This window comes from Bos indicus x Bos taurus, chromosome 5 (genome assembly GCF_003369695.1).
Source record: "Bos indicus x Bos taurus breed Angus x Brahman F1 hybrid chromosome 5, Bos_hybrid_MaternalHap_v2.0, whole genome shotgun sequence".
Classification (NCBI taxonomy): Eukaryota; Metazoa; Chordata; class Mammalia; order Artiodactyla; family Bovidae; genus Bos; species Bos indicus x Bos taurus.
The window spans coordinates 59,598,611-59,886,968 of NC_040080.1; the positions used below are offsets into that span (position 1 = coordinate 59,598,611).

The 288,358-nt window shown below is 41.3% G+C and overlaps 2 protein-coding genes and 1 long non-coding RNA gene across 8 annotated transcripts; 2 read left to right on the plus strand and 1 right to left on the minus strand.

Annotated features, from left to right (window-relative positions):
• The first annotated feature begins 5,403 nt into the window (after positions 1–5,403).
• Positions 5,404–116,859, plus strand: CDK17 (cyclin dependent kinase 17). Of its 4 annotated transcripts, none has more exons than XM_027542102.1 (17): positions 5,404–5,975; positions 74,751–74,897; positions 79,446–79,610; positions 83,251–83,384; positions 87,366–87,491; positions 99,951–100,007; positions 100,946–101,060; positions 101,814–101,908; positions 102,242–102,304; positions 104,544–104,667; positions 106,410–106,530; positions 108,602–108,699; positions 109,182–109,287; positions 111,599–111,641; positions 112,821–112,911; positions 114,203–114,280; positions 114,800–116,859. In XM_027542102.1, the coding sequence occupies exons 2-17, from the start codon at positions 74,780–74,782 to the stop codon at positions 114,835–114,837; spliced, it is 1,572 nt and encodes a 523-aa protein (XP_027397903.1). In that variant the 5' UTR covers positions 5,404–5,975; positions 74,751–74,779; the 3' UTR covers positions 114,838–116,859. The 4 variants fall into 4 exon arrangements, with proteins under 4 accessions (XP_027397903.1, XP_027397904.1, XP_027397902.1 ...); XM_027542103.1 differs by having other exon boundaries at positions 114,451–116,550; XM_027542101.1 differs by lacking the exon at positions 5,404–5,975 and adding an exon at positions 6,580–6,845 and having other exon boundaries at positions 114,451–116,550.
• Positions 116,860–119,584: 2,725 nt separating this feature from the next.
• On the minus strand, positions 119,585–189,702 carry ELK3 (ELK3, ETS transcription factor). Of its 3 annotated transcripts, XM_027542106.1 has the most exons (6): positions 189,325–189,674; positions 161,422–161,630; positions 136,713–137,492; positions 127,912–128,034; positions 127,394–127,468; positions 119,585–122,168 (listed from the first exon to the last, which is right to left on the minus strand). In XM_027542106.1, exons 2-5 carry the CDS (start codon positions 161,626–161,628, stop codon positions 127,409–127,411), a joined length of 1,170 nt encoding a protein of 389 aa, XP_027397907.1. In that variant the 5' UTR covers positions 161,629–161,630; positions 189,325–189,674; the 3' UTR covers positions 119,585–122,168; positions 127,394–127,408. The 3 variants fall into 3 exon arrangements, with proteins under 3 accessions (XP_027397907.1, XP_027397905.1, XP_027397906.1); XM_027542104.1 differs by lacking the exon at positions 127,394–127,468 and having other exon boundaries at positions 189,325–189,702; XM_027542105.1 differs by lacking the exons at positions 127,394–127,468; positions 189,325–189,674 and adding an exon at positions 177,658–177,843.
• Positions 141,615–144,373, plus strand: LOC113892779. The gene is made up of 3 exons (XR_003511135.1): positions 141,615–141,751; positions 142,537–142,739; positions 143,645–144,373. It is a non-coding gene; the product is annotated as an uncharacterized LOC113892779 (long non-coding RNA).
• Positions 189,703–288,358: the final 98,656 nt, after the last annotated feature.

Sequence of the window (288,358 nt, forward strand, 5' to 3'; positions counted from 1 at the left end):
CTAAGAGTGAACCAGTGGGCCAAATTTCAAAGATGACCAAATGAAAAGGCCATTGCAGCTCTACTCCCTCTCTTCTCTCATTCTTTCAAGGATGAAAAAAGGTCAGTAATCATTCCGACAAGCCCTTGGGAAAATGGCTAATTACCACATCTCCCTTCTTAATATGCTTAAGAGGGAAAAACCTTTACACCCCTAACTCTTCACTTTTTTTTTTCTTTTTAAGGGGATGAATTTGTTAAATCTTAAAGATAGTTTTATGCATTGCTTCGTTTCTCAGGAAGCTCAAATACTGATTCACAGACCACCCCTGCTTTTTCTTTTTTTTTTTTTTCCCAGTAGACAGACCATCAATTTAGCTAAGAGCAGTTAATATCACAAGGTTTAAAAAACAAAGAAAAACTATTTAATTCCTGCTTAGTCTCTTAATACAGCCTTGTGTGGAACCTTACTGGAAGCCTGGAGACTAACACTCTAGAGACCAAAAAAATGAAGCAATTTTCTCAACAACTAGAGAACAACTTTATTTTAAAATGAAATGGTTGAAAACTATGCCTTCCTTAACTGCCAAGACTGAGTTTGGTTTCTGGATTTGTTTCCCTTGGAAGGACACCTGACATCACTTTCCTGAGAGCTTTTTATAATGTTGCCCAGACTGTACCAAATATCCTGGATGCTATCTATTAACCCTTTACAGTTAAATTCAGTATTTCAAACATTGAAAATTTGAAAATTAAGATGCAGACAGGGAAGAAATTTCCCTCCCCAGATTTGTAAATTGTATGTCTATGGCGATATTCTGATAATGATTGTAAACGGATCTGACTCTGTAAACTAACTCTCTACAGTTAACTTTTAAAATAATGGGCTACAGCCATATCATTATGCATTGGTATCAAGCTCTTTTGCAAATGTTGGATTGGTACAAAATGTTTATAAAAATTAAATGTCGAGGTGAGGCTAGCTGTTCTGTTTTCAAAGCGTGTTCAAAAAAAATCCTTGGAAAATAACACTTTTCTTGCTAGTTTCACTTTTGTTGTTGTTGTTCAGTCACTTAGTCGTGTCCAGCTCTTTGCACCCCCATGGACTGCCGAACACCAGACTTTCCTGTCCTTCACCATCTCCCGGAGTTTGCTCAAACTCATGTCCATCAAGTCAGTGATGCCATCCAACCATCTCATCCTCTGTCTTCCCCTTCTCCTCCTGCCTTCAATCTTTCCTGGCATCAGGGGCTTTTCTAATGAGTCAGCTCTTCACATCAGGTGGCCAAAGTATTAGAGCTTCAGCATCAGTCCTTCCAGTGAATTTTCAGGACTGATTTCCTTTAGGATGGACTGGTTGGATCTCCTTGAAGTCCAAGGGACTCTCAAGAGTCTTCTCCAACACCACAGTTCAAAAGCATCAGTTCTTTGGCACTCAGTCTTCCTCATGGTCCAACTGTCACATCCATACATGACCACAGGAAAAACCATAGCTTTGACTATATGGACCTTTGTTGGCAAAGTAATGTCTCTGCTTTTTAATATGCTATCTAGGTTTGTCATAGCTTTTCTTCCAAGGGGCAAGCATCTTTTAATTTCATGGCTGCAGTCACCATCTCACTTTTATGAAACATAAAATTACTTTGCTCAACTAATATTAGGGGATGATAGTTGATTGCTGCCCTTAGCTTAATTTGCTTCATTCCTATTGCAAAAAAATAAATGTATGATGCGTTTGGCCTAGCAAAACAGAGAAGTGCATAGACAAAAAAGCTTTTCCTCAATTTGGTAAGTTAATTTCTTCGAGGACTTTTTTACAATTATTAATAATTGGAAAGGCTCCAGAAACTCATACATGTGGAAAATCGTTTTGTAGACAGGTAAAGCTATATATTGATGTTGTGTACACAAGTGGTTCCAAACTTTCCTGTTCAGTGGAATCCAGCAGATTTAAAACTGCTTGCTGGGCTCCATCCCAGAGTTCCTGATTCAGTTGGTGTCAGGTGGGGCCTGACAATTTTCGTTTCTAAGAAATCCCCAGGTGATATTGCTGCTGTGGATTAGAGATCATTGTTTGAGAACCACTGATGTAAGGCAACTGAAAATCAGCTTAAGAAAACCAGCTTCTTTTTTCTGTATCTTATCTGGTCATGTTTCATATTTGTTTTCCAGGCTATATCACTCTCAAAGTGTGAATCACAGAAAATATTTTCTGTCTCCACCTCCATCTACTCCTTGTGCAAAGTTCAATGACCTTCAAATTCTCCCCTTCAAGAGCCCCCTTTTCTGAGGCTGAAGAGTAAATGTCTCAGGCTTTAAGAGAGCAGTTTCCCAAACTGCTCATCAGCAATTGTGTGTTCCTCAATATTTTCATATATGTCCTGTGATAAAGCTACTCTAGGATCAGAACATTTTGGGATACACTGGTTCAGCTGGAGAGAAAATTACTTTTAGTGTCAGGACTTTTCAGAGCTTTTAATATATAAATGTGCATTGTGAATCTCCAAAAGAGATTAAGTAGTTGGACTGAATTTGAAATCCTTCTCAACCCTTTTCCCCCACCAAACTGTGCGTGTGCTCAGTTGCCTCAGTTGCATCTGGCTCTTTGCGACCCTATGGATTTTAACCTGCCAGGCTTCTCTGTCCATGGGATTCTCCAGGCAAGAATACTGGAGTTGGTTGCCATGGCTGCCCTTCCACCCCAGGGATCTTCCCTACCCACAGATCAAATCTGCACCTCCTGCTTGGCAGGCAGATTCTTTACCCATGAGCCACCTAGGAAGCCTATCAAGCTCTAGGAAATATCTATCTAAGCACAGTTTGGGAGATCTATAACTTTATCATTTAACTTGATTCTACAAGGTTAGAAAAAAAAAATCTATATTACAACCTAGGGAAAAGGCCAACATGCCAAAATCATGACGTGTGAATTTTAAATTGGTCTTAAAAATTAACTAAATGCACGCACCCATTATTTTGACTGAATGTGACTTTTTCTTTTCTTTTTTTACAATTGCATAAGAACAGATAAAAAGATATCTACCCTCTTAAATTCTTAAGGGCACAATACAGTGTTGTTAACCATAGGCACAAAGTTGTACAGCAGATCTCTAGAACTTTTTCATCTTACATAATTGAAACTTTATACCCACTGAGTAGCATTCTCCATTTCCTGCACCCTCTAGCTCCTGGCTTCTCCTATTTCCTGCTTCTGAATTTGACTATCATAATTCATATAAATGGAATCATGAAGCATTTGTGCTTCTGTGATTGGCTTATTTCACTTAGGGTAAAGTTCTCTGGTTTCATCCATATGTAGCATCATTTCCCTCTTTTTAGTGGCTGAATAATATTCCATTGTATGTAAATACTACATTTGTTTTTTATATGATATTTTCTAGATTAAATAATTTACTAAGTTGATACAAAGAAAGAACGCATGGCTTTCAGCCTTTGTTGATAATCAAGACTTCCTCACCTCACCACTTTTCCTGTTCTATCAATTTCCTTTGCATTACTATTTCATTAGATTTCTCATGATATGAGTTATGAATTTCTTAAGTGATTACATATTTATTGCTTGTTTCTACCACTAACAAACAGTTCCATAATGGCTATATCTTTTTGGTCTTGTTCACTTCTATATTTTCACTGCCTAGAACAGTGCCTGGCACATCAGGAGTAATCAGTAAATTTTTCTGATGGAAAGAACAAATAGATGGATACGATCATTAACTAAGCTCTAATTATGAAATCCTTATTGTAATAAAAGATATAGGAAGAGGAAAAGGTACTTTTCACCAGCTTTAGATGGGGCAATTAAAATAATCTTTTGATTTACAATGAAGTAATTCCAATATAATGATAGAAGGGGAATTATTGATGTGTAACTCAGAATGTTATTTTGTAAACTTTTATTATGATTTCTAACATCACTAAGGGTCCAAAAAAAGATGTACAATTATTTTTTTTAAATAAGGCAAGTATGTGATAAATATTTGGTATATAAGTAGGTCTTATAAAAATACCAAACTTTTCTGTCTTTCCAACCTTAAAAGATCTCTGAATCATGCTACTTCTTGCCATATTACAAAGTTCTTTGACTTGGACAAATTTAAAAAGCGTCAATTACAGTTGTTTTTTTTTAAGCCCACTTGTTCTAAAAAAGAGCTTGTTGTATATTTGTGTTCTTGTATGATAAGCAAGTGTTAAATATGTGTAGAGCACAAATGCCGCTAACTTACGGATTCTGGTAATTTTAGATGTATGGGAGTGGTTTGATTGAAATGTATGATTGTTGAATATTACAGTAGATACATTCAGTTTGGTCCAACAAAATAAGAGAAATAGGCAGACATTATTTTTAGGGAGAAAAGATTCACCCAGGAATCCGAAATATAACTGTCAGAAGTCCTTAGGACATAATGTGATTTGAAATTACATTAAAATTTTAGTAAGTCTATTTCTGGGTATTACAATGGAAAAATATTTATATCTCACTTCACTGGGCCTTTTATGTGGTTTTAATTTTTTTTTTTTTTTTTCTTGTTTAGGTTGTCTACATCCGGTTTCCATTCTCTTTTCAGTCCTCTCAAGATCTCCCTCTAGGGGGTTATATTTTTGTGTTTACTTTATGCTTTTATCCTTTTTAAATGAAAAAAGTGGGTCAGTATTACTTCAGTTTGTCTTCACTTTCACTCTGCTGTTCATTCCTGAACTAGCTTTTAGCCTCTGGGAGAGAAGAAAGTAAAAACATTTACAGAAACTGGGCCAACCTCTCTCCGGCCCCCCTCCTCCAAGAAAACAAAACCTAACCAGCTCAGCAACAGAAGTTCCTTTCTGTTCTCACAGCACCTTCTATTTCCCTTCTCATAAAGCTCAGGTTTTTATTATAACTGCTTATGGCGTATCTTTCATGCCAGTGAGACTCTCAGTCCTTTAAAGACCTAGTATATTGTCAAAAACATAATATAAAGGAGATTGTAGTTTAACTGAATAAATGCTGCCTGTGTGAGTGATTGCTGCTCTCGTATTCACCCAGCCGCCCACAATAAAGGAGAAAAGTTGCAGCAATCAAGCTCAAGTGCGGGTCCTTTGACATCAGCTTTCTAGAGAACGAGTAGAGAACTGTGGCAATGGTATCTAAATTACATAATTACTTGGATAATTTAAGCCACAGTTTTTGTGTTGGTGGGGGGATGTTGAAAGATGAAGGGGCTGAACCAGTGAGATTTCTTCTCCAGTCGCCGTGGACAGGCACTGCCTAACCTTCACCCTCGTGGGGTCTCATCACCTTTCCCACCGCCCTCTCGCCACCCCAAAAGCGGTGCACTTGAGACGGAGGGCCCCCACCTCGGGGTGGGGGGTTTCCCGGGGATACCCCGCCCCGCCTTCTAGGCCCCGCCCCCGCCGCGGCCACCGGGAAACTGGTGGGGGAAGCTCCCGCAGCCGGTCGCCTTTCTCTGCTGCTGCTGGTTGGAGCGTTTCAATAAAAGTCTTTTTTTCTCTCGCGCTCGCTCTCCCCTGGGAAACAGGCGGAGGCGTCAACCCGCAGCCGCCGAGTGAGAAAGCGACGCACACGCAGCGGCGAGCGTCTCGTCGGCTCGGCACCGTCCGGCGGCCCCAGAGAAGAAGAACCCGTGTCCGGCCCGGCCGCCTCAGCCGGGCGTCGGCGCCTCCCTGCCCGCCTCGCTCCCACCCCGGCTCCTCCAAGGGGATTAGTGGGCCGCCTGCGCGACTCGGCGGCCCGGGAGCCATGTTGTCCGGGGGGCTTGGCAACGCGTGAGCGACCCGCAGCCCCTCCCGGAGGCTCGGACTCTTCGGCGAGAGCTGGAAGGCGGCTGCGGCGGCGGAGGCCTGCGCGTCGGAGGCGCCTCGGGTCGGCCAGCGGCTGGGACCCGGACCTGCATCCGGTCGCCGCGGGCGTCGGCGGAGCCGCTTTGCCTCTGCGCCTCCCTCGCCTCGCCTGCTCTCGGGACGCAGCCCCCGCACTTGCTGGTGAGTTGGCGGCCGGCGGCGGCGCGGGGCTTTCCGTCCTGGCCCGCCGACCCCGGGCGGAGTGGGGCCGCAGGGTGCTTGAGACTGGGGGCCGGGGCGAGCGGCTGGGTAGGGGCGTGGGAGGCTCAGGCCCGGTCGGGAAGTTGAGAGAGGGCGGCGCGGCGCAGGGGGCTCGCTGGTGCTTGTTGCCCCTGGGGTCCAGCGCGGACCCCGGGCATTTCCCCTGGCGTGGGGTGGGGTGTGGGTGTCTGACGCTCTGGCTCCTTCGCGGGAGGCGCCTTCAGCCGCCGCCGCGTCCGTGTTTGCTGCCGTTTTGGTCTCCGGGGGCAGGCCGGTCTCCCCGCGAGGCCGAGGAGGGGAAGAGGCAGAAAGTCTCCCGAGACACAAAGGTCCCCTCGGCGGGGGTGGAGCTGCGGGAGCGGGCGGCGCAGCCCCGAGGGGAAGGAAGGGGCGCGGGTCCGCGGGAGGTGGGCGAAGAGGCGGCGGCTGCCGCGTTTCCAGCTCCTTGGAGACGCCGGAGGTGTGCGCGGGTGGGGAGCGGGAGGAGGAGCCCTCGCGTGGGGAGCCGGCTGAGACAAAGCTCGGGGCAGCCTCCCGCTGGCGGGTCACACCCCTGAGTGTTGGCCAGAGCAGAGGTGGAGGGAAGGTGGGAAACCCCAGTAACCGATGGGGAGTGGGAGATGAAGGGGCTGCCAAGTACTGTCGTCTGCGTCGCAGTTGCTTTTCTCAGGGTTTTTGTGCCCGACGGTTTTTGCTCCCCAACTCGGCTGGAGAGCTACAGATCTGCTCCCTCCCATCACCCCCTCCGTGCCACACTGACTCTCCTGCGGTTTTCCCCTCGTTCTTCCCTTCTCACCCACTCCTTTTCGGGTAAGCAGCATTATGCCTTCAGCCTGGGGAACGTTTGCTAATGACAGGATGTCTGAGCTTGTTCTGACCCTGAACTGCCTTGAACTCCTCTTTCTTCCTCCCACCCTTTCCTTTCTGGGATCTTATAATGTCACATGGCCGTTAACAATTAGCTTTTCTTCTGCAAAAATGGCAAAAGCATGTAGCTGAAATCCATGGCGCTCCTCCTCTATAATGTGTCCACCAGAGACACGTCGCTGGTCATGGATTATCACATTTTACTTATTAGCCAAATTAACGTTTTAGATACAGAAGTGGCAAATTTTGTTTTGAGTTTTGACTGTTCCTAGGGTCAGCAAGTATATCCCTGGCAGCCACTAGATCTTCTGTCACTTATCAGGAAATGCTTGACTTAGACAATTGTTTACTCAAACTTTGCTGGTTCTTTCTCGAGTCTTTGTTGAAGGATTTCTTTTAAAAGGCTCTTACGTAAGAAGGTCAGAGTAACAAATTTAAATTACTATGTTTTAGGCGTATTGACCATTAGAAGAAAATGAATGGGAATTTTAAGATCTTTGATGTCCTGAGTAAAGGAGGGCCTTCTAGAAGGTAGAAATCAGGTTCAACCATACTGTAAGAAAAGGACTTGCTAGCATTTAATTGGTTTTGTTCTGTTCTTTTATAAGATTAAGTAGTTGGTTTATTTATTAAATGTTGATGTTGCTTTGTTAATGAAGTTATTTCAGTCTTTGTATTCCTAATATCTGCATACTTCCATAAACAATGGGTTGGAACAAAAGAAAAAATGTGGCTATATTTAAGGAATTTTTTTTTTTTAATGGAAGAGATTTCCAGATGTAGAAGCGGTAACCTTTTATCTGGTAAATTATCTTATGGGCCAGGAAAACCAATGGTTTTGAATATTGGGCTTCAAAGAATTTTGTCTTTGAATTTAAACTTTTAAAATGACTGTGCAAATATATTATTGATTTTTTTTAACAGCAAAAATAAAAACATGTTGAAATGTGTTTGACATCACTGTTGATAATCATTTTAAGAATAGTCTCATCTTGCTGCTTATAGCCATTAAAATGTTGACACTATAAAAATTGTGAAAGGGACTTCAGTTTAGGGATCAGTCTGAATTGAAAGACTCCCTAAATTCTTTGTGAAATTAACAGGTCATATCATTAATAATCAATGTTTTATATATTTATCAAAAGGCTGTATTGAGGATACACTGATTTTCCCCCTCTACATAATTATTAGTGTCAAATTAGTTACTTGAAGTTTTATCCTCACTAGAAGGAAATCTACCAAAAAGTCATCAGAGATCTGGGTAGTGGGACTTACAGATGAATAAAAATACATTTCTGTATCTTTCAAATTTTCACCTGACCTTTACAGTCAGTAAAAAAAATATATGGAGAATTAAATTCTTGTTTAAAAAAATTGTCTTGTTAATATTCTGATTTGCCTGTTATTAAAAGGAGCTTCTATAAAATGTGTAATGTATTCTCATCTTTGGATTCAGGTCCATTAAAATCACTTTTAGTGTTAGATATTTGAAATAGTGCAGCTTGCCAAATGAGTCTGATTACCTGAAGAAAAAAGAAGCAATACATAGTAATGAAAAGGCAAAAAGATACATAGTAAGGAAAGATGAAATTAGAATAATTAATTCAGTGTATGATAGCGATTCAGTGTGGTAGTGGTAGCTTTGTACACCAGCAATCTTGTTCTAATAAGTCATTGGTTTTACCAATAAAAAAATTAATTTTTTTTTTGGAGCACAAAATAGCTGTGTTGACTAAGAACATTTAAAAGTATCTAAGTGTTGATATATTTAGTTTTCATTTACCGGTTTAGTCCTATGATTATGGTGAAAAGAGATGGCATGGAAAATTTACTCTGTCATTGCCTTTGTTTTTTCCCTTATTTTCAGCAGTATTTTTCTCCTCTGTTGGTGAAATAGTGCTAACTAAAACACTGCAATATTGTGAACAATGGCTACTGAGATAGACATTCAAAAGTGAAGATAATAATGTTACTTAATATAAGAAAATTTTCTATGAACACAGTTTTTGCCCTGATATTTTGTTATTGTCTAACAATACTGAATATTTATAGGGCATTACATTTTGAATCTTTATTACTGTTCTGTAGTCTTAATAAAAATTAGAGCATCATGATATGACATTTATATGGCTTTTATACTTCCATGATGTGTAATTGTAATGAATATATTGCTGTATTATAGAAAAAAGACATGTTAAATCCAGCTTATAAAATATTCTTTAGAGTATTTTATCTATTTTAAAAGTTGTCCCCTTTCACATAGGTGAAGGAAAAACAGTTCTTTGAATTTTGAATGTGTAGTTTCTGCTTAATCTTTTAAATGGAAAATATTTTAAATGCATTTTGTAAACGAATTATGACACTTAGCATTTGAAATGATGAAGATAAACAGTAGATTGATGGTATCTTAAAATGTGCTTTATATAGTATCTATGAAGTAAAATCAGCCTACAATAGAAAACCTAGTATAATTTACTAGCATTCAGCTTACAGTGTTGGCAATTTCTTTGAACTGGTGGGGAGAGGACCTGTTAGACTTTCAAAAAAATATTTCTGTGAGATACTTACAAAATTAATTCAAGAATTTTTACTGTCCTTCGTGAATTCTTTGTCATTGTTTCTCTCCCAGATTTTTTAGTGGCAGTCAGTTTGATATCTGCAAAATATTTGACCTGAAGAGAGAGATTTTAAGGACCAGAAAAATATATTAAATATATCTGAGATGCAGCTTACCTTTCCTAGCCTGTTTTCCTCTCTTTTGGCCAACTTGGAAAATCAGTAGATGTCTATCAGTAAATCTAATAGGTGGGATGCCTACTATAAATAATGTTATGTTCTGCCGTAACATATGATATTGAACACTATATGTAAGGAGATAGATTTATAGATCCATGACATTGGGATAATCGAAAGTTGTGTATAATTTTCTTGAAGTGTAAAATTAGTTCACCTTATTTGAGCATCTACCAAATTTTATTGTGATAAAGTTCATCCTTAATGAAATCTATCCATTCATCTGTTCATCCATGTCTGAAGTACATGTCTACCCCGTACTACCACTGTGGTCAATGCTAGGATACAAAGATGAGGAAACTGGCACATAGATATTACAGTGCTTGGAGAGAAATTCTCTTTTTTGAGGACAGTGTTACTTCCTCGAAGTTGTCTTTGATTCATTCTGGCAGAGTTACTGTGATCCTGCTATAGCATTTATGTCTACTATAGGACTCAATGGAGAAGGCAATGGCAACCAACTCCAGTACTCTTGTCTGGAGAATCCCATGGACGCAGGAGCCTGGTAGGGTACAGTCCGTGGGGTCGCTAAGAGTCGGACACGACTAAGCGACTTCACTTTCACTTTTCACTTTAATGCATTGGAGAAGGAAATGGCAACCCACTCCAGTATTCTTGCTTGGAGAATCCTAGGGATGGCGGAGCCTGGTGGGCCGCCATCTATGGGGTCCCACAGAGTCGGACACGACTGAAGCAACTTAGCAGCAGCAGCATAGGACTCCATGGGGCCTCCCTGGTGGTGCTAGTGGTAAAGAACCCTCTTGTCAATAGAGGATGTAAGAGCAGAGGTTCAGTCCCTGGATCGGGAAGATCCCCTGAAGAAGAGCATGGCTACCCACTCCAGTATTCTTGCCTGGAGAATCCCCAAAGACAGAGGAGCCTGGCAGGCTGCAGTCCACAGGGTCTCAAAGGGTTGGACACAACTGAAGCGACTTAGCACCCTGTATGGAACTTAATCGGAGAAGGCAATGGCACCCCACTCCAGTACTCTTGCTTGGAAAATCCCATGGATGGAGGAGCCTGTTAGGCTGCAATCCATGGGGTCGCTAAGAGTCGGACACGACTGAGCGACTTCACTTTCCCTTTTCACTTTCATGCATTGGAGAAGGAAATGGCAACCCACTCCAGTGTTCTTTCCTGGAGAATCCCAGGGACGGGGGAGCCTGGTGGGCTGCCGTCTATGGGGTCGGTCGCACAGAGTCGGACACGACTGAAGTGACTTAGCATAGCATAGCATGGAACTTACTACATTGTGTTGTAATTAATTATTTACAAGTCTTTACCCTTTTGACTGCTTTGTGCACCAGAGGGACCATGCTTTTTAAATTTTGGTATTTCCCCCATATTATGTATTGCTTAATTGAATGAAGTGATAGAATTAGAAAAAACATTGAATTAGTAAATTAGAGTCAGATTAGTTATGGCTTAGAAATAGTCAAGTAATTTTGATACAGTAGAAAATAAAGAGCCTGTGTTTCGTGTATGCTGTGTTTTTATGAGAGTAATCTGGAAGCAGTTACTAGGCCAATTTGGAGGGGCAGTAACTTGGTATTATTGGGCCTTTTAAATTACATGTGAGATATACGCAAATGAAAAGAAAAGAGGTGTAATCTTCAAAGATTTTTCTTTTAGACAAATAAGATCTATCAATTACAATATCTATATGTAAATACAGTATCTATATGTAAATACAGTATGTGTGTGTGCACGGTCAGTTGTGTCCTATTCTTTGCCACCCCATGGACTGTAGCCCGCCAAACTCTGTCCATGGGGTTTTCCAGGCAAGAATATTGGAGTGAGTTGCCATTTCCTCCTCCAGGGGATCTTGCAAACCAAAGATTTAACCCATGCCTTCTGATTCTCCTGCATTGGCAAGCGAATTCTTTACCACTCTACCACCTGGGAAGCCCATGTGAATAAAATAGCTATTTTTAAAGGCCTAAAAACATTGGTTAATATCAAGAAGATTTGGATGAAATTTCATCCTTAATGAAATCCAACTGTTTAGCTGTAGAGTACTAGGCTTAAATTCATTAAAATACATAATTGCACTCAGAACAGCGCATTTAATGTCATTCCTGTTAACCTTATAGTTTATATATATATATATATACACACACACACACATACACACTTTTCATTGAAATTACTGTACTTAAATAAACTGCTTTATTGTCAGCTTTTAAAATTAGACATTTCATTGAGGTTTTTAAAATTGAGTTTTAAATTATATCTTTGATACAGTATGTTATAAAAACTAGATTTGAGAAATCAGATAGCTTAATATCTTGATGTGACATTTAAAAAAAAACAAGTTTTCACAATTTGTAAGAGTTGATGCTTTTTCATATTCCTCAGTTTATTATATAGCCTTAAAATACTGAAAATGTTTATATCAGTTAAATTTTCAAGATGATATATACCTACATTTTATCACTCCAGAAACAGAAGTTAGCATTATATTTTTCAGTAATTTTTGCCTGTAAGTTTGTGAACATGGATTTTTGCCATTCCTTTTGCAGATATTATTTACATTTTTGTTTTCTTCTGACCCCTGTTTTTCCAGGAAGCTATAAAATGGTTGACATTTTAACTTTTAGCTATAATATTTTGTAAAAAAAACTCTACAACTCATTTCTATTATGTAAAGTTTAGAATTGATGATAGTTCCCCCCCTCCCCATAAAGACTACTTCAGTAATAACTAATAACTATGTGATCTTGAGCTACTTAAACTCTTCAGGGTCATTTTCTTCTGTAAAATTGGGAATGACAGACCCTACTTTATAGGGTTATAGAAATTCAATGGTATGTATAGAAGACTGCAAAGTACCTTGCACCTAGTGAGTACTCAGTTAGCAATTATTTTTATTACTCTGCATTATTATTATTTCTCTGGGAAAAACTTGGTTATGGTACTAGAATTGCTTTGCAGAGCCACTGCTTCAGGTTGATGAATATCTAAGTGATTCACAAGGACAATTGAGTCAAAATCATCTCTGGCATTTTAAACTATAGATATACCCCGTGGATTTTCTAATATGCCTTCCACCGAATTTGAGAATCAGTGTGTTAGTGAGTTAAGTTTACTGATGGGTGTATGTTGCACCCTTTATGTGTATTGGCAGGAGGGGAGTAGCATAGGCTAGTGGACTAAAGTGGGATATTCATTGTTGTTTCCTATCTAATGACCGTTAGGGATAAAACTGTCATAATCTTCCTGATGAGCACATTGATAAGCTTTTCCTTAGGGCCAACCAAATTTTTCTTGTAACCACCCTGTTTTTCTGTGCTATACCATTTATTTGACATCTTAATGGTCTAGACAATATATATATGCTTTCCTTCTTAATGAGTTTTATGTGTGACTCAGATTTTCTGAAGTCAAAATAGAATAACAGCTAATATAACTTACCCATCAAAAAAAGAAACTAGTTTTGCATTTTTCCGTCGTCATAAAATCTGCTTAGATTTTTGCTGTTTACTGTGTTTTTATTCTCTTATTTGTAGGTCAGTGGCCTTAACCTGAACTTCAGAAGCACACTTGTTGATTAAAAATGACAAAACAAGAAGCCTCTGTGTGTGTGTAAAATTTCAAGCTCTGTTCTAGAGCACCTGAATTGGGATACTCTGGGTTTGGGTTTTTAAAGAATATTTCAAGTAATTCTTGAATTTTAGAGTCATTGTTCTAGGATTTAGCATAGTGTCAAGGGGAGGAACCACTCATATATAAGTTAAAGTAAAGGCAAAGTGATTAAAAATTTTCATCATTCCATCTTATTTTTTTCTTTTTATTCTATTTTATATTTCCTAGTTTAATTGTGTTTGGGGGAAGGTTTTCTTAGGTTGATGTACTTCTGTTCCAGTTATTTTATTTACTTTGGTGAATGTTTTTGTCTTGCTTTTTAGTTTGTTTGGTTAAAAGGTAAACTGAGGGGACTTCCCTGATGATGGTCCAGTGGTTAAGAGTACACTGCAGTAGGCATGGCTTTGATCCTTGGTTGGGGAACTAAGATCCTGCTTGCCACACAGTGCAGCCAAAACAAAAAAAAAACCAGCCAAACAAAAACCAGTAAATTGAGGCACATTAAAAATTTTCAACTTTATTTGAGCATACCTTGATTTGAATCAGGCAGTACCAAGCCACAAGTGGTTAGGAGTGCTCCACCAATAGGAGGTGGGTGGAGGTTTTTATAGAGAAGACATGGAAGCAAAGAAAGGAAATTAACTTGACTGGCTATAGCTTAAGTGATTGCCTTATTTAGGAAAGCCTAGTTGGTTGGTTGTTCTAAAGTTTAATTTTCTCAGATACAAGTGTATTGAGTCTGGCTTAGGTTTTAGTCTGCTTATGTAGACTACCAAAGCATTGGAGCCACCCCAGTCTAATGCCCTCTTGTTCAATAATTTTAGTTTCTTTCCAGTGTCTTACTGTTTCCTGCCTTTATAGTCTCAATTATCATGTTTTGAAAATTATCTTTTAAGTATAAGAACATAAAATAATGTAAAAAATAGACTTTAAATTCCTTACAGTGGTTATCATCTTCAAATAGTCCCTTTGTCTTTTTTCATATTTGGAGTTAAATATTTTTGCCCAGGTTCCTTTTTATAATGTAAGTTTTTATGGTAATACTAATTCTTATGGCTATAATTTTTAGTGGTTAATCATCAATCAAAAGAATTTAAACATTTCATAGTGGTTGATAATTATTAAATTATCACTTTAAAATTTTCACTATTTTAAATTGTGCAGGGACAGACTCCAGCATGTGACCCACCACCTCCATTTTACATTTCCTTAGGATGCGTAGATATACAGAAATGGACTTCCCACATCGAAGCCTGTGAACCTTTCTGGTAATGCCTGTTGTACCAGTGCTGCCGATAATCTACCACATCTATTTTCAGTGATACTAATATTTAAAATATTTGCTTCTGATAATTTGCTTATAGAAAGATAACCATTTTATTTTAATTTCTTTGATTGCTAGGATGTTGGTTTTTGTTGTTTTTTTCCTTCCCTCTGTATTCTCCCCTCAAGCTGCTAGGGAGGAGACTATTAGCATTCCCTAAATCCTCACAGCTTTGTTGTTGTTCTGTTCAGTTCAGTTCAGTCCAGTCGCTCAGTCGTGTCCGACTCTTTGCGACCGCATGGGCTGCAGCACACCAGGCCTCCCTGTCCATCGCCAACTCCCAGACTTTACTCAATCTCATGTCCATAGAGTCGGTGATGCCATTCAACCATCTCATCCTCTGTCGTCATCTTCTCCTGCCCTCAATCTTTCCCAGCATCAGGGTCTTTTCCAATGAGTCAACTCTTCGCATGAGGTAGCCAAAGTATTGGAGTTTCAGCTTCAACATTAGTCCTTCCAATGAGCACCCAGGACTGATCTCCTTTAGGATGGACTGGTTGGATCTCCTTGCAGTCCAAGGGACTCTCAAGAGTCTTCTCCAGCACCACAGTTCAAAAGCATTTATTCTTTGACGCTCAGCTTTCTTTATAGTCCAACTCTTATATCCATACGTGACTACTGGAAATATCATAGCTTTGACTAGAGTTGTTATTTTGTGATATTTTCTTTGTATCAAATTACTACACATAAAGCTTTTTTTCTTTTCTAAAGTCAGAGAATTCATTTTGGTGATCTTATGTTTTGGTGATCCATGTATTCTTGTACTAATGCCAGCTTATTTTAACTTTTCACCATATTATATCTTCCTGCCTGGTATGGCAAGATGCTGGATATTTTCTCCCAATAATTTTGATATTATATATATATTTTTATTCTACTTTTGTAAATGACAGGCCAAAAAAAAAGTAGATATAGTTGTCTCCTTTTTTTTTTTTTTTTGCAAAACTGGTCTTCTCTGCTATAAAATTTTAACCCTAAATAGGTCAACACATCTAATAAGAGTTGTATTAGGAATCAGAATAGACTTCTATTTACTTGGTCCAGATTATGCCATGTAAAGAGCATCTCAGTAAAACTTACGTAACTTAGAATAGATTTTATCCATTTCATGCTCTCACTAAAGGTGGACTTGGTTAACCTGAAGAGAATGAAGGAATGACTTTTAGCCAAGGGTATTAGGTAGATTTCTCAGAGGAGATGCTAAAGATAATTAGCTCTACATACAGAAAAGAAGGGAAGCATTCTCAGATAAAAGAAGTGGGTGAAAAAGAGGTATGAATAAAGACTTTAAGCATTATTTTTAAAAGAATATATTCTCTATCAACCACTTGTAGTATAATAGGAATAGAGAAATAGTGGTAGAAGATGAGATCAGAGAGGGAGATAAACCAGCAAGGAGTTTGGATTTTATTCACCAGTGGAACATTTTTAGGCATAATATAATCTTTTCTACTGTGAGTTTTGGGTAAGTTTTGTGAACAGCTGCAAGTGAGCTACTTCTGAGTGTTGAATGGACAGCTTTTTGTGATGGAGGCCTTAGAGGATTGCTTTCCTACTTTAAAAAGAGCTCCCTGTGTCCTTGTTCTCTGGTTTGGTTCACCTCAGAGACATGAAAATTATTTTACTGGCTCTTAGGAGCACTTGGATGTGGGTTTTTATTTGCAGACCCCTGCCATTTTTATCTTCCAATGAGAATATGTTTCTGTATGTTAGAAATTGGTTTCATCATTTTCTTGGGGAAATAGAAAAAAATAGTAAATTATAGCTTGTAGAAATAATAGATACTTTTAATTAACCTTAAGTATCAGCTTACAAGTCAATAACACAAATATTGTGCTTATACAGATGATTTTGTAGTTCTTTAGACTTTATCTTTGTGCTAATAACGAAGGTTATTTTACAGCACTATAATTATTTGTCAAATTATTTGTCTAATTATTACTATACAGTTAAGTTTTGAGAATAGGGTAATTTTAGCAGGTATAGTGGGGAAGGAAATGGCAACCCACTCCAGTGTTCTTGCCTGGAGAATCCCACGGATGGGGGAGCCTGGTGGGCTGCCGACTGTGGGGTAGCACAGAGTCGGACACGACTGAAGCCACTTAGCAGCAGCAGCAGCAGGTATAGTACATTTCAGCATTTTTTTTTTTTTATTAAAGCTTGCAATGAATTTTTGGTACATAATTGTCCCTAAGCGGGAGCTATTTTATCTCATAATATACTTACTCTTCAGAAATGATTCTTTCCTTTCCTCATTCTTTCTTTCTATTTGAACCCTTCAATTTTTTTTTATAGTTGTAGGCATTAAAAATTATTTGCAGAAATTAAAATTAAATTTTTTTGAAATAAGTAATGTGATTATGGGGCTTCCCAGGTGGTGCTTGTGGTAAAAAACCTGCTTGCCAATGCAGGTTAGACGTAACAGATGTGGTTTCTATCCCTGCGTTGGGAAGATCCCCTGGAGGGGAGGGCACCACAATACCACCACTCTAGTATTCTTGCCTGGAGTATCCCCATGGACAGAGGAGCCCGGCAGGCTGCAGTTGTAGGGTGGTACAGAGTCAGAAACAACTGAAGCGTCTTACTTAGCATGCACCCAATGTGATTATAAACCTAGAAGTATGTATAGAGACACACAAAAGTTTTGTTTCCTCTTTTGCTTTCTTCTTGTTTTTCCTCACACGCCTTTTATAGGCAAACATTTCTTTTAGTATCCTGCTTATTTTTCAAGTGTTTTTTTGCAAATGTAAATAAATATATATATTAGTTTGGAGGCTTTTTTCATATATAAAGATCTTCCTTTATTTTTAATGGTGGTTTTACTTCTATTGAATATATGGTCACTCAGTCCTGTAGGGATCTTTGTGTTGTTTCCTATTTTCTGCTATTATTTCGCCAAACGAATAACATATGCATACTATTTGCATAAGCAAATGGATAATTTATAATCCAAGAGCATTCAACAAACTAACATCATGGCATCCAGTCGCATTACTTCATGACACGTAATTGGGGGAAAAGTGGAAACAGCAGCAGATTTTCTTTTCTTGGACTCCCAAAATAACTGTGGGTGGTGACTGCAGCCATGAATTTGAAAGACGCTTTCTCCTTGGAATGAAAGCTGTGACAAAGCTAGATGGCATATTAAAATGCAGAAATATCACTTTGCCAACAAGGGTCCGTATAGTCAAAGCTACAGTTTTTCCAATAATCGTGTATAGATGTGAGAGTTGGACCATAAAGAAGGCTGAGCACTGAAGAACTGATGCTTTTGAACTGTGGTGTTGGAGAAGACTCTTGAGAGCCCCTTGGACAGCAAGCAGATCAAACCAGTCAGTCCTAAAGGAAATCAGTCCTGAATAGTCTTTGGAAGGATTGATGCTGACGCTCGAATACTTTGGCCACCTGTTGCGAAGAACTGACTCATTGGAAAGACCCTGATCTTGAGAAAGACTGAGAACAGAAGAAAAGGGCAACAGAGGATGAAATAGCTGGATGGCGTCACCAACTCAATGGACGTGAGTTGAGCAAAGTCCGGGACATAATGAAGGACTGGGAAGCCTGGGGTGCTGCAGTCCATGGGGTTGCAAAGACTTCAGTGAGACTTGCAAAACTTAGTGACTGAACAATAACAATAGCAACATAGTCTAAGAGCAAGTATTTCCCTAAAATTCCCATGTTGAAACCTAATCCCCAGTGTAATGGTATTTGGAGGTGGGACCCTTAGGGGATGCTTATGCCATGAGGGTGGAGCCCTCATGAATGGAATTAGTGGTAAGAAATCAAGGATATCCCTTGTTCTGTGAAGACACAATAAGAAGACAGCAGTCTGTGAGCTAGAAAGTGGGCTCTCACCAAATACTGAGTATGCAGTAGCTTTGGTCTTGGACTTCCCAGCCTGTAGAACTGTGAGAAAATAAATTTCTGTGGTTTATAAGCCACCTAGTCTAAAGTATTCTGTTATAGCAGCCTGAATAGCGTGAGAGTTAACTTCAGCAGTCATAAATTATATTAATAATATAGTGTGTTGAGAATAGCACTTCACCTCTGTGGTCTTCCTCCCCCAAATTGTAACCCAGGCTAATCATGAGAAAACCATCAAACAAATCTCAATTGAGGGGTATTCCACAAAATAACTGAACACTACTCTTGAAAACTGTCAGGGTCACCCAAACTGGGAAAGTCTGAGAAACTGTCACTGCCTAAAGTAGCCTGAGAAGATGATTATACTATAATGTGGTATACTGCATGGGATCCTGGAACAGCAAAAGAACATTAGATAAAAACTAATAAAATCTAAATAAAGACTTCAGTTAATTATATCAGTTTGGGTTCATTAATTGTGACAAACCATGGTAATACAAGATCTTAATAGCAGAAGCTAAGTGTTTGGTGTAGGGAGACTCCATACTATCTTTGAAATTTTTCTGTAAATCTAAAACTATTATAAAACATTTATTAAACAATACAGATAGGTGTTTCTGTAAATCTGTTAGATGTATCTAAAAACTTTTTTAATGAACTGGTGTAACTCACACTGTGGTGTTTGTCTCATCATGAATGACATTATTTTTTTAATATGTCTAGTGGGCATTTAACTTATTTTTCCTTTCTGTTAACATTCATGTTCTTTATTCTGTTTGGTTGTTGGCCTTTTTCTTGTTAATTTCATGAGTTCTCTATAGGGATATTAGCACTTTTAAAAAAAATTAATTTTTAATTGAAGGATAATTGCTTTACAGAATTTCGTTTTCTGTCAAACATCAACATGAATCAGCCATGGGTATACATATACCCCTCCCTCTTGAACCTCCCTCCCATTTCCCTCCCCATCCCACCCCTCTAGGTTGATACAGAGCCCCTGTTTGAATTCCCTGAGGCATACATTGAATTCCCATTGGCTATTTTACATATGGTAATGTAAGTTTCCATGTTATTCTCTCCATACATCTCATCCTCTCCTTCCTTCTCACAGTGACCATAAGTCTGTTCTCTGTATTTGTTTCTCCATTGATGCCTTTCAGATAAATTCATCAGTACCATCTTTCTAGATTCCATATATATGGAATCTAGTTCCCTGTGGGGAGATTAGCCCTTTTTGTGATATGGGTTGTAAGTGTTTATGTATAGATTCTCTGATTTTTTTCATGCAGATTTTTCCTTTTTTATATGGTAGTTTTTTAGTGTTTCTGAATTTTGAAATATAGTTAGAAAAGTCTTCACCATTCCAAGGTTGTGAAGGAATTCATCCACATTTTCTTCTAGTACTTGTGATTTCCTTTTTTACACTTAGATCTTAAAAGTTTGAATTCTTCAGTTCCTCCCAATTATTGAGTCATTTTAAATGCTTAACCTTTTCTTTCATGCCTGTGTAAGCATGCCTGTAGCCTTATTGGTACTTTAAATGATTTATAGTAGAAGAAATCTTTATACATTTACTCTTGGTGGATATGAAATTTCGACTTTATAGAAAATACATTAAGCATTTCATTGTATCTTAATTCTGAATCATGGTTTGAAAGTTTTACAGAAGTAAAGACTCTTAAAGTTTCTTTTCACTGTTATACTGTTGTATATTTAGCAGTATTTTTTCTTCCAGATGATTAGCATTGTGAATTATTCATATATTTAGTTTTTACCCCTTCCTATTTCTCCTTTGATTCCTATTTAGATATTAAACCTCTCTGATTTATCTTCTATCTTCCTTAGAACTCTTCACTGGTTTTATGGCCCCTTTGATGTCAGTAATCTCTTTATTTCATTTTATTTAGAAATTAGTGTAACTCCTTAAGAAACTGGGGCCAGTAGTGTCAGCATGTGTTGCGTAATACAGAGTGCTGATTTCTTACACCGTTTTATTTAGCTATCCATATTTTCCTCATAGTACTTGTGAAACTAGCATTGCTGAACTGAATTTAACAGACATTTGAGAAACTATCTGGTATTGCTGTGGAATGTTGGTTCCTAGAAAATACTACCCAAAATAACCTGGTGAGTTTGTTGCTTGTGATAGTAAAGGAGGACACCACCTTTCCTGAGTTGGTAGAATCTGCCGGGACAAGAGGGGTATGTGTGGGTGAAAAGAATAGCAGAGTTAGGAAGGAGAACAAAGTTGGAATATTTATTGAAGATTTGAAATCTTTAATGCAGGTATTTCAGTGTAGGAGCTTGATTAGAATTAGTAGAGGTCATGATGTTATAGTTTAGGATTGATAGAGTAAAGCAAGGATTTTGAGGTGAGATTTTTTTTTTCCCCAGAATCTTGGAAAGTAAACAATCATTTGCTACTATTTATTGAAAAGTTGAACAGTCTGATGTTTTATAGGGGGTTTTGGTGAAGTTCCTGGAATGAACAATGAAGTTATTTGCAATTCTTATCTGCTTGGGCAAGAGTTTCCTGGAATAGTAAAGTGTGTTGTTGAAGACAGCTGAATGTGATGTTAATGTGGACTGTAAACTCTGGGTGCAGATGGTTTCAGTTCTCAGTGCCCATTCAGAACCACAGTAAGTTTGAAAATCTGTTTGTAAAAAGTCCAATCCTTAGGCCCGTCTACAAAGACAGTGCATTCTCTTGGTGAAGAGTTTGACATTTTTTTTTTCTCCCTCCTGAGGAATGAAGCCTAACTTCATTACTGAGACATCTAAGTAGTTGCTTGTGTATGAGACTGTATGTATGAGACTGCCTGCCAGTGCAGGAGACATAAGAGACGCAGGTTTGATCCCTGGGTGGAGGAGATCCCCTGGAGAAGAGCATGGCAACCCACTCCAGTATTCTTGCCTGGAGAATCCTATGGACAGAGGACCCTGGTGGGCTACAGTCTGTGGGGTCACACACGAGTCTGCAATATAGTAAGAAGAAATATACTTAGGCCTAAAGAGTTCAGTGCTTAATGGCTGTACTGTGTATGTGTGTGAGTGAGTGAGAGAGAGTGGCCAGAGAGGTAGAAAGAAAACCAGGATATTGTTATGTGGTCTCTGGAGATGTGGCTATAAAGAAATGGGGTCAGTACACAAAACCCTTTCATGCCTAAAAGGAGAAAGACCTATTGGCCCCTGTGATGAATTTTCACTCAACAGTTCTTATACATGTACAAAAATATAGACTGTTCACAGAACTATTTGCTCTGTCATGATACTCTTCACATAAGAATTGCCTAGTGGGCAGTTCTGTTTGCAGGGTAATTATTTGAAATTAAGAATATTTTCTTAGAAGTTATTTTACCATCTTGCCCCGACGTTACCCCATAAAAGTTATTTAATCTCTCATTTTGACTGTGATTGAGGAAAGGAGGTCATTGGTGTATAGCCAGCAATTTTATATATAGTGTATGTATTTGCTGCTCATAATTTGGGAGAAAGTTAAATTCCTGGTAACTCAGATGGTAAAGAACCCGCCTACAATGCGGGAGGTCTGGGTTCATTCCCTGGGTTGGGAAGATCCCCTGGAGAAGGGAACAGCAACCCACTCAAGTATTCTGGCCTGGAGAATTCCATGGACGGAGGAGTCTGGCAGACTGCAGTCTGTGGGGTTGTAAAGAGTCCGACAGGACTGAGTTGCTTTCACTTTCTTTCTTTACATTTGTTGAATGCCTACTGTGTGCTAGGCACATATATATATATATATTCTAATGTATATCTCACATTCTTGTTAATTCCTTTCTTGCAAGCGAAAACTAAGATTGGTTTTCTCAACATTCTACTTCTCACTCTCCTTAATGTCTATATGAAGGAAAAAAGATTTGAACTTGAGTGAGGCTTACATTCCCTTTCACCAAGTGGACATGCTATAAACCCTTCATTAACCAGAGCCAAACTTGTATGTAGTTAACATTTTACCACAGTGGTTAATTAAATATAGAATGTGTTACCTCTTAGCTTTTGAGATTGTGACTGACTGTACAGGTAGTAAGCAATAACAAAGCAAAGAAGAGAGGATCTAGGCCCTTACTATCTAGAATTCTTAACTGGAATCCATTTAATTTCACCTAAAGGAGATACTTAGGAATTGTCATTTTACAATATTTTTCTGTGTCCTTACAGGTAACCTTTTTTTGGTTACTTTTTAAAAAGGTACATTTTACCATCTTTGTTCTTCAGTTATATTCATCTAATTTAGTTCCTTACTTTTCTTGTTTCTAATATGTAAAGATTTCCTAAATAAGTAGAATTAGTAGACTAGAAAATGCTAGAGAGAAAAACTTGTGGAAAATACCAGCATTGTAGCTATGGGGGTTAGGGGCAAATTTTCTTCTTAATGTTTTGATTGAACTCTTAACCCTAGCATCTACTATAGATCTTATAAAGTAAATTAAGTGTGCTTGTTAATTGACTGGTTGTTTATGCTCCCTCCCTCTTAGTATTGGTATGTGAGCAGTTTCTAATTTTCCATTTAGCAAGTAATGTGGTGTAGAGGATTTTTTTTTTCCCCCCTCAAATATCGCAAGAAGGCTTTTCTGATAGTTTTAAAAATTTGAGATCAACTGATACATGATTCATTCTTAGGATGATCCTTTTGGGGGGTATTTTCTGTTACCTTTAAAACTAAGTGACCACTCTGTAAGAGTGTTTTTTCCCCCCTAAACAGCCCTTTCTTCCCCAAAGAACAACTACCAGAAGATTGGAAAGTGCTGGCATTTTTAATGCCACTGTTGCTGAGGAAAGTTGGCCACTATCCAGTAGAATTTGTCTTACGAAAGCTTTAATGATGTGTTAGTTTAAAAAAAAAAGGAAGCTATTATTGAATCACAAGTTACGGAATGACAAGATAACACATTCAGTTATCTAGTTCAGATGTTTATTGGAGAGAGGCTAGAAAGTTGCCTACACAGTTTTCCTTTTTTTAAACATCAAGAACAAATTCATATTTATCTTGTGCCAAGTATGGTAACATTCTCAGTGAATCATGGATAAAAGTAGATGATTTTGTGAAATTTGTACTTCATATAAAAACATATAAACATATAAAACATATAAACATATATAAAACATATAAAACAATACATAATTTATTTGGTAATTGAAAAATGTGTGATTTTTTTTTTTTTTAAGGAGTGGAAGTTTTATTTTTCTAATAGCCATAGGAATGTGACCTTCTAAATATCTAAATGTGTATTTTACATGATTCTTTTCCTAAAATGCTTTTTTAACTTCCCATCTGTTGAAGTTAGGAGGTGGTTGGAAGAGTGAATGATTAGCTGAGCCTTACAGCAATATCTTTATGTTAGTGAGGTCATTATTTGTCACCATGTGACAAAGTCTGACCTTTTGAGTTATGTGGGCTAACATTCCTGTTCAGTTTATTTTGAGGTGATGTGGTATTATGGAAACTTGTATGTAATTTAGGTATAAAGTATAGTGTTGATTTAGAAATGTACAATGAAGAAATAGACTTAATGCAGCACTTTTTGGGGATATGAGTGATGTGATGAGGGTAGGTAGAGACACAAAGATTTTTTAAATGTTTCTGCTGTTAAAGAGTTTTTAATATCGTGAAACTCAGGAACTTTCCATTTACATAGCTCACTTATCTTGGTAAGTAAATGAGTTTAGAAGACCAGATTTTAGATTTCAGGATTGGTTGAACATAGCTTTTTAGACCAGTGGCTTTTCAACCTTTTTTGGTCTCAGTATTAAAAAATTCTTCAATTTATACATTAATTTACTTAAAGATAACAAGTGTTGCAAATAAATAAAAACTGTTTTCAAAAAATACAGTGAGAAGAGTAGCATTGTTTTCATATTTGCAAATCTCTTTAATGTCTATCTTGGTAGAAGACAGCTAGCTTTTTATATCTTTTATATTTCAGTCTCTTGCAATATTATGTGAAATGTAATCTGAAAAACTCCACTTTATACTCATGAGAGAAAAGTAAAAAAGGCAAATATGTTTTTAGTATTATTGCAAAAATAGTTTTGACCTTAAGAACTCCCCCCATGGTGGCTCAGACGATAAAGAATCTGTCTTCTATGCAGGAGACCTGGGTTCGATCCTTAGGTTGGGAAGATCCCCTGGAGAAGGGAATGGCAACCCACTCCAGTGTTCTTGCCTGAAGAATTTCATGGACATGGACAAAGGAGCCTGGCAGGCTGTAGTCCATGGGGTCACACAGAGTCTGACACGACTGAGCCGCTAACACAAGTACCAGCCCCCTTTAAAGATTCCACGGACCACACTTGGAGAACCTCTGCTTTAGAGCAAAATGAAATTGGATCCTAATCCTGCCCTTTATCATCCTTTCTATATTAGATATTCTTAGGGACTATGTCTGTTAAGCTGTAGTAACGCACTGAAATAGTAATTCTATTTCTCGAATCTACTTCTTGCTGTCTTCTGTGAAGAGCCTTGGAGCTATAGGCCTTGATTTTTAATATTCCCCTCCTGCTTTTGGAAATGATAAGGCTTGCTAACTATAAGAATTTAGGCAAATTCATTAACATTTTGACTGTTTGCCTTATTTGTAAAAATGGGCAGAGCACTTTTTAACTACCAACTCATAAGTCTTTCATGGAAATCAAATTAGATAACTAAAGTTATATACAGTTGCTAATAGAATCTTTTATTAATAGAACTTAGCAGAAAGAATGCTACCTGAGGTATGCTCTAATTTTTCATCGCCTTTTCTTTATAAGTTACTCTAGAGAGTGACTTTTTTTTTTTTAAACTGTTCTCCTTTTTGTCCTGTCCAACACTTATGTGAATCTTCCTTCTTAGATCTAGGTCCTCCAAGGAAATGAAATTTTAAAACAAGAACAGTGAAACATCCTTTGTCTGCAAGTTTTCTTAGTTTCATACTTAAACTAATTAGAAAAAAATTGGAAGATGCTACATAAACGATGTATATGAAAATAAGGACAACATAGTGTAGGGACTGTATTCTCTAGGTAAAAGTAGAATAAGGAAAGGAAAAGGATTAGTATGTGCCTTATTTCTTAAAAGCTGATTTTTATAACTCCTAAAAGAAAGGAAATCTATTAAGCATCTATGTGTGTGTGCTAAGTCATTTCAGTTGTGTCCGACTCTTTGCAACCCCATGAACTGTAGCCCACCAGGATCCTCTGTCCATGGGATTCTCCAGGCAAGGATCCTGGAGTGGGTTGCCGTGCCTTTCTTTAGGGGTTCTTCCCAGCCCAGGGATCGAACCCACATCTCTTTGGTCTCCTCAATTGGTAGGTGGATTCTTTACCAGTAGCGCCATCTGAGAAGCCCATTAAGCACCCAGCCAATTCATATTTATTGAGTGAAGCAATGTGTTAAACCCTATTCTGGATATGTTAGTTCAGAGCATGAACTTGGTAGGGTCTTACATTACTTGGGTTCCAGCTGCCTCTTGTGCTGTAACCTTGAGTAAGTTTTTAAGTCGTCAGTGACAGCTTCTTTAGATATATAAAATGGGGATAATTTTAATAATATTACAGGGTTACTGTGATAGTTAAAAGAAGTTAATGTAAATAAAGCACTAGAATACATTGGCACATCAAATTATTAACTACTTTTCCTATTACATAAAATTGGGAAAAGATAATTTCCTTGATAATGTTAACTTCTGGTAGTCTCAGAGATTTTATATTTTAAAAGGATTGATGAAAAATTATATAATGTGAAAGGCTAATTTTGTCTCTTTTTGTTGTTGTTATCCAAAGCACGGTTTTTATTACTTTGGCTTGCACAAGAGGAGAAAATTGATTAAAGGCCAGATCTCTTAACAGTTAAAATATATTTTATCTAGTGAAAGTCGCTCAGTCGTGTCTGACTCTTTGTGACCCCATGGATTATACAGTCCATGGAATTCTCCAGGCCAGAATACTGGAGTGGGTAGCCTTTTCCTTCTCCAGGGGATCTTCGCAACCCAGGGATCAAACCCAGGTCTCCCGCATTGCAGGTGCCTTCTTTACCAACTGAGCTACCAGGGAAGCCCGTACTTTACCTAAATTCACATTAATAATCTTAAGTACTTATTTCCACTGAATTTATTATAGACACCTTCTTACATGATAATGCTAGAGAAACTAGTGGGCAGGGAAGTACCTAAACTTAAATCTCACTTGTTGAGAGAAAAATTGTTCATTAATATCACTGGGTACTAGTTGTTTTCTGTACATTCCTAATCATTTTCCAGTGTATAGGGAATGCATAAACTTGTGAGTTACCTGGTTAACCTTACAGAGAATTGCTCATAATTTTCATGTTGAGACTGATTCATTTGAACAAGTCTTTCAAGTAGTTCTTGGTAAATCAAATTTTGGATCAAAACCAGTGAGTGTCAGGTTGAGTAGTAAACTATAACAATTACTACATTCTAGAGCAATGATTATTGAGAGGTAAGAGGAGTCTTTTGAACAATCATTGAAAATCATTTTTAAGTTTAATCACTTCTGCTTACAGAAATAATAGAAAAAGAGTAGAAACCTTTTTTTTTTTTTTTTTCACTAAGGATATCAAGAGAGCTAGAAGTGCTAGTGCAGTGAGTACACAGAAGGCAAATACGCATTAGGGCTCTAGGAAAAACTTCACTGATGTTATATCTCTTTGGTAAAAGAAGCCGTATTTCTGGAAGCAGTTGGCATCACAAAGAGGAGTCTATTTTGGACTCCTTGAGAAGCACTTTGATGCTCCTGGCACTTAAAAAAACTGTATTAAATTGAATGCACTTGCTCATGGTAATTAAATAATGGACCCCCCCCCCCCCCCCCCCACAATGTTTGAATAAAGTTAGAGTAAAATATATTCTGGAGTTCAGTAATAATTAGTTCATACCCATTTTACTGACTCTTACTACTCATGAGTTCTGGAGAACCTTGGTAGGTACTGTTAGGTTTTCTTTCCTATTGATTGCATACCCAATGACTTGGATTTTAATCATATATTCAGCTTGCTGTTATGGAAGCAATCATATAAGTGAACATGTGCTCAGGTGCCTAGGAGCTCACTATAAACCTTGTGCCAAAGCATGATAAAACAAAAATTGATTTTCCAGCATCAGGTCAAATTCTGTAATACTTATTTTTAATTTTATATACAGTATATAGGAAAGCTTTCCTCAGTGATCAATGCAAAGAAATAGAGGAAAACAATAGATGAAAAAGACTAGAGATCTCGTCAAGAAAATTAGAGATACCAAGGGAACTTTTCATGCAAAGATGGGCACAGTAAAGGACAGAAGTGGTATGGACCCAACAGAAGCAGAAGATATTAAGAAGACGTGGCAAGAATACACAGAACTATACAAAAAAGAACTTTACAACCCAGATAATCACGATGGTGTGATCACTCATCTACAGCCAGACATCCTGGAATGCGAAGTCAAGTGGGCCTTAGGAAGCATCACTACAAGCAAAGCTAGTGGAGGTCATGGAATTCCAGTTGAGCTATTTCAGATGCTGAAAGATGACACTGTGAAAGTTCTGCACTCAATATGCCAGCAAATTTGGAAAACTCAGCAGTGGCCACAGGACTGGAAAAGGTCAGTTTTCATTCCAATCCCAAAGAAAGGCAATGCCAAAGAATGCTCAAACTTCTCCAAGCCAGGCTTCAATAGTACGTGAACCGTGAACTTCCAGATGTTCAAGCTGGATTTAGAAAAGGCAGAGGAACCAGAGATCAAATTGCCAACATCCACTAGATCATCGAAAAAGCAAGAGAGTTCCAGAAAAACATCTACTTCTGCTTTATTGACTATGCCAAAGCCTTTCACTGTGTGGATCACAACAAAACTGTGGAAAATTCTGAAAGAGATGGGAATACCAGACCACCTGACCTGCCTCTTGAGAAATCTGTATGCAGATCAAGAAGCAACGGTTAGAACTGGACATGGAACAACAGACTGGTTCCAAATCGGGAAAGGAGTATGTCAAGGCTGTATATTGTCACCCTGATAATGTAACTTATATGCAGAGTACATCATGAGAAATGCTGGGCTGGAAGAAGCACAACTGGAATCAAGATTGCTGGGAAAAATATCAATAACCTCAGATATGCAGATGATACCACACTTAACAGCAGAAAGAGAAGAACTAAAGAGCCTCTTGATGAAAGTAAAAGAGGAGAGTGAAAAAGTTGGCTTAAAGCTCAGCATTCAGAAAACTAAGGTCATGGCATCTGGTCCCATTACTTCATGGCAAATAGATGGGGAAACAATGGAAACAATGACAGACTTTATTTTGGGGGGTGGCTCCAAAATCACTGCAGATGGTGACTGCAGCCATGAAGTTAAAAGACACTTGCTCCTTGGAAGGAAAGTTATGACCAACCTAGATAGCATATTCAAAAGCAGAGACATTACTTTTCCAACAAAGGTCCATCTAGTCAAGGCTGTGGTTTTTCCAGTGGTCATGTACGGATGTGAGAGTTGGACCGTGAAGAAAGCTGAGTGCTGAAGAACTGATGCCTTTGAACTATGGTGTTGGAGAAGACTCTTGAGAGTCCCTTGGACTGCAAGGAGATCCAACCAGTCCATCCTAAAGGAAATCAGTCCTGAATATTCATTGGAAGGGCTGATGCTGAAGCTGAAACTCTAATATTTTGGCCACTTGATGTGAAGAACTGACTCATTTGACCCTGATGCTGGGAAAGTTTGAAGGCAGGAGGAGAAGGGGATGACAGAGGATGAGATGGTTGGATGGCATCACCGACTCAATGGAAATGAGTTTGAGTAAACCCCAGGAGTTGTTGATGGACAGGGAGGCCTGGTGTGCTGCATGCATGGGGTTGCAAAGAGTCGGAAGCGACTAAGCGACTGAACTGAACTGATATACAGTAATCAAATCTTAGTTGGTATCTACATTTTCAAGTAGTATTTGTAGTAGTAGAATGAAATAAAAAGTTTCTCAGTGGAATTTAACCTTATTTTAAAAAGATCACATTCAAAGAGGTAGGCTGATAAGATTATACAATAAAATTTTTGTTTAACTGGAATACTGAGTTAGGTTCTTTCCTTTTCTCTGGTTAAATTCTTTTGCAGTTAAGTTTTTTTAAACCTGTGTAGAAATTTTATTACAGTTTGTTAGCACTCCATTTAAAAAGGAAAGTTCTGGCAGTTAAAAAATTGGTTACATTAAAGTATTTTGGATCATGTAGATGATTGCATGCTTGCAAAGTCTTCTGTGTGCAGTGTTTAAGAAGACAACTGAAGGTGTAGTAGAAGCTCTGACTCATTGTCCCTCTGTAAGACTGCTGGTTGATGGTCATGTCATGTTTAATAGTAACCAGTGACTAGTAGTCTGGTCTTTAGTTTGATCTTCTTTTCCTACCAGTTGTTGTATGCCAGCTTTACCTGTAATTATATAATTTAACCAAATATTACCTAAACCAATAAAATTTCAGTGTATAAGGAGAGTTATTTCTGTGAAAACTTGGGACGGAGTTGATAAAGGCTGGTTGATGTTTAAAAAAAAAAAATCATTTGGAATTAGATGTAAGGAAGACAATGAAAAACCTGGAACATTTATACAACTCTCACAGTTGGGCATTGATTGCTTTTCAGGTGTTTCAGCTGTTCCCTTCAATTTAAAAGAAATCTTCTAGAAATGGTAGTGTCTGCTTTGGCACATGTGTTTATGTAAGAAATTCCAATCTTGGCTTTTGTTTTAACAGCAGAAGATTGGTAAGCACATTTGAATATTTTAAGTTAAAATGCATAAGGTACATAACGTGTAATTTTTTCCCTTTTGTGATTTATTGAATTACTGACTTGATTAGTGGACTGGTCCTGAGTTCACGAATTCTTGTTTTTAGTGACTATCCCATTGTATCTGAGACATTTTTCTTAAACTCTCACTTGAAAGAAAGCACTAGATTTGAAGCACTTTTTCAAACTTTAACATGTATTTTGTAGTAAAATTGGAATATTTTGTGATTCCATAGTTAGTACCACTTGTGGTTATAGCAACAGTCATAAAATTTTGCATTCTAGCTGTCTCCTTTAAGAAAACTTTGTAATTACCTAGGTTTCAGTTCAGTTCAGTTCACTCAGTCATGTCCAACTCTTTGCGACCCCGTGAATCGCAGCACACCAGGCCTCCCTGTCCATCACCAACTCCTGGAGTTCACTCAAACTCACGTCCATCGAGTCAGTGATGCCATCCAGCCATCTCATTCTCTGTCGTCCCCTTCTCCTCCTGCCCCCAATCCCTCCTAGCATGGTAACCCTCTGATGCCTCTTTTTAGCTTTGCACCCACCCACCACCCAACACACAATTTACAAATAGCAACAACAGAATGGCTTCCTTTAGAATTTCCTCTTCCCAAGGAATCATCTGATGCTTCTCAGGCAGACTTTTGAGCCAGTATGATGGTTTTGTATAGAGGTGTCAAAATATTTCATTTTCTGGTGGATTTTAGACTGAAACGTGAAACAGTTCAACAGTTATAGCTTGCTTGGAAAATTAAAATGGTATTTCCTATTTATGTTTATCTTCCCTTGGGGAGCTGAAAATACCTTGTAAGAATTAGTACCAACAAGACTGGCCTGCATTGGAGTCTGAGGAGGCACAGTGCCCGGAGAGGGCCCCAAAGCTGTTTTGCTGGCTGCCTGTTCTGGAGCAGCTGACTAACCAGCTGCAGAGCACATTGATCTGATCATAATTGCTTTCATCCTGGAGCAGAGCACGTTAACACAATTTAAATCAAGAGCCACATTAGAAGATTCTGACCTTAGGATAACCTCTCATTTCCTACCTTTGAGAGAGGGAACAATTCCAGTCACTTCCCTAACTTATAACCACAAAATAGCACGGAACATATAGCCACATTTAAAGATTGTGACCTCTTGACTTTCTTTATCCTTTATACAGGTGGATTCAGAACAGTAAAAGGAGCAAGTCAAAGTACTATTTTGTTGAGTAGAGAAATCATCCCTCCCCTCTAACTCAATTTTTTTTTTCTTTTGAAATCTTCCTAGATCATTCCTAGAGATGCAGTATAGATAAAATAGTAGACTTGAGACTGTGTTTGTAAACCCTCTCTTTTCCTTAAAAAAAAAAAAAGGCACACCAGAGTGTGACAGTTCTCTTGTCTGTTAGCAGACCATTGTTTCTTGATATATACAGTTTTGTGTGATTGCTTTCTTTTGATAAATCTCGGAATTATTATTCTCTGAATACTCATACAGTCACTGTAGAGGTCTTATTGGGCTTTATTTTCTAGAGGTTTCAACTTTGTTTGTGCTGTAACTCACATGACAGCAAAGATAATTTCACATATGGAAACCTATAGATAAGAGAGACTGAGAATTGTGAGCAGTTTCCAGTTCATAAACTGTAAAACCATTCTTCTTTCTCATTCATTATTGGGAGTGATATTATTATTGAAATAACCCTTAATTGGCTCTAATTCATTAAGTATAACTCAGTTTTTTAATTTCAACTGTTAGAAATTCAAGTAGTCAAGTGCTTTGGGAGGATATATTGAGTTAGAATGAGAGGAGGAGCGGGAGGCGGCGGCAAAAAAAAAAAAAGAATGAGAAACAATAGTAGAAATAATTAAAAATGTCATTCAATGAGATGATCAACGGAAATGAGGTAAAAATATATTCAGGTGTTTTTGTAAATATTAAAATTTTGTTGACATATATTTAAGGACCCCAGCTATCTAACCAGGGTCACATCCTTTGTGTCAGTGATGACATTGAACCACCTGAAATCTTAGCTAAATTCTCATAGGACCAATGATACATAGTTCCATTTCTTAATGTCCGGAGTTGTGGGTACTTATATTCCTACTAGTGCAAAGCTAATTCAATTATATAAGGATCAAATTATTGGTCTTACCCTTAACCAAATACTTTAAACAAACATGAATTACTAATAACTGACTTTTTGGTGGGGGGATAGTGGAATTTAAAAACAGTTTTTATAATTCCATTTTTTATTTTTCAGAGATGATTTTTACATTCTTCATTTCTGTTTTTCTACTAGATATAACATACCAGATATCATATATTAGTATACTATGTTAGATAATGGCTATGGTTTATTATACTTAGAACTAAGGAAGCTTTCCATGTGGATATTTATTTTGCTTTTCCTTATATGAAGGACTGAGTTATACTGCCCATAAAAGTGATGACAAAATTGACCAGCTATGTAGTAAGGGTAAGGGTAATGTCTGTGTTCCTATAATAATGAGTGTGGCCTATTTCTCTGATGGGATGTCTTAACTCTTGACAATACTGTTCTCAAAAAGAGTTTATTAATTATTTTAGTAACTTCATTTAAAAATACACTGACTAGGAAGGCTGGATAGCTGTCGAAGGTTTGCTAGGAGCCTTTTGTTCTTCTCTTTGTCAGATATCTCTTCTTAGAGGTGTTAAAATATAACCAGGAATAGTTGAAATTTTTCCTAACCACTTGTGGAATTGAATCTGGAATTTATCTTTATGATTTTGCCCAGGGAGAAATGTTTGTAGGCCTATGGAAGGAGGAATATTTACAGGTTTCCTGTAAATGTACCATTTATAGTATTATTTACTTTGTATAAACCTAGTTTATATTTAAAAGAAATATCAGATAAGATACCCTCATTAGGAAATAGTTTATTGAGCACATTTTGGTAGGATAGTAAGTAAAATCTGTTGACTTGCAGATAATTTGATATGACTAAAGTTGCTCTAAGTTGTGATTTTTCTTTTGTAAAAGATTATTACAGTTGCTTTGATTAACTTTACTCAAGAATATTACTCAGTTTCACAAAAATTAAAAGGAAAGGCAATTTGTATTTCCCTTGTAAACTGCACATGAACCAACTTATTTGTGTGTGGGTTAATGGAAAGAGCACATAAGATTTGAATTTTGGCTTTATCAATGATATGTATAATATCATATATGAAACGAGTCGCCAGTCCAGGTTCGATGCACGATACTGGATGCTTGGGGCTGGTGCACTGGGACGACCCAGAGGGATGGTATGGGGAGGGAGGAGGGAGGAGGGTTCAGGATGGGGAATACATGTATACCTGTGGCAGATTCATTTTGATATATGGCAAAACCAATACAATATTGTAAAGTTAAATAAAATTAAAAAAATGATTTACTTAGTGTAATGACTTTGAGTTACTTAAATTTTGAGCTTTTATTTTCTCACTTGTATAATGGGAATGATAAATAATACCTTTTTATCTCACAGAATTGTTCTAAGAAACAAGATGTGAAGACTGTAAACTCTATAAAGCTAGGTACATAGCCATGTATAAAATTAAGTATAATAATACACTGTTTATGAGGGTGTGGAACAACTGGAACATATTTTGCTGGTGGGAATATAAAAATGGTGCAATCACTTTGGAAAACTGGACATTCCTTAGAAAGTTAAGCATACATCTACCATATGACCCTGCAAAAAAGATTTGTACTAAAATGTTCCTAGAAACATTCAAACTCTGGAAACAAACTATGTGTTCTTTAACAGGCTAAAGAAGAGAATGTGGTGTAGTCCATCCAATGGAATACTCTTCAGCAATAAAAAGCAAACTGCTGGTACAGGTGTGTTACTTGCTTTGTCGTGTCCAACTCTTTGCAACCCTATGGACAGTAGCCCACAGGCTCCTCTGTCCATGGAATTCTCCAGGCAAGAATACAGGAGTGAGTAGCCATTCCCTTCTCCAGAGGATCTTCCTGACCCAGGGATTGAATCCAGGTCTCCTGCATTGCAGACAGATTGTTTACTGTCTTAGCCACCAGGGAAGCCCTGTATCTATCCTTACCTGCTCAGTAGCTAAGTCATGTTTTGTGACCCCATGGACTGTAGCCTGCCAGGTTCCTCTGTCCATGGATTTTCCAGGCAAGAATGTTGGCATGGGTTATTTCCTACTCCAGCGGATCTTTCTGTCCCAGAGATCGAACCCGCGACTCCTGCGTCTCCTGCATTGGCTGGCAGATTCCTTTACCACTGAGCCACCTGGAAGCCTGGTACATAAAATGTGGATTAATTTCACAGTCACTGTGCTGAGTAAAGAAGTCATGTGTAATAAGACTGTACACTCTTACATGTTTCCGTTTACATGGAATTCGAAAGAATGTGCTACCTCCTGTGGCGGATTCATTTTGGTGTATGGCAAAACCAACAATATTGTGAAGTTAAAAAATAAAAAAAAGAATGTGCTACCTCCAGGGGCCTACAGATAGGAAGCTGCTAATGGAAATCTTTGATCACCTTTCCAGCACTGTGAGCTCTCTTTCAGTGTACAAAGTTCAAAAAAACCCTACGTTTATTTGAAGTCACGATCTCTAGAACAAGTAGCACCTCGTGGAACCCTGGGATTCTGTGGAACCCCATTTGAAAAACTGTACTGGCCATTCTAATTATAATAATGCTCGTTGATACTAATTGATTTGTTTCCTTTCAAAACTGGAAATGATGTGAGTTTTGATTAGATGCATAGATGTGTGTCTGTGAGTCACTTTTGTAATTGTCTTTATCCCCTCAAATATTTTTTGGATGTGAATAACTTGTGAGTTACTAATTATAAATGTCTGAGGGCTGGCTCCTTTCATTAAAGCGCCTGGGATATTGGAACGATACATCTAGAATATCTGATTTATGATGTGGAAATAATTTTTGTATCCAACTTTCTACCCCCACCCTTCCCCCCCTGCAGCAGTACATGAGAGGAAAACTGAATTTACCAAAAGACTGAAACTGCTTTTCTAGTTCGTTTCCTCTTTAATGTCGTCACCGCTGTAGGCTACTTTGGACTGTTTGCTTTCTGAAATAGAAAAGTAGTATGTGATTAGAGCAGGATCAACAGGCTACAATCCTACAGCTAAGAATGGCTTTACTTTTTTAAAGGTTGCTTTTAAAAAATTGGGCAGATACTATATGTGGTCCACAAAGCCTAAAATATTTTCTATTGAGTAATACGCAGATAAAGTTTGCTGGCACCTGAACTAGAGACTCCTCTAATATATAGTTATTTTCAGTTATTTTGAAAGTATGCTATAAATATTTTGTTTGTTTTGATGTGAGAGGACAGAACTTACCGTAAATTAATTATTTTAACAGCTTTGAACTATAATTTATGTACTATAAAACTCACCCCTTCAAAATGCACAGTGCACTCGTTTTTAATATATTTGCAGTTCTACAAGCCTCACTATAATTTTAGAACATTTTCATCAACTTCTGCTCCAAAATAGAAAGTCTGTACCTGGGGACTTCCCTGGTGGTCCAGTGGTCAAGAATCCACCTTCCAATGCCGGGTACGGGGATGGTGGTCTATCCCTGGTTGGGGAACTAATCCTGAGCACCACAACTACTGAGCCTCCATGCCTCAGATAGAGAGCCCACGTGCTCTGGAGCCTGCATACTGCAATTAAAACCCAACACAGCCAAACGTAAATAAGTAAATGACAAAACAAACAAACCCTGTACCCTATTCCTTCCCAGCCTTCACTACTCATGCCTTTGCTCTATGAATGTTAAAGGATAACTGTTTAGCTCACTAGTTTGAAATGAAGTCAGGTGAATCTTGATGCTCCTTCTGGAGAAAGATATTTGTTGAGTAAATAATAGGGTAAACAAAGCTATAAGAAAAATAAAAGTAGAAATTTAAGAAACCAAAATACTTATATGTACTCTAAAAACTAGTATAACAGCAATTGACAATGAAAAAGTTATTAAAGTATATTCTGAGTATGATTCTTACAAAAGTCTTAAAAGTTCATGAAAGAATTCATGAAGTCATCGTTGGTAGCATTTTTTCCCTAGTGGTTTATATGGTGATGCTGTGTTCTACGTAAACAACAACAACATAGTTGATGGCATCTTAGATTTGGTGAAATGGTGTATGTTTGAAATGATGTATCCTTAAGTCAGGTACTCCAGAGATGCAGAACATTTCAAGCAATAAAAATATTAGTCATGCAGATTAAGATGTGGTTTAAAAGAAAGAGCTACTAACATCTGAAAGTAATGAAATAGCATTTATCTAAAATTTTAGCAATTCAGACCTTTCATTAATCTACATTAATCTTTTCCTTTGATTTTTGAATAGGTGAGAGTTCAAAATTTATTGTTGTTGTTGAGTCGCTGAGTCGTGTCCCACTCTGTGAACCTGTGAACTGCAACATGCCAGGCTTCTTTGTCCTTCACTATCTCCTGGGGTTTGTTCAAATTCATGTCCATTGAGTCAGTGATGCCATCCAGCTGTCTCATCCTCTGTCAACCCCTTCTCTTGCCCTCAATCTTTCCCAGCATCAGGGTCTTTTCTACAAGAAAAGATCTAATGAATCAGCTCTTCACATAAGGTGGCCAAAGTATTTTAGCTTCAGCATCAGTCCTTCCAGTGAATATTCAGGGTCGATTTCCTTTAGGATTGACTGGTTTGATCTCCTTGCTGTCCCAGGGCCTCTGAGGAGTCTTCTCCAGCACCACAATTGGAAAGCATCAGTTCTTTGGCACTCAGCTTTCTTTCTAGTCCAACTCTCATATCCATATATGACTACTGGGAAAACCATAGCTTTGACTACACAGACCATTGTCGGCAAATAATGTCTCTGCTTTTTAACATGCTGTCTAGGTTTGTCATAGCTTTTCTTCCAAGGAGCAATCTCATCTTTGCAGTCACCATCTATAGTGATTTTGGATCCCCAGAAAAGAAAATCAATCTTTCCACTTTTTCCCCTTCTGTTTGCCAAGACGTGATGGGACCGAATGCCATGATCTTCGTTTTTTGAATGTTGAGTTTTATGCCAGCTTTTTCACTCTCCTCTTTCACTTTCATCAAGAGGCTCTTTAGTTCTTCACTTTCTGCCATTAGGGTGATATCATCTGTGTATCTGAGGTTGTTGACATTTCTCCTGGCAATCTTGATTCCTGCTTGTGCTTCATCCAGCCTGGTATTTCACATGATGTACTCTGCATGTAAGTTAAATAAGCAGGATGACAATATACAACCTTGATGTACTCCTTTCCCAATTTGGAACCAGTCTGCTGTTCTGTGTCTGGTTCTAACTGTTGCTTCTTGACCTGCATACAGATTTCTCAGGAGGCAGATAAGGTGGTCTGGTATTCCCATGTCTTCAAGAATTTTCCACAGTTTGTTGTGATCCACACAGTCAAAGGCTTTGGCATAGTCAATGAAGCAGAAGTAGATGTTTTTCTGGAATTCTCTTGCTTTTTCAGTGATCCACCGGATGTTGGCAATTTGATCTCTGGTTCCTCTGCATTTTCTAAATCCAGCTTGTATATCTGGAAGTTCTTGGTTCAGATACTGCTGAAGCCTAGCTTGAAGGATTTTGAGCATCATCTTGGTAGCCTGTTAAATGAGTACAGTTGTTCAGTAGGTTGAACATTCTTTGGCATTGCCTTTCTTTGGGATTGGAATGAAAACTGAGCTTTTCCTCCTGTGGCCACTGCTGAGTTTTCCAAATTTGCTGGCATATTGAGTGCAGCACTTTCACAGCATCATCTTCTAGGATTTGAAATAGCTTAACTGGGCCTCTGCTACCTTTGTTTGTAGTGATATTTCCTTAAGGCCCATTTGACTTTGTATTCCAGAATGTCTGGCTCTAGGTGAGTGATCACACAATTGTGGTTATCTAAGTCATTAAGATCTTTTTTGTATAGTTCTTCTGTGTATTCTTGCCACCTCTTCTTAATATCTTCTGCTTCTGTTAGGTCCATACTGTTTCTGTCCTTTATTGTGCCCATCTTTGCATGAAATGTTCCCTTGGTATCTCTAATTTTCTTGAAGAGATCTTTAATCTTTCCCATTCTATTGTTTTCCTCTATTTCTTTGCATTGGTCACTTAAGAAAGCTTTCTCATATCTCCTTGCCATGTCTGGAACTAAAATTTGTATGTAGACATTAAATTTGAGCCTTTAGAATTTTGCTGAACTCTTTGAGATTCTGATTTTGTTTTTTAAGGTCTATATGTTGCCTAATTTATAGAGTACAGAAATGGTGGTTGGTTTAAAATTTGGGTTTTAAAATAGATCCCTTCACTTTGGTCTCTATTATTTAATTTCCTCACAAGTCGTGAGAAGGCTCAAATAGCTTTATTCAGCTAGAGTTTTGTAATTCTAAATATTTGCAGAATATTAAATATTTTATATTCTTAAATATTTAGAATGGAGAAGTAAAATTATAGGTGGTGCTGCCATTGAGCTGTAATTTCTGTCAGCTTCAGGCTCCGCCTTCTAAACTTTATTTTGTTGTGTGTATTCCTCTTTTACCTGCTGGTTCCCTGTCACGTTCTGCCAATAGGAGATACCAGTGGGAGACGGTAAAGCAAAGAGGGTCAGAGGATTTGCTTCTCCTTGTTTGCATTTTCTTCCTGTCTGTGTCTCCACAGAGATAGGACTACACTAGGGCACAAGGAGAAGTGGCAGATGGCTCCTATTTGCATTTTTCAGAGACCCTCCTTCAGGTTCTTGGGGTGCTTCAAAGAATGCTTGCTTTCAGGGATTGGGCCCAGGTTCGTGGGGTTTCTCCAGGCCTTTGGGGTTTAATAATTTCAGGTTTGCTTTGTTTCTTCCCATTCTGGGGGTCTTAGCTGCCCCTTCGGATCCTATCAGTCTGTGTCCTCTTTTTTTTTGCCTTTTCAGTTCTCCAGTTCCTGATTAACAAATTGAATTCTCTCTGTTAAAATTACTGTGTCCTTTCTGTTTTTTGATTCCTGACCAATACATTGGTCAAAATAATAGGTCTTTGCAAATTAAAGTCCTGGAGATCAAATTAGGCTACTCTTCATTTAGTAGTTATTGAGCCTGTGCAGTCAGTCTGCCAGGCCTTTCTTTGTTCTCTTTGTCCACTATCAGATGTCCTCAATTGTGGTCCCAGAGCTGCTTGAGAATCATCATTATCCCACTTCATTATTGTTGTTTGCTTTTCTTTATTTCTGACTTCAAGGCCAGTCCTTAGCTCCTAACACAGGATTTGTGTATACTGGATGCTTAGTTAGTATTTTAAATAATGAATGTGCTTTTAGATAATGGTTGCAAAGGGCAGGAGTCCAGATAAAAATTATCTATGAAGGGAAGGATCATATTCTGATTATTATTGGCATCTGAAGCTCCTTAGATATTGAGGAGTTTAAACCAAATATTATATGCTACTCCTCCAAAAGACACATACTTCAAGCTTGGTTGGACCTTTCTGATTCAGTTGTTCTAATCTAGTTGTTCATGAGATTAAATATGCCTAGTTCTTAATAGCACATCTTCACCAACTGTTATACAACTCTGTTCCAGGTAAGAATCCAAATCATGATATCTTTTCAGGTTATGAGGCCTAGCATATCTCACTTTGATTAAACCTTCAAGCTTCCCCTTCCACCTTCATTATATTCAGAGCGAGCCCTATTCAGTGTACTTTCATCATTATTACATAAGTATATGCTTAATACAGGGTAGCCCCAAGAGTTTCCAGGTATCTAGTTGTTCATGAGATTAAATATGCCTAGTTCTTAATAGCACATCTTCACCAACTGTTATACAACTCTGTTCCAGGTAAGAATCCAAATCATGATATCTTTTCAGGTTATGAGGCCTAGCATATCTCACTTTGATTAAACCTTCAAGCTTCCCCTTCCACCTTCATTATATTCAGAGCGAGCCCTATTCAGTGTACTTTCATCATTATTACGTAAGTATATGCTTAATACAGGGTAGCCCCAAGAGTTTCCAGGTTTTCTAGTTAAATTGATTACAATATACTTCCCTCTCTAGTATATGGTACGATTATCTTGGTCTACATCTATCCCAGTTCTAAACTCTTGCCTCCCTTGTGGTACACCTTGTCATTCTTGTTGTAATACCCTTTAGTGCAAGTTACCTTCCTCTCAGTTTAAATCAAACAATTTAAATCTATAGTTATTACTTTCCAAAATGAGAGTTTTGGGGAAATCTTTCTGTTCCTGTTGTATTTCCTTTTTAGTGCAGGATCTGTTGAGCAGCCTGTGTGCTTAAGTCACTCAGTCGTGTCCAACTCTTGCGACCCCATATACTGGAGCCTGCAAGGCTCCTCTGTCCATGGGATTCTCCAGGCAGGAATACTGGAGTGGGTTGCCATTTCCTTGTCCAGGGGATCTTCCGAACCCAGGTCTCTGCACTGTTCAGTTCAGTTCAGTCACTCAGTCGTGTCTGACTCTTCGTGACCCCATGAATCGCAGCATGCCAGGCCTCCCTGTCCATCACCAACTCCCGGAGTTCACTCAGACTCACGTCCATTGAGTCAGTGATGCCATCCAGCCATCTCATCCTCTGTCGTCCCCTTCTCCGCCTGCCCCCAGTCCCTCCCAGCATCAGAGTCTTTTGCAATGAGTCAGTTCTTCACATGAGGTGGCCAAAGTACTGGAGTTTCAGCTTTAGCATCATTCCTTCCAAAGAAATCCCAGGGCTGATCTCCTTCAGAATGGACTGGTTGGACCTCCTTGCAGTCCAAGGGACTCTCAAGAGTCTTCTCCAACACCACAGTTCAAAAGCATCAGTTCTTCGGCTCTCAGCTTTCTTCACAGTCCAACTCTCACATCCATACGTGACCACTCGAAAAACCATAGCCTTGACTAGACGGACCTTTGTTGGCAAAGTAATGTCTCTGCTTTTCAATATGCTGTTTAGGTTGGTCATAACTTTTATTCCAAGGAGTAAGCGTCTTTTAATTTCATGGCTGCAGTCACCATCTGCAGTGATTTTGTAACCCCAAAAAATAAAGTCTGATACTCTGCACTGTAGTCAGACTCTTTACCGACTGAACTGAGCAGCTTAACTATGGACAATTTGAATGTCTTAGCAATACTGACATTTTGTGGGGAAAGTAAATATTTCCTTGAAATGTCTTAATGCTTGTTAAGGAATAGATATATATTTTTCCCAGTCTTTGGAAATTTTGATGGTGATTTGGTTTGCATTTGATCTTTTCTTTATTTGCTGTTTGAATTTTTATATTGTTAAATCATTTAAAAATCAATTATGTTGGTTATTTCTAATCTTGAGTTTTAATGCATAATAGTATGTTAATATTACATTTGATGTTTGTCTCCAAATGCTAAAACATTGTGAAACTGTGAAAAATATTCACACATAGTCTGACTTTCCTCTTGGGAATATGGTAAGAATTCCTGCCTGCTTAAAAAGATTAGGCGTGTCCATGTTATTTGATTTAGCTAGTAAAGTATGAGTAAAAGTGGTACTCTAGATGGAAGCTTTAAGAGATAGTATTAAATGTATTCTTTGTCATACTCTTTGTTCCCTTCCTGTGGTAGCTTCAACTTTGGATTGGTCCTTGAAGAGTTGGAGCAGAGCCCCAGTCCACTCTCAAGGGACATAGAGCGTGAAAGAATAAAGTCTTAGTTATTTTAAGCCATCAAGCTCTGTTTGTTACAGTAGCATAACCTAGTTAAACCTTATACTTTTTTGTAGTAACAACATTTATTTCACCCTTGTTCTCCCAGGTTATATGTGTCTTTTGAAGTTTAGCCTAAGTGTTTGTAATAATCAGTATAAGTTATAAAGTGAATCTACTGGGATGATTATCTGGGTGCCTTATTTGTGTGCAAAATAGTACAGTGACAAGTAATAGAATGTTGGTGGGCCAGGAATGGAAGAGAAGACAAGAATGGGATGACACATCTAAAAAAGACCAGATTTCATACCTGGTAACTTTAAATACAGTTCAGTTGTTTCTGGAAAAGAAATTTTTTAATCCATCTGACAGTTTGGAAACTCAGTTTTGAAAGCTCACCTGTTAAGTGACTAGTCTGAGAATATACAGCTATTCAGTGGTAGGACTAGGAAAAAGAAATCAGCCTTATTGACTCTAGCCTTCTGTCCTTTTTATAATTAAAAGATTTCGCGTATTCTCTTGAGATTTTTGATCCATTGTTCTTCTCATTCCTTACTTTCCCCCTCTAAATGTATTAACATTTTTAACCAATTTGCACAGAATAATGCTAATCATAATTATTGGATCATGATTATCCTCTCTGGACTGTGCATGATCTGCTTATGTAGTGTGTATGTATTTATATACATCAATAAAATAGTATCCGTCAATTCAGTTTTTCAAACCTTGCTGGTAACTTGCATCTTCCTGTGTGTTCTCCTTGCTGCTGCTGCTAAGTCACTTCAGTCGTTTCCGACTCTACGACCCCAGAGACGGAAGCCCACCAGGGACCCCTGTCCTTGGGATTCTCCAGGCAAGAACAATGGAGTGGGTTGCCATTTCCTTCTCCAATGCATGAAAGTGAAAAGTGAAAGTGAAGTCGTTCAGTCGTGTCTGACTCCTAGCGACCTCATGGACTGCAGCCCACCAGGCTCCTCCGTCCATGGGATTTTCCAGGCAAGAGTACTGGAGTGGGGTGCCATTGTGTTCTCCTTGCCTCTCCCTAAATGGTAACTGTCATCCTGAACTTTGTATTTTAATCTTCTAAATTTTACAAAGGTTTTATCATATGTATGTCTACCTGAACAGTATATATTATATGGTTTTTTGTTTTGTTAAAAATATATACAACATGTAGTCTTTTGGACTTGGTTTCTTGATTCAGATCAGATCAGATCAGTCGCTCAGTCGTGTCCGACTCTTTGCGACCCCATGAATCGCAGCATGCCAGGCCTCCCTGTCCATCACCAACTCCCGGAGTTCACCCAGACTCATGTCCATTGAGTCAGTGATACTATCCAGCCATCTCATCCTCTATCGTCCCCTTCTCCTCCTGCCCCCAATCCCTCCCAGCATCAGAGTCTTTTCCAATGAGTCAACTCTTCGCATGAGGTGGCCAAAGTACTGGAGTTTCAGCTTTAGCATCATTCCTTCCAGAGAAATCCCAGGGCTGATCTCCTTCAGAATGGACTGGTTGGATCTCCTTGCAGTCCAAGGGACTCTCAAGAGTCTTCAACACCACAGTTCAGAAGCATCAATTCTTCAGTGCTCAGCTTTCTTCACAGTCCAACTCTCACATCCATACATGACCACAGGAAAAACCATAGCCTTGACTAGACGAACCTTTGTTGGCAGAGTAATGTCTCTGCTTTTGAATATGCTATCTAGGTTGGTCATAACCTTCCTTCCAAGGAGTAAGCATCTCACTGCACGTGGTTTCAGTTCATTCATTTGACCACTGTATAGTCTTTCTGCAAGTTTACCATCATTTGTCTATTTTCCTGTATGTAGACATTTGTGTTATTTCCAGTGTTATGCTGTTATAGATTTTTTGCGATGAGTATTTCTGTTCATGTTTCTGTTAAAGTTTTCTCCTGGATATGTACCAAGGGTAAGAACAGCAGGATCACAGGGTATTCAGTGTTTAACTTTACAAGATGGTCCCTAATAAATTAATTTCTGCTGTTAATAATGATGTTGTTACTTAAACAGGTTTTTGTGTTTTTGTTTTTTTTTTTAACCCTTGACAGACTGCCAGAGGTTTTTCTATCTTATAACTTTTCTGAAAGAACCAGAGGGAATAATAATGGGGCTTGTTGCAGTGATTTAGATAACAAATTATGGTGGTTTGAACTAAGACCTGGCAGTAGAAATAGAGAAAAGAGGGTGAGATTGCGAAATGTGAGGGATATAAAAGGAACATGATCTAACTTGATCATATTGTATACTGTCGCTGAAGGAGTGGAAAGGGTAAAAAATGACTTGAGTTTCTAGTTTGTGTGTGAACCAAAAATGTAAATATCAAAGATGTAAATATAGTTACCTTTTTTGACCTTGTAGTTAAAAAGTGCTCAGATCAATTTTTCTTCTTTAGTTTCTCCACCATCATTTTCTGATTTTAAAAATAAAGCGTTTTACCTCATGAGATTTGGTAGGATACTGTTTTTTCCTGTACTAATGCTTGAAAAACAAACTACTTCAAGAATAATTTGAAACTGTGGTTCTAATGTTATCAGTCAGTTCAGTTCAGTTGCTCAGTCATGTCCAACTCTTTTGCAACCCACGGTCTATAGCATGACCAACTTCCCTGTGCTTCACCATCTCCTGGAGATTGCTCAAACTCTTGTCCATCGAGTCCGTGATGCCATCCAACCATCTCGTCCTCTGTTGTCCCTTTCTCCTCCTGCCTTCAGTCTTTCCCAGTCAGGGTCTTTTCCAGTGAATCAGTTCTTTGCATCAGGTGGCCAAAGTATTGGAGCTGCAGCTTCAGCATCAGTCCTTCCAATGAATATTCAGGACTGGTTTCCTTTAGGATGGACTGGTTGGATCTCCTTGCAGTCTTAAGGGGCTCTCAAGAGTCTTCTCCAGAACCATAGTTCAAAAGCATAAATTATTCTTTAGCGCTTAGCTTTCCTTATAGTCCAACTCTCACATCCATATATGATCACTGGAAAAACCATGGCTTTGACTAGACGGACCTTTGTCAGCAAAGTAATGTCTGTGCTTTTTAAAATGTTGTTTAGGTTTGTCATAGCTTTTCTTCCAAGGAGCAAGCGTCTTTTAATTTCGTGGCTGCAGTCACCATCTGCAATGATTTTGGAGCCCAAGAAAATAAAGTCTGACACTGTTTCCATTGTTTTCCGCATCTGTTTGCCTTGAAGTGATGAGACCGGATACCATGATCTTTGTTTTTTGAATGTTGAGTTTTAAGCCAGCTTTTTCATGCTCCTCTTTCACTTTCATCAAGAGACTCTTCAGTTCCTCTTTGCTTTCTGCCATAAGGGTGCTGTCATCTGTGTATTTGAGGTTATTGATATTTCTCCTGACAGTGTTGATTCCAGTTGTGCTTCATCCAGCCCAGGATTTCACATGATGTACTCTGCATAGAAGTTAAATAAGCAGGGTGACAATATATAGCCTTGATGTACTCCTATCCCAGTTTGCAGCCAGTATGTTGTTCCATGTCTTACTGTTCTTCTTACTGTTGCTTCTTCACCTGCACACAGGCTTCTCAGGAGGCAGGTCAGATGGTCTGGATTCCCATCTCTTTAAGAATTTTTCACTGTTTGTTGTGATCCACGCAGTCAAAGGCTTTGACGTAGTCGATGAAGCAGAAGTAGATGCTTTTCTGGAATTCTCTTTGCTTTTTCTGTGATCCAACAGATGTTGGCAATTTTATCTCTGGTTCCTCTTCCTTTTGTAAATCCAGCTTGAACATCTGGAAGTTCTCAGTTCACGTACTGTTGAAGCCTAGTTTGGAGAATTTTGAGCATTACCTTGCTAGTGTGTGAGGTGAGTGCCGTTGTGTGGTAGTTTGAACAACAGTTCACTTTATTTTTTTTTTAATTGAAAATATGACAACATATTTACAGGAGACTTGGAAAATATAGAACAAAGTTATGTATAGTTCCATCATATATTACAATTATGTTTTAAGTAGATAAATTAAGATTCTTAGTTGGATTTTAATATAAAACTCTGAAAAATTAATAGAATGCATATACAGAAAAGTAGTAGAAGAATATAGTAGGCCTGAAAAGCACTGTGAGCCAATTCAACGTAATTAAGATTTATATAATTTTCACAAAATAGTGTGCAAATTCTTTTCACAGTCACATAGACTATAAGCCAGGAGACACTGGAACATATCCAGGGACATAAAACAAGGTGCAAAAATTTCATGGCCTAAAGGTATTGAAATCATACAGAATCTTTTATTAGTGTGAAATTATGTTAGGAATCAGTATCAGAAGATATTTGAAAATAACCCACATATTTTCAAATGAATATTTCACTCTTCATGAAATAAATATGATAGGTACTACACAAAGCTGTAAAATCCCAGTGTTTACTTTATCATTTAAAAGTGGTAGATCTCAAAGGACTAAGTAATTTGAAGCTCAGAATAATTAAGTCTACTATAACCTTCCTGTGGTTGTGCTCTGAGAAATATAGTACTTATATGCAAACCCAAGATCAGGTGATATAGAATGGTAATCTGAATTACATTCTTTGTTTTTTAATTACAGTGGAGAAATTTAATTTTTTTTAGAGTAGCAATGTTCTACTAGCTACAGAGATGATGATTGATCTCAAGTGTAGGAGATAATTGGCAGAGCAAGTGTTCTAAGAGCAGCTCTTTGTATCTTTAAAGAATTCCTGGTTTTATAATTTATTTTCAAGTTTTTGTTTAAATCACAGATAATTTGGTACAACAAATGTAGCTGAAATGAATAATTAAGAGAATTTGATTTATTTAAAAAGAAATAAATAAACATTAATGAGATAATACATTTTTCAGATACCATTTTATTTCCACATCTTGGCTGCTGTTTTGATGGGCCTTTTCCTTTTTGTATATAACCATTTGTGTATCAAAATGAGGCACTACCTCAAGTGATTACAATTGCTCTTTTGGTTCTGCTCTGAGTAAGACCATTATTGTCAAAAGCATCAGATGACATTTCTTAATAGATGACTTTCTGAATTCACTGAAACTGAACAGCTGTTTCAAACAAATGCCCTTTCTGTGAGGATTTTTCATCTGCAAATCAATTGATGGTTATTCATGATGGAAGTATCTACATTTTGAGTGATTTTTAAATCGGGTTTTAATCACATTTTGAATTTTAACTTATTTCCCATCAGAATATGTATCAACAATGCATGTTTAAAGAAAATAATTAAAATAACTTTTACTGTTGTTGTTTAGTTGCTAAGTCATGTCTGACTCTGGCTTCCACTGAACCATCAGGGAAGAATGGTGGTGAAGAATCTGTCTGCCAATGCAGGAGACACCGGTTCAATCCCTGGTTTGGGAAGACCTCCTGGAGGAAGAAATGGCAACCCACTCTACTCTTCTTGCCTGGGGAGTCCCAGAGACAGAGGAGCCTGGTGGGCTATAGTCATGGGGTTGCAAAGAGTTGGACACAACTTAGTGACTAAACAACAACAACAAAATAACTTTTAGGGGAAACCTATTACCATCTAAAACGTGAAGGATTTGGGGGATTATTTATAGCAGTCAGTGTGTTGATATTCAACATTAAGAAGCCCGATAGAGACTCCTTGGTAACTGGTTTATATTTCATCTAAGTTTGTGCATTCTCAATCGTGTCCAGCTCTTCGCCATCCCACACGCTGTAGCCCTCCAGGCAAGAGTACTGGAGTGAGTGGCCATTTCCTTCTCCAGGAGATCTTTCTCACCCAAGGATCAGACCCAGGTCTCCTGCACTGCAGGCAGATTCTTCACTATCTGAGCCATTGGGGATCATGAGTCATATCATGTACCTATAGGGGTTCCAGTATAATGAACAAAATGTTTTGATCTTTACAACCATAATAAAGTTAGCCAGTCAAATTAAATTTCACATAATATGTCACATTGATGAAACGATTTTCACAAAAAGTGCAGTTTGACTATCCTCTTGGATGAATAAATTGCTTGGCTTTTGTAACAATTATAAAAATGATTAATGTATTAACCTAGAGTTACTCACTTGCTGTACTACAACTTCATCATTCTGAAAATGATATGACACCTTCCCAAGCTAAGTTTCTTATGGGCAGAGTTCATATCTTATTTATCTTTCTTCCTCATATTGCCTGGGACATGATAGGGCCTCTTTGTGAATGTTTGTTGAATGAATGAATAAAACATTTTAACATAAAGGTAAATCTTAAGCAGATCAAAATGACAGTGATCTAAAACTTTTGCTGGATGATAGATTGACTTTAGATAGGAGAAAGATTTTGGGTTATAAAAGATGACTTATCTCTGTTATTTTATTCACTGATTCATTCATTCGTTCAAACAGCTATTTATGGATGCCTATTGAATGCCAGGTTTTGTGCTAAATGCTAGGTTGTACTAAATAAAACGATTGCCAAAACATTAAGTCCTTATTCACAAGGAGTTCTAGTGGAGGTTATCAGTAATAAACCAGTATTTAGAATGTAAAGCAGTAAGGCAATTCAGTTCAGTTCAGTTCGGTCACTGAGTCGTGTCTGACTCTTTGAGACCCCATGAACTGCAGCTTGCCAGGCCTCCCTGTCCATCACCAACTCCTGGAGTCTACCCAAACCCATATCCATAGAGTTGGTGATGCCATCCAACCATCTCATTCTCTGTCATCACCTTCTTCTCCTGCCCTCAATCTTTCCCAGCATCAGTCTTTTCAAATGAGTCAGCTCTTTGCATTAGGTGGGCAAAGTGTTGGAGTTTCAGCTTCAACATCAGTCCTTCCAATGAGCACCCAGGACTGATCTCCTTTAGGATGGACTGGTTGGATCTCCTTGCAGTCCAAGGGACTCTCAAGAGTCTTCTCCAACACCACAGTTCAAAAGCATCAATTCTTTGGCGCTCAGCTTTCTTCACAGTCCAACTCTCACATGCACACATGACCACTGGAAAAACCATAGCCTTGACTAGATGGACCTTTGTTGGCAAAGTAATGTCTCTGCTTTTTAATACACTGTCTAGGTTAGACATAACTTTCCTTCCAAGGACTAAGCGTCTTAATTTCATGGCTGCAGTCACCATCTGCAGTGATTTTGGAGTCTCAAAATATGAAGTCTGTCACTGTTTTCCATTGTTTCACCATCTATTTGCCATGAAGTGATGGGACCAGATGCCATAATCTTAATTCTAAACGTTGAGTTTTAAGCCAACTTTTTCACTCTCCTCTTTCACTTTCATCAAGAGGCTCTTTAGTTCTTCTTCACTTTCTGCCATAAGGGTGGTGTCATCTGCATATCTGAGGTTATTGATATTTGTCCCAGCAATCTTGATTCCAGCTTGTGCTTCCTCCAGCCCAGCGTTTCTCACGATACACTCTGCATATAAGTTAAATAAGCAGGGTAACAATATACAGCCTTGACATTCTCCTTTTCCTATTTGGAACCAGTCTGTTGTTCCATGTCTAGTTCTAACTGTTGGTCCTGACCTGCATACAGGTTTCTCAAGAGGCAGATTAGGTGGTCTGGTATTCCTATCTCTTTCAGAATTTTCCACCGTTAATTGTGATCCACACAGTCAAAGGCTTTGGCATAGTCAATAAAGCAGAAGTAGATGATTTTCTCAAAGAAGGCAATGGCACCCCACTCCAGTACTCTTGCCTGGAAAATCCCATGGACGGAGGAGCCTGGAGGGCTGCAGTCCATGGGGTCGCTGAGGGTCAGACACGACTGAGCGACTTCACTTTCACTTTCTACTTTCATGCATTGGAGAAGGAAATGGCAACCCATTCCAGTGTTCTTGCCTGGAGAATCCCAGGGATGGGGGAACCTGGTGGGCTGCCGTCTCTGGGGTCACACAGAGTCGGACATGACTGTAGCGACTTAGCAGCAGCAGATGTTTTTCTGGAACTCTCTTGCTTTTTCAATGATCCAGCGGATGTTGGCAATTTGATCTCTGGTTCCTCTGCCTTTTCTAAAACCAGCTTGAATATCTGGAAGTTCACGGTTCACGTATTGCTGAAGCCTGGCTTGGAGAATTTTAAGCATTACTTTACTAGCGTGTGAGATGAGTGCAATTGTGCGGTAGTTTGAGCATTCTTTAGCATTGCCTTTCTTTGGGATTGGAATGAAAATGGATCCTTTCCAGTCCTGTGGCCACTGCTGAGTTTCCCAAATTTGCTGGCATATTGAGTGCAGCACTTTCACAGCGTCATCTTTCAGGATTTGTAATAGCTCAACTGGAATTCCATCACCTCCACTAGCTTTGTTCGTAGTGATGCTTTCTAAGGCCCACTTGACTTCACGTTCCAGGATGTCTGGCTCCAGGTGAGTGATCACATCATCGTGATTATCTGGGTTGTAAAGATCTTTTTTGTACAGTTCTTCTGTGTATTCTTGCCACCTCTTCTTAATATCTTCTGATTCTGTTAGGTCCCTACCATTTCTGTCCTTAATTGTGCCCATCTTTGCATGAAATGTTCCCTTGGTATCTCTAATTTTCTTGAAGAGATCTCTAGTCTTTCCCATTCTGTTGTTTTCCTCTATTTCTTTGCATTGATCACTGAGGAAGGCTTTCTTATCTCTCCTTGCTATTCTTTGGAACTCTGCATTCAAATGGGTATATCTTTCCTTTTCTCCATTGCTTTTCGCTTCCCTTCTTTTCACAGCTATTTGTAAGGCCTCCCCAGACAGCCATTTTGCTTTTTTGCATTTCTTTTTCTTGGCAATGGTCTTGATTCCTTTCTTGTGTACAACGTCACGTACCTCCATCCATAGTTCATCAGTCTGTCTATCAGATCTAGTCCCTTAGATCTATTTCTCACTTCCACTGTATAATCATAAGGGATTTGATTTAGGTCATACCTGAATGGTCTAGTGGTTTTCTCCACTTTCTTCAATTTCAGTCTGAATTTGCTAATAAGGAATTCATGATCCGATCCACAGTCAGCTCCCTGTCTTGTTTTTGCTGACTGTATAGAACTTCTCCATTTTGGCTGCAAAGAGTAAAATCAGTCTGATTTCAGTGTCGACCATCTGGTGATGTTCATGTGTAGAGTCTTCTCTCGTGTTGTTGGAAGAGGGTGTTTGCTATGACCAGTGCGTTCTTTTGGCAGAACTCTATTAGCCTTTGCCCTGCTTCATTCTGTACTCCAAGGCCCAATTTGCCTGTTACTCCAGGTGTTTCTTGGCTTCCTACTTTTGCATTCCAGTCCTGTATAATGAAAAGGACATCTTTTTTGGGTGTTGGTTCTAGAAGGTCTTGGAGGTCTTCATAGAACCGTTCAACTTAAGTTTCTTCAGCATTACTGGTTGGGGCATAGACTTGGATTACTGTTATATTGAATGGTTTGCCTTGGAAACGAACAGAGATCATTCTGTCGTTTTTGAGACTGCATCCAAGTACTGCATTTCAGACTCTTGTTGACTATGATGGCTACTCCATTTCTTCTAAGGGATTCCTGCCCGCAGTAGTAGATATAATGGTCATCTGAGTTAAATTCACCCATTCCAGTCCATCTTAGTTCACTGATTCCTAGAATGTCGATGTTCACTCTTGTCATCTCCTGTTTGACCACTTCCAATTTGCCTTGATTCATGAACCTACCTTCCAGGTTTCTATGCAGTATTGCTCTTTACAGCATCGAACCCTGCTTCCATCACCAGTCCCATTCACAACTGGGTGTTGTTTTTGCTTTGGCTCCATCCCTTCTTTCTTTCTGGAGTTATTTCTCCACTGATCTCCAGTAGCATATTGGGCACGTACCGACCTGGGGAGTTCCTCTTTCAGTATCATATCATTTTGCCTTTTCATACTGTTCATGGAGTTCTCAAGGCAGGAATACTGAAGTGGTTTGCCATTCCCTTCTCCATTAGACCACATTCTGTCAGACCTCTCCAACACGACAGGGCCATCTTGGGTGGCCCCACTCGGCATGGCTTAGTTTCATTGAGTTATACAAGGCTGTGGTCCATGTGATCTGATTGGCTAGTTGTCTGTGATTGCGGTTTCAGTCTGTCTGCCCTCTGATGCCCTCTTTCAGCGCCTACTGTCTTATTTGGGCTTCTCTTACCTTGGACTTGGGGATCTCTGGAGCAGCTGTGAAGAGAGACCCCACATCCAAGTAGGGCAATAAAGGACATTAAAACAGGCAAGGGGGATGGAATGTGTAACTTGGTTGAAGAGTTGTCACTGTTTTATACAGGGTGACCAGGGAGGTGATATTTGAATAGAACCCAGAAGAAAGTTAACCTTAAACGTGTCTGGGAGAAGTGCATTCCCAGCAGAGGAGGAGCAAGAGCAAAGGCAAGAATCAGCAGAGACAGGTGCTGCTAGAGTAGAGTGGGTGGAGTAGCATGGTAGTAGATGAGGTTAAAAAGGGAGTGACAGAGCAGTCATACAGCGTCTAGTAGCCACTTAAGGGCTCTGGGTATAACTGTTGAATAAAGTGCCAGTCGTTGGAAGATTTTGAAAAAGAGATGATGTTATCGATGACTTAATATGTTTGCTCTGGCTGCTATATAGAAAATATGCTATGGATAGTGGGGCAGGGAGGGGGAATGTTGTGGGTGGGAGTGAGAAGACCAATTAGGATGCTCAAAATATTGTAAGCAAAAAGATGATGGGACTTTACTCAGGATTTTAGCAGTTCAGATGGTAAGAAGTGGTCAAACCGTGGGTATATTTTGAAGGAGCCTGCAGATTTTGGTGATATAGTGATTGTGGGGTATCAAAAATCGGAAGACAACCAGAGCAGGTGATTGACTCTAGTTAACCATTTACTGGAATAGTGAAAATTATTAGAGGAGCAGGGTTTGGAGGCAGTGGAGATACAGTGTTATTTTTCTCCTTGATGTCTTTCCCAGATGCTAGACTTTTAATTCTTTTGAATAGCTACACTCATTTATGTAAATGGGTCTGTATGACATAGTTGTGGGGAAAGAGCTGAAATATAATATTAGATATGAAAACAGCCTAGTTTAGGTTCTAACTCTGTTACAGCTTTAGTTATAATTACTTCATTACTGGTATCAAATGTTTTGAGTGCAGAATCAGAATTTTCCCTTTATTAGGGCTTGGGATCTGAGCCACCTGTGAGACTCAGGAAATCTCTTCATGGTTTAAAGTGCAGCCAACAGGAAAGCTCTAAGATCTCTGTTTCACAGCTCAGACGCTGGTGTCTGGGCAGCTGAGCCATTTTCTTTCCTCTTTAGCCCCCTCCTGGCTTTCCTTGCCTCTGGAGAAAGCATTCACCTAATAAATACCCGTACACCTTTCTGTAGTAAGCATGGACTTGCCCCTTGTGGACAGAGTTTTTTCCTGTTAGCTCTGCTGCACTGTCCCCAGCATTTTGCAGTCCTGCATCCCCACTCCCTTGTTAATACAACTTCAGTACTTAGAAAGAGTCCTTTTGAGAAAGTACAGATTTGCTTTGTGACTGAAGCTGCTCCAGGTTTTAATGTCTTGCCAGCCCCCATGAACTCCTAATAAGATTCTTAAAAGTTGGGCTAGTTTCCCTCTTTTATAGCGAGTTTACTTCTCCTTTCACTGTGACCCGAGCCATTACTGTTTTCATTCCTGCAAAGGGCTAGTTCTCTCTAGGGATTTAATTCGTTTATTGATTGGTTGCATCTCAACTGAGATTAAAAGACTATGATTTTATAGTCTTTCTGGGTTGTTAAGGTGGGAGCAACAATAGTCTTTTGTAAGTTTCTACATCCCAATCATAAGCAGTAGTCCTAGTATTTACTCTTTTGTGTTCAGAATAATTTGTATAGGTTGACTGTTCAAACTGAAACTATTTAGCCTGTTCTTTTAATAAAATTGTACTAAATAAGGTACTCCTTGGAAGGAAAGTTATTACCAACCTAGATAGCATATTCAAAAGCAGAGACACTACTTTGCCAACAAAGGTTCGTCTAGTCAAGGCTATGGTTTTTCCAGTGGTTATGTATGGATGTGAGAGTTGGACTGTGAAGAAGGCTGAGCGCCGAAGAATTCATGCTTTTGAACTGTGGTGTTGGAGAAGACTCTTGAGAGTCCCTTGGACTGCAAGGAGATCCAACCAGTCCATTCTGAAGGAGATCAGCCCTGGAATTTCTTTGGAAGGAATGATGCTAAAGCTGAAACTCCAATACTTTGGCCACCTCATGCGAAGAGTTGACTCATTGGAAAAGACTCTGATGCTGGGAGGGATTGGGGGCAGGAGGAGAAGGGGACGACAGAGGATGAGATGGCTGGATGGCATCACTGACTCGATGGACGTGAGTCTGAGTGAACTCCGGGAGTTGGTGATGGACAGGGAGGCCTGGCGTGCTGTGATTCATGGGGTCGCAAAGAGTTGGACATGACTGAGCGACTGAACTGAACTGAAATAAGGTATTGACCATATGTAGGTTTGATTAAAAAAGTGATAATACATGCTGACACAACAGTTGATATCTTTTATTGTAGTAAAATATACATAACATAAAGTATACTGTTTAAACATTTTTATGTGTACAATTCAGTGATAATAATACATTCAGAAAGTTGTGTAACTATCACCACTGTCTATCTCCAGAACTTTTTCATCACCCCAGACATAAACGCTGTACCCTTTAGACAATAACTCCTCATCATCCCTTCCCTTTTATTCCTTGGTAACCTCTATTCTGCTTTCTGTGTATATGAGTTTGCCTATTCTAGATATTTCATAAAAGTTGAATCATACAGTATGTCCTTTTGTGTCTGACTTACTTCATTTAGCATAGTATTTTTAAGGTTCATCGCTTCCCCCGTAGCTCAGTTGGTAAAGAGTCTTGACTGCAATGCAGGAGACCTGGGTTCAGTCCCTGGATTGGGAAGATCCCCTGGAGGAGGAGATGGCAACCCACTTCGGTATTCTTGCCTGGAGAATCCCATGGACAGAGGAGCCTGGCGGGCTACAGTCTATGGAGGCGCAAGAGTCAGACACGACTGAGTGACTAAGTGCACAGCGCTCATGATTTAGTATGTGTCAGAACTTCTTTACATTTTTATGATACAGTAGTGTTCATTCCATTGTGTGTGTGTTTGTGGGTGTGTGTGTATTTTTTGTGTATGTATTTATGTGTATATATACATGTTATCCATTCACTTGTTGAACACCTGTGTGTTTTTTTTACCTTTTGCCTATTATGATTAATGCTGCTATTGACATTTGTGGAAAAGTATCTGAGTCCCTGTTTTCAGTTTTTTGGGGTATAACCCTAGAAATGGAATCATTGGTCATATGGTTATTCTGTTTAACTTTATGAGGAGCCGGCAGACAGATTTTCCCAGTGGCTGCACTTTTAAACACCAGCAGCAGCAGTGCACTAGTGTTGAGTGTGCTCACACCCTCACCTGCTTCCTTTCCTTCCTCCCTCCTGTCCTTGCTCTCATAATAGCCATCCTAGTAGGTGTTCAGTGGATCCCACTGTGGTTTTGATTTCCTTTTCTCTAACGAGTAATAATGTTGGACATCTTTTCCTGCATTTATTGGCCATTGTATGTTGTCTTTGCTGCAATGTTTGCTCAGATCCTTTTCCCATTCTTTAAAATTGTTTTTTGTTGTTGAGTTGAGGCTGTTTATATTTTTCAGATAGTAAACTCTTATCAGATCCATGATTTACAGATATTTTCTCCCATCCTGCAGGTTGTCTTTTCACTCTTGATACTGTCTCTAGATGCACAAGTTTTTAATTGTAAGGTCTAATTTGTCTTTTTTGTTCCCTGTGCTGTTGGTGTTATACTTAATATATCATTGCCAGTTCAACATCATGACTATTTCCTTCATATTTTTCTTCCGACAGTTTTATAGTTTTAGCTCTTAGATTTAGGCCTTTGACCCATTCTGAAATAATTCTTGTAATATAGCATAAAGTTAGGGTCCAAATTGTTTTTCTCATGTATATCAATTGACCACAGATATGAAGGTTTGTGACTGGGCTTTCAGTTCCATTCCAGTGGTCTATGCCACTGCCATAATGTTTTGATTACTGTGAAGTGAAGTGATAGGTGCTCAGTCATGTCTGACTGTGTGACCCCATGGACTGTAGCCCCCTCCAGGCTCCTCTGTCCTGAAATTCTCTCGGCAAGAATACTGGAATGGCTTGCCATTCTCTTCTCCAGGGAATCTTCCCAACCCAGGGATTGAACCTGGGTCTCTTGCACTGCAAGCAGATCCTTTACCATCTGAGCCACCAGACTTTGTAATAAATTTTTAAGTCAAGATGTGTGAATCTTTCAATTTTGTCCTTCTATTACAACATTGTTTTGACTATTCAAGGTCCCTTGGAATTCCATATAAATTTTAGGATGTGCTCTTCTATTCCTGCAAAAAACACTATAGGAATTTTGTTTGATAAGGATTGCTTATGTAGATCGCTTTGGGTAATTTTGTAATTGAATACTAAGTCTTATAATATTGGGTTGGCCAAAGACTTCACTTGGATTTTTCTGTAACGTCTTATGGAAAAAACAGAATTAACTTCTTGGCTAACCCAATATATGACTACAGATGTCGTTGCACTTGTTTAGATCTTCTAAAATTTTGGGGGCAACATTTATAGTTTTCAGTGTACAAACCTTCTGCCTCCTTGATTAAAGTTATTCCTAAATGTTTTATTAGTTTTGATTCTATATACATTTTCTTTTTCTATTTTCATTGCAAGCATATAGAATAAAACTGATTTTTGTGTGTCAGTTTTGTGTCCTCTAATGTTGCTGAATTCATTTAGTAAAACAGGTTTTTACTTTGGATTCTTTGGGGTATTCTGCATGTAAGGTCATGTCATGTGAATAGATAAACATCTACTTTTCTCTTTCCAATCATGATGCACTTTATTTTTATTTTATTTTTGCCTAATTACTGTGGCTAGAATTTTCAGATACTATGTATAAGTGGTGAAAGCAGGCATCCTTGTCTTGTTTCTGATCTTAGGGGAAAGTGTTCAGTCTTTTCATCAATGAATATGATGTTAGCTATGGGTTTTCCATGGTGTTATGAATTATGTTGAGGACGTTTGCTTCTCCTTCTAGTTTATTGAGTTTTTATCATGTAAGGGTATTGGATTTTGATAAATATTTTTCTGCATGAATTGAGATGTTCATGTAGTTTTTCTCCTTCATTCTTTCAATGTAGTGTAGTGTAATAACACTACATTAAAATTGATTATTCTGTTATATTGAACCTCCCTTACCTTTTGGGAAATCCCACTTTAAAAAAAAAATTCTGGCTGTGTCGGATCTTTGTTGCGGCATGCGGGATCCTTTGTTGCAGTGCAAGGGCTTTGTTTGATCCTTTGTTTGTTGCAGCGTGCAGGCTTCTCTGTAGGTGTGCACAGCCTCCAGAGCGTTTTTGGACCCTGTAGTTGGTGGCACGTGAGCTCTCTAGTTAAAGTGCCTGGGCTCAGTAGTCTTAGCATGCAGGTTTCATTGTTGCACAGCACGTGGGATCTTGATTACCCAGTCAGGGATCAAACTCACATCCCCTGCATTGGAAGATGGATTCTTAACCAATGGACCACCAGAGAAGACCCCCACTTGTTCTTAAGTGTAATCCTTTTGGTAGTAGTTTATTAAAAATTTTAAATCTAAATTCATAAACATTGACCTGCATTTATTTCTTACTGAGTTCTTTTCACTAATTTATGTATTTCTAGGAATTTCTTCACTCCATTAAGTTACCCAGTTTGTTGATATACAGTTGTTCATGTGCTAAATCGCTTCATTTATGTCTGACTCTTTGCGACCCTATACACTGTAGCCTGCAGGCTCCTTGCTATCCATGGGATTCTCCAGACAAGAATACTGGAGTGGGTTGCCATGCCTTCCTCCAGAGCATTTTTCTGACCCAGGAATCGAAACCACGTCTCTTGTGTCTTCTGCATTGGCAGGCAAGTTCTTTATCACTAGCACCACCTGGGAAGCCCATGGTTGTTCATGGTATTCTCTTATAATCCTTTTTATTTCTGTATAATCAGTAACTGCTTCACCATAATTTCAGATTTTAGTAATTTAAGTCCTTTTTTTAGTGTGGATAAAGGTTTGTTGATAATCTTTTCAAAGAACAAAGTTTCTGTTCTGTTGACTTTTTCTCTATTTAGCTTGCTTTTCTTCCAGTTCTGTGAGGCCTGCAGTTAAGTTTTTGGTTTGAGATCTTTTATTGTAGATTTTTACAGATATCAAGCACTGCTTTTTGCTGTATCCTATAAGTTTTGATACGTTGTGTTTTTGTTTTCTTTTGTTTGTATTTTATAATATCTCTTGTTACTTTGATCCGTTGGTTGAGTGTGCTCTTTAATTTACAGCTGTTATGAGTTTTCTAGTTATCTTTGTTCAGTTCAGTTCAGTCGCTCAGTCGTGTCTGACTCTTTGCGACCCCATGAATCGCAGCATGCCAGGCCTCCCTGTCCATCACCAACTCCCGGAGGTCACCCAGACTCACGTCCATCGAGTCAGTGATGCCATCCAGCCATCTCATCCTCTGTTGTCCCCTTCTCCTCCTGCCCCCAATCCCTCCCAGCATCAGAGTCTTTTCCAATGAGTCAACTCTTCACATGAGGTGGCCAAAGTATTGGAGTTTCAGCTTTAGCATCATTCCTTCCAAAGAAATCCCAGGGCTGATCTCCTTCAGAATGGACTGGTTGGATCTCCTTGCAGTCCAAGGGACTCTCAAGAGTCTTCTCCAACACCACAGTTCAAAAGCATCAGTTCTTCGGCACTCAGCTTTCTTCACAGTCCAACTCTCACATCCATACATAACCACTGGAAAAACCATAGCCTTGACTAGACAGACCTTTGTTGGCAAAGTAGTGTCTCTGCTTTTGAACATGCTATCTAGGTTGGTCATAACTTTCCTTCCAAGGAGTAGGCGTCTTTTAATTTCATGGCTGCAGTCACCATCTGCAGTGATTTGGGAGCTCAAAAAAATAAAGTCTGACACTGTTTCCCTATCTATTTCCCATGAAGTGATGGGACCAGATGCCATGATCTTCGTTTTCTGAATGTTGAGCTTTAAGCCAACTTTTTCACTCTCCGCTTTCACTTTCATCAAGAGGCTTTTTAGTTCCTCTTCACTTTCTGCCATAAGGGTGGTGTCATCTGCATATCTGAGGTTATTGATATTTGTCCCAGCAATCTTGATTCCAGCTTGTGCTTCCTCCAGCTCAGCGTTTCTCATGATGTACTCTGCATATAAGTTAAATAAGCAGGGTGACAATATACAGCCTTGACGTACTCCTTTTCCTATTGTGATCAGAAAGTATACTTTGTATGATTTCAGTCTTTTAAAATATAATAAGGTTTGTTTTGTGGTCTTACTATTGTGTATCACAGAGAATGTTCTGTTTTCATTCGAGAACAGTGTGTATTCTCTTGCTGGGAGGAGCATTCTGTATATGTCTGTTGAGTCTGTTACTCTAGGTATATAGTGTTGTTCAGGTCCTCTATTCATTTTCTGTCTGATTCTTCTATTCAGTGTTGAAAATAGAATATTGAAGTCTCCGATTACTATTGTAGAACTGTCTGATTCTCCTTTGAATTTTGTTAGTTTTTCTTAATATATTTTCAGCCTCTGTTGTTACATGAAGATGTTGTGATTGTTATGTCTTAATCTTTTATCATAGTGTTTTTGTGTCTTGGAACCTTTATTTCACTATTTTGTTCTATTTTTCTGACAAAAAATTTAGCCATTTCAGTTCTCTTTTGGTTACTGTTTTCATGGAATATCTCTCTCTATCCTTTTACTTTCAATCTTAGTATCTAAAATAAGCCTCTTACAAGCAGTACATGCTGCTGCTACTGCTAAGTCGCTTCAGTCGTGCCCGACTCTGTGCGACCCCATAGATGGCAGCCCACCAGGCTCCCCCATCCCTTGGATTCTCCAGGCAAGAACACTGGAGTGGGTTGCCATTTCCTTCTCCAGTGCATGAAAGTGAAAAAATAAAGAGAAGTCGCTCAGTCGTGTCCAACTCCTAGTAACCCCATGGACTGCAGCCCACCAGGCACCCCCATCCATGGGATTTTCCAGGCAAGAGTACTAGAGTGGGTTGCCATTGCCTTCTCCGAAGCAGCACATAGATGGACCATATTTTTAAAATCCATTCTGCCAACCTCTGCCTTTCCATTGAAGAGTTTAGTCTATTTACATTTAATGTAGCTTCCTTTGTAGCTCAGCTGGTAAAGAATCTGCCTGCAATGCAGGAGACCCTGATTCGTTTTGTAGGTCAGAAAGATTCGCTGGAGAAGGGATAAGTCTACCCACTCCAGTATTGGGCTTCCTCGCAGTTCAGTCAGTAAAGAATCTGCCTGCAGTACAGGACACCTGGATTTGATCCTTGGGTCGGGAACATCCCCTGGAGGAGGAAATGGCAACCCAGTTCAGTATTCTTGCCTCAAGAATCCCATGGACAGAGGAGCCTGGCAGGCTACAGTCCATGGGATTGTAAGAGTTGTATACGACTTGATGAAAGTGAAAGAGGAGAGTGAAAAAGTTGGCTTAAAGCTCAACATTCAGAAAACGAAGATCATGGCATCTGGTCCCATCACTTCATGGGAAATAGATAGGGAAACAGTGTCAGACTTTATTTTTTTGAGCTCCCAAATCACTGCAGATGGTGACTGCAGCCATGAAATTAAAAGACGCCTGCTCCTTGGAAGGAAAGTTATGACCAACCTAGATAGCATATTCAAAAGCAGAGACACTACTTTGCCAACAAAGGTCTGTCTAGTCAAGGCTATGGTTTTTCCAGTGGTTATGTATGGATGTGAGAGTTGGACTGTGAAGAAACCTGAGCGCCGAAGAATTGATGCTTTTGAACTGTGGTGTTGGAGAAGACTCTGGAGAGTCCCTTGGACTGCAAGGAGATCCAACCAGTCCATTCTGAAGGAGATCAGGCCTGGGATTTCTTTGGAAGGAATGATGCTAAAGCTGAAACTCCAATACTTTGGCCACCTCATGCGAAGAGTTGACTCATTGGAAAAGACTGATGCTGGGAGGGATTGGGGGCAGGAGGAGAAGGGGACAACAGAGGATGAGATGGCTGGATGGCATCACCGACTTGTTGGACATGGGTTTGAGTGAACTCCAGGAGATGGTAATGGACAGGGAGGCTTGGCGTGCTGCGATTCATGGGGTCACAAAGAGTCAGACGCGACTGAGCTGAACTGAACTGAGAGACTAAACCACCGCTAATAAGGAAGGATTTCTTCTGTTTAGCTATTTTTTTCTATATACCTTTGTCTCTTGTTCCTTCATTCCTCTGTTATTGACCTGTTTTACACTTACTTGATTTTTTTGTAGTTGACTTTTTTACTCTTTTCCTTTCCTGTAATATTTTTTTAAATTAATTTTAAAATTTTTGGTTGTGCAGAGTCTTCTCTGCTGTGCTTGGGCTACTCTAGTCGCAGTGTACAGGTTTCTCATATGGTGGCTTCTCCTGTTGCATAGCATGGGCTGTAGAGCGTGGAGGCTTCAGTAGTTGTGCATGGGCTTAGTTGCTCCACAGCATGTGAGATCTTCCTGCAACAGGCATTGAATCAGTGTCCCCTGCATTGCAAGGCAGTTTCTTAACCACAGGGCCACCAGGGAAGCCCTCTGTAATATTTTTAAGTTAATTTCTTAATGGTTACTTGGAAACTAGAATTAGCTTCTAGTAACCTACCTTGAGTAATACCAGCTTAACCTCAATAATATATAAAGACTCTGATATGTATAAAAATATATATTTATATATATAAATAATATATTAACTTCCCTGTCTATATTGTTGTCACAGATTATCTCTTTATACATTGTGTGCCCATTAACATAGGTTTAAGTGTGTGTGTGTGCATTGTCCTTTAAATCATATAGGAAAGAGTGGGGGGAAGTGAAGCTACAAACCAAAAGTACAATGATACTATCTTTTATAATTACACATACTTACCTCTACTTGTATTTTTTAGTTTTTATGGCTTTGAGTTACCATCGAATATCCTTTCATTCCAACCTACAGCTCTCCCATTAGCATTTCTTACAGGGCAGATCTACTAATAATGAACCACTTAAGCTTTTATCTGAAATGTCTGTTGATCTTTCATTCTTGAAGAATAGTTTGCCAAATTAGAATTCTTGGTTGACAGATTTTTTTTTTCCTTTTCAGACTTTAAATACATTATTCTCAGTGCCACCTGATCTTCATGTATTTTCTGATGCGACATCAATTGTTAATCTTATTGAGGGTTCCTTTGTTTGTGTCAAGTTGCTTGTCTCTAGGTGCTTTCAAAATTTATTTTTTGTTTTGGGTTTTGACACTTTGAATATAATGTGTTGCAGCTTGGATCTCTTTGAGTTTATCCTTCTTGGAGTTTGTTGAGATTCTTGGATGTATATGTTCATGTTTTTCATCAGACTAGGAAACTTTCAATCTTTATTTCTTCACTGTTTTTTTTTAACCCTCTTCTCCTTCTCATCTCTCCTGTGACTGGTTTTGTGGCTCCACTTGATGACGTTCTGTAGGTCCCTCAGGCTCTATTCATTTCTCTTCTTTCTTTTTTCTTTCTGTTCCTCAAACTAGTAAGTTTTACTTTCTTTCAAGTTCACTGATCTTTTCTTTTGTCTTCTTAAGTCTCTTGTGAATTTTTCAGTTACTGTACTCTTAGCTCTAGAATTTGCATTGTGCCATGCTAAGTTGCTTCAGTCATGTCCAACTCTTTGCGACCCCATGGACTGTAGCCCACCAGGCTTCTCTGTCCATGGAATTCTCCAGGCAAGAATACTGGAGTGGGTTGACATGCCCTTCTCCAGGGGATCTTCCTGACCATTGAACCCACATCTCTTAAGTCTACTGCATTGGCAGGCAGGTTCTTTACCACTAGTGCCACCTGGGAAGCCCAGAATTTTATCATTGGTTCCTTTATAATGTCTGTCTCTTTATTAATACTCTCTTTCAGTACATTGTTTTCTTGGTTTCCTTTAGTTCTTTGTTCTTAGCTTCCTTTAACTAGGAGCATATTTAGGGCAGTTTACTTAATACCTTTGGCTATTACAAATTCTGGTCTTCCTCAAGGTTTCTGTGAAATGCTTTTTTTCTTATAAATGGGCCATGCTTTCTTCTTGTTTGTGTGCTGTGTGATTTTTGTTGAGATCTGGACATTGTACTATAATGTGGTAAATCTGTAAACCAGATACTCCCACACCATGGCTGTGGATGTTTCTTGGCTGTTGAGATCTGCTCCCATCCATTTGTGACTTTGCCAAATGATTTTTGCAAATGTGTATTCCTGTGTGTGGTCACTAAAGTTTCTGTTCCATTATCTTTGCAGTCAGGTAGTGACCTGCTGAAGATCTTCTTTAATACTTGGCTCAAGCAACAACAAAAAAAACCATTGCTGTCTCTTTAACCTCCCAATAGATGCTGGTATAGGCACACCTGTCAGTCCAAAAGGGCCTTAAGTGTGCCTTCATCTGTGTCAGTCTCTCAAGGGGTTTGCCAGACTGACCAAAATTTGCAGCCCCCATTTTTTTTGTGTCAGAGTTCCCCACTGTCTCCCCTGGCACCAGCCAGCTGCTCTAGGAATGCAGGTTGCATTGCAGCCGTCTCTGTTGTTGGAACCAGGCTGAGGAGTGAGCAGTGCTGACTGGTTTGCACATGTGGATCTCCTGTCAGGATCAGCAGCCTCTCCCTTCAGCAAGCACTCCCGTGGTTGTTACATGGGTTCAGTCAGGTGACAGAGTTCTGAGATAGATGATTCTGGTCCTTTTTTGACTTTGCTGGTTGTTTTTGGTGAGGGGGTGGGGTGAGAGCAACCCCAAGAGCTTCCTGCAATGGTATTTTGCACCTGAAGTGTCACAGTATTATATTGTCCTTCTAATGTGTGTTTATGAATAGACAAAAGTCATTGGTAGGTGTCTTTTTTTTTTTTTTTTCTGGTTTGTTTGTTTGACTGCTCATACTTTCAAATGAAAAGAATCAGTCTCAGATTTGAACACATAAAGGATTAAGGTATTTAAGTGGTGGAAAAAACCCATAGGCATGACTGAAATTTTATTTCAGTGCTCTGTCAGTCTTTTGTACAAAATTTGTTTTCTACAAATAAGAAATTGTTGTATCTAGTGAAAAAACTTCACTTTTAGTTATTCCTCTAAGTATAGCTAGCTCAAGTGTCCAAGAAAGTGGTAGATATTTATTGTGATTTAATTATTGAGGAAAAACTATTAGAAAATTTGCTTACAGTCCACTCAGTGAATTTATTTCATTTACATGTTTAATATAAAACAGTGACTGAAGAAAATGTTATAAAGAAGTAAATAAAGCTCTCTTTGAGAAGTCGTATTAACTACTAGGTATTTTTGGAAAGATTGACAATAGCAGTGCTAAGTGAAAAAGTATTAGTTTGTAAATTCAATTTTGCATTAAAAATTTTTTTAAACAAATTTTATTTCTTGGCCTCACTGTGTGCCATATAGGATCCTAGTTCCCTGACCAGGGATCAAACCCATGCCCCCTGCATTGAAAGCAGAGTCGTAGCCACTGAACTACCATGGAAGTCCCTCAGTCTTGGATTTTAATCCAAACTTTAAAATGCTTAATTTTTTCTGCATGTAAATTTAGCTTCTTTACCTAAAGGAAAGTCATAGCATTTTTAAAACAATTTTTAGCTTTTTCTTTGACTTTAACTACAGTTATTAATAAGAAATTGTTTTAAGAATATTTCAAAGATACAAGCAGAGAATTGCCACTCAGATCTTTTAATTAGGAAAAGTTTGGTTTAAAAGGTAAATTTGAGTACAAATTCTTTTTTTAATTGGAAGTACCAAAAGGTCCACAAAATGACAGCATTTTTACGGGTAAATACTCATAGTGAAGGACCTAGTTGTGAGTTTTTGTAGCTTTATACAGCTGTTGGCTTAAAAACAGTAACAACAGTAAAAAATAAAGAAGTGGTTTCCCATTCCTATGGCAAAACTCAGTTGGTATTCCAGAATGGTTATCTGTATATTCTGTAAGTAAATGGAATATGGGCATCATACCTCAGAAATACTGTAGATTTGGTTCCAGACACTGCATTAAAGTGAGCCACACAGATTTTTCCCCCAGTGTATACAAAACACATTTACCTATACTGTAGTCTGGTAAGCATGCAATAGCATTATGTCTAAAAAACGAATATGGACACCATAATTTAAAAGTACTGCTAAAAAATGCTGACTATCACCTGAGCCTTCAGTGAATTGTAATCTTTTTGCTGGAAGATGTCTGTTGACTGATCAGGGTTGTGGTTCCTAAAGGTTGGGGTGGCTGTGGCAATTTTTTCCTGTAACAACTGATGTGTCAATTGATTCTTCCTTTCGTGACAGATTTCTCCATAGAATACAATGCTGTATGATAGCATTATTCCCACAGTAGAACGTCTTTCAAGATTGGACTCAGTCCTCTCAGACTCTTCTGCTCTTTTATCAACTAAGTTTATGTGGTATTCAAAATCATTTGTTGTTATTTCAACAATCTTCATAGCATCTTCGCCAGGAGATTTCTCTCAAGAAACCACTTTCTTTGCTCGTCTTTAAGAAGCAGCTAATCATCTGTTAAATCTTTTTATCATGAGATTGCAGCAGTTCAGTCATATCTTCAGATTCCATTTTAACACTACAACTCTGCTATTTCTATCAAATATGCAGTTTCTTCCTCCACTGAAGTCTTCGACCTCCTCAGAGTCATCCATGAAGATTGGAATCAACTTCAGCCAGGTCTCCTGTTAATATCTTGACTTCTTCCCATGAATCAAGAATGTTTGTCTAGATCCATCAGAGGAATCACTGTGTATAGCAGCTGTAGCTGTATTAAATATATTTAAGACATGAAAATCAAAATTACTCCTTGATCCATGGGCTGCACAGTGGACGTTGTGTTAGCAGTCACGAAACATCCATCTCATTGTACACCTCCATTAGAGCTATTGGGTGACCAGATGCATTGTCAGTGAGTAGTAATACGAAAGCAGTGTTTTTCTAAGCAGTAGGTGTCAAGAGTAGACTTAAAATACTCAGCAAACCTGTTGTAAACAGATGTGCTGTCATCCAGACTTTGTTGTTCCTTTTACAGAGCACATGCAGTGTAGTTTTGCCTAATTCTTAAGGTCTCTAGGATTTGGAGACTGGTAAATGAACATTGATTTCAGCTTAAACTCACCAGCCATGCTAGCCTCTTAACAAGAGAGTCAGCCTGTTCTTAGAAACTTTGAGGCCAGGCATTGATTTCTCCTCCAGTGAAAATCCTAGATGGCATCTTCTTCAAGTACAGTGCTGTTCTGTCTACATTGAAAATCTGTTGTGTAGTGTGGCCACCTTCATTAATTACCTTATCTGCTGCTGCTGCTGCTAAGTCGCTTCAGTCGTGTCCAACTCTGTGCGACCCCATAGATGGCAGCCCACCAGGCTTAGATATTCTAAATAACTTACTACAGCTTCTACAACAATACTTGCTGCTTCACCTTGCACTTTTCTGGAGATAGCATCTTTTCTTAAACTTCATGAACCAGCCTTTGCTAGAAACTTTTCTATAGCTTCCTTAGTTTCTTTCACCTTTATAGAATTAGAGAGAGTTAGGGCCTTGCTGTGATTTAGGCTTTAGCTTAAGGGAATGTGGCTGGCTTGATCTTCCATCCAGCCTGCTAAAACATTCTCCATATTAGAAGTAAGGCTGTTTTGATTTCCTTTTTTTTTCTTCTTACTATGTAAGGGATTGAGGGCAAGAGGAGAAGGGGACGACCAAGTATGAGATGGCTGGATGGCATCACTGACTCGATGGACGTGAGTCTGAGTGAACTCCGGGAGTTGGTGATGGACAGGGAGGCCTGGCGTGATGTGATTCATGGGGTTGCAAAGAGTCGGACACTACTGAGCGACTGATCTGATCTGATGTATGTTTACTGAAGTATCGTTGTCTTATAGTATTTCAGGTGTACAGCAAGGTGATTTCAGTTATACATATACACATATATTGTTTTTGAGATTATTTTTCATTATAGGTTATTATAAGACATTGACTGTAGTTCCCTGTGCTGTACGGTAAACCTTTGTTTCTTGTTGCATATTTTTTTTTTTTTTTAAATTAGAAATCTAGCATTCCATTCATACTAAGTCAAACAAGAAGAAATCAAAATGCCATAAATTTTTCAGTTAGGCAAAAATTCATACATTTTTTAAGACATATATGTATATTATACATACTAAACAATTACAATAGTACATCAAAAATCACTGATCACAAGTCACTACAACAAATATAATAACAATGAAAAAGTTAGAAATATTGTGAGAATTACCAAAATGGGACACAGAGACACAAAGTGAGCAAATTCTATTGGAAAATGGTACCAATAGACTTGCAGGTTGCTGCAAACCTTCCATTAATGTAAAAAAACAAAAAACCCACATTATCTGTTGTGCAATAAATCAGAGTGCAATGAAAGAAGGTATGCCTGTAGTTACATTTCAGGATTTAAAAGAAAAAAATAACCTGAAGAGTTTTCTTAATTGTATAGCAGGCAATCCCAGATCAAATTTAGACTCCAGTGATAAAGTAAGCTAACACATTACATATTTTAAGCACTTGTAGTTGGAAACTGATTTTTCAACATTTTCAGCTGTTTGTGTGTATTTGGCAAAGGAAGGGAAAGAGGCACGGTTTATATGAAGTAATTCTGAGTATCATTTATTGCCCTTTTACCTTTAAATTCTTTTAATTAATTGATATTTTAATTAACGGATAATTGCTTTATAGAATTTTGTTGTTTTCTGTCATACCTCAACATGAATCAGTCATAGGTATACATATCTCCCCTCCTTCTTGAACCTCCCTTCCATCTTCCCCATCCCACCCCTCTAGGTTGATACAGAGCCCCTGTTTGAGTTCCCTGAGACATACAGCAAATTCCCATTGACTATCTGTTTTACATATGGTAATGTAAGTTTCCATGTTACTCTCTCCATACATCTCACCCTCTCCTCCCCTCTCTCCATGTCCATAAGTCTATTCTCTATGTCTGTTTCTCCACTGCTGCCCTGCAAGTAAATTCTTTGGTATACCATCTTTCTAGATTCTGTATTTATGCATTAGTGTAGCTGAGCACTGAAGAATTGATGCTTTTGAACTGTGGTGTTGGAGAAGACTCTGGAGAGTCCCTTGGACTGCAAGGAGATCCAACCAGTCCATTCTGAAGGAGATCAGCCCTGGGATTTCTTTGGAAGGAGTGATGCTAAAGCTGAAACTCCGGTACTTTGGCCACCTCATGCGAAGAGTTGACTCACTGGAAAAGACTCTGATGCTGGGAGGGATTGAGGGCAGGAGGAGAAGGGGACGACAGAGGATGAGATGGCTGGATGGATCACTGACTCAATGGACAGGGAGGCCTGGCGTGCTGCGATTCATGGGGTCACAAAGAGTCGGACACGACTGAGCGACTAAACTGAACTGATAGGTTATTTCTCTTTCTCTTTCTGACTTATTTCACTCTGTATAATAGGCTCTAGCTTCATCCACCTCATTAGAATTGACTCAAATGTGTTCCTTTTTATGGCTGAGTAATATTCCATTGTGTATGTGTACCACAGTTTCTTCATCCATTCGTCTGTCAGTGGACACCTAGGTTGCTTCCATGTTCTAGCTATTGGAGATAGTGCTGCAGTGAGCATTGGGGTATGTGTGTCTTTTTCAGTTTTGGTTTCCTCAGGGTGTATGCCTACGAGTGGGATTGCTGGGTCATACGTTGGTTTTATTCCTAGTTTTTTAAGGAATCTCCATACCATCTTCCATAGTGGTTGTATCAACTTACATTCCCACCAACAGTGCAAGAGGGTTCCCTTTTCTTCACACCCTCTCCAGCATTGTTTGTAGACTTTTTGATAATGGCCATTCTGACTGGTGTGAGGTGTTTTCTCATTGTAGTTTTGATTTGCATCTCTCTAATAATGAGCGATATTGAGCATCTTTTCATGTGTTTGTTCTCTTCTTCGGAGAAATGTCTGTTTAGGTCTTTTGCCCACTTTTTGATTGGGTTGTTTGTTTTTCTAATATTGAGTTGTATGAGTTGCTTGTATATTTTGGAAATTAATCCTTTGTCCATTGTTTCATTTGCTATTTTCTCCCATTCTGAGGGTTGTCTTTTCACCATGCTTATAGTTTCCTTTGCTGTGCAAAAGCTTTTAAGTTAATCAGGTCCCAGTTATTTCAGTTCAGTCACTCAATCGTGTCTGACTCTTTGTGACCCAATGGACTGCAGCACGCCAGGCTTCCCTGTCCCTGTCCACTTGTTTACTTACCTTTAAAATTTTGATCTAGCTATGGCAAAAAACTGGAGATCTTTTTGACAGCTAGAAAGGCATAAAAGTTGTTTTGTATTATACATGCACACATATTTGAATGGAATATAAATGTATTTATGTATTTGTATATTTGTGTTAAGTGCTGTGAGTAAAAAAGAAAGGAATAGAGGCGGTCAGGAAAGAGCCCTCTAAAGAGTAACAGTAATACTTAGGCTGAAATTTGATTTTGAAAATAATTGTTCAATAACAATAATAATAATTTCAATAACAATTTGAAAATAATTGTTCTCTCTATAGATGGGTCTTAAAAATATTAAAACCAAACAGTTGCAGAGTTTTTATTTAGGGTTAATTTTAAATCACAACACATTTACTTCTAAGGTAAAAATAGTTTTTCAGTGGCATGAATTAAATATAAAACTAAATATTTAAGCATTTACTCTAAATCACATTCTTACCATATCTTAATCTTCATAAAAGTGATGGTGTAATGATGCTAAAGCTGAAACTCCAGTCCTTGGAAAAGACCCTGATGCTGGGAGGGATTGGGGGCAGGGGGAGAAGGGGACGACGGAGGATGAGATGGCTGGATGGCATCACCGACTCGATGGACATTAGTCTGGGTGAACTCCGGGAGTTGGTGATGGACAGGGAGGCCTGGCGTGCTGCAATTCATGGGGTCGCAAAGAGTCGGACACGACTGAGCGACGGAACTGAACTGAAAGATCCTCACAATTCCAAATAAAAGTTTTTGCTAAAACAGAAAAAATATTTTATCCCATCTCTTGAGGGTTTTGGTTTTATGAAATCAGTAATTTAGCACTGCTTTATTATAATATAGTAGTTAATGTAAATAGTAATTTTTACTTCGCAAAAGGTGTTTTATTATAGCATTGTATGTATTTTTGTCATCAGGCTAATGGGGAAAAAGGTTGGTATGCACAACTCAAAGATAATTAGAAATGTTGGTAAATCTTTAATTTGGGAGTATTTTTTCTTTAATAATGATCTAGGCAGTGTTAATGAAATTCTTTAACATCCGTGTTTACTGATCATTGTGGCTTAATTAAAAGGTTACAGTTACAGCATGGAAGATAAAAATAGGACCTTTTTGAGGCTGTGATGTGTTTTATTATGAAGTGTCTTTTCTCTTACTAATATGAATTAGAAATGTCTTTCTTAATCCTGACAGATTAGAAAATACATATAAAGTTATTTTATAGACTAGAATTTTCTCCGCTCTTGATGGAAATGCCTACTATTCTAAGTTATAAACACATAGAGTTTCTTTTACTATTTTGTTCAGAAAGCATTGTATGAAGAAAATGTTAAGGCTTATGTGATTTTCTTCCATCCCCCTTTTTGGTACCCACTTAAAACCACCAAAATTTACTTCAAGCTCTATATTGGCAGTATCCCAATAGAAATACAATGCAAGCACCATACTGGATTTTTAAAGTATTTTGCAGGCATATTCAGTTAGTAGAATTAGTTCTTGATATACATTTTATTTAACTAAATATATCTAGAATTTAAAAAAATCATTATGCATATAATGATTTTTTCTTACATTCTTTTAAACTACTAAGTCTTTAAAATCCAGTGTGTATTTTTTTACTTAATAGTACAAGGGAGTTTGGATTGTCTACTTTTCAAATGGTCAGAATGGGTTGTTTCTGTGTTATGTGAATTAATTCCATAATAACACATCTGTTATAGTTTTTTTTAATCTTTATTGTCATCTAAAATAAGAGGCAGGTACATGGTCAGCAAATTTTCAGAAATGGTGTGTAAGATTCTCAAGTGGTGGTGTTTGTATGATTAGACATTAGTAACCATGTGACTGTGTTTGAGAAAATTGGAGTCAAAAAATTGGTAATTGTGAGTGAGTAGCTCTTAGGGCTTTTTGTTTGGGTACGCAGATTTCTTGAAGGAGTATGTGTTGAGGGTTCCTAGGATACTGTCATGCTTGATAATTTGCAAAAGGGCATAGAGATTTTAAAAAAGCTGTTAAGCGTATGATTATGTTTTATTAGAGGGAAAAAATACTTAAAGTCAGCAAAGGGGAAAGGGTATGTAGGGCAGAGTCCAAGAGAAACGAGGTGTGAATTTCAGTTATTCTCTCCTAGTGGAGTTGCATGACAGTGCTTCATTCTTCCAATTGTCTTGTATGACAACATGTCAGAGTGGTGCTAACCAGGGAAGCTTACCTGAATCTTGGAGTGCAGAGGGTTTTTTTAGGGGTCAGTTCTGATGCTGGGAGGGATTGGGGGCAGGAGGAGAAGGGGACGACAGAGGATGAGATGGCTGGATGGCATCACTGACTCGATGGACGTGAGTCTGAGTGAACTCCAGGAGTTGGTGATGGACTGGGAGGCCTGGCGTGTTGCGATTCATGGGGTCTCAAAGAGTGAACACGACTGAGCGACTGAAGCATGGAAGTACCTACATGACTGTCTTTACTCAGTCTCCAGCTTCCCTTATTCTTTCTCTCCCCAGAGGTCAAACTGACAGGCATACAAAAGGATTTACCATAATTTACATTGTTAATATAAATTATTGGGTATGGCCCAAGATTTCAGCTATACAAAGAAATTTATCAGGCAGTATATTGCAGGAGTCAGAGGTTATCTTCCAGGAGCTAGTCTTAAGTGATCCCTCTTTGGAATGTAGAGTTTGACCCCCCAAGCTTGCAGAATTAGCCCATTATTGCACAGGGTGATTCTGGAGCTTTACAAAGGAAGGGTGTGTCTCTAGTATAAATTCCTAAAGAAACTAAAGGGTAGATGAGATTGGCAATAGCTCAATTCACCTTAAATACTATTGTTTTTTAAACAAATAGCATAGATTACTGACTCTCAGGGTAGAGCTAAATGAAGACTGACTTTGAAAAGTAAAGAATCTAACATTTAGGAGAGCTTTATAGTTACAGATTTCTTAATTGGAATCAATCTTTGAGTTTACTGACTGCCTCCTATAAATTCACCTTGTTTGTTAAAATATGTATTATCTCCATCTAATCCATATCTAAACTTCCATTTCTGTCTGTGATGAGAGGAATTAGTATCAAACGAAGGCTCCTTCCTTATCAGGGGCTTCCCTCGTAGCTCAGTTGGCAAAGAATCTGCCTGCAATGTAGGAGACCGTGGTTCAATTCATGGATTGGGAAGATTCCCTGGAGAAGGAAATGGCAACCCACTCCAGTATTCTTGCCTGGAGAATCCCACCGACAGAGGAGCCTGGCAGGCTATAGTTCATAGGGTCGCAAGAGTCGGACAGGAGTTAGCAACTAAACCACCACCAAGGCTCCTTATTAGACTAGGGAAGAAGAAGTATAGTTTGAAGGCATTGTAGAGATTCTGAGTCAGTCAAGACTTCAGGAGTAAAGATTCAAGAGAGAAGAGAGAGAGATACTCTGTGCTGGGTTTCCTCTTGAAATATTTTCTACCTCTTAAGCTCTTTGGGATAAGATAAAATTGAGCAGTGTATGAGAGGTGAGCAAAATATGACTTGAGGGAGTTGAGTGGAGCTTTCAGTAGATTTTGCTGCTGTTTTTGTCCTAGGTTTGCAGCTGGCATTGTTTGAAAGGCCACACTGAGTGGAAGCAAGCAGAAGTAGGCTAGTCTTTACTGTATCTGAAACTCAGTCTCAAACCTGCTGTGTTCCTAATTGGACTGAGGTGGTCTGCTCTTACTCTGGAAGAGCAGGTGGAAAAAAAATTAAATCCTTTCTAGAAGAAGAAAACATCATCCAGAGCTTCTACATTTTTTCCTAAGTATTTTCATGTAGTCATTCACATACAATGTGTAGTATTCTGTAAAAAAAAAAAATTACTATGCATGCAATAGGACCAATGGAAGAAAACCAGCAGTAGAAACAGGTTATACAGATTATTCATAGGTTATGTAATTCTGGAGCTATAGCAAGAGCTTTAAAATACTGTAACTAACCTAGTCATGAAAATTGACAGCATGGTGAAGTTCACTGGAGAACTTGAATCTATAGAAAGGAATCAATTAAGAATAAAGGACTGAAAATAGAGTAACTGAAATTAAGATCCCAATAGATCAGTTTAACTGTAGTTTAGACACAGCTGAAAAGAGGATTAGTCAACTGGAAGATAGTAGAAAATATTCAGCAACAGTAATTTATCTTTAAGAATGTAAAACAGAATTGGTAAAACATAATATTACTTACAAATTTGTATTTGATACCCTCCCCCCAGCCTTTGAGCAGACAAAAATTATTCATTATAAATACCTTATGTAGCTTGTTTAGCACACTCAGCTACTTGGAGTAAAGCCCTGGAATGAAAAAGTAAGCAAAATACTTGCCAATTCAAAATAGATATCCAGCGCTAGGTGGTTAAACAGGTATTTTAACATAGTAGTGTTAGAACATTCTTACTTTTAGTTGGGCTAATGGTTGTAATATGCTTGGTAATCTGGTAAATTGGTTTAGTTGCTAAGTCGTGGCTGACTCTTGTGACCCTGTGGACTGTAGCCTGCCAGGCTCCTCTGTCCATGGGATTCTCCAGGCAAGAATACTGGAGTGGGTTGCCATTTCCTTCTCCAACAGTTAAGACTGTAAATTAGAAAAGAAGTTATGGGTAAATAATTGAGGACTTGATTTTGGCAACCAGTACCTTGTTTAATCATATCTAAGACTCCACTATGAATTGTACCATTGGTATATGTACAACTCAGAAAAGAGAAAGCTATCAGTTGTAATTGACATTGCATTAATTGTGATACATCTTGATTTCAGAAATGATAATCTTAGTTTTAAATCTCACTTACGTCATCAATTGTTTGCTTTCAGTCAAGGAACTTCTTTGGGCCTGTTTGCTTATTTGTGATATTGGGATAGTATAGTCTACTCTTTAGAATTAGGAAGGCTAAATGAATTAAGAGATAAGAATAGTTTTACGGAGTAGGCATTTTGAAACCTGTTAATTAGACTTTATTTTTTTTCTTTCTAAAATTTGGCATTGTTATGATAATAGGAAGAGACTCCTGACAACTGATGGGATGGGGTGGGGGAACAGAACCCCAATATATTGGCTAAATAAGAACTTAAAAAAGAAAATTTCTCCTGGTGCTGTTTAATAAATTGTCAGACTTCATTCTTTATTCTCTCCCTGCTTCATTGCTTTCACCTGTCTTATCTCCTCAGTTGTATCTAAAGATACCACTGATTGCAATACGATGATTGATATAATGATGGAACTGACACATCAAAATAATAATATATTTTCACTGAAGTGGCTTTTAGAGAGTTCATTTTAGGAAAATTTCTAATCCTTCTAAGTTTAATTGTGATGCTTAAAATGTCAATCTTTAGTTTTGTAGAATTCTTGCTCTTCTGATGATGCTATATACATATGGCATTAATCAAAATGAATGGATCTTTTTAAGGAAGAGGCTAGATTTTGTGATGTTTGAGGCACGTGAGAATTCTTACTTTATACTTATTTTGAAGATTCCCAGTAAACGCAGAAAAACATTGTTCTTGAGCAGTAAGATATTCATAGCTTTACTCTTGTGTTCATTCTATTCTCTTTCAGGATTTTTCAAGTCACATTCAGTTGATAGGATGAAAAAATTTAAGAGAAGGCTATCCCTCACGCTTCGAGGAAGCCAGACTATTGATGAATCGTTATCTGAATTGGCTGAGCAAATGACTATTGAAGAAAACAGCAGCAAAGATAATGGTAAATATTTGGGTGAGTGGGGTGGGAAGGACAGATGCCTCTCCCTTGATTTGCTTTATAAATCCTATGTACGTTTACTTTCCTGGTAAGTTCCTAATAAGCTTCCTTTTGTTTATTTCTTTGCCTCCTTCCCTAGTTCAGTAACTTTCGCTTGCTTACTGGAATGTTCCATTCTTAAACAGTGTTACTCTACCTGGTCTCTGACACTGATGAATTCTATATCCTGTTTATCTTTCCATTTTTCAGTGGTTCTTAAATAACAATGCTTTGTATAGTAATGTCCTAGTTACGTACCTACTTTTAAATTAACATTTAAATATTTTTGTTATTCTTATAACTAAAGTTAATACACCTTAGAAGTGCACAGTAAGTTTGTGAAATTCCAGGGAATTCCCTGTCCGTCCAGTGATTAAGACTTAGCACTTTCACTGCCAAGGTCTCGGGTTCCATCCGTGGTCAGGGAACTAAGATCCCACATGCTGCGTGGTGCGTCCAGGAAAAAAAGTTTGTGAAGTTTCTGTTTGAGACTTCATCACAGATTTATAACATTATGTATGCATATTGACTGTCCACGTAGACCACAAGGTTTTCACATGACTGAATCATACTATTTTCTTATTTTATGTTGACCAAAGAATGTATCCATAGTATTGAGAGCTCTTTAGTATTATATAATATTCCACAAGTTTGGCAGTTTTTTTATAGTGTAGTTAGTACACAGATGTTAATTTAAAATAAAAAGGATTTGTTAAATTGAACGCATTATAATGCAAAATCCTGATGAAATTATAGAATAAGGCTACATATTCAAAACTGAAATAGCCCTAGGGATGTCATAATAATAGGGAAGGAGCTTACCGGAATGCTGCCCGTGTGTCATAATGTGCAGATTCTTTGGAAAAGCCTTCCTTGCCTCTGCCTGAAACTTTCCTGTTAGAGATTTGTGGCAGTGGGTGGAATCAGGAATTTCTCTATCCCCTTTAGCTGAAATGTAAATAGCCTTGTGAGAGAGGGAAAGATATAATGAAAAGCGCTCTGGATGTTAAGTTAAAAGTTATGGATTGGAATTTGGAATATACATGTATATACTTAATAGTGTATGACTCTGGGTAAGTAATGTATCGTACCCAAGCTTCTTTATACTGTTTTCTTCAGAGTGTCGTTATTTTACTCAAGGTTATCTGGCTCATAATACAGGAGGGGAAACATTGATGAGTTGGGTAGAAAATTTAATAATTTGGGTATAATTTACTTATATGTAGGAGGGAGATATTTTACATTTGAGATTTGAATCAAATCTCAAAGCTGATATTATTATGTCTTCTACTCCTCTTGCCAGGAGAAAAATCCTTAAATCTCTATGATATCCTTGAATTCTTGATATTAATTAAGCCCTGTATGTTCATTCTTGGGCTCCATGAGTATTGCTAGCTATCTGCCAGTGATACTCAGAAGTAAAGTAGGCACAGAATACTCTTCATGGATGGTTTCTGGGATACATTCTTGATAGGAATTTGACTACAAGACAAACATCTTCTTTAAAAAAAAAAGTGTGAGTCAAAGAAAATGTACATACTTTTTGGAGAGCTAATTAACATTTTTGACTCATGGCATATTTTCTGGAATACTTTAGTAATAACTGTCTTAAAATTACATGCTTAATTTATAGTGAATGGTGAAATATTTAAAAAAATTTGAAGTAAAATATAGTTTATTAAAATTTATTTTTATTCTAATAGTAACATTAAAATTAGTAAAGAAGAGAAAAATAGAAACTACTCAGTTTCCTCTATAAATTTCTCAAATTACTTGAAGTAATACTTGAAGGTGTCATAATAGACATTGATTCCTCTTCAGTTGCAGAGATTGATGGTAGCATAGGCTATCTCTGAATTATAATCTGTTATTGTTTATTCCCTGTGTATAAAGAACACGGGACAGTTTTCACAAAGATGCAATACTTTTCTGGTCATCTATCAAAGCTTGATAGCTGGTTCCAACATACTCTTTCTTTATGGAATTTATCTTAGACAGTAAAAAGCTCCTAAGATCAGTAACACATACCGTCTGTCTGAATATGATTTAACAAATGAGAAGAGATAGACTATATTTTTTAAATGATCTCTTCACACGCTGTATAACCAGTTTGTGAAACAAGTGGTCTTTGCCTAACCATGTAGAGGCAATGCTAACTTGAGGAAGAACATAGGTTATGAATTTCCTAAGTAAACTACCTTTGAACCAGTTTTTGATCTCTTGTCTCTTATTCAGTCGCTTGTACCAACAGAATACTCTCTCTTGCATTATATGTAGGCAAGTGACTCTCGTGCATATCCTAGAATAAAACGAATGAGAAAGTACACATAAATGGAAATAATACTCTCAAAATCTTAGAAAAATTATAATGCATATGATAAATTTAGCATAATGCCTTAAAGATTTCCACTACTTTTAAAGATATAGAATATTATTATCCTACTGAACTGCCTAGTTAATTGCTGTCATAATCTTGAAATATTTGAGTAATTGACCTCATCTAGTCTCATGACTTCAGCTACTGTGTACATGCTGACTACACCTAAATTTGTCTCTCTAGTCAGGATTTTTGTCTGAATCTTTAGATTCATTTCCACATGCTTATTTGGCTTCTTCACATAGACATTTAATAAGAATCTTAAACTTAATATGACCAGACCACAAATCTTGATTCCCTCCCCCAAAATCAGCGTCTTCTCCAGCTTTCCTCGCTTAACCTAAACCACTTAAAGCTAAAAATCCAGGAATTATTCTTTTCTCACTTTTAGCTTTCTGTTCGCCGTTTCTCCCCTCCTGTACCAGTGTAGTTTCCTATATATTTACTACATAGATAGCTTTCAAAAACTACTAATGGTAGTCATTTGTATACTAGTAAGTGAAATATGTTTTTGCCCCCATTCATTATTAAGTCACTGTTCATTTTGCTCGGCTTAAGTTAGGATCCCCAGTCTTTGATCAGCTAGCTACCATCAGGGAATGTACATCCAGGCACGGGCATGGACCGATGTTCGGCGTTACTAGTTAGGCACTTCCCCTACCTCTAGTCTGGTGTTTTATCCAGAGTAGATGACCTAGGCCTGTGGGGTCCTTGAGGATTGTTTTGTCCCATCCTCCGTCTCTCTCCTCCCTTCAGAGAGCCATTATTAGTAGAGGCAGAGACTAAGTGGCCTTCTTGGCTCATTTTTCCCAAGCCCATGCCTTGGTCTTGTTCTGTGGATCTGAGTCACCTGCTCTTTTTAAGTGTTATATTTTTGTAATGTTTCTGCATGGTTTTAGATCTGTGATTTTTTTCTTTGTAAACTATTGAAAAATTCTAAATTGGGGGTAATTTCAGAACCTCTATGTTGATACGTACTTAAGTACTTCTGTTTTATTTACTAACTTGACATACTTTTTTGAATGTCTAGCAAACAGGGATATAGTTATTTCAGGCCAGGATTGTGTCTTTTATATACTGCTGCTGCTGCTAAGTCGCTTCAGTTGTGTCCAACTCTGTGCGACCCCATAGATGGCAGCCCACCAGGTTCCCCCATCCCTGGGATCCTCCCGTCAAGAACACTGGAGTGGGTTGCCATTTCCTTCTCCAGTGCATGAAAGTGAAAAGTGAAAGTGAGGTTGCTCAGTCGTGTCCGACTCTTAGTGACCCCATGGACTGCAGCCTACGAGGCTCCTCCGTCCATGGGATTTTCCAGGCAAGAGTACTGGAGTGGGGTGCCATTGCCTTCTCTGCTTTTATATTCTACAGCATTCCTAATCATAAGGCATATATGAGGCAGTCAGTAAATGTTAGAATTATGGAAACAATTTTGAGATGTATTAAACAGATCAGAAACCTGTGGGCTATATTAGTAGCTTTGTGATTGCTAACCAATTTCAATTGTATTAAAAACAGAGGGGTGGGACTCAGAGAGGAGTGGGAGGGGAGGTTCAGGAGAGAGGGGACATTTAAATATATACACACATACACACACACGCACTTATGGCTGACTTATATTGTATGGCAGAAACCAATATAACATTATAAAGCAACTATCCTCCATTTGGGGCTTCCCTTGTAGCTCAGTCGGTCAAGAATCTGCCTGCAGTGCAGGAGACCTGGGTTCGATCCCTGGGTTGGGAAGATCCCCTGGAGAAGGAAATGGCAACCCACTCCAGTATCCTTGCCTGGAAAAATCTCATGGACAGAGGAGCTTGGTGGGCTGCAGTCCATGGGATCGCAGAGAGTCAGGCATGACTGAGCAACTAACACTTACTTATCCTCCAATCAAAAAGTAAATTTTTAAAAGTGGATCTTTAAGTTACTGGATCAGTTCCAAATAGTATTTTCTGTAAGTATTTTTCATAGAAATTATTTTAATTCTAGTACTTTATATGCATAGCCAAAGAAATAAGGTTAAATGTAATGATCTCTATCATAATCTTTTGTTTTCTTTTTTGCTTTCTCAATCCTTTTCATGTCATCCTGGATCTTGGGCTATTAATGGAATGATTTTTGGATACTGTGAACTGCAGAGCCTATCGTGAAGAATGGCAGGCCTCCGACCTCGCACAGTATGCATTCCTTCCTCCACCAGTACACAGGGTCCTTTAAGAAGCCCCCATTGCGGAGACCACATAGCGTTATTGGAGGAAGCCTTGGTTCCTTCATGGCAATGCCCAGAAATGGAAGCAGATTAGGTAATGTATCTGCTTTTTAAAATTTTTCTGACTGTGGGTTATGTCCATAGCTAGGTTTCAGCTGTATGCAAGTCTGCCCGCCTTTATTATCTAGTTTTTTCTTGTAAGGTAAAAATCAAGGGAATAGGAGAGAGAGCAGAAAACTGGAAGGTTCTGGACAGGCAGTAGTGCTGACACTAAGGAGGAGTAATGTTTGAAAACCTGTTCACCAGAAAGAAGATAGAGCCCTGAAGAGGTAGATGTAAAATTTCAGGATGAATAGCAGTTTGAGATGGTGCTTAATTTGGGGTCATACCTCAGTAACTCCAGGTTATCACTTTTTGATAGCTAACTGCAATAATTAGTATATATGATTATTACCTGAGTTGTTATTCTTGTCTTTGTGTCATTTTAAATCTAAGAAAAATATATGTCTGCAAGTTTCTGTTTATTTCTCTGGTCTTTTTTTTATGCTTTCTTATCATGTTTTGTTTTTTAAATAGTTTTAAATATTATTTTATAGACTCATGACATAATTATATTTACTGAAGTTTCTGAAGGTTTTATTCTGCTTGTTTCTTTATCTACTTAATCTTGCCATGGTATCAACCCACAGATTATTTTCTTATGTGTTATTTTTGAGAGGATGAGCTTGTCTACAGGGGTTTTTGTCTGTGTCTCAGACTGGTTCATGAGAGATGATTGTTAAATTTTCAGAAAATTGGCAAGCTGATTGTTAATCATAGCCATTATTGAAATTTAAATTATATAAACTTACAATTAAGTAAATCAAATTAAAAATGTAGGTAATAAATAGCCAGAAGTCATTATTTCCTAATTATTTTACTACAGTTAACTGTTGCCTACTACGCTTTTGGGATATTTCTCCTATATCTGAATACTCAAAAATACTAATGTCATGGTGTTCATATTACCCAACCAGGTGTTCAGTGATACCATACTGGTAGCTTGAGGTTTGGCCACAAAGGGAGTATTTACCCTCACAGAAATTGGAAAACACTTCAGATCAGGGCTTAATTTGTTGTTCTCTTGATTGTCTAGACTAGGGGTTGGCAAACTTTTTCTGTAAAGGTTCACGCCGTAAAAATTTTTTCAAATTTTGTGGGCCATATATGGTCCGTTGCATGTCATCTTTTTAAAATAATCTGTTAAGGATGCCAAAACCATTTTTAGCTCAGGGCCATACATAAACAGGTCATATATACTGATCCTTGGTCTAAACTTAAAGTGATGTTGAAAATATTAGTAATGCAGATTAAATTTTAAAGTGGGTTATGTCTGTCTGTAGCTATTAACATTGTGAATTATACAAAAATGAGCCATTTGAGAAGTAATTTCTTAAGTAAGTTCTTCTATTACTTAAGAATTATTATCTGATTCAGAAAAGAAGTTGCTCATACTGGTGACAAATGAATGAAGTCTTGACATAAGGCTTCATTGCTTCACTCTTTTCTTATTGATGGAAGTGAAGATACCAACTGGTATTCATGTCGGAACTAGCTTGTTAGTGACATGAGGTGTTTCTTGGTTGAGTCAGATGCTACCAAGTATTTACTCATAGTCTGAAATTGATAAACTCCTTTGTAGTCCTCATGTGGGAGAGCAGATTTCTGTTTTTAAGTCTACCTTTTACTGAAGATGTAGCTCTTTTGAGAGTCATCTGCCTTTCTACAGAAAGCTCTCATTTTCAAGTGGGACACCCAAGGCTTCATCTTTTATTTCACTGTGGTGGCTAAATCCAGGCACACTCTTACCAAGATCAGAAACCCCTCCAAAGAAAGTAACAAGTCAGTTTTTACATAAAAATTTTGGACCTTCAGTTCTCTGTCTCTGCTTCCTGGGTATTAAGCATGCCATCAGGCAAACTCAGCTATACATTTTAAAGTATATTCAACATTTTCTGAGGAAGATTTGTAGATTTTCGGAAGACACGATTAAATTACCTTTAACATTTTTGAAGAGTGGTAGAAAAGAGTGCTTGGTCTCAGATGTCTTTAATACCATCAGAATAGGAATCAATCACCCAGTACATTGACTTCTACTGCCAAATTAATTTTTTGTTCAGTATAAAATTTCTCCAGAAATGTGTCATTAAACTGTATTCTTAAATTACATATTGGTCTATTAAAAACTGTTATTTTTGCAGCTGCTTATCAGTGTGAATAAGAATTTTCCCAATAATGTATTACCAAGACAAAATACAGAAATGTATGAAATCTAAGACTGATTTGATGAGACCCTGGAGTTCAGTTTTTTTGTTAATTTAAATAGTTCTCATATTTTTGTAAGTAAATAACTAGAAGTTCAAATTTGTAGTTGTAAAATACTATTCTTATTTATTTTACATGTTGATATTTCATATAACATTTCATTTGAAAGAAAAGGTTCAGTTGTCTGGTCCATACTTTGATATTTTCTTTTTCTTTTTTAGTAAGTGTTTAAATCAGTGTAGTATTTGTTGAGCTACTTACTAAACAAATTTAGTTCGGTTCTAGGAATAGAAAAGCAAATAAGTCAGATTCTGCCCCCAGGGGATCTCATAGCTTGATATAAAATCACATGAACCAAAAACTGCTCTTCAACACAGTTGGTGTGCTAGGTGTGGGCACAGTGTTCATTTGTGTCTGAGATAGAAAAGACCTGATGGCATATGAGCATACTGTTGAAGAATGAATTCACCACATTGATAAAATGAAGAAATAACCTCTTACAGATAAGAAAAAATAAAAAGCTTGCTAAAGCACTTCAGTGTGGAAGAACATGATACTTTTGGGGGAGTGAATAATTCTGTGGAGAGGACCCATGGAAAGAGATGTGTATGAGATCTAGCATATGTTTCTGGTGGGCTACTCTGGCTCGATGAATTAGAAGGTGATTGACCAATGTAAATATAAGAGCAGGTATAAAAGGAATTAATCTCCCTACCCTCTACTCCCGTTTAACTTTTATTCTTATTTAAAAAAATCATAATTTACCTTGCATTGTAAGTGAAATATGTTTTTGCCCCCGTAGATTTTGTGGTACTGTATTTGTAGTTATACAAAATCAGTACTCAGTGAATACTTTTTTGAATTGTTTTTTTAACACTTGGGGATGGGGAGCTACATTAGCAACTGTAAAACAGTTTTTTTAAAGACTATGCAAAGAACCAGTTCATCTTGATATGACCCAATGGCACATTATTAAATGGAAAGAATACTAAACTAAATAAAAGTTCAGGTTTCTATTTTGGCTCTGCCTCTAAGCTCTGTGACCTTTGAAAGTCGTTTAACCTTTCAAAGTCTCAATTTCTACATCTGGAAAATACGAGAACTGACTAAATAATCGTCAAGTGTTATTTTTGGTCTCTAATTTTATTATTCAACTCTTGCTAATAACTTGAATGTTAGTTTTTTAAAAATAACTTTTTATAATCTTAGAGCATAAGAGGATTTAATACTACTGTTTTAGGACATTTGTCCTAAATGTGCAGTTTTTATTAACTGCACACTTGTGGTACCCAGAATGTAAAAGACCTTTTATGCTATGATTTTTGGCTGTTGGCTGTCTACATCTTACATATAGAGATAATAAATTATGTGATTCTGTAGAATTTAATACATCTCTTCTAAGATAAATAATATTTCATTTTCTAATACAGATATTGTTCATGAAAATCTAAAAATGGGATCAGATGGCGAGAGTGACCAAGCTTCTGGGACATCATCTGATGAAGTCCAGTCACCTACGGGTGTTTGTCTTAGAAATCGTATACATAGGCGGATCTCAATAGAGGTACCATTTTTTAAAAAAAAAACAAATATGCCTGTGTTTGTGTGTATAAATACATAAGAATAAATGCCTATTTGAAAATTTTCATGACAGCAATGACACCTCTAAGAAAGTTGTTTCTTCACATTAATAAAAACTAGTCTGTGAATATTTTTTCCTAATTATCTATTATACCAAGGCACATATACAGTAATTATACTTAAACATTCTGCAAAATACTATGTAGAGTCTTTGTAAGGGAAATTTGAATTTTCAAAAGTTTCAGAAATCCAAGATGATACATTAGGGAAAGTCTTCCTTTTAGAAAATATTTTAATTATTTTTTTTTTTTTTTTTTGAGAGTTGTGAGTTAAGCTTTATTTGGGGCAAAATGAGGACTACAGCCTGGGAGGCAGCATCTCAGACAGTTCTGAGAGACTGCTCCCTAATTAATATTTTTGAGATTCATCTAGGTTTTCAGATTTTATAAATTTTTTTATAAATTTTATAAATTTTTTATAAATTTTATAAATATTTCAGATTTTATAAATATTTTCAGATTTCAAAAAGTATACAAAAAATAAGCACCAGCTTTTTTTCCTTGCTTTATATTATGAATATGGATATCACTTCCTTTTTTGGTTTATTATACCTACTAATCTCTGTAGCACATGTTAAGTTATTTCTCCATGTGAAAGAATGAAAAGCTCATTTCCTTCTCTCTGTCAATGTTGTGTATAACCTTGAAGACAGAAGTTGATTATGAATATTATTTTCATGTGTATACTATAGATTAAAAATAATTTTCTCTAGAAAATTGAGCACATTTTGAAATAAGAATGTTGTTATTTTCTTCAGTGCTGTTGAGGTATTGATGATTAGGGTATTTGCCCTCTTGGTTGATTGCATTTTTGCTGATCAAAGATTGCTTCTGAATCAGTTATGCAAAACAATACCAGTTTTTAAATGGTAAAATACCATCTTCAGCTCTTGAAATCAACTTGATATCTGTTCATTGTTGTTTAGTCACTCGGTCGTGTCCGACTCTGCGACTCCATGGACTGCAGCACGCCAGGCTTCCCTGTCCTTCACTATCTCCCGGAGCTCACTCACACTCATGATAACTGTTCATATCACTGTATAAATTACATCACAATAGTAATAAAATTATTTACTTCTCTTCACCATATGTATGATTTTCTTTATTATAGGTTTAAAAGTTTTATTTAATACTAGGATCTATATCTGGACATTGAGCTGTATTCTCCCCCAAAGGTGACACACTCTTTATATTGTATACTTTAATATCTGGAAAGACCCCCATACCCACACATATATTTTTATTTATTTTAGAATGTTTTTGGATATTGCTTTCTATTTATTCTTCTAGATAAATTTTAAATGTTTTGTTCCAAGAATAATCTTACTGTGATTTTTTTAGAGTGATGTAAAACATAAAACTAACTTGGGAGAATTATTATTTTCTCAATAGTTGAGAACATGATATATTTTGATACTTAAGCCATATATTTCCCAATAAATCTGTGTACGATTTCTACACATCTCAGTTTTATCTCCTGATTTATTATTAATAGCAGGAATTTATTTTTGGAGAAGGCAATGGCACCCCACTCCAGTACTTTTGCCTAGAAAATCCCATGGACGGAGGAAGGCTGCAGTCCATGGGGTCGCTAGAGTGGGACACAACTGAGCGGCTTCACTTTCAATTTTCACTTTCATGCATTGGAGAAGGAAATGGCAACCCACTCCAGTGTTCTTGCTTGGAGAATCCCAGGGACGGGAAGCCTGGTGGGCTGCCGTCTGTGGGGTCGCACAGAGTCAGACACGACTGAAGTGACTTAGCAGCAGCAGGGATTTATTTTTATAGAATTTATGTTTCTTGGTGTGATAATATAGGCAAGATCTCTGTTTCTCTCAGTTCACATAATTAAATGAAATAGAAATACCTTTTACTTATTTCCACTGACATAGCAATAATAAAATATTTCAATTATCTCACTGTGTTGCATGCAAAATCATGCAATATCCACATGATTGGTTATTCAAACCAACCCCATTTTATGGTAGACTTTGCCTATTCCTACTATATGGTTTTTCCAGTAGTCATGTATGGATGTGAGAGTTGGACTATAAAGAAAGCCGAGCACCGAAGAATTGATGCTTTTGAACTGTGGTGTTGGAGAAGACTCTCGAGAGTCCCTTGGACTGCAAGGAGATCCAACCAGTCCATCCTGAAGGAGACCAGTCCTGGGTGTTCATTGGAAGGACTGATGCTGAAGCTCCAATACTTTGGTCACCTGATGCGAAGAGCTGACTCATTTGAAAAGACCCTGCTGCTGGGAAAGATTGAGGGCAGGAAGAGAAGGGGACAACAGAAGATGAAATGGTTGGATGGCACCACCGACTCAATGGACATGAGTTTGGATAGACTCTGGCAGTTGGTGACAGATAGGGAGGCCTGGCGTGCTGCGGTTCATGGGGTCGCAAAGAGTTGGACACGATTGAGCAATTAAACTGAACTATATGGTGTGCTGTTCATGGGGTTCTCCTGGCAAGAATACTGGAGTGGTTTGCCATTTCCTCCATTGGACCTTGTTTTACCACAACTCTTTACATATAACCTCTCTGGCTTGGTTAGCCCTGCACGGCATGGCTTCATTGAGTTATGCAAGCTCCTTTGCCAGGACATGTGGGTCAAGAAGCAACAGTTAAAACCGGACATGGAACAACTGACGGGTTCAAAATTGGGAAAGGAGTACAACAAGGGTGTATGTTGTCACCCTGCTTTTTTAACTTATGTGCAGAGTACATTACGCGAAATGCCAGACTGGGTAAAGCACAAGCTGAAATTAAGATTGCCGGGAGAAATACCAGTGACCTCAGATATGCAGATGATAACACCCTAATGGCAGAAAACGAGGAACTAAAAAGCCTCTTGATGAGGGTGAAAGAGGAGGGTGGAAAAGCTGGCTTGAAACTCAGCATTCAAAAAACTAAGATCATGACATCCAGTCCCATCAGTTCATGGCAAATAGAAGGGGAAAAAGTGGAAGCAGTGACAGATTTTATTTTCTTGGGCTCCAAAATCACTGCAGATGGTGACTGCAGCCATGAAATAAAAAGACACTTGCTTCTTGGAAGAAAAGCTATGACAAACCTAGACAGCATATTAAAAAGCAGAGACATCACTTTGCCAACAAAGGTCTATGTAGTCAAAGCTATGGTTTTTCAGTAGTCATGTTTGAATGTGAGAGTTGGATCATAAAGAAGGCTGAGCGCTGAAGAGTGATGCTTTCAAATTGTGGTGCTGGAGAGGACTCTTGAGAGTCCCTTGGACTGCAAGGAGATTAAACCAGTCAATCCTAAAGGAAATCAACCCTGAATATTCATTGGAAGGGATAATGCTGAAGTTCTAGTACTTTGGCCACCTGATGTGAAGAGCTGACTGATTGGAAGAGACCCTGATGCTGGGAAAGATTGAAGGCAAGAGGAGAAGCGGGCAGCAGATGATAAGATAGTTAGATAGCATCATCAACTCAATGGACATGAATTTGAGCAACCCCTGGGAGGTAGTGGAGGACAGAGGAGCGTGGCGTGCTGCAGTCAACAGGGTTGCAAAGAGTCAGACATGACTTAGTGACTTAAAAGCAACTATATAATAATGTCAAAATTAATTCCATGCTCATTTTATCAATGAAGGGACTCAACTCAGTTGTAGAACATTTCTGTAAAATAAATTGCATTGTATACTTTTGCTTACAGTAAATACATTTGCTTTTGGTATATTACAGCTTCCCTAGTGGCTCAGACCATAAAGAATCTGCTTATAATTAATGTAAATGCCTTTGTAATTGCAACAAACCTTTATAGTTACTGATTGCTAAGAAATGATCTATTAGAGCTCATGAATTAAAAAGTCAAATGCCCTTGTCGTCTCTGTTTGTGGTTACCTATATAGATCTTCTTTTTCTTGGTTTTTAAAAGGATTTAAATAAGCGGTTATCACTGCCTGCAGATATCAGAATACCTGATGGGTATCTTGAAAAGTTGCAGATAAACAGTCCACCATTTGATCAACCAATGAGCCGAAGGTCTCGGAGAGCTTCCTTAGTAAGTTTTTAAGTCTCCTGTACCTACTATATTAGATCTGGTTGTTTGATTTTCTGGGCATAAACATTTTATATTAATTTTTATATTGTTAATAGCTAAAGTTTATTACATTGTTTTCTGGATTTTGTCATTTTCCCTTCTTAACGTTTTAAAGATGTTATATTGAATAGAATTTAGGTTTATTTTATTTTTTGGCAAATTTTACTGATACATGCTAGATGTACAAAATATGTACCAGGTATATAAGTATGTGTTAATATGTACTAGATACACAGAAAAGTACATAAACGTAATTGTAGAGCTTCATGAATTTTTGTGAAGTTAGCGTACGTGTGTAACTTGTATCCAGCTAAATAAAAGAAAATCCCCCAAATTCCAGAAAACTCGTCCTGCCACTTCATTATTCACTTCTACTCTCCCTTCCTCAACTTTGGCATTATCTCTGCCTTCTAATGCCAAAGATTAGTTTTACCTATATGGTTTTCACTGTTTTGATTATGTTTGTAGTGTTTAATATAAAGAAAGACTTCTTTATCTTGATTTACATACATTCTTATTTATTTTCAAAATGCATTTGATATTTTTCTGATTATTCTTAAACTTTTGAACTTTATGTAATTATGAATATACAAATGCTTCAAATACATTTTCTACAAATAAAATATATTGCACAAATATATATATAAATATATATACATACAAATTCATATGTATAGTATACAAAAATATCCTATTACGTATAGAAGTACACCAATATGTATTCTTCTGCAGTCGACTTCTTTTACTTAATGTTAGTTTCATTTGGGTTATTGCCTGTAGTTAGGTTATTCGTTTGTTCTTTTTGTTGCATGGTGTTCCATTGGTGAGTATACTATATTTTATTCAGTCTTCTGTTGATGAATATTTACATTTATGTTATTTTTAATTTTGGGTATTATCAAATATTGCTTGTATCACCATTCCTGATTATGTGTTTTGGTTAACATAAGCATTTCTGTTGGATGCATGCCTAGGAGTGGAGTTGTTGGATAGATTGTGTGCACATGTTCAGCTTTTCTAGGTGTTGTCAAAGTTGGTTCCAAAGTGATTATACCATTTTACATCCCATTCTAGTTGCTCTCCATGATTTTTTTTTTTTTGGTACTGTTTTCTTCTTTTTCAAAGAAACTTTTAAATTTTTCTGATGAGTGTATAGTGTTATCTCATTGTGGTTCCCCTGAAGTAGGAAATGGCAACCCACTCCAGTATTCTTGCCTGGAACATCCCATGGACAGAGAGAAATGGGCTACAGTCCATTGGGTCACAGAGAGTCAGACCTGACTGAGCATTCAGGCATTGTCGTTTTGTTTTTCATTTTCTTGATGGCTTAAGTTGAACACCTTTCTAATATTTATTGGCCATTTAAATATCCTCCTCTTTGAAGTGTTGAATTCTATTATTTCTCTTCTGTTGGACTGCCTTTTTCTGATTGATGTGTGAGGAATTCTTTATACATTCTGTATTAAAGGCTCTTGTCAGTTATGTATCTTGGTCTCCCATTGTGTAGCAGTTGACCCAGCACTGCTTTTTGAAAGAATAGCTTTCCCTGTTGCAGTGTCATCTTGACATAAATTCAGGTGATTGTGTATGTGAGGATCTCTTTTAGATAACTTTAGTTCTGTGTAGAAGTATATATAAAGTGCTGTGGGACAGTTAAAGAGCAAGTAAAATGTCTTTGCACATCACAGGCTTACAGAGGTGATAGTGCTTAAATTGCCTCTAAAAAGATGGGTAGGAATTTTGTCAAGTTGACAGTTATTAGAAGAGTGTTCTAAGCAAAGAAAACTTCATGTAGTAAAACCCAGAGAATATGAGTATGTTGGGGAAATTATAATTGATACGAAGGGTGGATATGGAATAATTTTAAAGAATAAGCCTTGAAAGGATAGGATAGATCTAGACCAGTGGTCCCCAACCTTTTTGGCACCAAGGAACAATTTAGTGGAAGACCGTTTTTCCATGGACAGGATTGGGGGGATGGTTCATGGGGTAATGTGAGAGATGGGGAGCGGTAGATGAAGCTTTACTTGCCTGCCGCTCACCTCCTGCTGTGCAGCCGCTCACTTCCTGCTGTGCAGCCGCTCACTTCCTGCTGTGGGGCTGGGTTCCTCACAGGTTGGGGACCCCTGCTGTTGACTGTAAAAAGCTTCAGGTGTCAGGCCAATGAGTTTGGACTTCATCCCATGTAAAAAGAAGGACCTCAGAGACATTTATTTAAACAAGAGCTGACATAATCACATTTTTGTTTCATAACTGTTACTTCAGGAAAAGTGTAAACAAATAGAACAAGAGAAAGACTAGAGGCAGGGAAATGAATTCATAGTTAAGGATGATGTGGTAGTCATGTGGAAATGGAAAGTAGAGCCCAGATACTAGGGACTGTGTAAAAATAAAATACTCAGGACTCAGGAACCACTTAGTACTGAGGAGGAGGAGGAGGAGAAAGAAGGGGGACAACAGAGGATGAGATGGTTGGATGGCATCCCCAACTCGATGGACATGAGTCTGAGTAAGCTCCAGGAGTTGGTGATGGACAGGAAAGCCTGGCGTGCTGCAGTCCATGGGGTCACAAAGAGTCAGACACGACTGAGTGACTGCACTGAGTACCTTCTTAAACTTTGGGTCTGAAGAAGGAGCCATTGATGAGTATTGGGTCACTAACAGTTGTTTTATCTTCTTATATATTGTATCGTGGAATATTTTTATCTGCCAACAACTTCTGTTTTGGTTGCATTTTCTAAAGAATAAAATTACCTAATGCTGTGTAATATGAGCACATTATTATTTGACATTCACCAGTACACAATAGGGGCTTTACTCATAGCTCAGTTGGTAAAGAATCCGCCTGCAATGCAGGAGACCCCGGTTCGATTCCTGGATAGGGAAGATCTCCTGGAAAGGGGATAGGCTACCCACTCTAGCATTCTTCTGTTTCCCTTGTGGCTGAGCTGGTAAAGAATCGCCTGCAATGCGGGAGACTTGGGTTCAATCCCTGGGTTGGGAAGATCCCCTAGAGAAGGGAAAAGCTACCCACTCCAGAATTCTGGCCTGGAGAATTCCATGGACTGTATAGTCCATGGGGTCACAAAGAGTCGGACACGACTGAGCGACTTTCACTGTTCACTAGTATACAGTAAGGTTAAAGCTTGATTTTGGTATAGGTTTATGATCATCATAGTTTTACATCACTGCTTAAGACATTTTCATTAACATAACTTTGTCATTTAATTACCAGGTTGAAAGTGTTCTTTGGTTATCAAGTGTTACTAAAGATTGGTACTTAGGATCAATTTTAGAATTAGTGAATATTCAGATTGGGACTAAAGGTATGGTTTAATCACCAAAGCTATCATCTAAGACTTATCTTTTTCAATGTACATGAAATTAAGGAAAACAGTGCCCTCTAATGAATGCTGAGTGACTGAAGCTTTTATTTGTGTTGAAAGTTCCTATCTTAATTCTCTTGTTTTTTTAATCTGAAATGGCTTACCGATTTCACATTAATCATTGCAGCTCTGTTTTGGTTTTCATTGGTTCATTCTTTTCATTGTTTATCTTTTTTTTTTTTTTTTTTACTAAAGTCATGGTTTCTTTTGAAGTATATTAGAAAATTATTCTTAATACCCTAGGTTTATACGTGAAGGGGAAGGATTAGGGAATCCGTGGAAAGGAGATGGGAAAATGAAAATACACTTCACATTTGTTAGAGCTTATGTTTCCATGGATGATATACTCTTATCTTAAAAACATTTTTGTTTCAAGACAAAATATAAAATTTTGTCTTTCTAAAAGGATAAACTTTTTTTTTTTTTAAACTTTAAACTTTTTATTTTGTGTTGGGGTATAGCCAGTTAACAATGTTGTGGTAGTTTCAGGCGAAGAGCAAAAGGACTCAGCCATACATATACACGTATCCCATCTCTCCCAAACCCCCGTCCCATCCACCCTGGCACATAACCTTGAGAGTTCCATGTGCTTTATAATAGGTCTTTGTTGGTTATCCATTTTAAATATAGCAATGTGTACATGTTTCTTTTTGTACTTTCAGTTTGCAATGTATAATAAGTAGAGTAGTAAAAATAACATAAATCACTTGAGTAGGAGGTAAGAAACAAGTCTGAGTTCACTTCTGGTGAATATATAGTAGGGCTGATTGGTTCTTCTATAAAATTAGGAGCATCAAGCTCAGTGGATCCTCAGTATCATTTGGCTACCCTATTGTATTTCTTTGGTTAATTCTTCTCTCACTCTAAGCAAATGACCTCTTCCTACTACACGACCAAGAAGAGAGAAGCCACTAACTAGAAACCCTCTCATTTTCTGAATTACAAATGTGCAAATCTACCTACAGCTATACTAACTCTACTCTAATAGTTATTTTAGAGTAGTTATAGATTTACAGAAAAATTTAGAAGATCATATAGAGTGTTCCCATATACCACATAACTAGTTATACCTAGTTATGCCTATTATTAACATTTTACATTACTTTAGTACATTGTCACAACTCGAAGGAAACCAGTGGTGGTACATTACTATTAACTAAACTCCATACTTTATTCAGATTTCTCTAGTTTTTCACTAATAGCTTTTTATCCCCAGGATCCCATCTAGGACACCACATTACATTTAGTCATTCTATCTTATTTTAAAGATATTGGTTATTGGATTGGTGAAAGAGGAGAGTGAAAAAGTTGGCTTAAAGCTCAACATTCAGAAAACGAAGATCATGGCATCTGGTCTCATCACTTCATGGGAAATCAATGGGCAAACAGTGGAAACAGTGTCAGACTTTATTTTTCTGGGCTCCAAAATCACTGCAGATGGTGACTGCAGCCATGAAATTAAAAGACGCTTACTCCTTGGAAGAAAAGTTATGATCAACCTAAACAGCATATAGAAAAGCAGAGACATTACTTTGCCAACAAAGGTCCATCTAGTCAAGGCTATGGTTTTTCCTGTGATCATGTATGGATGTGAGAGTTGGAATGTGAAGAAGGCTGAGCACCGAAGAATTGATGCTTTTGAACTGTGGTGTTGGAGAAGACTCCTGAGAGTCCCTTGGACTGCAAAGAGATCCAGCCAGTCCTTTCTAGGGGAGATGAGCCCTGGGATTTCTTTGGAAGGAATGATGCTAAAGCTGAAACTCCAGTCCTTTGGCCACCTAATGCGAAGAATTGACTCATTGGAAAAGACTCTGATGCTGGGAGGGATAGGGGGCAGGCGGAGAAGGGGACGACAGAGGATGAGATGGCTGGATGGCATCACTGACTTGATGAACATGAGTTTGAGTGAATTCCGGGAGTTGGTGATGGACAGGGAGGCCTGGCATGCTGCGATTCATGGGGTCACAAAGAGTCAGACACGACTGAGCAACTGAACTGAACTGAAAGTGTTATTTAATATTCATTTATAATTGATAAGAAATGGAATATTCTAACTCTTAAAATACTTAAACTAATGACTAGTGGGAAAGCCCATAGGCAGGTAATGATTTATTAGAGCATTGTTACACTTACAGTGATGGCATACCCCATGGAAATTTTCATAAGAGTGTTAAGTGCAACTTTAGTAAACTAAGTCTGTGTAGGAAAGTTTGTCTCATTTTATTGAAGTTTAGGTTATATGAATTCTAAGAATATGCCTCTTCCTAAACATTAAGTTTTGGGTTCCTCATTCATGGCTTTACCAATATGGATCATACATAGCTGTTATTTCTAAGGACAGGTGAGAAAATAGGGTATCAAGTCCAGATGTCTTTCAGAAGTGAGCTTATGGTGTGGAAATGAGGTTCAAAGTTCACCCACAATTTAATTTACCTATGGCATATTATGGACAGGGGTAAGGTAATATTTTGTAATACAAATGATCAAGTAGAATAGAGATTCTCAGTCGACCTACCTCAGTCTACCTCAGTAGACTGACATTTCTATCAGTAACTGTAACTTGGTAAATCTCACAAGGTGGGAAATTGATAATTGAAAAATCTGTCTTTGCCCCCAGTGTTTTTTATATGCCCATTTACTCTTAGAATGGCATCTAATAGAGTTATTGCACATGTTTCAGTTGTTGTGAAGCTCATTTAGAATTGCATTGCCAGCATGTAACACCTCTTTATAACTTTGGCAGAATGATTATACTGTTAGACCAAAGTAATGAAGAAATACCCTATAATAATCAATGCTACTTGCAAGTTACTCAAAATTACAGGAAGGCTATTATAAATTATAATTTGTTTTTATTTTATTTAACTTTCATGTGCTTATTGTATAAGAGCTATTTTTTAATTTTTATTAATGAATAATTGCTGTACAATATTGTGTTGATTTCTGCCATACATCAATATGAATCAGTCACAGGTATACATATGTCCCCTCCCTCCTGAACCCTCTTCCCACCTCCCTCCCCACCCCACCCCTCTAGGTTGTCACAGAGCACTGGGTTGAGCTCCTTGTGTCACACAGCAAATTCCCAATTGCTATCTGTTTTACATATGGTAACGGTTCTATGAAGACCTACAAGACCTTTTAGAACTAACACCCCAAAAAGATGTCCTTTTCATTGTAGGGGACTGGAATGCAAAAGTAGGAAGTCAAGAAACACCTGGAGTAACAGGCAAATTTGGCCTTGGAATATGGAATGAAGCAGGGCAAAGGCTAATAGAGTTTTACCAAGAGAACACACTGGTCATAGCAAACACCCTCTTCAAACAACACAAGAGAAGACTCTACACATGGACATCACCAGCTGGTCAACACCGAATCAGATTGATTATATTCTTTGCAGCCAAAGATGGAGAAGCTCTATACAGTCAGCAAAAACAAGACCAGGAGCTGATGGTGGCTCAGACCATGACCTCCTTATTGCCAAATTCAGACTGAAATTGAAGAAAGTAGGGAAAATCATTAGACCATTCAGGTATGACCTAAATCAAATTCCTTATGATTATACAGTGGAAATGAGAAATAGATTTAAGGGACTAGATTTGATAGACAGAGTGCTTGATGAACTATGGACGGAGGTTTGTGACATTGTACAGGATACAGGGATCAAGACCATCCCCATGGAAAAAGAAATGCAAAAAAGCAAAATGGCTGTCTGGGGAGGCCTTATAAATAGCTGTGAAAAGAAGAGAAGTGAAAAGCAAAGGAGAAAAGGAAAGATATAAGCATCTGAATGCAGAGTTCCGAAGAATAGCAAGAAGAGATAAGAAAGCCTTCCTCAGTGATCAATGCAAAGAAATAGAGGAAAACAACAGAATGGGAAAGACTAGAGATCTCTTCAAGAAAATTAGACATACCAAAGGAACATTTCATGCAAAGATGGGCTCGATAAAGGACAGAAATGGTATGGACCTAACAGAAGCAGAAGATATTAAGAAGAGGTGGCAAGAATACACAGAAGAACTGTACAAAAAAGATCTTCATGACCCAGATAATCACGATGGTGTGATCACTCATCTAGAGCCAGACATCCTGGAATGTGAAGTCAAGTGGGCCTTAGGAAGCATCACTACAAACAAAGTTAATGGAGGTGCTTGAATTCCAGTTGAGCTATTTCAAATCCTGAAAGATGATGCTGTGAAAGTGCTGCACTCAATATGCCAGCAAATTTGGAAAACTCAGCAGTGGCCACAGGACTGGAAAAGGTCAGTTTTCATTCCAGTCCCAAAGAAAGGCATTGCCAAAGAATGCTCAAACTACTGCACAATTGCACTCATCTCACATGCTAGTAAAGTAATGCTTAAAATTCTCCAAGCCAGGCTTCAGCAATACAAGAACCGTGAACTTCCAGATGTTCAAGCTGGTTTTAGAAAAGGCAGAGGAACCAGAGATCAAATTGCCAATATCCGCTGGATCATGGAAAAAGCAAGAGAGTTCCAGAAAAACATCTATTTCTGCTTTATTGACTATGCCAAAGCCTTTGACTGTGTGGATGTGGGAAATTCTGAAAGAGGTGGGGATACCAGACCACCTGACCTGCCTCTTGAGAAACCTGTATGCAAAACCTGTATGCAGGTCAGGAGCAACAGTTAGAACTGGACATGGAACAACAGACTGGTTCCAAATGGGAAAAAGGAGTGCTGTATAGTACAGTTAAGGCTGTATATTGTTACCCTGCTTATTTAACTTATATGCAGAGTACATCATGAGAAACACTGGGCTGGAAGAAGCACACGCTGGAATCAAGATTGCCAGGAGAAATCTCAATAACCTCAGATATATCGCAGATGATACCACCCTTATGGCAGAAGTGAAGAGGAACTAAAGAGCTTCTTGATGAAAGTGAAAGAGGATAGTGAAAAAGTTGGCTTAAAGCTCAACATTCAGAAAACTAAGATCATGGCATCTGGTCCCATCACTTCATGGGAAATCAATGGGCAAACAGTGAGAGACTTTATTTTTCTGGGCTCCAAAATCACTGCAGATGGTGATTGCAGCCATGAAATTAAAAGACGCTTACTCCTTGGAAGGAATGTTATGACCAACCTAGATAGCATATTCAAAAGCAGAGACATTACTTTGCCAACAAGGGTCCGTCTAGTCAAGGCTATGGTTTTTCCAGTGGTCATGTATGGATGTGAGAGTTGGACTGTGAAGAAAGCTGAGTGCCGAAGAATTGATGCTTTTGAACTGTGGTGTTGGAGAAGACTCTTGAGCATCCCATGGACTGCAAAGAGATCTAACCAGTCCATTCTAAAGGAGATCAGTCCTGGGTGTTGTTTGGAAGGAATGATGCTAAAGCTGAAACTCCAGTACTTTGGCCACCTCATGTGAAGAGTTGACTCATTGGAAAAGATTCTGGGAAAGTCTTTGGAAAAGATGCTGGGAGGGATTGGGGGCAGGAGGAGAAGGGGACGACAGAGCATGAGATGGCTGGATGGCATCACCGACTCGATGGACATGAGTTTGGGTGAACTCCGGGAGTTGGTGATGGACAGGGAGGCCTGGCGTGCTGCAATTCAGGGGGTCCCAGAGTCGGACAGGACTGAGCAACTGAACTGAACTGAACTGAATGTATATGTTTCTATGCTAGTCTCCCAATTCGTCCCACCTTCTTCTTCCCCCACTGTGTCCACAAGTCTGTTCTCTATGTCCTGTGTCTCCATTGAAAGTGAAAGTGAAGTCACTCAGTCATGTCCAACTCTTTGGGACCCCATGAACTCTAGCCTACCAGGATCCTCCCTCCATGGGATTTTCCAGGCAAGAGTACTAGAGTGGGTTGCCATTTCCTTCTCCAGGGGCTCCTCCCGACCCAGGGATTGAATCTGGGTTTCCTGCATTGTAGGTGGACGCTTTACCGTCTGAGCCACCAGGGAAGTTAAGTGTCTCCATTGCTACCCTGCACATAGGTCCATCAGTACCCTCTTTCTAGATTCCAGGTGCATGCGTTAATATATAGTGTTTGTCTGTCTCTTTCTGACTTAACAGTGAAATTACTCAGCTATAAGAGCTGTTTGAACAGGAGTTTGTTTGGTTTTCCAAAAGGCTAATTTTTAGAGCAGTGAAGTATCAGAAGAAAATTCGCTTCATTTGAAGCAGAATTAAGAAGATTTTTATATTGTATTTAAATGCAGAGTGTATTGTTCCAATCATACAGCTATTATTTCTGTTTTTATGAGACTTTAAAAATATTCTAAAATAATCTAGGATGAAAATCAGTCTGGATTGTGAATTCATGAGAGGAGGAATCATGTCTGTCTTCTTCACTCTATCCCCAATACCTAGCATTATGCCTGGTAAATGTTGAATAAATGAGCTTTGTCTTCTGTCCTCTGAATAATTTCCGTAGGAGACTGTGTCAACAAGCTAGTCATTATGTCTATTGTTAATCTTGTCATGCTCAGCAGATAAAAATGCAAGCAAAATTTTCTAGAAATTCCATATAAAGATTCAGTTAAGCAATAAATTGGATGTAATTACTAAATCCTAAAGGTTGGGAATCATTAAAATGTGGTCAACCCAATTCAAAACCTCTTTAATTGGGTTATGGCAGTCAATTCCAGTATTTACCCTCTTTTTAAAAAACGTACTTTCAATATATTTTAATGATCTCACTGAATTTCACTATTTAAAGAGTGACTCTTTTTAATGTTAATATTTCATGTAATGTTAATATAGATGCTATGCTATATAGTTAATATAATATCTCTCATATTAACTATAAGATAATAAGCTATCTCTTATAGTTTATTCCTTGTATACTTTATATGATACGGTAATCTCTACATCAGTCAGTACTGTCTTTACAGTCTTGAATTTGTAGTTAAATTATCCACTCTTTAAAAAAAACAAGCATTTTTGTCAAAGCCACCATTAGAGAAAAGTGTACATGATCTTATAAGGACATTTTAGTATTTATTCACTTAAGATTAAAAAAAAGAATAAAATTTCCCAACTCCTAATAAGAAAAATTTCCCAGGGAATTCCCTGGTGGTCCAGTGGTTTAGGACAATGTACTTTTGCTGTTGCAGGCATGGTTCAGTCCCTGGTTGGGGAACTAAGTTTCCACAAGAGGTGGTGTGGCAAAAAAGAAAGTTCTTTGCTTGTAGTTATATTTTTCTATGTGCTTCTCACTGTTACAGATGATGACATTTTAATTATATCTTGCGGGGGGCGGGGGGGGGGGGAGGTGGGGGGGACATTGATTATTTTGTTCATACTAGTTTCCATTTATTGTTGCTATTCTTTTTCCTTCATAAAAAAATCAGGTGAGATTTGAAATTCATGTCAAAATAGTTCCATGTTTGTGAATTTAATCATCTGAATTCTAGAAAATAGGTATAAGAAAATAAACACTCTATCATAGTTTGTGTGACCTTGGCAATTAGCCTTTTTTTTTAAGTGTTATGTGAGATCATATGTAAATAGACTATAGAAAAACTACAAAATCAAAAAATTATTCACAATCAGGTTCTGATGTATCAAATGGTGGTCTCTTTGCCACATTTCCCATATTAAAATTAAAAAACTCCCATTTGTATTTGGAAAGTGTTGTCTATTATAGTTTTATTATCCTGTATAATTATTGACAATACAGAATAAGGACTTAATATCTGTCAGTCATATATAAAATAGTGTGTGGGTAGATGGATCATGATGGGTTCCAAAAATCTCACTTAAATTTTTTTTGAAAATACCGTATATAGGAAAAAGTCTTTAAGAGTACACAGAGAGAAGCAATTTTTCAGTCCTTCAGTGAAAGCACCAGCACCACCTGTGACCACAGTTTTGATTAGTTTACCAAAATTGAATGAGGATCATTGAATTTTCAGTTTTCCTCATGGCTTTTAAAGTGATATATATGTCTTGTAAAAAAGTTCCTTGTACAGCAGTTCCTTTGAGAGGCCCCTGCTACTTTTGACTGTCAGTTTTGGGCAGTTTACCTTTTTTGTTTCAAGCGGTGAGTGATGTTAAGTCAAATTGTCAAGTATCATTTTTATTTTGTTCAACACCTCCATAAAAAGTGTATCTGAACTTCCAGAATTTGACACAGAATTTAATAATCCAGCATACACCTTTAAGAGTTATATATAAAAGAACGTTATTCCTTTCATTGGCTACTTAAGGGCATTAGTATCACTCTGAGAAGTGAAGTTTTAGATTACTGTTGCCCTTTCCACTAGGGGTACTAGAAAGGAATTTAAGAAAATTCTTATTCTCTTCTTTTTAACTTTTTTCCCCATCTCTGCTCTCTCAGTCTCTACATTTTTATCATTTTGTTTTTTCCCCTAAATCTTCTGTGTTCGGTGTTTTTTTTTTTTAATTACTTTTTAAATACTGAGTTCCCATTGCATATTTGACTATTCCATCTACCTCATTTATCGACTCCATACAAAATAGTCAAGCTCAAGGTTTTTTAAAAGAATGCTTTTCAGAACTCACTTTTTTGTGGGGGGTGGAGGAGACTGATTTAGACTTATATTACTTCTTCTGTGTTAGCATTTCCTGACTCATCATAGAGTATGACATATGGTTATCTTTCTTATTATATTTCGATGAGAAAACCTGAAATAGTGTTTTGTTTGCAGGCCTTCCTAGGGAAAACAAAAGATTGATGAAGGAAAATATGTAGGAAAATTGTTTATTTTGTGATTTGTTAAATCATGTAGTTATCTTTTATAAAATCCTTTTGTATCCTAAAATGCCTGTGATATCTTAAAATTTCAGTTTTAAGGTAGAACAGAAATTTTTCAAAGCAGAATGTGAATCAATTTGTAAAAAAGATGAGTTGACAGTTTTAATTGTGAACTTTGTTTTTGAACCTTTAAATGTTCCAATTTTAAAATTTGACAGATGTTCTACTATTTAATCAGATTTTTCTGTTCCAAAACATTCGAAGAGCAGGAGAGTTTCAGATATTGAGGCAGAGAAGAATTGAAATTTGAAGAATACTAAATTTATAATTGTTTGCTTTCAGTCAGAAATTGGGTTTGGAAAAATGGAAACCTACATCAAATTGGAAAAGCTTGGAGAGGTAAGTTAATACTTATGTCGAAAATGTAAGATACATATTTTTCTTATTCATCACCGAAAAGACTGTATCTTGTCCTGTAAAGGCAATAGAATATTAGAAAGAAATACCCTTCAATTCTTGAAATTATTCCATCAGTGTGAGAAGAAATGAATTTTTTTAATAGCATTGTAACCTGTTGATGCACAAAATATTGTGCTTTTTTTTTGGTAACAAAATAGGCATCTATCTTTTAGTTTGCTCCTTGGTACTCTGTGACTGTGCTGTCATATGGGAAATTCCATGTGTTCAAACTTGTGAAAAATCAAAATACTATCTGTAAAGCTAAAGACACATCTTAAAGGTTAAGGAAATTCTTGGCTCATTTTTTTAAAATGAAATTCAAGGTTTTCCTGATCTTGCTACTGGTACTAGTTTTGAAATGGTCTGCTTCCCAGAGTGATAAAGTGCAAAGAAAATAATAGAATTAGTTAATAGGGAGGCCTTAAGGGAGTTTGAGAACTGTCTTGGCAACAATAGAAGATATCTGTAGAATACATTTGGTTTTTAAAGGAGAGCTCTAGCATTCAAAGATTCTGAAAATCGGTAAAATTTTAATAACATGTTAGTTAGTTTCAGTTTTCACTTAATGTGCTTAATTTCCTCAATCTTCACATACCATTGTAGTTGTAGTTAATACAATACTTTTAAATTAAATATTCTCCTTATGTTTTTACTTTTGAAGTACTCTGAAGGGTTGTAAGAGTAGGGAAGCTGTGCGCAGGGAACTGAAAGTCCTCTTAGCTGTAGGAAAACCAAAACCAGTCATGGTGGAGGTTTCTCTGCAAGATGGAATTTAACACATGGTTAGAAATCAGAAATTTAGGTAGGGCTCTTTCTTGTATTGATGATATAGACAGACTCATGCTGCTTTCATGTATCTTTCAAAATATATTTTATAGGGTACCTATGCAACAGTTTATAAAGGAAGAAGTAAATTGACAGAGAATTTGGTGGCCTTGAAAGAGATCCGGTTGGAACATGAAGAAGGTGCACCCTGCACAGCAATAAGAGAAGGTATAGTTAGTACTTTTTGTGAGCAGAATGTTTTATCAAATTTATATAGAACATTTTAAAACCAAAGCTATGTAATAAGAGTTCATTTTTTGTAAGTACAAAGAGCTCAGATATAGAAATAATACATGACTGGAAAATAATATGCCATCGCAACTAATGGCATCTCATTGAGGAAAAAGAATACAATTAAATGAGGCCCTGGGGGTAGAAGCAATATCTAAAGCTAAAATATTTAACAAAAAGGAATTAGATACATTATCATACAGCTTATGAAGAAATAGTATGAAGTCATAAGATCATTGTCATAGACAAATACTTGGCATTGGGAAGTGTTACATATTGGTGCATGGGGGAAGAGCTGACCATAAATAGTGTATTCAGGATGTAAATATATTTTTATAATGGTACCATTTTTTTTAAAGGATTATCCAGAAAACGGTTTGAGGCGACTGATAAGCCAGTTTGGAAGAAGAAAACATATCTTGGGACAGTCTCAATAGGTTAACATTTGAGCGAAAAAAAGATGTTATGTAGAGTATTAATGTAGTATAGGGAAAAACTTAGAAGTATTAAAAATATCAAACCCAGTACCATAAAAGAAAAGGAAAAAAATTCTTTTAAAATTTCTACTACAAATCCCTTTGAATTGTTTTAAGAGACTCCTAAATTCAGGCCTTCATATGTTAAACTTAGGGTTTTTTAAAAGACTGCCTACCACAGACTAAATAATTGGCTTTCTTTTCTGTTTTGCAGTTTCACTATTAAAGGATCTAAAACATGCAAATATAGTAACATTACATGACATTGTTCATACAGATAAATCTTTGACTCTGGTCTTTGAGTATCTGGTAAGCATTTCATAAAACTTCAGTATTTAATTTTGCTATAATAAAACATCACAGATTGGATTTTTTAACAGCCCCAGGGACATTCTTATTATTAGCATTTAATTATGTGTGGTACATTCAGTATCTTTCTTCAAAAAACAACTAATTTTTTTTAAAAAAACAATATTTAATATCTATGTATAACTGAATCACTTTTCTGTATACCAGAAACTAACACAACATTGAAAAGCAACTATACTTCAATTTTAAAAAGCAAACTTATTTTTAAAAACTAAATAAGTAAATGTCATGCCTTCTCAAAACTATGTATCACATAGTGCTCTGTTTTTTCAGGATAAAGATCTAAAACAGTACATGGATGACTGTGGAAACATCATGAGTATGCACAACGTAAAGGTATGCTTACTGTGTGGTTTAAAATTTTGTTTAGAGACAAACACTTAAGCAGAGACAAACTGCATTACATAATGAAATATGCCAGTCTCATAACTATTCTGCTTCAGAATTTTTTGTTACGCATTTTAAATAGGCTGTTGTTGTCTGAACACATTTACTCAGAACTTCTGTTTGCTATACTGTAGTATTTCCTAGAATCAGACCTTTTTTGTAGAACTACTTCATTTTAAAAGTTTTAGTAAGTACTTCGGAGGAATTTGAGGTTTTTGAGTAAGAGCCACCTGTTTTCCTTGCTTAGCCCTTCAATAAACTTTTAACCTTATTCTGCTTCAAAACAGAAAAGTCTTCTGACATTTCCTTTCACAGTATTATTGGTTCTCTTGGATATATATAGAACATTTACAGGTATATTCTGCTTAGAAAGAAAACAACAAGCCTGTTTTATCAGAATCCAAATGTTTAAGGTAAATGAAAATGATACAGTATATTTTGCAAAGGGCCTCCTTTAAATGGCAAAGTCCTCATGTTTAGAATGGTATTTAATTATGAAACAACTTTTGAAGGTACTAATTAGTGCGTAAGGTCAGGAAGCTATATAGGTATTATGAATACTAGGCTGGAAATACCATTCTGCACTATTAGGAGAGAAAGAAAGATAATTATGTTTTCTTACCTGAAAAATGGGTGAAGATGCAAGTAATAATAGAAAAATTTGATATAAACTTTGTGCCAGATAAAGCCCAAAAGTAAAAGTAAGATCAAGTAAAAACCCTTGATACAGTTGTGTTCTTACAGTAGGTTTCTTTGACTGGATTTACTCCAAATTTAGCAAAGATCTGTTTATCTGAACTCACTCAGTGGTTCATGAGACTGTTCTGGAAATAGGTTGCCCTAGCTGTGGTTTTGCAACAGTTCCAGTTCTATAGATACTAACTTTTAAACTTAAGATACTTATTTAAATAGTTAAGTTTGGTATAAAGGAGAGCCAGTTTCTTTTACTAAAAAATAGTTCAAAATATATGGATATAACACATTGGTAGGAATTTTAGAATAGGGCTTTAAGTTTTAAGTCTCTTTTCCATGTATTTTCTGTGAGAATTGTTTTCATCATATTTTATGTTTTATTTGGCAAAGTGTTGTGAATCTCATTTGTGTTTACTTCTGCTTATGGCTTTTATGTTGTTTTTATGTTTAAGGAAATAGAGTTGTCCTTAATTATCATAATTTGACAAAGATTTGAGAAGTTTATTTGTCTTAAGCCAGGTCTGCATGCCAGAATTAAGTTGAAAAGTATTTTATTCTCTGTTAAATATAAAAAGTAATGAGAATATTTGGAAGTAGTAATTTAAGAGTTTTCAAAACACAAATACGTAGAGTATAGAAGCTCTGCTACTTACAATTTCTTCCGGCCCACTGTTCACCCGCTGCCTTGGCTTATTCTCGAAGTTCTAATGCTATTTTTCACCTTCCAAGAAAACCAAGGGTACACTCCTGAATGCTGTGGACTTGAGGCTCTTTTTTGTTAACCACAAAGAATCAAATACCTTCTGCTTTTCATATTCCCTTTTCCACCAAAATCCACAACAAAAAAGTTTACCATTAGCCTTATAGGAATTGCTTTTTTCCAAGAGTCATTCAGAGCTCCACAGTGCTTAATCCCTTTTCTGAATCATAGCAGGTTTTGAAGGCTGAGTGGGAGGTGCTGAAAGTAAAGTACCCAGGAGGTGGGTGATAGAAGCTGGGTTAGGTTATTTTAGGTTATTTTTATAGCACGTAATTTGCCAGAGCTGTGCAGCACCGATCTCTTTGACACTTCAAAATGTTCATAAAGCCACCAACTCTAGTGCCTTATATTAAAGGCTTTGTCCCACATCAGTTTTTTTTCAGGGGGAGGAGGGTTGGGTAATGGTAGAAGACTGATTGTTTTGTGAGAATTTCATAATTAAACTATAAACCTCATTAGTAGACCTGTAAGTTTTTGAGGTACATTTATTTAAAATCATTTTTAGTAACAAGTGAACTATTACTACTAAGATAAAGTTTCATTTGTTCACACTAAAAAAATAGATGCTTCAAATAGAATAATGAATTGTAAAATTTAGATAAGTATGTAAGGAAAAGGAGATGGTTCCTTTTTTTTCTTTGACTATTCTAGGCCAGTTGCTTTTCTGTTTACCATAACTTACACCAAAGTATGTCTATTATCTGTAAGACTAATTTCTGTTTTTTGTTTCCATAGCTGTTTTTATACCAAATTCTACGTGGTTTGGCATATTGCCACAGAAGAAAGGTGTTACACCGAGATTTAAAACCACAGAACCTCCTCATTAATGAAAAAGGAGAATTAAAGCTAGCAGATTTTGGTATGGAATGTATGAGATATTTATAGATAGTTCCAGGTGGTTAAGTTTAAAAGAAAAAACAAGTATTGACACTGTATGATTGCTTTTTTGTGAGTTTGGAAGTTTTTGGAAGATATTTGAAAATTTTGGTGGTCAGTTATGTTAGTGAATGCTAAACATCACAGGTTCTCAGAAGTGGTCCATAGTCCCCTAAGCGTGCTGAGACCCTTTCAGGGGATCTCCAGAGGTATAAAGTTGTTGTTGATCTAGATGAAAATTCTACTTTTCCTGTGATCAGGCAAGTATTCATATAAATAGACATTTTCATTAATAATAGAAAATGGCTTATATAATAATACCATGTCACATTGAGTTAATTTGGTTTGGACAAAATTATTATGTATTGCATTTCATGCCAGTATTGCAAATCTAATTGTGAACTGAACCAGAAGCCTGTTTGAGCAAGTACCATAGTTTAGAATTCTCTCAGAGGGAGAAGAATAAGGTCCTGAGGAAACTACAGCTGCAGTTGCTTTGATGTGGTATGGATAGAAGAGCAAACGCGAAGCCTGTCCTTTTCCCCTCATAACCCAGTAGTATATCAGGGAGAGGAATCCGAAAGTTGCTCCCATTTGCTAATTATCAAAAAATTTTGAATTTATTTTACCAAGTTGGGATGGTAGAATAAAATCTGTAATTAAATAAAATAATGTCAACGTTATTTCAGTGACATCCTTTAGCCCTTAAACTAAATGAAAATACTATGAATACTGCCTGATTTAAAAAAAAAAAATTCTGGTTTCACTTGGATGACTATCTGGTTTAACAAAGTATTGAATTATCCTTCTATGACATTTTTCTTACTTAGTATTTTAATCAGATATAATAGTTACAGCAGAAATCACAGCCTATGGATGAATTAGTTCCTGTTTGAAATAAAGTATATGTTAAAATTTATATTTCTTCAGATATCTTTTAAAAAGTTACTTCTTTAGGTGATAAGAATTTGGAGGCATGGGGGTAATAAAAGCAACTCTTACACTAGTGGCTCGAGAGAGAAAGTTGCAAGCTCTTGTCTTTATACCTAGATAATCAGTGCATTTCATATTCAACAGGCAAAGGAATGGCACGTGTTAGCTACAGCAACTAATGATATCCAAAGACAGGTTCATTGTATTTTAATATTAACTATATAACGTAAAACTTAAGAAGTACAGAACGACAATGTAGTTTATTCAAAGAAGATTTTAAATAAAAACTTCTGCAGGGGAATTATTAATAAAACTTAACAGGATCGTGGACCAATAACTTCATGCTTTTTGGTAAGAATTGGTACAGCAAATGAAATTTGTAATCAGGTTAAAAGTCAATAAGCCTATAACTGAAAGAAATAAAATTGTTTATCTTAATATCATTGGCCTGTTTTGCATTAATTTAACTTGAAGTAGGAAGTAATTTTGGCATAATCATGGCTAGAAGGAAGATATCTTAAGTTTAGATTAGCCCAGATACTGAGACCAGGTGCATTCACTCATAAAAGTAAACATAGTCCCTGACTGTGGAATTATTATTTAGTTTAATTACATGAAGATTTGCTGACCCAAGATGATGCACACTCAAAAATTCATAAAACGAATTTTCTTAAGCTTCAAAAAGGTATAGAGTAGCCATCTCAGGCATCCTTGTGACTGCAATCATTGTGGTCATATGAACTGGGAAATACATTCTAGCTGCTTCTTAATTGTTTTCTTTTCCCTGTGAAGGACTAGCCAGAGCCAAGTCAGTTCCCACAAAGACCTACTCAAATGAAGTTGTCACACTTTGGTACCGGCCGCCTGATGTGCTTCTGGGTTCCTCAGAGTACTCAACACAGATTGACATGTGGTAAATATATGCATATGTTATTGCCATTTATAATTTTGAAAGAATGTAGCCATTAACACAGGACATACTGATTGGTATTTGGCTTTAAGGAGATGTTATTTTAAAGAGAGACAATATAAACAATGATGAAGAGTTCTGGCAAGTAGGATCACCTAGGTTTAAAGACCAGTTTGAAATTACTGGCCTGTGCCTCAGTTTCCTCATTTAAGGAAATGAGAATCATAACAATAACTACTTTAAAAGCCTGTTCTGTGAATAATGTTAAGACCAAATGAGCTGATATATATAAAGCACTTTGAAGAGTGTCTGGTACAAAATTATTATTTTTATCATCATTTAATATTCACCAAAACCCACTTGCTTTAAGTTGATCTTGAAACAGTGAAATACAGTAGTAATCTTCCTCACCTGGCACTTTGATCATGACACTCCTTTATTCAAACACATTTGCTGCTTCCCCATTCACTACCTGTTATGGAATAAGGTATCGTTCTTCAATCTGATATTTAATAATCTTCATGAAATGTCTCTTCCTTTTTCAGTTTACTTCAAACTATTCAGCGTAGATGTTTCCATTTAGCCAAATGGCTACTTAACTATATTTCATAAATAAACCTGGGCTTTCCCAGCTTTGCTCTTATATTCATACCAGTTCACCTGTCTTTAATGACTACTCTGTTTCTCTGACTAAGGCCTGTGCCTAGGGCCTTCAAAACATAGTTTTTCATAAATCCTCCCTGACTATAACTTAGCCTCCCATGGCTAATTTTTTCCCTTGAACTGTGGTTACACTTACTGCAAGTATTCTTTGTGTAGTGATAAATCATATAGTTTGTTTTGTTGTTGTCTTGGGTTGAACATTTATATAATTTGTATTGTGAAACATTTTTTCTTTTTAAAGCTTCTTTAAATTTTGGGAATATATATATAACCAGATTTACCATTAAGTACATTTACAGTGCTGTGCATCCATTATCATCAGTCTCCACAACTCTTTTCATTTTGCAGACTAAAACTTTGTACTTATTAAATAGTAACTCCCCATTTCCCTCTCCCTCCACCGTTTTTCTGGGTTTGTGAATTTGGCTTTTTAAGTACCTCATATAGGTAAAATCATATAGTATTTGTTTTGTTGTGACTGGTTTATTTTACTTAGCATAAATGTCATCAAGGTTTACCCCTGGCAAAGATAGATACTTGACTTTTTTATGTGTCAGAATTTCCTTCATTTTTAAGGCTGAATAATCATTATACATATATGTTATTTTGTTTATTGATTCATGCACTGATGGACAGTTGGGTTGTTACCACGTTTTGGCTGTTGTGCTGCTGTGGACATGAGTGTACAAATACCTCTTTGAGATACTGCTTTTCTTTTGGTTATATACTTAGAAGTGGAATTTCTAGATCATATGGCAATTCTATTTTACATTTTTTGATGAATTACCATACTGTTGGCCATAGTGGCTCCATTATTTAATTTTCTATATAATATTTTAATTTATATATATACACACATATATATATATACGTAATTGCTAGGTTGTGAGTCTTTAAAGGAAGGACTCCTATCTTAAACTCATGTCTTCACACAGGTGAAGACAGTATCTATTTAGTGAGCCTCTATCCATTTCTCTTCCTTCTCTTAACACATTCTCTCTCTCTCTCTCTGTCTTACTCACTCTCACTCACTTTACCCTACATCTATCAGCTCTGTCTCTGCTTCCTACATAAAAACATCTTGAATCATTTGTTTCTCCCTATCTCTGCTGACCACCACTGCCTAACACATAGTAAGCATTAAATCACTATTAGCTATGGTTAGTGGTATTCTTCAGGGATCATGCAGAAGAGGGCTGGACATTTTAAGTGGGGAAAATGGATATAGAAGTATGGAAGATGATAAGCTAAATGTTAACAAGTTAGTTTAGTTATATCTGAAAGAAATCTGCAGATTTTCTAGCAGGCTAGTACAAAATTCTCCAGAGAGGCAGCCTTAGGGAAAAGACTCTTGTGCTTAATAATATATAAACGGATTACTCATCTTTTTTTTTTATGGTATATTTTATAGGGGTGTTGGTTGCATTTTCTTTGAAATGGCTTCTGGAAGACCTCTGTTTCCAGGATCAACTGTGGAAGATGAACTGCACTTAATTTTCCGACTGCTAGGTAACAAAAGAACTTTCTTCTCAGTGATTTGTTACCTGTAATTGAGTAGCTGGATACGACTACATCTTTCAAATGTATATTTATAAATTTGATACTGAGACTAACATAAATAGCTGTTATAAGAATTATAATTTTCATGTTAAGATAAAAATCCTTCTAGATAACTTCTGCTTTTTATTTACTGATTTCTACCTGTGCAATAATGATTCTATGAAAAAACAGAAGAGAAATATTATTGAAAATTGACTTTTAGCACATTATTAGGAAATATTTTAGCTTAGATGTCAATTAGGCATCATTTTTGTGGAATCTTTGCTTAGTCTGAAAAGTCTGTATGTTTACTGTTTCTGTCATTCTAATTTTAGTTGAAACAGTCAAATTATCTACTAAATATAAATTGTTATTTAAGACACTTTTGTTCTGCCTATATATATTTGCCTGTATAAAAATTTCTATATAAGTATATATATTTTTAAATTCAGGAACTCCATCTCAGGAAAATTGGCCCGGTGTTTCTTCAAATGATGAGTTCAAGAACTACAACTTTCCAAAATATAAACCACAGCCTCTAATTAACCACGCACCCAGGTATTTTTTTTCTCTCTTTACGTGAAGGTGGGAACACACTATTTTTTTTTTTTAATTCTTTTTAGTCTCTCTCTCTTTTTTTTCTTTTTAGTCTATCGAACCATTTGTCATGGTAAGGATTCAGGAAAAATACTTGATATACATACACAATTCTTAAATATTTTAGAATTTAATTTCTTCCTATGTCAAATTAATTTTATAATTCAGTGACCAAGAATCACTAAACTATGTAAGTCCAGAGAATTGAACTATAAATAAAATGAGCATAGAATATATATATATATTATATAATTCTAGGGTTTATGTAGGATATTCCTTTTCCCAGAAGGAAAACATTGATATATGCCTTATTCAGAACTGTGAAGACCATGATGAAATTTATTTTTTCTATACCATTATTCTATATTTCGGGCTTCCCAGGTGGTGTAGTGGTAAAGAATCCACCTGCCATTGCAGGAGATGTAAGAGACACGGGTTTCAGTCTCGGGGTCAGAAAGATCCCCTGGAGGAGGAAGTGGCAACCCAGTCCAGTATTCTTACCTTGAAAATCCTTGGACAGAGGAGCCTGGCAGGCTACAAAGACCATGGGGTCACAAAGAGTTGGACACAACTGAGCACGCACATTCTATGTTTACTTAGGAATGTGTAATAGGCAAAATCTTGGCTCTTATACAGGATGACCCATCATAATTTTGGCCAGTGTTAATGATAATTTGTATTTGAAGAATATGAACTTTCTGACCCTTCATATCCTCTATGTTGCCCATCCGATTACAGACCTACCTCAGATCCATCTAAGACTCCCATTAAAATTTGAGTGAGAATGTTTTTACTTACGGAATGTATTACATTTCTGTAAGTAACGTTAGAATCACTAACCCCCTTTGTATTTTTTCATCTTTCCTTAAGAAAAAATAGATGTGAAAAGGGCACCAGGATACCAAATAAGGCAAATATCTGTTTTAATCAAAAGCCATTCACATTGCTCACAACATAACATACTCACTCTAGTTCCATTTATTCTCAAGATAGGGACGATTAGTAAGATCATTCTGGTGCCAAAACTATTTTGAAAGTGTTTATGTGATTTGATAGCCTTGTCACTAAACTAACTGGTAACATTCTAAGTAGACTTCCTAAGAAGGAAGAATAATATAATGTGTTAGACTTTTAGCATAAAAGCATAAATCCTATTTTTGTCATATATATATTGCTTGCTGTTGTAATGTCCAGGGTAAAAAGTTGCAGCTCTTTAAAGCAGATTCTTTAAAGAATCCGCCTACAGTGCAGGTGACCCTGATTCAATTCCTGGGTGGGGAAGATCCCCTGGAGAAGGGAAAGGCTACCCACTCCAGTATTCTGGCCTGGAGAATTCCATGAACTGTATATAGTCCATGCGGTTGCAGAGTCGGACACAACTGAGCAACTTCCACTTTATTTGTAGCCACAGAGTTCCGAGTGTTTGTCAGAATGGCAGACTGCAAAGGATTAGGAGACTCTGGAGAATCTCTAGGCCACAGCATCCACAGTTCCTACTAAGAGCACTTAAGATGGAAGGGAGAGGAGGCAGTTTCCATAATTGTGCTTTTGCCAGTGAATATCAGTGCATGATAGAATTTGTGACTCGTGACTTCTGATCGGGAGGTTATCTCTTTAAGATAACCCCTAAATCCTCTACTCCTGTTTTATTAATTCCATCCTTACAATTTTTTGTCTTTATTGATTATGTCATTGGTTTTGTATCCCTTTTAAATAAAGTTTTATGAAATTATTGAGGCATATTTAAATTGAACTTTATAGCTTCTAGTACCCAACCTTCAGCATATTGTCCTGTAAAAATTTGTTGAGTGATTCATCTCTGTTTATCTTGAACCACAATGATAAATTTGGAGGTCTCTTACCGTTGTGTTTTCACCTGTATAATACGAAATGATGCCGTTGTACTCTTGCCTTCACTAGAACACTGTGAAAACAGATCTAGTTTACTCAAGTTTTTTTCAATAATACAGGTTATTTTGTTTAGAGATAAAATAGTGATTTTTTAAAATTCTATCATTTTAGTAATCTAATTTCCTCTTGAATATTGAAATTTCGAGTTGATGCCCAGTTACTTGTGATTTCTTCTTAAACAAGTGGCACGATAAATCTTAAGGATAAAACAGATTTGAATCTGTTTGAAAAGCAGCAAAGTGTGCTATTTTAGGGCAGTTGAATTTAGCAGATGAAAACACTTGGAAAATAGTTTTATTTAGAAAGTTGCTATCAGCTAAGATTAATAAATAAATTGTTACTTGTCCTTCCTTGTTTTTAGGTTAGACTCTGAAGGAATTGAGTTGATAACAAAATTTCTTCAGGTAAGTTACATCTTTTTTATAGTCATTAAATGGTATGTTAACTTCTCTGAGCCTTAGTTTTTTCATCTATAGAATGGGATCAGTATATCTAGCATACTTAAGACACGTGCTTAGGTGAAAAAATATGGTTTCTCCTAGTGTGTATGGGTCTCTCCTTGTAACCCAGAACAGTCTGAGGTGAAGGGAATATTTTTTTTTTTGAAGCTTATTTTTGGTGATTATTGGCGATCATAGAAGCCAAAGAGATAGTTGCTAATTGCTGCTGTTGTCCGTCGACTTTCTTGGTGATTCTCCAACAGACTATGTAGAAACAGAAAAAAAGACATATAAAAATGTGCATAGCATATTCCCTTCACTGAGATAGTTAGCTGCTGGCACTGATCAACTGTGTCAAGGCCATGTTCTCTGCAGTTCATGTTTTCTTATGTTCGCTTTCTTTTTTCCTTATCCCTATGCTCTATAGGCTGTTGTACCTCCAAATCCATCCATATCTGCATTCAGAGCAGAAACGACAGAGAGGATAAGAGTGTGTCAGTCACATTAGTCCTCATGTATCTGCAAAGCAAAGGCTTTTCCAAAACCCCTCTAAGGACTTCTTCCTATGTCTCCGAAATCTTCATATAGCTAGAATGTTGATTGTAAGAGAGGCTGAGAATTGAGGCGCTGGATTGCCATAATTAGCCTAAACTTAGAATAGTCATGATTCTTATGTCAGAGTTGGAAGCATGAATGCCTTAAATCTACATTATCTCATGAAGGAAGAAGGGGAAATGGGTATTGAATAGGTAATTTAATAATATCTTTCTTAAAGGTATTAGTTACATTCTAATAATCCTTTGTTGTTCATGAAGAAAAGTAACACCATAGGTCAGATATTTTGCTTTTTTTCCCATCACTTCAGAAAATATAAGGAATCTTAATCTTTAGTTAAGATCCAGGTTTGTTTTGGAAATTTGTAACTGGGATCATTGCTACACAAGCTCAGTAGTAACTCAATTTAGAGCATAGTAAATTGGTTCTTAAAAATAAGTAATTTTTATTAAGTATTAAGTAATCAAGCTAACGGTAGCTCTAAACATTTAAATGCTAATTTGTGTGTGTGTCCCCTACCCCTCACACATGCTTTTTCCATTATTTAGAGAAAAAAATGAATGAAGCTGCTTTTTTGGTTTTTCACAGTATGAATCTAAGAAAAGGGTTTCAGCAGAAGAGGCCATGAAACATGTGTACTTTCGAAGTCTGGGACCGAGAATACATGCTTTACCTGAAAGTAAGAGAAATTCTAGAGTGTGTCCTTCCATCCCCTTTATTTTTATCCACGTTTGGAGACTGGGGTGAATTAGGAGTTGAGGAAGGGACTATTGCTTTTTAAGCCTAAAATTCTGGTCTTATTGTAATTAGATCAGAAATCCTTGAAGGGAGGCGTATGTCTTATTTACCTGTTTTATTTCTTTTAACACTGAGCATGTTGCTATGACTCTTAAGAAATCAGTAGCACTTCTATGTGGGTCATTAGTCTTATTGGACTTAAGCTGGAAAATGCCATCCAGTGATGGCATTGGGCCAATTGTCATTAGGCCCAATCTGAATTACTTTGATTCAGAGTTGTTAAAAATGGATTAAAAGCAAGTCGTAATGAAACACAGCCAAAACATTAGTTTTCTCATGAAAGTAAATTTCCTTTTTAAGACATGAAGATGGTTTTCCTTAACTGTGTTCACTCAGACTTAACTAGCCCCATGACAGAGTTGAGCATATTGTCATTAAAATAGCTGATTTCTCATGCCTGAGGTAACTGCTTGATCTTACTCAGAACATTCTTAAAAATTACCCCAATATATTACTTTAAAACTGAGCAAGGTGAATGGAGAATTAAGAGAATATTTCGGAAATGAGCTACCAAAAGCTTTCATTAATTTCCCATTCTCATTTACTAGACAATGGTTTTCTAATTGGAATCAAGACTCCTCATGACTTTTCACTTAGAACCTAAAGGATATTTTGTAATGAAAGACTACCTCTGTGGCAGAGATGGAAATGAGAAAGATGAATTACAAGTATTTTTTAAGATGCTATTTACATTTCATTATTACTAATAATATCAAGTTTTAAAGTTTGAGTTGCAGGAAAGGTGTATAAACCTATTTCTTGTTTTTCTGTAAAATTCTCAAGATAGTTTGAGGATTGGACCTTCACTGCCATCATAAGACAAATGGATAAAGGATAGAATAAAACTGAGTAATACATTTTGATGAGGTCTCCCAACCTCAGTAAGCCCTAGAAATAAACAGTGTACATTCTCCTCAGAGAAACACACACTCACAGCCTAATTTAAAGCCAGATTGGAGGAGAAAGGTTCTGAGGGGAGATTATTTGGCTTGGTTTTCTTCTCAAAACCTTGGAACAAAAGAGAAAATACTTCAGTGGGGCTGTAACCTTGTAAATGTAGTATAAATGTTTCACATTCACTCAGTATATAATTTAGATGTTTTGTGTCTAGTTGGATTATATTTGCTTTAATGATAGGCTTTCATCTGCTGTTTTTTGTCTATGCATTTTAGGTGTATCAATATTCAGTTTGAAAGAGATTCAGTTGCAAAAGGACCCCGGTTTTCGAAATTCTTCTTATCCAGAGACAGGTGTGTTTGTCATAAACCATTTCACATGTCGTTCATGAAATATTGCGTGGAACCAAGTTTTTGGTTTATAAATTGATCAGTAAAATTATGTAAAAACCAATGTACAGTGCATTCCACAACGGTGTATGTTTAGCATTGCACATACTCACTTTTCTGTATGATGTGGGCAGCTCAGTAATTCTTCAGAGAGAATCTGACTGAGTCCAATCAGGGATCCTGAAAGCTGCAGATGGCACAGAGACCTCTTACAAGTGACCTGGCTTGATCACTGACCGCCACCCCTGGCACCTGAGGCAGAAGACACATCTGTGCTCCCCTAGTCATCAGGTTCATCACTTCGAAGCATAGAAGCTGTAGACTGACCCCATCAACAAGAGGGTCCTTTAAGACAGAGCTGATCACTCTTACCATGGAATTAGCTTTTGCTGGTGGGAACATTAGCTTCATAGAGTCACCAAATACTGTTTGTGGGATAAAACTGAACCTTGAACTGCCTCATAAAATGACTTTATATTTTAGGACATGCGAAGAACAGAAGACAGAGCATGCTCTTTTAAGTCTGATAACATGGTTTCAAGCCCAGCCCCCAGCCTTTCTTATCAATCAAGGACTCATATCTGAAGGCAATTATTTCTTTTGGTGGACTTGGAATCTTCGTTTGTCTACACTGTCCTCTTCACAGTGGAGTCTTTTTATTTCAGACCTACAAATTGTTTTTATATTTGTTGTCACAGTGTGACAATTTTTTTGTACAGTTGGTTTTAAGGTCTTCTCTGCCATTAGAGCCAGTAGGTTACAGCTGTTGATGGTAACTATAGCTGCAATTTTTGTGCAGGACTGAGAAACACAGTGCATTATTTATTGCGGAATCATTGCTGCTAAATAACTACTGTCTGTTTATTTAACACAACAGTTGATGCCTGAAGAAGTTGCAGTGGCTTTATTATATGTGAATGCATCTGTTTCTCCTCATAAATTGTTTTACTGCTGCATTTTTTGTTTGTTTTTAAAATTAAACTGCATTGTTTCCTGGAATGTAAATTTAGCTTTGCTTAACAGTAAAATAAGTGAGCCAACTTGAACACTCTTACGTTCATGCTATATAATTTTTTATTGAACATTGGCAAATAGAGTAGCTAAGAAATCAATAAGCACATTATGTTTAGGAAAGCATGTGATGCAGAAGTTGATTCGAGCAAGTGAATACCTGCCACTTTGGGGATCTTGAATTACATACCAGTAAATTAAAGTACCACAATTATTTATTTTTACCTTTCCTCATTTTAGAAATATTTACTGCATATTATTGGATATTTGTATACTAATACACTTAACCTGTTTTACATTGTGCTTTAATTTAGTTAAACCATACAAGTCCAGTCAAACATGAGAGATCTTGTTTTGTTTATTTGTCTTAAATACAATTCTTTTAAAAATTAGAATGGATGATTCTTCATTGGGGAACAATTTATTTCATTTGAGAGATGTGTATATGTGTGTGTTTTAATAGCATTCACTTGGAATCAGCTGAAAGATGTAATATGTGTTTGAAATGAGCCATGATAAATAACAAACGAGAGAAATGAGAACTTGGAAGATTGTTTTAAAGCATTCTAGGTATTATCTGTTTACCAGAGATAGTAAATATTACAGTTTTAATTATGCATCTTTTTGAATATCATAAATACACCTTGATGTTGGTAACAGTGTTTTAAGCATTTGTGTTCACTTTTAAGGACTATTTGTTTAGTGCATCTTACCAACTGCAAATCTTAATTGCTATATTTTGAAATGGTCATGTAAATTTGGGGCTTATGTATCATGAAAAGAGTCATAACTTAATTCATTTTCCTGACATTCACTGTAAAACATTCAGGGTCCTACCATTTCTGTTCAGGAAATCTTGTAGTTTATTGTTATTTAACAGTATTAAGTGAATTTTTGTATGTTTCATTTTAACTTTATTTGTGAATAGTGATTGTGGCATGTTTGGGGTATTATTTTAATATTTCATGATACTGAAGTTTTAATTTTTAAAAAAATTTCTGGAAGAAACAGATTCATGTGTAATGGTGAATATTGGACCACTACTGCTTTTCACATTTGTAAATTGGTTTTATGTTAAACTCTGTAGCCTAACAAACTGCTGTTATTTCTAACTGACAGACATGTATTAATATTGTACTTTGAAGGTTATAAATATTATGTGAAAATTCCTCCATTTTGTTTCAAAATTTATAATAACAAAATCTTCATGTTGTTAAAATGTGGTTTTGTTGAGTCACGGTTCTTTCTTGGGGAAGAAGGCTGTGCAGAATGGGACCATTTTCTTTTATGTGTCTCAAGATAAAAAAGTGTCTCTGTGCCAGTAGCAATTAATTTATAATTGTGCTGGCCATTCATTTACTAATCTTTACTGTAGTTTTATAGGATAGCACTTTTAATTGTCATATTTTTCATTTCATAGGTTATCTATTTGATTTGTTGAAAATTTGACAGTTATCCTTATGTTTCATTCTTGCATATAAAAGGTGAAGAATTGTATCCAAGTTATATAAAATTGCTCTTCCTAGGAAAAACTATGGATGTTCCTTCATTTTATTAAGGAATTTGATTTTCTTTTTTTGATACTTGAGCATCATTCAGATTCTGAAAACTTTGCAGTGAAGAGAATTGAAGCTCAAATTGTGAACCTTGAACAGATGATTCGTCTTAAACTAACAAGGTTCTTAAAGGTAAGAGGGGATGCCATTTTTGTTTTCCTTCCAAGTGATGTTAACATGTTATAATCTTTTTGACCCAAGACAGTTCCTGTGGTTTGTGTGTGTGTGTTTTTACTGTTTTCTAAAATTGTGGTAAAATACATGTAACATAAAATTTACCATTTTAACCCTTTGTAAGCATACAATTTAGTGGCATTAAGTATTATGTTCACAGTGTTGTAAAGCAGTTACCTATTTCCAGGATTTTTCATCACTCCAACAACAGAAACTTTGTAGCCATTATAATCTCCACCCCACGCGCCCCCCCCCCCCCACCACCACCATGTTTTCTCCTTCCCTCATCCTTTGGGTAATTTCTTACCTGCTGCTGCTGCTAAGTCGCTTCAGTTGTGTCCGACTTGGTGCGACCCCTAGATGGCAGCCCACCAGGTTCCTCTGTCCATGGGATTTTCCAGGCAAGAGTACTGGAGTGGGTTGCCATTTCCTCCTCCAATGCATGCAAGTGAAAAGTCAAAGTGAAGTCGCTCAGTCGTGTCCGACTCTTAGCGACCCCATGGACTGGGATTTTCCAGGCAAGAGTACTGGAGTGGGGTGCCATTGCCTTCTCCGTCTCTTACCTAGAATAAGCAAATTCATAGAGACAAAAACTACATATTTAATCGTATCACACTTGTTTTTTTGTCTCTGGCTTATTTCACTTAACATAATGTTTTCAAGGTTCATCCATATTGTAGCATGTGTCAGAACTTCATTTGTTTTCATGGCTGAGTAACATTGTTGTGTGACTATACAACATTTGCTTATCCATTTATCTGTATATCCAGGCAAAATATGGATAATTTGCTTATCCATTCATCTGTTGATAGACATGGTTTTTTGTTTTTTTTGTTTTTTCCATTTTTGGCTGTTGTGAATAATGTTGCTATGAACATTGGTATACAAGCATCTGTTTGAGCCTTTTCAAATTCTTTGGGTTCATATACCAGGAGTGGAATTGTTGGGTCAGTTGGTAATTTAATCCTTAACTTTTTCAGAAACCACCAAACTGTTTTCTACAGTACCCACACCGTATTACATTTTTCAGTAGTAATGCATGAGGTCCAATTTCTCCTCATCCTTGCTTCTTTTTTCCCATTATATACATTCTAATAACTTTGAAGTGGTGTCTCATTGTGGTTTTGATTTCCCTAAGGACTTGAGGGAGGTAAGCACCTTTTCATGTGTTACCGACCATTATCTGCTTTAGAGAAACGTATATTCAAGTCCTTTGTCTTTTAAAAAGTTTGGTTGTATGTCTTTTTGTTGTTGAGTTATAGGAGTTCTTTATATCATCTAGAACATTATGACATACATAATTTGTAATTATTTTTTTCTGTGGGTTGTGCTCATTTTATGGTGTCCTGTTGATAAACAGAAGTTTTTTATTTTCATGAAGTCCCGTTTAGTTCTTCTTTGCATATATAAGTTGCTTTAGCTAAATCCACGGAGAAGGCAATGGCACCCTACTCCAGTACTCTTGCCGGGAAAATCCCATGGACAGAGGAGCCTGGTGGGCTGCAGTCCATGGGGTCACTAAGAGTAGGACACTGAGCGACTTCACTTTCACTTTTCACTTTCATCCATTGGAGAAGGTAGTGGCAACCCACTCCAGTGTTCTTGCCTGGAGAATCCCAGGGACGGGGGAGCCTGGTGGGCTGTCGTCTATGGGGTCGCACAGAGTCGGACACGACTGAAGCGACTTAGCAGCTAAATCCAAGGTTTTTAATATTTTCCCATTTTAAGAGTTTTATAGTTTAGTGCTTACATTTAGGACCTTGATCTGTTTTGAATTAATGTGTGGTGTAAAGTGAGGGGCAAACCTCATTCCTTTGCATGTGAGTATCTAGTTTTCCTAGACCTGTTTGTTGAAAGACCTGACCTTTTCCCCCTTGGCACCTTGTTGAAAATCAATTGATCATAGAAATGAGGGTTTGTTTGGGGGTTCTTAATTCTGCTCTTGGTTTACATATCCATCCTTCTACCAGTTCCACAGTGTTTTAATTAATTGTAGCTTTATAAGTTTTGCACTCAAGAAGTGTGAGTCCTCCACTTCTGTTTTTCTTTTTCAGGATAGTTTTGTATATTCTAGGTTCCTTGAAATTCCATATAAATTTTAGGATGAGATTTTTGGGACTGTGATGAATTTATTGAATCCATAGATCACTTTGGGTAGTACTATGATCTTAACAATATTAAGTGTTCTAATCCATGACCATGGGATGGCTTTAATTTCTTGATATTAATCGCAGCTAAAAGAGTAAATGGTTATGTAGTTTCTCCCTCCTCATTACCTCCCTACCTCAATGCAGAATGACAGAACTTCAGATTTAAGTGAACAGAGGACCAGTTTTTAAATCTATTCCCTTCTACCCAACTCAGTGTCAAGAAGTATATTTGTTTCCTTAAATACCTGTTTAAATGTATATATACGTAGTGTTTCAATGTGCAATATTTAAGCTAAATAACAATTCTTTTTCCAACTTATACCCATAGAATAGCGACATTTGAATCATCCCAAGTAAATGGAAGTAATACAACCCACTTGCCTCTTCACACCTTTTATCACAAAGTATTTATTGAACAAAAATAATATAACAGTAAAAATGATACATATATGAAAATTGAGTGAAGATTTGCAGTCATAGAAAAGATGTGTACAAAAGAGACCAACAGTTAGGTTATAGTTCTATAAACTTTACCATAGCATTTTAACACTGATCAAGCGAACATAAAAAGAGAAAACAAAGTTATTATGTTCTTTGAAACCTATTTTTTGACTAAAATATTTGTTTAAAAAAGACAAACCCAACACACACACACACACACAGAATGAGGCAGAGCAATAAGGCTTATATACTTCAACACCTCCAGTTATCTATTTGTGTCATGTGAGTTTTTTTGGTGCATCAAAAATTACTGTATTCTTTCCATTTCTAGTAAATGGAGCTAGAGTGTATGTTAATCATAGTATTTGGAGGAAGGGAATACTAGGTTGAGGTTTTTGCACATTGACTTTAGTTTCTCTAAGAATCCTGCATTTGAGGTATGCTCTTAACTGACTTGTTTTTTGTTTGTTTTTAATGCTCTTTTGTTTTTTTCTACCTACCATGCAGTTTTGGACCAGTAGGTACCTATAGCTAGGCGTGGGGAGGTAGAACTGGACTGAGCACCAGTCATTGTTCTACCTTCGGTGAGCATGTAGCTCTAGGCATTCCCACTTTGTGCAGTTGTCCTTACCTGGAAATGGTGGTTGGATGTCTCTCAAAGGCCTCTTCTAACATTTTCTGTTTGGTAAACACCAGTCCCCTGGACTAACTCTTTTATTTTAGTATAGAATTATCCTTAGTCTGTGGGTAGTGACAGCAGTGTCTCCTTGCAGATTGTGGAACCAGGCCCATTACTTTATATTCAAAGATGCATATTAGAGTTTGGATTTTTCCCCCAGATAAGGGCTTACATCACCAAATAAAATTCCAATTGAAAATCTCAAGCTCAATTCCAGTTGAACATCTCAAGCGTTAAAAGTGTCGCAACAAAATTTTAGATTTCTTGAAAACTCAAATGTTTGTTTTTACAACCTTTGTTTTTTACCCTTTCTCATAATCCTTGCCATTTAACGCCTCCTTTGGATCAGCGAATTATTTAGCCACATTTCAAATTGGTTTCTGTTACAGTTAAGGATGGTAATTTTCTTGAGTTGAACGCACTGGGCATCTTCCAGTTCTTGAATCTTACATTAGAACTTCACTACTTCATATACAGATGGGCACTGTAAACTGGTGCCTGCTGACTTTTCTGAAGGAACAGAAAATGTTTCTCTTATCACTGCTCTAAACTACACTACACAAAAGGACTCACTGCTTAGTACTGCAGGTTGTTACATAAGTTCAGTTCGACAATAAGGTTCCTGAAGAATTTTATATTTTTTTAATCAATATTCCTTCATTCTCACCATAAACAGTAATACGTAAAGCAGTGTATCCTACACACCTCAATTTCCACAACCAAGGCTTTACCCATACACATGAAGATACCTGGTATTACAAAATGTTTTCTTTGTTACATGTATTCATCACCAGTCTGTGAACCTTTTCCAAACCATAGGATTTTTAAATGTTAGTTTCTGGGGTTCAGAGAAACCCTAACTTAGATACAGTAAATGCATCAGAGAGGTATGATTCTCAATGGAAAATGGGAAGAACCAGGTTAATTTTTTAAAATAAGAATGTGCTAACCTAGGAAATATTCCAGGGGCATAGATTGAGTGTACTTGATATAGTTTTTCCATCTCAGGCTTTTGTGTGGAAGGAGTCTCAAAGATTGTAAACAGGAGGCTAGCCTTTCAAGGTTCATTTTTCAAAAAATGCACTTCAGAACATTTTCATGAAATTTTATTGTCTAAATATGGCTTGTTTTTTATAAAAACATTACTTGGATATTATATTCACTGAATTTCAGTTCAAAAGAGGTTCTAAGGCAATTCTCATACAGTTGAAAGCCAAAAAGAAAAGTAATGAATGCTTTCATATTGCCTACTTGTGAAAAATAATGAAATTCTACTAGAGTTGTTTGATACTAATTTTTGTCTTTCATTTTTTCAATACTAAAAATATATATAGATAATTTACAATAAACTAAATGCAAAGGAAGGCACAGCTGGTTATAGTGTATATAAGCACAGTTCAGCATTTGCAGAATTAAAGAGGAAGAAAGCTTCACATCCTTATTTCATTGAAAACCATTTAGAAAAGTTCTTCACTGTCAACAGTGTTCAACACTTAAGAGCTAAGAAGATATAAAAACAAAAACATTAAAATTCACTTAATGCAAAACAGATTTTCATATATACTTGAATATAAAAAAGGTTTTAAAATGCTAACATAAATCTAGATCATCCATGTTATGAAAAGTGCAAACCAAATTAACAGACGGGTTTCACAACATCCTTCTCACGACACAGGTAAACTAGCCCATGGGGACAAATTGTTTCATCAGTTAATGAGTCTTTAAATTGTGGCCAGATGTCATCAGGATTTCTGAGAGTTCGAAGAAAGCAGTACTGGAGAAGCAGCTCTGTCCAGACTGGGGATTGGCACTGGCATGTGGCCATTGAGCAGTGTTGGGAACTGTAGGGGCAAAAGATGTTTACAATAATTATTGCAAATCCATTGGGAAGACCAGAGTTTTTAACATTCCTAGACAGACCACAGTGGACCGGTTCTCTCATCACCTCTGTGATTGATTGATAGAGGTCAGTTGCCAGTTTTCTGAAATAATTTTATTTATTTATTTTTGGCTGCTCTGGCTCTTAGTTGTAGTGTGTGGGCTTCTCATTGCAGTGGCTTCTCTTGGTGCGGAGCTCAGGCTTTAAGCCTCAGTGTAGGTCTCAGCAGTTCTGGCGCACGAGCTTATTTGCCCTAAGGCATGTGGAATCTTCCCGGACCAGGAATTGAACCCATGTTCCCCACATTGGCAGGTGTTTTCTTAATGCCTGGACCACTATGAAAGTCCATGTTGCCAATTATTTTACAGAATGAGTAACTGGAAGATGACAATGAAGTCAAGATTACGTACAGCAGAGGCTAAGGCTTAGAAAATATTCCAAATTATTTTATGTGCAGAGGCTACTAGAAAAAAACACATACTTTATATGTTGCTAAAGCATGTTCTAATAGTGTTTCTAGAAGAGTCCAGTAGAATGATTATTTGCTTTACATATTAAGAAAAATCAATTTTGGAAACTAGGAAACTCTTTGTATATGAATCAGTAATTTCTCATATTGTATTTTGAAACTATTGGTTTTCCAGAGTACTACTGATGTTTCTCAGAAACTGTTAAAAATGAGGTATGTTTTTATCTTAAGAGATTTAGAAAACAATATCTTTAAAAATATTCTAGTTAAAATGATAATACCAAACCAAATAGATAACCCGTAAGTACCAAAATGTATAGTTAATTTGTCTTGTTGGTAGCTACTATGGGACAAACGTGTATGGTTTGATGTCTTTCATGTCTAAAGTATAGCAGCTATACTCCCAACTGAACACAACATACTTAAAGACCTCCTTCTAAAACATGATTGTTGAAAACTAAGTTTTCCTTGTTGAGGACAAGATGAGTCACAGTGATCTCTTGGCCTGTCTTCTAGTTTAATTCTTACTTAGTCTATATACTGTGCTTTCTGTACCCAACTGCCCAACTTATTTTAATGTCAGTGGTAAGGGGGTGGTGCTATTAATTACTGTTTCTGTAATGGTTATAATCAAGATTTTCTTTCCTGACACTTGGAATTTTAACATTATACAGAATTTTATCCATTTCATCTGGGGTTATCAAATCTATTTACATTTAGCTTATACTTTACTTTTTATTTAAGGTGTGCTCCTAACCACTATTCCCATTGATTAAGAGTAGACACTGGAAGAAGAGCAGACTTTGAAGTCTCATACATCTTCTCTCGTTTAAGTAGTAGTTTATCTTACTGGTGTTCTCAAAAGTTTTGGTTTTGTTATTGACTTCTGTCCTCTTTATTTCTATCAAGTGTCACAGTTTCTCTTGGTTAGTCTGACCTTTCTGACATGTTTCATACTCCTCTTTATTGCCCCCCTCCCCTCCCCTCATCCACTCGCAGTCCCTTTTCTTAAGCAGCATTCCCCAACTTCTGTCCTCAGCCTTCCTTTCCCCTGTACTGTACTCAACAAACATCTCCTGGTGTCAGTTAGATAGCCCCAGCACCTCTTGCCCACTCAGTCTAAAGTCAGTAAGAATGGGGGTAAGGAGCACGACACTAAACAAGAATCAGAGCTCTACCACTTGTTAACATGGGATCTTCGGAAAACTGAGCAACATCTCTGGGCCTTAGTTTCTTTTTCTTGTAAAACTGGTCATCTTTTCAAATAGAGCTGTTGAGACTATTAAATAAGGAGCCATGAAAAGTGCTTTAGAACAATGTCTGACATATGGTAGCCCTCAAAAAATTGTAGCTATTGTTATCAATAGCATTACCAGTCTTTTAATCACTTAGTAATGCTTGCCTCTTCCTGATTTTTCACTAATTACTCCTTACACCCATCTAAAAGTCATCCTCTCAATTTTACCTCTGGAATGTCTTTTTCACTCTTATGTAAAAGGTGGTTTCTCCCCTCAGAATTTGGAGTAGTGTAAATCTATGTATTCCTGCCCCTTACTCTTTCTGCCTTCTGTCCTCTCCCCACATTATGATACCAGTGATAACCTTTCTAAAATAGAGATCTTACATTAATCTCCAGCTTTAAAAGGCCTGCCATGGTTTTCACTTAACAACTTTTTAGTTATACTGTCCAAGCCCCATTGCTGCTTTTCCAACCAGTCTATCACCCAGGTCCCTTCCAGAACAGACTATGTATTTTCATATCCAAATGATGCATATCTGTTCATTTAGAATGTACTTCACTCTGCCGTGATTCTGTCCCATCTTCCCAACTCAGCTGTCCCTTCTGCCTTGGGGCCTCTGTTCAGGCCCCAGCTGGAAAGAGCAATTCTTGTTGGGTTCCTGGAGCACTGTGTTTACACACCTGGTATTCATGTGTTGTCGGAGAAGGCACTGGCACCCCACTCCAGTACTCCTGCCTGGAAAATCCCATGGACAGAGGAACCTGGTGGGCTGAAGTCCATGTGATCGCTAAGAGTCGGACACGACTGAGGGACTTCACTTTCACTTTTCACTCTCATGCGTTGGAGAAGGAAATGGCAACCCACTCCAGTGTTCTTGCCTGGAGAATCCCAGGGACGGCGGAGCCTTGGTGGGCTGCCATCTATGGAATCGCATAGAATCGGACACGACTGAAGCGACTTAGCAGCAGCAGCAGCAGCATTCACGTGTTGTATATCCCCACAGTCCCTGCCTCAGAGCTTTACAAGTATTTTCTGGGTTAGATTTGTTGAGTTAAAAATTACGGAAAACTTTCTCAGTTGAAAATTACTTTGTATCTGTACCTACTAGGTATATTCCAAATATGATCAAAATCTGTTTCAAAAGCAGAACAAACATCCTAAAGACAAGCTTAAAATACTAAACAGTCCAACTGGGAACTCATCTCACTTTATAAACCAAGGTGTATATTTAGATTTAGTACAGTGTCTTTGGCAATTCTCTCTTTATGTGTCTCAATTACCAAGCATACCTCTTCTAGAAAGGCTCATATCTCCACTCTCCTTCCCTTGAAATTCTCAGTATCTGCTATCACTTACTAATAATAGCAAGAGACCCTCAGTGCCAGAACTCCTCCTCAGCCTTGTCAACTGTTTCTTTAAGGATTCTGATATACTTTTCTAATTATAACAGGAAATTTGCCAGCATCATTATAGGCCAAGTCTAATTTGTTTTCCTTCTCCAACACATTCACATAGCATATGTGAAAGAGGCTTCCTATTTTTAAAGTTACTTCCATTAGTTTAAAAAGCAGTACTGTTGATAGTAATCTAAATTTGAAACTTGATCATTTGAAATGTCTAATTAAAAAAAAAGATTCTTACGTTATTTTAACCATTTTCAAAACTTCAAATTTCAGCTTTCACCAGCTCAGTCCTTTTATCATACATAGGAAGAGAAGTAATACTCTAAAAGGTACAAAGTTATTTTTCTTTAGTCTCACAGACCCCAACCCCAAAAAGAGGGCCCACGGCCATGCAGCCTGTCAGCCATCCACACATGGTCACATTTTCCCATTCAGGGTTGTGTTCTGAATGGCTCCAGGAGAGAGGACAGGCCCAATTTGTGAAATCACAGTTCTGATCAGGTAGCCATTAAGTGCAGCTTTTCTTCTGCAGAATTCTAAATGTAAATCAGGAGCCACTGGTAAGCAGTGGTTCTGAGTGGGGTTTCTGGAGCAGCAGCGTCTCTAGAATGTATTAAAGAGTATTATTACCAGGCCCCATCCCAGACCTTCTGAATCAGGACTCTGGGGGAGGGAGGGACCCAACCAGGTGCATTTTAACACACCCAGCCTCTGGCTGAGTCTGCCATATGTTGAGAACCATGGGTCTACAGTACAGAACTACAGTCTACAATAGTGACTGAAGGGATGTGCATCCTGGCCAATTCCCAGAGCTCCTGATACCTTTTAATGTGTAGAATCAGTGGGGAGATGAACTACTATTAACTGTTGGGAGTAGTGGGCTAGAAATCTCCAAGAATTCTGGACCAGTAGTTCTGGAGGGCCTCCTTGGGAAGTTACCAAACCCAGCACAGTCTGGTGGTAGGATTTTCAGCAAGGAGGGAAGCGAGAGTCCATTCATTATTCACATGTATCTCAGGAACCTAGAGAGGCCTTGTGTTAGATTCCAGGATTAGGGTAGGATTACAGGCCCCACTGTGGAGCTGACTGACTACGCACCACACGATCCTGTCTGCTCTACTCAGGAACTCTGCTGCTCCCATCTGGAGACTTCCAGGAAATAAGGTCTTTTAGTTTCCCCACCAAAAGATCACCAATCTAAAGCTTGCCTAATTCTGCATTTGCTCACTGCCTTTTGCTATTGCTAGTTTTTGTTTCTTTGCCCGAGTTAAAATAGCTAAGAATCAACACATTGGCTGTGCATGACCATATCTCAGTTTCTTGTAACGAGAAGGAATGCCAGGAAGAGAAACCTGATAACTTAAGTATAGTCACATCATGACACCCTACCTCATCCTTACTAGGAAACCAGAGAAGCAGGATAGTAATCAGAAGCTCTCTAGCTCTACCCTTCTCCCAATGAGACCCTAAATACCAGCATGTATAGCCCCTGGCACAGAGGTGAATATTAACTTTGACAAACAAAACGAACAATAAAGAAAAGCACTGGAGACATGATCTTATTAACACTTTCTCAGACATCTCTTCTCTTGGTGAATTCTGAGGCATCCCTTCCTTTAGTCAGTCAGTGGTAATCGCTGAACATGTTGTGTACCAAGCAGCATGCTAGATGCCAGGCATACACCACAGCAAGCAAGATGCAGTTCTGGCTTCTTGAGGGCCCAGTGTTTAGTGGGGAGATTGTCAGATGAACAGGCAGGACAAAGAGGTTAGTGCTAGGTGCAATGAGAACCAAAGAACGACAGCTTGAGGTCAGCCAGGCTGAGGGGCAGAGGTGAGAGGCAAGGTGAATGAGTCAGACAAGGTCAGAATCAGGAACAGGTGCGTGCACTTGATCCACTTTTGCCTCATTCCTGTCCCTGGGATCCTTTCTACACTCACATGTTCAGACAGTAACATCTTGGTCTGTGAGTCATAATCTTTGGGTCTCCAAGAGGAAATACCAATTTCCACATGATAGCAAGTGATGCTACTGCAGGTTTCTAGTATGGAGATGACTAATGAATGCGCTTACCTAGTACAGGGAGCTTTACAAGACGAACAGCTGAGACTTTTCACTTTTAATCAGATCCCTGGATGCTTCTTTTTTCTATTATAGAACAAGGAAAACTTGATTCTGACTCATAGAATTATGCAGGTAACTTTGCTATTATTACAATGTAGAGTTCACGATTTTTATCTTTATTTTGTGTGTTTACTATATTAATAGGTTAGTATGTTAAAGTCTTAGGAGATTTTATAAAATACAATTTAAAATTTTTTCCTTATAAATTTCTAGTTTTCATAGTTAGTGAAAATAAACAATTGGAGAACTTATTGTTCCACTTATGGATAGCTGACATGTGCACGCCACCTCAATGAAAGTACCTGCCTCTGAAGGTGCCTTTTGCAGCCACGTTAACATGAATTCCTTTTGGAAACTTAACAGTGAGTTCTGCCCTACATTTAGAGAAAATGTTACCTTGCAGGATTTATCAAGGAAATACATCCCTTAGAAATTGCACATGTACAAGTTCATTTCTAAATGCTCACCTGAAACAGCGTGCTTGGCCCTTGCAGCCGGGCAGGACTCAGTGGAGCAACTGGACTAAGGCTGCTCCAGAAATGTATGCTGGACAGCAGTGGACTCGGGGTCAGAAGCAGTCCATTTGGTGTCTGGGAAAGAAAGCACACACAGGATTGATACCTGTATCGCCGGTTCCCGCTGTGGTCAACAGTGTGCTCCGGGCACCAGCCACAAACCAACCTCATCATTTTAGGAAAATCTGACGACGTTATTTCTGCGGGGCTGTGCAGTTTAATTTCCTTCAGTGCTAATTGAGCAATTTGTATTATAAAGAATGGAAAAGTTACCTTCCATAACCATTCTAGTAGAAAACTCAAGTTTGTAACAACTTTTGTCAAGCTGCTTTTTTCAGTTTGCTCCCCCTCACACATTAAACAAGAATGGTGGCACTAGCAGTAAATACTCCACCTGCCAATGTAGGAGACACAGGAAAAGCAGATTTGATCCCTGGGTCGGGAAGATCTCCTGGAGGAGGAAATGGCAACCCACTCCAGTATTCTTGCCTGCAGAATTCCATGGACAGAGGAGCCTGGCGGGCTACAGTCCATGGAATCACAAAGAGTCAAAACATGACTGAGCACACATGAACACAACAATATACAAGCAAATGGGATCCCATGAGAGGGCTTTATTTTTCCTTCTCTATATTAATTTTTCTACAGTGGACATCCATTACTTGGGCTACACGCACACATTTTTAAAGGGCCTCCCAAGCTTCACTTTCCCTATCAACAACCCTTTGAATACTTCAGGATCTGCTGCTAAAATACCCTGTAGCAGCTTCATGAAAAGCTCTGAACTGAGTTTACCAGATTTCACTCTGGATATGGGGCTGATGAGAATTCATCTCCCCAGGAATGGCTCAGAGGGAAACAAAATCCGTTCTTGTCAGATAGAATTTAAAGCCAAAATGCTGGGTTTCCTGGGAGAGTGCCAAGGATGGCATTTGCTTGCATACTCGCAGCAGGAGTCCTGGTCTTCAAGCCAGCTAGAGTGCAGAAGGAACAACCCACCCCCACCGTAAGCCTGCCTGGTTTTTATTCTGAGCAGAGACAAGCTCCTTGTCCAGGTGGCTGTGCATATTAGGGACTAGGAGGAGCCCCTCTGTAGTTTCATGATGTCAATAAGGTGCTCTGTGTAAGAAGGGCAGTGAGGGCACCAGCATTTCAGATTACATCATGCTGCATGCGAAAGTGTTTTTTTTCCCCCCCTAGAATTGGCCTCAGCAGCTTTGTTAATTATCCAGAACATTTGGCTTAAACCTAAATGGAAAGGTCTGTTCTGTTCTGCAGAAAGGAGATAAACATCCAAAGGTTCTCAAAATGGAGCTGCTGAAAAGACTCAAATAATTTGAGTTTTGGTTCCACAGCATTTCCTACATATTAAATGACCTACGAGGTTACCCAAAATACATGTTTTGGGTAAATTTCCCATTTGTTCTAACCCAAGGCAGTTTCATAAACAGGCCAGGCCATCTGGCCTAACGGTTCAGACTTGGCAGTTCTGCATGGGATCTACTAGGGTTCCAGCCTCAGAACAACTACTTATGAGTTAGGTAACAACCCCTCTCTGCCTTGGTTTCCTAATCTATAAAACAGAAAAATGCCTACATGTCTTACATTACGGGATCATCAGGAAGAGTAAATGATCTGTGTAAAGCTGGCAGATTAGAAATGCTCAATAAATGTTCCAAGACTGCTATCAGTAATTAAGTGTATTTGACTAACTGTATTAAAACCCAGCCATGGGAGAAATCCTCAACTGTATAAAGAACTGAGACAGACAGACCAACCCAGGCAGCCAGTACCTTAGGGTTCCTCTCAGTTGTGTGAGTGTCAGGTCTGTAGCTCATCTGATCTGAGAACTAACATTTGCATGTCACTCAAGCCAGGTTCCAACCACAGTATGCCACATTAACATTTAACCGACGTGTTCAGGGCCTCCTAAGCTTTACCTACCAATGAAAGTCACAGCTCTAAAGAGACGGTGAATCCTTTAAACTACAAAACAGCTTTCTCTCTCATCCACAGCCATAAATAGACATCCACTCCTTTTTAACCTTCTGAGCAATATGAGGTATAGAATATATTTTCGTAGTCTAAATGTCATACCCATGTCTGGATTGGAGATGTTTGCACATTTGTTTCTAAGGGATACAGGATGTACTCAGAATATAGTAACCTTCTGTTTCTCCTATTTAATATATTTGAAATGTCTTCTATAATATATGCAAATAAATACCGTAAAATGACTTCATTCACTCCTCTCCCTCCCATCCCTGTTCTGGCTGAAGATTCTATGGCCGTAGGGGAAATTTTTGGTTACTCTTTTAGGGAAAATTTCTATAAAGCCTGGCGTGAGTTCTCTCTCACCGTGGGAGCTTTCAGAGCCTGTCTCTAGAAGCTCCTTGAGCCCTAGACAGAGGCTAAAGAAAGAAGCTACCAGCAAAATGCGTGCTTCCTCTTCCTTCCCTAAAGAATGTCTTAGCAAATGGGGTCTTCTGAGTGGCAGACAGGAACTTCCTGACCCTGTCATCTGCAGGAAAGGAGATGCTCCTGGACCCAAGGGCCACGGGTGTTCATTTTCAAAGGGAAACACCCTCCTGTTTGACCTCATGTCATCTTCCCCACTCGGTTCTTCATTGAATACTGAGTCTTCTAGAAAGCCCACACATCGGAGCTAAACTGAGTGAGCTAATGTCCAGACAGGCCCCTTCCAAGTGCCCTCTGAGCACCAAGATTCCACCTCCTGGAAAGAGACTTCTGTTTTCCCCTCAGCCAGATGGCACGAACTCACCACCTTGCCCAGTCCAGTGTTTATGACTCCGTTTCTATCAACAGTACCACCATATATCTACCCACTCAGCAAATACTGATGGAGTATATAGTATGTATCAGGTGCCAGAGAAACAATAAGACATTGCCCTTGTACTCAGCCCATCTACAACCCAGCATCCCAGGCACGGAGATGCAGATGCCTTCCCCCGTCTCCTCGCCACAACCTCTGGGCACGGCCTGGAGATCCTTCCTTGAACTGACTCTCCTGTTTATCCCCACATTTCCAGTCTTGCAGCATCCAAGCCCCGTCAACTTAGATGCCATTTGGCAACTGCCACCTAAACCAGTCCAGCTGTCTCTGTGTCTCCCTTCCAGTCTATTCTGAGCACCACCACCGAATCAATCACCTTAAGACACCGTTCACAATTTTAGGGAGGAGAACAGTTCAACCTAGGACTTCCCTGGCGGTCCATTGGTTATGACTGCACTTCCACTAAAGGGGGTAAAGTTCAATCCCTGGTCGGGGAACTAAGATCCTGCATGCCATGCAGCCAAAAAAAAAAAAAAAATTCAACTTCCCTTGGCCAAAATTCTAGGTAGACCCATAGCAACCTAGAATGTGAATCCCTGCCCCTACTCTGCTCCAGGGGTCCTGACTACCACACAATTCCAATTTAGTAGTTCTTCAGCAATCATTCTAAAACCTCCATGACCCCTCAGCCCATGGTCCCCTGGGCTAGTGCCACTCCACAAAGGATCTCATCTATTTCTATGGTTTTTAACCATCCTGTAACCACCTCAGACTCTCCTTAGCTCCAACTGCAGCTGGGTGTTTCTTCCCAAATGTCCTCAAACTCCACATGGCCCAGACTGGACTTGGAACCGTTCCCCATGAGTTTCTTTCTTCCCATGAAATCCATACTCACCTCTGCTCACCCCTAAAACCTCCACACCCATCACGTGTGTCTGTCAGATCCATCTCCTTTGGCCTCATGCCACTGTCACAGCCACAGGTCCTCACTGTCTTTTCACCTGGAATTTTACAGTCATCTAACTGCTTCCAGCCTCACCCCTCCCTTGCCCATGTCTTCAGAATGGTTTCTAAAACACAGTTCTCACCATGTCACTCAGGCTCCTCCTCCCACCACCTCCTTTACCTTTGGAATGTATCCCCCCCTTACTGAACTACTGCCCTAATGCACAAAGCTGTTGCACATTTTTATGACCACAAAGCCTTTGCAACATCCCCACCCCCAGCAAAGTGAATACCCTCTTCCTTAGTATTCCTTTTACATGTGTATGTACTGTGTATGTACATACATGTGTATGTACTGTGTCCAGGATACTATATTTAACCAACCTAAAAGTAAGTTACAAGCTTCCTCCCAGTTCACAAGGGCTGCCTAATTCATGTTTGCATCCCCAGCTCCAAGCTAAGCCCATGACACAGGACAGGTGCTCAGTTCGTGTTCACTGAATTGAACTACGTGTTCTTCCTCCTGTTCCTAAGGTCCTTCTCTGCACTGTGCTGTCATGCATGTGTACACCTTGTCATAGCTATATCCAACAACAGAAGGTCATGAAAGTAGGCACTTGCCCTTCCTATGATGTGCAAACAATGCTCAATTATTACTGGTCAATAGATTCTAATAAGAATCTTTGTTTCCCTGACTTACACCTTCAGCAGCTCCTACTTTCCCATAAAAACAAATTCCTTCCTCCCATGAAACTCATACTCATGGGACTTCTGGCCTCTGAATTCCTCAACAAGTTCTCTGGGCCCTCTATAATTTCACACCACCCTAAGTTACTAATTGTTCTCTTTCGTTACCTATTGGCCAGTCAGCCTGTAAGTTTATGGGAGCAGGAACTGTTTCTTGCTCACTTCTCTATCTCCAGGAGCCTAGCTAATGGTTGGGCAAGTTGTAGCAACAAACATCTCTAACCTTAATCTCCCATGGATGCCAAGGAAGTCCATGACACTGCCATTTTGTGGTTAAAAAGAAAAAAATCCTCAAAAGGTGACAGTGAACCCCTGGAAACTCCTCGAGTTGTATGAATTCAAATAAAAACATGTATTCAGCAACTTTCAAAAAGAAGTAGAGTCACAAACAGAAGTTTCTGTAGCGCTGAATATGCTGAAATGAAGGAAAAGAGGATGAAGAGGCTACCCTACTGGTACAGTGTAGCTATGGTAAGAGATGAAAAAGTCAAAAGAGGGGAGGAGTCAGCAATCTGTGAAGGATCTACAGAAAAAAACGTGTTCCAGGGTGGAAAGAGAGGGAGAAGCTATCACGGTTGGTTCATCCTAGGCACCCAGAGCTGGGGGAAAAGCAGGAACTTCCAGCTGGAGAGTCAAGTCACGCAAAAGTCTTTCAGTAACATCCTCCACTGCCAAGTTTCTAAAGGACATCCTTCTCCTGCAAGACCAGGATGGAGGAAGCTACAGGCTGGGCTAGGGCAGTGTTACAGAGTGGGATGAAGTAGTGGGAAGGAAAAAACATTTTTCCTTTTGTGATCATGGCAAAAGAGACAGTAAATTGAGAAACCACCCAAAGCCGAGCCAGGACACAGTCTACACTCACCACACACATCCATCTTACTCCCAATTCCCACTTTGTGATTTGGGTTCAAGGTTGTATATCCATCAGTACATACAGAAAGGAGCTTTTAGCATTTCAGTCCTCATCAAGCTGTCTCTACTCAATTAGTGGTAATCCACAGCCGCTGCTAATAAAACAGCCCGGGGCATGCATGCTCAGACTCTGATGGTATGAGTTCATGCCCTGGTGCCTGCACATATCTGAGTTCAACATCTTAGACATCACATGGGAGATGAACAGAGGTCTTAGCATAAAGAAAGGGACAAGTGATGAGCCACTCATCTGAACTAACTACATTGGTGAGAGGGGGAGGGAGAGACTAGACAGGAGAGGCAAATGAAAGGAGGGCCAGATGACACCCAGGTACAGATGAGGCGGAAAATCAGAAGTTCCAGTTGGCACCATTCAGGTTTCCATGATATCTGGCTGGGAGCTAGGAGGGTCTCACATCCCAGCTCCTCCCCCACCTCCCATCTCAGTTTCTGGTAACTCATGCCATCCGAGAGACATTCTGGCTTTTCTAGCAACAGATCAATATGACCTCGGTGGCCAAGCTCCAACTGCCGTACTCTTTGGCACCCAGCTGGCATTTGTATTCTCATTTTTTTCAGTTCCACATAGTCCATGCTGGGGGCGCCTCTGGGTGATCATCATGTCTGTCTACATTAGTAATTGTGGTTTCTCAAAGGCTCATAATACAGGTCCCAGGGGCTGTACCATAAGTGTTCTCAGGAGTGGAGGCTGTGATGCTGGGGAGGCTGTGGATCATGCTGGGGAGGCTGTGGATCATCATGTCTGTCTACATTAGTAATTGTGGTTTCTCAAAGGCTCATAATACAGGTCCCAGGGGCTGTACCATAAGTGTTCTCAGGAGTGGAGGCTGTGATGCTGGGGGACTGGCAGGCTGTGGATGATTTTTTCATGCCCATCATGTAGGTTGAAATTTCGAATCTCAATTTGGGCCTACAGGAGGTCTGTGGTTTAATAAGGTCCTGGGAGAGAACTGTAACCACCTGACCCTAAGCATGCCAAGACGTGCTTAATCCCACCCCATCTTCCTGCTTCTTGCTGAAACTGATGGGATTATTCGTGGAATACATGACTAAATAAAATGTAAATCTTTTTTGGAATAAATACAAGTTCTTGGGAACTTCATTTTCAGGGTATCAAGTAATTACAGCACACTTTTATCTCTCGTAAAGCTAGCCATGAAGACTGACTGACTGGAGGTGCCCACAGGTGTAAACGCTGCACACAGCACACCCCAGAGGGGAAAGTGGAGTATCTGTGACAAAGCGCTAAGGTGTCACCCACACCCACGCCCAGCTACACACGTCCTCAGCCACAGTGCATGGAGCCCCCCTTCATTCCCCATGTCCTGGTCCAAAACCACAGGGCCAGCCTGAGCCACTCTCCTCCGACACAGCTACAGGGCTGGCATGTGTGCAGAGATGGTGATAACAAACTCCCCAAGCAAGCACAGACTGAAATCAGAGCTGGCCTGGGCCTGGCTCTAGATCTCTCTCCACCTCACAGCTGGAAACACAGGGGAGAGGCCAGGCAGGAGATTCTCAGATTGTCCACTCAGAGCTCAGCTTCTCGGGTCATTTCTCTGAGCCACGTCAGAGGCCGCTGTTTCTGAGCCATTTACTTAGTGGTCGTTAGTCCCCAGCCAGTGGTGCTGACTGAGGAAATGCCCCATTTAGAGCACATGTGCTCATGCTGACCTGTCACCAAGCCCTCGGCCAGCCCCTCCGTGGCAGCATGCTCGGCACCACAGGCTCACAAGCCACGCTGACAGCCACTCCAGAGAAGCTACAGAGAGGAGAAGGACCAAGAGCTGCTTTCAGCTGCCCGCAGACTCCATGGACATCTCATGATCAGGGAAGGCTAGGCATTTTCCTGGCACGTGTGCAGAGAGCATTTTACTTAAAGGGCGTGGATTCTGGAGCAAGTTTTCACCTCTAAGTCCTATTAGCTGGGTGACCTTGGGTGAGTTACTGGACCTCTGCCTCCTTTACCTCTGCTGGAAAAATTGGACATTGACAGTTATCTCCTTCACAGGCCTGTAATGATAAATAACTGAGATGCTGCGTGGATGGTGTTTACAACAGTGCCTGACACATGAGACGCTCAACTGTGCTGCCACTAATGGTGGTGACAGTGAGGACCCCACAGCAACGGGGACAGAGAGCTCCTACCCGCTTCAAGCACGTCCCCACCCTGGCGCCACCAAGTCACATGATTCTGAAACCCGCCAATTGTAGCCACCTCTCTTCCCACAGCCATTATCCCATTTAATCCTCACACAATCCGTCTCACGGATGTGGAAACAGGCTCAGAGAGCAAGTACCCACAATCACATTTCTACCCAGCAGTGCCGCCAGGAACTGAATCCACGTCTGTGACCCTGAAGCCAATGAACTTAACCTCTGCCACTGAAATGCATCCAGTTTTCCAGGGGAAGCAGAAATAGGTTTACCAGTACCTGCCCTGCCTTTGCCAGCTGGACGAGAGTGAGCATCTGAATAGTGTATTTAGAGGAAGAGGCTGCCTTCGTGGTGGAGCTAATGACACTGAAGACTTTTGTTGCTCCCCGAGTTTGCTCTTCCCTCCCCTGTGCCAGGGACCTGGGCTGTCTCAGAACAGCACTGTTTTTACTAAAGCATCTCTTTCTCATCATTTGGTGTGGCCTCTGCATTGCTTTTTAGGGACTACAGGACAGCCCAGCTCCCCACTGATAACTGCAATGCCCATATTGGTTAGCATGTACTTTCTTATTAACAGAAAACAAATGAGTGCCCTCCAAAGAGGATTCTGCCATAAAATTTTCATAAAACCCAAGTGCCTTCTGAAATGTCACTGGCCTGCTCAGCAACTTAAAAGCGTAATGGCTCAGAGGGTGAAGAATCTACTTTCAATGTAAGAGACCCACATTCAATCCCTGGGCCAAGAAGATCCCCTGGAGAAGGGAATGGCTACCCACTCCAGTCTTCTTGCCTGGAGAATTCCATGGACAGAGGAGCCTGGTGGGCTACAGTCCATGGGGTCACAAAGAGTTGGACAGGACTGAGGGACCAACACTGTCAGTGCTCAACTTGCCCTCAGAAATCACTGTTTGGACCTGCTTTGATGGCCCGTGTGCATATTCCACCTTACATCACTCTAGGCCCCTAAAAGAACCCGATCAAGTGTCCCACCACAGCCAATTTCTCTTATGTACACCTCTGTCTGGGTGTGATTTCCCTGTACAGTGCACAGTGACCTTGCTGCAGGGGCCCAAGGATTACCCTCTGAGGGGAAGACAGAAGTTGCCTCTCTCCCCCACTTTTCCCTAAGCCAGTGAGTCTGTGTGCAGCCGGGACGACTGGACTCTACGGCTCTTACCTGGGCAGTGAAGAAGGCTGGGGTGAGGGATCCCGAGGGGAGGGCCGGGCTGTTGAGGGCGATGGAGCCGATGTCGGTGCCGGAAAGCACCAGTGGGGGCGCAGAGATTTCCAAGCCTTTGGGCTTTTTGGCCTTTGGGGGGAGTGATGGAGACCTGGTCTTGGAGCCCGACGACAGGTTCAAGGGCTCCAGGGAATCCGAGTCATGGCAGGCAGCCTCCAGGAAGAGGCTCCTGTGTTCGGAAGGGAGGGGCGAGTTGGGGGACAGCGATGGGGACCGAGACGAGGAGGGCGAGGCGGACGAGATGCTGGCGGCGTTCGGCAACATTAAGGAGGAGATCTTGGCGGACACGGACGAGGCCAGGAAGGCCTCCGACGTGGAGGGCAGGGACACCACGGGCCGGCTGACGTGCTTATCGGTTTTGTTGGTCACAAACCTGATGACAGTCCTGACTTCTTCCGCGGGGGGGCTGTCTTCCAGCTGCTCCTCCAGCTTCTCTGTCTTGATGGCCTTGAGGGGCTCGGGCGGGTTCTGCAGGGAGTTGATGGTGAAGGACGAGTACAGGCCCGAGTGGATGTACTCATTGCGGCTGGCGCTCTTGAGGGCAGACAGGCCGTGTCTGTGCGCCTCACGGCCCTCCGGGGGCACCTTGCACTCGCTGTCCTGCAGCAAGAGGCTCTCCCGGCTGATCTCCACCGCGTGAGGGTCCATTTTCAGTATCTCCGGGAAAGAGACAAATTTGTATACAAACTTCTGCCCGATCACCTTCTTGATGATATTCTGCAAACACAAAAGCAGACATGGAAAAGATGAGTGCATCAGAGAAACCGGCTAAGAGGGTCATTCTTGGGGTTATTTTGCAGGCGGGAGCATCAAAACAGCCTTGATGACACATCTCAGCTAAGGCGTAGTGCGCACGAGACAGAGGGTAAGAGTGGAAGAATCTGAGCTGCATTCCTGCTGCTGTTAAGTCGCTTCAGTCGTGTCCAACTCTGTGCAACCCCATAGACGGCAGCCCACCAGGCTCCTCTGTCCATGGGATTTTCCAGGCAAGAGCACTGGAGTGGGGTGCCATTGCCTTCTCCGGAGCCACATTCCAGGGTCTGCTAATTACAAATGGTGTGACCTTTAGCGAATTGATGGTCATTTTGAGTTTCCTCGTCTGTGAAGTGATTATTATACCTAAGAATATAAAACTCTTGCCATTTGTTAAGCACTTACTATGTCACTGGCATTGCTTCTGCATTGGCTCATAGAATTTGTACCGCAATGCTAAGAGGAAGGGACTATTCAACTCCCATTTTAAAACTTAGGGAAATAAGCTTAGAGCCTTTAAATACCCCACATAGCCACATGGTAGGTAAGTGGTGGAGGCAGCATTTCCCCAACCATAATACAGTATTGTTTTACTGACCTCTGGGGCTTGTGAGAATTCAAAGAAATAATAATGGGAAAGCCTTCTATAAGCTGGAAAGCATTATAGAAACGTAAGTTATTATCACCAAACACCACAATGTTTTCTTAAATCATGTAGTTTTTTTTTTTTTCCTTTTTAATTTGCTGCCAAGAAAGCCGCTGGAGGAAAAAAACAAAGTGTCTACTTGGATGTTTAGGACATTCACACAGTATTTTAAGTTAATGTTATCTAATTCTGGCTCTTCAGTTTATGGCTCTCATCCTTAAACATTAGGATGTAAATGAAAACCAATAATCTCTGCAAATTCCGGCCCCCCCACCCGTAGCCCCACTTTGGGAGAATGGACTTCGTTTTAAAGGCTGTACTGTTCTTGAGGTTTATTAGATTGGAACATTAGCAAACACCAGATGCTTGCTGGCGGAGATACTCAAGAAAAACAAGGATGGTCTCCATCGAGCACAGAGAAGTGGCAGCGCCATCCTATGGGAAAAGGACTTCCTTATAAACTGTTCCTCCTACAAGCTGGGTATGAAGGAGGGTGAAAAAAAATCATGTTGGGGTGAAAAAAAATCATGTTGGGGAGAAAAGCTTTAAAGGTAGCTCCTCTTGCACAGTTGGTAGAAATGTAAATTGATAACAGCCACTATGGAGATCAGTGGCCAAAGCATTGGAGCTTCAGCTTGCTGATGAATATTCAGGGTTGACTCTTCTTTGGCCACCTGATGTGAAGAGTTGTCTCACTGGAAAAGGCCCTGATGCTGGGAAAGACTGAAGGCAAAAGGAGAAGGGGGCAGCAGAGGATGCAATGGTTAGATAGCATCACCGACTCAATGGACTTGAGTTTCAGCAAACTCCAGGAGATAGTGAAGGACAGGGAAGCCTGGCATACTGCAGTCCATGGGATAGCAAAGAGTTGGGCATGACTTAGTGACTGATAGGAACTAGGAATAAAACTACCATATGACCCAGCAACCCCACTACTGGGCATATACCTGTGAAAACCACAATTCTAAAAGACACATGTACCCCAATGTTCATAGCAGCACTATTTACAATAGCTAGGACATGGAAGCAACCTAGATGTCTATTGACAGATGAATGGATAAAGAATACAGAGAGAGAGAGAGAGAGAGAGAGAGAGAAATATTACTCAGCCATGAAAAAGAACGAATTTGAGTCAGTTCTAATGAGATGGATGAATCTAAAGCCTGTTATACTGAGTAAAGTAAGTCAGAAAGAGAAAAATTACTATATTAATGCATATATATGGAATCTAGAAAATGGTATTGATGAACCTATTTGCAGGGACAGAATGGAGATGCCGACACAGAGAATGGACTTGTGGACACAGTAGAGGAGGGGGAGAGGGGGTGAATGGAGGAAGTGACAGACACACATACCCCACCATGTGTGAAGTAGGTAACTGTGAGAAGAAAAAGAAAACCCAAAAGTAGCTCCTACTAAGCACCTACTCTGTCCTGGGTATTATGCACAAGTGATCCCACATGATCTCACACGAACCCACTTGCAGGCTGGAAGATATCCTCCTTATGACATGAGCTCAGAGATGGGAAGCAAGGAGCCACAAGATTACTAATGCTAAAACCTAATCTTATTCCCATTTCCACACCAAGTTTCAGGGAAAGAATGAAAGAGCCAGTTTAAAATTATTTCATATAAAGTTTTTTTTAATGAGATAAAATTGTCATATAACATTAGTTTCAGGTGTACAGCATAATGAGTCAATATTTGTATATATTGCCAAACAACCACCACAGTAAGTCTGGTTCATATCAATCAACAGATTTTTTTGTATGTGATGAGAACTTTTAAGATCTATCCTCTTAGCAACTTTCAAATATATGAGAGGAAATTTAATTAAATTCTGATGTTTCTCTTGTGATCTATTTGGTGTACAAATATGTTTTTGCCTCCCCTCTTGTTACATTACAGCCTGCTAACTTGCCTTTGTCCTCCTTAGATGGATCCTCAAATCCCAGAAGTGAATTTATCCAGCAGTAAGAAGGATGGGTATAATTACCAAGCCACTGAGATTTTTAAGGAGGAATTCCTCAGGGCAGACTTCTAACGGAGGGACACATAAGGTCCCCAAGCAGCACCAGAAATCCCAATAACGCAAATCCTGGTGAAACTTGGCTCAGCACCAGCATACAGGAGGTTCAGACCTGAGTACATGAGATTCAAAGCTGGGCAGTTCCAGTGCCTGGGACCCTGGCCTGCTCCCTTTGATTCCATCTGACCTCTTTTTCACACTTAACACTAGCACAGCTGAAAACCACCTTCAGAAACTTCAGAGAGATCTGATAAGCCTAAAGCCCCTGGGCCTAATGGGCAGCATCTCTGCAGGTGACACACCAGGCCTGGGTATACAACTCACCCAGGAGAAATCCGTTCCCAACCAGGAAAGGGTTAAATAAGGGTGTCATTAGTGCCACCTGACCCATAGATATGGAAAGAAAGCATCTTGCCTGGTGTGTTCCTCTGCTAGAATTCTAAGGTATTTTTGCTTCTCACTCATAATATTTTTCTCCCTGGGGCAAAACTTCCTTTTATTCTCGGCCAGGTTGAACACTCATCTAAATTCAGTGAATCATTAGAGCCTAGATAATTACATAGAAGAAAAGAGAAACTGTATGGGCTGAATCCTTTCTTCTGGCAGGTCTTATAAATTCTTTAACAGAACCAACCTTTAATTTTATATGGGTATTCAGAACATAATGTCTGAAAGGGGATTACACTCACAAGTAAACCAAGAAGTCACGGGGGGCTGTGACAAAAATAATAAACGTAGTTGGAAATTGAAAGGCAAACTCAGAGAGAGAGCTGGGCCTTGATGTGTTAAAAAGAACGTAAGGGGACTTCCTTGGTGGTCCAGTGGTTAAGAATCCGCCTGTTAATGCAGGAGACACAGGCTCGATCCCTAGTCTGGGAAGATCCCACACGTTGTGGGGCAACAAAGCCCATGGGCCACAATTACTGCGCCTGTGTGTCTAGAGCCCACGAGCAGCAACCACCGAGCCCTCCCTCTAGGGCCTGTGTACCACCATGAGGGAAGCCACCACAGTGAGAGGCCTGCTCACCGCAACTAGAGTAGCCCCCACCCACCGCAACTAGAGGAAGCCTGTGTGCAGCAGCAAAGCCCCAGCACAGCCAAAAAAGTGTTTTTAATTAAACAAAAAAAGAACTCAAGGAGTAAGGAACAATCCACATGATGGTTAACTGAGAAATAAAATAGTGGCTAGTCATAAGATCAGAGAAGGCAGTGGCACCCCACTCCAGTACTCTTGCCTGGAAAATCCCATGGACGGAGGAGCCTGGTGGGCTGCAGTCCATGGGGTCGCTAAGAGTCGGACACGACTGAGCGACTTCACTTTCACTTTTCACTTTCATGCATTGGAGAAGGAAATGGCAACCCACTCCAGTGTTCTTGCCTGGAGAATCCCAGGGACGGGGCAGCCTGGTGGGCTGCCGTCTATGGGATCGCAGAGACGGACTCAACTGAAGCGACTTAGCAGCAGCAGCAGCAGCCATAAGATAGAGTGTCATCCATCCATGAAAAGGAGTGAAGCGCTGTCACACGCTACAACATGGATGCATTCAAGTGAGTTCTGCTAAGTGAAAGAAGCCAGATTCAAAGGCCACATATTTCACGATGGGATCTATTTATATAAAATGTCCAGAATAGGCAAATCTATAGAGATAGAAATAGATGAGTCATCTCCTAAGGGGTGACTAGGTGGGATGGAGGCACTTAGGGGTGCTAGTTAAAAAATCAGGTATTTGCGGGGGATGGTGGGTAGTGAAAATGTTCTAAAGTTGATCATGGTGATGGATGTACAACTCTGTACATAGGCTCAAAGGCATGACTGATATGCCTTAAACAGGTGAATTAGATAGTATGTGACTAATACTTCAATAAAACTGTTTTAAAAAAAAAAAAAAACATGAATCTTTTCCCCCCAGCTTGACTGAGATATAACTGACGTAGAACGTTGTGTAAATTTAAGGTGTATAATGCGATGATTTGATACACACACACACACACACATGTATATATCACAAAACATTTACCACTATAAGGTTAGTTGATACATCCTTCACCCACATAATGACCATTTTGTCGTCAGCAGATTTAAGATCTCTCAGCAACTGTCATTATACATTACAGTACTGTTAACTCTAGTCAGCACGCTCTACATTAGGTCCCCCAGATTTACTCATCTCACTGCTAGAAATTGGTACCCGATGACCCGCATCTACCTGGTTCCCCACCCCAGCCCCCTGGTAACCATCAAGCTACTCTGTGCTTTTGAGTTCAGCTTTTGTGGATTCCACATATAAGTGAGATCATTCAGTATTTGTCTTTCTCTGACTTATTTCACTTAGCATGATGCCCTCGAGGTCCATCCAGAACATAAGGAATTTGAAGAATTTTGGCATGCTTAAAGGGAAGATGGTGGGAACGTTTGATGGCTGGATGGCAGCTGCCATGACCTGCTAAACCCCACTCTGAACAGAAAGACAGAGATACTGCACAGGCCACTGAACTCAGCTGAAGCAGTCAGAGCCCTTCAGTAGCTGCTGCCTTGGTGAGGAAAACCAGCTGGACACCGAGAGGGCTTTTTAGGGAAAGGCGACACGGGGACAGGGATATGGAGATGATAAAAGGAGCTGACCAAAGGAGAAAGAAACAGTTTCTGGAAAGAACCAGGCTGGGTCTTGCTTCTCTAGAAACTAACAGGAAAGATGGATTCGATCTGGCTACCTGGACAATTTGAAACCTCTGCAAGGATAGAAGGCTTGAAAGGGACCGAGGCAGAAAGAGGGGAGGGTGGGATGTGTGAAGGAAGGCAGAGCCTGCAGGCCAGCTGTTTAGGAACCCAACTCCACGCTGGAGATGTCTGCTAACAGGAGAACCTGTAAGGAAAGCCCCCGACCAAGATGTTCAAGGCCAGTGATCCAGGTGGGTGGGCAGACTGGGAGAAGGTGCATGCCTGGCAGGTGAACTGACAGCCCCTTTGTAACGTGACTTCAGCACAGACCCCAGGATGGTGTCAGTGGCATGTGCGTCTGAAGATCTTTCTGTAAGTCTCCAAAGCAAAGTTTCCTTGCATGAGTATAGCCTGGGAGGGGCTTGCTGAGAAAACACACAGTATAGGAAAATAACACTAGATAGTATTTGCTGACTATTAGGTGTCAGGCTGTGTACTAAGAACTTGACCACCCTCAAGTCCTTGAATCCTCTGAAGAAGTGGAACTGTTATTACTCCCATTTTAGCGATGGGCAAACTGAGGCTCAGAGACTATAAATCATCCCCAATCACAAGCACGTACTTGGGGATCAGACCCCAGAGCCCCTGGTCAGAACAGAAGGTGACATAAGACTTGGGCTAACTGACACAGCCCAGAACATGAGAGCACTTGGGTATGGGCTCTTATTATGAAAAGTGATGAGAATATTTAGAAGTCTGTTTTTTCCACCCCTTCCTCCCAGGCTCACAAGTATTTGTTGCTGACGGTTGCCTGGTAACCTGACAAACGCTGTCTGTGTCCAGCGGGGCTGAGTGACTCTCCCAAGCGCGGTTTCAGAGCAACAGTTGCACACATCTGCTTCCCTCCACGTGTAGGGGACCAGCCTCCACTTGTAACTTCCCATCAAATGTGCATTCTGTGTGAGGTTACAGGCGGCAAAGACGGGACCAGCTTCAGCAAAGGGGAAAAGCAACATTCATCCAGTACACCCCAAGAGGCAGTTCCAGCAGAAGTAGAAGCTCAGGTCTCCAAACCACTCCCTTCATCGCCACTGCCCAGTGGGTGTTTTAAGACTGTAGGAGCCTACAGGGCAAGCAGTCCATCTGGGTCAGCACCATGGTTGCCTTGTGCAAAGAAATCCTTCCAGAAGCACCAGCCACCCCTGGTCCTGTGAGAGCCTCCCTAGGTTACTTCACCCTAACAACATGGATGATGCTGAGAGAGTAAGTCCCATTTCCACTTCCCTCAGCACTGCCTGCTGCCCTGACAGGTTCCAGGCTTACTTACACAAATAGGTGTGTCCATGGGTGTGTTCAAATATGTACCCTCATGCCCAACTCTGCCTGCTCCTCCCACTGAAGAAGAAGGAATTTGTGTAAATAATCCCCTAGAGTGGAGAACTCAGACGTATGTTTATTAAGTTCCATAATTTTTTAAAAAATTACAGGGTAATAAAGAGATGTTTGTGGAAGTTTACCTTCTTCATTTTGATGTTATGAAGGATAATATTAAGTTCATTACACATTTATTGAATGAATGACTCTCACTGTGGATAGAACAAACCCAGGCAGGAAGCCGAATGACAGGAACCCCATGACAGACACAATTTTCTGTAGCTAATCCCCAGGCTGGTTAAAGCTCCGTATGAAGCATTGCATATATGTACTGGCATGTGCTTTTTGCTGGCATTTTTTATTGGAAAACTCCCAGACAGACACTGGGAGCTATAAGCAAGGCCCCACAACTTCATACCTTCAGTGAGAGTTTGCTGTTTAGTCGCTAAGTCATGTCTGACTCTGTGATCCATGGATTGTAGCCTGCCAGGCTCCTCTGTACATGGGAGTTCCCGGGCAAGAATACTAGAGTGGGCTGCCATTTCCTTCCCCAGGGGATCTTCCCAGACCAGGGATTGAACCTGAGTCTCCTGCACTGCAGGCAGATTCTTTACCACTGAGCCACCCTGTTAAGAGCTTACTAAACTGTAATTCTCCTTATCTAAGTCCCCAGCAAATACCTGCTGCGTGTGTGGGCTCTGGCTTGGCACCCCAATTCTGACATAGAGTCATGCGTGGGGCTTTCCAGCACTCAGACTTCTTACCCAGCTCACATTCCTTTCCAGCACTGCCCTTCCCCCAGGAGGAGCCGGTCCAGCTCTGAGCTCCCCATCAGCAGGGCTGGAGCTCTCTTGCTCCTCTCCCATTTCAGGGTTCCCAGGGACTGCAGGACCCCTGCCCCCTGATTTCACAACTTTCCTATCTTGTTCTCAACACAGAGAAGTGTCTGAGGCTCATAACACGCTGTCTATGGGGTCGCACAGAGTCGGACACGACTGAAGCGACTTAGCAGCAGCATAACACGTAACTGTCCTTTTCTGAACCCAACACCAGCAGCAGGGCTACAGACAACAGAGTGGTGGATTGTTCCATAAATTCTTGACCTTGTCACAAGCGCTGCCACTGGGGTGACAAAGAGTGTTCCAGAGTCACAGCCTGAGGTCAAATGCTACCCCTCTCTCTCATCAGCTGTGCGCCTCAGTTTCCACATCTATGAAATGGGGACCAACCTACCACCCACCTTATGGGACTGAATGTGTAATCCACATAAAGCTTGCAGAACGCACATGATAAGCCCACAATATATACCGGCTCTTACTGTTTTGATTTTTACACTCCCATTGAAGCAAAACAAAACAAAACGAAAAATCCACCCTCAATCTGCTCTAATAACAACTGAAGAGTCAAAATTAAACATCTTAGAAGGCTGTGCTTATTCTCATAGATCTGGGTGACAGGTGGATCATCTGGCAGACAGAAACCCACCTAGTTTACATATCTCGACCAAGGAAGAGAAGCAGGAAGTTCTATTTAGTTGGGTTCAGACAAGGAGGAAACTCTAGGCTTCAGTCCATCACACCTCGAGTGGCCGGCACTTGAGTGCACTGTGAATAAAACCTCACACCCGCCTCTTGATTCAGGTCTGGGGGGTGGGGGGTGGTGGGCAGAAAGACCAGCCCAAGGAGGGCAGAGGATGGGAGCGATCGCGCAATCTGTGTCCTGTCAGAAGGCCCCTCAGCTTCGGCAGAGATGCCGCATACCCAGCCTGACACCTGGTGCAAACACTAACCCCAGCCCATCTCCCTTTTCCCTGATGCCTCTCAGGGCAGGAAACGCACTGCCCAGGCAGGAGGGAACAGCCCAGCTGCACAGCATCCACCGTGGCTTCGGCCCCTGGGGAGGGTGATGCGAGCAACTGGCCCTGAGTGCCTGACAGTGAGATCCTGGAATGGGGAAATGGGAAGGATTTATTTGGGGGACATCTGTCTGGCTGGGCTAGATAGATATCCTACATGAAAGGAACCTGTGGCCAGAAAGGGCAAAAGAAAGAAGCGAGCATTTCCAGGAATAAATCACGTGCTCCACACCCACCGCTGCCTTGCAAGATGGGCACTGTGGTCCCATTTTAAAGATGCAGAAGTCGAGGCTTAGTTGGAAGTGAGGTTATATCCAGTTTCCCAATCCACAGGGGTAGGTTAAATACTGGGTGGAGGGATTTCCCTGGTGGTCCAGGGCTAAGACTCCGCGCTCCCAATGCAGGGGGCCTGGACTGGATCCCTGGTTGTGAATTCAGCTCGGAGCCCTGGATCCCTGGTCAGGGAACCAAGACTAGGGGCAGCCAAATAAATAAACAAATTTTTAAATCCTCTTTAAAAAAAAGTACTGAGTGGACCTTATAATGGAATCCCCCAGGGCTCTTTCAGAGGACAATACATCATTAGCATTTTCCCATGTCTCTATCATGTCCAACTCTTTACAACCCTATGGACTGTAGCCCGCCAGGCTCCTCTGTCCATGGAATTCTCCAGGCAAGAATACTGGAGTGCATAGATGGTCCCATTTCCAGGGGCTTCCCAACCCAGGGACTGAACCCAGGTCTCCTGCACTGTGGATTCTTTACCGCCTGGGCCACCAGGGAAGCCCCTTTAAAATAAAATTAGGGTAAAAAAGCAGCAGGCCTGAAATGCTTCCACTATTTTAACCAAAATAATTATATATATATACACACACACACATATATATAAGAAAAATTAATCTTGGAAGATGTATAATAAAATTTGACAGAAGTAGGATTACCGCTGATTCGTATTTTTTAAATCTGTGTTTTCACATTAAAAGAATTATGTTTCCTATGTATTGCTTGTCAAACTCAGAGAAACAACCAGGCTCTAAAAACCTTAGGTGCCCAGGATGACGCAGCTTGTGACTAGAGGAGCTGCAGCTGAACCGGCTTCTGTCCAGAGCCCAGACGAAGCCTCCTCTGTCCCACCAGCACACCCTCTCCCAGAAAGCAGCTGAGTCGACTCCGAGGTTGCTACTCAAGTCAGCCTTCCAGGACCACAGGCTCTGCATTCCAGAGAAGCCTCGGGACAACTGCGGCGAGCCTGGGAAAACCAGCCCCTTGCTCAGGAAGCCATCGCATGCCTAACACCTCCTGAGGTTGGCCAGCCCTTCTGAGGCTGATCCGTAACTACAGATGGAGCTGCCCCTGCCCACCCTCAGGGTAGAGGAGGTGCCCGCTTTGAGGGGACACCTTGTAGAAGGCACTGGGGACCCAGCGGTCCCACAGCAGGATGGACCCCAGAAGCCCACATTGCAGGCAGATTCTTTACCGTCTGAGCCACCAGGGAAGCCAACCCCCACGAGTGATGGGAAAATAACAGGAAGCTGATGTCCATAGACATGGGCTGGTTATGGCCCTCTCTGAGCAGCAAAAGGGCTCAGAGGGAGGACAGAGAGCACCCAACAACTCCTGGGATCCACAGGCCCGGGTAGAGGTGCTCACGCAAGGAGACAGGCCCAGAGCCTGGATGGGCCAGACGCAAAGTGCAGCCAGCACAGGGACAAACGGCCCCGGGGTTCGAATCCCAGCTTCACTACTTACTAGGACCTTGAAAAGGTACCGAAACTTTGCCAGCTTCAGTTTGCTCACCTCAATTCAATGAACTGGAACATGTTTAATCTAAAATGTTGATATCCTCAGAGCAACATTTTTTACATGAATTTAGGAAAATGAATTTTAAACAATCTTCAAAACGAAAGGACGGTGGTATCTTTGAAAATCATACAGACGAATTCAAGATGTCACAAGAAGATATATTAGATAGCTGCTTTCCCCAACTAGATGCCTAGTTCATTCCTAAAAGGGAAATAAAAATCTCTCACAGGGCAGTTTGTTCTAAAAGGCCAATGTATGTCAGTGCCTCACTCGGCGAAGTCTTTAGCCTGAGAGCTAACCCGGTGGAATGTTGCCCAGCAAGCAATGATCTAATTGAATAGCATCCTCATTATATCACACTGTCTTTTCATTTTATTCTGCCTTCAAGTAGTCAAAATTCCTTATATGGCTGCTTTGGCATGCAGTCACAGAAGGCTTACACTTTGTCTCGTGTGACCCTCGCAGCACTCTGAAACCCATTTCACAGATAAGGAGTCTGGGGCTCGGAGCTGAGTACACAACCTAGTAAGCAGCAAAGGGGACTCTCCAGGCCCCCCGCTTCGCAGCCAACACCCGGTCTTCAGCTCCTCGTCTTGGGTTTCCATCCAGACCATGGTCTGACTCACTCCTTCCCGACACAGAAACTGACTGTCCTCTCTCCAAAATCAGAACAAGTACTCACTGTAGGAGTCATGCTCCAAGTTCCTCCTCCATAACAAGCAAACACTGAAGATGCATTTGTATGAAAAGCTCCTTGCTCAGCTCTGAGGAACAGCAAAGCAAAGGAACCTGGTCTCCGTCCTCATCCTCGGAGCATCTGACAGCTACTCGGACAGTAGTGGCAGCCCCTGCCTCCTCTAGCCCCTGCCACCTGAACCCGAGGGGACACAGTGGTTGGCCAGCCATACCAGACTCTGCTGGGAACCTGTTATGGGCAGGCTCACCGCACACCGTCTGCCCTAGAGCAGCTACGAAAGGGCTCCTGAGACCCAACCCACGAGTCTGAACTGCCTCCCCTGGGGCAGTCGTCCTCCTTGGTCATGAGTTGAACAGAGCTTCCCTGCCACCCATAAAGTCCACATCCACTCAGAATCTCAAGATGAGACCTTATCTGGACGGAGGGCACATGTAAGAACGTCAGGATGGGATCGTCCTGGAGTTAACGTGAGCACTGAATTCAGTGACTGCATCCCTACGAGAAAAGGAAAGATCCAGAGACACACACAAGGAGGAAGGCCAGGGGAAGGCAGGGGAAAGGTTGGAGGATGCAGCTACAAGTTAGGAAGCAAGGATTTCCAGGGGCCCTAGAAGCTGGAAACGGCAAGGAAGGAGGTTCCCCTAAGGCCTTCAGAGGGAGCCCGGTGCTGCTGACACCTCAGCTTCACACTTCTGACCTCCACAACTTGTAGGGAATACACTTCTATTGTTTTGAGCCACCAACTTGTGTGTTAATTTGTCATAGCAGCCCAAGGAAATATCCTCTCCTATCTTAATGTCTCTGTCCAGCAGGGTGGAGAGGCCTGGCCTTTCCTTCCCAGAGCTCGGCTGGCCTTCGGGCCATCATGTTGCCGAGGGCACGCAGGCGGGTGCAGCCTGGGCCGCCCTGGGTGCACTGTGGAAGCCCGGAGTGCACCCTGCACACAAGCGCGCACACGTCCACCCCCACTTGCAACTTCTAAGAATAACGCGCTGCCAATAAAGGGCTCCAACTCTGTCTCGGAGCTAACTGACTCCCGGCGGAGGTTTCCATGTGGTTTAGGATGAGATCTCTTTACTCTCTGGCACTGCGAAGCCGTCGGGCGAACTGCCCTTCCAAATCCTCCTGGCACTGCTGCTCAAGAAACTCTTGCTGTCCCACTGGGTGGTGGGGGGAGCCAGACCTCGTGACATTAAGGGCATCCTCCCACCCCCTCTGGGCTCGCAGCTGCTTCTCATTGGACAGGGAGTCTTGTCTCCCACTGGCCCCCTTTCAACACTCAAGGGTATTTTTATTAAAAGGCCTCCGGAATGTTAATAAAATAAAATGCAGAACTGCTCCCCTCTTTCCCCCGTGGGTGGGGGAGTTGTTGGCAGTGACCTCGATTTGAGCAGCCACTGCCAGCACTGGCAGGTGGCTGGAGGGGGCGGGGGTCGGGGACCACAGGTGGTGTGGGAGCATGTTATCGTCTCATTCTGGCTTTGCCACCGATTTTCCTGAAACTTCGCTTCCACTCTCGGGTCTTCACGTGGTAAATGAGCAGGCACGGTAGGAGGGGATGTTAGGTCCCTTCCAGCACTGACATTCCAAGAGGGTGGATTTCCCTTGATGCTTTGTCTTGGTGCTCGCTCATCGTTCTCTCCATCCTGCGTTCATGCGGTCCCAGCTCCCAAGTGGCTCTGGCAAAAGAACCTGCCTGCCAACGCAGAAGATGTGGGTTCAATCCCTGGGTCGGGAAGACCCCCTGGAGGAGGAAATGGCAACCCACTCCAGTGTTCTTGCCTGGAGAATCCCACGGACAGAGTAGCCTGGTGGGCTACAGTCCATGGGGTTGCACAATCAGATACGACTGAGCATAGCACTGCGCTGTAGATGCTGAGAGTACTAAGGAAGGCCAGCTCCCAGTCAGTGAGGCAGGAACACAGAGCAGAGGAGACATCGCCAAGTGTCCACATCAGCAGGAGGAGGTGACACAAACAGGAGCTGGAGGATGACCGGGGCCCGGCAGGAGAGGCAGAGTGGGAGTGCAGACACATGTGCAGTCTGGACAAGGGGCTGGGGCTGGGGCAGTGCAGCAAGGCAAGTCCGGCTGGGGCCAGATGGAGTAGAGAGCTTGCAACCTTTCCTGGAGGCCACAGGGAGCCAGGCAGGTGCACAAGCAGAGGGGTGCCATGCTCTGATCTGGCCTTTTTTATTTAATAGGTAAGTTTTTTGTTTCTAGTGTTTGCGCCAGGTGTCATGTGGGATCTTAGTTCCCTGACTGGGCATCAAACCCATGCCCCCTGCATTGGAAGTACAGAGTCTGGACCACCAGGGAAGTCCCCGATCTGGCATTCTTTAGGAAGCATCATCTGGACACACAGGAAGGGCAGGGTGTTCTGGGGTGTCCAGAACCACCACCTCATGTTTTCAGCAGGCTCGGAGGACAATGCCAGCAGTTCTTCCATTGTCGTTTCAAACAACAAACACTGGAGGTGATGCCCCTCTCCCTGCCTGCCTGGGGCAATCAACAATATTAGGAATACCGGATTCAAGTTTGAGTTCTTGGCCCTGCAGCTGTGTGACCCTCCAGCTTTATAGTCCTGAGCACGGGCCTTGGGGTTGAGACTCCTAGGTAGAAAGCTCTGCTGCTCAGCAGCTGTTACATCTTGAATCTGTTATTAACCTCGCTGAGATTCAGTGTCACCATCTCTAAAATGGGTCCACTGCCGACAGAGCCAATGGGCATTTCACATGCAGGGAAATGAGTTTCTAAACAGGGCCTAGCTCAAAACAGAGGCTCCATACATGTGAGCCTTCCCTGATTCTGTCACAAATGTGGGGTAGGAACTGAGATAAACTGCCGCCGGAGCCCAAAGGAGATGGGAAGGAGGCGGCTCAGGGGAGCAGCTGGGCCCAGTGGGTGGGTGGTGGGCGGTGTGATATGAGCACAAGGGTTTTTGTCAGTTTATCTCCACAACCACTCAATTTTCCTGCCATGAGAAGCCCAGAATCAGGAAGGCTCATGCCGGCAAGCTGGTGTGGGCTTGGGCAATGGCCTGACGTCAGTGGATTTGGCCAAGCTGCCAAGCGCTGCAGCCTCGTCAGCACAGTGTTGAAGTGACTCCCAAGACTCTAGGTGTTTCTTAGCAACGGCCCTATTTGGGGGAACACTGAGTGCCAAAGGGGAAGCTGGCTTGGAAGTTTGTGCAAGACAGGCGGCACCCCTAATCAACCCCCAGGGTCCCCCCAGCAGGTCAGCTCCCTCACGCCAGCTGGTCCCTCCCAGGGCAATGGGGGCCAGGCTGGAAGCCCTCCACGAGGCCAGCACCTACCTCACAGGTTTCCAGGCAGCATCCCGGCCCAAAAGCTTGCAGAGAGGCCCTGGTCATCCCCGCGGCCCCCAGGCAAAACCCAGTTGCCATCTGTTGTACTTTTAACCATGCAAGCGGCTGACAGGACACGAGAGAAAAAAAGGACGTCCAATGAAACACGCCCGGCCCTCAATACTCAGACCCAGGGCTGAGCACACAGGACTGTCTGAAACACAAAAGACCCCCGAACAGAGTCCAAGACAGACGGGTCTTCTGTGAAATTTCACAACCCACGAAGGTGTTCTAGAAAGTACCAGGACACAAATGCTTGCTGGACTTTTGTTCTTTCTCCACTCTGACAGACAATACATCACATAATTTTCACAAAATTTATTTGGAGGAATTAAAGAATTCCACCCGGGCCAGGTTTCTTGGTGCAGGCAGTTGGGTTCAGATATGTATTATTAATGCAAACATTTTCCTGTCGTGATTGCATACCCAATTTAAAATGAATTATCCAATTAAGTTAAGAAGGTGATGCATTCTGCTTCCAGGAATATGTTGCCAGTGACTCTGTCTTGACTGTTCTCCCCTAAAAACCCTTCCAATTAAGTTAAGACCGTTCAGTACATCGTGAGGCTAAGCCGGGAGGTTGCTGTGGAGACAGGAGGAGTCTTCATCATATCACTATTTCAATCTCCTGATGAGAAGGGAGCTGGCAGAGCTCTCAGCCTCCCCCTGGGATGAGTGTTCACTGCCAACAACAACAAGGACAAAAAGCTCTGTTGGACAGAAAAGGATGAAAGAGCGTGTAAGCTTCCAGATCTTCTGCAGCTACACAGAGAGTCATGGCTTGGGCTTCCTCAAGCAGAAGCCAGTTGGCGGGTGCATGCAAGAGGCAGACGCCACCCTGTCCCTTCTCTCCCCCTCGCTCTCGGTCAGTTCTAGAGGAGGCGTGCAGATCTGATGTGGAAGGTGGGACAGCACCAGCTCGGCCAGCAGACAGCAATCGACTGGTACCAGATAGCCACAAAGATAGGGGCTATGGGGTCAGACTGAGACACCACTGATGTCACGAAGAGTCAGGAAACACAGATGTTTATTTCTAAAATGCAAACCTGACCATGGCACTCTCTCGCAGACAGTCCTGTACTGGGTCTCCGCTGCCCTCACCATCAAGTTCATCCCCCACTCACTCTTGCCATCTCGTCCCTCCTTCATTCCCTAAATAAACACTCAGACTCTTCCACACCTCCCGGTCTTTGCACATGCTGGTCCCTTCCTCAGTATATCCCTTCGCTACTTTTGTCAGCCTGGTAAATGTGTTCTTACTCAAGACCTGGGTCCCACGTCTGGACCTCTGGCAGCTTTGTCTCTGACTTTACAGGCTTCCCTGATGGATCAGATCGTAAAGAATCCACCTACAATGCAGGAGACCTGGGTTCAATCCCTGGGTTGGGAAGATACCCTGGGGAAGGGCATGGCAACCCATTCCAGTATTCTTGCCTGGAGAATTCCAAGGACGGAGGAGCTTGTGGGTTACAGTACATGGGGTCTCTCAGAGTTGGACATGACTAACACTTTACTGCAAGGTAGATACTAGAATCATGACCAAGCCAGCACTTTGCTATCATAACTGGTTTTCGTGTTTGTCTCCCTGAGCAGCTGCTAAACCACTCAAGGGCAGGGGGTATGTTTTCAAAGGAATGGTCTAACCATAGAAGAAAAGGCAGAGGTGAGAGAAAGCGACCATGCCAACTTGAGAAGGATGTACAGGCATATCTCAAGAGATACCACAGGTTTGGTTTCCCAGATCACCATCAATAAAGTGACCATCACACTAAAACAACTATCGCAATAAAGTGAGACACAGTATTTTTGGTTTCACAGTCCATATAAAAGCTATGTTTATACTATACTGTAGTCTGTTAAGTGTGCAATAGCATTATATCTGAACAAACAACATATATACGTTTAAAATATTTTATTGATTAAAACAAATGCTAACCATCATCTGAGCAAGTCAATCTTCTTGAAACAGTAACATCAAAGATCACTGATCACAGATCACTATGACAAATGTAAAACTAATAAAAAACGTCTGAAATACCATGAGAATTACCAGACTCATTCAACACAGGGTTGCCATAAACTTTCAATTCATAAAGAAGTGCAGTTTCTGCAAAGTGCAATAAAACGAGGTATGCCTGTATAATTAGAAACCACCTAAAAGTTGTCCATGAAGGGAGTAAATGCTGTGAGTCCCAGGGGTTCCCCATGCCCCTCACACTTAGGCCCATGGGTGCCAGCAGTAATCAGGGCCAGAGACAGGTGTGTTCTGGGTATAGATACTTCTCTTCCCCACCCCAGGACAAGAGATTTTAAAACCAAGTCTGCCTGATGTTATTAAGAGTTGCTAAACTATTTAATAAATAAAATCTCTGTGAGAAATCCTTATGTCTACATTAGGCTGTAGATGTACCTTCTGGAAGACTTGGTTTACACCTGAGAGAAAAAACCCTACCCCCAAAATGTAAGCCATCAGAACTTCTGATGCAATGAACCAGTCCACCTCTGAGGCTCACAGCAAGACAGCAAAACAAGTTGTTTGGTAGGAGATGACAGTGAAATGCCCAGGCATGAACTGAACGTCCCATGTAAGTCTCTGTCCGCTCTGGTGTCTGCCCTTCATGGGCTCAGACACAGGTGTCCTCTCATGACCTGTGTGTTTCCAACCTGGGATTCAGAGCTTTGAGTCACTTCTTGAATAGCTTCTGGGTGGTTCTAATTATATAGGCATACCTTCTTTTACTATGCTTTGTAGATACTGTGTTTTTTACAAATCCAGGATTGGGGCCATTGGGATCAGTAAGTTTTTCTTCTAATCTGTGTCTTGTATTAAAGTCCTCTGCTCTTTCAGGGCATGGAACCCCTGAATTTCCATAGACTCTGAAACCCTTTAAGGTGGGGCTCATCTTCATGGCCTTTGTTCCACCCTGGGGACCCAGCTCCGTGCCTGGTCCACGGTGAGCACACTGTGACCTTCTGTTCATAGAGTCTAGTTTCACACCTGCAGTTGAATCGAGCTGCTGTACATGTCACAAGAACAATGATCCTTTAGGATTCGATGAATCAAACCACAATCTCCAAAGCTCTCCTTTGGTGCGTAATTGTGAAAATCTAAATGCAAGCCCAGGAGTGTCAGAAATCATATACATCATATGGGTTGAAGTGTGCTCCCAAAAAGGTAGGGGAAGGCTTAGTCACAGGACCTGTGGATGTGACTTCACAGGGGTGAGCAAGTTAAGATGAGGTATCGAGGGTGAACTCTAATTCAACACACCTAGTGTCCTTTTAAGAGGGAAATTTGGACACAGGGAGCAATGCCATGGGATGACAGAGTCAGAGACTGGAGCTACAAGTCAAGGAATGCCAAGGACTGACAATCACCACCAGAAGCTGGGAAGAGGTGAGAAAGGATTCTACCCCAAGTCTCAGAAGGAATCTGGTCTTGCTGACACCCTGACTTCAGCTTCTAGCCCCCAGAACTGTAGAACAAATATCTGCAGTTTTAAGCCCCCCACTTACTGGCAAATTGTTATAGGAGCCCTAGATAATTAATACAATAACCAAAAGGCAGTAACTTTTTTCTGACACGTATTTAGCGTCAGCTTTCACGATAGAAGTGATTTGAATCTGGGTGGAGGCCACTTCACTATGTTACCCGTTTGCTCATTCATTTGCTTCCAATACTTACTGAGCCCCGGGTACGTGCCAGACCCTGTGCAGAGTACCAGAGTGATGGAAGTGGGTGAGCCAGGAGCCTGTGGTGTAGATGGCTCTGTGAGTGGTCACAGAAACAAACGCCTGCACCGCCAGGCAGTAAGTCTTAAAACATAGATAATAGAAATGATGGGCATTTTTATCATGTGTCCTTACCAGGTGCTGATCAAACCAGCCAATCCTAAAGGAAGTCAACCCTCAATACTCATTGCAAGGACTGATGTGGAAACGCCAGTATTTTGGCCACCTGATGCGAACAACCGACTCATTGGAAAAGACCCTGATGCTGGGAAAGATTGAGGGCAGGAGAAGGGTACGACAGAGAATGAGATGGTTGGCATCACTGACTCAATGGACCTGAGTTTGAGCAAGCTCCAGGAGATGGTGAAGGACAGGGAAGCCCAGTGTGCTGCAGTCCATGGGGTCGGAAGGAGTCAGATGGGGTCAGAAAGAGTCGGACACGACGGAGCAACTGAACAACCACCAGGTGCTGAGCACACGGTCACACGTGCGCCTCACACAATCCAGGGAGGAAGGTGCTTTTCAGTGCCCACTTCCCCATCAGGGATCCGAGACACAGGGATGGAGACACTAGGACTCTACCAGGATGGCACTGACCCCAAAGGGAGCACGAGGAGGGGGAGGCTCGCCCCACCAGGGGAAGCACGGGGAAGTGTCTGATTAGGAGGGGAGGGAAGTGTCATTTAAATATGAAAGCATCTTTGCAAGCTTAATTTTCAAATCAGCCAAAATATATATTAAAAAGCACCACAGGGACTTCCCTGGTGGTCTAAGTGGTTAAGAATCTATCCCTGGTTGGAGAACTAAGATGCCACACGCTGAGAGGCAACTAAGTCTGCACACCACAACTAGAGAGCACACGCAGCAACAAAGATCCACGTGTCACAACTAAGACCCGACAGAGCCAAAATAAATAAATAAATATTAAAAAAAAAAAAAAACAGCACAAAGCATTTCTTAGCATGAGTAAGAAGAGCTGTAACACCCAGGACATGCACGATCCCCCCACCCCACCCCACCCCGGAGTGTGCTGGTGCAGGACGCTGGCACAAAGTCCTAACTTCCTTCTTGACACCTGCCTGAATTGTTCAAGTAAGTGCTCAGGGAACTAGCCTCTGCATTATTATTGTGGCTTAGCACTTGGCAGCACTGAACACGCTTGGGTGCTGTTCTTAGCCCTGTTGTTGCCATCCATTTGCTCAGTCGCGTCCGACTCTTTGCAACCCCATGAACTACAGCATGGCAGACTTCCCTGTCCTTCACCAACTCCTGGAGCTTGCTCAAACTCCTGTCCATCCAGTCAGTGATGCCTTCCAACCATCTCATCCTCTGTCGTCCCCGTCTCTTCCTGCCTTCAATCTTTCTCAGCATCAGGGTCTTTTCTAATGAGTCAGCTCTTCGCATCAGGTGGCCAAAGTATTAGAGCTTCAGCTTCAGCCATCAGTCCTTTTAATGAATATTCAGGACTGATTTCCTTTAGGATTGACTGGTTTGATGTTCTTGCAGTCCAAGGGACTCTCAAGAGTCTTCTCGGACACCACAGTTCAAAGGAATCAATTTTTCAGTGCTCAGCCTTTTTTATGGTTCAATTCCCACATCCATACATGTCTACTGGAAAAACCATAGCTTTGACTAGACGGACCTTTGTCGGCAAAGTAATGTCTCTGCTTTTTGATACACTGTCTAGGTTTGTCATGGCTTTTCTTCCAAGGAGCAAGCAGTTTTTAATTTCATGGCTGCAGTCACCATCTGGAGTGATTTTGGAGCCCAAGAAAATAAAGTCTGTTACTTTTTCCATTGTTTCCCATCTATTTGCCACAAAGTCATGGGACCGGATACCATGACCTTCATTTTTTGAACGTTGAGTTTTAAGCCAGCTTCTTCACTGTCCTCTTTCACCTTCATCAAGAGGCTCAGCCCTAACCATGTGTTAACTTAGCTAATCCCTACCACAATCCTATGACATAGTCTCTACTCTTATACCCGTTTTACAGAAAAGAAAGTTGAGCCAAGAGAAATTAGGCAAGCACTTAGTCATGGAGCTGGATTTAAATCCAAACCATGTAGCCCAGAGTTAATGCTATTATTGTAGTTTTCACTGTGATAATCTGCCCAAGGGCGGGCTGGCAGGGGGAGTGTGTGTAGGGAGACTTGAGGGCATTCTCTTGAGGAAAAAGGATTAAAGAGCCTCAGCCCCAACCTGGTCCCATTAGCCTAAACATTGTTCTCTGATGTCTTCTGCAAAGTTTTGCATACATTTTCCACTTTTTCCCTCTGCCCATTTCTAAATATTATTAGAATGGGTTAAAAATGTAACATGTAGCATATAAAAACAATAACGTCCTCATGCCTGCTTACTCTGGCAGGAAAACTTGCCTATTAGGACAAATCAAGGGACGTACAGTTTCAACAGGGAAGAGATGTTAGCTGGCAGAGAAGGGGAAAGACAATAGGAACAAAGCAGCAGCTGACAAGGTGGGGAGTCACCTAATGTATGCCACGTGCAGAGCAGGTTCTGGGCAAGTGTCAGGGGAAAGCGGAGGAGGGGGAGCGGGGACAAGGAGGAAGGGGACTGAGGAAGGCATGAAAGGCAGACAGGGTCACAGGAGGGCTGCATGACCATGAGAAGCACATGCAGTGCAGGTCGGGGCACAGCAAGGGTGCCCATATGGTCAGGGGCTCCACATTCACAAAGACCTTCCTCGAACCTACCTCTCAGGTGAGAGATCAGATCATGTAAGAGTGCCATTTTTGTGGATCAAAAATAGCTAGATGCTGGCAATTTCATACCATTCAATTCACACATAGAGTCCTAGAGTCACACTGACAAAACTGAAAAAAGTCTTAATCACAAAATGTAAAATACAACTTTTCACCCTTATTTCATTGCTTCTCCCCCATTCTTCCCCCTTTCTGTTCTTTCTCTCCCCTCACTCACTCAGGCCCCCCGTCCCTTCTTCACGTCCTCTCCATGTTGTCCCTCCTTTTTTCACTTAAAACTATATTTAGTGTCTGGTGTCAGGACTCCCCTCGAGGTTCAGTGATTAAGAATCCACCTTCCAATGCAGGGGTCATGGGTTCGATCACTGGTCGGGGAACTAAGAGCCCACATGCCTCGGGGCAACTAAGCCTGCTTGGCGCAACTACCAAACCCACGCACCGCAACTAGAGAAGCCTACATGCCACGATGAAGATCCAGCACGGCCAAAACAAATAAATAACTTAAAATTTAAAAAAAAATTATATTAAAAAACCAACAGCCCTGTATTCAGCGTCTAATGACCATTGCAGGTCTCAAGAGAAAGAGTCAAACGGCCAAGCGCACACACAAGCATATGGTGTATATGTTCCCAAGGAAGGAGGAAGGGCATCTTCTCCTGGCGGCCGAGCCGGCAGGACACCTGGACAAGAGCCACGCTGGCCCTCACTGCCAGCGCTAGCTGGCAGCACGAAGGTCACGTGGCCAGGCCTTAGCTCAGCCCAGCAGGAGAGGAAAGGGACACCGGGGGTGAGCAGGCCACACTGGCCACTCGGGCCCGGGGTGCTTGATAAAAACAAAAATGTCTAAGGCTGTGATACCCTTTGTGCTGTCTGACTGCCTACCTGGAAGTCAGGTGCTCAGAGGCACAGGAAACAAATGGTTCAGAAGGCAGGGCGTGTGCCTTCCGGTCAGGAGCGTGGGCACCCTGGCTCTACCGCTCTCTGGCTGCAGGACTGTGGGCAAGGTTTCCCATCAAAGGCCCACGTCCTTACCTGTAAAGGGAGAGACGCCCGCAGGACAGTCTCAGGGGGTGTGGAGACCAGGCTGTACAAAACGTGCAGGGTGACTGTAGAATCTGAAATTGCTTTCCCCAGAGATTTAAAAATCTGCCCAAGGGAGATCAGATGTAGACTGAACTGCATGACTTGGCCTGTCTCTTGAGGAAGTCATCTTAATCCTCTGATCTCTCTTTGGGCTGAAATCCCACAGTCCTCCGTCCCAATGCCTGGGCCATGTGAAAAAGGGGAAACCGAGTCACAGATACCAAACACCTTTTCTGTGACACCTTGATTTAAAACTATAAAATCACTTTTTTTTTTTTGTCAGTCTCAAAGTCATGCTCTTAGGCATTCTGCCAGCCAGCAAGATGACAGTTTTCCTTCAGAGGGCCCCAATTTTCACTGTGTGACTTAGAACCTGGGAAAAAGGCAAAACAATAAACCATCTGTGAGGCTTTCAGACAGTGCCATTTGTGAGAAGTGCTTTTTACATCTTGGTAGGACTCTGCATTAAGCTGGCATTAATTAATTGCTACATTAAAGGGAAGCACCTTTAACATTTCAATGACATAATCATATGCAATTACGATCATATAAAGGAACACTTTATAATTAACGATGCCGCCACTTCCTGAAATGTGTAATCCTTCTGTCTTGAATTCCAAAGAGGTTGGCAGGAGGAAGGCACTAAAGATAGTTCAGGAACTAATATTTAAATCAGTTTTTAATTCACCTTTCAACATGAATAGTAAAACCGGAACAAAAGCTTACCCTTATTAGGACTCCAAATCTTTATGTCTATGAGGCTAAATATTCAGCAACAATAGCTCCACACAGAAACGGTCAACAATTACAGGCCTGAAATGATTACCCCTCAAGAGCAATAATTTTGCCCCAGCAGTCACATCAATTGCTTTTCCAGAAACGCATTACAGCTCACTCCGACTGTCCAGGCTTTGGAAACTATGCTGTGTTATCATTAATAGAGCACTCTGACTTATTTCCGGGACTTAAACATGAGAATGGTTTTGCTTTTAATTAGGGAGGTTTCCCATGAAGTCGTGATCCCTGAGTACCAAGCATTATTCTAAATGTTCCACATGTATTTGCTTGTTTAGTTCTGCACAGAGTCCTGAGCCCACACTATTTGAGCCCCATTTTATAAATGAGGACAGCAGGCACCCAAATGTTAAATAGCTTGCCCCAGGTACCATCCCCTCCCCACCCTGGAAAAGCCTGTTTGAGTGATTCACAAACCAGACCGGATAAACAGACTTTCTCGATTGTCACATTCATTCTGTCACTCTACCTGTGACGGAGGCCACAGAACCTCGCTGCACCTAATTTCTGTTGTGAGCAAATTTTTGCAGCAACCACCAAAGAAAATGCAGAGGCAACAAAATTTGACCCACGGTCACACCTAAAGGGTGGACCTCCCTGGTGGCTAAGTGATAAAGAACTCGCCTGCCAATGCAGGAGATGCAGGTTCAATCCCTGGGTCGGAAAGGTCCCTTCGAGAAGGAACGACAACCCACTCCAGTATTCTTGCCTGGAAATCCCATGGACAAAGGAGCCTGGCAGGCTACATTCCATGGGGTCGAGAAAGAGTTGTACACAACTCATCAGACTAAACAACAAAAACACCATCACCTAAAGGGCTGCCAGAAAAAAAGTCCCTACAGCACAGCCTTTCTTAAACAGCAACCAAACTTGCATCAACAGCCCCTATCTGATGCCCTTCATGGTACACTCCCTGGAGAAGGAAATGGCAACCCACTCCAATATTCCTGCCTGGAAAATCCCATGGACAGAGGAGCCTGGTGGGCTACTACTGCACTGGGTCGCAAAGAGTTGGACATGACTGAGCACGCACATGCGCGCACACACACACTGTACACTATTTTCCGCTGTCCTCAGGGGACTGTGAGGGTCGCTCCCTCCCCGTGACAGCCTCCCGAAACGGCCGAGGTTTACCTTGTCATAATAGTATCGCAGGGCTCTGCTCAGCTTGTCATAGTTCATGTTTGTTTTGTTTTTCCGGAGTCCCCACAGTTTGGCCACTTCTTCTGCTTTGAGGAGCTTGAATTCACCATCGTTGGAAGTCCAGCAGATCAGGTGCTCATGTTTCTGGTCCAGCAGTAACTGCAACAGGAACTGCCACAGCGTGATTGCACTCTCCATACCTGGGGAGGGAGGGCCGCGTCAGTGCAGCTGCCAAGGCTGGGGAGGGGGCCACCTCAGCACCACCCCCTACCCCAGCGAACCTCAAGTGCCTTCATTTCCATCCCAACCGGCCACTCTGAATCATATCTGGCTGCATGTCTGCAAAACAGCCACGACTCAGAAATACAGGGAAGCCCTGTGACCCTGGTATTTGCCACACACATCCCCACAGGTGACAGGGTGTCACTGGGAATGATATGAAAAAATTGATTAACAGATTGCCCCTTCCTAGAATCAGTCCTCATACAAATGATTGCCCATACAATGCACATGGTGTCTGGACCCATTCATCCTATCAGCTCCCTCGCTGGTCAGCCTCTAGGCTGTTACCTGGATGAAACACTGGAGCCGCTAAGTGTGGTTACGTAGGGGCCAGGGGTATGCCAATAGGTGTGACTGCATGAGGAGCTTCTTTCTGTATTCCCAGTGCTCTGATAACGCAGCCCAATGCCCGACTGATACATGCTTAAAGACCCGAGGAATCGTCTCTTTCTCAGGCACTTGTCACGTTGCAGATAGAAACACCTTTTGTGGGACTTCCCTGGTGGTCTTAAATTCTGTGCTCCCAGTGCAGGAGGTCTGGGTTCAATCCCCGGTCAGGGAACTAGATCTCACCTGCCACAGCTAAGAGTTCGCATGCCACAACTAAAGATCCCACAGGTGGTAAATAAGACCCCACACAGCACCCCCCCAAAAAAACCCACCATTGTCACAAGCACAGAGATGGGAAATGCATTCTTTTCTTCACTATGAGAAGGAAGCCTATAAAATGTTATCTTTTCCCCTTGACTCTGTTGAGGACTTTGTAAATGCTGTTCCTTCTGACTAAAATGCTGTTCCTCAGCTTTGGAGCTTGGTGAAATCCTACTCATCCATCACTACCCAGTTCATATGGGACCTTCTCAAGGAAATTTTTCCCCTCTCCCAGGCATTTCCCAACTTCAGACATTTGAAGACTTTCATGGCAATGGATACTGACTGTAAAAATAACAACAATGCCCATTTGTCTCATCAACAATTGCACATTAGGAAAGGAGAGGCGGTTAGGCTGGTCTCAAGAGCTTCATCATAGCTCAACCCTCATGACTGGACACGTGAAGTGCCCTGGGTTTTGATCTGGGAAAGATGCTGGAATGAGGAAGCCCAGGATGGCCAGAGGGTGGAAAACTGGCTTCTGGCACACACAGAAGCTTTGAAGGCCAGTTGTGAGGTGGGGACAAAGCCAGAGAGAAGTAGGGATCATGCCGTGATGCAAAGAGGAAACACTGAAGCCCCAGGAGGCAGCCAGGGTGACAGGAACAAGGGAGTGGTGAGAAACACACGACTCGGGAGACCCAGAAGCCAGAGTAACAGCCTTAGGGACACTTATCTGTACCAATATTTTTGTCAGTTCCACACCTCCTCGCTTGCATTTCTCTTAAAGGGGCAGCTTTCAGACTGACGAATCATTTTTTTCCCTTTCCACACGGGGATCCATGTGAAAAATACCTAGCTTTCCAATAAGTATTTATTTCCTTATTTCCTTTCATGTGTTCAGCCAAAAGAACACATTTTACTGTTTCTCTGAGCAACATGGGTTTCTCGGTTAAAGAGAAACAGAATAGCAATGTTCTTCAAATACCCATAGGGCATTTTTTATTCACGGCTCTTTAAAGGAGATATTCTTTTCAGAAATCAATCTTCACCACAATGGCCACTCAGTCCGTAAGACAATAAATCACCTCCTTGTTGGATCAAAACAGCCTTTTGTATCTCATGAGTCTCGTAAACACATGCAGCAGCCCGCCAGCTCCAACTCCGAATATGAGCTTCTGATTATTTGAGGACGGACCACAACTTTTCCCCCATCATTGGCACTAAGAATCGCTAACAGTTGTCTCAAATTCTTCAGTGTTTTCTCACCCAAACCCTTCAGACAGTAAGCTTTCAAATATCTCTAAAATTTTAAAGTGGATGCTCGGAGGAACCTGCTCCAAAGGGTAGAAGGCTGCCAGTGGGTGTGGAGGTCTGGATGGAAGGGATTCCTGGGTCGGTGGCTCTAGCCACTCACACCTCCCCCATCTCTGATATGAGCCATAATGTTCAGATGGAACAGGAGGACAATGTAAACATCTCCATGTGTTTCACACTTAGTGCTTCTACCAACCAGGACTCCTCAGAGCTTCTTGTGCTTCCTGGAATCCCTTTCCATGGCATTCCAACCGTGTGTATTGGAGCCATGTGCCCCAGGCATAAACGATGAGGACCTACTGTACAGCAGACCGGATAAATGTTCTCAGTCTTTCACTTCTCCCTTTCAAGTGGCCGTGCAGCAGTGCCCAGAATGGGTAGAGTACTTGTCCCCCATCCCACTGATATTTGGGGATGGCCACGTTATTCGATTTGGCCAATGGAATGATGAGCAGAAATGGCGATGTGCCATTTCTCAGCTGAGGCCTAAGAGGCTTCCTATGTTTGCACTTTCCCTCTTGTGTTCCTGTTACTACTGTGAAGCTGTGGCGCAAAAATGAGACATGTGGAGCCAATCTGAGCTCGACCCAAAGCCTGGAGCCAAGTCCCACAAATCACAGTCTGAAGCAGTGTCCCTGAGGTCAACCAATGAGAAAAATAAATGTTGCTGTATACCAGTGACTCTCAGTCTGTTTGTTATGCAGTATTATAGCAGCAAGAGCTGACTATTACAATGTCTTAGTCTAAAAAAGATCTCTTTGCTGGGGTACGATATCTTTACACTGTAAACTTACATTTATAATCATGAGGTATGTCTAGGCATGAAAAAGCATGTTATGCAGGGGGATTGGCCAATCCTGTCTTTACTCTGAGGGTTACAAGTGGGCCACATAAATGACCATGGGTGCTATGGCATGGCCTACAGCAAACGTAAAAGGAGGAAAGAGGGAAAGAAAGGGGAGATACAAGAGAGGAAAGTGAAAGGGCAGAGGAGCACAGGGTAAGGACAAGGACACCCTCATCAGGGCCCTGCCAGATTTCCAGAACTGATGAGCTGGGCCAAGGAGAGGCACAAGCTGAGCGCCAGGAATCACAGAGCTGCCCCCCCACACACACTCAGAGCTTTGGTGAGGCTGGGTGGGTTGAGGAATGTCCCCTTCCTCCCCCGTCACTCTCCCACATGGAGGTGTCGGACCCAGGCTACCGCTGAGGGTGGGAGGATTCCTCAGAGGGTTGATGCGAGTGGCAGGGCTACACTGGAGGTGACTAAGCCACCTAGCCACTCCTGCCTAAAGCACGACAAACCCGCCTCTGACAGCCCCATTCTCCTTCTCCAGCCCTTCAGCCACTCCATGCCGGTGGATCCGCCAGCTTCACTGAATGTGCCGTCACACAAGTCTTTGCTGTGAGAAATCCAGCCACACATGCCTCAGAGATGAGTCTCAAAAACATTGCCAAACGAGCTTATCACATCTACAAACATCTGTCACCCACTTCTACACTTGGCAGAAGTCACGCTGGGAGGCAGTGGGCCCCCCACGGCCACTGTGGGCTCCACCCTTGCCACCCTCTCTGGTGATGGAAGTGGCTGAGTATATGCGGGGCGGTGGGCACACGGTAGGCCTTGGGGTGGGCGGGTCAGCAACTGATCTCACCACTGTGGTTCCCACCACTAAGATGCTCAGCGTTTCCTTGATTTTAGTTCCAACCTTAGTAACTATGATTCAGTGTCATCATTTACACAAGTGTTTTCACACACAGTCATGCTTCACACCTTTGCCAGCCACAAACTTTGCCCCCTCAAGGACACAGGCAAAGGAAAGAGTCTAACACATGACTGGGGAACACACTCTCCCCCCAACCACCAACACATATTAGCAAAATTAATATACCTCTCACCAAAAAAAAAATTATTTTTAGTGTTTTTAAAAATAATTAATTCCTTGATGCCTAGAATCCTTAATAAAGTCCTATGTCTTAACATGAAGGTACAATCAAGTCCAGTGTATCTGGCTGCCATTATGAAGAATGTATGTAATTCAGGCAGCATCCTGTGGCTCTTACTAAATAAAAAGTTCAAGAAGGGACTGATACTTGACATTTATGTTTGATACATTATTATACAAGTGGGGGTCTGCTTTAACGTAATATGTCTCATCAGCCTAGCCTCATTTAGCTGACTTCCCACAACTCTCCACTTAAAATATGTAGAATACATGAAAGAAATGCTATAATTTTCTTTAAAAAAAATTTCCCAAATCAAACTTTAAGCTGAGTATAAAATGTTACTCTTCCTCCCCTGCCCCATGCCTTATTTTGAATGGATAAAATTTTATCAGGTAGGATAATGCCATTCTTTTCTTTTTCCAAGAGTTGATAAAATGTAATGTTTAACATGAACACACAATCCTTAGAAATCTTAAAATCTCATAAAATAATTTGATAGCTGCAAAATCATTGACTGATGGTTTTTAAATTATTTTTAATTTCACAGAAAGCACATGATTCTATTCTTATTTTTCTTTTTCCTCTTTTTTCAAGGTTAAATTTTTATTGATTGAAAGAGTCTTTAAATTTTACAGTGCTCATAATGCCATGCTTAATGTGAACATTAAGCACTGCACTTTTATGTTTAGGAGGATCCACTGTGAAAGCATCACTGCTCTTGCAGGAAGAGGTGCCCTCCGTATCAGGTCCTCTCTGTACTATCCCTGACCGCATCTCGACCCTGCCGCCCACTGCAGATGGTTTCTCTCTCAGCACTTCTACTGGAACTAACCCAAGACCACGGTCACAGCAGCTGACAAGGCCTCTTCCAGGCCTCTCCAGAGAACAGAGCTACCTGCTATTTGCCCCAGCTGTTCCTTCTCCTTTGTAATTTATAGCCTAGATATTGCCATGGTGGAGGATAGTTAGATCATTTAAATCAGTTTGTCAAATCTGAATAACACACATCCCTCCTTTGGAAGGAGCAGGAGGCAAAAAATTAATAGGTCCTCATGTGGGCAAATCATCTTCACTAAATATCTTATTATAGTCTGCCTTCAATATTAAGAAGAAAAATGGATATAAGTGCCTCAAGGTTTATAGTTCTTATACAACCAGCTGATTGCTCCCACCCTATGCAAATTAACAATTAATCTTACATATGACACAGGATACTTGGTTGAGAGACAACCAACACAGAAGTTATAGCCATGTAAGGTATTTTGAGTAAGATGTGTTTATACAATTATACCCTACAAAGAGGAGAGAGACTCAATTCTCTCTCTACCTTTTTCAATTTTTTTTGAGTATCCATTTTATGCCAAGACACTCTCTGGGTATTTGGGGCACATCAGAGACAAAGGAGATGAAGATCTCTGTCTTCATGAATCTTACATTCTAATGGGAGAAGACAGGCCAAAAACAACAAACATATGACTATTACAACACAATATTTTGGAAAAACAGTGTTACAGGGAAAGGCAACCAGAGCAGGTTAAGGAGGTGGGAGCCTGGGGTGTGTGAGCAGAAGGTCATGGAAGGCCTGATTGAGAAGCTAAGAACTGAGAAATACCTTTGTTAAAAAATAATTTTCAAAATGGGTTAAAATCGTGGCTCTCCTACAGATATAAAATGAAGACATGTTAAAGATTTTATTTCACTCATTAGTCAACCAGGGAACTTGGCAGGTGTTCTAACAAGTTCAAAAAAGAATCTGAATAATAAAGGCATTTATAAATTAGGAATACTGAAATGAATGCACAAACAGGGGTGACAGGGGAGTCAACTGAACTCTACAAGACAGGAGAGAATTTGCATACCTACAGACAATAATTATTTTTGTTATCAGCTATCTCTAATTAGTAGATTGTAAAATACCTTCCATAAAACCAGAATCACATCCTCCAGAGGAGATTAGAGTCTAGACAATGCACAGTTTTTTGTGGAAGCATAATTATTTTCTACAACTTGCAGCAGATGAGAGGGTGAACTGCTTCTGTCTACTTAGAAGGCTACACAGTGAGGAAGAGCAGATTCAGAGCCAGACTATCTGGGTTCAAATCTAAGTACCAGTCCTATTTGGCTGTGGGACTTTGGTTAAGTTACTTAACCTTTCTGTGCCTCAATGACCTCATAAGGAAAATGGAGATGATGATGATAAAAGTGTCTCCCTTATAGGGCTGTTGTAAGGATTACATGAGTTACTAAGAACGCACTCGAACTACACTTGGTACATAGTGTTATTCCAAAGTTTACTATTATTTTTTAAGCAACAGACACTTCTTCATAAATCATGTTGTGAGGATATTTGGCCTTCACCTAGCTCAAAGGCATCATTTAGATACTATATCCATCTCGGTTCTTTGTTCATTAGGCAATGATTCCACAATAGGCACTGATATCCAGGAAGAATCTTCCAGCTCTTTGGTGACTGTTGTTTATAAGGTGACCTAGAATATGTTTCGGAGAAGGCAATGGCACCCCACTCCAGTACTCTTGCCTGGAGAATCTCATGGACGGAGGAGGCTGGTGGGCTGCAGTCCATGGGGTCGCTAGGGGTCGAACACGACTGAGCGACTTCACTTTCACTTTTCACTTTCATGCACTGGAGAAGGAAATGGCAACCCACTCCAGTGTTCTTGCCTGGAGAATCCCAGGGACGGGGCAGCCTAGTGGGCTGCCATCTATGGGGTGTCCCAGATTCAGACACGACTGAAGTGACTTAGCAGCAGCAGCAGCAGAATATGTTTATGTGGGTTTTTAAAAAGACTATCATCAAAAGATGAAAAAACATCAACAGATACACACTACTATATATAAAATAAATAACAAAGACCTACTGTATAGCACAGGGAACTATATTCACTATCTTGTAATAATCTATAATGGAAAAGAATCTGAAAAAGAATATACATATAATGAATCATTGTTGTGTACCTGAAACTAACACATTATTAATCAACTATATGTCAATATTTTTAAAAGTCAAAAAACAGATTTTCAAAACTTCTGGCAGAAAACTCAGATCCCTGAACACATGTCTGCTGCCTTCAGCTTAAGAAACCCTGGTGTAAAATGCTTATCCTGAAGCTTCCAAGTTGTTTCTCTAGCAAAGACAGCCCTTGGGTGTTCACACCTCCCTTGGGACTAGTTCTGCCTTGATCTATCTTGTGCCCCTGGAGCAGGGAAGGGAGTTAAGGAGACAAGAACCATTGGCTCCAAAAGAGGTAGAAGAAGGGCTCTAAAACGACGATCCAAGGGACAGCCATGATGACACTGCCTGTGAAGACGGAGCCCAACTGGGGAGCATTCCCCGGGCTGCTCACGGTGGAGGCGGACCAAGCGTGAAAAGCTTGTCCGTGGCACAGAGAGGGAGGGAGGGACATTTAGGCAGACTGAGCAGTCACTTTCCACCCTCATTCTGTGTTTTCAACTCTTTTTGTCTTTAAAGAACACAAATAGTATCCTTGATTCACTCTTTCATCTGGAGGGAGTCTCAAAGAGAAGGAGGCTATAGACTGAATATACTGATCACTCTCGTCACCGATGGTGCCTCCCTCTGCCCACTTTGTCAAATAAATGAATGAGTAAGACTGAGGTTAGTACAGGCCTCAGTCTGTGCCCTTAACCACTGTTACACTGCCTCCCACCAAGAGCAAGGAACTCGCATCAGGATCAGGACTGGGAGCAGGCTACTGGAGAAGGCTTGCTAGAGGACTAAGCTTGAGCAGACCCTTGAACAAAAGGGTGCGCAAAATCTGAAAAGGGTGAGAGGATTTGATCAACACCCCTCCTTCAAAAGCGTAGAGCTAGAGTTCTGTTCAGAGGACCACGCCCGTGATTTCTCCCCTTTCCTTGTTAACATTTAGCTTCTGTTGGGTCATAAAAACCAGGTTCTGGTACAGATGTATAATTCATGGAGTTGTGTCATCAGGAGAAAGTCTTGCCGTAGGAGAGCATTTGAAGTTCTAGGGGGTGGAAGGCAAGAAAAGATCACTCTTTCACCTTCAAAAAGAAAAAGGTAAGAGGAAAGAATAAGAGTACATCATGAGAAACGCTGGGCTGGATGAAGCACAAGCTGTAATCAAGATTGCCGGGAGAAATATCAATAACCTCAGATATGCAGATGACACCACCCTTATGGCAGAAAGTGAAGAAGAACTAAAGAGCTTCTTGATGAAAGTGAAAGAGGAGAGTGAAAAAGCTGGCTTAAAACTCAACATTCAGAAAACTAAAATCGTGTCATCTGGTCCCATCACTTCATGGCAAATAGATGGGGAAACAATGGAAACAGTGACAGACTTTATTTTGGGGGGCTCCAAAATCACTGCAGATGGTGACTGTGGCCATGAAATTAAGACATTTGCTCCTTAGAAGAAAAGTTATGACCAACCTAGACAGCACATTAAAAAGCAGAGACATTCTTTGCCAACAAAGGTCCATCTAGTCAAAGCTATGGTTTTTCCAGTAGTCATGTATGGATGCGAGAGTTGGACTATAAGGAAACCTGAGCACCAAAGAATTGATGCTTTTGAACTGTGGTATTGGAGAAGACTCTTGAGAGTCCCCTTGGACTGCAGGGAGATTCAACCAGTCCATTCTGAAGGAGATCAATCCTGAATTTCATTGTAAGGACTGACGCTGAAGCTGAAATTCCAATACTTTGGCCACCTGATGCGAAGAACTGACACATTTGAAAAGACCCTGATGCTGGGAAAGATAGAAGGCGGGAGGAGAAGGGTATGAGAGAGGATGAGATGGTTGGATGGCATCACCGACTCTATGGACATGAGTTTGAGTAAACTCCAGGAGTCGGTGATGAACAAGGAGACCTGGCATGCTGCAGTTCCTGGGGTTGCAAAGAGTTGGACACAACTAAGCAACTGAACTGAAATAAAAAGGAGAGAGGCAGAAGTTCTGCACCATAGGCAGGGCAGGGGTGGAAGCAGCCAGTGATGGCTCAAGTCCAAAGCAAGAATCAGTGTGGAGTCCTGGATGAGACGGCCATGTAACCTGCCCAGAGACAACCTCCAACACATGCCTGAAAAACAAAGCCCACCCAAGACCCATAGGTAGAAACCAGTGGTTACCAATAGGGAGGGGCAAGGAGGAAGGGATAAGATAGGACCACAGACTACTGTGCATTAAATAAGCATGGGGCGGAGACAAGGTAGTGGAGTAGAAGGACATGGACCTACTCCCTCTCATGGAAGCCCCAGAATCGCAACTGACTGCTGAACAACCGTCAGTAAAACAAATGAGCTACAAGGATGGGTTGTACAGCACAGGTAATATAGCCAATATTTCATAATAACTACAAATGGAGTTTAACCTATGAAATGTTTAATCACTCTGCTGTACACTGGAAACTAATGTTGTAAATCAACTATACCTCAAGCAAAATAATAGCTAAGTCCATCCAGTAGCAGAGGTTACTGTGCTCCTTCAAACACCACCAAGCCTCCAGCAGCAGCCAGGCTGCCAGGAGAGTCCATCCCAACCCATGACCACCAGCATCACCTTGTCACCCTGCACCAGAGGGCTCCTGGTGAAGCTAATGCCTCAGGGACCATCACTTTGCACAAGTCTAGGGGCTCGAGTGATTTTGTATTTATAATTTGTGGGGGTCTGTACAAAGAGGATTTCTGCAAATTGTTCTAAGCTTCAGCACCACACCTCCCAAAATTTAGCCCTGCCCCCACTCCTTCTCAGGCTGCCTCCTCCTGAGAAGCTGTGCTCCTCTCCTTGATGGCAGTCATTCGGCCACAAGGTGGCGCCAAACATCCTAACGTGAGACAGAGCTGCACCGAATCTGTAAGCCAAGCCTGAGGTTTCTGCTTCCACTCTTGGAAGCTGAAATACCCTCTTATTTGCTCTTCTTCCTATCTGTGGCAACCTAACGCTTCTCTTTGCATGTTTCTAGTTTCATTTTTTTAAGCTACCCTGAGTTGGAGTTTAGAGAGTTCAGAAAAATCGTCTTTGTAAAGCTTATATATTGTAGGAACTAGAGAACTTTTAGCCAACTTAGAAAAAACCAGTTATAAATGAGAGAGCCCAAGGAAAAGAGAAAAACTCCGGTGAAAGAAATAAACAAAGTAGGTGTTCAGCAAGTTCACATCTTTTTACTTGTTAAAACTTGCACAGTTAGAGAAGTCAGGACGAAACTTCAACACTCAGTACCGAAAATTCTCTGAATTTCAATTCCTCTGCCCAGAATATCTACTAAGTGTTTCTGTAGAGAAATGTCAGAAACCATTCCATTAAAACAAAAACAAAAACCTGTATTTAAGGCAGGGAACTGGAAAACAACAATTTGTCCTATTTGAGGTCAGCAGTAACTTGGCACAGAATAATTTTAGGGCATTAAGTAAATAAGGATTAATATTTGGTAACTGAGCAACACAAATGGAAGTCTTTTTTATATTATTTTTGAGAAGGTGAAACTAAGATTATTGACATGTATTTTCAAAAGACATTTTAATTCTTGTCAACCACTGTATGCAAAAAAATGCTAATCTGCGAGACTAAATTCATGTCCCTTGAGGCTTTTTTTATTTATTAAAAATGTTTATATTCTCATTCATTCTGTGACTATCTGCAGATTGTCCGTGCTTTAAGAGTAGTGTGTGTGAGCTAAGTCCCTTCAGTCATGTACAACTCTTTATAACTCTATAGCCTACCAGGCTCCTCTGTCCATGGGATTCTCCAGACAAGAATACTGGAGTAGGCTGCCGTGCCCTCCTCCAGGGGGTTTTCCCGACCCAGGGACAGAACCCAGGTCTCCTGCATTGACACTAGCACCACCTAGGAGGGGCCCCTTAAAGAGCAGAGTGAGCAAGAAAAGAGGGAAAGCAGTCATCGCTCCGCCTTTTTTTTTTAAATACCTTTTACAGTTCACAGCGTTTTTCAAATCATTCTGAGCACAGAGAAAGATTTTTTCTGGGGAAGTCACTGATAGCCACTATAATAACAACACCTGCTCTTTACTGTGCAGATAATCCATTCCTCTTTCCTTCTGAACAACTCTGTGTTGTCTGTGGATATATGGGAAGCAACTCAGTTGGTTTGTTGGCGACTTTTATAGGGTGAATTTCCTTTGGAAAAGTAAATGGATGGCTACATTAACTCCAGCTGGGAAAGTAGGTTCCAGCCATTCTACTTTCTGCCGCATTTGTATATTCAAGCCGTGTCCCATCATTTCCTACCCCACCCAGCCCCACCACTGCACATCCAGTCCTAGCTCACCCCACATTTTCAGACTAGGCCCACATGCAGATAAGAAAGGGCCTGTTCTCACTCTAGGTTGCCTGGCATGGATGGATACCACTTGGGTCTCTAAATTTGGCAAGATCTCCAAACTTCCTAATATTCCTGGTACTGAGTTTGTTCTTCCTGTGCCAGAAGAGATGGTGATCAATCCACAGGGTTAAAAAATAAATAAATAGAATAACTGGCTGTCCCAGAAGCACCCACCTATTTCTCTGCACCTGAAAGAAACAAATGGGTTGATCTGAATGAGATGGTGTATAGAAAAAGCTCAGCACAGTGCCCCGTACATCGTGAGCCTTCCCCGGGGCTTACATGCTGCCTGCATCCGTGCCTTCTGTGAAGCCTTGAACAAGCCTCCCACCGATGGAGCTATTTCTTGTTGGCCATCAGATCCCCTGGAGAAGGATATGGCAACCCACTCCAGTATTCTCGCCTGGGAAATGCCATGGACAGAGGAGCTTGGTGGGCTCCAGTCCACGTCTCACAAGAGAGTTGGACATGACTGAGCAACCGAACAATGATAGTCACTACATCAGTGTCATCCAGCAATTCCAGCACAGCACCTGGTAAACAATGGGCATTCAATAAAAAAGTATCATGAATCTCACTTTCTTTCCCCTTAAGATAGGGACTGTAATATCTGATTTCAGAGACTCTTCTATCACCTGCTAAAGAGCCCAGACATAGAAGAATTTTATTTTTCTCCTTTTTTCTTGGAAGAAAGATGGACTTGCCCACTTCTCCGGCATGTCCCCACATGGCTTACAATCAGGTAGCCACACAAATAGTGTATGATCTTTAGTCCCCCACATATATACACATCTACATTTAATCTCTTCTTTGAAAACATTAGACATAATTTTATTGGGCAGTTAAGGGAACACAAGCCTGCTAGATCAAAGTGGCCAACTGGTCACCCAACCCTCCCAAAGTGAGGCTGTAGCTCATTATAGCCAATTGGTTAACCACATCTACCTCCCTTGTATATCAACATGCCCCAAAAAACAGACTCAGAAGTCCTGGGCACTGAAGAGAAAATCTTTTCAGGTAACCAACAGTATTAAAAAACCAGACCACATCTTGAAAGATAAGTAGGGCTATAAAAAATCAGAGGTTCCCACAACCTGGGTCCCTCCCCAGGTCCCTCCATAGAGTCTCACAAAGCCCAGGCTCTGCTGACAATGCCTTTTCTTTAAACAGATGAATTGCTCCTTCCCGGACACTTTTGGACTAAAACCTGAACCTTCGCTTTCTTTGCAATTGTGTTTGTTGTCTGCGTTGTTTTCGAGGATCTTAATTCTGGCTTGAAGCACATCTCCCTCCAGCTCTCATACTTGGTAACATTCAGCTTCCTCTTCTGCAGGTTGTAGGCAGGAAACTGGAAAATGGGCCACAGGAAACCTGGCCTCCTACATCTGTCCCACTTTGTAATTGCAGCTCTGGTTTCATTTTGCCTGTGTGTCAGCTCTGTTTTAACCCTCAACACAACGGCCAAACTCTGCTTTCTGAAAGAACACTGCTATGCTTATTGCCCAAGGAAACTCACTGAGACTTTTTTCCCTTCCCCAGAGTAATTAACCGTATGAATTCAACATGGAAAAAAAGTACTAAGCAAATTCTCCTAACAGTAGTCATTTGGATCAAAAGTCATATGGAGCTAGAAAAATGATTCATTCAAGGTGATCAAACTACCACTAAGTCCCCAGTGAAAATTTAAGACCGCTGGATAGTACTGTACACAGCAGAAGTTGTTGTATATCAGGATGATTACTAGCAGTCCAAGGCTGTCAGATGAATTCTGACTTTTGAGGCTTTGATAAGTAACATATGAAAATAAATTATAATCATCCCTCATTATAACTTCTCATTATGATGCTATTTCAAATTATGTTCTTAACCATACAGCTATTAGGTTGAACCATATGATATTGTTTTCATGGGTTGAAAATAGTCAAATACCAGCAATCTCTTATAGTCAACCTAAAACATACGATTGTTAATATACTGAGAGAAGAGATACACACACACACACATACACACACTCATCTCCAGGGCAGTATCTTCCTCCTGTGTTTGGTCTATGGACTCTTTTTGAGAATCTAACATTCTCTAGTGGGGGAAAAAAGATATATTTAGATCCTAAAGATAATTTATAAATCTCAGAGAGCCCCATTCTAAAGGAAATGTTAGCTATATCTTTCCCCACCACCAGCAATACTGTGTCCATGGAATTTTCAAGAATAGGGCTTCTACAAAAAAAAACACAATTTCTTCTTTAAAGAGGAATTTTTTTTAATGTTAGCATGTGATGAGCATTTACTATGCATTTACTACGTTGTCTAAATTGGATACCCATGATTTAATGAGGTAGAATAAGATGCTCCAGCCACAGGAGTATTATGAGAAAACAGAGACTTGGATCCAGGTGCACCTGGATTCTGAGTCCAGCTTCTTAATCACCACACACAGTTCTCCCAGCAGAGGTTTTATTTCTTATATGCACACCTTATAGCTACTAAGAGAAACGCCCCATTTTAACACAGAAGGAAATATAGTTAACATTCCCATGAGACATCAAATCAAGAAGTTTCCTTGTTCATTTCTGGTTTTGCTTCTGTAACTCCAGTTGTTCCAACTGGTTCTAAGAAAGTTTGAACCCATCCCATCATTTAAAAACATACAAAAAAAAAGTTCCCCTTTTTTAAAACATCTACTATTGGTTTCAATACACGGCAGCTTCATCCAATGCTAAATAACCAAAGTTGCTTCTTGATGATAAGAAGCTGTGCCTTCTATTATCTAGTTCTTTCTCAGTAGGAAAGACATCCTCCCGTTTGGTGTGTACGCACGCGCTAGATGGTGGATCAGGAGGAACATGGGAAATGAAAGGTAGGTGATCTCACCTGCCCCCCAAGCAGAGCCCCAAACCTGCATGCATTTCATTTAACAATGATATGACTCATGAGAAACACATCACTGAGAATAGGGGCAGGCTGGGGACCCCACTAAAAAGATGTGACCTACCAGACTTGGTGAGCACCCAGCAGAGGCTAAAAATACTTTCTTTAAAAACCAACATCTCTGGGGAATCCCTGTTTCAGGTTCTAAGAAAGCAATACGTGGGATCTCATGGTGTCTCATGACATGCATATAAAATAAAAAAGGTGTTTTGCATTGAGTAAAACTTACTTAAAACCTTGCTAAGTGTTCTTAAGTTTGAGCTTCAATTTAACGAGCTCCCTAATTTCCAGTGGGTACTTTTCTTCCTCACTACCCCCTGATTCTTATATTTCATAGGCCTTTGAATGGAAAAATCTTTTCCCTAAATTTCTGTACTGTTAATAAAATTTAATCCTGTGTGCAAGGAGAAACACTGGATGTCAGAACATATAAATTCTGATCATAGTCATGGCCTTGAGGAGTTGCATGATCTCAGGGAAGAATGTTAATTTCTCTGTTTCAACTTTTTAAGTAAGAACAACCCTAACCCTGCTCCATACAGGGTTAGCAAACTACAAACTACTTTTCTTTGATGAAGAGTATTTCAAAAGTAAAAATCTAAGATATCCTTTTGATCAATATGCTATCTAAATGATCTTTAAAATAAAAATGGAATACCTTCAGCTTCAAATAAAGCCTTCAGAGAGATATATTTTCTTTTAATTTGTGAACTATGTAGAAGGCAGAAAATGTTTAGTTACCTACTTTTACAAAAATCAAAAACAAAGGAAATCTCACATGCCACTTCTACTAGGATGAAACTATAACCTTTCAGGTAAAGTTGAAAGCTCCTCTGTGCTAAATAGTAAGTTGCGTATACACTCCACAAGGATATACAGAGTGCAGTCAGAACACTTCTGCATGATACAACATGATGGTGGTTTTTCCACATCCAGAAACTGAGACATTTCCTGCCAGAGCATCCTCCAAACTCCACTATTGTGTTGAAACTGTAAAATCTTTCTAAATCAGGACTGACTTCCTCCTATTATGCTTTAGAGGCGTCTTTCTGGGAAGGGTAGATTCAAGGCAAAAGGTAGGAATTCCTGCAGCACCACCCAGTGGAAACATAAGAGAGAAAAAAAGGGGCGGCGGGGGGTGGGGCGGGGGGAGAAAACATGTTGAATTAAACAAAAGTCATGTTATAAACTCTGCTAATTAGAACTCTGGACAGTACGCTTTTCCCATCAATGGTGACCAGCAATATTTTGCTTAAAAATTGTGTCCTTGGTCCTCAGGCCATTCCTTCAATGCACCCACACAAATGATCAACATCACATCTGCCTGGTCTCTCTCACACATGTATACATACACACACACACACACACACACACACACACACACACACACACACACACAACACAGGGCCGACACTAGGGCCAGGGAGGAAGGAGTCCCGGATGGGGTCAGGAGTGGCCTGCGACACCATCCCTTCCTTGCAGAAGGCCTCCCAAGGGACGCTGGGGACCAGGAAATCTGCACAGCTGTGCTCGGTGTCCCCGTCCAGCTGCAGGGTCGGGCATTTCCTGGTAGAAAGGTAACCATCTGTGCATCTTCCCCTTTCCCTGGTCTGAATGCACTCAGTCTGGGCCACCTCCAACATCTGCAGGCATTTCAACCTCCCTCGCTTCCCCCCGACGGGGGAAAGGCTCAGAGCTTCCCCTTCCCTTGTGGCCCTGATCTCCAGTCCCTCAAACTCTCTTCATGGTGACCACTGCTTCTGCTCCTCTGTCTGACCAAAACCTCCCACAGATCATTTCAGTCCATCTCAATTCCACTTACCACCATCATCTGAACACGTCTCTTGGCCAGCGACTGCTTCTCATGCACGCATGACACATCAGGCTCCTGATCTTGGGAACAGGATGGAGCAAAAGGGACCCTTGACCCTCTCCTTCCAGCTTTCCTTCCCAGAGAGCCCTGGCATCGGCCAGGAGAGGGAGAGAGCTGTGGCCTTCCCAGAGACACTGGAAACTCTCTTGTCTTCTCTACGGAACTTAAAATAATCAAAGTATCATTTCCTCCATGTCCTGGCTATTGTAAATAGTGCTGCAATAAACATTAGGGTGAATGTATCCTTTGGAATGGTTTCCCCCGGGTATATGCCCAGGAGCGGGATTGTTGGATCATGATAGTTCTATTTTTAATTTTTTAAAGGAACCTCCACACTGTTCTCCATAAAAACCCAAAAAAGAGAGGATCTATGTATACGTATGGCTGATTCATTTTGCAGTACAGCAGAAAATACCACCACATTGCAAAGCAATTATACTCCAAATAAAGGTTTTTTTTTTAAAAAAAGCATCATTTCTTCAATCATATCTGAATGCCTATATCACTAAAAGAAAAATGGTCACCAACACTCCTAGTAAAGTTATCTTTCCCTTTTCCTGGAATAAGTCCACCAAAACCATTTTCCATGTCTTCTAAAAATAGAAAATGATATTAGTTAGCTGATCTTGACATTGTTTATAAGTATATGATCGGTGTTAGAAATGTTACAGCATTTTTGAACTGTTTACAAATGGCTAATAATAATATAAATATAAACCTTTCCCCTTTCCTTTTTCTGAAGTGTAACATTTCACAAAATGTGCTGGTTTGTGAAAATGTCAAAATTTGGCTGGGATATATTGACTAACATTAGCTAGTTTTGGGGGCCTTACTATATATAGTACTGTTACAAAAATAGTGACAAGTTCCTGGTATTTGTGACATCATCTTTAGGGATTCTGGAGAAGCACAAAAGACCTGCCTTCCAGGGGTGGCTACCTAAGCAAAGATCCACGCTTACTTGAGCATCACTACTTCTCGAGTGCTCTTCTTGACAAAATGCTTGGCATGGTTTAGAAAATGCAAATTCTCGGCCTCAACATTTATACATAAATCTGGTATGATAATATGTTCACATTGGAAGGGATCTATAAAAAACAGTGACTCTGCAGTCTTCAAAATATCATCACCTGCTCATGTGGTGGACATCTGTGGGGGATTTTAGCTGCGTCTAAAGTCATGAAGGTAGAGTCTCACTTTTATATATAGCTTTACTGTCATAATTTACTATGCATAATTCTCTCCCACATTTTTGTAGAGATATCAAGTGTAGCTATATATGACAAGTATGGTACCAAAATGCAGAGTTTCGTCTAAATTCAAATAACTGCTAATAAAGTTCTTTTTAACACGAAGCAAAACTACAACAGCATGAAGGTAAAATGGCAAGCAAAAGGCATCTCATTGTTTGAGAGAACGTCCATTTCAAAAATCTAGCCTGACTTGTAGATAAACTGTAGAAAGTGGAACACATTTAAAATATCTTGGTGTTTCTGTTGAGTATAATTATTTGTATCTTTTTTTTTTATGTTGCAAAAACAGATAATGTGTGATTTCAAAACTAATCTTCTCCAAGGCGTTATACTTGAAATCTGTTTATTAACCCCCAAACTGCAATGAATAAATGAACAAAATAACAATGAAACTGTCATCAAGTGGAAGACTGAGAGTTCATTCATTCGTGTCAGGCTGATGTGCACACGTTTCCTTTAAGAAACCAACAAAAGCATCCAACAGGAGAACCGTTGTTGGCGGCATCAGCATCCAACATCAGTGTGCCAAAAAGCCTCCTCACACACCTTAATTCCCACGTGGGCACCTGCCATCCACCAAGTCGGGTTAGCCCTTTTCTTACATGTCACATATGACTTGTTCCTCTGCTTACTCTTCCAGTAATTGTTCCACACAAATATATTAATTGCACAAAATAAGTGCCAGCTTCAACTTTAGATGATCTTTTCCCTTTGCTAAAGAAAATCACCCTTTCTGTATTTGAAGCATTTGGTACATATACGATCTTCTCCATCAAGGTCTGAAAGTCTCTGTTTTCCTAAAGACAAATTGGTAAGTCTTAATATCTAGGTGGCTCAGTGGGTAAAGAATTCGCCTGCAATACAGGACACACAGGAGACTTGGGTTCAATCCTGGGGTTGGAAAGATTCCCTGGAGGAGAGCATGGCAACCCACTCCAGTATTCTTGCCTGAAGAATCCCATGGAGAGAGGAGCCTGGCAGGCTATAGTCCATAGGGTCGCAAAAAGTCGGACATGACTAAAGTGACTGAGCACACACAGCATGTACAATATTTAGGTTAAAAAAAAAAATAAAGGATGTGGCAAAGCCTGGAGGAGGGTGCTGTTCTTGTGGTTCAGTTCTGACTTAAATCAAAGCAGGTCAAAACTCTGGGGAGCAGTGATGCTGAGCTTCTGGGAGCCCCAAGTACTCTTGGGTCATTCGGTTTGCTTTAAGACATCTTTTAATAGCATATACTTCTGTAATGAAAGTAATTCACTTTAGGAAATTGTTTAACACTCTTCAAAATTACTCTGCATCTAAGGATAACAAATGCAGAATTGAGAATCAGTGCTAAAGAACCTAAAGAAGTGAATGAAGCAAAGTCAGGAACGCTAAGTGGCTGGATGATCCATGCTTCTGGTTTTGCCTCCACCATCAAAGATGGAGAGGGCTCACCAACAGGCAATCTTCCCTCCTCTAGAGACTCAGCACCATGGGACAGCATCTCTCTCTCTCTCCCCACCTGGGGTTTAATTACTTCCAGCCCTGACTCAGAATATCACTGGGAGAATCTGGAGATGTTTGTCCTAAAATGCTTCTAAAAAGAAAGAAAGAAAGAAAGAAAGAAAAAAAAACCTAGCCATGCTCTACTACCCAACACCTTCTGGTCTAAGTGATCAGTATCTGGAGTTTTAAAAACAGGCAGGAATGTTAGCAAAAAATAGCTTCCCCAAAACCCTCATGAAGTCTAGAATCCAGAGAATTTCAAATGTAAGACCATACAGAAAAGATCAAGGAGCTGCATCCACATAGTCTTCAAATGATGCTAAGTGGTTTGGTCCCTTCCTGTATGTTCTATATGGGGCTTTCTTCTCTCCTGAAAATTATATTAAAAAATCCAAGCTCTTTTGAGTTCTCAAAGCAATGATTCTTTGGGATGAGATGAAGAGCTCTGGCAAACTTTCCCTTATGCCAATCCTCTATATAGAACTGGGGCCTGAATCCCACATGAGAAGAGGGACTCTGTGGAGAAGGAGCAAAAACTGAGACCATGTATTGTCTCATTCTCTTAGACTCATGCATTCCTCCTGTAGCTCCATCCACAGAGGCACACACACATACCAATGCTCTAGTAAAGGGGCACTGAGGAAGTTACCTCTCCAGTTCACTATTAATCAGAGACATATTCTTAACTATTAGTGTTGGGAAACTGTTCTCACATCTACAGCCTTTTTCGTTTGCCTAACAGAACATTCTGATTCTCCTGGGCTCTCGTGTCACCATTGTGATAATGACAAGGACTTACAGGTGTAAACGTCTTAAGAATTCCTGCAGTTAATTCCTACAGAGGGACCCTGCAGTTACGTGGGAGCACATCCCGGAATAAATTCTGGGCCTTGTTTTGTTGTGCTAGTTGTCATAATCTCTCTCTTCTGACAATTAACTGCAGGGAGAAAAAAAATATTGCTTAATTACACCTTCTGATTAATCAAGGTTTGACTATCAACAAACTACTCCTCGGCAAAACCCAGCTGAAATTAGCAGCAGATCTAGCCCTCAACTGAAAACAATTTAGGTATTTAATTATTCATCCTTTCATCATCACCCAGGCAGTCTTATTATTTTAAAACTCAATCAGAAATGTCATTTACTATAAGCAGTTATAAACAAAAGCTACACAAAGGTTTTAGTATACATGAAGAAGCACTTTTAACAGTGACTGTTATGGAACTCAGCCCAAGGAACCTATGGAAATGTGGTCAACTGAAGTCTCAATAAAGGACTATGATTGCTGTAGAATGATTCATTTTAATATGGAAAGAACTTTACATTGAGATTCTTTCAAGCTGTACTATCTTATAAATTACCTAACTGCTAACCAAGCACTCTGAGTATAACACTTATCAACAACAGAGCTAAAGTTTGTCCCCTCAGATGATAACACACTAACCTGATCTCTATAAATTCACTTTTGCTGCAAATCTGGACAAAAACTCTGGACAACAATATATCCTCAATAGAGGACATTCTTGGCTGTCTATTTGGTTTAACCAAGAGATATGCCTCTTATTAATTCAAATAACTTACTGTCTAAGAAAGAGCTGGATTTAGGAATAGCAATATCAAGTTCACTGGCAAAATGGGGGGAGAAGAGCCATACTGACAAAATCTTTCCCCTTCAGGTTGCTTTTAACTCAATGGATGTCACATATTGTACAAAGGGCTGGAATAAATACAAGGATGAGAAAAGATGAGGCCCAGTGGGAGCTTACAGACTGTTGGGCAAGACTGATGAGCAATACATCTTGATACATTCATGTGCAGATATCCCTCAGTTTCTGCATCTAATGAATTTCAGGGTTTGGATGGTGACTTCAGATAACAAGGGGTAGCCAGCTATCAAATCTACATGGTTCCTGAGTTTTGGATAAGGAGTATTAAGGAATAAGAAGAAACATCAACCCCAGCTCCAGAAACAAACATCTGAAACTGTTTGGTACCTGCGCTTGGATAGCAAGAATCTGCAGAGGAAGAATTCAGGTAAAAGGAAAACACAAGTAAATCCGGTGACAAGGGCTCTAAAGGCCAGGGATGGAAGATGGGGGAGATCTGGTCTGGAGAACTGGCAAAGGTTTCCCCGGGGAAGGGATGGTTGAGCAGAGACCTGACAGATGACCAGATGCTGGCTCAAAAGTGTAGTGAGAGAAGTTGATGGGAACAGAGGACCAGGAGGGGATTCCCAGAAGACAGAAGAGCATTTGGAAGGGCCCAATGGTCAGAGGGCACGTTACACATTTGAGAACTTGAGGAAAGGCCAGTGGAGTTGGCCTAAATCACAGCATGTCGCTTACATTAGAGATTTTTGGTCTGTATCCCAGCTGCAGCCGCTGGGAGATTATAAGCAGAGGAGCCACAGGGTCGGAACTGGGTTTGAAGGACTGCTCTAGCTTGTGGGCAGGGAAGGGACTGGAGGGGATGAGGGGAAATGTGGACCCCCTCAGATTCAGCGAGAGGGAAGGATTTTCAAATATGATCAGGAGGAAAGAGCAGGGACCCAACCTGGTGATCAAAATCTTATCCAGGCTACTCAGTACCCAACCTGGAGATAGTCACTGGTGTCCCCAAGAATGAGGCAGTCATGGTCTTTAAAACAAGGGGTGCCTGTCACAAACCTCAAGAGGAGGAGGAAAGGGGGCTTGGCACCTTCCCTTGGGTGATCCTGATTCAACAAGGGGCAGAAATGGGATTGAAGGGAAACTTACGGGGAATCCCTTTTTCCACCACCAAACAGTTTCAAAAACTTGCTGCCTGTCTCTCAAAGTCAGCTTTTGGGGGATGACAGCCAACATTTACTTTACACTTTCATAACTCCTGGAAGAATTCAAGTTCTCTATTCTAAAAAAAAAAAAAAATCCAACACAAATAGGACTTTGGATCTAACTCTCCAACCACTCTATCCTCTGGCCAGGAAAACCTCCGTCCAGGGAGATCTAACAAGTTAGCCTCTAAACCCAACTTGTTTTAAGGGAATCTACTTTTTCCTGCAACATACATATGACTGTTGGTTAGCATAAGTGATACTAAGTAGTGTAGAAGGGATTTTTTTTTTCCCCTCTTACAGGATGATGAGGAAATCCACACGTTTTGACAATTTCTTTTTAACCAAGCAGATCAAATAAAAATACTACAGTATTTTATCCTGGAGCTCTGGGGTTTAGTAACATGGTAGAATCATGAAATTGCCATAATATAATGAAAAAAATAACCAGGGAATGTTTCTAGATGATAGAAATTTCTCTCCTTGGAGGTAAAGGGTGGGGATTACATAGGTGTATACTGTAACACTTCAGATCTGTGCAATTTCATGTATGTAAATTATACATCAGTGAAAGAAATAAAAAGACACAAAGAGTCTCAGATTCATTCTACTTTTGGAGTAAATGACCCCTAACCTCACCAAACAGTCTCATCACTCCCATATTTATACTTGGAAAATTAGGAACTGTCCTTAGATATGGTAACTTTGAAAATACTTTGGATGCTATGTGCTTTGGAACTTCTTTTTAGAGCATGTATATGAGTAAATTTATTTTAATCCAATTCAAATCAGAATCTATTAGCATAACTATCATCTTAATTTCTTTAAAAATATGCAAATAAATCTCACATCCAATTATAAAATAATCCCATTTAATTCCTAATTTAATAATAACTTTCCAGCAACTGTAAATTAAAACACACAAAGTGGTCTGTAATTCCTAGTGGCAAGTCAACCAAATTACAACTTATTTAAAAGGTCAATTCAAAGTTTATTTTTAAATTGCTGACATATATTTGAGTTTCCAGTAATGGATGAAAATCATTTTCATTTTGGTTGTGGGTAGGGATGATGAGGAGTCAAATTTCTACATAAAAGACTGAATTATCTACCATTTTTGAAGGCCCATAGGATGTGTTAACAGTGCACCCCAGACACAGAAAAATACAAACTAATGGTTACTGAAAGGAAAAGAGGACTTGGCAGGGATGAATTAGCAGGTGGGGATTAATGTATACATGATACTATATATAAAACAGATAACCAATTAGGACCTACTGCACAGCAGAGGGAATTATACTCAATATTTTGTAGTAACCTATAAGGAAAACAATCTTAAAAAGAATATACATAATTGAATCATTGTTGTACATCTGAAATTAGCTCGTTATTATAAATCAATTATGTATCAATCAAAAAGAAACAGTACACACACACACACACTGATAATTCCCTTTACTGAGGCTGTATTCTAAGTGGCAAAACCAGAATTTTCACATTCTCACTGCCACAGTCTCAGCCAAAAAGCTGGATGATCTCAATTCAAATTGGTCACGGGCAATAATAATCTTGAACTGCAAATTCACTGAAGATACCAACTTCAAAGTTCGGAAACTTTACTGATATAAAATGAAACACTAATGAATAAGAGTCACCCAATGGGCAAGAAGCACCTTCTTCCCTTCTTTACAGCTAGAGAAGTTCAAGGTGTATTTCTGGTCTAACCTAGTTTCTCTGTTTTCACCACTGAGCATTCTATTTTGATGTGTAGCACCCTGGACTTCCTGTTACTACATCTTGATATTCTTCTGCAAATCATGACTCATCCTTAAATCACAGAGAAGCTCATCAAAATCCCAAACTTCACAGCATATATGAATTCAGTCTTTCATGAGGGCAGCATTCTTAGAACATGACTTGGGAGCCACAGAGACAAAAATACTGAACGAGTTCATGTAGAAATTATGTCAATTCACTGTTGAGTCAACACATTTATTGGATCAATAAATACAAGCTCTACAGGTGATGATTTTGGTCTTAGGACAAGTTATTAAACTGTGTTACACGATATATTAATGAAAATAAGTTACAAAGCAGAAAGTATAGTGTGACTCCAATTAACAATTTTGTGTGTGCATGTGTGGGTATGTGTGTATGTATTTTTAAAGATCAGAAAAAAAAATACACTGAAGTGCTAACAGGGATTATGGGAGATGTTTATTATTTTTTCTTTGTGGTTTTCTCACTCTTCCTAATTCACATTAATATTTTTATAATAGAAAAAAACAACCTTTAGAAAATATTGCTATACTAATGTGACCTCAAATATATCAATCTATGAAGGCAAAAGGGAATTACAGACAAATAATAAAACATGAAAAAATCTTGCCTTAAACATACAGAAACATCTGCCAGAAATGGAGCCCTTCATTCAAATGACCACAACTGCTCATCCGTATATGTAGGTATTGGCCCTTAGGGGCAGAAGCTGTCTGCCCACAGTCAGGTCAAACCCAAAAGGGATAGAGAATCTTGTTTCTTTTAAAGTTTAATGAGGAACCCCAGGTCTAGAAATCACAAAGATGGCTGAATCATTCCCTGGGACTAGAAAGGAGCAGAGCCATTAATTAGTAAGCAGCAATTCACCATCAGCAAAAAACAAACAAACAAAAAAAACCCTCTACTCCAGGAAGTCACATCCTTAATTTTTTTTTTCAGTGTATTGGGTTTGTTTGGTTTTAGGTAATGTTTTGCAACCATGTTGGTTTTCTGAATCTGATAAACATATAATCGGGCAGCACAGGATGCATAAAATCCAGTATCTGACAGCTAAGAATGGAATACTTTAATTTATATACACTGCCTGGAAGCCCTTTACAACTGATTTCAGGAAAAGATTCAAGTTCTAAAAAGTTATTACAAATATAAATTTCAATTAGGATCTCACAATTACAGTTATTACGTATTACCAGGTTTGAATTATTAAGCTTTTTTTTTTTTAAATAAGAGAAGGTCTTTCATAAATGTTTAGCAAACATCAAAATTAAAATAGGGCTGAAAAAAAAAAACCCACTGCTCTCCCCCATCTGGGCTACTGCCATTCTGGTCTAGACAGCATTAGTACCAGGTAAGTCAGCTTCAGAGAGGGTCTAGCTCAGCTCACAAAGGTACGCCATCACACTATCATTATTTACATGTCGTTCCACACATACTACTAACCAAAAAGAGAAAGGGAGAGAAAATTCTTGCCTACTTTGTTATTCAACATGACAGAAAAGTGCCAATGATGATTTTTATATGTCCTATTTGTTGAATGAATTCATATGAAAGTTATCATCTTCATCATTAACGTAAACAAGAGTTTCTCAATCTGGGTACTCCTGACATTTTGGGCTAGAAAATTCTTTGTGATGGGCTATCCTGGGCATTGTTGGATGTTCAGCAGCATCCCTAACCTCTACTCAGTAGATGCCAGTAGTATCCCCTCTGATTATGACAACCAAAATGTCCCTGGATATTGTCAAATATCCCTTGGGAAGCAAAATTACTCTTAGTTGAGAACTGATATAAATGAACATCATGCATTCCAAATAATAACTTATCAGAATAAAGAACTTGACCTCCTTTTTGTTTTGAAGGAAATGTAGTCTACAGAGGAGAATATTTACAACCTTTATCCTTCAGATAGATCCTGCAGAATGATGCTGCCTTTGGAAAGCTTTTTTCCTTATCTGTTTATTGTAAGTTCTGTTATCCTACTTACAGCTTTCAATGCAACAATTTATTGAGCATCTACTCTGTGCCAGGTGCAGTGTTGGGGACATCCTGTATTCATGTCCACTGACTCACACCCTGGTGGGGCTGGTTGGGTTGTTTTCAGGACATGCTTTGCCACCAGAAAAGAAACACTGACACCTTAAAAACTCCTCAAGAGAGCAGCATGTCCTTGTCAATAAAGGAGATCCACAATTGCAATCAGGTTCCTTAAAATTATTTACCCTTTTTAGTAACTCTACACATTTCCAACATTGAAAGGTTAAAAAAAAAAAAAGCCCAGAAGGCCTTGGCTATATTTGGCATAGAATGACCATCAGGGGTTTTTGCAGGGAGGATCATTACTGGAAACCCTAAAAACATTTAGGGACAGTCTTCTTAACTGTCTGACCCGCGAGCCCTCCTAACACAATTTGTAATTTTATAATCCCCATAAATTGAAACTCATAACTGACCTTTCCCAAATAAAAGTGTATCACACACAGAGAGAGAAGGGAGAGAGATCAGAGGGTATTCTGTTTGCCAATAAGACTCAGAAATCAATTTGAGCTCATTAACAGTTGCCTGGAACACGCTCGGTTTCTCATCACCTCCGCCGCACCCCCCCTCTCCCCCTCCAACTGAAGCACAGATGAGAGAGGATGGGTGTGTTTGAGCTGCTTGGGTAACAGAAACTTCACACACACACACACACGCACACGCGCGCGCGCGCGCGCGCGCACGGACAGCTAGGAGAGAAAAACCTTGTAAGCCCAAAATCCAAAATGACTTCAAAGTTTAAGATGCTACCCTGAAAAGGTTCGTTGGGCGACTTGCCCCTCTAAGTAAATAAAGCCATAACTTGTCTCGGTCTCCAGCGCAGGGCTCCCCCGGCTGACAGTGGCTGCACAAAACCCCTCCTGTGCTGAGCAGCGGAAACTCCTAATGAGATTAGTTGGTGTGTGTGCAGACATTACTTAGCAATGACTAAAGGGGCTCTCTTCCTGCAGCAGCCAGTGGAAAATTCAGGGAACTTTTTCCCCCTGCAGCAGCAGAATCCCTTTAACCCTCTCCCCAGCCAACTCCAAAAACAACTCAGCCTCCCCCGGCGTCCCCCACCTCCCGGCTGGGGTGCTGGGGGAGTTAAAGACCCGCCAGGGGCTTCCAAAAGCGGGAGGGTGGGAGGGGGCCGGCGGGGAAGGGGCGGGTGACCCCTCGAACACTACAAAGGAAACTGTAAAAGGCACAAATATATAAACCTGAGAAGGAGCAAACCACAGTTTCTTTGTGAGCTCCTCTAGTGAGTCATTTTCAAGATGCTGTCTGCTGCCAGTTTCAAAGCGGAAGCGCATGGCAATTAGTCTTGCCGTTTCCAGACAAGCCAGAAACTCTCCCGACACTCGTTTTTTTTTTTTTTTTCTTCTTCTTCTAAAAAGCCCCTTTTGCAGTTTCTGAAATAACATTTCTTTCTCCCACCCCCACCCGCCGCCTAACTGCAGCTTGTCCTCAAGATGATTCGGTTCAGAAAACGTAACAAAAATCCAGACCTCCGATTTTTCTTTTAACCGTCCAAAATTGTGATTGCTACCCCCTAAAGTTACAGTAGCATTACAGGCCAACATTCAGTTGCAAGTTGAAAAGCCCCATCCCAAACTGCTGCGGGCTCCAAGACCATCGCCGGCCTGCCGGGTCCTCCTCCCAAACCGTGTCCAGTAATGACTCTGCCAGCTTTATAAGGTCTAGTTGGGCGTGCGCCTGGGGCGCCGACCCGGGCTGGGGTTCACCTGCCGAGCCAGAGGGGACGCGGCCCCCAGCCCCGCCGCTCGGCTCCCCACGCCCTCCTCTTCCCTCCCCACCCCTGTTCTCCCTGAATCCGAGCATCCGTACCCAATGCAACCCCGAGGAAGTCCCAGCCCCCCTCGAAGGTCAGCGGTGGTCCAGTCTCCAGGCACGCAGCCTGCTCCAGTCACCGATCCTCCCGGGGACCCCAAGTCTCACCGTCCCCCGCTCCTCCGGCGCGCCCCCTCCTCCGGGCTCGCAGCGCAGCCCAGGGCGGGGTGTGCCCGCGCCGGGTGGCCGCAGCCCCCGGGGCCGGCGCGCGGACCCAGGCGCAGGAACATCCCGCGGCGCCCACTCCCAGCGGCCTCCTAGCAGCCCCCCGGCCTGCAGCCTCCTACGCGGTGCCCACCCGCCCCACCCCCACCAAACCACACAGAAGAAAGGAAAGAAAAGAAAAAAAAAAAAAAACCAAACCAACCCCCACGAAACTTTGCAAGTGTCCGAGCAACAGGCACGAACCCTACTACCTACCCAGATGTGGGGGAGCTTTCAAGATCCTTCTTCGGGGGAATTTCTAGGAGGAACCGGGCGAAAGCCCCCGACTTTCCATGCTGACAGGCGTCTGCAGACGGTCTGTTGCTCTTGTAATGAGATCCTGATTTCCCCCCCTTTTTTTTTCTTTCTCTCGCTCCTCTTTTTTTTTTTTCCCCCTCTGGTGTGTGTGAGAGCAGGAAGTTGGAGCAGTCAGGCCGAGCCGGCTCACTTCCTTTACTGCATTATTCCCCAGGCGGTGTGCAGTCTGTGTAAACAGGCTTTTCCGCCCCGCGCCGCGCGCCCCGGCCGCGGCTGTGCGCCGGGGCTGGCCGCCGAGGCCCGCGCATACTCCGCCGCCCCGGGCCCCGCACCGCGCCCGCGCCCCCGCCCGCCGCGCTCCCCGCTTCCTGCTCGGCCACCCCCGGGGAGGAGCCTCCGGACCCCTGGCGACTCCGAGTGGCCGCAGCCCCTCCCCACGGGGGGGCGGGCAAGTCGGCCAGAAACCCGGAGGAGCTGCCCCGGCGCGCTCAGGGGCTGACCTTGGGTGGCGGCCGGGGCCTGGGGGGTCCCTCTTCTCCACCCTCTAACCACCTCCCCCCGCCGCCCAACCGGGGGTCCCTGGGCTGGGTACTGCGCTGCGCGCCGCTGTAGGGGCTTGCCCTGCCCGGTTGGTCTGGACGCGGAGGCCCCAAGTGGGGAGGCGGCTGGACTTGCTGTTTAATGTCAGCTGGGATGGAAGAGCGGTGGGGCCGAGGGGCATCGGGAGTGGGGTCTCGGTGCTCTGGGCTAAAGGGCTACTTTGATCGTGGGTGGGGGCGTGATTGCTAAGGAGGAGAAGATGTTTGTTGCATGTGCAGAAAAGGAGGCGCGGGTTTTGTCTGAGAAAAAAAAAAAAAAGCCAGCGCTCAGAGTAGGGGGCCCACTTTGGGGGAAAAGGATGAGAAGCCACAAACTGGAAGCCAGGATTCTCCAGAAGAGCCCTGTCTGGCCGTTCGCTATGGCCTACCCCGGGCCCGACCTTTCCTGCCTGCTAAGGGGACTTAAGAGGGAAATGAGCAGCGACCAGGGGCCCAGTGACTGAAGCTTCGGAGGGAGGCTCCGTGGTCTCAAAACTGGACCCCACACCACACTATTCCCCCATAAGGACACCCGCCTCGAAGGGCTCAGGCCAGGCTCTGACGAGAGAGCTCATCCACTGCCCTGAGGCTTAGAAGAGGGGGCCGGTGGAAGGATCCCCCACCCCAGTCCTGGGCTCCAGCCCCAACTGCTCAGCTTCTGGCCCCTTCCTTGTCCACGCCTCTCCCTCCTGAGCAGCGCAGACCCGCGTCTCCTAAATTTAAGAGTGTGCATCACGTAGGGGGCTTGTTAAAACGGGTTTTAACTTCACCACAGAAGTTCCTGATTCAAAAGGTCTGGATGGTTCTCAGCCCAGGCTAAAGTTAGAATCACCTGGGGATTGTTTTGAACACTATTGATCTCTATGCACAGCACAAACCAATTAAGTCAGATTTCCTGGTGGCAGGGCCTGTGTGCTTTCCAAAGGGTGGCTTTCTAAGAGTTCCCCTACTTGCTTATTTGTTTCTAATTTTTGCAATCTTTCTGAAGTCTATTTGTTTATGAATCTCTCACTCTTACTAACTGTGGGCTTCTAAGGGCAGGGTTGTATTTTACTCTAGTTAGTACCAGATCCCACCCCCAAGTGTCAATCAGAGCACCTGACCATAGGACAGTCCGGTTCCTCAGCCTTTGCTTTGGGGCTGGCGTGGATAGTTCTCTGAGAAGTGGGGCTGTAGCCCACCAGACCTCCGAGATAGGTGGGAAAACATGAAGAGTTCGGGGCTTGGGGGAAGGAAGGAGAGTAAAGAAGAAGGAGAGGGTATGCGGAAGAGGGCTATTTATCCACCCCAGATTTTCCACAGATAATTTTCCACTCTAGAGATTATTGCTTTAATCCCTAGTGGGCTTCTATCACTCAGTAGAGCTTACTCTGTACCTCTGAATGATCCAGCTGGGGACCAGGGGAATGTTCATTTTCTATCCTTCTCAGAGAACCAATCTCAGACATACAATTCAGAGCACTATGTTATCTAAAAAGTGTATGCCAAAGCAAAGCATGAGTGTATCTTAAACTAGTGGCTTTCATGCTTTTTTATTATATATCTTCATAAAAAATCTTTGTTGAATCCTATTATGTAAGCAAGAGATTTACATGATTTTATTAGGCTTTGTTTTGAAGAAATGCTTATTTGTCTAAGGCACTTCTGAAACACTCATGGGCAGTCCTGGAGTTTCCCAGACCAAATGAAGACCTCCTTAAGTTTTCCTGGTGTTTTATTTAGGTTGTCCATATCACTAGTCCAAGCTTCTGCTTAAAATGAATAACTCAGAGCTGACACAGCTCTTCCTCAAGGTGCAGGGAGGTGTCAGCAGGCCTTAACTCAGGCTGTTGTAATAAATGCCAAGGTCGAGGTGCCAGCAGATTTGGTTCTTGGTGAGGGCCACCTCTTGTTGTGTCCCCACATGGCCTTTCCTCAATACACACATGTAGAAGGAGACAGAGGAAGCAAACTCTTTGGTGTCTCCTATCATAAAGGGCACTAATCTCATTACAGGAGCTCCACCCTCATGACCTCAGTTAAACCCAATTACTTCCCAAAGGCCCAGCCTCCTAATACAATCACACTAGGGGTTATTCGTTTCCATGTGAATTTAGGAGAGACATGGAACATTTAGTTCACAACTGCTATTGGTTTCCTATGCTTTCCTTCTCACTATCAAAAAGTGGCCAAAAGATGTAGCATCTAGTATTGTATGATCACATTCTTTTTATGCTTCTGTTATAAAACAGATAGGAGTTTGGATTATATGGATGATGAGTAATTTCTTCAGAAACCCTCTATGACAGGAACTCATAATGAATGCCAGCCAAGAGAGAATGAGGCTCTCTCAGCTTTGAAAAGAACAACAGATCTTACCAGAGATTGGAGTTAGTCAGTGTGGTGAGTTCGAGGATGCTTGGGGCAGGATGGAGGAGGATCAGTTCAAGTAAACCTTATGGATGGAGAGTGGGGGTCGGGGGAGGGGTGTCTCTAGAAGAAAATCAAAACCTTGGTGTATTGGTCAGCTTTTGCTGGGATAATAGTATGTAGCAAACAGCCCCAACACCCAGTGGCTTACAACAACAAGTGGGTCTCAGTTGTCTGGGTTCAGGTTTGCTTCACATGTTTTTCTTATTCTGGGACCCAGGCTGAAGGAACAGGCTCAACACAGGACTTGTGACTTTCTAGAAGGACAGGAGCTCAAGAGAAGTGAGTGAAGACACATGGAGCCTCTTAACACCTCTGCTTAGGACTAGCACACCCTCAGGTCAACTCATAACCCAGAGGGGAAAGTGAGTCATGTGGCCAAAGCTAAAGTCAATGGGGTCGGGGGAAGAGATTGGGTTGGCTCTTCCCTGGTGGCTCAGTGGTGAAGAATCCACCTGTCAATGCAGGAGGCACAGGTTCAATCCCTGATCCCAAAGATCCCACATGCCATGGAGCAACTAATTCCATGAGCCACAACTATTGAGTCTGAGCTCTAGAGCCCAGGAACCCCAACTACTGAAGCCCATGTGCCCTACAGCCTGTTCTCTGCAACAAGAGAAGCCACCGTGATGAGAAGCCAGCTCACTCCAACTAGAGAGTACCTCCCGCTTGCCGCAACTAAGGAAAAGCCCACGCAGCCACGAAAACTCAGCACAGCCAAAAATAAATAAATAAAATTATAAAAATAAAGTGCTTTTTAAAAATTAAAGTCAATGGGAAGACTTCCCTGACGGTCCAGTGCCTAAGATTCAATCCCTGGGCAGGGAACTAGATCTGAGATGCCACCACTGAGTTTGCATGCTGTAACTGAAAGATCCTCTGTGCCACAACTAAGACCTGCACAATGAGATAAATAAATAAAAAAATAAAGTCAATGGAACAGGGAGAAGGACAAAGAGGAAAGATGAGGGAAATATGAACAAATAATCTACCATAAGAGAAAATGGATGCTGGGTATTCAAAAACAGCAAATCTCTTGGTTCCCTCATAATTCAACATTGCACAATGTGTAACAGAATGGGATGCTGTGAACAATTTTAAAAAATACAGATGGATGAGGAAGTATAATTAGATAGGACAAGAAAAAGTGAGTTTTAGAATATATGAGACTAAAATATTCTAGAACATAGAACAAATAATATATGAAACATATGAATTGATGGTATTAAACTTATGAATCAGTGAATTTTGGTAGAAACTTAAAAGTGGTTTGCTTCACTACTTTGGAGACTGCCTCAGTATGGGCGGGGATGTGGATGGGAGTTGGAAATAGACAGCCAAAGCCTGATGAAAAGGTGGCACGCAGGTGGCAAGTAGACAAATGGAATCAGGAATTTGGGGATCCAGTCCCACACTGACTTATTCAGCTCTGTGACCTTGACTAAGTCACTCACCCTCTCTGAGCCTGCATGAACATCAGTTTTCACTGAATTTTACATTGAATGCCAATTTTACATTAAAACAACATGTGCTATGAACCAGGATTTGACATTTTTCATGAACTGCATTTGAATGAATATTTAAAATAATTGTATAGACCTGCAGGCAGACCCATTGAGAGTCTGCCTTCTCCTTTTTGCATTATTAGAGGTCCGTCAATGGGGACCTTTGAGAAGCACTGATTTGGACCATCGTTTTTGCCCTCAGACTGGCCATCCATGGGCCAGAGGTTGGCAAACTGTAGTCTACAAGACCCACTGCCTGTTTATGACTTTCAAGGTAAGAATTAACTTTTTCTTTAAAAAAAAAGTTTAATTTTGGTAAAAACCATAACATAAAATTTATCATCTTAATTGTTTTTAAGTGTTTAGTATAGTAGGGTGTACAGCCTATTCACATTGTGGTACTACTGATCTGTAGAGCCATTTTATCTTGCAAAACTGAAACTTTCTATCCATTAAACACAATGCTCCATTCTCTCTTACTCCAGCCCCTGGCAACCACCATTCTACTTTCAATTTCTATGAATGCAACTACTTTAGGTACCGCATATAAGTGGGATTGGGTTTCCCTGGTGGCTCAGACAGTAAAGAATCTGCCTGCAATGAAGGAGACCTGAGTTTGATCCCTGGGTCGGGAAGATCCCCTGGAGAAGGGAATGGCTACCCACTCCAGTGTTCTTGTCTGGAGAATCTCATGGACAGAGGAGCCTGGTGGGCCACAGTCCGTGGGGTCCCAAAGAGTTGGACACAACTGAGTCACTAACACTTTCACTTCTTCTCATAAGTGGGATTATACAGTATTTATCATTTTTGTGATTGGCTTATTTCACTTAGTATAGTGTCCTCAAGCTTCACCCATGGTATATCATGTGACAGGAGTTCCTTCCTCTTCAAGGCTGAGTAATATTCAATTGTGTACACATGCTACATTTTTTTTAACCATTCATCTGCTTATGCACATTTGGGTTGCTTCTACCTCCTGGCTCTAGTGAATGATAAGAATTTATGTGTTTAAATGGTTGAAAACAAATCAAAGGAAGAATAATATTTTGTAACATGTAAAAATTATATGAAATTCAAATTTCAGTGTCCATAAATAAATCTTTGTTGGAACAGAGCCACCCTAACTCACTCACAGGTTACCTAATGTGCTTTTATGCTACAGTGGCATAGTTTAATAGTTGTGACAGAGACTGGTACAGCCTATAAAGCAAAAATATTTACTTTCTGACTCTTTACAGAAAAAGTTTATCAACCCCTGGTATAGGCCATCAAGTTTTGCCCTATTTTTTGTTTTTGTTTTAGCTGCATTTTCTTTCTGATTCTGAAGAAGACTGTTCTCTCTCATATGGGGTTAAAATCTTAATATCTTTAACAAACTTCACATCCAGAAACTTCCTCAAAGGAAACCAAGTTGTTGGACTTCATTTAATTCCTCTTATTTGGTCTTCTGCTAAGGTGGGGAATAGCTGGTTTGGACTCTCCTAGCCCTGGAGATAGCCTTTCAAACTTTTCTCTGGTCTCTGAACAAACCTGAGTTCCCAGTCCTGTTTACACACTGGAACCACAAATGCCAGGGCCTCACCCCTGAGATTCTGACCTTGAATCCAAGAATCTCTGTATCTTCAGAGCTCCACCCAGATGACCTCTCTGCTCATGAAAGCCTTGTAAATGTCTTACTCATCCTTTTGACTAAGCTCGAACTCCACCTCCTCCAAGAAGTCTTTCAAGATCCACCAGATGAAGTCCATGGCCCATTTCTCCTGCATCCCCATCATACAGGGTTTGAACTTTACCACTTAGCATTATCCCTAATGCCTACCAAAAAAGTTGCTAACAAATTTTTTAATAAATCAATTCATCAATAATAAAAGGACAGATATACAAGTTCTATAAATGATGTACATTACTAACTCAGACACATGAACAATCACTAGAAGGGAGAACAATTGACGACATTTGGAAGGAATAAACAATGATTCCAAGCTTTAGATTTTTTTTGATTCTCAATTGATTGAAACTTATGAATATTTTATATACCCACACTCACCCCCAAACCACATTATATCATTAGAAAAGAAAGGAGATTTTCCTTTCTATAATCTCTGTAGATTATACAGATATATATATATGTGTGTGTGTGTGTGTGTGTGTTTGTGTGTATGTGTGTGTTTGTGTGTATGTATATATATATATATATATAAAATAATCTGCTGTACTCTCCAGGTGAATACAACTGAGAAACTATTCTGAGCAGCTACTGGTCAAAATCACTTCCTACATAATAGAAATCTGATTTGTCCAAAAAGGTACAAATGGTCTTGGTTCTTTTTTCTTTTAGTGATGCCTTGCCTAGAGTTCCTGTATAAACAACTACTTTGGATTTTAAATGTGTAGAACAAGAAAATAGGACACTTTCTCTGTTTTAAATTTCTTGGTGTATAGTAGCTTCACAACATTATATTAGTTTCTGCTACACAGCAAAGTGAACCAGCCATATGCACACACATATCCTCTCCCTTCTGGATTCCCCTCTCATCTAGGTCACCACAGCATCAAGTAGAATTCCCTGTGCTATACAACAGGCTCTTAGTGGACTGAGGGTTTACCCAGTCACCTCATGTAAGACATCGCAATTGGAATCTGAGAAATAACTGGAGAAGACTGGGTTTAGGCAGAGCAGAGGTGCAGTACTGAGTCCCCCCCAGAGCAGGCAGATGGCCAACGATGTCATTAGTGGAACATCCATGGTCCTAGGGCCTCGTGTCTCCCCCAGGCTGCTGACGCTACAGATGGAACCCACGATGGAGGAGAAGAGAAATGCCACCTACAGGCTGCTGTCAGAAACCAGGCACCAGGGTTTGGATGTAAAGGAAGCTGGGGCGATGGCACGTTTTTGAACTAGCTTTAAATTAACTAGGATTTCTGTAGGCTCCGGCGAGAGCTCTGAGGACAAAAGCAGATGCTGAGGTAAAATGTATGGAAGCAGTATCTCCCTCCCCACAAAGTATCAATGGATACTCTTAAGAGGGGGTGAGACTTGGTAATATTACATTCATCCCCCACCCCCTGCTTCATGTCCACAGCAATACACATTTCTTGAATAAATGTGATAGATACTCAAAGAGCAAAAACAACTAGAAAATGTGTATAATGCCTCATTATATATATATAATGTATAAATGTACTTTAAAAAGTACAATTAAATAGATGAACTCAATCAGTCTCTAATATTATGAATCCTATTTTACATTTGATACAACTGAAGAGTGGAGATATTGATTTGTGGGATAAGGGTCATACAGTAAGTGATGCTGCTGCTGCTAAGTCGCTTCAGTCGTGTCTGACTCTGTGTGACCCCATAGACGGCAGCCCACCAGGCCCCGCTGTCCCTGGGATTTCTAAAGGCAAGAACACTGGAGTGGGTTGCCATTTCCTTCCCCAATGCATGAAAGTGAAAAGTGAAAGTGAAGTTGCTCAGTCATGTCTGACTCTTCGTGACCCCATGGACTGCAGCCTCCCAGGCTCCTCCGTCCATGGGATTTTCCAGGCAAGAATACTGGAGTGGGTTGCCATTGCCTTCTCTGACAGTAAGTGATGGGGTTGGGACTAAAGTTCAGGTTTCTGGACCAAACCCCAAATCCTTTCTGGTACTCTTTACTGAGTTCTAATAGAGGACTACACAAGGTGAAAAACCTAAGATCATGGCATCCAGTCTGATCACTTCATGGCAAATAAATGGGGAAAAAGTGGAAACAGTGGCAAACTGTATTTTCTTGAGCTCCAAAATCACTGCAGACTGTGACTGCAGCCATGAAATTAAAAGACGATTGCTCCCTGGAAGAAAATCTGGCAAACCTAGATGGCTCATTTAAAATCAGAGACATCACTTTGTCAACAAAGGTCTGTATAGTCAGAGCTTTGGTTTTTCCAGTAGCCATAGATGGATGTGAGAGTTGGATCATAAGGAAGGCTGAGCGCTGAACTGATGCTTTTGAACCGTGGTGCTAGACAAGACTCTTGAGAATCCCATGGACAGCAAGGAGATCAAACCAGTCAATCCTAAAGGAAATCAACCCTGAATATTCATTTAAAGGACTGATGCTGAAGCTGAAGTTCCAATACTTTGGCCACCTGATGGAAACAGCTGACTTATTGAAAAAGACCCTGACGCTGCAAAAGATTGTAGGCAGTAAAACAAGGGGATGACAGAGGATGAGATGGTTGGATGGCATCACTGAATCAATAGATGTGAATTTGAGTTAACTGCCAGAGATAGTGAAGGACAGGGAAGCCTGGGGTGCTGCAGTCCATGAGGTTGCAGAGTGAGACACAACTGAGCGACTGAACACCACCACAAGGTAAAGAGGAGAAACCCAGAATGGAGAGGCTGGGGAACTGCTGGGAGTAAAGTTTCTACCGCTAACTTGTCATATCGCCTTGCGTAGACTCAGCGTCTTCCCCCATCAAACTATAAACTGAGGACACTGGACCAGAGAGTGTCTGAGACCTCATCTCCCACTGTAGTTATTCACAGCAGTTCTGCCTAAGAAACCCCTGATCGCAGAGTCTGCACAGCAGAAGGCTGGGGCATTTTAGTCTGCCCCCTGGAGCAGCAGGTTGAAAACTTTAATTCTAACCCACAGGAGAAAATGCAGTTTACATCTAAGTCCTATACACACGTATAAAGGATTGAAACAGGTTTCACAATAGATTTTTTATAATGTTTATTATGTGTGATGTATTTTGATATAAAACACAAGCTGGAATCAAGATTGCCGGGAGAAATATCAATAACCTCAGACATGCAGATGACACCACCCTTATGGCAGAAAGTGAAGAGGAACTAAAAAGCCTCTTGATGAAAGTGAAAGTGGAGAGTGAAAAAGTTGGCTTAAAGCTCAACATTCAGAAAACAAAGATCATGGCATCCGGTCCCATCACTTCATGGGAATAGATGGGGAAACAGTGGAAACAGTGTCAGACTTTATTTTCCTGGGCTCCAAAATCACTGCAGATGGTGACTGCAGCCATGAAATTAAAAGACGCTTACTCCTTGGAAGGAAAGTTATGACCAACCTAGATAGCATATTGAAAAGCAGAGACATTACTTTGCCAACAAAGGTTCATCTAGTCAAGGCTATGGTTTTTCCTGTGGTCATGTATGGATGTGAGAGTTGGACTGTGAAGAAGGCTGAGCACCAAAGAATTGATGCTTTTGAACTGTGGTGTTGGAGAAGACTCTTGAGAGTCCCTTGGACTGCAAGGAGATCCAACCAGTCCATTCTGAAGGAGATCAGCCCTGGGATTTCTTTGGAAGGAATGATGCTAAAGCTGAAACTCCAGTCCTTTGGCCACCTTACGTGAAGAGTTGACTCATTGGAAAAGACTCTGATGCTGGGAGGGATTGGGGGCAGGAGGAGAAGGGGACAACAGAGGATGAGATGGCTGGATGGCATCACTGACTCAATGGACATGAGTCTGAGTGAATTCCAGGAGTTGGTGATGGACAGGGAGGCCTGGCGTGCTGCGACTCATGGGGTCGCAAAGAGTCAGACACGCCTGAGCAACTAATCTGATCTGATCCCTTTTTATTTGCTTAGAAAATGTCAGTTGCAGCCCATCAGTTTGACTTCAAGATCCCTGAATGGTTTGAGAGGAGCAGCTTAGAAAGCTGAAAAGTGAGGGTTAGTGGTAAGACTGCTGCTGCTAAGTCGCTTCAGTCACGTCCGACTCTGTGCAACCCCATAGACGGCAGCCCACCAGGCTCCCCCATCCCTGGGATTCTCCAGGCAAGAATACTGGAGTGGGTCGCCATTTCCTTCTCCAATGCATGAAAGTGAAAAGTGATAGTGAAGTCGTTCAGTCGTGTCTGAATCTTAGCAACCCCATGGACTGCAGCCTACCAGGCTCCTCCGTCCATGGGATTTTCCAGGCAAGAATACTGGAGTGGGGTGCTGTAGTGGTAAGGCAGACCATGTGAAAATGGGATCACAGAAGCCAGATGAAGTCCACTGGGAGAAGTGGCTTAATATAAAAGGGAGAGTATTTTTCTGTTTGTGTATGAGTCAGTGTCCTTCTAAACATCCCCCCCACACTTTCACACTGTCTGCCATCTCACCAAGCACGTTCCCAGCTCTGTCTTGAAGCTGTCTTCCCCAAATGCAGTATTTAAGAGATACTTCTGGATGTCCTAGCTTTGTTTATCACTTTTTTGATTTATCAACCCATCAGTCAACATGTTTCTTGAGGAACATTCACTGTGTTTGTAGCCGGCTGCTATACAGCTGGTCTTCAGTATCTGTGGGTACCACAATTGCAGTTTCAACCAAACATAGATTGAAAATATTTGGGGTGAAAATTCTAGAAAGTTCAAAAAAGCAAAGCTTGAATTTGCTGTGTACCCAGCAACTAGGTATATAGTATTTACATTTTAGTTACAACTACTTACATGGCATTTATATTGTATTAGATATTAGAAGTAATCTAGAGATGATTTACGGAGAAGGCAATGGCACCCCACTCCAGTACTCTTGCCTGGAAAATCCCATGGACGAAGGAGCCTGGTAGGCTGCAGTCCATGGGGTCGCTAGGAGTCGGACACGACTGAGCAACTTCACTTTTCACTTTCATGCATTGGAGAGGAAATGGCAACCCACTCCAGTGTTCTTGCCTGGAGAATCCCAGGGACAGAGGAGCCTGGTGGGCTGCCATCTATGCGGTTGCACAGAGTCGGACACGACTGAAGCGACTTAGCAGCAGCAGAGATGATTTAAAGTATACAGGAGATACAATGGAATATTACTCAGCTATAAAAAAGAATGGAATGGTGCCATTTGCAGTAACATGGACAGATACAGAGATTATCATACTAAGTGAAGTCAGAAAAGACAATAATGTGATATCACTTATATGTAGAATCTAAAAAAGTAGTACAAATGAACTTATTTACAAAACAGCTACAGACTCACAAACATAGAAAACAAACTTAGAGTTACCAAAGGGCAAACAGGGAGAGGGATAAATCAGGAATGTTGTATTAACACATACATACTACCATATATATAAAGCAGATAAATGACAGAATCCCTCAGTATAGCACAGGGCACTAGATTCGATATCTTGTAATAGTGTAGAATGGAAAGGAATCGAAAAAAGAATATATACATATAATCATTTTACTATACACCTGAAACTAATACAACTGTTACAGTGTTAGTAAAGCAACTATACTTCAATTAATAAGTAAACCAATCAATCAAAAAGCAAAGTTCAAAAGCTGATTTAAAAACACATATGGGAGAATGTGCATAGGTTATATGTAAATATGATGCGAATACTAATGGACAATTGTGCTCACCGTGGTGAGACAAGTGATATTTTAGCAGGGTGGTGGTGAGGGTGCACACAACAAGACCCAGATGTCACCATGGGAAGGCTGGTTTGGCTGATGGTCCGTGGATGGCACCACCTTGGTGACAGTCTAAGCCTGAGCTGACAGGTACAGAGAGTAGAAATACACTCTGAGCATGGCCTCACCAGTCAAGGCTTCATGTTTAGCTCTAGCTCTAACATTGTTGCCCAAGGATCTCATTTATGTAAGTGCAGACAGCCTGACAAAGTTGAAAGTAGAAGGCATTCATCACAAATCCTTATATGTACATCCCATCCTCCAACCACTGCTTAAAATGCACTAAGAACTAATATTTTTGTAGGTCCCTAATTATATTGTCACCAGTACAATAACATTGCATTGTGTTTTATATGTTAACAATTAAAATGTAAAAATGTGACAATCAATCACAAGTTCTATACCCTTCGTTTGCATTTGTTCAGTTTTTAATATACCTAGAACTTCAACAAATGGCAATGGTCTATGCCATTCCCAACTTGGAGAGGCACCACCCCCAGGGAAAACTATATTCTCAGTGATATGGTTTTATTGAAACACTGACAAGTGAATTTGCTTGTAATGAAGAGCATTCCTTTTTCAAAGTGACTAAAATGCTTGCCTCTACTGTTCAGAGGACCCCTTACATAACCAACCAAGCCAAATCAACATTTTCAAAAAACTTGAGTATAATAGCTTTACAATGTTGGTTTCTGCTGTACAATAATGTGAATCAGCTATTTATATATATATATATATATATATATATGTATAATATATATACACACATATATCTCCTCCTTCCCCCACCCATCCTACCCCCGTATATCATCACAGAGTGCCGGACTGGGCTTCCTGTGTTATATAGCAGTTTTTCACTAGCCATCTGTTTTACACGTGGTAGTGTATACGTGTCAATGCTACTCTCCCAATTCATCTCACCCTCACCTTCCCCCACTGCGTCTACAAGTCTGTTTTCTATGTCTGCATCTCTGTTCATGCCCTGCAAATAGGTTCATCAGTACCATTTTTGTAGATTCCATATATATGCGTTAATATCTGTTTTCCTTTTTCTGACATTTAATTCTATATGAATCTAAATTTATCCATATCACTACAAATGACCCAGTTTTGTTCCCACATCATTTGAGGATTTGTTGCTTTGTTGTTCAATTGCTAAGTCAACCCCATGGACTGCAGCATGCCAGGCTTTCTTGTCCTTCACTATCTCCCGGAGTTTGCTCAAACCCATGCCCTTTGAGTCCATGATGCCATCCAACCATCTCATCCTCTGTCACCCCCTTCTCCTCTTGCCCTCAATCTTTCCCAGCATCAGGGTCTTTTCCAGTGAATCAGCTCTTCACATCAAGTGGACAAAGTATTGGAGTTTCAGCTTCAGCATCAGTCCTTCCAATGAATATTGTGTTGATTTCCTTTAGGATGGACAGGTTTGATCTCCTTGCTGTCCAAGTGACTCTCAAGAATCTTCTCCAGCACCACAATTCGAAAGTATCAATTCTTTGGTGCTCAGCCGTCATTATGGTCTAACTCTCACTTCTGATTGACTACTGGAAAAACCATAGCTTTGATTATATGGACCTTTGTCAGCAAAATGATGTCTGTGATTTTTAATATGCTGTCTAGGTTTGTCATAGTTTTTCTTCCAAGGAGCAAGCATGTTTTAATTTCATGGCTGCAGTCACAGTCAGTGGTGATTTTGGACCCCAAGAAAATAGTCTGTCACTATTTCAGTTTTTCCCCATCAATTTGCCATGAAGAGATGGAACTGGATGCCATAATCTTAGTTTTTTGAATGTCGAGTTTTAAATCAGCTTTTTCACTCTTCTCTTTCACTTTCATCAAGAGGCTCTGTATTTCCTGTTCACTTTCTGCCATTACAGTGCTGTCATCTGCATATCTGAAGTTGTTGATATTTCTCTTGGCAATCTTGATTCCAGCTTGCAAGTCATCTAGCCTGGCATTTCACATGATGTACTCTGCATAGAAATTAAATAACCAGGGTGACGATATACAGCCTTGATGTACTCTTTTCCCAATTTTGAACCAGTCCATTGTTCCATGTCTGGTTCTAACTGTTGCTTCTTGACCTGCATACGGGCTTCTCAGGAGTCAGGTAAGGTGATCTGTATTCCCATCTCTTGAAAAATTTTCCACAGTTTGTTGTGATCCACATAGTCAAAGACTTTAGCATAGTCAATGAAGCAGAAGTACATTTTTTTTTAATTCCCTTGCTTTTTCTATGATCCAGCAGATGTTGGCAATTTGATCTCTGGTTCCTCTGCCTTCTCTAAATCCAGCTTCTACATCTGGAATTTCTCAGTTCATGTCCTGCTGAAGCCTACCTTGGAGAATTTTGAGCATTAGCTTGCTAGCACATGAAATAAGTGCAACTGTACAGTAATTTGAACATTCTGTGGCATTGCCTTTCTTTGGGATTGGAATGAAAACGAACCTTTTCCAGTCCTGTGGCCACTGCTGAGTTTTCCAGACTTGCTGGCATATTGAGTGCAGCACTTTCACAGCATCATCTTTCAGGATTTGAAATATCTCAGCTGGAATTCCATCACCTCCACTAGCTTTGTTCATAGTAATGCTTCCTAAGCCCTACTTGACATCACACTCCAGGATGTCTGGCTCTCGGTGACCACACCATCATGGTTATCCGGGTCATTAAGACCTTTTTTGTATAGTTCTTCTATGTATTCTTGCCACCTCTTCTTAATTTCTAATGCTTCTGTTAGGTCCTTTCGGTTTCTGTCCTTTTTGTATCCATTTTTGCACGAAATGTTCCCTTGGTGTCTAGTTTTCTTGAAGAGATCGCTAGTCTTTCCCATTCTATTTTTTCCTCTATTTCTTTGCATTGATCACTGAGAAAGGCTTTCTTATCTCTCCTTGCTATTCTTTAGAACTCTGCATTCAGTTGGGTATATCTTTCCCTTTCTCCTTTGCTTTTTGCTTCTCTTTTTTTCTCAGCTGTTTGTAAGCCCTCCTCAGACAACCACTTTGCCTTTTTGCATTTCTTTTTCTTGGGGGTGGTTTTGGTCACTCCCTCCTGTACAATGTTATGAACTTCTGTCCATAGTTCTTCAGGGATTCTTTCTACCAGATCTAATCCCTTGAGTCTATTTGTCACCTCTACTGTATAGTCATAAGGGATTTGATTTAGGTCATACCTGAAAGGTCTAGTGGGTTTCCCTACTTTCTTCAACATAAGCCTGAATTTTGCAATAAGGATCTCATTACCTTAGCCACTGTCAGATCCAGGTCTTGGTTTTGCTGACTGTATAGAGCTTCTCCATCTTCGGCTGCAAATAATATAATCAATCTGATTTTGGTATTGACCAACTGATGTCCATGTGTAGAGTCATCTCTTGTGTTGTTGGAAGAGAGTGTTTTCTATGACCAGCACATTCTCTTGGCAAAACTCTGTTAGCCTTTGCCCTTCTTCTTTTTGTACTCTAAGGCCAAACTTGCCTGTTACTCCAGGTATCTCTTGACTTCCTACTTTTGCATTCCAATCCCCTGTGATGAAAAGGACATCTTTTTGGGGTATTAGTTCTAGAAGGTCTTGTAAGTCTTCATAGAACCATTCAGTTTCAGCTTCTTCAGTATTAGTGGTTGGGGCATAGACTTGGATTACTGTGATATTGAATGGTTTGCCTTGGAAATGAACCGGAAACTGGAAATGTTGTTTTTGAGATTGCACCCAAGTATTGCGCTGACAAAATGTGGTCCACTGGAGAAGGGAATGGTAAACCACTTCAGTATTCTTCCCTCAAGGACCCCATAAACAGTATTTGTTGCTTGGTGGTCAACAGTGAAAAAACATAAGTTGAATTTCTTATCAAGAAAGGTCATCTCTGGAAACCACAGAGCTCCCATCCCTCACGTACATTGTCCTTATACTACATTCTGCTGGATGATCAAGCCAAGATGGCCTTTCTCTTTGTGCTCCATTCCCAGTCACACTCTGCTCTGTCTGAACATCCTTTCTTTAGACATTAAACTCCAGCAAAGTAGCTATTCCAGGAAACCTGAAGATGTCTGTTTTTTCCCCATCATTTGTGGATTTAACCTTTTTTGTTTAATTTTCTGAGAGAAAACTTACTTCCAAGCCCCAGGGTGAGCCTCTCTGTAGACTCCACACACTCCCAATGTGCATGGTACAAAGTAGACACTGCCTGACCGTGAGGATTTATCAAACTAAAATTTAGGTTAAAACAAGAAATCTGTCCTAAACAGATAAATTGGAGCTAGCATTGTTTGGTGGAAAGAACCATGATTCAGCAGCTTAGACTCTCATTCCAGCCCTGTAATATGATTTTGTGAAAGATACTTATACTTCTGGAAATGGTAGGCCTGAGGTGGGAGGTGGTTCAGAAAACCTCTCATTACTGAAACCCATTCATTCATTCATCCATCATATATGAATTAGTACCTTCTGTGTGTCAGGGATTGAGTCACAACTATTATAAATGGCAAGATAAGTAATATATGATTATTGCCTCAATCTGTAACTTACAGCTCTAAAATCTTGCACTTCAAAATACAATGATAATCAGAAAATTTAATTAGCCCAGGGTGGTCAACCATCTTAGTAAAGCCACATGCTACATAGGAAGGTCTCCCACAGTGCAGTCAGATGATCTTTGGTTCAAGTTCAGTTCCGTGGCCTTGAATATGTTCCCTTATCTTTTCCAGTCTCCATTTCTTTGTCCACAAGATGGGCATAATAAGATCTGATTTGAAGTGTGGGAGGACCAGAGATAAAATATACAAAGTATCCCACACATAATATAAATAAACTATCCTCCAAATTTCACTCTTAATCTTTAATATACATTCTTCATCCAAGCAGGCAGATCCATCTCTTAAAAATGTAAATCATGTCATATTACTTAGTACCCTCCCATGTGCCCCCACAAATACATAGATTCCTGACTCTGTATTGTGGCCTGTGGGCCCAGCATCATCTTGTCTCTGCCTCCTTCTTGCTCTGTCTCCTTCCTAGCCCCTCATTCTTCCCCTCAAGAGACCACATGCCTCCTCTCTGTTTTCAAATAAGGAAAGTTTGTTCACACTTTGGGGCCTTTGCTCTCTGCATTTTCTAAAGAGTTATTGGTTTCTCACCAATCAGCTATCAGCTCAAATGCCACATTGTCAAAGAGGCCTTTCCTGGCCATACATCTCCCAGTTTGGTTCCCTCTATCACATTTTCTTGTTTACTTTTATACCACCCCCCCCACCCCCCCGCCCAATTCTTTTTATCTTGTATATTGTCTGCTCTACCTCCCTCAAGAATGTAAATTCCCCAGAGGTAGATTCCTTGTGTCTCTAATTCACTATATCCCCAAAACTGAGGCTGTACCTGGCATATAACAGGTACTTGAAAAATATGTTTTCAGTTTATGTTATTATAATTATCATCGTCATTTGGTGGCTGGAATTTATCTTCCACAGGTAAGGTATGAATCTTGAGCCAAAAGAGGGAACTAACTTCATGCCTAAAATACAAAACTGAGAAAAATGTGTGGGAAACTCAGGAATGAGAAGGAAGGAGAATCTGAGCTCTGAGAGGCCTTTTAATGCAATAGAAAGATTTCTGGATTTGGAGCAAGAGGTCTGAATTCTAGGCCTAATTTTGCCACAAGCTACCTCTATTATTTAAGTCTCAGACCTTCATTACTTCATAAGTAAAGAAAAGCTTGAACTCACTGGGCCTTAAAAGTTGCCCAGCTCTGAAATTCCATGCCTTTTAGGACAGAGCCACTTCAGGAAGCCCAGAGCATGTGCATGAATGCTAAATGAAAGCATCTGAGAAGGGAGTGTTGGGTGAGCCCTCTCCATCAGAACCACGCAGATCCTGTGACCCATCCACTCCATGGCCAGATCGTCCTTCACCACACTGCTTCCCAGGCTGGGCCTGGCACAGGGCAGCTGTTTACAAGGTATCGGCTGAATGAAGGAATGTTCTCTGGAACCACGCAGAGGGGAAGTGACAACTCAGTGACTCAGAAGAAAGGACCACTGAGTCACCAAGCCACTTCCTGTCTTGCTCAGTGTCTTCCATGGTGGGAAGATGGCAAAGTGCTTAAGCTCTAGTGGTTCCATATGCAATGATGTTGCAAAGCAAAGACCTTCAGGGTCAGGGATTGGGGGAGGAGGGGAGGAAATGAAACAGTCCCTTAACCTTTGAGTTTTTTGCAGCCAACTCTAATGTGAAACTGAAAGATCATACAGCATGATTTCTGTTTCATAGCAATAAAACTGGTCTCTAGAATGTCAGCTTTTATAAAAGGGGCTGTATCAGCTATCTGGTTCTGTGTAACAAACCACCACTTAGTTGGTTAAAGCAATAACCATTATATTTGCTCACAGTTGTGTGGGTCAGCGATTTTGGTGGGGGTCAGCGATTTTGTTGGGGCTCAGCGAAGTGACTCCTCTGCTAGTCTTGTCTGGGACAGCTCATGTGACTGTTCTTCTGGCGGTGGAATGGTCCAAGACGGCCGCTTTCACACTGTGTGGTAGTTGGTGCCGGATGCTGGCCAATCCACTCCACGTCAGCTTTACTCAAGGAGGCGGGCCTAGGTTTGCTCACACGGCCACAGCATCATTCCAAGAGAGTGACAGTAGAAGCTGCAAGACCTCTTAATGCTTAGACGCAAACAGAATGTCACTTGTACTCCCTTCTATTAAAGAAAGTCACAAGGCTAGCCCAGATTCAAGGGGAGAGGAAATAGACTCTACCTCTTGATAGGAGAAAAAGTGAAGTTATGCTGCAAAGGAGGCGAACAGATAGAGATGGGAGAAATTGTGGCCATCTTTGCAAACCATCTACTGTAGAGATTTCGAGGTTCATGTAGGCCTCTCATTATACAAATGAGAAGACTCACCCACACGCAGTCTAAGTGACTTGGTCAAGTTCTGAGAGTTAGTGGCACATCCAGAATGGGAACCCAGGTCTCCTTTGTTTCAGTTCATACTTCAAAGACCTCTTCCACCTGTAGCCTCTCTCTTCTTTAGCCAAACCTAGTGACAGAGCCAGTCTTTGGAGCCATCCCACTTCTCAGGCTTCATCCTCTGGATTAACTGACTGGTACAATCACACATTTAGAAACCAAAACCTGGCTACATGCATGTGTGAGTGCATGCTCAGTCATTTCAGTCATATCTGATTCTTTGAGACCCTATAGATGTAGCCTGCCAGGCTCCTCTTTCCATGGGATTCTCCAGGAAAGAATAGTGGAGTGGGTTGCTGTGCCCTTCTCCAGGGGATCATCCCAGCTCAGGGATCAAACCTGCATCTCCTGTGTTTCCTGCATTGCAGACAGATTTTTTTACCACCGAGCCACTAGGTAAGCCTTTGTTCTACAAGTCTCCTTAATAGGAAAGGAGACTTCATTCTATCTTCTGACCTCTTGGGAGCTTGCCAGGCTCCCAGGCCATAGCCAGGTTTGACAGCAAAATCTAATTTCACTGGGTTCTGTTACAGTCATTTGATAAGACAGTGCTCTGTTGTGGTAGTTTTTAAGGCAATATGTCTCTAGTATATCTTGGAAGCGTTGTAAACCAATCTGATAGATGCAATACAGCTATCAAGAATTAATTCACCAGAATTGTTTCTGAAAGTGAAGACTAGAAGAAATAATAACCATCTATTGTTTCTGAGCTTTAACTACATCCAGGCACTGGGCTCAGCATTTACATGTATTCACTCATTTAATTCTCATAACTACCACATTACATAGGTATTAGTGCTAACCCCATTCCTAAAGCTGGTCTCTCAAATGTCACCCTCATGTCCAGTTGCCAAATCGAAAGTCTTATTTGCAACTTTTAGACTTTTAAACTCTGAGTAACTTGAAAATAATCATTCATTCATTCAATTAGGTGATAATTGTCACCAGTCCAGGTGTAGGCAATATTGCAATAAGCAAGACAAACATTTCTTGCCCTCACAAACCTTTATTTCTAGTGGGAATGGACAGGCATTCACCAAGTAGCAGCCTGCGAGATGGGTGTTATGAAGAAGGACCTGGGGAAGGACTCTGAAAGGTGAGTCTCTTCCCTCCTGGTTTCTGGGATTTGCATCTCTCCAGATTCTAGTTCCTATTCCTCTGATCGTTCCTTTGCTGATTGCCAGGGTTTGGAGTTTGCCTCCTCCCCTTCTGGCTTCAAACACTTTCCCTGGGAGCTTTCCTAAAAGCTTGTGGTTCCAACAGCTACTGAGGATTCCCAAACTAGCTCTCCAGTCACATCAGTGTTCCAGGTCCCTACAAGATTAACACATTCAGAATCATGCCTCTGTCATTCATAACTCCTAACTGATCATTTTAGTTCTTCCTTCATCCACCCCAGACTTTTCAACCAATTAAAATCCCATTCACCTTTAGGGCACAGCTCACAGCCACCCCACTCCAGACAGTCCCCCTGGCTACTCCCATACAACTGAGTGACTGAACAACAACTCCATACCTATCACCTTATACAATAGAATAAATAGCTTCGTGTGTGTCTGTCTCCTCCATTAGACTGCATATTCCCTGAAGGCAGAGTCTGGGACTCGTTCATCTACATGCTCCATGTTTTGCAGAGCAGTTGTTCAGTCACTAAGTCATGTCTGACTCTGCGACCCCATGGACTGCAGCCCGCCAGACTTCCCTGTCCTTCACCATCTCACGGAGTTTGCTCAAACTTATGTCCACTGAGTTTGTGATACCATCCAACCATCTCATCTTCTGTCACCCCCTTCTCCTCCTGCCCTTAATCTTTCCCAGTATCAAGTAAAAGCCCAAATACTGTTTCTTGAACTGCTGAACTCAATTGGATCTAGGAAACTTTTTAAATTTCCCAGTTGAAGGCAGTGCTTTTTAATGGGACCACAACACTTCCTTTAGGAATTCTGTTAGGGTTAGCTGAGTGTGCCTGTCTCAGTGATGGGATTGCCAGCAATCTCTTTGCACATTTTATTTGCCTTTTGTCCACCACTACCCTCCAGGACCAGCCATATAATGAGAATGTTCGTGGTCCAGAATCATTCCATTGCCTTGGTCCAACCTTGCTCAAAGTTCATTTGTTAATTCACCTATATGGTCATGTGTTTGTGCACTTATTTAACAAGCGCTAATTGAGGGTCTTATCTGAGCCAAGCATTACTCAAGGCAAACCCCACCCTCAAGAAATTTAAATTTTAGTGGAGGACATGAATAATAAACAAGCAAATAAGTAAACAAGGAAATATCAGACCGATAAATGCTATGAAGGGACTAAATAGGGAGATAAGGTAAAATGTGAACAGGAGGGAAGGGTGGCATTTTGAGTAGAAGGCACAAAGAGGTCCGGAAGAGATCCATGGGGGTGGGGTGCGGAGTAGGGAGGGCAAAAGTCCTAATACAGGCAGAGAAAACGGCAGATCGAGAAGCTGAACGGAGTTCAAGGCGCCCTGTGTGGAATGAACATGTGGAGCACGATGCAGGTGAGCAGGGGCCAGAGCGTCCAGAGTCCTGCGGGCTCAGAAGGACTGTTGATTTTATTAAAAGAAAAAAAAAAATGAAGAACTAGTAAGAGATTTTGTATGGAGAGAAGCAATCTGATTTGTTTTGTAAAAACAGTTCTCTAAAAAAAAAAAGAAGAAAGAAAAATGTAGGCAGGACAGAGTAAGAGCAGAGAGACCAATTACAAGATGGCCACAATGGTCCAAGTTTACTGGTGGTGAGAGCAGGCGTGAGCCCCACTGAGAGAGAGAAGATGCCCCCTACACACTCCAGGCTAGAGTCTGACTGCTCTTACTACTTCTGGGAACCATCCACCCAGCCAGGAGGCTTCTCGGTGATGCTGCTGCATGCCCAGGGCCCAGGAGAAATCCCTACAAGGTGGGTGAGAGGTACCCAGAGTTGGCCAGAAGCTCGCGTCCTTTAGTCTGTGTCTCCTTGGCCCTCTTTTTTCTGGCTCAATCCCACAAGAAGGAGAGCCCCTGTGCCAGCCCTTCAGAGGTCTGGAGAGACTGGCAGGGCACAGGAATGCCTGAGAGCTGAGACGGCTGTGGGCTTTGGCAGGTGTAGGTGGCCGCGGTGGTGGTCTGGGTTTCTACCAGCCGCCCAAGCTGCAGATCCACTTTCCTAGGCTGCTATCTTGACTTATTCTTAGACTATCTCTAAATGCATCCCCGCTGCCCTAATTGCTAAAACACAGTTTGTTAATGCTGTTTTCCCCCACAAAATAGAGAAGCATTTAAATCAATTAAGCTCAGTCAAAGTGCACCTGCCAACTGTTAAGAGCTGTTAAAAGGTGCCCAGTGCCACTGGCCTCAACCTTTTCACCTGTCACCACTTCACCCCATCCTCCCAGCACCTCTGGGAACTAGCCTCATTCCTCCTGGGGGCCTAGTACTCTCCCCTGCTCACCTAACTCCTCCTTTAAATCTCAGCTCTAATATCACTTCCTTCTTGAGGCCGTCCCTGAGGGCTGCCTGCCAGTCTCTGTGCCCTGATTAAATGCATTCAAAGCACTAGGGACTTTTCACAGGACTCACAGTAATTATAATTACATACTTACCCAGCAGGGTGGAAATATACACATGACAGTTCAGGCTCTCTTTTCTTTCTTTTCTTAAAGGTAGCTTAAATGATTAATTTTATAACTAGTCTCCCATTCCTGCTGATGGTGGGGAAGGGAAAAAAACCTTCAACTTGCCAAAGGAAGGGAACAGCCCCTTCTGGTTTAAAACCATCTGGTTCAAAACCATCTGGTTCCCTCTAACAATTGGTTAATTCAAGGTTGACACGTCCTATCAGGGGTTCTCCCTTTCCTCTCAAATGCTTGCCCTGCTGGTCCTCCTTCCCAAGATGGGGTCTGGATGCAGGGAAGGAAGAATCTGGGGCCTCAGGGCCCAGGTGGGCTGCCCTGGGCTGAGGAGGACCCCTCCCCGCCTGGGCATCATCTCTGATGTTGGCCTTGCACAGATCCTTCTTTGGGAGACGCCAGGGATCTCCTGCCCACCACACACCCAGCTCAGCTCCTGCTGGCCCTGGATACCTCCAGGACACCTTTTGTACCTTGGACATCCCCAGTGCCTCCATGTCTGCCATTTGGGGGCTCAGCTCCACCCTCCAGCCCTCGGTTTCAAGTCCCTGTCTTGGTTTGCTATGAAAGCTTACAGTCTGACATCCTCAGCTGTCTTGGGAGTGTGTCTTGAGGAACTTCTATTTCCCTTACATGCCACAGCAGGCCAAGGGGAAGTGGGGAACAGTCTCGGGCCCCACTTGGCAGAAGCCCACCCATCACCATTTTGACTCTGCTGTGATGAGGAGCCTGAAGAGAGAGTTTTCTCCAAGTTCTGAGCAGAAAGCAGAGCCCAGTCTTCTCTGATCTGAATCCCCTCTACCACCTGTACTGTCCTTATCCCTGCCTGGATGTTTGTTCAGGAGTTGATGCTTTCAAATTGTGGTGTTGGAGAAGACTCTTGAGAGTCCTTAGACAGCAAGGAGATCAAACCAGGCAATCCTAAAAGAAATCAGCCCTGAATATTCATTGGAGGGACTGATGCTGAAGCTGAAGCTCAAATACTTTGGCCACTTGATGGGAAGACTGGACTCATTGGAAAAGACCCTGATGCTGGGAAAGATTGAAGATGAGAAGGGGGTGACAGAGGATGAGATGGTTGGATGGCATCACAGACTTATTGGACATGAGTTTGAGCAAACTCCGGGGGTACAGTGAAGGATAGGGAAACCTTGTGTGCTGCAGTCCATGGGGTCACAAAGAGTTGGAGCATCTGAGGGACAGCAAGGTACCCAAGTCTTTTCCCCCCTCTACCCTCCTCTTCCTAGTGTATAAGAGCTTCTCCCTGGTCTTCCACTCTTATTGGATCCTAGGCCCCAGGATATGGCCTCTGTGGACTCACAGCATGTGTCCACAAATCTCATGATCCAGGTCTGCCTCTCTGTGTGTAAAGGCAAGCTTTGGAAATTAACCATCACCTCCTGTCCCCTCACACACACACATACCTGCATCCCAACTTAAACTTTTCTTTTCTCCCACAAAGCCTGCCTTTTAGGATTATTGTCTTGTGGATCTAAAAATTGAGCGTCTACAATGAGGTATCATCTCACACCAGTCAGAATGGTCATCATCAAAAAAATTCAAACAATACATGCTGGAGAGAGTACAGAGAAAAGGGAACCCTCCTCCACTGTTGGTGGAAATGTAAATTGGTATTGCCACTATGAAGAACAGTATGGAGGTTCCCTAAGATGCTAAAAACAGAGCTGCTATATGATCCAGCAGTCTCACTCCTGGGTATATATCTGGAGGGAAAAAAACATGATTTGAAAGGATGCATGCACCCCAGTGTTCCCTGAAGCATTGTTTACAATAGCCAAGACTTGAAAGCAATCTAAATGTCTTTTGAGGGATGAATGGATAAAGAAGATGTGGTACATACACACAATGGAATATTCAGTCAGTTCATCAGTACAGTCACTCAGTCATGTCTGACTCTTTGCGACCCCATGAACTGCAGCACACCAGGCCTCCCTGTCCATCACCAACTCCCGGAGTCTACCCAAACCCATGTCCATTGAGTCGGTGACGCCATCCAACCATCTCATCCTCTGTCGTCCCCTTCTCCTCCTGCCCTCAATCTTTCCCAGCATCAGGGGCTTTTCAAATGAGTCAGCACTTTGCATCAGGTGGCCAAAGTATTGAAGTTTCAGCTTCAACATTAGTCTTTCCAATGAACCCCCAGGATTGATCTCCTTTAGGATGGACTGGTTGGATCTCCTTGCAGTCCAAGGGACTCTCAAGAGTCTTCTCCAACACCACAGTTCAAAAGCATCAATTCTTCAGTGCTCAGCTTTCTTTATAGTCCAACTCTTACATCCATACATGACTACTAGAAAAGCCATAGCCTTGACTAGATGGAATATTACTCAGTCATTAAAAAGAATGAAATAATGTCATTTGCGCCAACATGGATGGACCTTGAGATTATCACACTAAGTGAAGCAAGTCAGAGAAAAACAAATATCATTTGCTTATATGTGGAATCTAAAAAAATTATACAAATAAACTTATTTATAAAACACACAGACTTAAAGAACGAATTTATGGTTATGGGGATTGGGGGGAAAGGTGATGTGGAGGGTCAGACTGGGAGTTTGGGACTGACATGTACACACTGCTACATTTAAAACAGATAACCAACAAGGACCTACTGTATAGCACAGGGAACTGCTTAATGTTCTATAATAACCTAAATGGGAAAAGAATTTGAAAAAGAATAGATACAGGTATATGTATAACTGAATCACTTAACTATACACCTGAAACTAACAAAACATTGCTAACTGACTATGCTCCAATCAAAAACAAAAACTTAAAAAAAAAAAAAAACCACACATATAAATCAAGTGTGACTCGCAAGCCTGGGCACTGACTTCTTTCTCCTAACTGGCAGCCACCCTTTCTGAATTTATCTATTCATAGGCAGGGGCTACATGGTTTTTAGCTTAATGTTTTGAAAAATAACTTCCTATTATAGTAGTTTGTGTGATTCTTTGCTGCAGGTCTATCTCTTTACTCAGCCCTGTTTTCTTTGTGACTAACGCATGTCAATGTGACTAGCATATTTTATTGTGTGACTTAACTGAATGGTTTAACTTTAGAATAGTCATAAAATGTCAAAGTTGTCAGGGACCATACAGATCATTTAATCCAATATCATTATATTTGGAGAAGAAACTTAAGGCCATTAAAGTCACACAATAATGTCAGGTATGGGTCTTGAATGTCTAATTTTTCTACACCAATCTATTAGTTTTCTAATTCACCCACTGGCTTTGCATGAGATTTCATTTGCCTCTGTCTCCTAAGCCAAATTTATATAATTTCATAAAGAGCTAGTTGTCCTAACTAACAAGTTTATAAAGACAAACCCTCTTTCCCCTTCTAGCTTTCTTCATCTGGCAGATAGATACATAGATATGTCATTTTCAGAGTGGAAATAGTTTACAGTTTTATGATTGCAAAAATCAGATCTTCTCATTATAATGCAAAACTGTAAGGAAATCTTTATGCTGTGTTCCTAGCATTAACATAGTGCCAGTAAGTGCTGAAATCTTGTTGAATGAATATTAATGAAGAAAATAAAGACCATGTGTAATTGTGCTACCCAGAAATGATTATTCAGTATATATGCCTCAGTGTATATGCTTTCTGTTTGTACATATATACACTACATAAAAATAGATATTTATTTTTCTCTTATCAGATTCTTTAAACATATCAAAGCATATTTTAAAAAGTAATGAGCCATTCAAAGAGGTCACCTTGGGAGGCTATGCTCTGATTTCAAAGATGTTATTGTTGCTAATACACTTATGGAATTGCTTTCCAAGATTGTTGCTAATTATTTTATCTCCAGTATAAACAAATATTCATTCTTTAATGGATTTTACTTTGGAACAGAAAAATTATTTGAATAACAGTGAAAAAAGTGGGTGTTACTGTTCTGGATCAAAAACAAGATGTGAATATGAAACAATGAGACTGACTCTTACTGTGTGGCTCATAAACTGCCTTGAAGATTAGCCCCCCTGGGGAATCCCAAAATGTTTTTGGCAGGGACATCACAGGAAAGGGGGCCAATCTTCCAAGGGGATCACTTAGCAGGTTTGCATCTGAATGTAAAAATTCCAGTAAATGAGTTTAAAAAGACAATCATATTGGTTTACAGTAATATGTTGTAAAATACTGGATTTTTATGGAAAGCTATTTGTAGTTGCACGGAATTTAGCTTAATAATCAGGTTGTTTTTAAGTAGAAATTTGAGGTCTTACATGGTTTTGGCTTGAGGGGATCAAGGATTTTCTTTCCAGTAGTTGCTTTACATTTGCCCATCATTGCTTCATTTCTTTCCTCACCTGTTATCTTTCTGGTACTTAGTAACAATTCTCAAGAGGAGTAAGCTCCACCGGTACTTCTGCATACCATGATATACGTGTTATCAGAGCAAAAGTACATCCCGTCTTTAGGAAGAGTCTAGTTGAGGGGCCAAGCAGGTCACGTAAATGAGTGAAGAGGACTGAAGAGGGCTGTCTGTAAGAAAACAACAGTGTCAGCCTGATGACAAATGGCAAATGATGATGAACCTCAGTGTTGAAAGGCCATAGAGAGTGATGAGGACTGGAGAAAGCCACATTCCCATGGAAAAGAGGCAGATTTTTGCCATGGGGGAGTATAAGCTCTGATTTTTAATTCTGACAAGCTGGAAATCTGGGTTTTTATCTTATCTCTCTTGATTTTTAAATGTCAGCTAATAATTCAAGCATACCAGAGAGGCAGAGGAGCGTATCGGTCAAAAACTCTCGCTCTGGAGCCAGACGGCTTGGGTTCAAATTCCACCTCTGTCCTTTAGTAATTAACTGTGCCACTTTAGTCAAGTTACTCAGCCTCTCTGTGCCTTGGTTTTCTCATCTGTAAAATGGGGGTGGTCATAATAGTTTTAAGGTAAAGATTAAGTAAGTTAATAAAGCACATGTACACCTGGTGTGTAGTCAGGGCTCCAGAAATGTTAGCTTTTACTATTTAAAATGAGAAGTCATTGTATGAGCTGAATAAATCATATCTGCAGGCTGAATGTGACCCATAGACTTTCAATTTGGGTGTTCTGGTCTAGAATCAGGAAAGAAATCTTTGGTAACTTAAGACAGTTCATACAAAATTATACTCACCATCTTAGCATACACTAAATCTTTGGAATAGGCTGTCAGTGTCAATCTGACCCTTAGTAACTCTCCAATTTGCTGGTGAACACAATTGAACAGTAGTCACTCAGCTGACCCAGAGGAGGTGGTGGGGGGCTGACCTTTCCATTTCACTTGGGCAGGCTCTATAGATAAGGCTAAATTGTTCCCATCACTTTATGGGAAATAGATGGGGAAACAGTGGAAACAGTGTCAGACTTTATTTTTATGGGCTCCAAAATCACTACAGATGGTGACTGCAACCATGAAATTAAAAGATTCTTACTCCTTGGAAGAAAAGTTATGACCAACCTAGATAGCATATTGAAAAGTAGAGACATTACTTTGCCAACAAAGGTCCGTCTAGTCAAGGCTATGGTTTTTTCATGTATGGGTGTGAGAGTTGGACTGTGAAGAAAGCTTAGCACCGAAGAATTGATGCTTTTGAACTGCGGTGTTGGAGAAGACTCTTGAGAGTCCCTTGGACTGCAAGGAGATCCAACCAGTCCATTCTGAAGGAGATCAGCCCTGGGATTTCTTTGGAAGGAATGATGCTAAAGCTGAAACTCCAGTACTTTGGCCACCTCGTGCGAAGAGTTGACTCATTGGAAAAGACTCATGCTGGGAGGGATTGGGGGTAGGAGGAAAAGGGGACAACAGAGGATGAGATGGCTGGATGGCATCACCGACTCGATGGACATGAGTTTGAGTGAACTCTGGGAGATGGTGATGGACAGGGAGGCCTGGCGTGCTGCAATTCATGGGGTCACAAAGAGTCGGACATGACTGAGCGACTGAACTGAACTGAACTGAAGTTGTTAACATATTGAAACAATTTCTTACTGGCCCATAAATAGGTGCTGTCCTAGCCAGTTGCACCTATGACTTGGCTACCCCGGCAAACTCAACCTCTCTCCCAGGACACTGCTTTCACTCCATCTCCTGGCATCTGTTCTGATCAGTTAGTACCCACAGCATATCAGTTGTGAAATATTTTGCTCACCATCTCTGTCCTTGAGTGCAGCAAAGCTAAATGAGTTGCAGATCTGATCATTAAAAGTTTTGTTCTCCTAAAACTTGTTATTTAACCTTTCTGAGCCTTGGTTTCCTTGTCAGTGAAATAGGGATAATATTAGTAATTATTTCTTAAATTGTTGTGATAAATACGAGAATCCATGTAAAATGCTTAGCAAAGGGCCTGAATCATAGCACACACACACACACCCCCATAAATGCTACTCTGGGTGTTAATTTAAGTACTCTAACAAGAAGGTTGTGCCTTGAATCCCTTTTATCCTCGGGAAGACTTGATCTGGCTCAGATGGGCTTGCTAAATTCAAGGTGTTTGAATTTATAACTCTATATGTGCAAAAATCTTAATCCAATTAAATATGACTAATATTAATAAAATTCTACTTGGTTTATTATTATAGATTCTAGAAGCATATAAACACAGTAGAAGCCATTTGGATGATTAAAAGGATGGGAAAAATCTATTATCTCACCAGACTGGAATATCAGCTTCTAAATAGCCTGTTTAAATATGATTAAGAAGAACTTTTCAAGAGATTCAAGTATAAGTTGACACCTTTCTGATATTTGGCTGGACTATTAACCCCCTGAGGGCAGGATCATGTCCATTTTGGCCACTGCTGTATCCTCATCAGTGAAGTATGCTGAATGCATGAATGAAGACTGGGGAGAAGGCAGAACAAGAGAGCTAGGGGAGGCCTGGGCTGGGGTACCTCTAGTCCAGGAGTGCAGCGGGGCTGATTTCCCTGCGCCCCTGCTGGGCCAGGTGGGGAACAAAGCACTGTCAGTCTCCTTCCTGATTCATCACCCTTAGCAGCATCCTTGCTGCTTCCAGCCCCAAATCATTCCCTGTCCCTGATTAGAAGGGCCCTCCCTATTCCCACTGCTTCCCTTCTGTGCGATTTAAGACCCTCCTAGGGCCTATCTGGGGTTTTAGGCTCTGGTCAGTTGAGACTCAAAGAGCCTTGGACCTTGTCTCTCTCTAAGTTGCTACTAATTTAGAACAGCAGGCCCCAGACTGTTGGTTTCTGAGATGGGAGACTGTGCTCTGTACATCATTGTATCAGGACTGTTGCTTAGCCTTTCATGCACTGGCACAGCTGTGGTGGTTACTAAAATACTGAAATGCACTAAGCAGCTAAAGGGTTAATACCTGGCAGAGGGGTGGGGGACCTCCAGCAGAATGTCCAAAGTCAATGCCTTGCTCTGAAATGTATTGAAAACCACCCTGGATTGTCCTTGAAATGTAACCCAATGCATGGTACCTTATTCTACATATGAACAAATACATGAGTGAATGAATGAATGGGAGGATGTTAGTAACAGTTGTTCCAGAAATCTGTGTGGCATTATGTCCATCAACCGTTTTCTGAAAATAAAGGTATTCCTTCCAAGCAGCAGAGCAGTCTGAGTACATCTTAGCCAGCATTTTCAACCGCTTTCAGAAGTCAAGGTCACCCTCATACTTGCACCTGAGCTTTTATATAACACACTTCAATCACCTATCCAGGCAACTGTCAGAAAAGCTTTCTGTTGTGAGTAACACATCTGGAACACAAGCCATATTTTGCTTTACATACTTAAGTGAAGAATTGGTCCCTGGCTGAACATAATGAAAGTCATTTGTTCTGGAAAAAGCAATTCAGAAAAACATATCACCTAAAACGCTAGAGTAGTCCACTCAGAACTCTCTCCTCTGACGGGCTATGAAAGATACTTGGGCTTAAGAGCTATTGGGGGCTGGGGGAGACTAGGGGTGCTTTAATTTCCCATAATGGCATCTTCTAGGAAGTCTGTCTGCTCACTGTAACCATTTGCTTCTTCAATGTGTGATTGGCTCTGTCTGAGAAGTAATGAATGCTCCTTTTAAGAGTCTGGCAGCCCCCATTAGAGCCAGTTTGGAAGTGACTTCCACAATTCCTAGCCAAGTTGAAGGCATTTCTTCAATCAGTGAGAAAAAAAAGAGAGACACTCCTTACACTTCAGAAGTTGACTTCATTACTTGTCACCCATCTCTGTAGTTTGAGGTGAAGGGCAGCCATTTTGATTTCACACAGGGATTTCACACACAGAGACTAGAATAGGGGAAGAGACTCCCAAAAGTTGCTCTCTCTTTTCACCATGGCCCTTTTCTTTCAGATTTAAGAATGAAATCACTCCTTCTGTTCGAGCTGTGGTTTTCATAACTCAAGCCTAAAGCCAGAGAGAGAGCCGTGTGGCCTCAGGTTGGGTTCAGAGATTCTTATAGCTCTGAGCCCTGGTAGTGGGTAGGGAGGGAAAATTTCAGCCCTCACTGCCGTGGGGACACAACTCTTCCCACATCCTTTAGGAGTGTGTTTCTTCAGGCACGTCTCTGGCCAAAACCCGGAGCCGAACCCAAGCCCTTGCCTTGTCATGGGAAGCAACAATTTGGCCACTTTCAACTTTTGTTCAAAGCCTCCTAAAAGGGAGCCGCCCTGTCCCACACGGGACTTCAGGGAAGCCGTGCCCTCCCCAGAAATGACAAATGGAAAAGACAGAACAGACTCCAGCCAGGCCAGGATACAGTCTCTGGAAAGAGGTTGTTTTTGTCTCCAGTGCCATAGAAAACACATCCTCTTACTTATTAAGTAGGGAAACAGCACAATCACACATGCTGGAGGTTACCAAGGTGAACAGAATCTGAGATTAAAATCTGCCAGCCCAGTGGTGCGTGGAAGCATGGAAGGCCCAGAGAGGAAACCTAGTTCACTATTGGTAAATTTTTTGGGATGCTGTTTATGTTTGAACTTTTCTCTGTTTTCCTGTAGAAACTTCCGTACCCTCTTCCTGTGTCCCTACAAAAGGCTGGGACAATGCAGTCCCAGCGCTCCTGTAGGACACGGGCGGGGCCCCACCTTCCTCCTTCCTGGAGGGATATCCTCTCCTATAGAAGAGGTAAGAATGTAAGGTTCATGTGAAAATGTGATTATATGCCTTATCTCAGTCATTTTGTGATTTGCTCTTTGGCGACAATAAGTCAGCCTGGCCACGTTCACAATAGAGGTGGCCCCAGTTCCTAGTTTTGGCTCCTGCTGTTTTCTCAGCTGAAGAGGGCAAACTGCTGTTAAAAAACGCGGCTTGTTTTCCAGGATCTTATCGAGAGTTCATGTCTAAGGCCAGAAAGAGAAGGGAGGGCTCCATTTTTTTTTTTTCTCTCTCCTCATTGTTTTCAACTGAATTGGCAGGAAATGGGAGTCCTCTACCTGTCCCTCTGGGGAGCAAAATTGATTCGATTCCATTTTTCAGATGTATCCGCTACCACCAGAAATCGGGGACATTTCCGCTCACCCCCAAAAGAATGTGTCCTTTACACGAATGACATCTTTCAAAACTGAAAAGGAATCACACTTCCATGGGGAGTTTTGGGCTTGATGGTTGCCACAAATTGCCTCCCAGAATCTCAGATTCATTTTATTTTCTCATCTCTCCTTTGATAAAGTGACTTCTGGGGCTGTGGACCTTGACGGACGTGTGTGTGTGTGTGTGTGTGTGTGTGTGTACCATGAATGCCATAGACACTAAAAGAACTGAAACCCTTCATACAGGGTTCCACGTCAGTTAAAATAGTTCATGCATGACACAGTGGTTGACATAGAATTCAGACAGAAGATTAGTCAGTTTCTTAAGAATCAAGGTATCTTTGTAACTGACCCAGTATTTTCCATTTAACCCAGTTCAACCAATTTGGTCAATCTGGATAAGATTCAAGATTCATCTAGATGCTTCATTTCCTATAAAATCAACCTCAGATAATTATATTTTGAGGGAATTGGTTGTTTTACTGCCTATAAACTTTAAACATAGGAATTATAAACCACAGTATTGCATAAACAGGAGAATCTTTCCTTTCAATGTCAACTTTTCACCTTGGTGCTGAGACTCAGAACTTTGACAGTTACTAGATGGAATCATGAAACAATCAGGTTTAACTCCTCTTAAGAGAACAGAAACCAGAAAAGGCAATTTGATTCCACATCATCCCTATCCAGAGCTCTACTTCTGACCAAAGAGATTCTGGCCTCAGCCAGTCTTGTCCTGGAACTCCCAGCTCCTCCCACCCACTGCTCACCCTGACAGTTGTTTGTGGCTCCTCTTCTGCTATGTGGGGCTTCCCTGGTGAAGTTGGTAAAGAATCCACCTGCAGTGCAGGAGACCCAGGTTCAATCCCTGGGTGGGAAAGATCCCCTGGAGAAGGAAATGGCAACCCACTCCAGTATTCTTGCCTGGAAAATCCCATGGACAGAGCAGCCTGGTGGGCTACAGTCCATGAAGTCTCAGAGAGTCAGACATGACTGAGCAACTCAACCACCCTCTGCTATGTGAAGATATTTGCAGGTAAGGAGGAACTTTCCTGACTCTCTTCCTGTGGGTCCCAGGTGACCCACGGGGCAGTGCTCATCCTGGAGTCCCCAACTTTTGTTTCAGACACAGAAGTCCAATTGATCTGCCCAGAGTTACCCCAGGTAGTTTTTCTATCCAAATGAGGCAAGCAACTTTAGATCAGCCTCCAAGGAATTAGATTTGTGGGAGAAAAATACTTAATATCCTTGTATTGTTTTGACCAATACTTTTCCTCAATCCCCACATTTCCTCTCTCTCCTTGGTGCTTCCCTCATGTCCCTACTCCCTTTGAAGCAGTTGGGCTCTTCTGTGTTGACTGCCTCAGAGAAAAGATGTTACAATGGAAAAAGAGCCAGGGAAAAGATTGTTCCTGACTTTGGAGTTTCAAAAGTTTATGTAGGCCATTAGGGAAATGGAAAAGATGCACAGAAAGGACAAAACATTGGCAGAAATACTGTGAATGAGAACAAAATTCCTCCCCAGCCCTACCCAATGAGCTCTAAGAACTGGGGAGAACCCAATGAGAAAGAAAAATTGGTGGGGTCTGGCACAAGAGCACCAGATCTGAAGGGACTCTGTAGGCATGAAAAGAAACAGACTCCACAGACCACCCATTGTCCACTCACATGACCCTATGTATCACCCATGTCTGGGGCTACACTAGTTACCTTGTCCTTTGGCTTCCAGTGAGAATGTTTTGCTGACTTTTTAGCAGGAATAACAATGGACTATGCCCCCAAACTTGGCTGTGTTGTTGCAGTTGGACTTAGGCCATATGATCAACCTAACACACAATATCTCAGGGTACTTTGAAGTCCCCAAGGAGGATGGAGCCCTCAGGTACCTGACAAGGTCTCTCTATGGAATGAAAAGTCCCTTGTGTCTACAACTGAAGGCTGAAGGAATACAGCTCAAGATTTTCCCTGAGCAAAAACCATGGTTAAGCCTCTCAAGTCCTCTCAACTACATGACTCTCTAGTTCTTCGAAAGGGAACCATGTTGCTCTTTCATGTTGAAGAATTTTGGGCAGTTTCCCACAGAGCTGGTCCAGTGGTCTATTTGGATGATTCTACTCTGTCTTCCATTCCACGTCTCTGCGCTAATCTTGACCTTGATCCGGGATAACTGCCTGGTTTTCCGGGTTCTCACAGCTCTCACCACAGAAGCCTGCCCTCCCAGTTCCCAGGCCAGGGTGTGTGCAGTTTTCATCTCTTCCACTTCACTGGGGTGTCAGGCTCAATGCCAGCAACCTTTTCTTGTCATGGGCACATCAGTCACACACCTAGATGTTCCCTAACTTCTATGACCGCAACTCCACCACACCTCATCTTCCCTAAGACAGAGCGAGTTGCTGACAAAACCGAGTCCTCAGGTCATACCGTAAGTAGCATAAAGTGGTGGTCATACCTGGGATGAGTCAAGGTACTATACTAACAGAACCAGGTTGGGCCAGTGGCTGGCCTGGATTCCCTCTTATCAATGTGGAATTCCTTCTTCACTCTCTTTCCTCCCATGTGGCTGGTATGGTCAGATCATCCATCCTAGACTAAGCATATGTTCCACTTCACTAGGGGGAGGGTAGAAGGGTGGCTCCCAGACCCTAAGGAAAGGATTCGCCTATAATCCAGGGGTAAGGTCCAAAGGGCCACAGAATGAGCCTGTGGGCAAGTACCAATAGCTGAGGTTTTACACTAGAGAAAAAAAGGTGCAGGCCAACCAGATAATTCTTCAATAATAAAGTTTTCTGATCATGCCTATGCTGAAAAGATGAACACACACACACAAAAACATAAAGTGGAAGGAACATCTCTGGCTTATGTCACATACTTAGCACATGGTTTCTTTTCATCTTTGCACTTTCCCCTGCCCATCCCTGCTTCACAGAGGTGAAGGATTAATTAAGGTAGATAAAGTGTTCTACAGGTCTCAGATGAACGTTCTTATAAAACTGCAAGAATGCGTACCATTACTGACCCTAATTAGCCTGAAGTCAAGTGAGTATTAACTAGATTTAAAGGTAAAGGAATATTGGTATATGTTTCAAAGTTCCTACTACCCAAGGGGAAGACATGCCCCATGAAAGAAGATTTTTCATGGTGAAATTATAAAAGTATTCAGAGTGAAAAAAAAAGGAAAGAGGCAAACATCAAACATCAAGGGATTATGGGTGACCATGAAAGCAAACTAGTTAACAAGAACAAAGTAGGTCCTTCACCAAGGTGACAGCATAACTGATTTTTATATAAGATTTTTCAGGTCAAGTCTATTAAAGAATCTGTCAGCTCCATGAACTTTCATTGTGGTACCATTTCTCTGCATTGAATGCTGGCTGAAATTAATGGGGCATGGGTTAGGGGTGGAAAGCTTTTAATAAAACACAGAAATGTTTGTGGTAAATTATGGTAGCTAGGAGTTTGTGGTTGGGGGAGGGGAATGTTCTAGAACATTTCTTACAGCAATTGCCCTAGCAGTCATACACTACCTGATTTCTCATCTTTGGTGAGTGCAGTCATTTAACCTTTTTGTGCCTCAATTTCCTCATTTCTAGAAAGGGGAAAATGTTGACCTTATAAAGTTGGTGTGAGGAAAAATGAATTAATAGATAAAAAGCACTGGTATGGAAAATAATACTAAAGGAGTTACTACTATTATTACGATTATCATTGCTGTGATTGTACTCTGCCCTTGGACAGAGAATCTATTGGAGACTGAAATAGGTCTTATAAAGGCCCCAAAGAAGGCCTAAGAACCCAGGGAAGAAAAAATGGAGAAGGAAAGATTCAAAGTGAAAGGACTGTAGATCTGCTATGAAGATTTGCTTGGATAAGTTTTCACCTATTCCAATGGCTTTTTCATGCTATTCTGCCTCATTTTAAGCCATTATCAAAATAGTATTTGGCCTATAGAAGCAAATTGTTTCCAAGCATAGTCAAGGCCTGTTTGGAGCCCAGTATTTTGAAGTAACATTGGACACAACAGCATTATTTGACCCTTCTCTCTCAGTTGTCATGAGATTATCTGAAAAGGATATTTTAGATAATGGAAATGAGACAGGCTGGAACCTGGGGCCCTTGCTGCAGTGCTGCAAAGCTCACATGTAGACACACTTCTCCTTGAGCTACAAAATACAAAGAAACTGTAGGAGACTAAAAATCACTGAGTGCATGCACAGTTGGGGCAAATTCTGGGCCAAAAGATACAAAAAAACCAAAAAACTCAACAACCATTTCTGAAGAGCTGGGAGCAAAAACTGGGTGTCAGGAGCAAAATCAGGGTACTGCACATACCATTACCTAAAGGGAGGGCAAACTGCCTAAGCCACCCCTCCAGCCTAATGCCTGGACAGACTTCCACTTGCTCCCAACCTGGAGTGGGGTGCAGAAAGCCTGTTACTTGTTTTCATTCCCTCCTGCAGCTGGTGCAGAAGCCCCAATAAAGCCTTACCTAAATTTCTTGTCTGGCCTCTAGTCAATTTCTATTGAGTGGAGAAGGGCAAGGACTCTGGTTGGTATCAGAAAGGAGATGGGTAGTAATAACATTTGTCGATTATTTCCAACCCTTCTGCTGGGCACATGATAGGATTATACGTCTGGTCCCCTTTGGGGCATTGGATGGGATCAACGGGCTAGTTCCTGCCAATGAGTTGTGAGAAGCAGTGAGGTGTGTCCCTTCCAGGCTGAAGTACTTAATAGCCAATGCAGCACCCACCAATCCTCTCCTTCTCTCTGGCTTGAAAGCCGGCAGCTTTGGAGGCTGTGACTATTCATCAGCCTCATTTCTTCATGACTGATCAATGATGAGCAGAACCACCTCATTCCCACTCCTCTTCTGACCAAGCCCCAGTGAACAGGTAGCATGAGAGATAAAGAGACTTATTGTTGAAAGCAGCTGTTTAGGGGATTTCAGCTGTTTGTTATCACAACATAACCTAATCTCTTGTGACGGATATAGGCTTCTTCAGCATAAAAAGCTACTTGTACACTGAAAAAGTGAATTACTAATATAAGAGTGAAAGTCCATCCTGACTACTGTCCCCAGGCATATCTTTGTAAAATACCTCTTGGATTATATGATTCATCTTGCAGTCTGGTGTGAGATCTTAGCTCCCTGGCTTTGCATCTCAGTCCTACATTTGACTTTCTGTCCCACAACTTCAGTAAAGAAACATTCTCAATGAAGACTGAACTCTTTGTCATGGAACCTCAACAAGACTTATTTAGTACTACCTCCCCAAGTACAAACTGTTTCCCTAATAAGAGCAGCTCTACTGTTCTCTGCCTGTTTAAATCCTCTCCTTTGAGTGTAACTGTTACTATCTTTCCAGAGAACAACTGGAAAATGATTATGAAACTTTAGCACATGGTTATTGTGTTCATTATCATCAAATATAGACCAACAAATAAAATACAAGAGGGCCATGCAAGGTCTAATAATGAAACATGAGAAGGACCAAGGACTGTAATGTACAACTGATGTTCTTGCACATCTGCAGAAATAGTCTTCATTGGCCATGGTGTTACAGCCAGGATCTTCTATCACAAGTGTGTAAAATTGCACCTCTAAGATAGTCACTGCATAGTGTTCATCATGGTGAGAAACTGGGAAAGCCTCAGTGGCCACCAATATGGCGCTTACTAAATTAATTGCCATGAATCCATAAACTGATATTCTGAGCAAGTGTTAAAAGGGATGGAGCAATATGTATTGACATAAATAGACAAGCATGATATATGGTTATGTAAAGAAAAACTTGAAGAACTCTATATGTGGTATGATTTCATATATGTTGCTGAATACATTTCATATTCATAAAAGTCCTGAAAAGATACTTACTAAACCAATAGCAATGGCGACATCTGTGGGGTGAGACTGCTGGAGTGGAGTAGGGAACCCCTGCACTTTTCACTGTATTCCTGGACCTCTTACAAGAATCATTTATTACTTTTATGGCAACAGTAATAACAGCTATTGTTGTGTAAGGACAACATGCCAAGATGCCACTAAATTCATGTGATAATCCTCAAAATGTGATGCCAGGAAGAAAGGTGTTTTGTTATCCTTATTCAAAGGATGAGAAACCCAAGGAACAGAGAAGTGAAGCAACTCACCCAGAGCTAGTAAATGTCAGAATCAGGATTTGAACCTAGAGAGTTTAGCTCCATATTGTCTGATCTTAATCACTAAATTATAATACAAATAAATAATTTTTAAAAACCTGTTCTTCTTTTAGGATATAGTTCAACTCTCATTTCTGTGATGCGACCTCTGATCACCCCAGGCCATTCATTCATTCATTCATTCAACAACCCTTGACTAAATACTTACAATGGTCAAAGGGTCTGTTTGGGATATTGCAGAATATATAAGTCAAATAAACCATAATTCCTGCTACTGAAGAGCTTACAGTGTACTAGGGGAAGAGAAAGTGACTTCAGAAACTAGAATGGCAAGTGCTAAGAGACAGAGACAAGATTCTCTAAGAGCTCAGAGTAAAAGAGCAGGCACTTCCAACCTGGAAGCAGAGACAAGCCTTGAAGGCAAGAAGGATGTCGAGAAAAGGAAGTGAAGGGAGTAACAGTCAAAGCTGCAGAGATGGGGAGAGGAAGGTCTTGACATCATGCTCAGGGGTGTGACTTTCGTTTAGAGAGAAATAAGACCCCATGAGAAAATCTGTAGTAGTTCAGTGATAGAATCAGAGAGCAAGTGAATGACAATAGCAAATGTTTATCAAGTGTCAGACAGATGCTAAATATTCACAGATAGTAACTTTTTGTGAAGTGAAGTGAAAAGTCGCTTAGTCATGTCCAACTCTTGACGACCCCATGGACTATACAGCTCAAGAAATTCTCCAGGCCAGAATACTGGAGTGGGTAGCACTTCCCTTCTCCAGGGGATCTTCCCAACCCAGGGATTGAACCCAGGTCTCCCACATTGCAGGCAGATATTTTACCAGCTGAGTCACAAGAGAAGCCCAAGAATACTGGTATGGGTAGCCTGCCCCTTCTCCAGCGGATCATCCCAACTCAGGAATCAAATCTGGGTCTCCTGCATTGCAGGCAGATTCTTTACCAACTGAGCTATCAGGGAAGCCCCAGTAATTCATTAAATCCTCAGAATAACCCTAAGAGGAAATTACTGACACTTTCCTATTTTTATAAAGAGCTGAAATAACTGACTAGTTGAGCTGCACAACTGGGATTTGAACCCAAACAGTCTGGGTCCAAAGTTTGCACCTTTAACCACTTTATTATACTACATTTTGTTGGAGAAATCTCTCTTGTGCCAATACTTGGGGGTAGCTTGGGGGAGGAGAGAGCCTTAAGGGGCAGGAAAGATGGTTAGGACACCATCACAATACTCCAGGCCACCACCCCAAACTCACACAAAGTACATATTTGATCATTTATTCTATTGTCAGAATTTCTTACATGTATTAGTGTTCTCAAGTAGACAGGAAGTCACCAAAAGCATGTTTCTATGACCTATGTAACATTTAAACACACGTGCACACATATATCACGTAAAAGGGTTTGAATGAATAATTTCTAGTATTCTGTCATTCTCTGATTCTGTAGGAAGTAGATTGTGATGATAATTAGAGTAACACACTCCAATGCATGGCACTTTACCATTTTACATTTTCCTCCAGAGCACCATTCCATTTAATTCTGACCTTTAGAATGGACTCTTGAGGCAGATGGAGCAAGTACTTCTTTTTATAGAGGGAAAAATTGATCACGTGAGGTTAGGTGAACTGCCTAAAGCTGAGGAGCTCCCAAGCAATATAATCTGAACTCAAATTCTGTGGTTCTCCACGACAGAGCTCTCCTAAAAATGAAACTTAACCTTCATAGTCAACTTTGCTTCTGAGAAATTCAGTGTTTCAGAAACTGCACTCATCTCTTCTAAAGGGATAGAGAGGTAGAACTGAACCTGCTTTTAAAGCGAGCCAACCTTATCACAATTTATGGGTGCCTCAGAGCTGGAGTGATCAAGTGCTGCGCTGTAGACTCCAGTGGGGTGCTGCCACCACCCACCACATTGCTAAGGTTGAACCTTCCATTTTTATGTCACATTAATTTTGCTGCCCTGGCATTCATCCATAAATGCTTTGATGTGGATAGATTTGGGTATGAAGTCACTCTCTCTGACTCACTTCTACTTCAAAGAAACAAATTATAAATGAATCCACCTCAGATATGTCAAAACACTGAAAATCATGGGCCATTCCCTGCTAACTTTTGTAAAACACCCTCCTGGACATGATTACATGGAGTACTGTCTGTGGAAGTGTCCAGCACAGCACCAAGCACCTACCAGTGTCTGGGTAACCAGTCATTTCTGACACCGCTTGGGCCAGGCTCTGTTCTAGGTGCAGGGAATAGGGCAGCAAGCAAAGCAGGTGAGGCTTCTGTCCTCCAGGAGCCCAGCTGGGAAAGGCAGAAAATGAATGAGGAAATAAACAAGAAGGTGTGTCAGGTCCCAGAAAGAGCTATGAAGGAAATGAAACAGGTGACATGGTGGAAAGTGACGGTGAAATGACTTCAGATACTGTAGTCAGGGGAGATCTAGTGACAGGAAGTCTTTCTTTGAAGGGTCAGTCATCCAACTGGCTGCAGGAATGTCCTTTGGGCAGAGCACACATGGGCTGAGCCTGGGAGGGATGAAAGAAGGTGATGTGGCTGGAGTGTGAACAAGGGGGAGAAGCTAAGACAGCATTCTAGAAAGGAGGTAGTAGCCAGACCATGGAAAGTCTTGGTAGTCCGGAGAGAGGAGTGTGGTTGTGTTCAAGTGGGATTGGAAGTGAATGGGGTGGTTAAGTATGACTTGAACTGACCTATGTTGGGAAAAGCTGACTCTAGCTGTTGGGTGGAGCATGGAGTGAGGAGGGAAATGTGCTAGTTAGCCCTGGCTGCTACAATAAAATGCCATAGATTGGGTGGCTTAAACAATAGACATTCGTTTCTCATGGTTCTGGATGCTGGGAAGATCATGGTGACAGCAGACCTGCTTCTTGGCTTATAAATGGCCATCTTTTCTTTGTGTCCTCACATGACAGAAAGCTCTGGTCTCTCTTCCTCTTCTTATAAGGACACTAATCCCATCATGAGGGCTCCACTCTCATGACCTCATTTAAATCTAATTACCCTCCCAAAGCATTGGGGGTTAGAGCTTCAACACGTGGCTTTTGGGGAGACACAAACGTGCAGTTCATAGCAGGGCAGGTGGCAACAGTGAGAGGAGGTGGCAGCAGAGATCCAGGTGAGAGATGGCTGGGCCTGGACCAGGGTGGATGTAACTCAGTAGAGAGATGCAGGCAGATTCACATTGCCTTTGGAGTTGAAGCCCACAGGACAGGCCTGAATGAATGCTTCCACACATACGTATTTTTCCTGTTTCTCCCTTGTTATCTCCTTCATTTTTTGGCAAAAGATTATTTCCATAGTAATTCACATCTTTTTCTTTAAAGGCACAGATGATAATTACAACCAAAGCCAATTCAAATGAATTCAACAAAACTGCATTCCGAAGAGAATGCACAACTTCTCACATCAGATGTTCTTTCTGTTCATTTCAGCTCATTGCAACAATGGGTTGTGATTGGCAGTTATGAGCCAGGCACTATGATTGGTTGTGGCAGTTCCGGTGAAAAAGACAGAGGGACTTCCCTGGTGGTCCAGCGATTAAGAATTCATCTTCCAATGCAGGGGATGCAGATTCAATCCCTGGTCAAGGAACTAAGATCCTGGGTCAGGGAACTAAGCCCACGCACCGCAACTACTGAGCCCACACATTCTGGAGCCTGCGCGCTGCAGTGAAGAGCCTGCATGTTGCAACTGAGACCTGATGCAGCCAAATAAATTAATAATAAAGAAAACGAAAAGGAAAAAGACACAAAGTTAAACTTCAATGATCTCACAGTCCAAGAAAGGAGAAAGATGGGCAAGGAAACAAGATAATAAAAAGAGACAAGTGAAACACAGGTAAATGTAAGATGCAGGGCACAGAAACAGTGCAGAGGGAGAAAGGAACACTCAGAGAGAGTGCAAGAGGAGAGAACTTCCCAGAGCAGGTGCCTGCTGGCCTAAGAATCAGGGAAGGACAGTTCCCTGGTGGACAAGGAGGGGTTGCAGGGCAGGTGGAACAGCATAGGCTAATACTCACAGGAGCAAAATAGCAAAGTTTGTCTGAGGAAGCATAGGCTGCTTAGAATTGCTGGAGCCAGTGTAACAACAGAGGGAGATGAGCCTGTCAACATAAGCCAGCCCCAGATCGTAAAAGGCCTCATTTACTGTAATTAACAAGCTTGTACTACATTCTGTAAGTGATGGGGAGTCAGAGGAGTGCTTCCCAGGGGGTGACACCATCGGATTTCCTTCAACTCTATGCATTTGTCAAGTGTGTCCCTTTAAGACACACCCAGATGCATGAACATTATTTGAGAGTGTTTGTGAAGGTGTGTGAATGAGAGACTTTTTAAAAACATGTGGCTCCAAGGAAATTATATAATTTGGAAAAGGCAGGGAAGGAAGAGAGGAAAAATTACAGCAGCTCAAGGAGAGCTCCTCGGCTCCCTTCCAGCCCCCCGGGAAAAGTCCGACGCAGGAAAAGCAGCCCGTCTGTTTTGTCTGCAGGCGTCTGAGGCGAGCTCTGCTCCTACACAGAACAGAGCGATTCATGCAGAAGGTCGGGAAGAGAGGTGCCCATTTTCCAGGGGCTGCGATGCCAATTCCAGTTGCAGTAAGAAGGTGACGGGAGCCTGGAGGACTGGCTATGCCAAGGTACACATTTGCAGTGGGCACACCATTAAGGCATCTAGTAAAAACTCCTAATTGTGCTCAGAGGGTTTTCATGGAGCTTGGCAGCTTGGACTGGCTTGGAATGTGCGTCTCCCAGGCCTGGCTTAGCGAAGCCTCGTAGCATCTTGGAGGGTCTTGAGAGGCAGTGTGAAAAGACAGCACCAATGCAGGAAAGCAAAACTCATTTGAATTCCACTTTGATTTTCTTTTTTTTCAGATGCCACATAAAACCTGGGGAAGGGGATGTCATAAACTGAAGTCAGGAAAGGATGGCATCACTCTGTGACACTCCTGCTATGCAGAATGAACTGGGAAGGTCAAGGTTTCAACATGGAAATATCCCCCGAGGCTTCCAAATGTTGTTGTTGGCTTTCTGGCTTGTTTGTTGAATCTGTAGGGGGGCAGCCCTGCTCTTTGTAGTAGGCAAAGAGGCAAAATGGGGCTCAGGGCATGGCTGGGAAATGAAATTGAAATTGTTCTATTTTTGGACTGAAAATGCTCAAACATTCTCTATTGTCAGCTGCTACGAAAATCTTATAAATCTGTACGGCCCAACAGGGTAGCAGCCAGCTGCATTGTATTTGAAGTTAAACTTGCACTAGCCACATTTCAAGTGCTCAGAAGCCATAAGCAGCTGATGGCTGCTTCATTGGACAGTGCAGATGAAGGCCATTTCCATTGCAGCAGAAAGTTCTATTGGACAGTGCTCTTTTAGACACTAGCTTCTTGGTGCCCTTTGCTCAGACCCTAGACTCTGAGTGCTGCTTCATATAGTGTTGTGGTAAGAATAGCAATTACATTAATAATAATGATGAGGATGGGCTGGTTTTGCCAGGCACTGGGCTAAAGTGTTCCATATGTGGCAGGTTAATTTAGTGAGAAGTTAATTTTTTCATCATTGCCTTCTTTCTCTCTCCCCATCCAAAAATCCAAGAAAGAAGTGACCAAGGAGAAGTTGCTGTTGAAGAACCAAGAATCAAAGTCAGCTGAATATAACATATCTCCTTCTCTTTGGCAAAAAAAAAAGGCTAAACTCATGGAGGAGATAGTGTTGGATCTCATGGCTAGGGAGAGCAGCAAGGGGAGGAAGAAGCAGGAGAGGAGGAGAATGGAGCAAGTCCCCCAGACTAAAAGGAGGGCAAAGGTCAGAAAGTCCTTTGGCAATGGAAACCAAACCCCACTCCTTGGAACTGTGCTGCTGCTAAGGCTCCCAGAGAGGAATGGTCATCTGTCCTGGGAAGGCTGGACTCAGGCCCTAGGTTCCCAGCCCTTGCAAAGATTTCTACACCCCAAACATGACACGGAAGCCCTGGAATCACTGAACTTTAAAGGATCACCAGCTGGGCCACCACTAGTCCATGTGGTGAAATGAAAGTCACTCAGTTGTGTCTGACTCTTTGTGACCCCGTGAACTATACAGTCCATGGAATTCTCCAGGCCAGAATACTGGAGAGGTTTGCTATTCCCTTCTCCAGTGGATCTTCCCAACCCAGGAATTGAACAAGGGTCTCCTGCATTGCAGGTGGATTCTTTACCAACTGAGCTATCAGGGAAGCTTTATGTGCCTCTGTGTTAATTAGAGAAAGGCAATCTTCTTCCTCATATAAAATAAAGTTACTATTTTACTGATATGGGCTGAATTGTGACCATCCCTTCCCCACACCAAATTTGTATGTTGAAGCCATAACCCCTAGTACTTCAGAAAGTGACTGTATTTGGAGATGGGTTTCTAAGGAGATGATTAAGTTCAAATGAGGCTTCAGGGTGGGCCCTAATCCAATCTGACCAATGTCCTTAGAGGAAGAGGAAATTTGGACACACGGAGAGACCACAGAAACCCACATGCACAAAAAGACCACAGGAGGCCGCATGAGCAGAGAGATCATGGCAGGAAGCAACAACAGGATGGCCATTTGCAAGCCAGAGGGAGAGAAACCACAGAGGCAACCAGTCCTGCCAGCACTTTGATCTTGGACTTCCAGCCTCCAGAATTGTGAGAAAATAAATTCCTGTTGTGTAAGCCACCCAGCCTGGGCTACTTTGTTATGGCCCCAGGAGATGAATACAGTTCTCATGCTGTCTGACCAACTCTCCCTGGTTAGTCTTTGTGGAGCCTGTGCCGAAGGGGTCCTGACAGTGAGCTCACTCCTGTTCACACACACGCTGTACATGTGGACAGGTGAAGAAAGCCTGTCGAGTGTAGAGGGAGGGGAGAATAGGAACAGGGTCTCTGAGGCCTGTGGTCAGGAGGAAGCAGCAGCTGCTGGCATGAGGTGGGGCAGGGCACGGTCCCACGTGCCAGTGAGTGTGCATGTTTGTGATCTACAGGATGTGTGCAGAGCTCAGCGGACCTTGCTGTTCCAAGACTCAGGTACAGGCCTGGACTCTACACACCCACCCTCACAGTCTCACAAACTTAAGTATAGATCTCTGTTGTGAACAGAACCTCTTTAGAAGGAGACGCGACCTGCATGACCCTTAGGAGAGAAATGCCATGGCATTTCCTGCCGACCCAGTGGAATGGGAGATTGGAGGCAAATTTAATTCTTTTCAACGAAAATACATTACATGACCATTCTTGCACATATAGGTTTGTGAAATGAGATTCCTGTTTCACATATGAGGCTGAAGCAGGAGCTGTCTACAGGAAGCCTGGCAGGCAAGGAGCCTAGGGAATAAGTACCCCAACCCTACTCTCCATCCTCTGCCCTTCGCTGTGAGAGTTGGTGTAGCTGAGCCCAACCAGAAGCACAGAGCAGGATAAGAAGGATGAAGAGTGAAACTAGACCAAACAGGGAAATCCAGCCTACATTTTTAAGTATGTGTCAGTTTATCTAGGTGGCCAGAGATTTGCCAGAGGTCAGGTGAGTCGCTCAGTTGTGTGCAACTCTGCGACCCCATGGACTGCAGTACACCAGGCTTCCCTGTCCGTCACCAACTCCCAGGGCTTACTCAAGCTAGTGTCCATCAAGTTGGTGATCCAACCATCTCATCCTCACCAGAGGTAGGCCCCATTATTATTCACATTTTATAAATACAGAAGCTTAGGCTTGGGGAGGAGTTTAAATGATTTGTCCCATGAGATTCTAGAATGTATGCTCCACAAAGGCAGTGACCTTGTTTGTCTTGTATCCCATTATACCCCCAGGGCCTAAAAATGTGCCTGGAACATAGTAGATGCTCATTGTGTGTTTGTTGAATGGCTAAAAGAGTGAACTCCTCTAAGATTCCATAAGTACCACGTGGTAGAGCAGGATTTAAACCTAGACTCCCTGAGGGCAAAGCTCACAGATCTAAGGATCACATCAACGTTCCTCAACCGAGGTCTGTAGGTCCCTATAGGTCTAAGAGTTTGCCCTGATGATTCTAAAATTTTGTGCTTTAGGGACTTCCCTGAGATGGGAGCATGGGTTTGATTCCTGGTCAGGGAACTAGGTTGCACATGCCATAACTAAGGGTTCACACGCTGCAACTAAGACCTGGTGCGGCCAAATAAATATTTTACAAAATTTTAAGGATAAATAAAAAATTAAAATAAAAAATTGCGATTTTTGTGTACTAATATCAAATGTCGTCTTAAAGATTTAATATGAACATATTCTGGGTCACCAATCCCATATACAGGGACTATTTTCCCAAGTCTGTGTGTTTGGCATCATCTCGGCAGAAAGCAGTAGCACTGTAATTACCTTGGGTTAATGAGAAAGGAGCATGGATGGACCTAATTCCTGAGTGATACCTTGAAAACCAAGTGACATCAAGGAACACTGTACAAACAAGAAAAGTGGGGGCGGGGCCCACACAAAAGACCTGGCACCGAGAAGTCAGAGCCATAGTCTCCTCGTGTTCAATAATTTATGCTAATGCAAATACCATCTCTCATGCTAATATTGCTATTCTGAATTATACTGATTGTGTAAGTTTGGGCTCTTATATTCAGTTTGGTTTTATAGTTGCATAGGAGATTAGATATAATTTTATGCTTCTATAGTTTGGGATAAAACACAATTGAAATCAACCTATAATGGTTTTTTTACTTTAAAATATGCCCAGGCATTAGTCAAGTATAGGAAATGCTTGTACTATAAATATGCTACAAACTCTGGAATGAACAGCTTACAGGAGGAACCCAATAGAGGCAACACAGACATAAGTACAGATGTGTCTAGGGGGGAAGGAAACTCTTGATTTTCCTCTTCCAAAGCTGGAAATAGTTATTACTTATTGAGCTCCTATTAGTCACTGTACTGAGGTTTTACATGTGCTATGGACAGAATCATGTCCCTCCAGAATCCCATGTTAAACCCTTAACCACAGTGTGCTCCTGTTTGGAGATGGGGCCTTTGAGAGGTAATTAGGTTTAGACGAGGTGCTGAGGGTGGGGTCCTCATAGGATTGAAAAGTGAAAGTGAAAGTCGTTCAGTCATGTCCGATTCTTTGCCACTCAGTCCATGGAATTCTCCAGGCCAGAATCCTGGGGTGGGTTGCCATTCCCTTCTCCAAAGGATCTTCCCAACCCAGGGATCAAACCCAGGTCTCCTGCATTGCAGGCAGATTCTTTACCAGCTGAGCCACAAGGGAAGCCCCTATTATGGGATTATTAAGAGTCGGACACGACTGAGCAACTTCACTTTCACTTTTCACTTTCATGCATTGGAGAAGGAAATGGCAACCCACCCCAGTGTTCTTGCCTGGAGAATCCCAGGGACAGGGAACCTGGTGGGCTGCCGTCTAAGGGGTCGCACAGAATCTAACACGACTGAAGTGACTTAGCAGCAGCAGCAGCAGCAACCTTATAAGAAGACACAGCGGAGATCTGGCTCCCACTCTCTCTCTTAGCCATGTGATGACACAGCAAGAAGGTAGCCTCCCACAAGCCAAGAAAAGGAACCTGAGCTGAATCTGCGAGAGACTTCCCTGATGGTCCACTGGTTAAAAGTCCAGCTTGCAATGCAGGGGAAGAGGGTTTGATTCCTGGTCAGGGAACTAGGATCTCACATGCCTCAGAGCAACGAAGCCTGTGCACCCCAACTACCGAAGCCCGCATGCTCTGAAGCCCATGAGCCACAATTAGCGAGAGGCTGCATGCTGCAACTGCTGACGCCAGCATGGCACAATGAATATTCCTTGTGCCACAACTAAGATCCAATGCAGCAAAGTAAGTTTGAAGAAAAAAAAAAGAATTGAATCTGCCAGTACTTTGATCTTGGAATTCCCAGACTCCAAAGATGTGAGGAATAAATGTTGGTTAAACCACTCTGTGAGTATTTTGTTATAACAGCCAGAACTAATATAACATGTGTTATCTCAAATCTTCCTAACAATTTTGCAATGTAATAACTTTCCCATTTCACAGATGAGAAATCTGAGGCTCAGGGAGTGTGTAATTTGTCCAAGCCTTACAACTACAAAAAGGAAAATAAGGATTAATTTGTAAAATTTTGTGAATAAAGATTAATAGATTTTTAAAGATTCTCTACCTTCTAAGTCTTTTTTAATATGTGACAAGCATTATTCCTACCATTTACAGTGAATCTCATACTGTTAATACTGATAGAAACACTTCCTAGTTCCGTGTGATACTTTCTAACGTTTTTCAGCTTTATACTGATCTGTAGATCATTTATTGCTAACACAGATGTCAACTAGGTTAAACCTAACTGCTCAGCTCTAATTACTTTAAATTTTGAGCATCTTTGAACTTAACTTCTCTTCTCACTTGAAAACATTCCATGGGAGCAGGAAACTGCTGTATGTCTTCTATACTCAAACGGCTAAAGCTTAGATGAAAGAGCTGGGGCTGTTCTCACTACTCTAACCCTCTGTAGTGAGTCTCCACATCACCAGCAGCACCCAAGCTGATCAACAGCATTACAGGTCAACCTCACAGACAGAAGGTATTAATGAATGATACCATCCCTGGTGGCTCAGACAGTAAAGAATCTGCCTGCAGTGCAGGAGACCTGGATTTGATCCCTGGGTTGGGAAGATCCCCTGGAGAAGAGAATGGCAACCCATTCTGGTATTCTTGCCTGAAGAATTCCATGGACAGAGGAGCCTGACAGACTACTGTCCATGAGGTCTCAAAGAGTTGGATATGACTGAGCAGCTAACACTTTCATTTCACTTTCACAATCCTTTATAGGTGATTATCTTCAATGTAAAGATGAGAAATCTGAGTCTCAAAAGGTGAAATGCTTTGTTGAGGTGTTGAACCTAAATCACTTCAGTTGTGTCTGACTCTGTGCAACGCTATAGACTGTAGCCCACCAAGCTCCTCTGTCCATGGGATTCTCCAGGCAAGAATACTAGAGTGGGTATTAACACTTTTCACACTTTTCACATAATGCTTAACACAATGAGTACACAGAAAGTACTCAATATATACAAACTATAATTATTATTATTTACTACTAAATTATTCAGCATTTAGATTAGTGCCTGACACCTAGTACACCCTTCAATTACTTATTGGATGAATTAAGTAAATAAGTATTTTAACAGAAGATTTCAAAGATAATATTGTGAAGAGAGAACTCTTAAAACATTTTTACTTTAAAAAGTAAAAAAGTATCTCCCTATGACAGGGACACCTCACCTTGAATTTACAACATTTCTAGATGTTTTAAAAGATTTAGAAAAATTAATTTTGAATCACTTTGGCTTTTTAATATAACTTCACATCAGTGGTTAGCACAATCAGATGGCATACAATAGGCAGTCACTACACACTTGTTCAGTTCAGTTCAGTCGCTCAGTCGTGTCCGACTCTTTGCAACCCCATGAATCCCAGCACGCCAGGCCTCCCTGTCCATCACCAACTCCCAGAGTTCACTCAGACTCATGTCCATGGAGTCAGTGATGCCATCCAGCCATCTCATCCTCTGTCGTCCCCTTCTCCTCCTGCCCCCAATCCCTCCCAGCATCAGAGTCTTTTCCAGTGAGTCAACTCTTCGCATGAGGTGGCCAAAGTACTGGAGTTTCAGCTTTAGCATCATTCGTTCCAAAGAAATCCCAGGGCTGATCTCCTTCAGAATGGACTGGTTGGATCTCCTTGCAGTCCAAGGGACTCTCAAGAGTCTTCTCCAACACCACAATTCAAAAGCATCAATTCTTTGGCACTCAGCCTTCTTCACAGTCCAACTCTCACATCCATACGTGACCACAGGAAAAACCATAGCCTTGACTAGATGGACCTTTGTTCGCAAACTAATGTCTCTGCTTTTCAATATGCTATCTAGGTTGGTCATAACTTTCCTTCCAAGGAGTAAGCGTCCTTTAATTTCATGGCTGCAGTCACCATCTGCAGTGATTTTGGAGCCCAGGAAAATAAAGTCTGACACTGTTTCCACTGTTTCCCCATCTATTTCCCATGAAGTGATGGGACCGGATGCCATGATCTTCGTTTCTGAATGTTGAGCTTTAAGCCAACTTTTTCACTCTCCACTTTCACTTTCATCAAGAGGCTTTTTAGTTCCTCTTCACTTTCTGCCATAAGGGTGGTGTCATCTGCATATCTGAGGTTATTGATATTTCTCCTGGCAATCTTGATTCCAGCCTGTGCTTCTTCCAGCCCAGCATTTCTCATGATGTACTCTGCATATAAGTTAAATAAGCAGGGTGACAATATACAGCCTTGACGTACTCCTTTTCCTATTTGAAACCAGTCCGTTGTTCCATGTCCAGTTCTAACTGTTGCTTCCTGACCTGCATACAGATTTCTGATGATAAATACAATATTTTGCCTCTGTTTTGGGCAAGAACAGAAGAGAGGAGAGGATCACAGTTTCTAGAAAATAATTTTTGCAAAGACTTGGTGACAAGGACTCGGAGGGCTGGTCTTCACATGACTGATACTGCTTAAATGTTTCTTGTTGAGCATCAGTCCTTGTATGAGTAGCGGTAAACTTTATCCTGAGAATGGAATTTCAGAGACTTTTTTACTCCTTTCCTAGATCCAGGACTTCTGCTTTTCTGCAGTAATTTGAAAATCAGGAGAGTGAAAGTTGAGGTGGTTCTACCCAGGCAAGCGGTACAAGACTGGGCGTGCAGGATGTCTGCACAGCACTGTGTGTCCACCTACCCAGAAAGCTCTTAATTTGCAGCTTCTGTGATTCAGAGGAGATGGTAACTTTGGGCAGCCAGCCATCATAGGTGTAAAGTGCCCAGCAGCAGGCTGAGAGTGTGCAAGCAACTTTTCCAACCTCAAGACTTACGGCTGCTCAGGGAGGTTTTGTTCTGTGGAATGCTATTTCTCTCTTTACAGTCAACCCCACATCTCTTATTATTAGACACTTTTGACTTCCATGAATTTATTTAGAAAATCACATTCTCAGAGTCATCAGAAGTTGCTCTTTCTAGCATGGATTTTACTCTCCCTTCCTCCCCCATGGGGAATTTTCCCTGAGACAGGTTTGGAAAAAAAAAAAAAACACTCTTAGAGTCTTTTCAACACATGGACGACTGTTCACAAGGCACAATTGTTTGTCTTCAACTTGGAATTCATCTCCATTGAGCCAGGAACAAAATCAAGGCGACAGAGGCTTTAAAATTCCGACAGGAAGTTCTGCCCTTTTGACCTGGGAAACCAAGAGGAAGGTGAGGAGGAAGACGATAAAGAAGAATACCAGGGGCGTCTGATATCTGTATCTCATATATACCTTCCATGTTTTGCCAACAAAAATTCTTAAGGAAGAGGAGGTCTTTTTAAAGACTGCTGATGAACACCCTCTGATCCAGAAGACACCCCCGTAGGTCTGATCTGGGCAGGCTTCTCGTCATAAAATCCTTTTTTGCACAGATACTACTAAGGCAAGTAGCTGGAAGAGAGAGAGATGGGGATGGGGGAAGCAACTGTGAAGAGAGTTGTGTCCTCCACCTTCCAATGGAGATGTCCTTTCCACACTCACATCCTCTACTGCCCACCTATTTTCTCCCCCTTCCACCCATATGTTCACATCTTTCCCCTTCCTTCCTGTGTGGTTGCTCCTGCCCCTGGTCTATTTCTGGCTCGCTCCTGCAATTCTTGTTGCTTCCTTCCTCCTTCCTCTGCTCTCCCTCAGCCATCGCTCCCAATCATTTCTCTTTTTAAACCCACATTTGTCCCCACTTCTTTCATTTCTACCCTTTATTCTTAGGATTTTCTACCAAAGCACCTCCTCCCCATGGGTAGTATCAGTGGCTACTTTACAAAATGGTGGTTTAGCTGACTCTGGGGGTTACACCTCTAGGTAAATGTTTCTAACTAAGCTAAAACTAAATTCATCATGACCACCCCGAATTCCTCTCACTCCCACTTGTGACTTCTCTGGCCCTCTTCTTCCTCCTCTGCCTGGATCCGCTCAGACTAGATCCCTCCCTCTCTTCTTCCCCCCAAGGCCTATTGATATCACTGTAAGGTCTTGCAAATGTTTTTCCTTTCTCTCTGTTCCCACTGCCTTACTTCAAGACTTCACCTGAACTGTTTTCATCCTTCCTAATCCTGTGCAAGTACCTTCCTCCCCTTTCTCATCAGACCTGATTCTCTAAAACCCAGATCTGATTTCACCATTTCCCTTACTTAAAAGTGTTCTGTGTCTCCCTATTCCTAAGGGCAAGTCAGCCCTACACCATCGGGCTCCAACTTACTCTTCAAGCCGCGTGTCTCACCACGGGTCCTCCATTGCCATGCACTGAATACAAAATTCTTTGTGTTAAGATGTTTTGTTCTATGATCGAGGCAGCTGCGGTTCACACTCAGGGCTCCAGACTGAAAGTACAATGACTCCTGACCCAGAGAAGTGCTGAGGCATGGTTGCCCTGAGTGATCGATCTGGGTCCTAGCCTAGGTTTCCTCATGAATACTGTGAGGTCAAGATGGCTTCAAAACTACCCTCAGTATTAAAGATGATGGGTAAGATCCATAGACTCTTGCAGCCAGACTTCATGGGCTGTGGTACTTTACTGAGTTATCCAGGTACTAACTCTCAGTGCTGACCACTTGAAGCCATCACCTCATTCAGAGATAAGATCAGATCCTGGGAGAACTGATTCATACTCCCCAGACTCAGACAAGTCAGATTTGTCCCAGAAAGCTTCTTTATGAATGTGTAGTGGCAAGAAGACCTCCATCTGCTCTCCAGAACACCTTCTCCCTACATTAATGGTATATGTGTATTAATATACTACCTAGATTTTTTTTCTTAGTAAGTTAAGTTAGTTATCAAAATTTGATTTGATACCCAAAAAGATGATTTGGGTATATGGATTCAGAGAAAGAAGGGCTTGTGATCCATAGGCTGATATTTCCTGTCTATGTTAGTGCTAAGTCACTTGAGTCGTGTTCTACTCTTTGTGACCCCTTGGACTGTAGCCAGGGGACAAGAATACTAGACTGGGTTGCAATGCTCTCCTCCAGGGATCTTCTCGACCTAGGGATAGAACTGCATCTCTTATGTCTCCTGCATTGGCAGGCAGGTTCTTTACCAGTAGCATCACCTGTGATAGGGTCTCATGAATTCCCTTTGGTTCCATGTGTCTGTCAGAAATGATCGACAGCAAGCAACTAAAACTGACCCTGGTTACACAGAGCAAGAAAGAAGGGTTATTTGGAGGATCGTGGGCAGCTCATGGAGGTTTTCCCTGACCATCCTATCTGTAGTGACCTCTTCTGTTGATCTCTAATACACCAACACCCTATCTCTTTCATAGGACTTGTCTAGTGGGTAATGATCTTCTTTACTGTTCTGTCATCAGTCTCCCTTATGAGACTGCTCATTCCATGACAGCAGGGACATTGTCATTCTTGTTTGTACTCCAGACCCTAGAACAGGGCCCAGCACACACAGTATGCGCACCAATATTTGTGGGATCAATCATTGAGTAGAGGGCTTCCCTGGTGGTCCAGTGGTTAAGAATCTGCCTTGCAATGCAGGCCACACAGGTTCAATCCCTGACGTGGGAAGATCCCATTTGCCATGGGGCAACTAAGCCCATGTGCCACAAATACTGAGTCCGAGCACCTTGAGCCCATGCTCTGCAACAAGAGAAGCCATCACAACAAGAAGCCCACGCACTGCAACTAGAGAAAGCCCACACATGGCAGCGAAGATCCAGTGTAGCAACCCCCTCCAAAAAATAATCAATGAGTAGAAAGGAGGAGCTGAAAAATTAAGCCCTGGGAATGGGTGACAGGAGACAGGGATGACCAGTAGCAGGAACTTCTGAACCCTCTTTGTAGGCATTGCCATAGGATGACTTAATTCCAACTATATTTGTCCCTCTATGTTTCTGCTCCAGGTTCCCAAGCCGAGGATGGAGGATTCAACCAGTTCAAATGAAGATCACAGGCCCACTGGAGGGGCTGTGATGTTGGAGTCTTGGGGTTGTGATCCCCCAAGACATGGATAGCCGGTAGACATCCAATGCAGAGTGATCACTCTTCTTAGAGACTTGTCAGTTGGATATAGCAATTCTTTTTCCTAGAGATACCTATATAGAAGCTTGTTTGCCTGCTGTCACTTTGCTTATCTCCATGGGTTCCAGCCAAGTGGGTCTCATCCACTCAACATTCTCACCTGCTTAATACAGGTAGACACACTCACTCTGCAGACCAGATCTATATACTCTCTGCCTGGCATAACCCAGCACATCTTTTTGTACATTTGTTTCTTATTTTCTAGCTCATGAATAAAACATACAGCTACTTTACATTTGAGAAATGTGTGTGCTTTCACTTAACTCAAATTCTTCATTTTCTGTAAGCCCACATTTGGATTACTTTGTTGTGGCTAATACTGTTGTCTACCCAACAGCCACTCAGGGCTGCAATTCACTCAGCCTGAGGGATGAATCACAACCGAAGCCTCTTGCTCCCTTGCCTGTGATAGGACTGAAGATGATATGTAACCTAAATCTGAGCTATGAAAAATAACGCAAAGTTTACTGGGAACTTCAGGAATGATTTTCCTCCCTGATGAGTCGCATGAAGAAAAAGGTTTGTCGTACTTTCTCTTTCTTCCTTCCTTCCTTCTTGATGGGAATGCTATCATAAAGGGATATGATACTTGGAGCAATGGCAGCCGTCTTACAAATATGAGGTGATAAATGTAAGGGTGTCATGCAGAAGATGGCTGAGTAGGACAATGTAAAGGCCTGGTTCCTTGACTGATTTCATTCTTGAAATACAGAAATCAACCCTAGATTTCTTAAGTAAATAACAGATATACACATGGTTTTAACTATTGTTGGGCTCTTTTTGCAAATTGCAGTCAAAAGCATTCCTACCTGATAGACCTATGACAAACAACTTCTTCTTGATCTTAACTTTTACTCCTTGGATTTGCCAAGGAGTAAATGTTAGAGATGCTTCTATTTCTTAGTAAGTAATAGAGGTTCTACTGAGCATTGATGTGAAAGTATGTCTAAGGAAAAGCCTAAAAATGCACTGTATTCTGTTAGAAACCCTCTTTACTATACATGTCTACTTCTTATAAGATGAACAATATGAGTATTTACTTAAAAATACAGTGGCTATTCAAATAGATAGTTCATATACAAATATATGTTATCTAATTTTTGTTCAATTTCACATTACAAATTAATAGACAGCAATCTGATATGATTTTAGGATTTCTATACAGAAGGGACTTAAAAGTGCCAATTAAATGGGAAGTAGGGATGAGGTCTTGAAACTGCATTTGCACTGCACCTTTAAGGTCGAGAAGCAGGCGACTGTCCATATCATAGACTAGGAGGGGCCAAGGCAGCCCCAGGCACCTCCATACCTTGTCATTACTATACCTTCTATCTTTAAAAGCAATCACCTAAGGATTTCAACTTTCCTCTTAGAAGTCGAGGTAGAAGTTTTGATAGTTTTATAGCATGGGCCTCCAAGAGAGAAAACTTGAAGGAATAATGTGACTTTATGTCTGCATTGTCATCAAAGCTGTCTTAACCTCTTTACCTTCTGACACTGGATGGATGATCACTAGCATTTCACATAAAAAGAGATTCAGGGGACTTCCCTTGGAGGTCCAGTGGTTAAGACTTTGCCTCACAATGCAGGGGACGTGGGTTCAATCCCTGGTCGGGGAACTGAGATCCTGCATGCCATGGAGAAACCAAGCCCGCATGCCACAACTACTGAAGGTCGAGCACTCCGGAGCCTTCATGCCACAACTAGAGAGTCTGTGTGCCACAACGAAAGATCCTACATGCTGCAAGAAAGGCCCAGTGCAGACAAATAGTAAATAAATATTAAAGAGAGAGAGATTCAGGCTCTGGGGGCTCAAGTGACTGCTCAAAACACACAATTAACTAACAGAACCAGTTCTACAACCTTGATCTTCTGATCATCACTCTTCCCCTTGCACCAAGTTGTTCTCATTTTAAGGAAGGGGTCTTTAGGATCTAGAACAGCGTGGCTAAAAAGAAATGCTCTTGGTCCATTAAAAGGAGGCTTTCTAAGAGCATACCTTTTCCTACCAGAAAAGAGGAACAGAAAATGAGAGGGTCTGGGGAGAGAAACAGGTCATCCAATCACTCAGTGAATCTGGAAGGTGGCTACCCACTGAACACCCAGCTCCATATTATTACTAAGCATTTCTCCAGAGTACTAACTACGTTCTGTACTGATTTGGCTGAAATGATATTGACCAGCCTCAACTAGGACAAGCATGCCAGGAGGAACTTTAGATATTTGAGCAGAAAGGAGAAGGAGTGGGCATGACCCACAAGACTCCCTGTACAAGTGATTTGGAGGAACGTTTTCAATTTTCTACAGGAGTGTGATCTGAGAGCAGGGGACTGTATCCTTAGTAAAGGGAGAGTGTCTTTGGGAACAGGCTGGAGGGCCAAGGGAGCAGAGGGTTTAAGTCAAAGACAGCCTGGGTTTTCCAAGCCCGAAGGGAAATCAAGCCCCTGTAGAGACATGGTAAGTTAGAAGAGAGCCAGAATGGAGCCACGGGAAAAGAAAGCAAGAGGAAAACTCATGTTGACAGATGGACCGACTGAAAAGGGTCATACATAAATGTGAAGAGAAGGAGCTTCTGACTTCTCAGCTCAGGACCAGGGTAATGATGTCATCAGCACAAGTGAGACACAGTGGCCTGGCAAACATGCCAAGAATGTGGGCCGGAGGGGCCTGGGTTATTCCAGGTTGCCATGATTTTTAGCCAAAAGTAACAGAGCCAGGCAGGGGAAGCAGGAGGCCTTATGCCTCAAGGATGTCCGTGTATACCCTGAGGTCCAGGACAAAGGAGTCTTGTTCACTCCCTTACTATACAGTGAGTAGGGCTAGCAGTAGAGTGTAGCCCTTAAAGGCATAAACTATGGAATCAGACAGAACTGGAGTTCAAATCCTGGCTCTGCCATTTGCTATCTGTGTGCCTTTGGCAGAGTTACTTAACTTCTCTGTACTTCACAGTCTTCATCTGTGGCCCAATCAGAGCACCTTATTGATAAGGTGGTGTGAGAATTAAATATATATTCTGAAAGCGGCTAATATAGTGCTTGACACATAGTAAGAACTCAATTTTTTTTTTTTAACTGTACTGTGTGGCATTGTAGTTCCCTGACCAGGGATTGAAGCCTGGCCCTCCACAATGAAGCGTGGAGTCCTAACCACTGGGTCACCAGGGAAGCCTCAGAAAGAACTCAATCTTAACCCATTATTTTTCATAATAAAATATATATTGAGGAAAACCCTTGTGGCTCAGCTGGTAAAGAATCCACCTGTGATGTAGGAAACCTGGGTTGGGAAGATCCCCTGGAGAAGGAAAAGGCTATCCACACCAGTATTCTGGCCTGAAGAATTCCATGGGCTGTATAGTCCATGGGGTCTCAACTTGCACTTTCACTTTCATTGAGAAAAACAGTGAAGGGATAAAAGCAGGAGAGTGGTAAACACAGATTCTACACATGTAATAAAAATGCATTCAATAAACATATGGGGAAGAAGTAAAGACTAAGAATAGGCTCTGGACCATCAGTGACCAAGATGAAAGAAGATGGCGATCCAATAACCAAGAAAACTTTTGGTTTGTTTTAGTTTAGGAACAGGCAAGAAGTTTTGAACCCCCCAAATTATCAGCTGGAAAAAAAAATACTGCACAACACAGATTTTCAAATAAGTGCTCACATGTGGAGATAATTTCTTCTTTATAAAAACAACAATTGTAACATTTTTAATATTAATACCACTGTACTGCTTCCAACTGTATGAGCAAGGGCAAGTTATTAGCTTTCCTCACCTTCTTTTACTTCTCAATAATAAAACGGGGGATAATAACAGTACTGCCTTCAGAAGGCTGTAGTGAGGGTCAAACCCATTAACACGTGCAAAGTTTTTAAAAAGCGGTAACAGGGACTTCCCTGGTGGTCCAGTGGTCAAGACTTGGCATTTCCGCTGCAGGGGGTGTGCGTTCGATCCCTGGTTGGGGAACTAACACCTGTCATGCCAGGCAGTGTGGCTAAAAAATAGTAAAATTAAGAGATAAACTCTATGATACTTAAAAAAAAAGCAATGCCAGACCCATTTCTACTATACTACAAAAGCAATCTCTGTGAATTGTACAAACATACCATTCACCTACCACCCTACTCTCCAATAAAAGCCACATTTAATATTTCATTTATATTCTTCCAACCTTTTTCCATGCACATATCATCTAAATATTCATGTGTTTCTTACAAAATGGACCATTCTGTAATGTTCTCTTAGGATTTGCTTTTCCACCTAGCCACATATGGCAAAGATCTTTCCATGTCAGCCCCCACCAACCTTGGGGAACATGGCCATCCTCCTTGGTGATTTATCCTGGGTCTCAGCAGAGTCAGTCCTGGTTTCAGCTGTTTGTTTACATTTCCTGCTTTTTCTCACCCTCCCAGCTGTTCCTGGTCCCTCTGCTGGCTCACCTGCTGCTGCCTTCCTGGTTCTCCATCCTCCAGGTGCCCATCCTCCACCCCGTACAATGTAATACAGCTAAGCTACTCCAAAGGAAATCAACCCTGAATATTCATCGGAAGGACTGATGCTGAGGCTGAAGCTCCAATACTTTGACCACCTGATGAGAAGAGCCGACTCACTAGAAAAGACTCCGATGCTGGGAAAGACTGAAGGCAGGAGGAGAAGGGGACCATAGAGGATGAGATGGTTGGATGATGGCATCACTGACTCAATGGATGTGAGCTTGAGCAAACTCTGGGAGATTGTGACAGACAGGGAAGCTGGCATGCTGCAGTTCATGTGGTCACCAAGAGTCGGACACGGCTGACAACAACAACCCGAAAGGAGGGCTTGCGCAGGGAAGTTTTACTTCTTTTTATTGCTAACCTCTCAGTTTTCCAACATGCCACCAATCAAGGTTGTGTGTCTTTAACTGACTTTTCCAAAGGGTTAAAAGTAACAAAAAAAAAGTGTTGAGAGAAAAAAGCTTAAAATTCATTGTCAACTCTGTTTCTTGAGTCTTAGCAGGAGGAAAAATTATACCCTTCATAGGAAATCCCTTCACTGGCACACCCCAACACCAGGGCTGTCCCTAGTTCCCAGGATGGAAAACAAGCTTTCTCTTCACTTGTCTTTGGTGTGGTCACACCATTACTCAGGCACACTGGCGACCCTCAGGTGATATTCAATCATCAGAGATGGTCTGGCTAACAAGTTGCTTAAAATGTTCTTTTGAGTGAGTTGTAATCATTTGAAAACCAGGAGATTCTATGTACAAACCTAGATTTCTGGCTTCTCTTGAATGATGAAAAGCTGTGGCAGCGCTGAGCCCACATTCCTGTATGGCAACAATTTGGGAGCTGAGCACTCTTGCTCCACACAGATAGAACATGTGTCTGCCAGGTGGCCGTGGGCCGCACTGGTTTCTATCACACGACATTGGGTGGCATCACTGGTTTATTTACCTGCTTGGCTCCTATAGGAATTTGAGTCCTAGCAGAGCAAAAATATTATATACCGTTAGCTCCTCACTGTCACTGAGAACCTGCCTTAGAATCTTCCCCTCTCCCCAGATGGTTGCTGTCCTCTGGTGATTTCAGTGTCGAGGAGTCCTGTCCACACTCCACCTGAGGCCAAGGGCAGCTGGGTGAAAGTAATCTTCTCTGGGTGGTGCCTGAGAAGGAGGGTCCTTGGGGAGAGAGTACCCTGAAGGGCTCTGAAGTCCAGGAGGGAGAGTTGGGGTCATTGTTGGGAATAGCCAAAGTCATTACTTGCGTGTGAGGTGGAAAACATGGAAGAAATCAGAGGAGAGAGGCCAAGCAAAGACGACACTGGTGAAACTGATCACTGAGGGTCGGTGCGGACAGGAAGGGGCAGGCACAGATCAGATCAGGCAGAACTTACTCCAGGGACAGGGCTCATGAGGTCTTCCCTGTTCTATGGGACGCTGGCAAGGTCATGGGAGCAGTGTCCACACAGTCGTGTGGGTCAGCCCTCACCTCCACTGTTCTTGGGCAGCCGCTTATGTTACCACATCTGGGGTCTTGTCATCACCCAGAGGTGTTCTCTGCCAGAAATCTTAAATTCTAATCTCGAGGCTTCAGACCTCCAACGTCTAGCCTTTCAGCTCTCTTGTTGAGGACACAATCCAAGTCTATTAACCCTCTTTGCTTCACTTGCTTCCTGCCCAGCCTGGATTCCACCAGTTATCAGTTTGAACATGTGTGTTCTGCTCCTTCACAACGTTCTCTTCCAAAGCCCATCCTCCAAACTGTCCAGCCTTCTCTAAACCAGTAACGCCCCCCTCCACCCTATGCTGGGTCACTGGGCTCTGCCAAGTCAACCAACGCCTCACACCACGCCCATCTTCACGAAGCCCCTACTGCACTAAGTCTAAGACCTTAAAATGTCCCTCAACCCCCCTCCAACTTATCTGCACCATCTCATTTCTGTGCTTCCTACCTCAGAAAGTCCTTGCTTCTATTCTAGGGACTCATCTCATCCAGGACTCTGTTGCTTCAATAATTCTTCCGGTCTTCTATGTCTTTAACTTTCCCCTCTCTCCCGAGTCCTGCTCAGCCTCTAAACATATCCACATTTCTCCCATCTTTGGAGAAAAGTGCTCGGGGACTTCAGTGGAAATGACTACAAAATGATAACATTCAGGGTTCTAAGGAAGGAAGGAGAGAAATCAGCGAGATAAAGAAAACAGGCTGCAGGAAGGTGCATTTCTTCAAGCTCAGGGTTTTGGCAAGAAAAGCTAATGGGAACGAAATCTGAGGGACAAAGGGTCTGAGGGAACAGGATGCCCTTTTCACATCATATACTAAATTCGTCATAATGCCCTTCTTGTGTATATTATGTAGCTCACAGGCAGCGTTTCATCCAATTTTCACTTCAGTCCAGTGAGATAGACATGGGTGAGACCAAGTGGGTGAGGCCTGGCTTTGGGGACTTCAGAAGGTGCTGGCACTGAGCTGCGGGGAGCAAGGGGAAGGGGATGAGATATGAGGCACAGAAAAAAGAATGAATTCCCTAGAGGCTGCAGCCAACAGGGGAAAGCAAGGAGACTCGGGTGCTGCCTGGCAGAAGAGATCATGTGCATGGAAAGGATGCAGCCGAAACAGATTTCTTAGACCCTGGATTGTCTGCATGAAGGTAGACCACGAGGGGACAATGGAAGGCAGAAAATGATGCCATTATTAAAGGTTGATGTGATCACAAAGTTAAAAACCATTCTTTCTGTCTATTAGATAAAAAGAGAGGACCCAGGGAATGGAACCAGTCCTCGCAGAAAAAAGGGGAGTGTGAACAGCCACCAAAGCACAACTTTTGCAGAAAGAGCTCTTACTGCCATCTAACCAAACAGATGTCCCTTGAATGTGCTTTCAAGGTGAAGTCAGGAGGCCTGACCCTACTTCCAAGCCTTCCCCCGCCATCCAGAACCTGCATGCACCTCTGTTTTCTTCATCTTGGTAATCCCACTGCCCAGGCTCCTTCATAGATGGGGCAGGAATCAAATGTGACAGCACATGGGAAAGTGCTTTGGGAATTACAAAGTCTTAGGCAAATGTAACCCAACCCCGCTGACAGTGGGGAAAGGTGATAAAGGAGACTGAAACAGTCCCTGCACAACTGAACAGGCCAAAAGGGTCTGGATGTGTGGATGGTGAGAGCAGACGATAACAAGGGGAAGTGAAACTCTAAGGGCAGGGTGTGTGTAGGGGTTGGGGGAGAAGAAACAGCTTTTTAAAGATGCACAAGGAAACCGCCATCTCAACTAATGAAGTAAACCCAGATTTGTCAAGGTCCACGCCAACAGGGGATTCTCCACTGGGGTTTCCTTCTTTACCACCTCAGTGAAACAGTGTGGGTTTTACTTAAAGAAGACTGCAGCATTCTTATAAGATGAGATCTGCAACGTGTTCAAAGGGAGAGGATGACCCCAGTAATTACAAATCACCAACCATCGAGAGAAGAGGCTGTATTAGATGATGGAAGAACAGAGCCATTATATCCTGCCTGATCTGGGTTCAAATACATCCCTTGGTAGGTGAGTGGTACTTCATTCTTAATTCAGTTCAGTTCAGTCAGTCATGACTGACTCTTTGCAACCCCGTGGACTGCCGCAACCCAGACTTTCCTGTCCACCACCAACTCCTGGAGCTTGCTCAAACTCATGTCCACTGAGTCAGTGATGCCATCCAACCATCTCATCCTCTGTCGTCCCCTTCTCCTCCTGCCTTCGATTTTTCCCAGCATCAGGGTCTTTTCAAATGAGTCAGTTCTTCACATCAGGTGGCCAAAGTATTGGAGCTGCAATCCAAGGGACTCTCAAGAGTCTTCTCTAACACCGCAGTTCAAAAACATCAATTCTTCGGTACTCAGCTTTCTTTATGGTCCAACTCTCACATCCATACATAACTCAGTTCAACCACTCAATATTGATAAAATAAAGGGGATCATGTTGATCTCAAAGGATGGGATTAGAGAAGATGGGAAAAGCACCTTAGCATACAATGCATGATCAGTCCAACATGTCCTGGGAGGCTGGGAAGCACAGAATGAGAACCTGCCGTAAGCAAATTTTCTTGAACCAATTCACTTCCTGGAAAAGGAAGTCATACATTTGGAAGAGTGGTTTCTCAACTTGGGGGTTGATTGTGCTCCACTCTGGAGCGGGGATTTGGGGCCATGTCTGAGGACATTTTTGACTCTCATCCCTGGGCAGAAAATTACTACTGGAATCTAGAGGGCAGAGGTCAAGGATGCTGGTAAACACTCTACAATGCACAGGTCAGCCTCTTAGAATAAAGAATTCTCAGGTTCCAAATACTGAGAGTGCCAAGATGGAGAAACCCTGGCCTGGCCTAAACCTGGGTCTTCACTGTACCTTCCACAGTATTTAGTCAATATGTCAAGTGAACCCAACTGTGTCTGTGGAGGTTTGTGCTCTGAAGCATCCAGTGAGGGGAAATATTCCTGTGACTCACACATGCTAGTTTAGGGCTGTAGCTATCTTCGTCTGCTGCTGGAGGAATTCATTTAAATTGTGTTTATTGGTCACAGAGGACATCAGGTTTGGGGACATGTTAAACGTTTTGAAGGAGGGAAATCATGTCCTAAGCCACCTTGACCAACAAAAGAAGTCGTTTTCCAAAAGCTGAATGGGGGAAAAATTGGTGGAGCTCTCAGGTCATGAAAATGACCTGAAGGTCACAGAGGACTAAAATTTAAACAGAGACCACAGTCGAGACTGTGAGATACCAAGGCTGAGACAGACTCCTTCGGCGTTTCTGAACTGAGCAAGGCCATTTTAAACTGCTCAGGACTTCGTATTTTTAAAAGATATACAGAGAAACTCACAGAACCAGAGTTGGAACAATAAGCGCTAGAAAATAAAGAAGTTTCCAGAAACAGGCTAAAGAAGTTTGGGTGTTTTAACATGGAAAGGCAAGAACAGAGTGTGCGTGGATTTGGGGGAAAAAAAAAAAAAAGATTATCACAAGAAAAAAAATGGCCAGCTGTTTTCCATCTCCATGGAGGAGCAAATTATAGGAAATGGGCTGAGATTACAGCACAATGGTGGTTATGAATACGAAAGCATTTCCTAATTGGACCCTGGAACAGACTTCAGAGGAAGACAGTTCAATTCCCATTACTCAAGTTTGCTAAAAATAGGTTAAGTATTGACCTGACCACAGACGGAGGACTGGATATGATGACTTCTAGAGTCCCTTGGTTTTATCATTCTCTTAGCTTGTGTCTTCACAGGGCACAGGTAATTTGCTGATGAGTGAAAAATTCAGTTGTTTTACTGTATGGCCTATATAAGCAAGTTTCCTAAATAACCCATCTGATGGATTTTCATTGACTGTTATTATTAAATTGACTGGTGGTTTTAGTCATTTGACAGAGCCTGTAATTTTATATTTTTTGTCTTACTCCTTGAACTTAGACATGAACCTATAACTTATATTATGCTTGTGGGTCATCAAGTCACCCTTGTATTGATCATAATGTTTAGCAGCTCAGTTCTATGAGACATGGGTTTTCGCTGATACTGATACATACTTTGATGTAATCTGAACCAGTCTTTCAGACCAGAGTAAACAAGGTGAGGAAATGGCTCCAGGCTATCAATGTGTTCCACGGGTATGCTCTCTGTGTCCACAGTGTATTACTGGGTTCATGGGTTTTTTTGTTTGTTTGTTTTTTTGGCTGCACCACATGGCTTGCAGGATCTTAGTTCCCCAACCAGGGACTGAACCTGGGCTGTCCGCAGTGAAATCGCAAGGTCCTAACCACTGGACCGCCAGGGAATTGCCTATTGTATTCACACCGAAGCCAGTATCTGAGTCTAAATGTGGCAGGTGGGGGTTTGGGAAAAAAAGATGTGATCCTGCTGTTTCTAGCATTGTGCAGAAGTGAATCCATTCCATTTCCAAGTGAATTGACTAAACTGCTGATAGAAAAGTACCCAATCTACTGAGTACCTCACATTGTGTACACATCATGTGGGAACATCAAGCTAGTGGGTTTCCTTTGGTTCTCTTATGCATCTACTTTAACTTTTTATGCTTTCACCCTAAGTGGGAGTAGGAATGTAGACTGATTTTGTCGTCCTTTGAGTTTTTAGCTTCTCCGCTAAAAAACGTTCCTCTGCAAATGTTCACATTAGAGGTGCCAGTCATCAGTAGTTCCATTGTATTCTTAAAAGGCACAGAAAAGCAGTAAAATAGTTTGTGAATACAAAATGGTGTGTATTCAATATGAAATAAGCCTTCTCAAGGCAGGATTCTATACAAGGGTCTATTGACCTGGTTTTACCCAGTGGCAGGATTGCTGGGTGTCCCCTAACAGCCAATCCTTCCTTCTTCCTTTGACGATTCAGTCTCTGACTTTTAGCCAAACCAGTGACTGTTTCACTAAAAAATACATTTTCCAGCATTATTTGCACTTAGGTGTGGAAAGGAATAAATTTTCACTGATGAGATGTCAGCAGAAGTGATTTGTGCCATTTCTGGTCCATGACCTTACAGGGAAAAAATAAGCCTCCACTTCTTCCATCTCCCCTTTCTATAGGCTGGGAGGCAGACATGATGGCAGGATCTGGAGCAACCACTTTCAACCATGAGACAGAAGTCCTTTGTTGAGCATAACAGAGAGTCAAGATGGAAGAAACTTGGGTTTCTATTACCATGATGTCATTACATTAGCCTTGTATTATTTATGCTTCGACTATTACAGGACAGAAAAATAAACTTCTATTTGTTTAAGCTATTGTTATTTTGACTTTTTTTAACAGTAGTCGAACTAGTATCCTAACTAAAATCCTAACCTGTTGGACCAGTTCAGTTCAGTTCAATTGCTCAGTCGTGTCCAACTCTGCAATCCCATGGACTGCATTATGCCAGGTTTCCCTGTCCATCACCAACTCCCAAAGCTCACTCAAACTCATGTCTATTGAGTCGGTGATGCCATTCAACTATCTCACCCTCTGTCATCCCCTTCTCCTCCTGCATTTAATCTTTCCCAGCATCAGGGTCTTTTCAGATGAGTCTGTTCTTTGCTTCAGGTGGCCAAGGTATTGGAGTTTCAGCTTCAGCATCAGTCCTTCCAATGAATATTCAGGACTGATTTCCCTTAGCATGGACTGGTTAGATCTCCTTGCAGTCCAAGGGACTCTCAAGAATCTTTTCTAACACCACAGTTCAAAACCATCAGTTCTTCAGCACTTAGCTTTCTTTATAGTCCAACACTCACATCCATACATGACTACTGGAAAAACCATAGCTTTGACTAGACAGACCTTTGTTGGCAAAGTAATGTCTCTACTTTTTAATATGCTGTTTAGGTTGGTCATAGCTTTTCTTCCAAGGAGTAAGTGTCTTTTAATTTCATGGCTGAAGTCACCATTTGCAGTGATTTTGGAACCCAAAAATATAAAGTCTCTCACTGTTTCCATTGTTTTCCCATCTATTTGCCATGAGGTGATGGGACCAGATGCCATGATCTTAGTTTTCTGAATGTTGAGCTTTAAGCCAACTTTTTCACTCTCCACTTTCACTTTTCATCAAGAGGCTCTTTAGTTATTCTCACTTTCTGCCATAAGGGTGGTTCAGTTCAGTTTGGTTCAGTCGCTCAGTCATGTCGACTCTTTGCAACCCCATGAATCACAGCACGCCAGGCCTCCCTGTCCATCACCAACTCCCGGAGTTCACCCAGACTCACGTCCATCGAGTCAGTGATGCCATCCAGCCATCTCATCCTCTGTCGTCCCCTTCTCCTCCTGCCCCCAATCCCTCCCAGCATCAGAGTCTTTTCCAGTGAGTCAACTCTTCGCATGAGGTGGCCAAAGTACTGGAGTTTCAGCTTTAGTATCATTCCTTCCAAGGATATCCCAGGGCTGATCTCCTTCAGAATGGACTGGTTGGATCTCCTTGCAGTCCAAGGGACTTTCAAGGGTCTTCTCCAACACCACAGTTCAAAACAACAATTCTTCATCACTCAGCCTTCTTCACAGTCCAACTCTCACATCCATACACGACCTCTGGAAAAACCATAGCCTTGACTAGACGAATCTTTGTTGGCAAAGTAATGTCTCTGCTTTTCAATATGCTATCTAGGTTGGTCATAACTTTCCTTCCAAGGAGTAAGCGTCTTTTAATTTCATGGCGGCAGTCACCATCTGCAGTGATTTTGGAGCCCCAAAAAATAAAGTCTGACACTGTTTCCACTGTTCCCCATCTATTTCCCGTGAAGTACCATCTGCATATCTGAGGTTATTGATATTTCTCCTGGCAATCTTGAGTCCAGCTTGTGCTTCATCCAGTCCAGCATTCCTTATGATGTACTTCGCATATAAGTTAAATAAGCAGGGTGACAATATACAGCCTTGATGTACTCCTTTTCCTATTTGGAACCAGTCTGTTGTTCCATGTCCTGCTCTAACTGTTGCTTCTTGACTTGCATACAGATTTCTCAGGAGGCAGGTAAGGTGGTCTGATATTCCCATCTCTTGAAGAATTTTCCACAGTTTGTTGCCATCCACACAAAGGCCTTGGCATAGTCAATAAAGCAGAAGTAGATGTTTTTCTGGAACATCTCACTTTTTTGATGATCCAACAGATACTGGCAATTTGATATATGGTTCCTCTGCCTTTTCTAAGTCCAGCTTGAACATCTGGAAGTTCATGGTTCACATATTGTTGAAGTCTGGCTTGGAGAATTTTGAGCATTACTTTACTTGCGTGTGGATGAGTGCAATTGTGTGGTAGTTTGAGCATTCTTTGGCATTGCCTTTCTTTGGGATTGGAATGAAAACTGACCTTTTCCAGTCCTGTGGCCACTTCTGAGTTTTCCAAATTTGCTGGCATATTGAATACAGTGCTTTCATAATACCTGTTGGGTACCAGAAGTTTAACTTTTGTAAGTATTTTTTCATTCATTAGAATATATATATATATTAAGATAGGGAGATAGAGAAACAATACACACACATGTACATGCACACACACACAATAATATTTGAGACTTACTAGGGACTTAGTGAAGATCAACAAAGAATTGATTGTATTCACCCCACACTCTATAATGTAAGCCATTTACAGCTTGCTTCCTGTTTTTCTATATAAAGAACTAACGGACAGAGAAGAAATGATAAGGAGCCTTCTGGGGAGGTGGTAAAGAGCACATGCTCAGGAGCCATGCAGCTCAGGTGAAGGAGGACCAGGCTTAACCTCACTGAGTGTCCAGGTTTTCCCATCTGTACAAAAGACTAGTATTGTTTCTATCTCTTTAGCATGTGGTGAGGATTATGTGAGCTTATACTGGAAAAGTACTTAGAATGTTGCCTGGTGCATACTAAACACTGAATAAACATTCACCTCTATTATTAGTTCCTCTTCACTAATGGCCAGTGATAATGCTAAGGAAACATGTCTAGCAAATGCTTCTACACTGCTCTCTATCTTCTTGTATGTTTTGCCCTTGGTCTCATTTAAGATATCTGACCCATGATGTTTGCTTCTAACTTTGAGGCCCTTAATAGTTTGTCCTACTCTTTGTTTATGCACATGCTTCAGGTACTATCTGAACTACTGTATCAATATATTTTTGTACATTGATTTCTAAAAGAAGCTTAAAAATTAGCAGTGAATGTTTATATAGCGCCATAGCCCTCTGTCTGCCTCATTGGATCTCCTTTCCCTTACTCCCTCCTCTCTCTTTCTCTTTTTATATAGCAGCTTTACTGAGATATCATTCACATACATACAATTCACCAAGTTAACTATACAACTCAATAGTTTTTAGTATATTTACAGTTATAAACCAGTACCAGAATGAATTCAGAACATTTTCATCACTCTGTAAAGAAACTGTACCTATCGTACTCACTCCCCGTTTGCCCTGAAGCCCCATGCTGTGCTGTGCTTATTTGTTCAGTTATGTCCAATTCTTTGCAACCCATGGACTGTAGGCCACCAGGCTCCTCTATCCATGGGAATTCTCCAGGCAAGAATACTAGAGTGGGTTGCCATGCCCTCCTCCAAGGGATCTTCCCAACCCAGGGATCAAACCCAGGTCTCCCGCATTGTAGGCAGATTCTTTACCAGCTGAGCTACCAGGGAAGCCCATCTGCAGCCCTAAGCAACTACTAATCTAGTTTCTATCTTTATAGATTTTCATATTCTGGAATTTTCATATAAATGAAATCCTACACTATCTGATCATTATATGTGGCTTCACTCACTAAGCACAATGTTTTCAAGGCTCATTTATGTTGTAGATTATATCAACACTTTGTTCCTTTTTACAGATGAATAGTATTCTACTAATATAATATTACGATATTTTGGATATAGACATTTTCTTTAATCATTCATCAATTGATAGACATTTCAGTTTTTTCCACTTTTTGTCCATTGAAGTACAGAAGTTTAAATTTTTTATGAACTGCAATTTATCTATTTTTTCTTTCTCTGCTTATGTTTTTGGCATCCTATCTAAAGAGGCTTTGTGTAATTTAATGTCATGGAGATAAACTCCTATATTTTCCTTGAAGAGTTTTATTGTTTTGGCTCTTTGACGCTTACTCCTTGGAAGGAAAGTTAAGACAAACCTAGACAGCAATATTAAAAAGCAGAGACATTACTTTGCCAACAAAGGTCCATCTAGTCAAGGCTATGGTTTTTCCAGTAGTCATGTACAGATTTGAGAGTTGGACTGTAAAGAAAGCTGAGCACCGAAGAATTGATGCTTTTGAACTGTGGTGTTGGAGAAGACTCTTGTGAGTCCCTTGGACTGCAAGGAGATCCAACCAGTCCATCTTAAAGGTGATCAGTCCTGGGTGTTCATCGGAAGGACTGATGCTGAGGCTGAAACTCCAATACTTTGGCCACCTCATGCTAAGAGTTGACTCATTTGAAAAGACCCTGATGGTGGGAGGGTTTGGGGGCAGGAGGAGAAGGAAACGACAGAGGATGAGATGGCTGGATGGCATCACCGACTCAATGGACATGAGTTTGGGTGAACTCCAGGAGTTGGTGATGGACAGGGAGGCCTGGCGTGCTGAGATTCATGGGGTCGCAAAGAGTCGGACACAACTGAGCGGCTGAACTGAACTGAACTTACACTCAGGGCTATGACTTGAGCTAATTTTTAAATATAGTATAAGTGGGGTCCAGTTTCATTCTTTTACATGTGGCTATCCAGTTCTCTGGCTCCATGTGTCGAAAAGATGACGCTTCTTTCTCCACTAAATTGTCTTAATATCCTTAGCCATATTCTTTCTGCTTCCTCAGACAATCAGATTCTTGCCTCAAGGTCTTTGAGCCATTAGTTTCCTTAGTGTTGAACCCTCTTTCCCTGATTTTCACTGGCTGATTCCTTCTCATGCTGCAGGTCTCATTTTAAAAGGCTAATCCTGAACACAGTGTCTAAAGCAGTCCCACCTCCATTCAACACTTCCATCCTTATTTCATTTAATTCTTAGTACTTAACATTGCCTGAACATATCTAATTTTTTTAATAGAGTTCTTTAAATCCTTTAAGTGGATAGATTTTCAAGTCAAGATGGTCCAGGAGTAGATAATAGAATAATTTAGAAACAAAGGATTCATGTAACTGTTGTATGTGTTTGGGAGTGGGGGTGAGGGTGTGTGATTGAGAGGAGGACCTGTGGATAAGAGTGAGAAAGGAATGGGTAAGTTCCAGGGCAGTCTGGGTGAACATCAGAATTGAAGAGCTATTCCTACACATTAGTCTAGGCAATAATTTTTCAGACTGACACCAAAAGCATAGGCAACATAAGCCCAAATAAACATGTGGAACTAAATCAAACTACACATTTTCTGTACAGGAAAGGAATCAGTCAGCGAAACAAAAAGGCAATCTATGGAATGGGAGAAAATATTTACACACCACATACTCAATAAAGGGTTAATATACAAAATATAAACAGAATATTATTCAGCCTTGAAAAAGAAGGAAAACTGTTATTTTGGATAGCATGAATGACACTGGAGGACATTATTCTAAGTGAAATATGTCAGTCACAGAAAGACAACTACTGCATGATCTCATTTAGCTGCTGCTGCTGCTGCTGCTGAGTCACTTCAGTCATGTCTGACTCTGTGCAACCCCATAGATGGAAGCCCACCAGCCTCCCCGTCCCTGGGACTCTCCAGGCAAGAACACTGGAGTGGGTTGCCATTTCCTCCTCCAATGCATGAAAGTGAAAAGTGAAAGTGAAGTCGCTCAGTCGTGTCCAACCCTCAGCGACCCCATGGACTGCAGCCTTCCAGGCTCCTCCATTCATAGGATTTTCCAGGCAAGGGTACTGGAGTGGGGATCTCACTTAGCTAAGGAATCATAAAAAATTAAAAATGTTGCACTCACAGAACAGAGAATAGAATAATAATGGTTACCAGGGGCTGGGCAGCAGGGTAGGAATGGGATGGAAAGATGTTGATCAAAAGGTATAATTTTCAGTTAACGATGAGTGAATAAGTTCTGGAGACCTAACATACAGCATGGTGATTATAGTTCATAATAATGTATTATATACTTGAAATTTGCTGAGAGAGTAGATCTCAAATGCTCTCGATACACACATAAAAAGAAAGGTAACTATGTGAGGTGACAGATGTTAATTAGCCTAACTGTGGTAACCATTTCACAATGTATATCTATACCAAAATGGCAAGTTGTACACTTTTTACAATATGTACAACTGTATACAATGTATACAACTTCTGGTTGTCAATCAAACCTCAATAAACCTGCAGTGGGTAGGAGAGTCATCCTTTAGTCAATGTCATACTTGATTCAGAAAGCATCATCAATTGGATTCTAAAATTAGTAGAAATTTGATGAGGAAGTACCTGTCACAAATTACTTATTAATTACAAAGAGAAAATTAGTTATTTTTCAGTAGAGAAAGCTGGCAGACACCATCTTTATGATCAAAGTTAATATCACCAGGAATGGAACAAACTGACATGGTGTATCTCATGATACTGAAAAGAAACAACATCAGTTCTGTGGTATTCCTGCCCAAAATACCTTTCCAGGAGGAAGGTTCAGAGGAACCAAAACTGAGAAACATTTTACAAAGTAATCAGTATTTCTAAAAAATGTCAAGGTCATGAAACAGATTCTGAAGAACTCTGTTTACAGAGGAGATGAGAATGCAAACTGTGGCCCTTGACTGGATCCTGGGCCAGAAATAGAAATTGTTTTTGATACAAAGGAAATTATTAAAACAATTCAGTCAGTTCAGTTCAGTCACTCAGTCCTGTCCGACTCTTTGCGACCCCATGAATCTCAGCACGCCAGGCCTCCCTGTCCATCACCAACTCCCAGAGTTCACCCAAACTCATGTGCATCGAGTCGGTGATGCCATCCAGCCATCTCATCCTCTGTCGTTTCCTTCTCCTCCTGCCCCCAATCCCTCCCAGCATCAGGTCTTTTCCAATGAGTCAACTCTTCGCATGAGGTGGCCAAAGTATTGGAGTTTCAGCCTCAGCATCAGTCCTTCCAATGAACACCCTGGACTAGTCTCCTTTAGGATGGACTGGTTGGATCTCCTTGCAGTTCAAGGGACTCACAATTCTTCGACGCTCAGCTTTCTTCACAGTCCAACTCTCACACCCAAACATGACCACTAGAAAAACGGACCTTTATTGAAAGTAATATCTCTGCCTTTTAATATGCTATCTAGGTTGGTCATAACTTTCCTTCCAAGGAGTAAGCGTCTTTTAATTTCATGGCTGCAATCACCATCTGCGGTGATTTTGGAGCCCCCAAAAATAAAGTCTGACACTGTTTCCACTGTTTCCCCATCTATTTCCCATGAAGTGATGGGACCAGATGCCATGACCTTAGTTTTCTGAATGTTGAGCTTTAAGCCAACTTTTTCACTCTCCTCTTTCACTTTCATCAAGAGGATCACATGTATACCTGTGGCAGATTCATTTTGATATTTGGCAAAACTAATACAATTATGTAAAGTTTAAAAATAAAATAAAATTAAAAAAAAAAAAGAGGCTTTTTAGCTCCTCTTCACTTTCTGCCAGAAGGGTGGTGTCATCTGCATATCTGAGGTTATTGACATTTCTCCCAGCAATCTTGATTCTAGCTTGTGCTTCTTCCAGCCCAGTGTTTCTCATGATGTACTCTGCATAGAAGTTAAATAAGCAGGGTGACAATATAGAGCCTTGACGTACTCCTTTTCCTATTTGGAACCAGTCTGTTGTTCCATGTCCAGTTCTAAGTGTTGCTTCCTGACCTGCATATAGGTTTCTCAGGAGGCAGATTAGTGAAATTCAAATAAGGACTATAAATTAAAAGCTAATATTGTGTCAATCTTAATTCCTTAATATGAAAATTGAACTGTAGTCACACTGTGAGAGAATTTCCACCATTCTTGGGAAACACACATTGAAGTGTATAGGAGTGAATGGGCATCATGTCTGAACTTATACTCCAATGGCTCGGAAAAAATAATACACACACACAATGACAGAATGACAAAAAAACAATTAGGTAATTGTTAATAATCAGGGTTTTTGAATGAAGAGCATATAGGAGTTCAGTGTATTTTTGCAACTTTTATATGTCTAAAATGATTTCAAAATAAAAATTTCCAAAACTAGAAAAGAAGATGGGTACCTCATGTTTCCTAAATCCCATATAGGAATCTCCACTGTGGATATCCCAGATAGAAATCTTCCATAGGTCTTGGAAGACTTATGATTATTTGGTAAAAATGGGTTGATGATTGGTTGATTGGCAATTAGAGTGCTTAACTTGTTCTCTTTTGAGTCTTATGGGATTTTTTATAAACCAGCTACAATTTTTAATTTATAAACTTAGATCCTGGTACAAACAAAGATTGTCCAAGGAACAAGAAGGAAGCAAAATCTGGTCAGTAGTTGACTGTAGGTTGGAACTGAAGGATCTCCACCAGCAGACCAGCCCTTCCTCTAGTGTAGTTTATACAACTGGTGTAAAACTGAAGCACAGCCCAGAGGGTGCAGTGAGCGAGAATGAAAAGGCAGGCAAGAATATAGGACAGCATGAGACCCTGAAATTCAGTACTGTTAATTACAGACTCTAGGTATGGTTAACACCAAAAAACTGAGCGACTTCACTTTCACTTTTCACTTTCATGCTTTGGAGAAGGAAATAGCAACCCACTCCAGTGTTCTTGCCTGGAGAATCCCAGGAACAGGGGAGCCTGGCGGGCTGCCATCTATGGGGTCGCACAGAGTCGGACACGACTGAAATGACTTAGCAGCAGCAGCTGCATTTTGCATTTAAAAATCCTTTTTAAGAAAAAATTAAGATGTAATTTGCAATATAAAGGAAGTCCCATTGTTAGTTCAAGATATATATGTACATATATGTATACACACACACACACACACATTTTCCTTCATAAGATCATAAAACAAAACTGGCCACTCTTTCTGAATACCTCATTTACACAAACCTGACATATCTTTCTGGGTTTTTCTTTTGATAAGTAAAAAAAAAAAAACAGAAAAAGAATCACATACAGCATGGAAGTTTTTGTTAGTTCCTTGACAATAGCAAGATTTTAATTCACTGCCTTAAAGACTCTCTGAAAACCACTCCTGTGAGGTAAGATGCAGTGGGGCAGAATTTCATTTGTTACTCTTACTTAAAATATTCAAATAACATCAGAAAATTTTAAAGGTCATTCTATAAATAACATTTTCTACATACTTCTAGTTGCCTTCATTTAGCTTTCTTTCCCCCCTAAATCAATACTCTAATATTAGTTTTGAGTTGAGGCTCCTAAATATCTGAACATTGTATTTCTATTTCCTTTTCATGTGAAACTTGTTAATTACATATTATACAAATATTTTTCTCATGGATGGACCTTGAAGGCATGTTCCTAAGTAAATAAGTCAAGCAGAGAAACACAAATACTGTATGATCTCACTTATATGTGGAATCTAATACAAACAAACAAACAAAACTCCATCAAATTCATATGAAAAAAGAGGTCAGACTTGTGGTTACCAGAGGCATGGGGTCCAGGAAGGGAAAATTGAATGAAGGCAGCCAAACGCTGTGAACTTCCAGTTATAAAATGAATAAGTATCAGGGACAGAATGTACAACATGATGACTAGTTTATACAGCTGTATAATACATAGGAAAGTTGTTAAAAGAGCAGATCCCCAAAGTTCTCATCCTAAGGAAAACTTTTTTATTGTATTTAAGTGAGATGATAGATGATAACTAAACTTATTATGATGGTCATTTTGCAATATATGTAACTCAAACCATCAGGCTGTATACCTTCAACTCATTCAGTGAGGTATGTCTGTTATTTCTCAATTAAACGACTTTTTTTCTATTGTGTAAAAAGAAAAAAAAAATCAAGCAGCTGTGCTATTACCCAAGGTTGGTCTTATGCATTCTCTCCACAGTGGATCTAAGGGTACAACTACTTTCATTTCCATGTCATATCTATAATGATCCAATTCTACCCTCCATTTCAATCAAATCCTAAAATTGTCAGAGGTTTGCCCTGCCCTGACCCAGTGGGTGGTCTGGACCCCTCAGAAACTCCTGTCCTTGAATCACACTTTACCTTCCTGTTCAGACTCAGGCTCTTCTTCCTGAGACCAAAGCTCCAAGAGCCCCCAACAGCACTAGGAGGCAGCCATTTGCTTTCCCTGAAATGCTGGTGACATTCTTTCTCGTCAGGAAGTTGCCAATTCCTGTTGATTCTGCAGCACCTGGGAGTTGGAGGGAAGTGGGTGAGCGAGGGGGAGGGGATGTCTGGCCCAAGTTATTCTATCTGCTGAGCTCCTCAACACTAAGGCACAGACGAGCATGTTCAAAGCACTTTTCTTGGGGGTCAGCAAGGAACACAGCGATGACAGGCTCTAGGAACATAATTCAACTATGGAAATTTTGTTTTTAAGATTCTCGAGTGAGAATTTGGCTTTTGGTTCTTGTCACAGAATAATTCCTTGGAGGAGGTTAAAAATCATAGGTCATGAAGTCCATGTAGTGGGCTACAACCATCAATTTTTTTAATGTAATTTAAAAAAATGTAATGGATTATAGTGGAATAGACAATATCTAGGTATAGTTAACCATGAACTCTGGAGCCAGGCCTGTCGACTGCGAATCTCTACCATGTAGCCATGTACGAGCTCTGCGGCCCTGGACAAGTTACTGAACTCATCCATTCCTCAGTCTCCTTACCTGAATAATAATACCTACGTACTTCATAGAGTTAGTGTAAGTATTACATGAGCATATATACATAAAGTATATGCTCACTCACCTGTGGGTCACTTGAGGATTGGCTAATCTAGGCTGGGCTCACCTGGGCAGCTTTACTTCAAACTGCAGGTCCTACCAAGCTTGGCCACTCCCTGCTGGATCCAGATCTGTCCCACCATGGTCACTGGGGTCCAGGTTAAAGGGGCAGCAGTTGCCTGGGAATAGTTCTTCTCATCATAATGTTAAAAGCACAAAAGAGCAAGCCTCATCCCATAAGCACAGTTCAATCCTCTGCTTGCCTCATGTCCTAACATTCCCCTGGGTGAAAGGCAACATATAGTGGACGGCACAATCCTGTTGACAGAAGTCAGTCACACGACAGAGTCCAGGATCAAGGAGGCAAGGAACAATAATCTATTGAACGAAACTGTTGAACACAAACCCAACAGTCATAGTGGAAAGAGTTTGAGAAGCACTACTCTAAAACAGGCCAAATCTGACCCTCCACCTGTTTTTTTTTTTTAATAAAGTTTTATTGGAAGAGGTTTATGCCCATTTATTTACATATGGCAACTTTTGTGACACATTGGCAGAACTGAGCAGCAGTGACAGAGGTCATTAGACTTGCAAATTCTAAAATGTTTATTCTCTGTCCTTTTACCTTCGAAGTTTACAGATCCCTCTTCTTAAAAAATGAAAAATTTAGGAATTGATGAGAATTCAGCCTCAAAGCAAATTACATAGTCAAGGCACTCTTTCTATGCACCAGACACTGGCAAGTGCTACTCAGTGACTCTGCGATTTCATTTGATGCCAGATTCTCGCCACTCCAAGAAGTGAGCAGCTTCTTGGTTTGCAACCACTGTGTGGTAAGAGAGAGCCCTGTCCAGCTCCAGCCCTTGAGTCTATAACAGACCCTCACTGTTGGAATTCACACTCTGACTTTCCTCTTCCTGGGCTGCATGGAGTTCAATAGCATGACTTTGGTTAAAAGACGTTATTACCTTTGGAATAATGCTTCTCAGGAGCCTCTAAAAATTTAAGCTTAAAGAAGATGAGGTCATCATCCAAATAAAACAATGATATTTTAGAACTTCACTGGAGCCCAAACTCTCACTCCCTGAAGTCTGAGGCAGAAACCCCTCCTAGTGCACTGATCTAAGTGGAGTCGCTAAGGCTTAGGGTGGGTGGGAGGGGGCTGGCCTCAGGGTTAGCCCACTGAATGAGCCTCCCTCTCACACCACAGGCCCCTCAGAAATCCAGAGGCAACTAGAAGATGCCAAGGCTCCTTGGAGATTAGTTTTGCCTTTGTGAATTTACAAAGTTAGCTAATCCCAGAGGACAACTCTATTGTACAGAAAAAGACTGTTTTGGGACCACAGGCTTTTTTTTTTTTTTTCTCAGTAAGCCATATTTGATTTATTGGAGTAACACATTAGAATTCAACTCCTTCCTTTAAGTGGGGCTTCCCGTGTAGCTCAGTTGGTAAAGAATCTGCCTGCAATTCAGGAGACGTGGGTTCGATTCCTGGGTTGGGAAGATCCCCTGGAGAAAGAAGTGGCAACCCACTCCAGGAGAATCCCACGGACAGAGGAGCCTGGCAGGCTATAATCCATGGGGTTGCAAGAGTCCGACTTAGTGACTAAACCACCACCACCTTCCTTTAAACTTTTAAACCCCCTTTTACAAAGCCAATTGTGCTATTTATCATGCAAAATCTTAACTTACTTTCTGGGAGACTTTATTAAGGGGTTGGTTCCACTTAGACTTAGTTAATTAAACAAATTTAAAGGTGTTTAACTGCATCTATTAATATAATATATGTGATTTGCTTTTCAAGGACAGCTAACACTGACAGCCCTGACTAGGCTCAGAAACCTTTCTGAGCAATTTACATTGTTAACTCATTTAATTCTCACAGCAATTCAACCAGATATCTTAAAGTATTATCACCTCTGTTTCAAATGTAGGGAAACTGAGGTACAGAGAGTAATTTTCAACAGGTTACATAGCTAACAATATCTGAATTACTTTGTGAACCATACAGTTTGGCTTTAGAATCCAGGTTTTGACTTTTAGCCTGTGTTAATTAACTAACTCAGAATTAATCTACTAAAAAAAAGAAAAAGAATCCTGACTACTTCAGTCATTCTTATTAAACTAACAAAATTACACTTATAAATGTAGTATAACAGGTTCAAAATTCTTTTACATGTTCCATAATTGATTACAAACTGATATAATTGATTACTCTTTACAAAAGTCTTTTCATGTAGCAAATGGTTCTCCAATATACCAAATTTGTTTAAACATCACACACACTTAAAATATCAAATGCAAGGTTATTTCCAAACTTCACATTAAAAAACTTCCTGCTATGGATGTGATTGACTTCATCATCTCCAAGTGTTCCCTGTGTTGAAGACATTTCACAGCTAAGGAAACCACCATGCTCTCCTGGGCTGTCACGGGAGAGTCGAGAGGGAGAATGAGCCTTGTGATGGATGCTGATGAATGTCTCAATAAAGACTGAAAATTAACCATGGAATTTGGCCAGGTGGAGGTCACAGTGACCTTGAAACGAGTAGGATTTGCTGGTGATTCGATGAGTGAGAGTTTAAAAAAAAAAAAGTGTTCAGGACAGAGGAGGAGGAGGGGATAAGGAGGCAGTTCTCTTTTGCTATTATGGTAACTGGAGGCTGGGGCCACAGCTGAAGGAAAGTGCAAGGTCAAAGAAGATATTTTCAAAATATAGAATATATTCTAAGTAAGTTTGACAGTAATAATCCAGTTGAGGGCATAGGGGGAGCATGAATCCAGGAGAAAGAAGCAGCAACGTCTCTCTGGCGGCAGATGGGGCAGAATCTAAAGTTGGACCATAGAAATGGAAGAAAAGGACAAAAGGACAGAGGTTGGTACATGTGATGAAATACGTGGGAGTGGCTTCTGATTACTTGTTTCCTCAGGGAAACAGGAAGTCAGGTCATCAGTGCTGAGTGATGGGGAAGGGGATGTTGGAAATTCAAGCAGAAGGAAGATGTGAAATGGTCCTCCACGGAAATCAGGAGAGTTAAAGGACTGGGGAGATGCAGTGGGATTGCTCTTTCGTGTGAAGGACCCCGGAGAGGATGAAAGCCTCGGGAGTGGATGAGAGCACATGGCAATGAGTACGGACACGGGAGAGGGATCAGACTGAGGACTGAGCCAGGCACACAGAGCTTACTGTACGGAGATCCTGGACATCAGATCTGTGAGCAGGATTATTGATTCAGGGAACCACCAGGATCAGAGTCCCGAATCCTTCACACAGAGTTAATAACTACTTTCTTTCTAAGAGGATCAGGGTCAGTGTCTTACCACTTGGGCTAGAAAAATACTTTCGATGCTTTATTTCTCCCATCAAAACAGATGTCTAGCGCCTGCTCCCTTCTAAGACTATTACCTGTATTTCCTTAAAGTCGAAGCTATGAGGGGCTTCAAAGGCTGTTACTGGCAACACTGCAATGCCCAACACAACTGTAGCTACTCTTGCTGGGAGCCCTTCAGAACCAAAAAATGCAATTTATTATCTCCATAGAGTCAATCAAGAAGAGATGAATTGCACTGGCTCATAAAAAACATAATTTTTAAATTTCTGGGTTTTGTTTGCTGCCTAGTCCTTCTCAGCACAGTTGGTTCTGGTAGATCTTTTCCTCAGATCATTCCTCATCCCGATCCTGTCCACACAGACCCTCAGTTTATTTCACTCTCCTCTCTTGGTCAGAGGTTCCAGTCTAATCCAGGATCTCTCAACCTCAGCACTATTGATATTTGGGCTGGATAATTCTCTGTTATCCAAAGAATTGTGGGTGCTATCCTGTGCATAGTAGAATGTTTAGGAACATCTTTGGCCCCCTCCCACTAAATGTCCCACTAAATCACCCCCGCCCCCTACACACACACACCCAGGCTATGAAAATTAAAAATGTCTCCATACATTGTCAAATGTCTCCTGAGGGTCAAAATGGTCCCTGGTTGAAAACCATTTGTCTATTAGGACTGGGGAGAGTGAGACCCCCTGGTAACTCAAATGAGAGTTGCATATGATAACCCTAATAGCATAAATTAAGTGTCTGGTGCAACAAGACAGGATCAGACAACCTCAGAGGTGACAAGTGAGATGCCCTCCCTTCTGTGCAGACTGTACAACTAGCTGGTTAATCCTGCTGAATAAAGAAAAAAAAGAACGTGTGACATTTCCAAACTTCTCAGCAATTGACATGAAGATTCCCAGGAGATGGTAATTAGTTACCAACGACACAAAAAATATAATGCATAAAATTTTTGAATAGGGGAAATGCAAGGAGAGAAAGTGAGAGTGAGAGGGGAGATGGGCAGGGAGAGAGGAAGGGGAAGAGAGAGGGAGGGAAGGAGGGAAGGAGAGAGGAAGAGAGGGAGGGAGAAAGGAAAGAAGGAAAAAACACAGAACTCAAACACAAAGCAAGAGCTCAAGTTGGTACCAAATTGAACCTTGTACTTTTGAACTTTGTGAGAGCTCAATTAAGTACCAAGTCTAAATCTGCGATAGGAAAATCATGTCAAATTAGCCAACTCCCCATTGCCTACAGGATAAAATTCAAATAGCCTAGGCTGGCAATCAAGAGCCCTAAGCAATCTGAGGATTTGTAACCTGATCCCTCTACTGTGACCGCTCCACTGTCTTCCTCTGGTCCACTCACATTTCTATCAAGACACCTTGCTAATTCCTACTGCTGGGCCTTTGTACACGCACTTGCCCCAAGCAGCCTCAAGTGTTTAACCTTCAAGGTTCCCTCCATCCCCACCTCATTCATTTGTCCACTCACTCTCACATACCTCAGAGCTGGGCTGGGGGCAAGGATGACAGCTAACAGCTCCCCTGTAGTTACCACAGACCGGACACTGTTCTGAGCATATTTCCCCTGGATGCTGAAGAGGATTTCCTACTTCCTGGGCCTCCCAGTGTACCACCCACTGCCACCCACCATTAAAAGATGCAGACCTACTGGGGCCAATGCTCATATGCCATGGTGACAGTGGCCTTTGGTTCCCATTGTCTTTCAGAGCAAAGGTGCAAAGACTGGACAGCCCAGCCAGGACAGAGACAAGTATAAAGAGGGGCCCAATGCAGCAGAGGGGGACAGTGAGGGCAGGGGTGGGGCGAGGGGAGCCAGGTTCAAGTCACAGGGTGTAGGGGGAGGGCTTGTCAGCCCACAGTGACCTTCAGGGCTGGAGAGAGGAGGGAAGAGGAAGCACATTTTTGCTGCTCCTCTCTCAAGACTTCCTGAAGGCGGGGCTCCCTGTTCTCTGCTGCACGTCAGGCTTTCTTCTGGGCACACGGCTCTCACATACCCACACGTGGGCGAGGTTCAAAGCTTCTAGCACCCGGGTGTTGCTAGTCTCCAAAGTCTTCTGTTAGCTGGAAATGAGGCCTTGATTCCTGGGTTGAGACACTGGCTTCATAATAACTTCATTTTCCAGACTTGGAACCAAGCTCTCAGAAGAGCTGGCCCCAAACCTCCACCTGTGTGAATGGGTCTAGCGTTTCTGGCTTCAGCATCAGGATTCACTGTAAACCTAACATGGTTTGTATTCATATAGAACTGTCCCCCCCTCCACTTCCTTTTCTCTCTCATTTCCTGTTTCCTCTTCTCCCTGTCTCCCTAGCATCTGCTCCCTGATAAGGAAAAAACAGCACTACTTTCAGGAGGGTCCTCAGGCCCAGCCGGTGGAATGAGCCCCAGGCCTGAGCATTTTGGGGTGTCCACAGCCAGGCCACAGCTGGCTGAGCACGATCACCCTGACCTGTTAGGGCAATTCTAATCCTCTAATAAAGGAGCCTTGTCTGTTTGAGGGTGTTGGTGACTTTTGCCAATCAGGTCTGATTCTCCCGCTCCAAAAAGAAAAAAAAATACAAGAGTGAGAAATAATTGCCCTAAGGTTGTGGAGATGTAAGTCACTGCAGACTAGCATCGCTGGTGAAATTCATATTTTTCTATGGACCCAGCTTCTGATATCTAATCATCTTCCTTGTCCTCCCTCCCAACCCCTCTCTTCCTCAGATCCAATCCAAGTGGTACTGGAAAGCAGGATAGAGTAGCTGAGAATGTAGATTTTGGATTCAGACAGTCCTACTCTTTACTCTCAGTGCCACCACCTGGCTACTCAGTTTCCCCATCTGTAAAATGGGCACAATGATGGCTCTGTTGGAGATTTGCTAGGAGGATCAGATGAGACAATGCACGTGTAAAGAGAAGAGCGTTTTATTCATCAGAATTCCTCTTAGGAAGGTAGAGCTGTGTTTGTTGAGAAAATCCTTTGCTAGAAGTAAAAACCGAGATCCTTGGGGACGGAGGTAGGCGGGCCGCTCCCAGCAAGACAAAGAGAGGATTTTGCTTGCAGCTCCAGGGAGGAAGTGGGGGGCCAGGAGAGGGCGGAAACCCTGTGCTCCGAAAGGGACCCTCCCCACGATGCCTGCCTCCCTCCACCAAAATCTTAAGTCAGGTTCACCAATTCATGCGATACTGAAGTAAGTAATGAGGAAAATAGAGAAGGGGCTGAGTCTTATCTCTGGAGAGCTGTGGGGCAAAATCATGATAGCATTTCAGGATGAGCGAGGTAGAGGCAGAGAACACCTCAGGACAGAGGACTCAGGGGCCATCTTGGGAAGGGACCATCAAAGGCCGTGAATCTCAAAGGCCATGAATCTTAGAACCAGGTTTCTCAGGGGTAGGGAGTGCCCACTGACAACCTGGTTGAGCAGACAAGAAACTGGAACTCAGTGTTATTATTCCCTGGGTCTTTCCTTGCTGACCTGCAGTCTCAGTTTTGACATCACTTCCTTCAGGAAGCCCACTCTGATTTCCCAGATGTGGGTTAGAATCTTCAGCTCTGATCCCCTCCCATGTGTTCTCATCGGCGTTTTCACCCTGAGTTATAACTTATTTAGATCTCTGGTCTCCTACTATGGGCTTCCCTGGTGGCTCCTGCAATGCAGGAGACCTGGGTTCGATCCCTGGTTAGGGAAGATCCCCTGGAGAAGGAAATGGCAACCCACTCCAGTATTCTTGCCTGGGAAATCCCATGGATGGAGGAGCCTGGTGGGCTACAGTCCAAGGGGTCGTAAAGAGTCGGACACAACTGAGCGACTTCACTTTTACTTTCTCCTACTACACCATACGTTCCATCTGGACAGAGTGAAATCCTTTATGCCCTGTGTTCCCAGACCTGGCACAGCACCTTACACGTGATAGATTCTCAGTGTGTGTGCAGTACATAATGGTGTAGAAGAAAAAGCAGAGTCTATGGTATCCTGTAAAAACCAGGTTCAGATCCTAATTCTAATATTTAAAACTGTGCAACTCTGGACATGTTACTTAACCTCACTGAGCCTCACTCATCTCCTCTGTAAATAGGATGGAAGGTTAGTGTCAGCACAAAGACAGAGTGGGAAGATACATAGAAAGTGGTACCTGGCCAGACTGGGTGCTGAGCAGATGTCAATTCCTTGATTCAGCCTCTGACATTTGGCCTGTCTCTTCCATCCACACCTCCCCACCAAGTCAAAGGCCTCAGCACTTAACAAACTCCTCCTTTGTGCTCCTATTTCACAGTGTTTCTCTTGGACTTACTGAGCACATCCTCTGTATCAATGTTCCAAAGAAGGAGTTAGCAACCACATCTAGACCAACACCTGTTTTTGTCTTCTCCCTGAGCTAAGAAAGGTTTTTACTTTTTTTTTTAAATGGTTGTAGGGGGTGGGGGATTTAAGAGGGATATTTCATGACACAAAAAATTATTTGAAATTCAAATTTCAGAGGCCATAAATAAGGTTTGACGGGCACCCAGCCACACTCTTTTTCCTATTGTCTGGCTGCTTTTGCACAACAGTGGTGGAGTTGAGTAGTTGTGACAGAGACCGTATGGCCAGAAACCTGAAAACATTTACCATCTGGCCTTTTGCAGAAAAAGTTTGCAAACCCAGGGCCCAAGCAGTTCCCACAGCAGATGATTATTAAGCCCTCATGAGCATAGCATGAAATTGGTACTGTAACTGCCCTCCTGTGTGTTGAGGAGCATGAGGTGGGGAGAGGTCAAGTGACATGTTCAAGGTTACTTGGCAAGTAAATAGAACTGGGATCAAATTCCTACTGCCTCTGATATGGTGAGGGGACTAGGAACAATAGGAGATAGCCTATACCCGACCCTGGGGAGGCCGGCCTTGAAGGTTCTTGGTCAGGAGAGTGATGGGCTACAGTGAAACTTTAGGTGATCACTCTGGGCTTCCCAGGTGGCTCAGTGGTAGAGTCCAACCACCAATATAGGAGACACAGAAGACATGGGTTCAATCCCTGGGTCAGCAAGATTCCCCTGGAGAAGGAAATGGCAACCCACTCTAGTATTCTTACCTAGAAAAAATCCCATGGACAGAGGAAACTGGCGGGCTATAGTCCATGGGGTCGCAAAGAGTCAGACACGACTGAGCACACATGCACAGTTCACAGCTGGCCAATGAGCTGAAGGAGAGGGAAGCATGGGGGAAGCAGCACAGGGTAGGGATTAAGAACCTGAACTCAGGGGACTTCCCTGGTGGTCCAGTGGCTAAGACTCCATGCTCCCAATGCAAGGTCAGGCAACTGATCCCTGGTCAGGCAACTAGATCCAATGTGCCACAGCTAAAAATCCCACGTGTGGCAAATAAGACCTGGCACAGCCAAATAAATACATTTTTAAAAAGAGAGAGAGAGAATATGAATTCTGGAGCTCAGCTTCCTGGGTTTCCTTGCAGCCAGCCACGGATCTGTGTGACCTTGGGCAAGTTACTCAAATTCTCTCTGCCTAGTTAATAGGCTCTAGACTCTCCCTTATGGAGCTGTTGTGAAGATTGGATGGGAAACTGTCTTGTTAAGCTGCCTTTGAGGCACAGAGCAGCCCTGGATGTTGGCTGTGGTCACACCTATAATTCATTCCTACAAGGAGCTGCTGCTCCTACTCTGTTCCAGGTGCCATTCCAGGCAGTCAGGATACAAAGAGGAAGAAGACAAAATAACTGACCTGCCTTCTGCCGTAAGGAGCACCCAGTCCACTAAGGGGACGGGAGAGTAAATTGATACCAGGGCGTAGGGTCACAGGGGCGACAGTGGGCTGTCACAGAGCCGAGACAGGAAGCACCACATTCCGGCTCTCCCTAGGGGCTCAGGTTCTCACTCCTTCCTAAACACACCAGGCATTCTGCTGGCTTCGCCCTGCCTCTTCTCCCCAGGCTCTCAGGCTCGCCTGCACAGGGAACGCTCTGCGCCCAGGCAGCCATCCAGGGCCCTGGCACGGAGCTGTGTCTGGAAAACGGTGAAGCACAAATCAGCCCAGGGTACTAGGCCCCTGGGAGAACCTGGGCAGAAAAATAACTTGGCTGCTTCCACCTGCCAAATCACAAAACAACAAATTCACAGGAAGAGCGATTAATGCCGAAAAGCCTACCAGGTTCCAACCTGGAAACTCTGTCTCACTGATGTGCCCTGGAGGTACAGTAAGAATCCAGGCCAATTAGGAATGTTATCTTACTATGAGCCAGCATCTCTTGCTTGCCCTGGCATTTTTTTTTTTACAACCATTTGTTTTTGACTTGTCCCTCATAAGTGTGTATTTTTGTGTATACAAATGTAGCTGTGCAGAGAAAAAAGATTGCAAAGAAACACCAGTGGCTTTCAGTTGGGATGGAGGATGGTATTTGGAACGTGGAAGGGAAAAGGGGAGGCTGTTTATTTTAGTAACACCTAATTTTTTCCACCAAATCCTCATGCTTGCCCTTCCTCCTTGGGGAGACAACTTTAAGCATATGTGTTTTTAAAAAAACTCCCCAAATAATTCTGGTATATGCTTCCCTTCCACCTCACCACCTGCCTGATTTATAGTCCTTAATATACATCAGATGTTAACAGTAGTTATATCTGAGTGTTAGAATTATACTTCAACTTTTTTTTCCCACTTTTTAGCTTTGCTTGTGTTATTAAAATTCTACCTCGGTCAGGTAGACTAATATAGTAGTTAAGTGTGTTGGTTTTGAAACCAAACTACCTGAGTTTAAACCTAATAGAGGCAGGTAAACTGTGCCTCTGGAGAAGGCAATGGCACCCCACTCCAGTACTGTTGCCTGGAAAATCCCATGGACGGAGGAGCCTGGTAGGCTGCAGTCCATGGGGTCACTACGGGTCGGACATGACTGAGTGACTTCACTTTCACTTTTCACTTTCATGCATTGGAGAAGGAAATGGCAACCCACTCCAGTGTTCTTGCCTGGAGAATCCCAGGGATGGGGGAGCCTGGTGGGCTGCTGTCTATGGGGTCACACAGAGTTGGACACGACTGAAGTGACTTAGCAGCAGCAGCAGCGGCAAACTGTGCCTCAGTAATTGTATGTGTAAAGGGAGAAAAGTAATAGTGACTACCTAACTGAATTTCTGTGAGAAGTAAATGATTTAATAAAGTTCTTAAGGCAATACCTGGCACATGTGATGTTCGGTATGAATTACCCATTATTATTATTAAAACAAAAGAAGAGCAATGCAGTTTTTAATTGCAGAAAATTTCTAAAATAAAAAATATAATACTTGCGAGTAAGAAACCCTGGCAGAAAGAGACACGTGATATTTAGGGTCAGTGTGTGTACAGAGGTCTGTACTCTGGGAATTTGATTGAGGAGCAGCTAACAGGTATCCATTTATCCAGTTTACTGTTATCAATATTTTTAGGGGCTAAGATATGAGGTTTAGTACTTTGTTTTTATATGACTGTGACTTTGACACAGGAATTCCCTGGTGGCTCAGCAGGTAAAGAATCTGCCTGCAATGCAAGAGACCCAGGTTCAATCCCTGGGTCAGGCAGATCCCCTGGAAAAGGTAATGACAACCCATTCCAGTATTCTTGCCTGGGAAATCCCATGGAAAGAAGAGTCTGGCAGGCTACAGTCCATAGGGTCAGACAGAATCGGACAAGACTGAGTGATTAATGCTCTCACTTTCACTTGACACAAAGTATACCTCTAAGTAAACTTCATAAATTTCCCAGGTTCTCAGTCAATGAGGGCATCCATCAAACGCGTTTGTAATGACCGGGCAGAAAAGTCAGCTCCAAGAAATGAAGTAGGTGTGTTGTTTGCAAACTGTGCCCTAGGACACTACATCTATATGTACACACACATATATATACACATATACACACACACACACACACACGGAGAGAGAATCCACAATATTTGCATATTCTGAATATTACTGAAACTGGACGGCAAGCCTAAGACCTTTTCTCCCCATTGGTGAGATAGGAAAACAATAGATTCTACCTGGTTCTGAGTATCATTTTGGAAGGGGAATAAAGAGAGGTATGAAAGAGCTCTGCAAACTTCAATGTTAAAGTGAGGAGTGGTAGTTATTATGAGGAGGAATATTAATGCAGTATTAAAAAAAAAAAAGAAGCCACAGGGGCTGCTGGCCACAGCAACAGGAAGGAGGTGGCTGGGCTTCCCCTTCCTTCTTGTTGGTTCCAGCCCAGAGACTCCACCCTGGCTGGAGAGAGGAGACTGAGCCTTGTTGAAAGGCACCCTGACCAGTCTCTTTTTTGTCAGACATTCAACGGTAGTCTTTGCTTCTAGGCATTTCTGTTTCTTCTCTCCCAACTCATTTTTGCTTTGGTGTTTCTGTATCATTATTTAGTAGCAAGTTACAGGCAGCCTAACAGCTAATATTCACTGATGTCAGACACTGTTCAAAGACTGTAGTAACTCATGTCTCCTCCAAGTAAGTCTAGGCAATGGAGATAGTTGTGTTTTTGTTTGGTTTTATTATCTCCATTTTGCAGAGGAGGAAGCTGAAGCAGGGAGAGGTAAGGTCATTTGCACAGTCCTTGGTGGTAGATCTAAGATGCAAATCTCAACAGTCTGGCAGCAGGCTGTTGATGCTTATGGTCACTAGACTAGAATTCCTTTCAAACTGATGATAATCAAGACAACTGGGGAGACAGGCTCTGGGAAGCCCCCCCTATAGCAATCCTGGAAGATCTCAAGTGCCTAGCAGAGGATTTACTGGGACTGGAATGTAAGGCCCTTACCTGCCAGCTGAACTCGGCCCTGGGACCCCTTGGGGTTCAACAGCCCCAGGGAAGTGAGGAGAGAAGAAGCCCAGGTAGTCCTGTTCATCATGATCCCAAATTGTTCTGAAAGGAGCACAAACTGGTAAAGGTTTTCAGAAACAAATAATGAAGCAGGATGTTGGTATTCAAGGAGACTGTGCATTCAGAATCAGTTTCCACCCCACACTTCCGGCAATTGGTGGATATGACCGTAAACACATCACTATCCAGAAGCAAGTTGCCAAAGACCCTCCATTTCAGGAAGGATGCCCAGCCCTCACTGCTCAGGGAACAGCTGAGATCAACTGATGCCAGGTGATGTTCTTGGCTCTGACAGTTCCTGGGATCCATTCCTCCAGGATTTTGGATGGCGTACTCTCCAAAGGTGGTCTTTCCTCTCTCAGAACATGATGTAACTCTCTGAACCTAAGCCTCAAATGGTTTGCAGATTTTCTGGGGTGACTGTTTCCTGTGTTCTGAGATACCAGGTGGTGAGAGCATTCTGCCTGAGAGCTATGGACAGCATGTACATGGAAAGCCGCTCCAAGCAGGCAGGAGGTGCCTGGTGGCAAGTAACAGAAAACACAGCCCATACTGATGTACACGAGAGAGGGGAGCTTGTTGGCTCCTGTAACTGAACATCTCTGGACAGATTTCAGGGGAGGATGGATATAGTGACTCAACCATGTCAAACACACAAAGAAATAACCTTTCTTTTTATCTCTTTTCTCTCCTTTCCACGATGTGAAGTTCATTCTAAGGCTGGTTTCTATCAAAGGAACCAGAGAACTACTATAAGCCTCAGGGAGCCAAGCTTGCTTCCTTGTTCATTTCTAGCAGGAACAGCCAACCCAAATCATTCAGTGAAAGTCCTGGGTCTCTGATTGAATCATCAAAGGTCACATGCCCAACCCCGAACCAATCACTGTGGCCATGGTCAATAAACAGATCACATTTGAGGGAAAAAAAAAAATTGTGTGTGTGCTCACTCATATACATATGAGTGTTTTAACGGAAAGTTCCTTACTGGTCCTGCTTCCATGAATGGCTGCAACCATGAGACAAGGGGTGAGGTCATCTCTTCGACTTTCCCTTTACACACAGAACTAAAGAGATGAGCACAGCCTCGCTATTGTGGTTAGAAGGTGGTAGTATGGGAAGGAGGAGAAATAAGTGGGGAGTAGGAGAGTGTCTCTGAAAACATACAGACCCTCCCTGAACTGCAGTACTAAGGAGGCACTTGGTCTGCTTTACCTCAGGAGGAATCAGAAGATTAAAAGTGGTTTAGGAAGGCCAGGCCATCAGGGATGGAGGGAAGAAGAGGCAAGTCCACGAGGTAGGGGGCTGTCTGGTAACTAAATAAAGAGATTGCTTTCCCCCAGTTGGAATCCCCCAGATCTCTCAGGTTAGGAAGCGGGCAGCCTGCAACCCCAGTGGGTAGGTCTGGGGCTGCCCTCTACTCCAGGCAGGGAGCTGGAGAGGGCTCACCAAGGCTGCCCTCCAGAGAGAAACAGAACTGTTCCCCCCCCACCCCCACCACCAGTTTCTCTGCTAGGGTAGAGTAGTCCTTGACTTCCTCATACCAGTTTGCTCATAATTCATGCTTGATCCCCTTCAGCTTCTTCTTGATGGGGTCCTTGGAGCTGGCATAGATCATTCTGCTCTTAACAAATGCAGACTCAGGGGTCCAGAAGATAAGTACCAGATCCTCTTTTCACTCCCCTTGGTCTTCTAGTTTGCATCATAGAGGATGTAGTGGCAGCCCTCCTCCGGTGGTGCCCTGCCTAAGTGGGCAAGTAGTCATCATCAGCCTGGTCTACATTACCTACCAGGATCTCCTGGCCCTCCTCCCAGAGGATCTTCCTGTCCTTACTCAGAAATAAAAGCACCACTTTCTTGTGGTTCTTCACCTCAACGGCTTGTTCACCTGCCTGTCAAAAAATCCCTGATGCTGCCATCAGAGACAGCCACACAGGAGGCCATGTTTCCAGAAGAGAGAGGGATATGGCAAGGTGAGCCAGAGAAGATGGGAGCCCTGCACTGCTGAAGGGAGCTAACTCAAGACCATGATCACTTTCAGTCAACCTCTGCCTACATCTGGGAAGTGAGCACCACACCCACACCAGTACACTGTTCCTTTAATTTCTGACATGACTTTTTCTGGAGTCATTAAAAATACCAAATATGGCTCCAAAGAGGAATAAAGAACACAGTAGACTGCATCCTTCTATTTTTTCAAATCAGAACCTTGCAATCATCCTTGACTGCTTAATTTCCCTCACTCAGTCCTACTTCCAATCAATCATCAAGCCCTATTAGCTCTACCACAAAATGTATCTAGAATCTGACTCCTTCTCACTTTATTCTCGATGTTACCCTGGGCTAAGTTATCATCATCTTCCATAAAAATATTGCAATAGCCTCCTACTTGGTCTCCTCCTACTTGCCCCCAATCACTTCATCCACAGAGAAGCCAGAGCAATCTTTTTTAAACAGTAAGTCATGCCACGTCATTCCTCAACTCAAAACCCTCCAGTGGTTCCTGTATCACTCCAGAGAAAAGTCAAAAGGCCTAACAATTGCCTAGGTGACCCTACATGGTCCAGCTTGTTACCTCTTCAATCTCATGTCCTGCTGCTCTCCCCTCGCTCACTCTGCTTCAGCAAGACTGGCTTCCTGCTACATCCTCAAAGTACCAGGTTATGTCCCTGCCTTTAAGTCTCTCGTGAGTCCCACACGACTGAAGCGACTTAGCAGCAGCAACAGCATGTGCTGTTCCCGAAGCCTGCAACACCCCTCTTCCCAATATCTTCCTAGTTCATCCCCTTGGTTCACAAGTGATATTATCTGAAAGATGCTGAATGAGTACCTTATGGGAAAACATGCCTAGTCTCTCTTTAAGCTACTGACCTTGCTTTATTTTTCACAGCACTTACCATTCCCCAAATAGGTAAGCATTTGTTTACATGTCATTTTTCTCCCCTCTAGAATAAACGTTCTATGATAGCAATGCTATTCACCATGATAGCCCCAATATCCAGAATGGTGAAGGCATTCAATGAATAGTTATTGAAAAATGAATGAAAGATTTTTAAACAAATAAGGCTCAAAAGAGGAAATGGCTAAGAAATGAAAAAAATGTTCAACCTTTTCAATAAGCAAAGAAATTGGCAAATGTCTTGTTGGCCAAGATGATATTTTTGCCTACTAGATTGGCAAGAAAAATCAAATAGTAAATTCATTGCTGTTGATAAAACAGTGGAACTGGTATTTTCACATATTATTAATCTCATTGATTTATTTAATAGATATCTATTAGGTACCTACATTTCAGTCAGTCAGTTCAGTCACTCAGTTGTGTCTGACTCTTTGCGACCCCATGAATCGCAGCACGCCAGGCCTCCCTGTCCATCAACAACTCCTGGAGTTCACTCAGACTCACGTCCATTGAGTCAGTGATGCCATCGAGCCATCTCATCCTCTGTCATCCCCTTCTCCTCCTGCCCCCAATCCCTCCTAGCATCAGGGAGGGTCTTTTCAAATGAGTTAACTCTTTGCATGAGGTGACTAAAGTATTGGAGTTTCAGCCTCAGCATCATTCCTTCCAATGAACACCCAGGACTGGTCTCCTTTAGAATGGACTGGTTGGATCTCCTTGCAGTCCAAGGGACTCTTAAGAGTCTTCTCCAACACCACAGTTCAAAAGCATCAATTCTTTGGTGCTCAGCTTTCTTCACAGTCCAACTCTCGCATCCATACATGACCACTGGAAAAACCATAACCTTGACTAAATGGACCTTTGTTGGCAAAGTAATGTCTCTGCTTTTGAATATGCTATCTAGGTTGGTCATGACTTTCCTTCCAAGGAGTAGGCGTCTTTTAATTTCATGGCTGCACTAACCATCTGCAGTGATTTTGGAGCCCCCAAAAATAAAGTCTGACACTGTTTCCACTGTTTTCCCATCTATTTCCCATGAAGTGATGGGACCAGATGCCATGATCTTTGTTTTCTGAATGCTGAGCTTTAAGCCAACTTTTTCACTCTCCACTTTCACTTTCATCAAGAGGCTTCTTAGTTCCTCTTCACTTTCTGCCATAAGGGTGGTGTCATCTACATATCTAAGATTACTGATATTTCTCCCGGCAATCTTGATTCCAGCTTGTGCTTCTTCCAGCCCAGCATTTCTCATGATGTACTCTGCATATAAGTTAAATAAGCAGGGTGACAATATAGAGCCTTGACGTACTCCTTTTCCTATTTGGAACCAGTCTGTTGTTCCATGTCCAGTTCTAACTGTTGCTTCCTGACCTGCATATAGGTTTCTCAAAAGGCAGGTCAGATGATCTGGTATTCCCATCTCTTTCAGAATTTTCCACAGTTTATTGTGATCCACACAGTCAAAGGCTTTGGCATAGTCAATAAAGCAGAAATAGATGTTTTTCTGGAACTCTCTTGCTTTATCAATGATCCAGCGGATGTTGGCAATTTGATCTCTGGTTCCTCTGCCTTTTCTAAAACCAGCTTGAACATCTGGAAGTTCATGGCTCACGTATTGCTGAAGCCTGGCTTGGAGAATTTTAAGCATTACTTTACTAGCATGTGAGATGAGTGCAGTTGTGCGGTAGTTTGAGCATTCTTTGGCATTGCCTTTCTTTGGGATTGGAATGAAAACTGACCTTTTCCAGTCCTGTGGCCACTGCTGAGTTTTCCAGATTTGCTGGCATATTGAGTGCAGCACTTTCACAGCATCATCTTTCAGGATTTGAAATAGCTCAACTGGAATTCCATCACCTCCACTAGCTTTGTTCGTAGTGATGCTTTCTAATGCCCACTTGACTTCACATTCCAGGATGTCTGGCTCTAGGTCAGTGATCACACCATCATGATTATCTGGGTCGTGAAGATCTTTTTTGTACAGTTCTGTGTATTCTTGCCACCTCTCCTCAATATCTTCTGCTTCTGTTAGGTCCATACCATTTCTGTCCTTTATCGAGCCCATCTTTGCATGAAATGTTCCCTTGGTATCTCTAATTTTCTTGAAGAGATCTCTAGTCTTTCCCATTCTGTTGTTTTCCTCTATTTCTTTGCATTGATCGCTGAGGAAGGCTTTCTTATTTCTCCTTGCTATTCTTTGGAACTGTACATTCAAATGGGAATATCATTCTTTTTCTCCTTTGCTTTTCACTTCTCTTCTTTTCACAGCTATTTGTAAGGCCTCCCCAGACAGCCATTTTGCTTTTCTTCATTTCTTTTCCATGGGGATGGTCTTAATCCCTGTCTCCTTTACAATGCCACGAACCTCTGTCCATAGTTCATCAGGCACTCTGTCTATCAGATCTAGCCCCTTAAATCTATTTCTCACTTCCACTGTATAATCATAAGGGATTTGATTTAGGTCATACCTGAATGGTCTAGTGGTTTCCCCTACTTTCTTCAATTTAAGTCTGAATTTGGCAATAAGGAGTTCATGGTCTGAGCCACAGTCGGCTCCCAGTCTTGTTTTTCCTGACTGTATAGAGCTTCTCCATCTTTGGCTGCAAAGAATATAATCAATCTGATTTTGGTGTTGACCATCTGGTGATGTCCATGTGTAGGGTTGTCTCCTGTGTTGTTGGAAGAGGGTGTTTTCTATGACCAGTGCATTCTCTTGGCAAAACTCTATTAGCCTTTGCCCTGCTTCATTCTGGTACCTACACCATTGTGCAATTTTCCAATGTACACTCTAATCCATAATAAGGTTCAAAGTCTACGTAATCATCAGGATAAACTAGGTTAGCTGTGATAACAAATTAACTCTACAATCCCAGTAGATTATCATAACAAAGGTTTACATCTTACTCACTCAACTTACTGATCTCGGATTGGTAGTGAGGTAGTATTTATCACTGTCACTTCCCTTCACATTTCATTGGCCAGAACTAGTTACTCCTACCCAATGGCAAGTAGGCTAAGAAATGAGGTTTCCTACTTGTGCAAAAGAAGTAGAGAAACAGATATGGGTATATATTTTGACTATCTATCATAACCTTTGATCAAGAAATCTTATCACCCCACTGGAATAATCTAAAACAGTTAAAGAGCTCATTAAGAAAAAAAGCTCATTGATGTTTTACTTATTATTTTGATAGACTGAAAGAGTCTTAATGTTGAATAATGAGGAGTAGAAAATAGAACAGCAGTTCATCCATATAGTAGATAATGCAGTCATAAAATGATAGTTAATGAAGTATATATATATATATAATTATAAAATAGTAAGTAAAAATTAGGAAATAAATGAAATGGATATGTGATTACACCACATTAAAAATATACCTAATAAAAATATCCTAAAAAACATACTAGAATGTATTCATTTAACTAATATTCATTCTGCAAATACCTCCTAGATGTAATGCCCTACAGATTCAAAGGTTAAACATACTGTTTGACCTAGAGATGCTACAGTCTTTTAAGAATACTTAGGCTGGACTAGAAGAAATCCCTGTTTAAGATCTGAATAGTTAGTCTAATAATTTTATGGTTGCTAATAAGGGTGAAGTTTTATTCCATTTTGACTTGATATTTTGTACATACACACACAAACACAAAATGAAATATCACTCAACTGTAAAAATAATCTTGCTATTTGCAATAACATGAATGGACCTAGAGGGTACTACTCTCGGTGAAATAAGGCAGCTGGAGAAAGATAGATACCATACGGACTCACTCATAAGTGGAATCTAAAACACAAAACAAAGAAAACAAGAACAGACTTGTCGATGAAGAGAAAAGGATTAGTGGTCGCCAGCCAGAGAGATGGGGTGAGGATTAAATAGGAGAAGGGGATTAAGAGGTACAAACTTCCTGTTATAAGGTAAATAAGCCTTAGGAATTGGAATAAACCATAAGGAATATGGTCGATAATATTGTAAGAATTTTGTATGGAGTTGCAGACTTCATATGGTTACTAGACTTAACACAGAAAGTATTTCGTAATGTATGTAAATGTCCAATCACTTATGAGTACACCTTAAACTCACATAATATCATATGTCAAGTATTTTTCACTGTAAATAAATAAGGCACAAATTCAGAGAAAGTACTCTGTAAGAAAATACGTATTTTAACATTCAGGCGCAACTACACTGTAAGTCAAAAACATCTCCATGAATTTCAAAAAACATTAATTATGAGATGGTCCTACCCCACTGAAGACCAGTGACCTTTACCATCTGGTCTGCCTTCTTCTCTCTGACCTCAACACCATTATGTACTTCACTCACTCTGCTCAGCCTTACTTGTTCTCCCTACTGTTTTCAGGCCACGTAAGGCGTATTCCCACCTGCGGTCTTTGCCCTTGCAGTCTTTCTTCAGGGAGCCACGTGGCTCACTCCCTTTCTTTCAGGTCTTTGTTCAAATGTCTCACTTCCTATGGAGATCACCCCTGACCACTCTTTCTAAAACACCCATCTTTCTCTCCAGATAGCACTCCTGTTGCCCACCTGCTTCCTCTAAGTTGGTCTCCATACCACCTATGGCCTGACATGCTAGATATTTCATTTCTATGATATTGTCTGTGTCTGCTCCATGATGTCAGAGGTTTTTTACTGTATCCCCATTATTTAAACGGGTATCTGAAACAGTGGGTGTTCAATAAATACTTGTTGAATACATGAAAACACTGAATGAAGGGTAGTGAGCAACTGAATGGATTGCTACAGACACTTAGCAATCACAGCACTGTTCCTGAATGAATCACTTCCCTCCACCCTACTGTATCTCCCTCCTCCCCCAAACTTCTCCTCTCCCACATGCTTTCCACTGGATATGTTCTCTGTCCGCCAGTTTCACGCTTGATCTGGCTTCCTCCAACCTTCACATCACATCTGGATTAGGGATTTGTCTCACTCCTGGGTATGATTGTATTGTGACAGCTTCCTGGCAATGCCCGTATTGTCCTCCTTTTCACCCTTCATCCTGGCTCCTTCCCCTCCACCTTCCCAAACACTCTGTAGCTTTGTCTACAGATGTACTTCCCCGAATATGCCCATCCTTCCAGGGTAGGCAAATGCCTCTTTCTTCCTCAAGAACCCCTGATCCACCATTCAGAAGTTAGTTTCATGCTTCATAAATTTCCTCATTATTTGTAACCCTTCTGCTGTCGTTATGCAGAAGACAATGGCAACCCACTCCAGTACTCTTGCCTGGAAAATCCCATGGACGGAGGAGCCTGGGAGGCTGCAGTCCATGGGGTCGCTGGGAGTCAGACACGACTGAGCGACTTCACTTTCACTTTCATGCATTGGAGAAGGAAATGGCAAGCCACTCCAGTGTTCTTGCCTGGAGAATCCCAGGGACTGGGGAGCCTGGTGGGCTACTGTCTCTGGGGTTGCACAGAGTCAGACATGACTGAAGCAACTTAGCAGCAGCAGCTGTCGTTATAACCTTTGCTGTGCAAAATCTTGGGTTTTGCCAAGATTTGCCTTCCTGCCAGAGTTTAAATTAGGGGCAGGGAGTTAAGTCTTACTTGCTCTTGCTTCTCCTATGGAACATGGAAGATGGTCGATCAATATTAAAATGAGATTACTTACGTCAAGCCCTTTTATAGTTCCTGGCACCTGATGAATATTCAGTCAGTGCTGGCTGCTAATACGAGTTAGTACATGAGGGAGGTGGAGTTTGGTTCCACCCAAAAGAGAGATACAGCATTTGACATCTGCTAGGCGGGTTTTCAGAGGTTGTGGTATGTCAGGGTCCTTACTTCTAACTGCTTGTGCCTCTTCCCACCTGTAGCAGGTGCCCCAGTTTCCCTGGCCCACCTGAGTCCCCCTTCAGCTGTGGACAGCTCCGGGGCCAGCCGACCACTTTGCCTCTCAAGTGCCTAGAGAGATCTTTGTTCATGCCCGTCACAGGAGCTCACTAGACTGTTTGTACACACAACCCATAGATGGGGGACAGGATGCTTAGTGCTCTGGGGCCAACTGTCAGTGATACAAATGGGACTTACTGGGGAAATGCCCCAGCCTCCTTGATTTCAGGGGTACAGTGCTGAGCTTGTTCCACCTTTCTCAGAAGGTCCCCACTGGAACTGAGTGCCTTTTTCCCTGACTGTAACCTGCTTTGGGGATTTCTCTCTGCCCTGACTTACCTCTCCTACTTCCTTGATTGTGCCTTATGGATCATTCCTCCAAACTACATCTACTCAAGCCCTGCTTTGGGGGAAACCACCACCACTCAGCATTTCTAAAGGGATGGCTGCCCGACCCCTTAGTTTGATATGCTCCCATCCAGACACACCTTCCCTATGGTCTTCAGCCCCAGCTCCCTGGCATCAGACACATCAATGGTAGGGGGAGAAATCCTTGAGCCATCTTCAGAGACAAAAAGTGGAGGCAGAAGGTGCATGTCAAGTTTACCTTAGCCTCTATCTTTATAGAAACTGCCCCTAAGAAATGGTTGCAGTAAATTACCATTAAACAAAACACACACACACATACATAAAACCTTCCTCTGTACTCTCTCTCTCCAGTGTGGTCGAGCACTTGGACCTCTGTAAGGACACATCTGTACTTTATGGAGATCACCATGCCATGAAGACACAAAGGACGACCTGGTTGGAGGCTCAGTTCCGGTGCTGTATGTGTTTGTTCTGTGTTCATCAAAGCCTGGTCCTTCTCACTGAGCATACGACTACAGATGATATCCCTCAGCTCCCTTGGTATTAGATGCAGACATGACTGAGTTCTATCTGGCGGAATGTGGACAGAATTGAACTCCCAGGATTGGACATTAAAACCCTCCCATGGATGATCCTCTGTGTCTCTACTGATCTACTGCCTGGAAGCTGAGGATTCCTTGCCCCCAGGGCATAGCAGGACTCTTGGCAGTAGCCTGAGGCCATGAAGCATCATGTAGAGGATACCTACACTGGCTTGACTGTAAGAAGAAATAACTTTTATTGGATTAAGCTACTGAAATGCCAAGGCTTGTTATAGCATCTAGAGCTGTGCCAAGCAAGGCACCATTGGTACCTAGAAGTGGAGTACTACCACAACAAAAACCTAAAATATCATATTAACTTAGCAGTTGAGTGGCAATTGGTGAGGAAAGTGACATAATAGGCTGGAAAGGAGACGTGTTTTATAAAATGCTGCCTTCAGTGGCAGACAGCATGTCTGCTAAGCCTTTAGTTTCAGGGGAGGTGGTTGGGAAGAGTCAGAGTAATAGGGTGTGTTGACTCTTCCCAGGGCAGGGACCAGGATGAGGTGAGTGAGGCATCCAGGGCCCAAGATTAAGGTGGCAGCTACTTGCACAACTCTGCTCTTAACAATGAATTACAAGAAAGAGGTATATTCAGGAATGATTGGCTAATTTTTGAAAGAAGAGAAAGAGGCTTGAGAATCCAGAAACACAGGATCCCAAGGGATATAAAAGCCTACTACGTTTGGATTCCATATAGTAAGATTATCTGAGAGGCAAAGGCCCTTTGTGACTCACACCTACTGACAAAGATCTGAGTAAGAGTGTGATTTTTCTCATTTGCCCATTATCTGAGATACTCTCAAGATAGCCACTCAAGTTCAGTTCAGTTCAGTCGCTCAGTCATGTCTGACTCTTTGCGACCCCATGAATTGCAGCATGCCAGGCCTGGTCCATCAGGCCACTCAAGGGAATGGCATTAATGAGGAAGCAAAGAAACAGATGAAACTTGAAAAATTCTATATGGGAAAAAACTTTTGTACGAACTTCTGATCATGGAATTATTGAGAAGCAAAGATTGGAGGTTTCTATGTTTTTAGGGAATTACAGTGTCAATGAAAAATG

What these genes read in the sequence shown, in the direction of transcription:
- CDK17 (XM_027542100.1), top strand. Translation starts at nt 6,656, where the DNA reads ATGAAGGGGCTGCCAAGTACTGTCGTCTGCGTCGCAGTTGCTTTTCTC. An exon ending in CAGAAATGGAAGCAGATTAG is followed by an intron (nt 79,611 to 83,250) that starts GTAATGTATCTG and finishes TTTCTAATACAG; the next exon opens with ATATTGTTCATGAAAATCTA. An exon ending in TGAGTATGCACAACGTAAAG is followed by an intron (nt 102,305 to 104,543) that starts GTATGCTTACTG and finishes TTGTTTCCATAG; the next exon opens with CTGTTTTTATACCAAATTCT.
- ELK3 (XM_027542104.1), bottom strand. Translation starts at nt 161,628, where the DNA reads ATGGAGAGTGCAATCACGCTGTGGCAGTTCCTGTTGCAGTTACTGCTG. An exon ending in TGCGATACTATTATGACAAG is followed by an intron (nt 137,493 to 161,421) that starts GTAAACCTCGGC and finishes TTGTGTTTGCAG; the next exon opens with AATATCATCAAGAAGGTGAT. An exon ending in CAGCCTTCTTCACTGCCCAG is followed by an intron (nt 128,035 to 136,712) that starts GTAAGAGCCGTA and finishes TTTCTTTCCCAG; the next exon opens with ACACCAAATGGACTGCTTCT.